This window comes from Mytilus trossulus, chromosome 9 (genome assembly GCF_036588685.1).
Source record: "Mytilus trossulus isolate FHL-02 chromosome 9, PNRI_Mtr1.1.1.hap1, whole genome shotgun sequence".
Taxonomy (NCBI): Eukaryota; Metazoa; Mollusca; class Bivalvia; order Mytilida; family Mytilidae; genus Mytilus; species Mytilus trossulus.
Genome location: NC_086381.1, coordinates 69,682,384 through 69,970,741, shown reverse-complemented (window position 1 = coordinate 69,970,741; position 288,358 = coordinate 69,682,384). Strand labels below are relative to the sequence as shown.

At 32.1% G+C, this 288,358-nt stretch overlaps 4 protein-coding genes across 20 annotated transcripts; 1 reads left to right on the top strand and 3 right to left on the bottom strand.

Moving 5' to 3' along the window:
* Positions 1-2,815: 2,815 nt before the first annotated feature.
* LOC134683324 (lamin-B2-like) lies at positions 2,816-63,713 on the bottom strand. 10 transcript variants are annotated; one of them, XM_063542550.1, is made up of 19 exons: positions 63,601-63,713; positions 51,070-51,099; positions 42,522-43,352; positions 41,575-41,664; positions 40,576-40,761; positions 38,687-38,966; positions 36,506-36,532; positions 35,128-35,253; positions 33,688-33,908; positions 32,637-33,061; positions 31,996-32,161; positions 30,681-30,731; positions 26,313-26,388; positions 24,376-24,606; positions 19,557-19,644; positions 19,181-19,286; positions 17,773-17,945; positions 12,031-12,137; positions 2,816-5,768 (listed from the first exon to the last, which is right to left on the bottom strand). In XM_063542550.1, exons 2-19 carry the CDS (start codon positions 51,078-51,080, stop codon positions 5,613-5,615), a joined length of 3,351 nt encoding a protein of 1,116 aa, XP_063398620.1. In that variant the 5' UTR covers positions 51,081-51,099; positions 63,601-63,713; the 3' UTR covers positions 2,816-5,612. The 10 variants fall into 10 exon arrangements, with proteins under 10 accessions (XP_063398620.1, XP_063398625.1, XP_063398623.1 ...); XM_063542555.1 differs by lacking the exons at positions 51,070-51,099; positions 63,601-63,713 and adding exons at positions 9,286-9,336; positions 53,901-54,184; XM_063542553.1 differs by lacking the exons at positions 51,070-51,099; positions 63,601-63,713 and adding exons at positions 8,424-8,539; positions 53,901-54,184 and having other exon boundaries at positions 2,816-5,765.
* On the bottom strand, positions 20,701-24,218 carry LOC134683327 (uncharacterized). The gene is made up of 2 exons (XM_063542560.1): positions 22,766-24,218; positions 20,701-22,150 (listed from the first exon to the last, which is right to left on the bottom strand). The coding sequence occupies exons 1-2, from the start codon at positions 23,079-23,081 to the stop codon at positions 21,000-21,002; spliced, it is 1,467 nt and encodes a 488-aa protein (XP_063398630.1). The 5' UTR covers positions 23,082-24,218; the 3' UTR covers positions 20,701-20,999.
* LOC134683326 (uncharacterized) lies at positions 63,619-93,486 on the top strand. 3 transcript variants are annotated; one of them, XM_063542559.1, is made up of 11 exons: positions 63,619-63,731; positions 72,084-72,230; positions 73,465-74,990; positions 75,537-75,694; positions 76,157-76,355; positions 82,442-82,491; positions 83,162-83,261; positions 84,388-84,440; positions 86,390-86,467; positions 88,431-88,649; positions 90,164-93,486. In XM_063542559.1, the coding sequence occupies exons 2-11, from the start codon at positions 72,085-72,087 to the stop codon at positions 90,206-90,208; spliced, it is 2,574 nt and encodes an 857-aa protein (XP_063398629.1). In that variant the 5' UTR covers positions 63,619-63,731; position 72,084; the 3' UTR covers positions 90,209-93,486. The 3 variants fall into 3 exon arrangements, with proteins under 3 accessions (XP_063398629.1, XP_063398627.1, XP_063398628.1); XM_063542557.1 differs by lacking the exon at positions 63,619-63,731 and adding an exon at positions 63,783-63,907; XM_063542558.1 differs by lacking the exon at positions 63,619-63,731 and adding an exon at positions 64,140-64,296.
* Positions 93,487-100,083: 6,597 nt separating this feature from the next.
* On the bottom strand, positions 100,084-284,101 carry LOC134683323 (soluble guanylate cyclase 88E-like). 6 transcript variants are annotated; one of them, XM_063542541.1, is made up of 12 exons: positions 283,972-284,101; positions 193,879-193,932; positions 138,513-139,385; positions 136,319-136,415; positions 130,039-130,162; positions 113,476-113,605; positions 112,089-112,235; positions 109,696-109,842; positions 106,489-106,645; positions 106,091-106,200; positions 103,093-103,182; positions 100,084-102,724 (listed from the first exon to the last, which is right to left on the bottom strand). In XM_063542541.1, exons 3-12 carry the CDS (start codon positions 139,311-139,313, stop codon positions 102,137-102,139), a joined length of 2,391 nt encoding a protein of 796 aa, XP_063398611.1. In that variant the 5' UTR covers positions 139,314-139,385; positions 193,879-193,932; positions 283,972-284,101; the 3' UTR covers positions 100,084-102,136. The 6 variants fall into 6 exon arrangements, with proteins under 6 accessions (XP_063398611.1, XP_063398612.1, XP_063398610.1 ...); XM_063542542.1 differs by lacking the exon at positions 283,972-284,101 and adding an exon at positions 253,788-254,178; XM_063542540.1 differs by lacking the exon at positions 283,972-284,101 and adding an exon at positions 231,482-231,604.
* Positions 284,102-288,358: the final 4,257 nt, after the last annotated feature.

Genomic DNA, 288,358 nt, shown 5'->3' with positions numbered 1-288,358 from the left:
CAATTTATTTAAATGTTCTTTGAATCATCCTATTTTCTTCAAAAGCAAAAAAAAAAATCATTTTCTCCTATGTTCTATTTTAGCCATAGGAGCTGTTTCTTGACATATATAAAATTTATACTAGATACTCTGAAATTCATTTAGCCTAAGTTTGGCTGAAATTGATACAGTAGTTTCAAAGGAGAAGATTTTTTAAAGTAAGTCAACATGATGAACAAATTGTGAAAAAAGTCTTTAAAGGGCAATAACTCCTTAAGGGGTCAATTGACAATTTTGGTCAAATTGACTTATTTGTAGATCTTACTTTGCTTAACATTGTTGCTATTAACAGTTTATCTGTATCTATAATAATATTCAAGATAATAACCAAAAACTGCAAAATTTCTTTAAAATCATCAATTCAGGGGCATTATACCTGAAAAACCAGTAACCCAATTCGGCTGAAAATTTCAGGACAGGTAGACCTTGACCTAATAAATACTTTGACTTCTTGTCTTATTTGCTCTAAATGATGGCGTTTTTGAGATATAAGCCAAAAACTGCATTTTACCCTGTGTTCTATTTTTAGCCATGACGGCCATGTTTTTTGACGAAATAAATAATAAAGCACAAACTTTATTTTATACACCCTACTGATCATTCAGTTGAAGTTTGGTTGAATTTGGTTGAGTAGTTTTAGAGGAGAAGATTTTTTAAAGTTAGCAAATATGATGAACAAATTGTGAAAATGTCATTAAAGGACAATAACCCCTTAAGGGGTCAATTGACAATTTTGGTCATATTAATTTATTTGTAGATCTTACTTTGCTGATCATTTTTGCTGTTTACAGTTTATCTTTATCTATAATAGTATTCAAGATAATGACCAAAAACTGCAAAATTTCCTTAAATTTACCAACTAAGTGGCAGCAACCCAACAATGGTTTGTTTGATTCATCTGAAAATTTCAGGGCTGATAAATCTTGACCTAATGAACATTTTTACCCCCGTGTCAGATTTGCTCTAAATGCTTTCGTTTTTGAGATATAAGCCAAAAACTGCATTTGACCCCTATGTTCTATTTTAAGTAACAACGGCCATGTTTTTTGACGGATCAAAAAACGAAGCCCACATTTTGTGCAGGATAATCTAAGGAACAATCATGCTAAGTTGCATTCAAATCCATTTAGTAGTTTTAGAGGAGAAGATGTTTGAAAAATTGTTAACGACAACAACGACGACGGACCCCAAGTGATGAGAAAAGCTCACATGACCTTTTAGGCCAGGTGAGCTAATAAAGGGGGTATGTTTTTTAGCATGTTACTTAGCATCAACTAAGCCAGGTTTAGTTTTATAGCATTTTACTAAGCATTTACTAAGAAAGGGCTAGTTTTACAACGTATGTATTTGTATCAACAAATTTAGTTTTATAGCATTTCACTTAGAATCAACCACACATGTGTTTTTGCAGTTTAATTAGTATACACAAAGGCTAGGGTTTTTTTTGTTGCATTTTACATATTATCTACTTGCAATGCAAAGGATAGTTTTAAAGAATTTTTAACATCTATCAACAAGAAAAAGGTAAGGTTTAATTCCATTGTGTTTACGTAGCCCTTGTTTATAGCTCCTTAAAAATGTACTAATGTGAAATTTAAAAAATCAAAAATCAAAATTGAAACTTTAAGTTCATAAGTAATCTTAAGTAAAAAATAGGCTAAAACTATTGAGCGGCCATAGAGATCCTTTTCAAGATATTTGACTTTTAAAATTTGGTGGGAAAAAGCTGACTTGGACTTTTACCTTATATTAATTTGCAACTTCATAGCTTAACTTTGTATAAAGTAGAGATGTCTACATTGTGTGAAATTGGGTATTTGGCAATGACCTAAGATTTTTAGTTTTCACATTTCATCCTATATATGAATTGCCCTGTACCAAGTCAGGAATATGACAGTTGTTATCCATTCGTTTGATGTGTTTGGACTTTTGATTTTGCCTTTTGATTTTGGATTTTCCTTGGAGTTCAGTATTTTTGTGTTTTTACTTTTTACATTAAAACATAGTTATTACTAGGTAAGTCTGAAAAAAATTCAGCAAATTCAGAAATTAAAGTCTTGGTCAGTATGATGACTCTGCAGTTTTGTCAATAAATAGGCATTACTAATATTATACCATCTATCTGTATCCATTGAAACAAAGGAATCCTAAGTTTGTACATTTTGTTCAGATGAGGACCATTGTATGCATTTGCCTTCTATATAATGGCAGAAAAAAAATCTTAAAAATGCATTTTTCCTAATTGATATTTTTTTTTTTTTTTAATACTCTTAATTTCATCGGTTATTGGAGCATCTCTTGAGAGCAGTGAGGGTACAGTGGAATCCATGTACCCTCCCTTTCAAGGTAAATAAAGATGTATCACTAACATTGTATTTACATCAATATTTACAAGGACAATCCCCACCCCAACACACAGGGAGTGGAGGAAGCCAAAGTTCTATAAGAGAGAAACACAGGGACACTTAGTGGGAACAGACAAATGGAAGAGATATCAGTAGATTGATCTCCAGGGAAAAAAATAAGGAACAACTTAGACCAACTTGGGTTTAAACTCTGGTCTGGGTACCAGAATACCAGACAATTGTACGGGATGGTAAAAATCCTCCTTCTGATGTTTTGACCAATGCAAATTGAGTATCAAAATTTTAAATGTGCTTTTCATTCTGCAAAACATATAAAGTCACAATGTATGAAACCATTGCCAAAATTTCATGATATTTATTTACTTATACTCACACATGCAACCTTGTTCAAATATAAAACGAAAACAAACTGACCAAATCATTGTATTTATTATATATGAAAAATAGTAATTAAATCATTTTCAGCATGTTCTATTTGAAATATTTTGATCTAACATATAATACATCAACACTGTAAGTGTTCATCATAAGAAAATACTTTTCAAATTAAAAAAAATATAAAAGCAAAATACTTATTAACGCTACCTACTAAAGCATGAAATTATTTAGCTTTATTCCAAAAAAGAAAAAGAAAAAACACAAATGTCGACATAGATATAATGTTTCTTAAACAAAAGTCTGCAAATATAAATATCTGCAAATTAAAATTTAAAACTGTAAGCTCCAAAGAGCATGCAATGCTAACTTACATTCATAAACTGCACTGGAATGTGTTCTCCCTAAATTCCCAGAAGGTATCATACATAGGCAGAGGAAGAGGTAACATGAAGTGAAAATCCTCATTCTTATAACACAGAGTACAGACCTCAATGTGTTCATTGTTTATGAGAACACTTTCAAAGTTGTCTGGTTTAAAAATCAAAGAAGTCAATTGTTTACAAAAATGAGGCAACCATTACCAATAAAGTGATTAGTTATATTTCAAAGTCTGGAACGTGATGGAACATTTTGGTCAGTTCTTTTTATAATTTAAAATGCATAAGATTCCTTGTATGTCCCATTTTCTCCTTACTTAAAATCAAGAATATCACCTAGCATAATGCAATGATACCCAATTTACAGGAAATATTCTTCACAGTTCCCATAATATAAAAAACAAATTAATGTATAATTTAAAACTTAAAAAAAAATTTGATAACAAAGATTATACATGACCCTGTGTTTAATTATTCTTAGGACATTATAAACATAAGAGATTGTTCTAATCTACAACAATAACATTGACAGCTTTTATGTCTACGTATGAAATGTAATTGATAAAATCACTTACAAAATATAAACAAGGCAAACACAAAAAAATATTTATTCTTGGAACAAATATATTGTGTGTATTCAATTAAATAATATATCATAAATACTAAAGTTGCACTTTATAAATGATATTTATGCATAAATTCTTTACAGATTAAATACAATATGAATAATACATTGGTTTAAATATATTCTGCTTCATGAGCACTAAACTACAATCAGTTCTTACAAATTATATCACAGTCGCATTAATCACAGAAATTTGATTCTATTATGTTAACAAATCAATCATATAATGGCTATCATATTATTATACAATGACACATTTTACAATACCTACATACTATTTCTTTACATTGACTTTTTAGCATTTATTTCTCATATAAGATAAACTTTCTGTACCTAGACTGTAGACACTTTCCTCACCAATTCATGTTTTTGTTTATCATGGATGTTAGAGAAACAGGAGAGAGACAACAACTTCATACACAATCAAAACAAAACTACATGTAGAGGTTTATCAGTAATTCACAATATTATACATTTCCTAGGGGATTTTGTATCTGAAAATGTCTCCATAGAAAAGCAATGAAACATTCTATAGTGATGACAAATTAATATACTATGTTATATAAACAATTAACTACATAAAAATAAACAATTAAATGCAGAAATCAGCAGGTTTTTGTCTATTAAGTACAAGACCTTATAAAAATAATAGTTGTACCTTTGGCACATTTAGAAGAGGCTTAGCAAGTCAAACATGTATTTAATGTTAACTGTTGTAAAGGTTTTTATTACAACAACACAACAATCTTTCATTTCATTCATTAAAATAAATATATTAAAGGGAGATAATCAGCCAAGGTGAAAAAAAAAGACTTCCCCTTCCCATACCACCAAAGAAATATTCTGATTGAATCAGAAAACAAACAGAAACGTGTTTACAAAATATACCCTGTATGAACCCTGTCAATAAACAAATATTTCTTTAAAAAAGAAAAAACTTTTAAATTATATTAGAAGGGATATGTTTTACCTCTGTGTTTAAAATAACATTAAAATAGTTTATCTTAAAATATAAGTTTAAGCATTAATATATAGACCAGTTATATCCTGGAATGATTATATATTGTAAAAAGTTTTGTTCAATGTTAAAGTAAAATCACTGTCTGCACTACACACATGTCTACAGTTAAATGTTTAAAACAAATGCCTATTCAAAATTATTGACTCATTTTTTCCGGAATCATCACATTTAAAGACACAAAAAGGATTTATTCCTGAAAGCTATTAAAAGTTAGCATTACTGCCTTAAAAACAATCTTTGGCATAGGAAAATTTCTCATAAACATATAAATGCATTATTTTAATTTCATTGATTTAGCCACCCAGTGTATCATATACATTAAAGTAATCCCTGAACTCTTTAGCGGCATTCTTCGTTTAATAATTATTTGATAAGTTCCACCTGATAAGATATATCTTAAAGGGCTTCATAATTAAACCACAGACTTTCCAAAATTGTTAAGGGGTAAATTATAATATGGTCTACATAATACTCATGTATGTAAATGTAAATTATAATATGGTCTACATAATACTCGTGTATGTAAATGTAAATTATAATATGGTCTACATAATACTCATGTATGTAAATTACTAATTATAAGTGCATGTTCAGTAATACATTCATTTAGTAATATCAGTTAGACATGTGAAGAAATCAGTTTTACATTTCTATAATAAATCCTCTCTAAATGATTTGCTGTTTGAGCCATACTCAATCAGGTGAAATTAATGAGGTAATAACCATGGAATGAGATTAATAGTCAACACTATACTGCAATAAACTTATATCCTAGCGCACTAAAGCATCTTCTCCTCAGTCCAGTCCTACCATGTTGAAAATAATGGTGGTCTTGGCATAGGTGGCAAGAAGTCTACATTGTGTTGAGACGCGAGTTGTTGAAGTCCATTGTTGAACTTGTTATGTGGAGTCATGAAAGGATTCGGTGGTGTTGAAGTTCTTTCATTCTGTTCATCTTCCTGCTGAAATTGAATAAAAACTTAACATTAGAAACATACATCAAATTCTAGACATAACTCAAATAATAAAATACCTTATATAATTTAAAAGAATTATAAGTAAAGAAATATTTTCTTTCTTTTTAGGGAACAGTTCTTTTAACAAACCTTGTTTTGTTTTGTTGAAGCTCTCAATATACTGTATTTACATGATAATGTTCAAAAAAAATTTGTAGAAAAAACAAGACCCAAGCAATTGTTGTATCAATATAGGTGTATTCTATAGTGATTAGTGTATTCTACAATTCAGAAACATCAATATTAGATTTTACTTTGAGAGATTTTTTTTTTTTTTATAGAAGAAAAGATAAATTGTCAAACTATGAAACATATCCCAAGTCAGGAGCCTGTAATTCATTGGTTGTCCACTTTTGCAGTGTGCCATATTTGTTTAATAATCAAAAAGGCCATTTGTTTTAATTTTTGAATCTGTTTCAGTTTATGTCTATAAAGAATCCAGGTATTGGATGTTTCTCATTGTTAAAGGCCAATATTTTGTCTCCTGGAGATGGTAGTCTCATTGGTAAATATATCACTTATGTTTTAACATTGTAACATCCTTCAGTGAAATGACAATCTCAAACATATAACTTTTTAACTGATGACATGGAACTTTGGTAGAACCAATAAATAAACAACTAGAAGTTTACCCTTTCATACAGCTTATAAACTAGAAGTTTCAATTTACCCGTTCATACAGCTTATAAAACTGTTAGTAAGAACACATGTAACTATAAAAACAAATTGGGGTATAGAAACTGCTTTAACCATCATCTATTTAAATAGTATGAAACACAATGATATTAAATTACAGATGCATTTTAACAGTTATATTGGTTGGTTAATGTATTTTAATATGTTAGACCTGCACACATTAGCATTGATTTATATGCTATAATTTGGCTGGAAAATCTGCACACAGTGTAATGTCAATGGTATCATCCCTATTTATTATTGGAACCTGAACGATTTTTAAGTCTTATATGCAGGCTTAAGCAAAAAAGTGAAATTACAATACAATGTAGCAGATAAACAAAGATAGAAATATGTACATCACAACAAGATACATGCAACTCTCTGAACTGCAATTTGAGGGACTTTGCTTATTTTTTAGTGAATACCAGTGGTTACTGAACATAAAAAGTATTCTGAAAATCAGAAATGTAATTATGTGTATCTCAACAAAAGAATAGTCAGCTGGTTTTTTTTTTATTACAAATGCATTATATGAATTTTGGTTAATTTTGGTATTTGTGTTAAGTAGATCTTATAACTTATCTCTATCAACGAGTGGCCATTATTTTGTAAATCTTATTGATCAGATAATTTTGATAACAAGTGTCACAATTTTTTACAAAATATTTCTTGAAATTCTTAGAGTCTAACCACAATTATTAGAATTACTGGAGAACTTTGGTATTGTTCATTCTGCCCTAGTTTTAGTGTTGAGTGATGTCTGCTATACTTGATATTACAGAATTACTGGAGAACTTTGGTATTGTTCATTCTGCCCTAGTTTTAGTGTTGAGTGATGTCTGCTATACTTGATATTACAGATGTACAAAGCTTTGTGAGAAATTCATGTCTGTCTTTATATTTGCTCAGTTAATGAAGACTTGATTTATCCTAAAAATCTTTAAACTCAGTTTTATCATTGTGAAAATGTCACTTCAAACTGTAAAAACCTTTCATAAAAAACACATGAATATCACCAAACGATGAAACATTAGTACAAAGGTCACATAATAAGAAATTTTAACACAACAAAAACTTAACACAAACAAAAAAGTTAACCAACCAAAATAGTTTTAAGTAATTGTTTGTATGAATAAAATTTAGGACTTTTTTTCAAGGATGTTCTTCTGAAAAATATATCTCTATAAACTTATTCATTATGTTGCCATAAAGAAACAACTTTTCTTCATTATTCTTAATCAAATACAGAAATTTTGGAAGACTCAGAAAGAATCTCAAAAATATGTTTTATCTATTTTTACACAGTTACAAATATATTTCATTTTATTTTAATGAATCATCAAAATCTGAAATAGAAAATAAACCATAAAAAAAAATTCTCATCAGGAAATCCCTGATGTTGTGTATATAAATAAATGAACAATGATCCAAAGGACCGTTATTTATACAGGTACACAAAATAAACCTTACTTAGGCCCATCTTCAGAATTAGCAAATAGCATTGGTCAAATGTTGGTAAGACATCATCTCAAAAGTCGACTTATAAATAAAGGTATTTCTCTATAAAAATAACTTACATAAAAATCTAGTTACTACTACATTTTCATTAGAATCTGTTAAATATTAGTATAAAGGAACATGTAAGTACATGTTGGTTTAACTTTGAAAAAAATTGCACCCATCCAATAAAACAAAGTTAAAAGACATTTTAATTCTGTGTTTTGTCTGTTATTAAGAATGACATTCCATATTCATCTTTAAATTCTGATACAATTTTACAATATGAAGATTGTAGTAGGAAATACCTATTCATGCGATTTAATTACTTTACAAATAATTCCACTTTTGAGATGATCCCTAATCTGTTATTAGGAAAAGAAAAAATCAATAAAAAGTGTTGAAGTGTTGCTGTGTAAAACACACCTAAATTATGAACTGAAGCGCACGAGAGAAGTCAATCGGTTGTCATAAGCTTGGGCAAACTCTTGTTGCAGAGGAGAATGAAAAGGCGATGGTTGTCCAATACGTATTGAGCCAGCCTAAAAATAGAGTTGTGTCAAAACTGATTAACATTTAAACATATAAAAATACCATGTGCATGGACATTAGTGAAAACAAACACATCGCTTGTACTACAATGAAAATGAGATTTACAGAAATAAAAAAAAAATGTAGTTAAATTTTAACTATGCATCAATAAGAAACCAATTTGTAATAATTACAAATATTTTCAAAATAATGTGGGAACATGACTTTTTTAAATAGTTGTATTCTTCAATAATTAAAATTTTAAAGTTCATTTCTTGAAATCTCAGTTTCATTTTAAATACAAGATTTAATAAACTCAAACAATAAATAATTAAAACAACAGAATTATAATGTATAAGCTCCACACATTATTTGAAAAATAAACATCTATATAAACCTCTATTCCAACACCAGAGTTATCTAGCAAACGCAAAATAAAATACTGATAATAAACATTTGGATTATTCTGTGAAACTAAGGAGCCAAGTATTATTTGTGTATTTATTGAATGCTTGCTGATCAAATAATTATCAAATTGAGTACAGACCAAAATAGTCCTAAATCATCCAAAAACACAATATTTCATGTTCAGTAATTCTACCTGAACTTCTCAAAAATATTTTCATAATTTTAAGGAAAGATCTCCATTTAGTCACATGAGTTTTTATGAGTTATCCCCCTTTGAATAGGTATCTAAAACTGACCAACACCGATTGGAATAAAGGATTACATACAACCAAACAGTGAAAACCTTTACATTTAATCAGTGTTCTGGTGTGGTAAGGAGATAATTCAGGAAGCTAGATTTCTGAAATATCCAAAATAAAAATAACACGTTACATTTAGAAGTTTTCAACATCTTGCTTTCTTATTTTGTTGTTGTTGATAAAATGAATGACTTTAAAATCACAGAATCTTTCAAAAAAGAATAGTTGACAAAGTTACTTTCTTGTGCATGTGCATGTGCCAAGTCAGGGTTTTTATTGTTTTCTGATAACTGATTGTATCCGAGTCTTTTTTTACTGTCACATCTTCATAAGACCTAAAAATTCATACTCTCAATGTACATTGAACGATATAACTATTATATGTTTTTTAAACAAAAAATTAATAGAACACTCAAACAATATTAAAAATCACTTCAAAATAACTGAATTGCTAGAATTTTCATTTCCATCAACATGTCTATATCTAGTGAATATAATTATCCAACAAATGTGCAGTATGCAACTTTTCATGTGTGCTACAGTCACCTATATAAATTATGTGCTGGGATTAATAGATATAAGATGAGACTATCTGACATCTTATTGAATTTCTGATAGGTGCAGAACAAAGGATATTTGGAAGGATTTTTTTAAATCTTACAAAAAAAAACCCACATAACATGAGAATGTATTGTGATGAATGTATAAAGGCAAAGTTGTAGGAGTTGATCAGTTTGAGCTGAGCGATACTCATTTCAAATCAATAAACATTTTGGCACTGGTCTTGACAAGTGAGCAACAACATTAGATGTGCATATAACAATAAGGAATGTGGTATTATTGCCAATGAGCAAGCTATCAACCAGAGTCTAAATGAAGTGGATGTAAGCTATGATTTTGCACTTTCCTGGGAGCCGTTTATGGTTGTCTAGAAAAGTTACATTATAGTAAATTTGATGTTTTTATGTTTCATATTTCATGGTGCCTATTAATGAAATTTGCAAATGATAAATGTATTATGCAAATAGAAATTACACAAAATAAATTTGTTATCAATCCACAAACACACAGACACACACACACAGTAGAAAATAATAATGTGCATCTTGAAGATAAGTGATTAAGAAAGGTTACAACAAATCAACCTTTTATGATTTTGAAGTTGATACAGATTATAAGTTGAAGTTTGTTGAGGGAACCTGATACATCCATATCCAGAGAAAGTCCAGTTACATTATCCATATATATTGTTAATTGATAGCAGGGGACAAAAATTAGCACTGATCAAGTGGTCTGAGACCAGTAGAATTTGCGTCGGACCAATGAGATTTGTCAGCTTCGGTAGTGGTCCGATGATTGATAATATTAGAAAATAACAATATATTTTGGTGGAGAATTCCAGAATTCTCAATTTGTTTCTTGGAACTTGCTCATGAACAATCAGAACAGTACACAACTATCTACGGGAATAAAGGAGAGGAAAGCACCCGAGGAATCAAAGGCAGGGAAAATCATTCAAACTTTAAGGACCAGTAGATTTGGAGCAAGACCAGTAGACTTTTCAGTCCACTGGTCCTGCTGGCCAGTACACAAAACAGCTTAAATTGGACCCCTGATTAATAGATGTTGAATTCAAACAAGGGAAACCAATGGTAATCGTGCAGTTGGGTAATAGTGGGTGGATACCAAAAGGTATTCACAGTTGTCTTTCATTAGATAAGTAAAATGAAACAATAATAAAATTCAGGACTTCTCATTTTAGCTTGTTGGCGAAACATTTTGACCAGAATGAACTCTTACTGTGCAGAAATCAATGGGTGTTGTTATCTTTATTAATGTTTTATTGATAGATATTGTTAAAAGCAATTAATTTCTATGCAAAATTTTGTATTTTTTTATTTTGATTTTTTAAAAATGATTTAAATAAAAGGGTTTTACTAGTATCCATAAGGACTGTTTTATGCTTTAAAAAAACAGCAAGAAGTGTACATGTTATCTTATTCTGAATCAAAAATTTGTTCCAACTGAATTTGTCAAGAATCAGCATTGAAATTTCTTTTTAAAGCTTAAAAACGTAAAAATAATGTCATGCAAAACAATTCTTCTCAGGTTAAATGAAGTGTTTTAGAATGCAGGAGGAATTATTTATATGTTGATTTTTTTTAACTGCTTGATGTATTAAATTGATTTGTTGTAATCTTTCCATGTTAAAGAATAAGTGCAAAAGAATGAAATGTCCATGCAACAGTTTAACTGATCATCAAATAATATAGTCAATTATAAATAGAAAGATAGTAAAAAGGATTAAAATTATGCTCAATTTACTAAAAAAGTTTTTGATCTCCTCTGTTGTCAGATTTTTTAAGAAAAATAAATCCAATAGTTTTGAGAATTATATTTTACAACAGATAGTTTGAGACTGATTTTTGGTAAAAATCAAAATTGATAAATGTTTTCAATCTTCTTGTTTCAAAATATTAATGAAATTGAATCTAGCGTTTATGACGATCATGAAAAAAGTATTTGCATTCAAACACTGGACTTATTATGCTTAGTATTTGACTTTCAGAATATCTAAAGAGCACTATAAAGAGCCTACTGAAGCACTAAATTAACTTTCATGCTAAAATTACCTCCCTTTAAAAACAAAATCTAATAAATAAGCCATTGTAAATGCATTTTAAGATAAAAACAAAATCCAAATGATGTGTTTCATGTTAGTTTAACATATATTGTTTTAATTTTCAGGTAACTATAATCATCTTGTAAATGTTTCAGCAGCATGCAAGACTTACACTTTTATTTGTAATAGTACCATTCCCTCGTATATTATGTGTAGGACTATATTTTCTAAGTGAAGCACTTCCCATTCTTTGTGCTGAAGCACCTGCATAGGGTGCACCTGAAATAAAATAACAAATATGGTAACAGTGTTTTTTTCTAATTTTATTCACCAAAGCCATTTGTTAATATTTTAAAAATTACAATTTAAAACAATACTTGTATAATGCTTTCTCACAAGGTAACTTTTAACAATAATGTGTTCAAAGTATACACAGATGCCCCACTCAATCATTTTCCATGTTCCATGGACCATGAAATTGGGTAAAAATCTAATTTGGCATTAAAATTAGAAAGATTATACGGAACACGTGTACTAAGTTTCAAGTTGATTGGACTTCAATTTCATCAAAAACTACCTTGACCAAAGACTTTAACCTGAAACTCCCACTTTCATTTTCTATGTTCAGTGGACTATGAAATTGGGGTAAAAAGTCTAATTTGGCTTTAAAATTAGAAAGATCATATCATAAGCAACAAGTGTACTAAGTTTCTAGTTAATTGGACTTAAGCTTCATCAAAAACTACCTTGACCAAAAACTTTAACCTGAAGCAGGACGAATGGACGCACGGACGAACGGACGGACAAACGGAGCCACAGACCAGAAAACATAATGCCTCTCTACTATCGTAGGTTGGGCATAAAAATGGCATACTATGCTTTCTCACAAGGTAATATATATGACATACTATGCTGACTCACAAGGTAATTTAAATGACATACTATGCTGGCTCACAAGGTAACTTAAATGACATATACTATGCTGGCTTTCAAGGTAACTTAAATGACATACTATGCTGGCTTGTAAGGTAACATAAATGACATACTATGCTGGCTTGCAAGGTAACTTAAATGACATACTATGCTGGCTTGCAGGATAACTTAAATGACATGCTATGCTGGCTTGCAAGGTAACTTAAATGACATACTATGCTGGCTTGCAAGGTAACTTAAATGACATACTATGCTGGCTTGCAAGGTTACTAAAATGACATACTATGCTGGTGCACAAGGTAATCTTAATGACATACTATGCTGGTTTGCAAGGTAACTTAAATGACAATCAGATCCTGCTAACATGTCTAACCCCGTCCCAATCTGTATGTATGTGACAGTCCCAATTCAGAAGCCTGTTATTCAGTGGTTGTCGTTTGTTGGTGTGTAACATATTTGTTTTTCATTCATTTCTATTAACATAATTGAGGCTGTTAGTTTACCTGTTTGAATTGCTTTACATTAGTCATTTCTTAGTCTTTTTATAACTGGCTATGTGGTATGGGCTATGCTCATTGTTGAAGGCCATACAGTGACCTATAGTTGTTAATTTCTCTGTCATTAATGGTCTATTGTGAAAAGGTTGTCTATTGGCAATCATACCACCTCTTTTTTTTATATCTGCTTGCTTAATTTTTTTTTTTTAGTTTTGAAGTTTGTGACCTAAACTGCTTAACATGGCTGTTTATTACCTTGAATAGGGTCAGGTCTAGTTGTTTGTGACCTAGACTGTCTGTTAACACAGCTGTACATTACCTGGAATAGGGTCAGGTCTAGTTGTTTGTGACCTAGACTGCCTGTTAACACAGCTGTTCATTACCTGGAATAGGGTCAGGGCTAGTTGTTTGTGACCTATACTGCCTGTTAACACAGCTGTACATTACCTTGAATAGGGTCAGGTCTAGTTGTTTGTGACCTAGACTGCCTGTTAACACAGCTGTACATTACCTGGAATAGGGTCAGGTCTAGTTGTTTGTAACCTAGACTGCCTGTTAACACAGCTGTTCATTACCTGGAATAGGGTCAGGTCTAGTTGTTTGTGACCTAGACTGCCTGTTAACACAGCTGTACATTACCTTGAATAGGGTCAGGTCTAGTTGTTTGTGACCTAGACTGCCTGTTAACACAGCTGTACATTACCTGGAATAGGGTCAGGTCTAGTTGTTTGTGACCTAGACTGCCTGTTAACACAGCTGTTCATTACCTGGAATAGGGCCATGTGTAGTTGTTTGTGACCTAGACTGCCTGTTAACACAGCTGTACATTACCTGGAATAGGGTCAGGTCTAGTTGTTTGTGACCTAGACTGTCTGTTAACACAGCTGTACATTACCTTAAATAGGGTCAGGTCTAGTTGTTTGTGACCTAGACTGCCTGTTAACACAGCTGTACATTACCTGGAATAGGGTCAGGTCTAGTTGTTTGTGACCTAGACTGTCTGTTAACACAGCTGTACATTACCTGGAATAGGGTCAGGTCTAGTTGTTTGTGACTTAGACTGTCTGTTAACACTGCTGTACATTACATGGAATAGGGTCAGGTCTAGTTGTTTGTAACCTAGACTGCCTGTTAACACAGCTGTTCATTACCTGGAATAGGGTCAGGTCAGGTCTAGTTGTTTGTGACCTAGACTGCCTGTTAACACAGCTGTACATTACCTTGAATAGGGTCAGGTCTAGTTGTTTGTGACCTAGACTGTCTGTTAACACAGCTGTGCATTACCTGGAATAGGGTCAGGTCTAGTTGTTTGTAACCTAGACTGTCTGTTAACACTGCTGTACATTACCTGGAATAGGGTCAGGTCTAGTTGTTTGTGACCTAGACTGCCTGTTAACACAGCTGTACATTACCTTGAATAGGGTCAGGTCTAGTTGTTTGTGACCTAGACTGCCTGTTAACACAGCTGTACATTACCTGGAATAGGTTCAGGTCTAGTTGTTTGTGACCTAGACTGCCTGTTAACACAGCTGTACATTACCTGGAATAGGGTCAGGTCTAGTTGTTTGTGACTTAGACTGTCTGTTAACACAGCTGTACATTACCTGGAATAGGGTCAGGTCTAGTTGTTTGTGACCTAGACTGCCTGTTAACACAGCTGTACATTACCTGGAATAGGGTCAGGTCTAGTTGTTTGTGACCTAGACTGCCTGTTAACACAGCTGTACATTACCTGGAATAGGGTCAAGTCTAGTTGTTTGTGACCTAGACTGCCTGTTAACACAGCTGTACATTACCTTGAATAGGGCCATGTGTAGTTGTTTGTGACCTAGACTGCCTGTTAACACAGCTGTACATTACCTGGAATAGGGTCAGGTCTAGTTGTTTGTGACTTAGACTGTCTGTTAACACAGCTGTACATTACCTGGAATAGGGTCAGGTCTAGTTGTTTGTGACCTAGACTGCCTGTTAACACAGCTGTACATTACCTGGAATAGGGTCAGGTCTAGTTGTTTGTGACCTAGACTGTCTGTTAACACAGCTGTACATTACCTGGAATAGGGTCAGGTCTAGTTGTTTGTAACCTATACTGCCTGTTAACACAGCTGTACATTACCTGGAATAGGGTCAGGTCTAGTTGTTTGTGACCTAGACTGTCTGTTAACACTGCTGTACATTACCTGGAATAGGGTCAGGTCTAGTTGTTTGTGACCTAGACTGTCTGTTAACACTGCTGTACATTACATGGAATAGGGCCATGTGTAGTTGTTTGTGACCTAGACTGCCTGTTAACACAACTGTACATTACCTGGAATAGGGCCATGTGTAGTTGTTTGTGACCTAGACTGCCTGTTAACACAGCTGTACATTACCTGAAATAGGGCCATGTGTAGTTGTTTGTGACCTAGACTGCCTGTTAACACAGCTGTTCATTACCTGGTATAGGGTCAGGTCTAGTTGTTTGTGACCTAGACTGCCTGTTAACACAGCTGTGCATTACCTGGAATAGGGCCATGTGTAGTTGTTTGTGACCTAGACTGTCTGTTAACACAACTGTACATTACCTGGAATAGGGTCAGGTCTAGTTGTTTGTGACTTAGACTGTCTGTTAACACTGCTGTACATTACCTGGAATAGGGTCAGGTCTAGTTGTTTGTGACCTAGACTGTCTGTTAACACAGCTGTACATTACCTGGAATAGGGTCAGGTCTAGTTGTTTGTGACCTAGACTGTCTGTTAACACTGCTGTACATTACCTGGAATAGGGCCATGTGTAGTTGTTTGTGACCTAGACTGCCTGTTAACACAACTGTACATTACCTGGAATAGGGCCATGTGTAGTTGTTTGTGACCTAGACTGTCTGTTAACACAACTGTTCATTACCTGGAATAGGGTCAGGTCTAGTTGTTTGTGACCTAGACTGTCTGTTAACACTGCTGTACATTACCTGGAATAGGGTCAGGTCTAGTTGTTTGTGACCTAGACTGTCTGTTAACACAGCTGTACATTACCTGGAATAGGGTCAGGTCTAGTTGTTTGTGACCTAGACTGCCTGTTAACACAGCTGTACATTACCTGGAATAGGGTCAAGTCTAGTTGTTTGTGACCTAGACTGTCTGTTAACACAGCTGTACATTACCTGGAATAGGGTCAGGTCTAGTTGTTTGTGACCTAGACTGCCTGTTAACACAGCTGTACATTACCTGGAATAGGGTCAGGTCTAGTTGTTTGTGACCTAGACTGCCTGTTAACACAGCTGTGCATTACCTAGAATAGGGTCAGGTCTAGTTGTTTGTGACCTAGACTGCCTGTTAACACAGCTGTGCATTACCTGGAATAGGGCCATGTGTAGTTGTTTGTGACCTAGACTGTCTGTTAACACTGCTGTACATTACCTGGAATAGGGTCAGGTCTAGTTGTTTGTGACCTAGACTGCCTGTTAACACAGCTGTACATTACCTGGTATAGGGTCAGGTCTAGTTGTTTGTGACCTAGACTGTCTGTTAACACTGCTGTACATTACCTGGAATAGGGTCAGGTCTAGTTGTTTGTGACCTAGACTGTCTGTTAACACAGCTGTACATTACCTGGTATAGGGTCAGGTCTAGTTGTTTGTGACCTAGACTGTCTGTTAACACAGCTGTACATTACCTGGAATAGGGTCAGGTCTAGTTGTTTGTGACCTAGACTGTCTGTTAACACTGCTGTACATTACCTGGAATAGGGTCAGGTCTAGTTGTTTGTGACCTAGACTGCCTGTTAACACAGCTGTACATTACCTGGAATAGGGTCAGGTCTAGTTGTTTGTGACCTAGACTGCCTGTTAACACTGCTGTACATTACCTGGAATAGGGTCAGGTCTAGTTGTTTGTGACCTAGACTGCCTGTTAACACAGCTGTACATTACCTGGTATAGGGTCAAGTCTAGTTGTTTGTGACCTAGACTGCCTGTTAACACAGCTGTACATTACCTTGAATAGGGCCATGTGTAGTTGTTTGTGACCTAGACTGTCTGTTAACACAGCTGTGCATTACCTGGAATAGGGCCATGTGTAGTTGTTTGTGACCTAGACTGTCTGTTAACACTGCTGTACATTACCTGGAATAGGGTCAGGTCTAGTTGTTTGTGACCTAGACTGCCTGTTAACACAGCTGTACATTACCTGGAATAGGGTCAAGTCTAGTTGTTTGTGACTTAGACTGTCTGTTTACACTGCTGTACATTACCTGGAATAGGGTCAGGTCTAGTTGTTTGTAACCTATACTGCCTGTTAACACAGCTGTACATTACCTGGAATAGGGTCAGGTCTAGTTGTTTGTGACCTAGACTGTCTGTTAACACTGCTGTACATTACCTGGAATAGGGTCAGGTCTAGTTGTTTGTAACCTATACTGCCTGTTAACACAGCTGTACATTACCTGGAATAGGGTCAGGTCTAGTTGTTTGTGACCTAGACTGCCTGTTAACACAGCTGTACATTACCTGGAATAGGGTCAGGTCTAGTTGTTTGTGACCTAGACTGTCTGTTTACACTGCTATTGTCATTTCCATATGTAAGGGGACGTGGTTGACTTGTGTGAGGATGGACCTCCTTTATAGGATTACCTCCATGTGGATGTTTCTGTGGTGACAGGGTTGGTGGTTGCTGTTTCTGCCTATAAAATACATTTGTAAGTCAAGGCTTCACTATAGGAAATTCAGAGGAAGAAAAGAAAATTTGATATCAAAATAAAACTTTGACATATGAAGAACTGAGATAAAAGGATTCACACTCAGGTGACCTTTATACTGAGTTTGAATGACACAAAATCAGATGACCTTTGTACCAAGTTTGACTGTATACAAAATCAGTTGACCTTTATACTAAGTTTGAATGACACAAAATCAGATGATCTTTGTATCAAGTTTGAATGTACACAAAATCAGATGACCTTTGTATCAAGTTTGAATGTACATAAAATAAGATGACCTTTGTATCAAGTTTAAATGTACATACATTAGATGACCTTTGTATCCAGTTTGACTGTACACTAAATCAGATGACCTTTGTATAAAGTTTGACTGTATACAAAATCAGGTGACCTTTGTACCAAGTTTGACTACACAATATCAGATACTGTAAATTCAGAAATTATTGCGTGCATTTATTATCGCGATTTTGTTATTTTTGACTTAAATGCGATTTTGATTTTTACAATTTTGAGAAAAATCCTATTTAATTCATACAAAATATTTTAATGCTAGTTTAAATTATTGCGTTTACAACTCTGTCACATTTTTATGAACAATAAAAACCTTGCATTAATTTCTGAATTTACAGTAACCTTTGTACAGAGTTTGACTGTACACAAACCCAGGTGACCTTTGTACCAATTTTGACTGTACACAAAATCAGATGACCTTGTGTAAAGTTTGACTGTACACAATATCAGATGACCTTGTGTAAAGTTTGACTGTAAACAATATCAGATGACCTTTGTACCAAGTTTGACTGTACATAAACTCAGGTGACCTTTGTACCAAGTTTGAATGTATACAAGATCAGATGACCTTTGTAACAAGTTTGACTGTATACAAAATCAGATGACCTTTTTACCAAGTTTGAATGTACAAAAAATCAAGTGACCTTTATACAAAGTTTGACTGTACACATAATCATGTGACCTTTGTACCAAGCTTGACTGTACACAAAATCAGATGACCTTTGTATAAAGTTTGACTGTACACAAAATCAGATGACCTTTGTACAAAGTTTGATTGTACACAAAATCAGATGACCTTTGTACCAATTTTGACTGTACACAAAATCAAATGACCTTTGTATCAAGTTTGACTGTACACAAAAAATAACTAAATTGAAAACTCAAAGAAATATTTTGTAATTTTATACCTCCTTAGATAAACTGCCTCTGGTTTTTGTTCATTGATGTTAACTGTCATTTCTGTCAAACCTTCATCATCAATTTGGTTAACTTGATCAAATTCATCATTAATATCTACAAAATATTGGTGTACATTAGTCTTAAATTTATAAACATTAGAAACCTATCTTCCACCTAGCATTATAAGTTAAACTTAAAATCTGTTTTGATTATTATAAATGTACATATTCACAGAAGTTATCAAATCTGATTAAACACAAACCTCAATCTACTCTTACTTCTCTTAATGTTAATTTTAATGCATACAAATAAGATGATGTCTTTTTTTTAATTCAATTTTATAGTGTAGTTTGGTTGCAATTATCTCCCTTTGACTGTACTTACCAAGAATTTGATCTGCTTCTGATGGAGCTTTAGAATCTTCAAATGCATTCTTAGTAAATCTGTGTGCTGCAGTAGTCCATGCTATAGCCTGTGTAAAAAGCAAATCTTATTATCTCAGATTACATTCATTTATTAAAATAAGACAGCAATCAACATTAATACCATTGACTAACCGACCGTGTCAGGACTGTGTAGCCAGTCAAGGTCGTTAATAACTTCCATCATCATTTACCATTGGTTAGGGAAGCAAGGTTTAATAATATCAGACTTTTTTTAGGGGTTATTTGTATCAGCTCTTTGCGATAAATTGTCTGACAAGATGTCATTCTCTATGTATATCATATTATCTTAATTCTCCTCTTGCATAATACCTTTTACAATACACCAAACAAGTACAAAATATACAGTTATTAGGATTCCATATAAAACAAAGAACTGTCACAGTATACTGTTGATTTAAATCAGCCAAAACAGACTGTAATTGTGTTTAATTGTATTCACAAAACAAACTGATATAGAACTGGCACCAACCTCATTTAAAAATTCTTTTCTGTTGCTTAAAAAACATCTCTGTCATTGCTAATATTTAAGTATATTCAAGCAAGCAAAGGTGAAAGACCTTAAATTTAGCTTTATAGAATATAAAATTTGTAAGGGTTCCGCGGAACCCAGTGTCTCGCCTACTTTTGCTGTCCAAAGCGCAGGCTCAACAAAAATGAGGAAAAAAATAAATAAAAATATTCCTCTTGATACAATCTTTTGTTTGTAAGAAGCTACTTTCCAAGTTTGGTAAAAATCCAGCATAGTTTATGAATCTAACAAATGCTTTAAAAACTTTAACTGCAGACTTTACATGTATGTAATGTTAACTGGAAGAAAAATCTAAGTCCATTTAAAAGTCAAATATGGAAAAAGTGGATTTTTTTTTCTTTCAAAATAAACTTATGGATACTATCTTATGATCATACATAAGATTCATAAGAAAGTTATTTAAGAAATAATTGATGGCAGCTATACTTTATTGTATTTTTAACATGGGTAGGCATTATATTTGTGATTATTTTTGCCAGAGCGATAGCGAGGGCTAAAATAACACGAATATAATGCCTACCCATGTTAAAAATACAATAAAGTATAGCTGCCATCAATTATTTCGATTCTGATTAGGACATTTACGGTAATTTCTATGTTTGCTGTGTATAAGGTTACAGTATGTGTGTAGGCTCTTCTATCAACCTCCCTGTTGATTTTTATTCAACTAGTTCAAACCAGTTTAATTTTGCAAAGTTGTAATAATTTTAAAATTCTAAATTAAAACAGAAATTAACAAATTTATTAACTAAAACAATGTTTGAGTCACAAAATAACAGAAACGTTATAAATCAACGTCTTTTCCTTTGAGGTCAACAGTTCAGCTGACACGCACATTTCAGGCCGCGTTTTTCAGTCAGTTGAACTTGTCAATGGCGGTGGACGTACTGGAGAATCGGGTAAGTCTTTACTAACTAAATTTATAGTAAATGTTCCCCTGGTTATTGTAGCGTTTGTGAAAATACTCATGTCGGACAGAGGATTCCTGGATATTGTACTGACATGATTTGAGACTTGGCAGGAGGGGCCCTTTGACACAGATTCATTACTGTTACTTGCGGTAGCTACACCCTGTAGAGTTGATGAGAGGGCACGCCTTTGTGCATCTGACGGTCCAGCAACATAACTTTCTAACGATTTAATGTTTCTATGACCCGTAACTGACATGATAGTTAAATCATCGACCCCGGCGCGTTTCAGCCCAGTACCAACGGTAGCTTTTATACAATGGTTGGTGTATCTGTAGGAAAGGCCTGCTTCATTTGAAATCCTTGGCATCATTTGACTCAATTTGTTTTTTCCCATGGCTTGATTAGCATACCAGCAATTTGGTTTTGGATAAAGCAATGGCTGTTGAAACAGCGCATTACATTTAGGACTCAATTTAGATACATAAAAATCAAAACTTGCCACTGGACAGTTTTCATCTCCTGATTTTTCATACATACGCACCTCTTGACGGTTTTCATGGGAATCAACGCCATGGTGAGTTTTATTTGCCTCATTGTATGTCATTTTATAATATGTATGGTCCCTGTCATCCTTGAACTTACCAAAAGATGACTTTGTCAAACTATTTAACCCTTCCTGGCCTCGTCTTCCAAAATTCAACATTAAGTCCCAGAATACTTTGTTTTGTAGTGTTGCTGGGGAATCTGTGTTGAAAACCCCACTTGAATATAAACGCTGTATGTCTCCTTCAGCTACAGGTTTTTTGTGTACCGTAACATCTTTGCCGGCTCTCTTTAGGGTTTTTATCATTCCCGTTATTACATGATTTGATGTCATGAAGGCATTATCTTTCATTAAATTAACATTACGGTTGTATGGTGGAGATGTGAGATGACGGGATATTGCTGCACGTATTCCAACTAATGCTGATTTAGAGTAATCTGTTCCTTTTTTTGTTTGCAGGCTTGGATAGAAAAAGCATAATCTCTCATTTAATATGGAGCTTTCAAGTTCCTCAAACTTGTCACTGTATTGGTTTTCTGTCAACCATCCTGAAATTCAAATTATATTTTATCAAGTTTAAATAATATTCACCTTTATAATAAATGCAAATTTAGAAGTATATATGTCCAAATAAGATGTTTTAAGGCTTTTTTTTATTTTATTGGTTGAATGATTTAAATTTTGTAAATAGTCTTGTTGCGACTCACAGTTCATCATACATGTACATGTACATCACACGAAATGCATACATTTTTTGCTGATAAATTTTGTTTTTCTAATGATGATTAAATTCAAACTGAGTGACAATCTTGTTGCATTTGTAAATGGATTGGAAACCTTGGTGGTATATTGGTAATTACGCCTATTTTTTTTATAGGAGAATGGGGTTCGATTCCCTGCTAGGGTCAATCCATTTTATCATAAATATGAAACAATTTTGTCATTTCAGTACGACAGTAATAATCATAACCTATTTAGGCTATAATTTATTTTATATTTTATCGTTAGATCATATGTTTCAATGAAATTATTATATATTTATATGCCTTTGCAACAGGAAAAGTGAGGACACAATGTAGTCATAATAGCAGGAAAAATCATAATAATAATTACATGTATATGCAATGATAGTTAATTGTTGTGATGTGAGTCAGTTTATTTACCTCTGAAAAGGCGCACTCCCCAATCAGTTTGTTGCTTAGTTGTCTCTTCTACTCTGGCCTGAGCCAACATATCTATGTGCTCTCTGCTTGGCATTTCTTTGAACCTTGGTTTCTTTAGGGGTGGTTCCGGGTCTAAAGCTAGTTCTGGTTCTAAAGCTTGTTCTGGTTGTTCTGAAGCTTGTTCTGGTTCTAACCTTGGTTGTGGTTCTTCTACAGGTTCAGAAACTAATTCAGCAAAATTGGAAAGCTCATCATCTGATTGCGAGCTCTCTTGCTCGAACTGGTATATTGTGGCATCAGTTAGTCTGGCAAACATTGACGAAACTGATGCATCACATATCTCATGTCTGAATACACGTTTTGTTTGACCTGATGAAATATTTTATTATGTATTGTACAACAGATTGTTTCTGATTGAAATGGTTAATTATTATGTAGTCTTGTCCTTTGTGTTCTACCTTGAGTCCAATTTTTAACGGGATTGTCCTCGCATACTCCATTTTGTTTTGTAAACAAGCAGACGATGAAACGTGTTTTTCAGAGGGAGGGGTTTTGAAGTTGGAACAGCCAACATGGACGTTGCGGTATCTAGGTCAAATAGTTCAATTATGAATTGTAACACATTGTTGTCATTGTGAAAGTATTAGTAACACAATGTGTATCATTTTAGAGTTTGAAAGTGTTTTAAGTTAATGGAATACATTAAATGCATACCAATTTTGATAAAATTCATTTTTCTGCCGTAGTCAATATACGCATGTGCAAACTAATTTTATTGGATAATAAAGTATGGTTTCTTTACAAAGCTAAAGAAGCACGTCATATTAGAATAAAATTTTAAAAACTTTAAACCACAGAGTGAATGTAATGTTTCCCCTCAGAAAAACTAAGTCCATTTACAAGTAAAATATGGAAAAAATGGAATTTTATTTTTACAAAATTTACTTCTGGGTACTATCTTATGATCATAAACAAGCTTCTGTCAAAGTTTGGTAGAAATCCAGTATAGTTAAAGAAAGTTATCAAAATTTTAAAAACTTTAACCACAGAGTGAATGTAATGTTTCCCCCCCGAAAAACTAAGTCCATTTACAAGTAAAATATGGGAAAAATGGAATTTTATTTTTACAAAATTTACTTCTGGATACTATCTTATGATCATAAACAAGCTTCTGGCCAAGTTTGGTAGAAATACATTATAGTTTAAGAAAGTTATTAAAATTTCAAAAACTTTAACCACAGAGTGAATATTTGTGGACGCCGCTGACGACGGAATGTAGGATCGCTTAGTCTCGCTTTTTCGACTAAAGTCGAAGGCTCGACAAAAACCATAAAAAAATACATAAAATGGCTTAAAAGTTACATACATAACAATGCTTAAAATGTGAACTAACTACTGACCTGTCCATTAGGTTAACATTGAACTAACTACTGACCTGTCCATAAGGTTTACATTGAACTAACTACTGACCTGTCCATTAGGTTTACATTGAACTAACTACTGACCTGTCCATTAGGTTTACATTGAACTAACTACTGACCTGTCCATTAGGTTTACATTGAACTAACTACTGACCTGTCCATTAGGTTTACATTGAACTAACTACTGACCTGTCCATTAGGTTTACATAAGATTGTTGTACATTCTGGTCCTGTACCCCATTTCTCTTGCTCTTTCCAAACATAATCTGTTGGGGGCTGATGCAGCATAGGGTCATTATTTCCAGACCACACTGTGATTGTGTTGTTTCCAGTGAATTTCGTCCTAGGAGGGAATCGGTAAACTGCAACGGGATGACCTCCAACATTCTGTTGTATCATGTACCCTCCAAACTCTACTTCCTTTAAGATTAAAAAAACCCATGTTAATAAGAATTAATTGTTATTCTAGAATATTCAAATCGGTATTGTTTTAACAATATTATACACAAGATTAAACAATACAGGCATTTATTCATAAATTTTTAAACATTCTAGCTAGAAAAATATCGATACCGATAAGTCAGTGTTCTAGCTAGGATTTTTAAAGGGCAGAGGGCACCAGTTTAATGGTAATGGGCACTTCAGAGCATTATCTTATGAAAAATTGAAATAATGGAATAAATGTATTTTTGTAAACTATCACAAATACATTTTATTGTGATAAAATATTTTTTCATGTTCTGCTAGAACATGAACTTTATCTCTGCCAGTCAAAAGAATTATACAATCAATTTTCTATAAATTTCTTTCTACAAAATTGAAAATTATTACTCAGTCAATCAGGTGCCAGGGCCAGTTAATAAGCTAAGATCTGAGCTATAATTGGGCTTCTTTTGAAATAAACCAGTCGTTTTTAAAAAATGTACATTACAGTCAGCCATTTTTAAAAACCAAAGTGTTTACTATGCCATTTTTCAAACCTAAGTGATTACTGGCCGAGTAAATAGTCTGATTTTAAATATAATGAAACATGTATACATTCATATCAAATACAAGAATTTAGAGAACAAAGTAAATATTGAATGTTTTCACCTACAAATAACCAACCAATCATTCCTAACTTGTATGACATCTCTGTGATCAACTTGGAACAATTTGTACTTTGGATAAAATATTTTAAATCAGAATTATACTTACAATATATGTATATTATAAATTAGAGTAAATTATCAATGTTTTATAGAGCCCATTTACAAAAGTAATAAAAAAATATACGTATGTTTTTCTCTTGGTAATCTAGAGGGTAGATGTGAATTACCATTTCTCTGTTTGTATTGTATGGATGATTTACATACATGACATATGGTAGTACATTTGTAAGTGATATAAATTGGAAGACACAAACAAACCTTTTGTAATACCTTTCTTGTTAATATAGATTTAATACTAAGACCCTACTAATATATCATTCATGTTCAACTTGTAGTAACAAAAAAAGTTAATGTTTGGCTTTTCATAAAAAGCTTTCAATATTTTTTAATATAAATTATTCATATAAAGCTCTTTAATAGACACTTATTATCGAGTTATAGGGTCTTGAATCCAGATTAGATAAAGGCAAATTAACTAATTTGTAATACGAAATATTCATAAGCACAAGACTGAAATAATTTTGAAAAGAAAAAATTGTTTTGGAAATATGTAGAAATGCATAGCATATGCAATATCAATTGTCACTTTTTTTTTTATGAATTGCATTGAACTTTCAAATTATCAAATTAACAAAAAGTACTCAAATTACATTATACTGGTATACAATATTTAACATGTCTAAAATGGGTTTAGAATTTTATATTTAGTTAATGTTTGCATTTTCCTTTAATCAAAATGGATTTTGATACTAGAAAAACAGATCATGACGTTGCTATATTTTCTTAAAAGTCAGCAAATACCTCAAAAATAAATGATCAACAGACTAAATTGAACCCGTGTGAAAATTATCCATTTAACAAAACCGATTCTCCAGATTGTCAAAACATAAGTGTGCATATACTATAGAATGTATATCGTGTCATCAACACCCACCAAGTCTTTGTACAAATTTAAATTGACAAACAATATCTTACCTTGCCGCCTTCGTTGACAAGTCGAACATATTTTCCTTCTTGGTTGACATCAAGAATTTTTACATCCCCAACAGCACTAGCAAGAGAATTATTCATTATTAATCTTATGAAGATAAACACAAAATCAGTTTCTATTAAATATAATTCCTCAAATATCAAAACAATAGTTTGACAATACAGAGATTGAATCAGTATTTTAATGTATTGTATTTTTCCGACCCATGGCCCACACCACGGTTACTATGTAAACTTCACCCTATTGATTACAATGTCAAAGGCATATATTCAAACTGATCTGAAATTTAATTCATTAAACCCTTTATAATAATCCAGTAAAATTCTACAGGTTTTTATCAGTTTTTCCTTTTATTTGTCTTAACTAGTTAAAACCCATTCTACAACTAATACTGTGGCAATAAAATTCACCTTGCTTAAAGATTTAAATTTTATTTAATTCAAATCAATCAAATATCAAATAGGATTTTAAAAGTTGTAATATATTATCAAATTGAATTTGGCCATACTGATTGAACAATGTACTTATGGATCTTACATATTTAATCACTTAGTACAAAGGATTATCAAATTTATTTCAATGTGTTATTACATTCTGTATACATGAAATGGCTTTTCTAATTATTTTCCATGTTGTTTGTTTCTAGTGTACAATGGCAAATATTTAATATCTCAGCAAGTTCAGGAAGAAAATCAATTTCTTCAAAAACAGGATTAGTTAAGGATCTGACAAGACTGAGTTTTAGTTAATAAATGATTGACTATTTCATTGTCACAACTTCTACTTTCAGAAAAATTTGTAAGGGTTCCGCGGAACCCAGTGTCTCGCCTACTTTTGCTGTAAATCACAGGCTCAACAAAAATTAGAAAAAAAATCAATAAAAATATTCCTCTTGATACTATCTTTTGATTGTAAGAAGCTTCTGTCCAAGTATGGTAAAAATCTAGGATAGTTAATGAATCTAATAAATGTTTTGAAAACTTTAACTGCAGACTGTATGAAGTATTAACTGGAAGAAAATCTAAGTCCATTTAAAAGTAAAATACAGAAAAAATGGAATTATCTTTTTACAAAATTTACTTCTGGATACTATCTTATGATCATAAATAAGCTTCTGTCCAAGTTTGGTACAAACCAAGGATAGTTTAAGAAAGTTATTAAAATTCTAAAAACTTTAACCACAGAGTGAATGTAATGTTTCCCCACAGAAAAACTAAGTCCATTTAAAAGTAAATAAAGAAAAAATGGATTTTTTTTTTTACAAAATTTACTTCTGGATGCTATCTTGTGATCATAAACAAGCTTCTGTCCAAGTTTTGTACAAACCAAGGATAGTTTAAGAAAGTTATTAAAATTCTAAAAACTTTAACCACAGAGTGAATGTAATGTTTCCCCGCAGAAAAAAACTAAGTCCATTTATAAGTAAAATACGGAAAAAATAGAATTTTATTTTTACAAAATTTACTTTGGATACTATCTTATGATCATAAACAAGCTTCTGTCCAAGTTTGGTACAAACCAAGGATAGTTTAAGAAAGTTATAAAAATTCTAAAAACTTTAACCACAAAGTGAATGAAATGTTTCCCCACAGAAAAAACTAAGTCCATTTATAAGTAAAATACGGGAAAAATGGAATTTTATTTATACAAAATTTACTTCTGGATACTATCTTATGATCATAAACAAGCTTCTGTCCAAGTTTGGTAGAAATCCAGTATAGTTTAGGAAAGTTATTAAAATTTCAAAAACTTTAACCACAGAGTGAATATTTGTGGACGCCGCCGCCGACGACACCGACGAAGACGGAAAGTAGGATCGCTTATTCTCGCTTTTTCGACTAAAGTCGAAGGCTCGACAAAAAATGTTATTGTTGTACTTCATGTATATTTTACACCAAAAAAAACAAGAAAATCTCATTTGCCTCAACTTTAAATAAAATGCATTTGTTTTATTACTTTCTAAAATATCATTTCTTTTCTTCATACATATGAAAATCATAAAAAAAGACAATAAAATAAGAAACCAGTCTAAAGCTTCTTCTATATGCAATATATATTTACAAGGTAAACACTGTAATAAAGTATTGCCCCCACCCCCCCTCTCAATTGTTTACTGTAAGCTTTTTTTTTTTTTTTACTCATATTAGATTCTGAAGTAGGAAATCTTAAATTAAATAATTGTCTTTGTAGTAGAGATAAAAAAAAATCCCATGAATAATTTAAGGTATGTGTAAATCCTTAATTAAACAAAAAGTAACTCCAATGATAGAATTGTTTAATCACTTATAAGTTAAATATGTATGGATCAATAATCAAACATAAATATTTCTAATCAATCAGGTAATAACAAGTTAATTAGGTAGGTAGAACAAAGTTTTACTGTATTGATTACCTTTAAATCTCAAAAACTTCTGACAAAAATATAGGTATGTAAAACCATTAAATAATTTAAAGAAAAGACAACTTTTAGGAGTTCACTTTAACCTCCATGTTTGAAACTAGTACACATTTTTGTCTATGGGCCAGATGAAGTCTGCCTCAGATTGCATGATTTTCTCACTGTGTTGAAGACCCATTAGTTGCCTTAGACTGTTTTTTTACTCTTTGACACATTCCCCATTACCATTCTCTATCTAATTTACAAATTTAAAAATAAGGTTTAAAAGCTTAAAAACTAAGGGAAAAAAAGGGGGGGGAGGGGCAATTAGAATAACCATAATCATTGACATAAACACTGCAATTTTTAATAAATTCTTTATCTCCATCAATTCTTAACCATTGCTTCATTTTTTTTTATCATGTTCATTGATTGATTGATAAGTGTTTAATGCCACTTAAAACACTATTGGCTTTTTCTGTGTGATTATTTTTTATCTTTGTAGGAATCAGGAGTGATCAGCCTTTAGAAGGCAAACTGACAATACTTATTAATTAAGATTGAAGTCAATGCAGTAGTTGGACTACTAAGTGGGTAAGGGCATCATGTTCATATTTTCATAGCCAAAATCTTAAGATTTCTGAACAAGTTCAATTTCAAAAACAGTATTTGGAAAATTTGAAATAATTTCTAATAAATAAAAATAAAAAAAACCTTGTGCAGTTTAGAAATTGTTCATCAGCATTGTTAAATGAAGACTGATTAAATTATTATCATATTATTGATAAACAATGTACATGTATTTCTTTTGTTAGATTTTTGTCTTTGATGTAAAGAATGTATTCATCTAGCAATGGGGTAATATTCATGATATATTTGATTACAAGCAGGTTTAAAAGGGTGGTGCAATCTTTTCATACTTTTTCTGTCCTAAATTATACATGCAGATAACAAAATACTGATAATAACTAAACAACAGTAAACAATTGTACTAAAAACATGCAGGCATGTCAGGCATACAATACATAAATAAACAGGAGGGTCTACTGAAGTGTTTTACTTCTATGATTCATTCATTCACTTTCTAACATTGGGGGTGTTTAATGACCTTGACTACCCAACATAACCATTAATAGTGCCTTCAAATTTAAAGCTACTGTAAAAAAAAATGTCCAGTTATTCCAGTGGAGGCCGCACAGATAAAAAATGCCATGAGGTTAAATACATCCCCAATATTCAAAGGGAGATAATAGATGATAAGACTTCAATCAAATGCTTTGGAATTGTGCAAGGACTCTATTACTAAAAATAGGAAAGGGTTTAAGCAAATACAAGGGGGATAATTTAAAGTTGCTGGAGACATTTGCAAATTATTCAAAAGAGATATGTATATTCAGAAATATTTCTATAAAGTTGACAACATTTGAAGAAAAGGATATAAAATTCTTACTGATAATACATCTTGTAGCTTAAAAAACACAGAAACACATTAGAATGATTTATTTGCAAAGAAATATCATATTCATAATTACTATTCAAATTTTGATACATAACACATAATTGTATTTGTGTGAAATAATCAAATGTTCAAAATACAATCTGAATGATAGTTTTGTTTATAAATTGAGATGTGATATACAGCCTTTGCTGAAGTAAATAGCATCAGGGTAGGCTTAATTTTATAATCAATCATGTTTCAAAATATTTGTTTCTCAAAGATTTTAAGGTACCCTAATGGTGAAATGTTTTAAGAAAGAATTGTAGCAGTGATATATAAGATTCAAAGACTGATGTGATTGCTTCAATAAAGATGGAATACAAAGAGTGATATTGAATACAATACAATGCCGTCAACAGAATATGTAAATTTTACTACAAAATAACATATTTTTATTTTAACATAAATGAAAGAATGCAAATGTCAACATACAACTTGAACTGTGTTGTAAACTGTGTAATGGGAGATAACTCTTACCAGAACTTCCAATCTTTTTTAATCCAAATAGATTTACTGCGACATGGATACCTGATTTGTTTTTACAGAATTTCAAACCAAATCATAAAATATATACACATCATATTTTGTTATATAGTTATTCATCAGTGATGTTTTCCACCATAAACTTTGTATAGAAAATTATTTTCAAACTAGCTTGTACAAGATTGTTCAGGAGAAATATTTTAATTATCAAATGGGGATCATTTCAGAACCAACAAAAAGAAAAAAATGTCATCACCTATCAATATTATATGCATAAGAAATGTGTTTTAATTTTTGAAACTGTTAGACAGAGAAAATATTGAAACTTTCTGAATATGTGAGACAAAGCATTAGTGAAGAAAAGTATAGCATCAGTGATTCTAATGAGAAATTACCCACCAGTGCCTAAAATAATAAACAGAAAACTTTCTTGATTTTTGATAAATGTATTCTTAAAAACCAAAAATAAATTTAAAAACTGAATCACTACTAAAAGTTAATTTTTTTGAAATAAAAAAAAAAACGAAATGTTTTCTAACGGAATAATCCAATTTTGAAACATTTTTCCCCATTTCAATCTACTCCCAAACTTCCATAAGTTAATATATGTTGAACCTCCGTTTATCTGATAAACATATTGGTAATAAGCAATGTTTCCTTAACAGGCAATTCCAGCACTTAAACCATTTTTTATATGTACATAGTATAACATTTCACAAAGGAAATGGTGGATTAAACCTGGTTTTAGAGCTAGCTTAACCATCCACTGGTATGATTGTTGCTTTACTAGAAAGGTTTATACTTATAGTTAAAACAGGGTCATATATAATTGACTATATTTTAATACTCTTGTACCAAAAGATCAGGAGAGCTTAAGTGCCTTATCTTATTGTTTTTTTTTTGTTCTTTTGAGCAAGAAATATTAAGATAGTAAATCAGACTAAAGAATTAATTTTAGTCATTTAAAAGCTTTTCAATAAGCAGATATTTTATTAATTTTTTCTCACACCAATGTAGATTAGAGATGGAACTCCAAATCTTATAGAAAATGAAGTTTGCACAAAACTTATCTTCACTGAAATCTTGTATCAATCCATACAAAAAATATTCATTGAAACAAATTGGACTTGTATTGTGCCATGAGATTCTCTCATCTATAGTCTTAAAACTGAATAACATAGAGAAACTTCCCTATACTTACTACTTTAGTCAAGGATAAAACAACAACTTTGACATATAACTAAGATACCATTGTACTAAGATAAAACAGTGTTACCTACACTCAGTCTTTTATAAACAAATGTCTTACCTAGAAGTAGCAGTAGTGTAGTCATGAGAAGCTGCTGCAGGGTAACGGTCTGTGGGGCTACTTTTTGGTCGGGAATATGTGTTGATGGTTTGGCTTGTTAGGTCTCGAAACATCTCATCGAAATAGTCCTTCCCTTGTCCAAGACTTTGTCCACTTCTGCCTGAACCTGCAATATGTAACATTAAACATATAAAGAGGGTTCTGTTAGTCTTCTTATAATTTCAATTTACACTATATTTTAAAGGATATCAACTTCACTGAACAAAAAAACAAACTAAGCTATGAATACAATACTACAAACCTCTGGAGTAACCTTCCTACAAAATGTCATATGGATTATGGAGATAAAATTTTGTCAAATAACAGAGAAAATTCAGAAAATATTCTCTTGAAATGTATCAAATAACTTTAAAAATTATACTATTACTAACAGAAACATTGTGCCAATGTGATTTGAAAAAAACCCAGAACCAAATACAATAAAAAGCTCTCTTTAAACAAAAAAAATAAAGGTTTGGCAACCTGGAATTAACTAGGCTGATCTGAATGATCAACATCTGAAAATAAATAAAACTCTTGAACAGGAAAAGATTTGAAACAATTGGAAATTAACTAACTGATTGTTTCTAAAAAAAACTTACTTGGAGCTGATTTGACCCTGACCACAGGTCCAACTGGACGAGGGGTCACAGGTGGCGACGGTTCAATCTGTAACTTGTTTACACTAGGTATTGTCTCATAATTATATCTTGTGCCACTGATAGGAAAATCTGCACTGGCATCATACTCATTCTGTACACTATTGTAGATAGGCTCTGTAGCATGTACTGTCTCCACCTGGTAACCAGAGGTCTGAGGTGGATACGTATCCGTCTGCTGTGGATATGCAGTAGATTGAGCTGCTGGTGGTGGTGGATACGACTGATAAGATGAGGACATAGGTGGTTGGTAGGTGGTAAACACTTGAGAAGTTTGCTGAGGTGGTGGAGAGCTTGCATAGTTGTGAGTTACACTACTGGAGGTCTGCTTTAATGTATTACTGCTGACATCTACAGGAGCAGTCAACCTACAGGTCATGAAGAAAGATTATTGTGTTTGATATGTTTTATCCTTTGATTTTGCCATTTGATTACAGACTTTCTGTTTTGAATTTTCTTCAGAGTTCAGAATTTTTATGATTTTACTTTTTGATTTTACTTTTTTTTTGCACAAGCAACAGCTTCAATCTAACCACTACATACTTGTAATGTATGTGTCTGTGAAGTGAGTGGCAAAATCATTTAATACTGTAAATTCTTTAATAATCTTGGAATACAACTATAGTGGAATACATGGGTAAAGCTATTTAGGACAGGAAATGACAAATGTTAAACAATTTAAACATGAAAACTAATGGCCTACACTGTAGCTTCAAAATATTTTCTGTGATATTTTTTTGTATTATGTTTAAAGATGCAAGTATCTAAGTCAACAGTTTACCATATCTCCTTATTTACAAAGAAATAAATCAGCTTCACAATAATATACCTGCTGCCAAATTCCAAGTGCGGTAATTGACAACTTGTCATCCTAAAAAAGGCTTTGAAAGTGAGAGACGATCAATTCATATGAAAATTTTGAAATATTTCAGGTCAACCATTTTTAACAAGTGAGCATTGGTAAGATTTTACACTGAAGTTGAGGTATAAATACCTTCTTTCCTCCTCCTGTAACAAAGCTTTCAGAGCCTCTATCTCAGCCTTTAGAGGGATATTGGTATCCCTGGATATATTAGCCTCCTGCATCTTAACAAATAACACCTCCTGTACCTCACGGAATCTCCTCTCCATACTATATAACTGGTCAGCTGACCTAGCTCTCTCAGAGTTCAGTGTTTCCTCTAATGACTGGCGCTGATGATCAATCATTCTTATCTTCAAAGAAAAAGATTCAAATATAGTTTTATGTTCCTGCATTATCATATTTTATTTAGTTTGTTCTCTAAGATAACTAATCAATACTTTCCTGCATCAAATAATTAATACAAGTTTTGCATAGTCTTTTTTATGGTTAAAATCACTTTCAATGTATTCAGTTTTATAAATGAAAGAAGCCAAAACAAGAGTTTAAGTAAGCAGTTCACCTTTACCTCACAGTATCAACAGCCTTGCCTGAACTTCAGAGAATTATAGATAACTACTGTATATTCAGAAATTATTGCGAGGTTTTTATTATTGCGAATAATGCGACTGAGTGGTAAACGCAATAATTAAAACTCGCATTTTGTAATATTTTAACTGAATTAAGCATGATTTTTCTTAAAATCGTAAAAATTAAAATCGCATTCAAGTGTAAAATGACAAAATCGCAATAATAAATGCACGCAATAATTTCTGAATTTACAGTATATCAATAAGATAATATAATTTTCTTTTTTATACTTGTTTGTTTTAATTACATTATTTTTGTATGTAAGATTAACTGGGACCACATACAAAGGGAGATAACTTTAGTACATTTTTTTGACAAGCTAAAAAGTGATATATTTCTGGAAAATAATTAGCAGTTGGAAAATGAACATAAAATAAATTGATTGTGGTGCAGAGGAGGAATTTTCCTTAGAATTATGTAAGGATTATGACAAAAGTCAGCAGTTGTTGGGGTTTAGAAAATGTGGTCCTATGTCCCCTATGGATGTAATTCTTGGAACAAATAAAGTGTGAAAAAAGTTTAAAAAAACACACTTTTATCTCAATGCTTCTTGTTGTACAATTTTAGTACAAAAAGAATCCTTTCTATAAAAGGAATTCATCCAACAATATCAAGAAAAAAGTTTCAGATCAAGAAAAATTTCAGAGGAATCCCATAAAGAAATTTCTTAATTTTTGTGTGTCAATTTCAGTCATTCAAAACACCATGAACCTTTTCTTGCCACATCACTATGCTCAATAAACTTCATACTGTAATTTGCATCTAATTTTTGAAGATGTTTACAAGCAGGAAAATTTATTTTAATACACTTTTAAGTAAGTTTTATTCCTTGATTTTTTCATTCAATCATTTGCCTTTTAAATGAAAAAAATATTTTCAGCTTGTAGTATTTTTAGAGTGTTTTGTTTTTCTTGTTTTCTATATCTAGAATTAATTTCTTACCTCCCCTTCCAAGTTTGTAATCCTAGCCTTTAAGTCACCAATACTTCCCAACACTTGAGATTTCTCCTTGTCCAGTCTTTCTATTGTACTAGCATCATTTTCCATCTGAACCTTCAAGGCAGATATCTGTTGGTCAAAGAAAACAACACTTATCATCAACATTATATTATTATATAACTTATTATCTTTACAACAACAATAAGTTTGGTACAGCAGTACTAAGTCAACAAGATATTTTTTTAGTATTTTTGTCCATAAACTTCAATGTAAAAGTTCTTTTCCTTTTTAAACCTCCATAGAAAGAGAATTCTGCCTGAAGTCAATTTTTAAGATACTGAGATAGAACTTTTAGTCATGGTTTGACTGATCTGATTTTACTTTGTTTACGTACATGACTTAAAAATGTAGTAGTCATATACACCTAATCGCTATTTATTCCATTCCGGATAAGTTCTAAAATTACACAACTTTTTCATCAAGTTGAAGCTATCTGGGACCCTGTTGAAACAATTCACCATGCATGATACTTTTTAATGAGACCTGTTAAAACTACCGTAAATACTTCAAACAAAATATTTTTTTACTTCAATTTTGATTTCGAAAAAAGTGGATCATACTATATCAAAGTTTCTTGATGATCACTTTCTAAAGTTTTTTCTCCCTCAGCTCACTACTGATGACCTCCATTTTTCGGCCGGTGACCCAAACAGGAAGTTGTATAAATGACTGTTTTTCCCGGAATGGACTAAATAGCGATAAGGTGTATTGGTAATACTTTCAAATGCATTCTATAAAACAAATGGTGAAAACATTTCTATACATCCTGTCAACGTATATTTGTTCCCCAGAACAGAAGTTCCACTGGAAACTTTGTTATAAACAATGTCATATTACCTATTCCTGTTAAAACAAATATTCTATACTATTTATTCCGTTAGGAACATATACTGTAATATTCATTCCTATGGAAATAATTTTCCAGAATATTTTTTCCTTTTGGAACTTATATTATGAAGGAACTTATATTCCGTGACAATCCTACATACAGGTAAACCCTAGTCATTTAAACTTTTATTTCATCTTTTGAAGAAATGCACAAGTGAAGACATCCAATGCAAGAGAACTCATCTTGTGTTAAGTGTTTTATATTAGGTTATTATTTCTTAAAACTTAGACAGTATTAATCTTAAAAATAGTAAGCTGTTACAATTACACAAAAGATAGACAGGAAAGGAAAAAGCAATAACATATTGAATTAATTCCCTTGGATTTTGTATGGGATTGATAAATTAGCATGCATCTGTCCTGTCAAACTGGTATCAAGTATTAATGGGAAGATAATCGTGATGAGAAAGCTGTCTACAGAACTCTTACTTACCATTCGCATAAGTCGGGATTTCTGATACTAAATATGAAAGTGGCACAATTAATCTATGGTGTGTTTAAGTATGCAGAGTAATACTTTCTCCACACCAATTCAAACTAACATTTCATCAGTTACATAGTTCAACCAATAGAAGGATAAACAAGTGAAACTGCGAGCTAATGCTCACTGATGATACCCCACCGCAAGTGGATAATATTAATAGTGTAAAAATATGCAAGTGTTCGGTAAACAGGAAGTTGTAGAGTGATGAATCTGAAAACGCATCACACGGTATAGCTGACTTATATAAATCCTGAAACCAAATTTCAGAAAACCTTGTATTGCAGTTCCTGAGAAAAATGTGACGAAAATTTTTAACTTGGCTATCATGTGTAAAATCATACAAGTGTTCGGTAAACAGGAAGTTGACAAGTGATCAATCTGAATACAACACAGGGTAAAGCTGACTTAGATAAACCCTGACACCAAATTTCAGAAATCCTTGTATATAGTTCCTGAGAAAAATGGACGAAAAATATTCAAGGGACGGACGGACTGACAGACTGACGGACTGACGGAAGGATAGACAGAGGTAAAACAGTATACTCCCCCTTTTTTAAAGCGGGGGTATAATAACATGGTAAATATTTGTTATTTAGAAGTATTCACTCTTTTTATTATAATGAAATTTCAAAGAAAAAGGCAGAAAAAACTTTTTCAGGATGTTGTAATTGGGCCTTTATTTTTGCAGTGAATTTGAGACTGGCCTTTTTTTCAGGGGAATTTAGGACTTGCACTAATCTGGGCACAGGAATTAATGATAAACTTTTAAGGAAATGGGAAGATTGTTTTATTTGGGATAAAACACCCTCCTACCACCCCCCAAAGAACAATAATTATATAAGAGATGTAAAAAGGTCAAGCCAAAGCATTCAGGTAAAAACATAATCAAAATACCATAATCATATTTTAATGAAACAAGAATAATTTAAAAATCAACATATAAAGCAGAAACAACAAGTGAAACTGCGAGCTACTGCTCACTGATGATACCCCCGCTGCAAGTGTATAATATTAATAGTGTTAAAATATGCAAGTGTTCGGAAACAGGAAGTTGTCGAGTGATGAATCTGAAAACGCATCACAGGGTATAGCTGACTTATATAAATGCTGAAACCAAAGGAGTAAGTTCGGTAAGGGCCATATTTGGCCCCAATTATAAAGTTCATAGTTACAAGACAATAAATGTTTTAAGTTGCCTTAAAGACATGTTAGAAAGTTAAACAGAACTGTTTTTGTCAATGTTTAATTCTAACACGTTGATTTTTACATCCAAAAAAGATCAAATTAAGGGATTTTGGTGAAATTTGACAAAATCAGCTAGATTTCAACCAAAAGAATGACCAGGAAACATAGAGCGCAGGCGTCGACAAGCTTAAGATTTAAATAAGACATGTGAAATGTCTCCACAAACATTATTTTAAAAGATCTTTGTTGTCGACGCATGCGCTCTATGTTTCCTGTCCAATCATCTATGGAAATTTACCCATTTTCGTTGATTTGTTCGTGAAAAAGCAATATGAGTACAACTTGTGACGTCATAATGAAACGCAGAAACGTTAAATTTTCAACAAAATGGTTTATATCCTAGGTAGTCAATGTATTAGCTGTAATGTATCGTGATATTGGTCGATAAATCTGAATTTGAAATTTACACTAAAAAGGGGGCCATTTTAGGACCTTATCTAACATACTCCTTTCAGAAATCCTTGTATTGTAGTTCCTGAGAAAAATGTGACGAAAATTTTCAACTTAGCTATCATGTGTAAAATCATACAAGTGTTCGGTAAACAGGAAGTTGTCAAGTGATCAATCTGAAAACGCATCACACGGTATAGCTGACTTAGATAAACCCTGAAACCAAATTTCAGATATCCTTGTATTGTAGTTCCTGAGAAAAATGCGACGTAAAATATTCATGGGACGGACGGACTGACTGATGGACTGACAGCCTGACAGCAGGACAGACAGAGGTAAAACAGTATACCCCCCTTTTTTTAAAGCCGGGGTATAAAAATGTTAAAAGTTTACATATAAATACAGAAGACTGCATGCAAATTTTTATAATTTTCTACTGACTTGTTTTTATTCTACCAGTTCTTAAATTGATCAAGACAAAACCCCATAGCTTACATTTCTAGTATACTGTTGTTCTGATTCAGCCTGGTACTTTTGTAATTCTTCCTCTGCAGCCTCTCTTACTTGTTTTATAAGGTCAGGAATGTTGGAGTCAGTTTTACTAAGTTCACGAACTCTATTCTCCAATCCAAAGATAGTTGAAGTGGCAGATTCCAATCTTTGTCGGAGCTCCGATTGTTGTTCATTCTGCACTTGGTGATCAAACTCTGATTTTTTAAAGCATGCATGTAGTTTTTCTTCTAGTTCTTGTCTAAGTAGCTGTTCCTTTTCCCATCTGAAAAGTAAAAATTTGAATTAAAAATACAGAGAATGCTGTCAATTCCTGTAATATTATTCTCTTGTTTACTGGCTATGAGGACAAACTTGATCTTGTCTGTTTATGATACAGAAAGTACAAGAAAATCCTCACTGCCAGAAAATAGTCTTTTTATTGGGTTGCTTTCAGTAAATAATCTTTTTATTGGGTTGCTTCCAGTAAAAAATCTTTTTATTCAGTTGCTTCCTGAACCCAGTAAATAATCTTTTTTCAGGTAAAGTTTGCTTCCAGGAAACATGGTAAATAGCTAAATACAAATGCACAGTAAATAGTTAATGAAACTATAAACTAGTACAGTGTAACCTGCCTAATCTGACACCTGAGTATTCAAACATCCTGCTTTAACCAACACTTTTTCATGGTCCTATAATATGCCTATCCTTTCAGGAAAAATCTGAGTATTCTGACACCTTGCTTAATCCGACATTTTTTTCTAGTCCCCCAGTGTGTGGGATTAGACAAGTACAGAGTTTTTTCCTGACAATTTTGTACAATTAAATGTTATTGTCTATGACTTTACAGTGACTTGACTGTTAGTGTTGCTCTCCACCAATTGCAACTTATTCAAAATTCTGTCCAAATTGCAATTTGTTTTTTAAAATCAAATTGTTCAACTGGTCAGAAATTTTGAACTAACTGCTGTAGAAAACCAGACAAGTCATGAAAGTACAAGGTGATAAAATAAAACATACATACAATCCTATAAGACTTTAACTCCACTTTAATGATGTTATGACAAAATCAGTCTATCAGTTTATATAGGTATATTATAGTCATTTCCATGCTGAAGGAACTGACTTATTATTTTGAATTGCTATAAAAATGTCTAAACTAAGTTTTTCTTTCTAAAAGTATTCTATATTCATAAGAATCAGACATTTTGTGAATTAAAACATTTCATATTCAGTAAAATATGTGTAAAATTGCAATATGTTTTAAGAAGTTTCCATGGGGAGATAATATTTTTTTCTTTTAAAAAGTCTTCATGCAAAAGAATAATATTATAGGTTATCTAAAGCATATTGTTATTTCATACATATTTTACTAGATATATGATGTTTTATTTAAAATGATATCTGGTTCTTATGAATAAAAAATTTTTAGAAAGAAAAACTATATAAAAGCTTAGTTTTTTACAGCAATTCAAAATGACAAGTTCACCTTAAGCATGGTAATGACTATAATATACCTATACAAACTGTTGAGACTAATTTTGTATAAACATCATTAAAGTGGAGTTAAAGTCTTATAGGATTGTATAATGATAAAAAAAAAGTCTTATAGGATTGTAAGTATGTTTTATTTTATCACCTTGCACTTTCACATTTTGACTGAACAATTTGTTCAATATTGGACAATTTGGTTTAATAAAACAAATTGCAATTTGGTAAAAATTTTGAATGAGTTGCAATTGGTGGAGAGCAACACTAACAGTCAAGTCACTGTGATAAGAAAATACACAATGAGTTTTAAAACAACAACATGTTGTAATTTAAGCGTTTATAAAATAAAATTTTTACACATTATTGTGGTTGATACACAAACCATACAAATTCAGGTTGCATACCTTCGTTTAAAACTTTCGTTTTCTCTTGTTAAATTATCTAAATCTCTCTGCATGCGTGGTACATCATCTATTGATCGGGGTGCTGTTCTCACATGCATTAATTCCTGTTCCAAATTATTTATTTTTTGTTGGCAGTTATTTATTTGGTCTACAAGTTTTCTGTTTCTATCTGTTTCTACTAATAATCTGAAAATAATGGAAAAAGATCATCACTATCAGTTTGTAGAAATTGAAAAAACATTAATGTTTATTTCAAGGATTTAATTTCATAAAATACAATGCATCCATTGGATGGGATTTGATGTATTGTTAAGTTTTGACAAATAAATAACTGAGATTTAAGGAAAAACATATTAATTTTTAAAAAGGAAAAAAATTATCAGGGACAGTATAAATTGGCTACAAGATATATAAAAAATCTAATATATCATGTTTTGTGCTCAATCATTAATGAAATGCAAATAGTGAAATAGTAATTCGCTTTAAGAAGCCAGTATGGTTCAATTTTGTCAAAATTAGCTAAAAAACATTGATTATGAATTATTCACTTGCAAGTGAATAATTTAACCTCATTGAATCCGTACTCATGTGAACTTCAATTTAACCCCTAAGCTTCAGATGAATCACACATGAATTGTATATGTAAAGTTATTTAAAGGAAAAGAATGTCAACACAAAGGTAAATCACTTGATTGACTGATTCCATCCAGAAAAAATCATTCTTATACATAAAAAAACGATGATAAGCATGTATTTTTCATCTTTAATATGAAATTAAATAGACCCAGAAAAATCCAACAGCAAGAGTTTGCTTCATTTATTTATATCTCACTAAGACTATATTTATGTTTTTGTCGCTTATATGGTCATAGGATGACTTAAGAGGTCAAATTGATAGTTAATTAGATGACGTCTAGACTTAAATACACACGAAAGGAAGCTCGTTTAAACAGCTTTTTTTTTAAATCCCCTCTTTTTTTATTTTCTACTGATATTTACCTATCTTCCAGATCTTGGGCAGATTGTTGATGTTTACCACAGTGCTGTTGTAAAATAATCTTTTCTTTGGAAACGTCTTCCAACTGATATCTGAAAAAGGATTCAATGAAAACAATGCATTACTTCATCTCTTTGGCTTATATATAATGATCTAGGGTTGGTAATACATTTAAAATGAAAATCTGATATTTTATCATACTTTCTTTGGTAGACCCTTTTTCATTCACAACTTGTAAATAGACAAACAGGATGATTTAAAGATTGGCATACAGTATAGACAGTACTTAGTCATAACCTTTACATGTTTTTGTGTTGTTGGGTTGATGTTGATTGACATAAACTACACATGCCCTGTTGTTGGATGTTTTCTCGTTCATTCTTTTGGTCCAGATGTCAAGATGAAGAAAATCAGTTAAGACTTTGTTCTTGGATATATATGTATTAGTTTCCCAAGTTTTTTATAAAGCAATAGAGATAGAGATTCTAGATGCTGTCATTTTATTCATTATCAACCATGCTTGTTGACATTTTATGTTGTGTTTGTATGTCTGTGATTTACATTGTATGTTTACACAACGCTGGGTCCCAATAATTGTCACATTTACCAATAACTTTTGTTTGGGTTGCTCATTCATTATAATGTAATTATGAACAACTGTCATACAAGTGGCAGGTTGAGCTAGTTGTTTTAAATCACCTGTTCTTTAGAAAATGACTACAAAGCAAGAACATGACAGTTGTTTTCTGTTGGTTGACATAATCCAGTATTTGATTTTTTTTGTGGACTTACCCTTTTAGAATTAACATTGGAATTCAGTATTTTAGTTAATTCTATTTTATCTGACCTTGTTTCTAATTATCTCGTTTCAGTCTGATCACCGTGATAATAACTTTTTTAACATATGGTAATGAGATTGCTTCAAGATGCAATGTGAGAAATTACTTACCTCAAACTTTCTAGTTCCCTTTCATATAAATTCTTTAGATGGGATACTTCTTCTTCTAGAATTCTAGCAGACTTCAGAAACGAAGATGAATCTAATTGTCCACTTTGTTGCCTAACTTTTGAAATATACTGAGTAAATCTGTCATTCAATCTTTGTAGCTCTTCCTTTTCCTGAGCTCTTGACAAAGATGTTGAAGACAGTGTGTACATATCTCCTCCGTAATTGAAATTACTCATGGTCTTAGTCCTAGGACCAGTTTTATCCAATTTGCGTATACTATTTGCACTGTATGCCCGTGGCTGGGGTATGTTGTTTCTTGCTGAAACCAAATGTGAGAACTTCTTTTCAAAAGGAGTCAATGACTTCTTGGTGCCAGAAAATGCACTCCTGCGATAGCGATTATTTATATTTTGATTAGGATTGCCACTAGTTTTGACAAAATAGGTATTTTGGTTGAAAGCACCTCTTGGACCAGGGAACTGATCCTTTAAATAATGAGTTGATGTGACAAATGATTTTCGAACAAGTTTAGTTTGATTTTCAATTGGTGGTGGCGATGGTGTTGTTCTTAAACTATTAACATGTTTATATTCTGATTCACTTCCAACTAAGGATCTCTCAGAGTCAGATAATTCTTTTTCAGCTGTCAGTACTTGGTCCTCCTTATTTATCTCTTCTTTATCAAATCCTGGTAAGTTAAGCTGTATATTGTGCAGTGAACTATCAGGTGTTGAATGTAAAACTAGTCGTTCAATCTCTGGATCCCCGTCACCCAAATGTGCAGTGTTTATATTGTGTGCATCAAAACCTTCCTGGTAACTATCACTAAACCTGAAAGTACAAAAATGGATTATATTAATCATTATTTTTTTTAAAGATTATCACATCAAACAAAGCATTGGCTTTGCTCATTGTTGCAGGTCGTAAGGTGACCTATAGTTATTAATTACTGTGTCATTTTGGTCTCTTGTGGAGAGTATGTCTCATTGGCAATCATACAACATTTTCTTTATTTTTATAATGAAGAAAGAATACTGTATTTTTTTTAATTCTTATAATGTTGCAGTACGGTATATGTAAATGAGCATTGCTGGCAGCCAAATAGGTCAGCCAAGTATGAAAAATAAATGTATTCAAAGTCTGTTTTGCTTTGATTAAATTTTATCTACACTTTCCCTGATAAATAAGATTTGTTTTAACATCTTTCACATATCATGCCATATAAAAGTCAAATCCTCAATTGGTAGCAACAATTAGATTGTCTACTCTAAGCCCCAAACCAACACTTATGATTAATGATGATCATTAAAGAGTTTTCTAATATTTTGGGTTGATAATTTTTATTTTAATGACAATACTAGATGGCAAATCAGTTCAAGTACATGTATAAGCTTTAATGTATTTGGACATCATATATATCTGCTTTCGAATTGTCCAGTTACTTTCAGAAAGTGCAGGAAAGATTTTTCAACTACATGTATTTTCCCATACTGGCTTTAGCAAACTTCAATTCCCACCAGTGATGCTGGTATTGGCTAACTGATAAATATCAAAGTAACAAAACTCTGCAAGTATCAATAAAGGGCTGCGCTTTAGCGCATGATACGCCTGTTGCTCTTTTAACTTGTCTTTTAATGAATTTATATGATCAACTAGAAATAGTGTGAGCCCTGTCAAATACCCCCCCCCCCCCCAAATAATAAATAAAAATGCACAAAAAAATTGGCACTATTAAGGCTACCTCAAATTTAACTAAGTTTGTTGTCTTAATTTTTCATCCATACATTCTACCTTGTTCACAACACACTTTCTGAGTACCAAGTACCTTTTATATTTATAAAATGGAAAGGGAGCTTATGTGAGTTATTGTCTGAAGTGTGGACGACTGGCGATGGAGATGAGGATTTCATTGATGATGAGGATGAGGATTTCATTGATGATGATGAGGCCTCTTCTGAGAATGAAAATGAGGATTTTTCTGATGATGAGGACAGTGATTTCAGTGAAGAAGACACTGATGTTTAAACCTAGTTCAGCTCTTCAATATTTAGCATAAAAAACAAATATCATTAACATTGGCATATAGCATAGGAGTCTTCAATGCAATATAAGGAAAGTGATATATGATTATGGGTTTTAGTAATTCTATGGCTGATTTCCAAATTTTATAGTAGTTTGAAAGAAGGTAATTTTCTTGTGGTTTATTGATTGAACCTTTTTATTGTTTAGAATATTCACAAGATGATCATATTGATAAATGTTTAGGAGATTTGATTTCCTTATTTTTTTCATAAAATTGACACCCTTTAACATTTAAGGAATATTTAGTCACATATTAGGATTTTTATGTTGTCACTTGTTTACTTATTATGTGCTATTGTAGACTAGTTATGTTTTATAACATTTTTTATTGCGCTCAACCCTAAGACCCACCGAAACCTAACTCTATAGAAAAGCTGCGATGCTAAGGTAACATTTGTGATTTCAATTGCAACCAATTTTAACAAGAGTAAAACATCCTATATGCAATAACAGTATTTGATTTTTATCCATAGCTTAGATAGTAAAAATGTTATCATAAAATGATATATGCCTCAGGGAACAGTTAGTAGCTAGTAGCTAGTAGGGACTGCTAATGTGCTTTCATCCTTGCAACCATTTAATAATAGTACAAACGTATGACATTCATAGAACCTATTTTTTTACAAGAAATTTAATGTTTTAAATATGAACTAAAGATTTTACAAATTTTATGTTTTCATCAGATTTTATTAAGTATTATTTGTTACATCAATAGATATAAACAATTCACCAAAGTTTCATGGACATTGGTGAAAGCCTTTTTGAGTTATTGTCCGAAGTGTTAAAAATCCCCCTTTTTTTACGAATAAAGCCCCATAAATCCAAAACTTAAAATCTGAAATTAAAAAAAAACAAAAGGGAGCTTACATCAATAGATAAAAACAATTCACCAAAGTTTCATTGACATTGGTAAAAGCCTTTTTGAGTTATTGTCCGAAGTGTTGAAAATCCCCCCTTTTTTATGAATAAAGCCCAATAAATCCAAAACTTAAAATCTGAAAAAAAAAAGAAAAAAAAAGGGAGCTTATGTCAATAGATATAAACAATTAACCAAAGTTTCATGGACATTGGTGAAAGCCTTTTTGTGTTATTGTCCGAAGTGTTGAAAATCCCCTCTTTTTTATGAATAAAGCCCCATAAATCCAAAATTTTGAATCTGAAATTAAAAAACTAGAGGCTCTAAAGAGCCTGTGTCGCTCACCTTGGTCTATGTGAATATTAAACAAAGGACGCAGATGGATTCATGACAAAATTATGTTTTTGTGATGGTGAAGTGTTTGTACATCTTATTTTACTGAACATTCTTGTTGCTTACAATTATTTCTATCTATATTGAACTTGGCCCAGTAGTTTCAGTGGAAAATGTTAGTAAAAATTTACAAATTTCATGAAAATTGTTAAAAATTGACTATAAAGGGCAATAACTCCTAAAGGGGTCAACTGACCATTTTGGTCATGTTGATTTATTTGTAGATCTTACTTTGCTGAACATTATTGCTGTCTACAGTTTATCTCTATCTATAATAATATTCAAGATAATAACCAAAAACAGCCAACTTTCCCTAAAATTATCAATTCAGGGGCAGCAACCCATCAACGGGTTGTCGGATTCATCTGAAAATTTCAGGGCAGTTAGATCTTGCCTAGATAAACAATTTTACCACTTGTCAGATTTGGTCTAAATGCTTTGGTTTTTGAGTTATAAGCCAAAAACTGCATTTTACCCCTATGTTCTATTTTTAGCCATGGCAGCCATCTTGGTTGGTTGACCAGGTCACGCCACACATTTTTTTAACTAGATACCCCCAAGATGATTGTGGTCAAGTTTGGATTAATTTGGCCTGGTAGTTTCAGAGGAGAAGATTTTTGTAAAAGATTACTAAGATTAATGAACTAAAGGCTCCAAAGAGCCTGTGTCGCTCACCTTGGTCTATGTGAATATTAAACAAAGGAAGCAGATGGATTCATGACAAAATTGTGTTTTGGTAATGGTGATGTGTTTGTAAATCTTACTTTACTAAACAGTCTTGCTGCTTACATTTATCTCTATCTATAATGAAATTGGCCCAGTAGTTTCAGTGGAAAATGTTAATAAAAATTTACAAATTTTATGAAAATTGTTAAAAATTGACTATAAAGGACAATAACTCCTTAGGGGGTCAATTGACCATTTCGGTCATGTTGACTTATTTGTAAATCTTACTTTGCTGAACATAATTGCTGTTTACAGTTTATCTCTATCTATAATAATATTCAAGATAATAACCAAAACAGCAAAATTTCCTTAAAATTACCAATTCAGGGGCAGCAACCCAACAATGGGTTGTCAGATTCATCAGGGCAGATAGATCTTGATCTGATAAACAATTTTACCACCTGTCAGTTTTGCTCTAAATGCTTTGGTTTTTGAGGTATAAGCCAAAAACTGCCTTTTACCCCTATGTTCTATTTTAGCTGTGGCGGCCATCTTGATTTGATGGTCGGGTCACCCGACACATTTTTAAAACTAGATACCCCAAAGATGATTGTGGCCAAGTTTGGATTAATTTGGCCCAGTAATTTCAGAGAAGAAGATTTTTGTAAAAGATAACTAAGATTTACGAAAAATGGTTAAAAATTGACTATAAAGGGCAATAACTCCTAAAGGGGTCAACTGACCATTTCGGTCATGTTGACTTATTTGTAAATCTTACTTTGCTAAACATTATTGCTGTTTACAGTTTATCTCTATCTATAATAATATTCAAGATAATAACCAAAAACAGCAAAATTTCCACAAAATTACCAATTCAGGGGCAGCAACCCAACAACGGGTTGACCGATTCATCTGAAAATTTCAGGGCAGATAGATCTTGACCTGATTAACATTTTTACCCCATGTCAGATTTCCTCTAAATGCTTTGGTTTTTGAGTTATAAGCCAAAAACTGCATTTTACCCCTATGTTCTATTTTTAGCCATGGCAGCCATCTTGGTTGGTTGACCGGGTCACGCCACACATTTTTTAAACTAGATACCCCAATGATGATTGTGGCCAAGTTTGATTCAATTTGGGCCAGTAGTTTCAGAGGAGAAGATTTTTGTAAAAGTTAACAACGACGACGGACGACAGACGACGGACGACGCCGGACGCCGGACGCAAAGTGATGGGAAAAGCTCACTTGGCCCTTCGGGCCAGGTGAGCTAAAAAACGAAAGGGAGCTTACGTCAATAGATATAAACAATTCACATAATTTTCATGGAAATTGTTGAAAGTGTTTTTGAGTTATTGTCCGAAGTGTGGACGACGGACGGACAACGGTATACATAATACGTCCTGTCCCGGGCGTATAAAAAGGAAACTATTGTTTTTTGTCTAATATTGGTTTAAGAGTCCGTGGTTCCCAAGCAGAATTTGAAAACCTATGTTTTGCCTTTTGGCTCTTCTTTATTATCCAAACATTTTTTTAAGAAACACATTTTAGTTCAATATCCCTTTTCTATCAAATTTGGTATAATTTGCCTCATTTGAGTTCAAAAACTTGTAATTGGGCGCTAAAACATTTTAAATAGCTACTTTCTAGCTTTCAACTATATACTCGAACTAAAGTAAAAAAATACCTTCCAATGAGGTTTTACATAAATAGCAACCACTATTAAAGCTACTTAAATGTTTAAGTCAAACATGAATAATCCATTTAATTGGTTTAAGTACTTGAATAATGTATTAATACAAATATTATTCCACCACCCATCATAACCATGACGTATATATATACATGATTTACAACTGATTAAGTCTTTTACAGGTGAACACTCATCTTGCTTATAACATGTATAATGCTAATACAAATCTGGAGTGAATAATAAATTATTCTGGTACTACCTGATATGCAGTTGCAAAAAAGTCATAATTTATTTGCATATTATATAATCTTTAAGCTCTTTGCACAAACATTCTTAAGACTTATATAAATCATAAGTTATACTATGTTCATGACTTATAATAAAAAAAATCTTTGCAAGATGTGTAAGTCTCTGATTTTTATGATGCATCAAAATTATACATGACTTAATTGTGTTCTTATAGAAAAATGGATAAAAAATGGATAAAAACCTACATACAAAGTCTTGACCTAAGTCACTCTGTGGTCACTGCATGCATTTGATTGAGGTAACATGTAAACTGAATATAAATATGAGGATGTGGTATGAGTGCCATTGAGACAACTTGTTTGTGATCTCCATCCAAGTCACAATGTTTAAAAAGAAAACAATCATAGGTCAATTTACAGCCTTCAACAATTAGCCTTGGTTCACACTACAACAGCAAGCTATAAAGGGGTCCAAAATGACTAGTGTAAAACCATTCAGACAGGAACATCTTCAGTCTATTATCTACATAAAAAAGGAGGACCCTAAGATTCCTAATGGGGGTACCTTCATGACAAATAACAGTAAAAGATGCTTGTAGAATGATGTTTACAGTAATTTCTTGTGAATGACGATAAAATATGCTTTCTTATTAAACGATAAAAAAAATAAGACTGATTTTGACAAATCAAGTTAACTTTTTCCCAAAACATGAACAAGAGTGCACACACTGAAATGTCTCGCCTTCTTTACTTATCATTGATATTATGTTGATAGTCCTAATAATAAAGCTTTATTACAACTGTCACATAAACTTAACATAAACCAAGAAAACTAAACAGTGACCTTTGAACCATGAAAATGAGGTCAAGGTCAGATAAACCATGTCAGGTAGGCATGTACAGCTTAAAATTATTCCATACAACAAATAAAATTGACTTATTGCTTTTAGTTTTTAAGAAAAACAGACCAAAACACAAAAGCTTAACACTGAGCAATGAACCGTAAAAAATAAGGTCAAGGTCAAATAAAACCTGTGCGACTGACATGAGAATCATGAAATATTTCCATACACCAAATATATATGACCTATTGCATATAGTATTAGAAAAAAAGGCCAAAACACAAAAACTTAACTTTGACCACTGAACCATGAAAATGAGGTCAAGGTCATATGACACCTGCCGAGTAGACCTGAACACCTTACAACCATTCCATACACAAAATATAGAAGACCTATTGCATACAGTATAAGAAAAACAGACCAAAACACAAAAACTTAACTATAACCACTGAACCATGAAAATGAGGTCAAGGTCAGATGACACCTGCCAGTTGGACATGTACACCTCACAGTGCTTCCATTCACCAAATATACTAGACCTATTGCTTATAGTATTTCAGATAATGGACTTGACCACCAAAACTTAACCTTGGTCACTGATCCATGAAATGAGGTCGAGGTCAAGTGAAAACTGTCTGACGGGCAAGAGGACCTTGCAAGGTATGCACATACCAAATATAGTTATCCTATTACTTATAATAAGAGAGAATTAAACATTACAAAAAATCTTAACTTTTTTTCAAGTAGTCACTGAACAAAGAAATGAGGTCAAGGACATTGGACATATGACTGAGGGAAACTTTGTAACATGAGGCATCCATATACAAAGTATGAAGCATCCAGGTCTCCCACCTTCTAAAATATACAGCTTTTAAAAAGTGAGCTAACACCGCTGCCGCCGCTGCCGGATAACTTTCCCTATGTCGAGCTTTCTGCGACAAAAGTCGCAGGCTTGACAAAAATGATGGTAAAAATAATGATTTGAGACCTCTGACAAATCAGTTGATAAAGATATTTTGACAAATCACAGCAAATCTTAACCAATTTGATGTTAACAGAAGCTGAAAATGACTGTTTGACAACTAACAGTTAAGGGCATTTAACTACTTTCCTACAACTTTTTTAATTTTAAACTACTGGCAATCAAGAAGTGGCTTCATGGAAGGTAGAAAAATTGCTGACACACTTCAACTCAACATTATGAAGCTACAGACCAAATATAAAACAATTTCCTTTCATAGAAGTAAAAAACCAATTGAAACAATTAAGTTTTCTACCTAAGACAGACTGACTGAGTTGATTGGTTAGTCAACATGCTTTCTCCATTAGCAACACAGTAAAAACAAAGAGACAACCAACAGTGGACACAACAAGCCATAATAATTCTAAGACTGAGCAAACAAGACTCATTAAAAATTTGTTTTTCTCTCTTAAATAAATGACATCAACTAAATACACTGAAATCCAATTTACAATGGTTAAAATAAAAATCTTCCAGTAATGGTTGTTTACAGTTTTGAATAAAAACAAGTATGACATGTATGACCACTTTCACCATAAATTAATGTGCTTGGATATGTAAAACAGTCTATATTGTATGTGATTTTACAAAGACCCAATTACCATTCAATTTCCAAGTAAAAAAAAACCCAGATTTCAAGTATCCACACAAACAAAGTGAAAACACATACAAAGCATTAAGAATGGGTTGTGTTAATATGTAACAAGCAACAATCACATATATATAAAACCAGGACTTTTCTATATTTACCTTCCCGTCATATGAACATCTACATTTCATCTATAGAGATTAAAAATTAATTGATTAAAACATTGCATAACTCCTTTAAATTGCAAAAAAGACTAAAAGTAATAATAAAAATCAAATTATCCTTGTTAGCACACTGTGTTGCAGAGATTATTCGATTTCCCAAGTTACCATGGTATATATCTGCAGAGTGAAATTCTTATGTTTTATTGAGAAATTAATTTAAATAATTTAAACATGTTAAATATCTTAAAAAAGTCTCAAACATTTAATAAGCATAATCAGTAACAAATATAAGCCATAAGAGAAATAAAACATAACAGTCATTGCTTTTCTGTAGAATGAAGTGAAACTTATTAATAAAATACATTCAAGAACCTCACCATAACATCAGATTCATATCTTGATATTTTTTAGTTATTTGAAGATTTTGGGGTTACAGACTTGTCAACTTACACAATATAAAGGGCGGTTTCCCGAAATAGAGATGTTCACATGCCCTTTGAAATTATGTAAACTCAACACATTCAAATGAGTTAAGAGTACAATACAGTTACAGGGGAGGTAATGACGTTGCTAACGTAAAGTGTTATTTTCGCGACGTCAAACTGTGACATATCTGGAATAGAGGCATTTTTCGACTGATTTAATTTGAAAACGAGTTCATGGACCCTTTTTTTTCAAAACTGTAATTTGTTTCATTTTGCATGGAGATTATGTGATCTAAATTTTATAAAACTGTAAATAGAGGATTTTTTTAAATTTTGATAAACATGCAGTAAAAAATGACGTTTTTTTCTCTCAATTCATGACTATTTGATAAATATGAGTTATTTCTGAATAAAAAATTGCATATTTTTTAAGAATACTTATAAAATACAGAAATTACCAATTATTTAACAAAAAACAATTTGTGTTTATCTTTTATAACAAAAAAGTTATGTCTTTCTTTCTAAAAGAAATTACAGCCACAAATCTGAATTTTGAGCAAATATACAAAATTTCGACCTCATTTTACTCAAAAAGTAGCACATGAAGGTATATTTTTATTACATATTTGATTTAATCAGGTAAAAAATATGCAAATTTTCATGAACTTGAAAATACAGGATCAAAACTGTATCTCATGCCCTTAAGCACATGCATACTCATTTAAACAAAGAAGCAGTATTTAATACTTGTGACAATATAAAAGGAGCATTAAGTCACCTTGCACTTAAAATCCCCCATGAAGAATTTGAAAAATTGGCAGATATGGAGTTAATGAAGATCCTAGATTATTTCTTTTAGTTTTTTACACAGTTTGTACACACTCAGCTCGTTTTAGATTTAAATACACAGATGTCTATTGTTGAATACTGCATGATACATTTTAGTTGTTTTTTGTTGTTTGATTGATTGCTCTAGATGTTTACCCAATATTTTCTTTTACCTTTTGAATGCACTTAAACTGTAGAGATATTCTAACCATAATTTTAAGCATGATAAACTTCTTGCTATTTTTCAAGAAATAAAATAGTAGTGCTGACTCTTATTACTTAAAAAACAGTTAAGTTCAGAAATATTAACTACTGGTACTCAGCCAGGCCCTAAGCATATATTCACTTAAGCTTATAATCTGTTATGAAATTTTAGTTGTAGTTATCATATAAAATTTAATGACTGTTGAGATCCTTTTGAAGCACACATTCATTAATTTTATGGACATATGCATATGCATTTGAAAAAGGAAACTACTTAAAATAAGTGAATACATATCAACACTAGCTATTTGAAGCTTAAGTATGCTTAAGTGCTATGAAGAGATTGTGACTTTTTATATTCGATTTTTGGTCTTTTTCAAAAGATTCTTTAATCAGAATCAAATTTTGGACTTCCAAGTACAGCATTTTCCATAATTCAGAATAGTCTTTCCCTGAAGTAAGTTTTTAACATGTCAAATTGGCTAACTAAAATTCAAATATGACACCCTTCTTTTGATTAAAAACATAGCAATGTTCTAAGCTCAATAAAACAGGGGTGAAATGTGCCAGGCATCACAAATAAAAATTCAACATCAGTTAAATTTGAATAGATATAGGAAGATGTGGTGTGTCAGTGCCAATGAGACAACTCTCCATCCAAAAAACAATTTAAAAAGTAAACCATTATAGGTTAAAGTACGGCCTTCAACACGGAGCCTTTGCTCACACCGAACAACAAGCTATAAAGGGCCCCAAAATTACTAGTGTAAAACCATTCAAACGGGAAAACCAACGGTCTAATCTATATAAACAAAACGAGAAACGAGAAACACATATATATTACATAAACAAACGACAACTACTGTACATCAGATTCCTGACTTAAGACAGGTGCAAATATTTGCAGCGGGATTTAACGTTTTAATGGATCCAAACCTTCTCCCTTTTTCTGAAACAATAGCATAACATCACAACATAGAAAAACACACGATAAAATATCAATTGGCAGACTTAACTCAATCAAAAAACGTATGATTACACAATGAACGAATAAATTTGATCTGCGCTATCTGAATACAAATGCCCACTAAGATAAAAATAATTGCTCACCTAAGGAAATTAAAAAAAAACAACTCCATACTTAGTAGTAAGTCTAAATGTTGTACACTTGTTAGTGGTGACACAGTAATGGTTGTCTTAGACCATTTTCAGAATTTTAATAAAAGTTAATTAGATTTTGGGGCTATCTAATTACACTCCTAAACTTTAACATTAAAGATCAAGTATGGGTATACATATATATTTTCATTGTAAAGTATATCAATCTTTATATGAAATTAAATGTCAATAGAACTTAATTAAAATTCTTACCTGACAGATTTTTTTGAGGGAGAGTTTTTTTTCTCCAACATAATTTCTACAATCCTTATTATTTGTTAAAGACATGTGTTGTCATAGAAACGTGTACACAATTGACTTCATTAGATGTATTCCCAACTGAATTCAACATTGGAGACAATATTGTTTTAAATCCAATATTCTACTTGAAGAGTTCTTTTGGTGACTGCGCATGCTGAGTGTATTGCAACCAATAAAAAGATCATCTTCCACAAAAACCTTTATCTATTTCTTATATTCAATAATTCAAAACACTATAGTTAACTCACAAAAGTGGAAGCATTACCATGCTAACAGCCAACTGAACTATCCACAAAAGCATGATGAATTCAAATAATGTTTCATTATCAAAACATTTCATAGATTTTCTCATTTTAAACTTTAATACAACTTTTTTTTCTTCAAATAAGTAGTGTGTCAACAAATCATTTTACCCTTTAAAATATACTTCAAAGTTCTTTGTTCAATTTACATACTTTTTATATTTAAAATTGATCTTTCGATTAAACAGTAGCTGTCACTTTATAAATAAATTGAGTCTCAAAACACCAAAGAGAAGATGTGTCAATAAGTATCCAATTTACAAACTTAATCAATTCCTAACATGGAGCTGTGTGACAATTCTTCAATTTAATCAATTCTAATGCAGGTATCTTCAAAATTCCACTTTACAATTTACAATCCTATTATAATACATAAAGCCTGAGATGATATTATCACTTATACACCTTTCTCTATAAGCAGAGTGTTCCCATTATTGGAAACTAATAAATCCATGTAATTTATTTCACTGCACTTTCTCTAATTTCCAACAAGTTTTTGATCCCTGAAAATATGTGGTACAATATAACAAGAACATGTAATTCACAGCATGCACATCATAGAACTTGTCCCACCACTTCTCTATAAAATTAGTGATATATGCAAGTAAGGTCTTGCTAAATTCTTTATGGACACAGGTAACATTATTCACCTGGTAAATTTTCAATCACTTACAACAAAATGAATATTGTAAATAATAAAAAAAATAAAAACATTATAATCTGATTAGTATATCAGCTATAAAATGAAATTACACAATGTTACATATATAATGAGATCACTTTCAATGGAATTTGGATTTAAATTCAATTTACAAAAACACAAAAGAGTTAGCTATATTGTTCAACCTCAGATGAAATAACATTCAAATTTGAAAAATAAAGAGGTATTTTTTATAATTTTTAAAACAATATATTAATTGAAACTTTTAAGTCCATGAAATGTTTCTTATATCATAAACAGTGGTACGTTAAAAATGTGTTAATTAAGCTCTATTGAAGAAGACCAGTTTTGACCATTAACAGAACATGCTATATTAAATGATTGTAAGATATGCTTCTTTATTGAGATATGGATATTAAGTATTAGCCAGTAACTAGAGGGACTGAGATTACACAATGATCTCTCACACTCTTAAGGACCCTCAATTGTTTTACAAAATGACACTTCTTGGAGTAATAATTGGACAGAAAATGTTACTTTTGATTGCAAACATTAACCAACCTGGCATGCAGTAGTGTAAGAAGTATAATCTTATAAACAGTTACTCCATACACTGTATGCCAGGTTGTTGAAAAAAAAAAAGTTGAAAAAAATTGGGGAACACGTATAAGATAGAATATTTTCAATAAGATTCATGTTCAGTAATATGAAGAAATATGTAACACTATAGTTTTTTTCTGAAATTCTCCCATTTAAGACTTTCATTTCATAATATATATCTTTTATAAATTTGTTATTCTAACATGACGTCCTTCAAACGCTTTGAGTACACACCCGTGGTAAAATATGAATATATTGCATTGGCTGTTCCGATCGTACTCCCACGTCATATGTTTTTTCATGAATGAAGTACACAACGTCATAGAATGATGACGTTATAATTTAAGCATTTTACGGGAAAATACACGCTTTTGATACCGAATATCATCACAACAAGGAAACGTAAACAAACGATGCTAAAATGTGGTATAAGCCCATCTTTTATATACATAGAAGACATATAAGTAAGTTATCATTAAAATTCATCCAAATCTATCTAAATAAGTTTTGTGAATAGTTTGAGCATGTCACTTATTCTGTTTGCTCTGTTCTTTTACGCCAATCTAAAAGTGCGTTAATTTATGGGAACGGCAAATAGTGGCCTCCACCTAGAGCGCTTCGATCTACAAAAGATGCCTAATTTGTCCTATTAGAATCGAAATAATTCATGGGGGCTTGAATATATCTAGATTTTACCACGGGTTGTCCCTTTATGCCGATATTTTACCCCTCACTATCGCTCAGGGTAAAATATTTGTCATAAAGGGCCAACCCGTGGTAAAATAACGATATATTCAAGCCCCCATGAATTATTTCTTAAATATTCTATTCATCTATCATATTAAGCCACTTATAAAAACACTATATACATGATATAAAAAAACAAGAATTTTGATCAATGAAAAAGAGTCACTGCATTATTACAGAAGGGGCAAAGTGTTATTTATAATTAATATATATACAATGAAAACATGGTGTCAAAAAAGCAATTCCATCCATAGTTATAAATGTAAGGAGGGAAAAGCAAAAAATATAACTTTTCACTTTTTTATTCATATATAGATATAGGAAGATGTGGTGTGAGTGCCAAAGAGACAACTCTCCATCCAAATAACAATTTAAAAAGTAAACCATTATAGGTTAAAGTACAGCCTTAAACACGGAGCCTTGGCTCACACCGAACATATGACTTGACTTGATTCAGGCATACAATATGGTGGGGTTAAACAAATTCAATTTGCACACATTAAACCATTCTAAAACTCTAGAATACATGTCCTTAAAGTCATGTCATTTTTAATTTGATATCTTTATCTGGAAACAATGTAATGAAAACTTCATAAAAAAGTTTGAACTTAAACAGTTATTTAATTACTTTTACAAGCTTAAAATCTTAAGAAGATTTGTAAATTAGTTTATAAATACTGAAATGATTCTTCTAATTATATCCATCAACCACTTACATACTGTGACAGAGACTCCATTAAATCACAAAATCAAATTGTAAGACATTAATTCTCCATTTATTCTCCACATTCTATTAAATCCACTTTCTGATAAAGGATTAAAGTCAAGAAGTCTTTTAAAAACAGCCAATTAATGCATGGTAGTAACGGTACATCATATGGTAAACAAACGTCAACTACTTGGGTATCTATCCCACCATTTAAAATAACAGCTCTGATCTGGGATCATTAAAAATCTGATTATCTTTTATTCACCAACTGTAAAGATTGTATTGTGACACACAGATGATATTTTAAATTTAAGATTATTCATATCGGCACGAAGTCTAACAGATCATCTCTAGTTAAAATTCTTTTTAAAAATCTTTGAAACACTGAAGGAAAAATACATAGCAAGAAGGCTTATCTTAAATTCTTAGTAAAAATGGATATGTGATTTAAATGTTTGTCAAATCAAATAAATACAGTATAATAAACTGTTACGTTAGTCTATATTGATTTCAGAAAATCTCTATTGAAATGGTTGCTTTATTATGTGTATGTAGATCAAATGATCAATTCAATATTAAATTGTTTGGACAAGTTGTAAGAAAATTTAATATGTATAATTTTAATTTCTATAAACTGAGATCTTGAGGTCAGCCTTGAAACGTTACATATTTATATATCTATTTAGCAAAATGATAATCCAGAGTTTAAAACCTACAAAATGGTATATTGTACATCAATATACAGGGTCTTACATTTACATCAGTCTAGAATGAAACAAGAGTGCACACACTGAAATGTCTTGCCTTCCTAAATACTAACCATTGATTTTATTTTGATAGTCCTAAATATAAAGCTTAACTACAAGTATCAAATAACTGAAAATGATCCAAGAAAATTAGGTGTAGGTCAAATTAACCAAACTATAAATATATGTGCACCTTACAATCATCAATACACCAAATATATAAGAATTTAGAAACAAATTTAAACTCAAAAACTTAAAGTTGACCAATGAACCATATAAACGAGGTCAAGGTAAAATAAAACATGCCAGACTGACATGTACATCATAAAATATTTGCATACACCAAATATAGTTGACCTATTGCATACAGTATTAGGAAAAAAAAGAGACCAAAACTCAAAAACTGAACTTTGACCACTGAAACATGAAAATAAGGTCAAGGTCAGATGACACCTGTCAGTTGGACATGTACACCTTACAATCAACCCAAAACACCAATTATAGTAGACATATTGTTTAAAGTATCTGATATATTGACTTGACCACAACAACTTAACATTGTTCACTGATCAAGTAGTCACTGAACATGCTGAACAATGAATATGAGGTCAAGGACAATGGACATATGACTGAAGAGAACTTCCTAACATAACACATCAATATACAAACCTAGTCCACTCCTGATTATAAACTATATAATATATTTTCTGATTTCAGCTCTTGTTTAATTCAGTTAGATAAACTAAAATTCTATCCTTTGCAGAGGAAAATAAAGGATAAAATCAAGGTGTCTTACTATTTTTAAGAGTTGAACACTTTAACACCAGGTGCATATAGATATTTTGTATTTGTAGTTGAGGTTCTTGAACTTTTTCCTTCCATTTGGCCACCTGGTTTCAATTGAACTCCAATAGATTCTAAAATCTATCTCAAATAAAGACTAATTTAACATGATTGCTCCTATATCTGATGGCCTTTAAATGACTTGCTGAGACCAAACAAGTCATAAAAAAGACTGTCAGCATAAAAATAATTAAAGACTACACTAAGCCACAGTATAATTGGTCAAAATAACTGGTCACTATCTTCCTGTTATCCAAAATGCAGATTGTCTGTTAATGATCCAAACATTATCAAATAAAGGGCTGCGCTTTAGCGCATGATACGCCCGTTGCTCTTTTAACTTGTCTTTTATACTTTAAATGACTTTATATGATCAACTAGAAATAGTGTGAGCCCTGTCAAATACCCCCCCCCCCCCAAAATAATAAATAAAAATGCACTAAAAAATTGGCACTATTAAGGTCAATAGATATAAACAATTTATCAAAGTTGCATAAAATTTTGTGAAAGTGTTTTGTTATTGTCCCAAAATTGGAAAATACCCCCTTTTTTAAGCATAAACATTCATAACATGGAAATGAAAAATCAGAAATTTATAAAAATTGAAAGGGAGCTGACATCAATAGATATAAACAATTCACCAAAGTTTCATGGACATTGGTGAAAGCCTTTTTGAGTTATTGTCTGAAGTGTTAAAAATCCCCCTTTTTTTATGAATAAAGCCCCATAAATCCAAAACTTCAAATCTGAAATTTATAAAAATTGAAAGGATTCAATCCCTAAAAACGTTCAGATATAGCTCATTATTTATTATAAGTGTTCAAGAAAAGCTCATAACAGAAGAGTTATGTGCCATGTAAATACAAGACCAAAAATAGCAATATGGACAAAAAAGAGGTGTAGTTAAGGTTGTACATTGTAAATGTAAAACAGCACCTGTGGTATCAACAGTGAATCACCCATCTTAATCACAATCAGGGTAAAAAAAATCCACCACAAAAAAGTGTTTCCACTGTACTGATTTCAGTAGCTTATAAGTACATAAAGGAAGATTAAACTTAGCAGTCTGTATAAAATAACAATTACTGATGTTCTGAAACATGTGAAAAGAGGAAAAATTTATAATATCTCAGTAATTAAATTACTGATAAATTATTTTTACTGCAATGTCATACTACCTGTACCTGATGGAACAAATATTCTATACTATTTATTCCATACGGAACATCTACTGTTATATTTATTCCTGTGGAAGTAATATTCCAGAATATTTTATTTATTTGGAACTTATATTATTTGGAACTTCTATTCCGTGACACCATTACAAATGATGAGTATAATACATGAAATGTACAGACAAACTTTATATCTATGTGAAAAGACCAAGAGAGATAACTGAGAAATCAAAATTCAAAGAAACATCTTTCAAAAACTGAATGGACCGCAAAATCCTATGCACACACGTTTATATATTCATGATATATAGAGAATAATACATGGCAAAATCCGTATCATATGTCGTATCATCCCGAGACATCAATATCAGCCCGTAGCACTGAGTTACCTTCAGTTTAGTCCAAATAATTATGACGTCTTGAAAGGCTATTATATTTTTTTTCTTTGACGCCTTACTTCGACGCGTCAAAGAAAAAAATTATAATAGCCTTTCAAGACGTCATAATTATTTGGACTACCTTCAGTTCTGCTTTTGTCTTGTGTCAAAGTCTTAAAAATAACTGCTCAATTATTTATACGAAGCACCTGGGTTACCTTACAATTTGCATGCTGTTGTTTTAAAAGTATTTTGTTTATTATTGTATTTATTTAAGTGTTTTGTATTTTTTATAGTTGCATTTTGTGTGCCAAAAAATATGAAAACTTGACGTTCGTGACGTTACATACCAAACAATGACGTCATTCAAACAATTGACCTATTTTGAGGGAATTTTTTCTTAAGCAAAAAAAACCCAAAAAAAACTGACTTTAAATAAAAAAAATAAAAAAAGGTATGCGATACGGGTTTTACCATGCGAAATGGGGTATGGGATACAGGTTTAGCTATGCGATACAGGGCAGGTGATACAGACTGGAAAAACAAACCTTTATTAGATATACAAAATAGCTGTATTTTGTACTAAATATATGATAAAAGGACATAACAATGTATTGTAGTAAGTTTCATATTGAGATGATATTAAACATTTGTAATTTAAAAGGGGCATTAAACTAACAAAAACTGAATGAACTATAAAATCCTACCATAGGCATAATGCACATCTACATATTATTTAATAGTATCTATAAATGTACAATGCTGTAAACCATGTTAGAGAAGATACAATGACAAGGTTGGTTCTTCAAAAATTCCTAGCCAAGTGGTTTAACTGAAAACAAGTCTTACTATAACAGAACATTCTACCAATAATCCACATGAATATGTATTTTTCATGGATCTAACAACAGCATAATTAAGTTTCATGCTGAACAGGATAAACAATGTAGGACAACAGATAGAGCCTAGAGGAGTTAAAATGAAAAGTCAATTCTTGTTAAACAGAAGTTGAAGTGAATCATACAAAGTACAAAGACAGTCAGGACAAGCTTATTGTTATACCCCAAAACTTATTTTGTAGTCCAAATCTCGCTTAATTAGATATAGGAAGATGTGGTGTGAGTGCCAATAAGACAACTCTCCATCCATTTAGTCACAATTTATAAAAGTATACCATCAAAGAGTAAGGAACAGTCTTCACAATTAACTGAGTCTTGGCACACATTGAACAGCAAGCTATAAATACTAAATAAAGGGTTCCAAAAAATTACTAGTGTAAAATTTTTCAAACAGGAAAACCATATGTCTAATCTATGTATTCTTTTGAGAAATGAGACACTTATGAACCACACCATTGACACCAACAAACGACAACTATAGCTACTAACATGACTAAACATGAGATTCCTGATTTAGGATACATGCTAATAATTGCAGCAAGATTAAACTTTTAAATGGTACAAAACCTTTTCCCTTATCTGAAACAAAAGTGTAACATCACAACATAGAAAAATAAAGTCTTTTATTAGTAATCATTATTGGAACAAGCATACACATATATCATGTATATATATTTAAGTGAATTCCCAATAATTAGAAAATTTTCACTTCAAAATAAATCAATCTTTAACATCTGCTATATATATATGTTGTGTACAAGTTATCATTTTGTACAAATTATAATTTGTATTTTGACTTTATAAAAATTGTAATTTGTACAAAAAGTGCTGTACAAATTACAATTTGTACAAAAATGAACAAAAATTTACTTATAACTTGTACAATAATTAATGATATCATATGGATTTTGGTACCAAAAGTATTGATACACATATTGAGGTTCTTTTAAATGACCTTTAACACACAGTACACCTACATTTATTGTAGGTTACAAAATGCTGTACATGATCTTTCACAATACAATATATCAAAAAACAAATATAATCGTTTTTGCAAAGTTTATGAATAAAAAAAAATCCTCAAAATAATGATAAGAAGTAATTATATAAGCAATACTATTTCGAAGATCAATTAGCCTTTAGCATGTTAAGTATAGTTGTGTAAAAACAGTGTATTTGATAATAAGGTTTAGTGTGTGGTCAGTTCATTACAATTGAATTCTATCGTGTCAATCAATGAATATTTCACCAAAAATTCATATTTAAAACTATGATACAAGTTATATTAAAGTGAATTTTGGTCAAATTTTGTACAATTTGTAATTTGTACAGGCATGTTTTGTACTCTTGTAAATCATAATTTGTACAAAGTCAAAATACAAATTATAATTTGTACAATATTTTTATACAAATTAAAATTTATACAAAATGATACCTTGTACACAACATGATATACAATGTGAATTTAGCAACTCTGAATTTCAATCAATTATGATTGTCTGTGGTATGGTGCCAGTGGTGGTACAGAAGGTGATGTTTTGCTTCATGTTTGGTATTATTCTATTTCATAACAAAGTCCTTCAAAGTACATTGAAATATGCCATGTGAATTCAGAAATGTCCATGGAACATGTTTGTACAATTAGGAATCCGGGTCCGTACGCCCTAATTCACGTTCGCCCTAGTACCTGTTCGCCCTGATACCTGTTCGCCCAGGGTTCATTCGCCCTGATTTTTATTTTTTACTAATTGTTGTCTAGTGGCATAATTTTAAGTATTTGAATAAAATATGTTGAAGTTTGTTGAAAAAATCACCGAATATTGATATTGCCGCAATCAATTTCATCATTTTCCCTTTGATTGCAGTAGAATACTGGAATACAATGTATTTATCTTTGTTGATATTTGTTAACAAAATAATTGTATTCAGTCATTCACTAACTTAGACTAGTCTCAGAGTATTTTAATGAATGAACTTGTAAATCCGTTTTACAGTTCGTACATTTTTTTTAAATTAATTTCAAGCTGAATATATTATCAAAACAAATTTGTTTTTTATATTATAAATCCATCAAAAGACAGGTATCACAATAAGCAGTGATCCGAATTATTTTGTCATAAAACAATAAATTAATGATCCTTAACAAGCCATAAACTTTTAGATATTTCCATGTTTCCATAAATTTCAAGAACATATACCATCGAAATATATCTGATTAAGTTTATTCAACTTCAATGCCCTGAATATTAATATTTTTTAGTAGGGCGAACGGACTATAAGGGCGAACGAACTCAGGGCAAACGGACCCAGGGCGAACATGTTACTAGGGCGAACGGTCCCGATACCTACAATTAGGCACTTTATTAAAAAAAACTTCTGACATCATACTATGGTCTGAAACACCTTAAAAACATGCAGAAGTTTATCATTCAGGTGAGCTGCCATTTAAATCATCAATGACCCCATTAATTATAGAAGTGCATTTGAATGGATACAATCAAATAGAGCAAAACAGGATATTACTTTTTTTATTTAATCTTCAGTGATTATCTGTTAGATAATATCGTTGTCAGTTCATGATAGGATTACTTACCTAATTATCAAAGCTCAGGCTTAATTTCCCAGGGGTGACAGGAAGGACCCTTCTCAAGTTGCTATGCTGGATCTACCCATTCAAATTCATATCACCATAGCAGGATACACGCTTTATCTACAATGAAAGAGGCAATTATAAAGTTTGTTGACTTGTATCCAGGAAGAAGGTCGAAGAGGCGTGTCTTGAATGTCAATCATTTGAGGCGCTCGTATTCAAATAACTCTCAATGAATGCAACATAGAAAGGAGATAAACCGTTTTCAAAACGTGCAAATGAAATTTAACATACCTAAATTTTTTAAAATGTAAATTTTTTATCAATTTCAATGTCTCTCCTCATCAGAGTGTTCAGTTGTCTGTTGACAGTTGATACAGTCACAAGTGTCCTGGTTTACGGACACACGCAATATCATTTGAGTTTTGATAATACAGAAAGAGTAAAAAATTTACATGTTTTAGTGGGATGTATTTTGATGGGAGTTTTAAATGTTGGAAGGGAAAATTTGTATGTAACAGCTTTAACTACGTGTTTAGTAAACCGGAAGTAATTGTCAGGTTAATAGTCGAAGTCATCAAGACGTTTTCGCCCCATTATTTGAATCGATCATCTTCAAGTTCATTCTTGACCAAAAAGACAAAAAAATCTTAAGTTACTTGAGAAGAGCAGATAAATAAACTACTTTGATTGATTTCGGTAATACATGCATTCTTTCAAAACATGTCCACTACTTAAACTGTTAAACAGTTTGTTCTCTTTCCCAAGCAATTGTTTTTTTTTGTTTCTGAGACAGTCACTGACTACATCGATCATGGTCTACTGGGAAAATTTCCATTTTCCTGTGATTTCAATGAGTGTCAGTTCTATTCTTAAATTGATAAAATCCCTGTGCCAGCCTGTTGGCTAAAAAGCCAGAAACGAATTAGTACATATGAGGAATCAGTCCGAGATTACACTGACGTCCGACGGCTGTTTAGCCAGACAAGCTGGGGCTGTGGGACGTAGCTAGTTGTCTGGCTAAACAGCAGTCAGAAGTCAGAGTAATCTCGGACTAATGAGGAATGAAACTTCTTTTTCCACATGAAATTTACTTTCTCAATGACACTACACATTATGGCTATTTGTCCGCCATTACTTGATGTCTATCTATCTTCATATTTCCGCACTCAGTCACAACTCTGACTATTACGTGCCGTTGCATGCGTGGCTAATTTTCAATTAAAAAGAAATAAATTTGCAGTAATATTATGTTACATTGCATCAGGAACATATATATTAACGGGACTTGACACTACCTAATTATCGCCGATTTCCTTGTCGTGAATTTAATAATAAATGACACGATACGGAAACGGACATGGTATAAATTCGTATTCGCAATTATGGTCGATAATTAACGGCTCTACATTTTCTATTCGAAACAGCTCAAAAACTATTGGTTTGGAAACTTGATTTTCTTTATTCATTGAAATAGGAATATAATGAATCACTATTATAAATATACAATATAATAAAAAAGAGAAATATTGGATTAAAAACGGCAAATTATTGTTATAATCGTCTCCTCTTTTCAAAATTAAATAAATAAAAAGTTTTTGAACAAGTTTTTTTTTATAAATTAAAAACAGACCTCTTCTAGAAAATCGTTTTATCTTGAGAAAATAGCTTTTTTGTTCTTAAATGATTTATTTTAGTTTCCATATTAAAATAGAAAGCCTTGGATAATTCTTTTAAATAAGGAAGCATAGTGAAATAATTACAAAATTACTTGTTTATACAAGTCCTCATTACAATATGAATAATTGTTTTTATTAAACTGATTTTTCGAATTTGATTGCGGATCAAAAGATTTGATTAACGCAATTAAAACAAATATCATCCTAATTAAAAGTGATGAAAATATTATGAAAAATAACCCAAGCCGACCGAGAAAACTTGCTTTGATCATGATTCCTCAACATTCATGACAAAATACACACAAGCCCACAACATGAGAATGAAGTTTGTAAATCCAAATCAGTCATTTGCTAACCATGTACGACAAAGAGAACTTCTTACCTTGGTCTGATGGTCTGCCTCTTTTCCGGTTAGGCAGATGCCTAAGAAAGTTTATTGCTATAGCAAGCTATAGCAAACTTTCCAAAAACCCAAAGAAGAAAAAAAAGAGAACTGCTCTTCTCGGTCTGATGATATGGACTTTGAGTTTGATGGTTTACTAGAATGCTAAACAGAGACTGACACTGCTGAGTTTTTCAGATGAAGAGTTTGAACCTTTAGCTGCCAAAAAGTCTAAAATTGCAATATCAACACCATGTCAGCCTAGCCAACTGAACACACCCTGTTATCAGTGTCCAGATTAATTGTGATAAGACGTAAAAGTCAATTGCTGGGTTTAGAGGTCATGTACGACAAAAAGATTGGCATTACAAGAATAAAAGGAATTTTCTTCTATTCACACCTATATTAATATGTCTTCTTTTATCAAAAGTCTTTTTAGAAGAGAAGACATATTAATATATATATATATATTGCAGTGCTTTAAAAAAATAATAATACCAGATGTGGAAATGATTGCACATGAGCTTACTTTCATTTGTTGATTGTGCAAGCTTTTCGCACTTTTTCTAGTTCCTAAATATATACATAAATTTTCCGAAAAAGGTGTAGATTTTGTCGTGCTTGAAAGACAGATTAACATTTGCAATGCAAATGCTTAAGAATGTTTTTATTTGTCAGTGCATATTTTAGTATGGAAAACCTTAAACCTCAATCATGACCAGTTCTTTGGTATATATATTTTAAGTCTTCATATAAATTCAGTGGTTTTCGTTTGTTTCTGTATAACATATTTGTTTTTCAATGATATTTTTTACATAAATAAGGCCGTTAGTTTTCTCTTTTGAATTGTTTTACATTGTCTTATCAGGGCCTTTTATAGCTGACTATGCGGTATGGGCTTTGCTCATTATTGAAGGCCATATGGTGACCTATAGTTGTTAATGTCTGTGTCATTTTGTGGATAGTTGTCTCATTGGCAATCAATAATTTAACTGCTATAATTCTTGCAATGATTGATTAACGTTTCCTATTTGTGACGATACCAATTAGACTTTTTATTAATAATGAAATAAATAACAAACAAACTTATATATTGATATGCTCTCTTTAATAGAGAAAGGATCGCATTGGTAGATAATATAATGTTCGATATTTTTATATGTCTCATCTTGCTCAATAAGGAAAGCTGGTGTCTGAACACTACTTATATCACATAATACTGTCAATTCAGTGATGGCCCAAAAAACTGTATCTGTATGAACTGTATACGTATCTGCAATAAAAATTATAATTTTACTAAATTGATAAAATATAAATTGGGAATGTGTCCATAGGGCACAAATTATACCCCTGCTGCAAAGCTTCAAAAATTCAAACTAAACCTTAACTATTATCATGATTATATATTTACTTTTGAACACATATACATATATTCATATTAAAGTTTAGGAAATGTGTCATTATACTTGAAAAATGAAGATTTATTTAATATTAATCATGCACAAATAATATTTCTTGACACCATGAAGCCACTTAGGTGCCAAGCCACTTTGACATTTTGTTTTTTTAACAATAATTTGATCATCTTTAATTTTTTTTTGATAAATTTTGTTTACAAAGTTTGTTTATATACAATAGTTCAAGTATAATACAAAAATATTTTTTGTATAAATAAGTGTCTTTTATTCAAAGAAAATAATCAGAAAAAAATAATTGTGACTTCCTGTCCTACATTCGCTTCGTACACCCTCATAAGCCACCTCTAAATGTTGTGAAGAATTGATGCATTTATGATCTAAAACTTTGAAATGACATTTTTCTGTGTGTTTGTGTGTGTGTGTGCGGGGGGGGGGGGGGGGGGGGACATTTATGTACTTTGACAACATCAAAATCACATATGCATGTCAAATTTTATATTTATTTTAGTGTTTGTGTGCTTTAAAAGGAGTTTTATTGTGATGGAGATTAAATAAGGTACACCTTGGAATAGTATAATATAATAATATATATGTTCCTGGGTACACAGACTGGCAAAATAAGGACCAAAAATGGCAAAATTGATGACTCGATATTTCTTTTAATATCAATAAAATGTCATTAAAACTAAGTTACACGGGATGCCAGTGTATCAAACTTGTAATCTGCAACATTTTTTTTGTAATAATTGCATTCATTTAATCACAATACGTTGGACAATGCAAGAGGGGGGATAATAAAAATGGCGCCAATGGCATTTCGGAATGAGACCGCGAATGATGACTGATTTCTTTATCAATACCAATAAAATAACATCCAAACTACATGAAACGTGAAGCTAGTGTACTAAACTTGTAAACTGTCGCTTCAAATTTGTCATGATCGCATTTTTTTCATCACAAAACGTTGGGCAATGCAATCGGATAATACAAAAAAAATGGCACCAGTAGCATTTTTCAATGATCGTGAATTTGACCAACGTAATAAAACACTTTACATAGAATAAATCACTCTCATATTAGTTACTTCATGTGAAAAAATATATCTTCTTAATGCTTAAACTTACCAACTCGTTAAAGTTGTTGAACGTGTGGAATTATGTGGATGATTCATTAGCAGTCATGATAGCTTTCAGTCCGACGCTTCCAGTCTCCATTAATCTTGCGAAGTCTCGTGACGTACGGGAGTGAAATAACTTTATACTGAAATGCGTACGAGATTCATTTCCCGTTAGATATACTGTTCCCAGATTGCATTGGTGCTTAGAAAGAAAAAAAAATGTCACACAGGTACCCGTAAAATTTTGACGTCATAAAACAAAATATCTGACACCACAATAAAAAAGTGATTGTTGTATGTGTCAAAAGTTCAAGCAGCCGGGATTAGCGATAAGGTGTATATATATACACTTTATAAACATAAAAATCGTTAAACATGTGTAACACGAGAGCATGAAATTTCATTAAATTTTTTTTGTCTTAACCTGGACTCTTCCGAAACTAAGACCTCTGTGTAACAAGACAGCATGTACCAACCAAGAATGAAGTACTTAATTAGCTCAATTGCTTATGTGTACGGCTGACTAAGTATCTACCACATTTACTTATAAGGGAAGCAATTCACCTTATCGCTAATCCTGGCTGACCTGGCCACTTGAACTTTTGACGCATACTCCAATCACTTTTCCATTGTGGCGTCTGATATTTTGTCATATAAGTTATATAATTTATGACGTCAAAATTCTCACACAAATTACCCTAGCTAGTATTCTTCTCTAACTACTGTTTTTTTTTAAATTGGCTACATACATATTGCATGTAATAGCAGAGCATTTATTTCATTTCAAAAATGGGACTTGAACCCGGAAACAAGGCAGTGTGTTAACAGACTGAGCTAAAGAAGTATTTCTTTTGTTCAATCGCTTATCGCTAACTAAGTATCTTCTACATTTAATAAGGGAAGTAATTCTTTCACACATGCAGTCAGGGGTACTACTTGTACAAGTGTATTTTATTTACTTGAAGAAGTAAAAAGAAATATACATATATAAGTAAATAAATAATGTTTAAATAATCTCCCCTTCATTTTCTCAAAAATTTACTTGTATAAGTAAATTTTTCTTACAATCCAACAAAAATCCTCAAGTTTTGAGATGTAAAATCATGCCTTTAATGATTTTTCCCAGGTTTGCTCAAATTTTTTAATTAAAGTTCAATGTTTCATCTCATTAGTTCAACAAAGAAACTGATTGCGCAAAGATCTTAAGTATTTGCGCAAGGCCTTCAAAAATTGCTCCTTGGGGGGCTTGTAAATGAGCAGTGTTCTGAAGATAACAGACAAATGAGATTTTCATTGTCCATGAAATTGCACTGAAATGATTAGTAAAGACATCTGCAAAGAGCAGATAACTTAAAATTCAATTACAGCAAAGAAATCCAAAGATTTCAATAAAAGAAGATAGGATGACTTTTTTACTTCTACAAGTAAAAAAATCTGAATGTCTAAGGAACATAACTCAGCCAATATTTTTTTTTACCTATACAAGTAAATAAAATTCACTTGTATAAGTAGCGTACAAATTTACTTATATGTGTATATTTATTTTTACTTCTTCAAGTAAATAAAATACACTTGTACAAGTAGTACCCCTGACTGACATGTTTTATTTCGTGTTGGGACCATACATGTCATGTTGAGTACAAAAAGTCAAAATGATTTACAAAAAAACTCTCCTTTTTTGTCGAGTCTTCGAATTCAGTTGTAAAAGCGAGACTAGTCGTCCGTGGCGTCGTCAACAAGTATTCACTCTGCAGTTAAAGTTTTTGAAATTTTAATAACTTTCTTAAACTATACTGGATTTCTACCAAACTTGGACAGAAGCTAATGTTTATGATCATAAGATGGTATTCAGAAGTTAATTTTGTAAAAAAAGAATTCAATTTTTTTCATATTTTACTTATAAATGGACTTAGTTTTTTCTGCAGAGAAACATAGCATTCACTCTGTAGTTAAAGTTTTTAGAATTTTAATAACTTTCTTAAACTATCCTGGGTTTGTTCCAAACTTGGACAGAAGCTTGTTTATGATGATAAGATATATATAGTATCCAGAAGAAAATTTTGTAAAAACATAAATCCATTTTTTCCATATTTTACTTTTAAATGGAATTAGGTTTTCTGCTGGGTAACATTACATTCACTATGTGGTTAAAGTTTTTAAAATTTCAATAACTTTCTTAAAACTATCATCAGTTTGTGCCAAACTTAGACAGAAGCTTATTTATGATCACAAGGTGGTATCCAGAAGTAAATTTTGTAAAAAGATAACTCCATATTTTCTGTATTTTACTTTTAAATGGCCTTAGATTTTCTTTAAAGTTAACATTACATACAGTCTGCAGTTAAAGTTTTCAAAACTTTTATTAGATTGATTAACTATCCTAGATTTTTACCAAACTTGGACAGATGCTTCTGACAATCATGAAAAAGTATCAAGAGGAATATTTCTATTGATCTTCTTCCTCATTCTTGTTGAGCCTGTGATTTACAGCAAATTAGGCAAGACACTGAGTTCCAAGGAACTCTTACACATTTTTTGCCTCAAGGTTGATAATCAGCAGGAGTCAATTTTTATGATAAATTTGTCCTATTTCTTGACCTATTGATATATCAATGTAGTGTGGACCCCAGTGAACATATTTACCATAACAGTTCTTAGGTTTAAGTGAAAATGATCTGGCTTCAGCACTGAACAGTCAAAAGAAGGTCAATTGCACCAAAAAATCCGAAATTTCCAGATTTTTGGAGTTTTGACTTCAACTGGTCTTGCAACTGTAGAAGTTGTTCCTTGGCGTATTTCTATAATAAACACAACCAGCAGGCAGTAGTTATCATGGTTATTTGCCCATGGATTAACACTATTTGTGGAAGTTTAAGGACTGAATTTCATGTGTCACTCAGACCAGTTTTATCTGATTTTAATTTTCAAGGTATGAAATGAAGGATATGAGCTCAAAATGAACATTCAAAGATACATTACCAGAGGGACAGTCAAAATAAATTGACAACAAAATAGCTTAAAAAACAAAAAGATAAAATAAACAACACAAACCCAACCAAAAACTAGGTTGGGAAGGGATCTCGGGTGCCCCAGAGGGGTAGGCAGATACTGCTCTGCATGTGGTACCTGGTCATGTTGCTCATGTTATTACAAACCCAGTAAATAGTCTAGGTCAGTAACATGCTTACATTTGGAAATGTCAAAGTTGTCCTAAAAGGTATGAGTGATTGGAGCCAAAAAAAAAGTCATGACAGTATTTTGGATATACCTGTAACATACATACGAGGGTGCTAATTTGCTCTATCACATGGTTGAGTGGGTGACAATTTATTGAATGTTACCGTCTCGTCCAGACCAATCAAAATGGATAATTTAAAGAACAGTGAATTGAATTTACATCTAGTAATTAAACACGTTGCTTAAGATCTACTTTTTGGCTCATATTTTCTTTTTTGACTATCACAATAAAAAAAACAACCTTTTGTTGTTTTTCCTAATACCTGTAACAGTGTTATGTACGTGACATTATAGAAAATACTTTAATAATAAAATTAATCTGTAAAACATATAATAATGATAGGACATTCAGTATAATAGATTAAATAACACATAGCCATGATAGCTGAGAGGGTGATAGAGCGTATTGGTTGACAATGTTTTCTTCGGAAAACAATATGCTCTACCACCCTCTCAGCTATTTTTTATTTATATAATGTAACCACATTCAAAACATCAGTTCCAATAAAGTTTTTGATATTGTACATGTTGTATAGTGTGAAAATATATTACTGCTTTTTTCGTTATTCAAATACATGTACTTCATGTACTTGCGAAGAGTAAAATTAATAAATTTACGTGTCGCAAAAAGTAACGTTTACATGTATTTACAGAATGGAAGACCAAGACAATCAAGATGTAGTACAGAGGTTCAAAGCAAAGAAATTTAACAGGACCTTTACTGTCACAAAACCAGAATGTAATAGGGCTGCGGAAACACAACATAACAATGGTGCTATCATAATACCAGACACTCCAAGGTATGTCAGAACAACATTGTTTTATATTATGCCACATTCAAGGAGTGGTTGGTAAACGATAATCTTCTTGTCCAATGATTGGTTCATCCATAAATTTGGTTGAATATTACTCTAGGGGTTGGTGGTGTGAGGGGGAATTATCAAGGGGATATTATTTGTGTGATAACCAGATAACATGCACAACTTCTTACTACTTTGTGAGAATTTTAACCTGGCCATGATTTTCCATGAGTTTCTGATACATGTGATATGTAGTTTAACTAACAACATGAACATTGTGGATTTATTTTTTGTTCTCTTCTCTAATAATGGTAATGATAGTAATTTATCTTTTCCCCTGTTTGTCTTGTTTGTCATGTTTGTCTTGTTTGTCTTGTTTGTCATGTTTGTCTTGTTTGTCTTGTTTGTCATGTTTGTCATGTTGGCAGCTCAGGAATTAGATCTATAATATAGTTAATGCTAACCTACAACATGTAATAGGAGATAATGACATACCACTCACCCTGATATTTTATTACACTTCTACCTCTGCCAATCAATATGTATAACATATTAACTGACTGAAAGTCCATCATCATGATCATTACATATGAAAATAACGTATTAGAAAATGTCATTGAATGTTCTTTATGTGTATTTTTAAATTGTATTTTGCAAGAATTTGAACATGTTATGGGAGATATCAATATTTTTGAACAACTTTATAGCTTGTTGCATTAGCTTTCTTGTATACTTTATACATTGTTATAGTGTCTGCATAAAATTCCTGGTAAACTTTTCTTTTTGTCTGCTGTGGCGCTTCCTCTTTGGTTGTTATGTGTGATGTCATGACGTCATTAATCTAAATTTAGAAAGATTTTTTATATTGTCGGTAAATGTACATATAAAGAGAAACATAACGTCAATATATATATAAACATGATAAATATACATGAATATAGAAACAATGCTTCAGATACTTAAATTTTGTTTCACAACAAAATAATTCTACATGTAAATGATTCATTCTTACATCATGTAAATTTAATTAAAGATGTTTAAATGTCAATAAGCATTGGTTGGGTTCATAGGTTATGATACTGGTTGACACAATGGTTGATATATAATACATGTTTAAAGGATCTTCATGGATGCTAGAAAATTTAAGAGAAATTTTTATACTTGTTGTGTGATCCACATTATACATGTTATACATTATTTTGAAATATATTATGATTTACATTTCCATTTATAGTCCAGTGTTTTCAAGATTCTCTGGTAAAAGAGACAGACTTTTTGAGCATGGAAAATCTCAACCTGAATGTGTTAGAAAGAAAGCTAGGAAATCTCTTGAACCAACAGAAAATATAGGTCCATATTTTCAATCAGATCGTACTAATGAAACAAAGCATGCAGGAAGTGCTATAGCAGCTTCAAGAAAAAAAATGGACTCCTGCTTTTTAAGTCAATGTGAAAATGAAGGAAGAAAGAAGAAACACACAATGGAAACTGATAAATATTTTCAGGATTTGTGGACTGATTATATTGAGAGCAATAATCCTACTGGCTCTGTAACAAATATGTCACCAACTCAGATGAGGAAAAAGCAGAAAGATATAGATGCTGATTTTGAGGTTCTTGTGAAAGAAAGTGAAGACCATCTGTCTGCCCTGTTGAAAGAAAGAAATGAAACTGTCATTCAAAAGAGAAATAAGAGTTTCTGCGAACCTAGAAAGAAAAGGCTTGCTCTGGATGCTGACAGTGCTGCTCATTCACACAAATATCAAAACAATTCTCTTGAATTAACCCCAGATAGACAAAAAAATGGGCCAATGTGTAAGAGACAGGGGGAGGATTCTGATTGTATTCATAACAAATTTTCTAGACTTAAAATGGACAGACAGGAGAAAGAACGAATTGACAGATTACTTGATAGTTCTGATAGTTGGTCACCAGAACTGCCTTCATCATATAACAAACAAAGAATACCTCAGGGGAAATTCCAGTTAAGTCCTTGTGGCTGGCCATCAGACTCAGATTCAGACACCAATTTAGATAATTCAGACACAGTTCCCTTACGTGAACTTATTGGTCGAGATTTGTCTGATAAAAAAAAGAGTTGCAAAGATACAGTCATGACAAATAAAGAAATTGTGAACAAAAATGGTCGTGATAGAATTCTCATGTATGAAAAAAAAAAGCTTGATTCAAAAGGCCTCAAACATTTTGTTCCAAAAAGAGAGTTAAAGGAGAAATATTTCTGCTCACCTAGACTTGAAAGTAAAAATGGTGTTAAAAGAAGTACACAAACTTTTGATTCACAAAACTCAAAAGTCTCAGGTACAGGAAATGATAAAATCCCCTCGCAAACATCAAGAATAGGCCAAATTGTACAAACTTCTACCTCAAACATGCCAAATGAACAGAATATGTCAGCTATATCTATATCAAGTGCTGACAGCCAAGAAACTCCTCCACGAGACATTGACAATGTCATTTTCCATACAGAAGATAATTTTTCTCCATTAGCACAATCAAATTTCACAAATGGTTTCCATCCAACTTTTTCCAGTCCAAGATTGCCTGTACCAATTTCCATACGTAGAGGTAGACATGCAGACAGAAGATCTCGCCCAGAAAGGATTATGGATGACTTTGATCCATCACCTGCAGAACTAATGTCTGACCAAGTCCGACCGTCTGCTAGTAATTCCCCTCCATCAAGAGATCATAGATTATTATCTCCAATGAATAGATCAAGATGGGCCAGAAGTCACAAAGGTTTGTAAGCTATCAAAACCTTTGCAATGTTTTAGACAATGTATTTAACTGTCCCAGAATGCATAAAATTTTAGGTTTGCATTTTTTTCATCTTCAAGAAAAAATTTAAGACCTTTGAAGAACATGAAGAATGACAAAAAAACAAACAAAGCACAATGCTGTATGTATATTGTAGATAGAATTTTATACATATATATTTACCTGTAAGTGAATGGTTATGGTTTTGAATAAGATACCTCTCTATCTTGCAAAATTGATGATAGAACAGACTTCAACAGTCCATAAATTAAAAAAAGAATATTAATCCGAACATGGAAAGGATAACACAATTTAATATAGTACACAGCAGTTACTGTTGAATTTGACACCAAACAACAGTGTAACATGCATGTGTAAGCTTATAACTTTTTATTTGTAGTGTAAACATGGTAAATGGTCTCTCTGATTGAAATATTATATATCATAATCATAACTCACTTTAAAGACACCTTTGAAGTTGTTTGAGTGTATTTGTATCATGCATCTATCTATCTAATAATCTTAAAGGGAGATTGTCCAGAACAAGGAATTTAAGTCGTGATAGTGTATCAAGCCATGGTTCTGATTTCATGTTGGCATCACGTCTGTTGACACCAAGGACAAATGATGCAGTGCAGCGAGTCCAACAGCACCAAAATGATGAAGATTTTGCAAGACGTTTGCAGGTACTTTAAATGACAGACATACTAATAGGGTAGACAATGAACACACCGTAAATACAACTTTAGACCAAGCACTGAATGTACATAAAATACAATTTAAGACCAAACACTGACATGACTTAATTAACAATAAACACTAGTTGAAACCATGTATAAATGAACATGTACAAACAATATAAATACAAATTAAGATTGTGCACAAAGCATATGTACATTAAATACAAGTTAAGACTATGCACATAGCTAACATAAATACAAGTTAAGACTATGTACCTAGCATTGAAAGTAGGTCATACTTTAAAGGAAACACTGGAAGATATGTAATTTGAAGTTTATTTTAAAAAAAGGCAGAGTGAGAATAATATATGTAGCTTTGAAAGGTTTACAGGCTGGAATAAGGGTTTATTTCTATTTTGGGCAGACAGAACACAGATTTATTTTATAACATCAATGTATTTATTTTAGGAAGAAATGGACATGGAGTTTGCCATGTCATTACAAAACCTTGAGACTGGTCCCCAAGCTGAGCCTACCACCACCAGTACCAGTAGTGGTACTGGTCCCCAAGCTGAACCTACCACCAACAGTACTAGTAGTGGTACAACAGATGATGATTCTGATAACAGAACACATCAAAATAGAACAAGGCTGTATGGACTGGAAGGTATGAACACAGCTTCGTTTTGAAACAAAAGCTAAAAAAATATCATAAGAGAAACAGATTCTATCACTATTATTCATGTATCACGATATTTCTCCAATCTCACCAGTTAGACTTTAAGGGGCTTGAGGGTATCAATCCCTTTTTTAGCTCACCTGACCTGAAAGGTCAAGTGAGCTTTTCTCATCACTTGGCGTCCGTCGTCCTGCATCCGTCGTCCGTAAACTTTTACAAAAATCTTCTCCTCTGAAACTACTGGGCCAAATGTTACCAAACTTGGCCACAATCATTCTTGGGGTATCTAGTTTAAAAAATGTGTCCGATGACCTGGCCATCCAACCAAGATGGCCGCCATGGCTAAAAATAGAACACAGGGGTAAAATGTATATTTTGGCTTATATCTTTGAAACCAAAACATTTAGAGCAAATCTGACATGGGGTAAAATTGTTAATCAGGTCAAGATCTATCTGCCTTAGAATTTTCAGATGAATTGGACAACCTGTTGTTAGGTTGCTGCCCCCCTGAATAGGTTATTTTAAGGAAATTTTGCAGTTTTTGGTTATTATCTTGAATACTATTATAGATAGAGATAAACTGTAAACAGCAATAATGTTCAGCAAAGTAAAACCTACAAATAAGTCAACATGACCAAAATTGTCAGTCAACCCCTTAAGGAGTCATTGCCCTTTATAGTCAATTTTTAACAAATTTTCGTCAGTTTTTGTAACTTGTACAAAAATTTTCTTCTCTGAAACTACATGGCCAAATTAAACCAAACTTGGCGATAATTATCATTGTGGTATATAGTTTGAAAAATGTGTCCGATGACACCGCCTACCAAACAAAATGGCCGACATGGCTAAAATTAGAACATAGTGGTAAAATGCAGTTTTTGATTTATATCTTTAAAACTAAGACATTAAGGGCAAATCTTTCAAGATTTAAATGTCCATCAGAATAAGATCTATCCCCTCGCAAATTTTCAGATGAATCTGACAACTCGTTATTGGGTTGCTGCCCTAAAATTGGTAATTTTAACGAAATTTTGCAGTTTTTGATTATTATCTTGAATACTATTATAGATAGAGATAAACTGTAAACAGCAATTTTGTTCAGCAAAGTAGGATCTACAAATAAGTCAACATGATAAAAATTGTAAGAGTACCCCTTAAGGAGTTATTGCCCTTTATAGTCAATTTTGAACAAATTTTCGTCATTTTTGTAACTTGTACAAAAATCTTATTTTCTAAAACTATGGGCCATATTAAACTAAACGTGGCCACAATCATCACTATGGTATCTATTTAAAAAAAGTGTCTAATGACCCCACCTACCAACCAAGATGACCGACATCAGTAAATACAGTAACAGGTGAGCGACACAGGCTCTTGAGAGCCTCTAGTTTCAATAAATTTTCTGTTTGTATTTAAATATTAAAAGTCTTCAAATAAGTTTTGAGCATTCATTAAAAAGATTGTATTGAAGATCGTCGTATAACGAGCATTCTATTAGAAAGTGTTCTTCTGTTTCAATGCTGTTTGTTTGGCACAACACACATATTCTGTGTTAAATGTATGTAACTCACTATCTGTCAAGAATCTAATGATTTAATGCTTTACTCATTTGTTCCCCATTCCAGACATTCTGATTCATGACATTTAAAATCAATATTTGATTTTGAATATTTCCTATTGTATTGTCCTACACACTACTTGTTGCAGGGAGACATAGACATACTGTTTGTCAGTTCCATCTAGTTTCCTATTGTATTGTCCCACACACTTCTTGTTGCAGGGGACATAGAACTACTGTTTGTCAGTTCCATCTAGTTTCCTATTGTATTGTCCCACACACTACTTGTTGCAGGGGGACATAGAAATACTGTTTGTCAGTTCCATCTAGTTTCCTATTGTATTGTCCCACACACTACTTGTTGCAGGGGGACATAGAAATACTGTTTGTCAGTTCCATCTAGTTTCCTATTGTATTGTCCCACACACTACCTGTTGCAGGGGGACATAGACATACTGTTTGTCAGTTCCATCTAGTTTCCTATTGTATTGTCCCACACACTACTTGTTGTAGGGGGACATAGACATACTGTTTGTCAGTTCCATCTAGTTTCCTATTGTATTGTCCCACACACTACCTGTTGCAGGGGGACATAGACATACTGTTTGTCAGTTCCATCTAGTTTCCTATTGTATTGTCCCACACACTACTTGTTGCAGGGGGACATAGAAATACTGTTTGTCAGTTCCATCTAGTTTCCTATTGTATTGTCCCACACACTACTTGTTGCAGGGGGACATAGAACTACTGTTTGTCAGTTCCATCTAGTTTCCTATTGTATTGTCCCACACACTACTTGTTGCAGGGGACATAGAACTACTGTTTGTCAGTTCCATCTAGTTTCCTATTGTATTGTCCCACACACTACTTGTTGCAGGGGACATAGAAATACTGTTTGTCAGTTCCATCTAGTTTCCTATTGTATTGTCCCACACATTACTTGTTGCAGGGGGACATAGAAATACTGTTTGTCAGTTCCATCTAGTTTCCTATTGTATTGTCCCACACACTACTTGTTGCAGGGGGACATAGAAATACTGTTTGTCAGTTCCATCTAGTTTCCTATTGTATTGTCCCATACACTACTTGTTGTAGGGGGACATAGAAATACTGTTTGTCAGTTCCATCTAGTTTCCTATTGTATTGTCCCACACACTACTTGTTGCAGGGGACATAGAAATACTGTTTGTCAGTTCCATCTAGTTTCCTATTGTATTGTCCCACACACTACTTGTTGCAGGGGGACATAGAAATACTGTTTGTCAGTTCCATCTAGTTTCCTATTGTATTGTCCCACACACTACTTGTTGTAGGGGGACATAGAAATACTGTTTTTCAGTTCCATCTAGTTTCCTATTGTATTGTCCCACACACTACTTGTTGCAGGGGGACATAGAAATACTGTTTGTCAGTTCCATCTAGTTTCCTATTGTATTGTCCCACACACTACTTGTTGTAGAGGGACATAGAAATACTGTTTGTCAGTTCCATCTAGTTTCCTATTGTATTGTCCCACACACTACTTGTGCAGGGGGACATAGAACTACTGTTTGTCAGTTCCATCTAGTTTCCTATTGTATTGTCCCACACACTACTTGTTGCAGGGGGACATAGACATACTGTTTGTCAGTTCCATCTAGTTTCCTATTGTATTGTCCCACACACTTCTTGTTGCAGGGGACATAGAACTACTGTTTGTCAGTTCCATCTAGTTTCCTATTGTATTGTCCCACACACTACTTGTTGCAGGGGGACATAGAAATACTGTTTGTCAGTTCCATCTAGTTTCCTATTGTATTGTCCCACACACTACTTGTTGCAGGGGGACATAGACATACTGTTTGTCAGTTCCATCTAGTTTCCTATTGTATTGTCCCACACACTACTTGTTGCAGGGGGACATAGACATACTGTTTGTCAGTTCCATCTAGTTTCCTATTGTATTGTCCCACACACTACTTGTTGCAGGGGGACATAGAAATACTGTTTGTCAGTTCCATCTAGTTTCCTATTGTATTGTCCCACACACTACTTGTTGCAGGGAGACATAGACATACTGTTTGTCAGTTCCATCTAGTTTCCTATTGTATTGTCCCACACACTACTTGTTGCAGGGGGACATAGAAATACTGTTTGTCAGTTCCATCTAGTTTCCTATTGTATTGTCCCACACACTACTTGTTGCAGGGGACATAGAACTACTGTTTGTCAGTTCCATCTAGTTTCCTATTGTATTGTCCCACACACTACTTGTTGCAGGGGACATAGAACTACTGTTTGTCAGTTCCATCTAGTTTCCTATTGTATTGTCCCACACACTACTTGTTGTAGAGGGACATAGAACTACTGTTTGTCAGTTCCATCTAGTTTCCTATTGTATTGTCCCACACACTACTTGTTGCAGGGGACATAGAACTACTGTTTGTCAGTTCCATCTAGTTTCCTATTGTATTGTCCCACACACTACTTGTTGCAGGGGCACATAGAAATACTGTTTGTCAGTTCCATCTAGTTTCCTATTGTATTGTCCCACACACTACCGTTGCAGGGGACATAGAAATACTGTTTGTCAGTTCCATCTAGTTTCCTATTGTATTGTTCCACACACTACTTGATGCAGGGGGACATAGAAATACTGTTTGTCAGTTCCATCTAGTTTCCTATTGTATTGTCCCACACACTACCGTTGCAGGGGGACATAGAACTACTGTTTGTCAGTTCCATCTAGTTTCCTATTGTATTGTCCCACACACTACTTGTTGCAGGGAGACATAGAAATACTGTTTGTCAGTTCCATCTAGTTTCCTATTGTATTGTCCCACACACTACTTGTTGCAGGGGGACATAGAACTACTGTTTGTCAGTTCCATCTAGTTTCCTATTGTATTGTCCCACACACTACTTGTTGCAGGGAGACATAGACATACTGTTTGTCAGTTCCATCTAGTTTCCTATTGTATTGTCCCACACACTACTTGTTGCAGGGGGACATAGAAATACTGTTTGTCAGTTCCATCTAGTTTCCTATTGTATTGTCCCACACACTACCGTTGCAGGGGACATAGAAATACTGTTTGTCAGTTCCATCTAGTTTCCTATTGTATTGTCCCACACACTACCGTTGCAGGGGGACATAGAACTACTGTTTGTCAGTTCCATCTAGTTTCCTATTGTATTGTCCCACACACTACTTGTTGCAGGGAGACATAGACATACTGTTTGTCAGTTCCATCTAGTTTCCTATTGTATTGTCCCACACACTACTTGTTGCAGGGAGACATAGAAATACTGTTTGTCAGTTCCATCTAGTTTCCTATTGTATTGTCCCACACACTACTTGTTGCAGGGGCACATAGAAATACTGTTTGTCAGTTCCATCTAGTTTCCTATTGTATTGTCCCACACACTACCGTTGCAGGGGGACATAGAACTACTGTTTGTCAGTTCCATCTAGTTTCCTATTGTATTGTCCCACACACTACTTGTTGCAGGGGCACATAGAAATACTGTTTGTCAGTTCCATCTAGTTTCCTATTGTATTGTCCCACACACTTCTTGTTGCAGGGGACATAGAACTACTGTTTGTCAGTTCCATCTAGTTTCCTATTGTATTGTCCCACACACTACTTGTTGCAGGGGGACATAGAACTACTGTTTGTCAGTTCCATCTAGTTTCCTATTGTATTGTCCCACACACTACTTGTTGCAGGGGGACATAGAAATACTGTTTGTCAGTTCCATCTAGTTTCCTATTGTATTGTCCCACACACTACTTGTTGCAGGGGACATAGAACTACTGTTTGTCAGTTCCATCTAGTTTCCTATTGTATTGTCCCACACACTACTTGTTGTAGGGGGACATAGTAATACTGTTTGTCAGTTCCATCTAGTTTACACACTTCAACTTCAGTTTGCTGCATGGATATTTTTTGAAACTCATATTCAATGTAAAGAATCAAAACTAAATTAGGCAGCAACATGAGTAATGTACAATTCTAGTGTTATGACACTTTTTTAACTTTTTAAAATTTCAAAGTTTTAGCCTGACACATTCTTCTTGTATTTATTTTATTGTGTTTATGTAAATGTCATGATTATATTATTGTTGCATGTAATTGTTATTATGCATTTGACTATCTTACACGTCTTATGGGGTGTAATTTGTGTGATTTATAAAGTTTAAATCAAAATTTCTTGTACATTATTTTTTCCTTTGGTTTTTTTTTTGCAAAAACTGAGACACTACATTTTGTATTTTAAAATTCACATTTGAAAATCAGCCACTGGAAAAAAGAGTTTCACATACACGTACTAAAAATCAATCCATAAACATCAGACATTTTGTATATCTTTTACTTTTGTTTTTATTACAAACGAAAGTGAACCAACGCCTGGTGAGTCTGAAGTACGGTAGAGTCCTTAAAGTGGATACCCGAGGGTATGCAGGATCGTTATGATAAAAAACATAAAATGTAGAGAGTCTTATAACAACAACATTTTGTTTTTATTGTTACAGATATTGAGACTTTTATTAATCTTCCTGATGAGGTTTCCCCAAATATAGAGGTAAGATAGCAAAGCTAACACCAAACAGCAAGTTATAAAACGCCCCATGTCACATGACAAGTGTCATGTTTAAAAAAAAAAATATATATAAATTGTATACAATCCAGTTAACTTGAAGGGAGAATTTAAGTTAATTTATATTTTTAATATCATAAATGCTTGACAAAATTACACATACGGTTTTGACTTAAAAGTAGCAACAGAATTCCTACAATATCAATATTTAGATAAAGAGATGTGGAAAGGTTGTTACATAAGACAACAGTCAATAGAAGATTAGAGGACCAGGATATGAATTGCTTCAGGTTACTGCAATAATGCTTATGAAACCCAGCAATAATGCTTATGAAACCCAAGGGAAAATATCAAAATACAACTATCCCTTATTCATATCAATATTTTTCCATTTATGTTGCAAAACATTTACTTACTTTTCTCATTTTCTCATTGATGGCTGGTTTTGATTCAAGCCCAGGAAAGTTTGAAAAAGTAATTTATGATGTCTTGTATAATACAAACTTGAACTATCTGGTGCTGTAATTTGTTGCTCATTTATTATCATGCTGAAGTATTGTGTTGAAATTTGAAATTCTACAGTTGAGAAGTATAATTAACTGGCACTTGAAGAGGAATCTTTATGATGAAAATTGATTTATTTTTACATATTTAGCAAATGATACGAGCTACCAGAAGTACAACTCCACCTCGAACCCGGACCAGACAGAGAGGAAGCAGACGACAAAGAAACTCTAACAGTCTTGAAGCTCTAAGTATATATATATGTTTACCTTTCCATAGGTGGTTAAGTTGCATTGGTTCAGCTTTATGATGCTAATACTGTGTTTTCATTTATTTATTGTGGATTGAGGACTTTTCCTGGGGTATATAATTTCATGGTTTGCCAAAATGTGCATGCATGCCTTAAGAAAATTTGTAATTCGTGAAAAATTTAATTAGTGTTTTATCTGTACCCATGAATTTCACAAAAATTGGAATCATTTGGATGATAATGAACACCCTCGAATTGAGAGTATTCTGTATGAATGTGACGACAGTTTGATCCATCAACAAAATTGTTATTTTTTTATATCTATGAATGGAAATAACACTTTTCTACCATAATAGAGAACTGCAGGGGCAATTTTCTCTTGAAAAAAAATCACAATTTGTTAAAATTTGCAACTGTTTTGTGTTGCACATTTGAAATTACTGTTAATATATATAATGCAACCAAAAAGAAAACAAACAGCCCATGGGGTCTTCAACACAGCCAAAAACAAAAAACCTGTGTTCCAAGGATTGTCTAAAAAAAATACTTAGGAGAAAGTCACATAAAGCTTACTTTACATAAAATTGTTCACTTATTATGCATATAATCTTACAAAACTTATTTTTATGACCCATTTATGGGCATTATGTTTTCTGGTCTGTCCGTCCGTCCGTTCGTCCTGCTTCAGGTTAAAGTTTTTGGTTAAGGCAGTTTTTGATGAAGTTGAAGTCCAATCAACTTGAAACTTAGTACACATGTTGCCTATGACATGATCTTTCTAGTTTTTAATGCCAAATTAGAGATTTTACCCCATTTTCACGGTCGACTGAACATAGAAAATGATAGTGCAGATGAGGCATTCGTGTACTATGGACACATTCTTGTTTATGACTCAATTAGTTAGACACTTAAAAGTTGACATTAAATCTCTATTATAGTTTAGGTAGGATTGAAGTCTTTTGATTTCCACCTTTTCAAAATGTTTTCCTGTATACTTTGATACAAATACAGATGCAGGTGTCATCATGCAGTCCATAAAATTTCATAATAACTTTTCTCTGTAAATGTTTTCTGTTGTCACACATATAGGTATGGTATATTATTTCTATATTAAATGTTTTTTGCAGGTAGAATGGAAGCGCACTTGATGTCTATTCTTGATGACTACGGTACATCTCCTGTAAGTTTACCTAATATACCTTCTTATATGAGTGGGAGGTCTTACTGTATGTGTGTATAGTGATGCACATGTCTGTTTATATAAAAAAAAAAAAAGGTGTAGTATGTTTGCCAACTTTCCAACTGACAAATGATGTAGGAATAACTATTGACACTACACAGTCTTCTACAATGAACATCAACATGATCAACCCAAAACCACATAGCAAGCTTTAATTTATAAACAGTGTTCCAGCTAGGCCGTTTTCAGAGGGCGCACGCCCGCCTTTCCCGAGTGCCGCCCTGTGCCCTTTTTACAGTTTCCACGGTGCCCTGCCTTTTTTGAAGATCGATTGTATATTATTTTGTTTGTATTGATATGATACGCTAATTACTAAATTTTACCTGGGGAAAAGTTTATGACTTTATTTACGACCCCAAGCTTATCAAAGGTTACAACTGGTGTCATAATCTGTTGTTATAGGTAATCCGTTTATCAGATGGGTCATTAATGATCATCAACATTAATTCATTCAAATAGAATCGGTCAGTCGGCAATTATCTTTGAAGAAATGTGCATACAACAACTTGGGCACAATTTGCAATGTTTACCGTAGTTTCATGGAGGAAACGTAATGACAGAAAGTTGAAAACCATAATCAACTCGTTGAAGACATCGTTTTACTTGTTTTCCGTGAAATAAACAGCAAATTCAGATGTATTTGTCATTGACTGCCCTCATTTTTGATACGAAAATAACAAAATCGGCCGCAATATTGTTGATCATATTTACATCATATTTACATACTGTTTATAATCCTCCAAAGAAGGAGCACACCCGAATAAAGAAAGATAACTCCATCTGATTTTTTCCTAGCATTGAGTAACCCACTTACATATTCTAAAATATGTCTACATACTTCTTGCTTAAGAATATATATGTTTAGGTATTTTGAGTTATGGAAAAGTTAAAGAGGGTCTTATAGTAGCTGTGTTGGTAGGGTGCCTTGGTCATCTTTTTCTGTATTCTTTATTTTTGATACAAATTTTCACTGTTGCTATATATCCTAACATTGTGCATTTACTGAGCACAGCTGTTTTGTGCTGTAATGCCATTAAGCACAGCAGGGGTAGAAAGGTGAAATTGGTAAAGTGTGTCAGACCATAGAAACAGAATGAAGCAGGTCACCTTTCAAAACATACTGCATATAAAGCTCAACTGTGCCAAGCAATGATCTAAAAACTTGTGTGACAAGCTGCTTGACAAGTTTTTCATCCTAAAAAGTAGAAAGATAGAGTTCTATATGGGCTAATGATGTTGTTCTTGTGTAACCTGTGATTCAACGAATAAACACAATGTTTAATTAATATCTTTTATCAAAACATGCCCTTTTCATATTATCATATCACGCGTTAAATGCCCTTTTTTGGGATTGGCACCCTGCCCTTTTGAAATCCTAGCTGGAACACTGATAAAGGCCTTGAAAGGACAAATGTTGAAGTATTTAAACAGAAAATTAACAGCCTGATTTATGGATAAAACAATAAATGAATAACAAATATATGATATACAGCTTGTACAGCAACAACTGACATCCACTGGATTACATGCTCCTTACTTTTAGCAGGCACATACATAATGTCGTTGGGTTAAACAAGCATCTAACCCTCCCCTTCCTAACATGATCCTAGTTGTAATGCGGTTAATTGAGGACCACTTTTTGAAATGAATTGAAATCAACAAAGATTGTAGGTTGAACATATTTACAGCTGTTACAGCAATGCAAACACCAATCTAACTTGTAATCCTGATTTGTTTGTTCAAAATGTATTAGAATTTTTGCTTATTATTTTTTAGATCAGAATGGTAGATTTAGCAGAAATGTATTTTTGATGATGTCAATTGATAGGGAAATAAGAAATTATGTCATAGAATATATGTAAGTTTGTGCATTTGGTATATATTTTCAGGTCAGGGGTCAGAACAGAAGAGGACGGCGTTTCTTCCCAGCATTCAATGTTTCTGCATCTGAAGGACAGGATTACGAGGTTACAATTTTAAAGTTTTTTTGTTTGTTCCACATATAAAAAAGTATAAAGTAAAAAAAGATATTTGGTTGACTTCACATCCCCTATATTAAAGTTATGAGAGAGAAAAATCTTTATCAGAAATATTATCTTCTTGTACAGTAATTAAACACATCCCCTATTTAAAAGTTACGAGAGAAAAATCTTATCAGAAATATTGTCTTGCAGAGTAATTAAAGACATCCCCTATATCAAAGTTATGAGAGAGAAGAAATCTTTATCAGAAATGTTATCTTCTTGTACAGTAATTAAACACATTCCCTATTTAAAAGTTATGAGAGAATAAAATCTTTATCAGAAATGTTATCTTCTTGTACAGTAATTAAACGCATCCCCTATTTAAAAGTTAAGAGAGAATAAAATCTTATTCAGATATATTGTCCTCTTGTACAGTAAATAAACACATCCCCTATTTAAAAGTTATGAGAGAACAAAATCTTTATCAGAAATATCGTCTTCTTGTATATTAAATAAACACATATGATCCCCGATTGAAAAGTTATGAGAGAGAAAAATCTTTATTAGAAATATCGTCTTCTTGATTGGGTCAACCTTACACATGTGTTGTCAGTCAGAGATATACTGTAAACCAACTTATTTTCGCGGATACTTTATTTCGTGGCTTTTAAAATTCACGATTTTCTTATTTACTTGATGTAGATTAATAAAGATTTACTTATTTGCGCCAATTTATATTTACATTATTTTTCTACTCTCGAAAGTTGCAAAAATTAATCGCTAACGAAAATAAGTTGGTTCACAGTAACTCTATAGGAATTTTACGAAAAAATAACTTGCATGTGTTACTAGTATAACAGATACTTTAATGAGATGTCTTCTCTGTAATCCTCTAATTTTCTAAATCTGTAATAACATATGTTTGTTATTTGTAAAATAAATTATAAATATTTTAATTTTTAGTGAGCTCTAGGGAGCACTTGTAACTTTGCACAGAAACTAAATGCATAGCCTTGATAACTAATTTTTGAATTAAATTAATACATTTTTCATTAACCATTGTAAATCAATGAGACAAGGCTTTTAAGGGATAATCTTAGCTGTAATAACAAGGCTATGTTATAAAAGGCATGTAACTTATTATATGAGACACTTGGGATTAATGGGAAACTTGGGCAAAACATCATTACATGCTCTAATCATTATTTATTACAACAAATTAAAATACATTGTAATTAAGAATGATAATTTTCTGAGCAAATACTTTGAAGTGATGCAGAGAAGCTGTAATAACACCTTTTAGTTATAATAGGCATATTTTTATGCCCCACATATGATAGTAGAGGGGCATTATGTTTTCTGGCCTGTCCGTCTGTTCATTCTTCCGTCCGTTTGTCCATTCGTTCTTTCATTCGTCTGTATGTCCTGTTTCAGGTTAAAGTTTTTGAACAAGGTAGTTTTTGATGAAGTTGAAGTCCAATCAAATTTAAACTTAGTACACATGTTCCCTATGATATGATCTTTCTTATTTTAATGACAAATTATCACAATTATACGGTCCACTGAACATAGAAAATGATAGTAGGAGTGGGGTTTCCCTGTACTATGGACACATTCTTGTTTCTGTAATAACATAGGTGTACTATGCATGATTGGCTATATCTTTCCATAGTTAAGTATACATAAGGACAATGATAAGACCAATTGAACTTGTATACATTTAAAAAAGACCTAATTAAATATATTGTCCCTTAGAAACATGTTATGTTATCACAGGTCTTTGATTTTTAAGTCCACAATAACAAATGTATGTTATTTTTCTCTGATAACCCTATAGAGTTATGTCCTTGACTGGTTATCAATGCTGGCTTATTCTAGGATGTTATGATTATTTGTACCTATGTAGTCAAAATTACAATGATTGAGATTTTCATTTTTTTAAAAGGTAATTGTTTTTATTATGTAGGAGTTGCTGAATCTGGCGGAAATGTTGGGTGATGTAAAACCACGAGGTTTGACTAAACACCAAGTAACCAAACTACCTGAGAGGAAGTACCAGGTGTGTCCTGGAGAGGAAGTAAAGGAATGTCTTGTCTGTATGTGTGAATTTGAGGACAAGGATCAGCTTAGAATCCTGCCTTGCTTTCATGAATTCCATACTCCATGCATAGATAAATGGATTGGAGTAAGTTTATTTTGTTTTTCATCGACTCAAAACCAGCTGTAAATGTCACTTGATATATTTTATGTGTCATTAAATTTTTCAAATATCTTTTTGTCATACAAATGAATACCAAACTGGATATAAAACTCAGTACTAGTCTTCCCTCCTGAAAAAATAGGGACAAAGAAGATATGAAAACCTAGACCAAAATCAGACATTGTTGGCCTTACCCTCATAGCTTAGTGATCAATGTTAAGTTTTTTGTTGTCAAGTCTGTATCTCAGATGCTATATTGTACCAATACAATCATTCCATACACCAAATAAAGTTGCCTATTACTTATAGCATGAAGGTTAAGTTTTCCTTGTGAAGTTCGTATCTCAAATGCTATGATGAAAAAACAGGTCCACTATATTTGGTGTATTGAATGATTGAAAGGTGTACATGTCAGGATTGCCTTCTAAAAAATATTTAAATAATAAAGAAAGTTGTCATTAAATTTGAATTTCTTTGTAACATTAAAAATGTTCTGAAATTGTGATCAGTCAGGAGTGAATTTAAAATGCAGTTAAAATTGATTTACAATCTTAGCGAATATTTCCTGGAGGCATTGATATAGCTATTAGGATTATCATACTATACTGGAGTGGGAGTTTTATTACAGAAAAGGGATAAGAAAACAAAGACATATGCAAAATGTCTTAAAATGATATGACTTTCAGTGATATTGTTGTCTTTTTTCAAAACTACCTCTACCGTTTTTTATTGGGAAAAATGCATATTTTTTTATTGAATTTGGGAAATATTATTCTAAACACATCTCTGATTTTTTGCTGACCTTTGCTGTCTTTTTTGCACTGTTTTTTCATGTATATTTTGGTTGTCAGACATTTTCAACCTGGAAGGTACTTTTCGGAGAGGGGAAAGAAACAGTAGCAATGATGGTACTTAATGCATTGAAAACCACATGTGTTACAAACACCATGATGATTCTGATCAGAAAACTGGATCTCAAAAGTGTTTTATAATATCAAAATAATAACATGAATACGACATTTACAAACATTCCTACCAATGCCATTACTGTTTGGGGAAAATGAAGACCTTTTTGGGAGGAATTTTAAGCCATTTTTTTTAGTAATTGGGAATTTTCTCTAGGGGAAAAGGCCGAATTTCGGCTGTTATTTGAGGCATTGAGGCAAACAATATCACTGACTTTTGTTGGGACACCAAATCCGTAGTTTATGAGTAATAGCTTTCAGTTTTGGACTTGTCTGGCAGATATGACCATTTCCTGAAACCCTTGTTCATCTGATCTTAAACCACATTTTTATGGATCATTGGTAATAATAAGTGTATGTTATACTCGTAATTAAAACTTAATTTTACAGTTTTTTTCAAAAATCCTAATTAAAGCATGGTGAACATTTTAGCATGGCCCTCTTGTTTTTATTTGTGGAAAAAAATATAGATGTCTACATCTGATGTGAACAATAGATTTATTAAAAACATTTAAATTTTACTTTTTATTTTAGGTTAATGCTACATGTCCAGTTTGCAGAGTAGTGGTGAATGTTTGAATGTGTTCTGATAAAGACAATGTGCAATTATATGGAATACCAATTACCTGTATATAAATGTGTTACCTTACATGTCATAAGACGTACATATAGACAGACACAATGTATAACATATTCATTTGTATTATTTTTAAAGAAGAATGATCACACATCCATGTTTAAATCTCCTATTGGTGTTAAAACTCAAACAATAGAAAAGCATCCTTCAAGGGGTAGACCATTTGTATAACAAGTACTGCAAATGTACTTTTTTTCCAGAAATGTTAGTGATAGATTTATTTAAAAAAAAAAAGGAATATATGTGAATTTAAATCCAGATATTGATGGATGTAACAACCATTTAATGGATATCACTGTAGTTAACAAATATTCATGCCTGTTAACCATGTTGCCCTTAGATTTCGCTGGAGTTAACAAATATTCATGCCTGTTTAGGGACGACATCAAAAGATCGATGAAGGATAAAAAACTTGAATCAAATAGTTTGGGGATGGGGGTTAACATTGCTGCTAGTTTTGTTAATCTGAAATAGATTTTACATATATCCATATAGGTAAACCAATTTTTCCCAAATTAAGTTAAGAGGGGGGGTAGGGGGGTCAAAGAAAAAACTATGTGAATTAAGTTTTTTATCCTTCATTGAACTTTTGATATCGTTCCTTACCATGTTGCCCTTAGATATCACTGGAGTTAACAAATAGTCATGCCTGTTTACCATGTTGCCTTAGATAACCTCAATTGACTGTTCAAAAAACGCCAGTTAATGTTATAGAAATTTATTTAAGAATGAAAAAAAAAAAATTGTGAAAAATAATATCCTGACCACTATTGAAGTATATAAAGACTTATTATACCCCCGCTTTAGAAAAGGGGGGGTATACTGTTTTACCTCTGTCTGTCAGTCCGTCCCATGAATATTTTTGTCACATTTTTCTCACGAACTACAATACAAGGATTTCTGAAATTTGGTTTCAGGGTTTATCTAAGTCAGCTATACAACTTCCTGTTTACCGAACACTTGCATATTTTTACACTATTAATATTATCCACTTGCGGCGGGGGTATCATCAGTGAGCAGTAGCTCGCAGTTTCACTTGTTAAACCTCTATCAAAACACAAGGTTGATGTAAGAATAATCTTTGTCTATTTTATTTAAAAATTGTTAAACAAATGAAAATCCAATTAATGAAAATTTTAAGAATTACAAAGCAGCTATTTAGGTTCAGATATCTTTGGAAATACCGTGAAATGAAATACACATGAATTTATCAACAATACCAAGATTGAAAAAAAGTACTCCCGAAAAAAGTACATAAACAGTAGTTATTACTTAAAGGAAATACATATTGCAAAATGTGGTACACATAAAACAGACTGTATTTAGAAACAAGCAAATAGTGCTTATATTATTATTTTTCTACTGGAGAAGATATCTTCATGAACTTATGAGTATTTTAATTCTAATTTAGTTATTCATGTTATTGTTCTTTAATTATAAAAACAATTTACTGAGGGGTATTTTTGTTTGTTTTGGTAATGAACATATGCTGATATCTTTTCTTTTTTTTTGTTTTGATTTTATTGTAGAATTAGCGAGAGAAAAACAATGAGGATTTAGAAATCCAAAAAGTACACTAATTTTCACCATTGGTAAAATAGATTCTGATTTCTTTTAAAGTGCACATGATATATACTTCAAAGTGGAAATTATCGTTTATTTAAAATATAATTGATAAGTGTAGAGGAAATATGCAGTAATAAGATTAACGGTACCAATTTTTTTTTACAATTCAAAGATAAGTGCAATGAGGCTGCATAAATAATAGGGTTTTAGAAAAAAATCCATTAAATGTATTACACTACCAGTAATGGAAGCTCTAAATACATAATGTGCTTATGCAATGGTTTTTCATCCCTGACATAGAAACATAACATTCTGATCTAACCTAAGATACAGCCCAGTTGCATTAGAACTCTTGAGAAGGTATTTTTACATTCAAACTCATTCATAAAAACCGACAATGTCCTGTTGAAAACAAATAAAAATTACAATAAGACACCAGTCTACAACACAAACCATAGACAATAAAAGACTGAACAATTTGAACCTCCAAAAACTGGATGATCTTGGAAGATCAGATAGGGTAGGCAAATCCTGCTCCACATTTGTCACTGGTCATGTTGTCTGTTTTTGGTGTGTACTTTCAGTGGTTATTGAAATATATTTGACTTTTCTGTATGACCCACTTGTCCCACTTTTGATTCAAAGTTTATTTTTGACTGATCAGGTTAATTAGTGAAGCTACTTATTTATGATATAATTAATGTCTGGCAAGACAACTTTTATGTTTATGCTTTTATTTTTTAAGATTTATATCCAATAATTTATATGCATTGTTGCATATTTTACTGAATGAAATTAGTATTTCCCTTTCTACTTATGTATGATTAAAAATTCCCTTTTTTGATAAGAATATCACCTTAAGATTCATAGGGCAGTGGGTGAAAAGTATATTATCTTACCTCCTATACATTTCTAGGAATAGGATTGGTGGAGAGCGTTCTTGTGGAAAAGAAATATATTTAATATTAGGTTAGTTGGAAGGTGGGGCTTATTTCATACACGGTTAGTAGTGGAGTTGCGTCCCTTTATATTCCAAATAAGGTAGTAAGGAGGCGGGGCTTATTTCATACACGGTTAGCAGTGGTGTTACGTCCCTTAAGAAAAACATAACAGCACTGAGAAAAAATCTTAAGGGTTTCAACAGACAAAGAAAGTGATGATAAAGTGAAATAAATTCATAAAACACATTTAAATCCAAAAAGTTGTCATTGTTGGCATCTGTTTTTGTAGGATCAAAGAAAGTAGTTTCTTAATCATGTTAATGCTAACTGTATTGAAGACTTGCTTGTTTTGATAGGTCACTAGTCTTAATTTTACACCTTAAGATAGTTGGTAAGATAAATTTGTTACATAGTGTGCTAGTGAAGTAATACGGTATATATGGGGTCAGTAAATTCCATATGTGGATTCAAGCTTCGATCTCACCCCATATTGAATTTACTGACCCCATATATACCGTATTAGGTCACTAGCACACTATGTTACTAATAGTATTTCCAATATGATACATAATGATATTTTGATATTGCTGTATGATAGTTTATTGTGTTAAAGTTGGATTTTTCAAAGATGGTGTTATTTATCAAATTCCATGTCACATGTTTTTTCATGAATCATTATTATTTGCAATATTAAATGCATGTTAAAGCATTTATTGAAATGTTTTGTCTCTCATTTCTAAAGCTTAATGAATAATAACATGATGGGTAGACTTCTACTGTGAGATAATGTTCTGTGCTGGTGATTTGGTGCTTGTTTTTTTGCATTATATCAAGTTTATAAAAACAACAGTTATTTTGCATAATGTTTTACTTTTACGTCATATCTACCTCATTGAGATATTTACAATGAATTTTGTCTTCCTTTTAGGAGATTGAAAAAGTAAGACTAAGCAGTTTCTCATAGGGTGTCAACAATGTATTTGTATGTGATTAGGTCCATTTAAGAAAAATCCTGTGTGGTGGGTCAATTAAATTTGGTATGCAGTTGTACAAGATTGGACACATCTCATTTCATGATATGTTTTTACCCTTAGTTGAGGTCTATTGATTTTTTATTAATATTCATGTTAAAGTATGTGATTAGATCAGTTAAAGGAGAATCACTTGTGGTATAGGTCAATGATATTTGGGAAGCAATTGTAGAACAATGGGCATATTTCATTCCCATGCAAATTATTTGGCCCTAGTATATATGCATAGCTTACATGTAAAAGTTTGTATTTAGGTTAGATCATGAAAGGAACTACATAGTACAAGTTAATAATAATTGATATGAACATGACCATTTCAAATTTCCATGTTGGTAATTATACCCCTGCTTTCAAAAAGGGGGGTATACTGCTTTCCCTCTGTCTGTCCATCCATCCGTCAGTCCGTCCTTCCCATGAATATTTTTCGTCACATTTTTCTGAGAAACTACAATACCAGGATATCTGAAATTTATTTGCAGGGTTTATATTAGTCTTCTATACCTTCTGATGCGTTTTCAGATTCATCACTTGACAACTTCCTGTTTACCAAACACTTTGTATGATTTTACACATGATAACCAAGCTGAAAATTTTCGTCACATTTTTCTCAAGAACTACAATACAAGGATTTCTGAAATTTGGTTTCAGGGTTTATATAAGTTTTTTTTACTGTGTGATGTGTTTTCAGATTCATCACTTGACAACTTCCTGTTGACCGAAAACTAGTATGATTTTACACATTATAGCCAAGTTGAAAATTTTCATCACATTTTTTCAGTAACTACAATACAAGGATTCCTGAAATTTGGTTTCAGGGTTTTTATAAGTCAGCTTTACTGTGTGATGGGTTTCAGATTCATCACTCGATAACTTCCTGTTTACCAATCACTTATATGATATTACACATGATAGCAGAGTTGAAAATTTCGTCGCATTTTTCTCGGGCACAGGATTTCTGAAATTTCGGTTTCAGGATTTATACAAGTCAGCTATACTGTGTGATGCGTTTTCAAATTCATCATTCAACTAATTCCTGTTTACCTAATACATGCATATTTATAAACTTTTAAAGTTTGAAGTGCAGTAACAGTGTTTTTAATTTGCATCCAAATTGTTGTGTAGTTTGGAAAATAAGTATCTGGCTTTAGCTAAATAAATATTGTGTATTTAAAAAGTGGTTGGTTTAGTGTAAAACAAAATCTGTTTGATGCAGGAACATTGTTTTATTAGGTTATCCTGCTAATGCGAATACTCCTCAATTATTTAGAAAAAAAGATAGTCAATGGAAAAAAAGGCAGTCAATAAAGATAGTCAATAATGCAATAATTCCCCATTTCCATTCTTAATTTTATTGTTTGATCCATATATAACTTGTTTTTAAAAAACTTACATTAAAAAGATATAGACTTTAACTGCATGTAAAAACCAAAACATTACAGTTTATACAAGAATCATAGCTATAGCTCTTCGTCATCATCAGATTCAGTAATCGTATTAGCATACCAACAAGCTTCACTTCATTGCCACATACCAAGTTAGGTGCATGACAAATTTTGTTCAAACCAACAGCTTTTTGAGCACAAAGATTTATCTTTGCAGGTAAAAAGTAAATCTGTTGGTTATCTGATGACATTTTTTTCTTTAAAAAATGTTAGGGCTAACCCATTTGTTTCTTCCCAGCCGAAGTCTAAAGGAGACTTCTGTGGTGGCTGTGCAATATTTGAAGTCCAAATACTGGTCTGAAGTGAAGCTCTAAGAACATGTGGCAGGACAGTTTATTTGCATTGGGGTATTTTGGCTAAGCTAGCATCTTTTTGTTTAGCATTCCTTACACGGAGATTGTTAAAATCACTGTCGTCAAATCTAGCTTTCCTCTTTTGGTTATAGAGCCTTGCAAAAAATGTCCGGTTGACACCAACATATTTATCCATTACCGCTTGAAAAATGGTCTAAAATCTAAATCAACAAAGTCTAAGATTGACCTTTATAACTTTGCAAACTGTTTTTTCTCCGATTCCGAACAATGATGACCTGGTGTCACAACTTCACAAAACATGAACTTTACAGATGAGTTCAGCACATTGCATAATACATATGTACAAGGAAGAAATCTTCGACTTTCTTTATTGCTGGTTATTGTTCCTGTTTGGAGCCATAGTTCCTGGGTGTTTTTCATTAATGGAAAGAAATACACACACTATCTGGAGACTTTGACCTATAATAATTTACTCGTACAAATTATGACTTGGATGGAGTTTTTTCGTTGGCACTTATACCACATCTTTTTATATCTACTTTATAATTACTAGTATTCGCCCCTTCTTGTTTTGCCTCCCAAACTCTTCATCAGCAAACATGGCATGCAGAACATTCGGGTGTTCGCCTCTTCATGTGTGCTGAATAAATCCTTCCAGTGAGTTAGTTACCACAATGACAGTTTGGTCAATAAAAATACCCGCTAGATAAAGTTTATCCTCCGGTGAAGTCAGCATCGGGTATTGATCATGGCGAAGAAGAATAAAATCACATGAGAACTTAAGTGCAGCTGTTGCGTAAATACATAGAGCTGTTTGTCGAATGTTTGAATCAAATATCTCTGCCCTACTGACTTTGTTATATCTGAACATTGTTTCATAGTCGTATAAACTGTTGACATATCACTTGGTTTTGCGTCTACTGTAAGAGCGTACGGCACCACAAAAAATTCAGCTGTGAACTCACAAAGAGTGCTGTTATATCCGGGTCAAAAATAAAATGACTTGATGTTCAAATGTTTCTAACTGAACAGGAACGTTTACAATTTGTCTAGATATGGAGCGCAAAAATTTCCAAAGAATATGCGATGTATTTCCATGTTTTTGAAAGCATTCAGAAAACGAACAGGAACTCTTCTTACCTTTGGTTTAATTGAAGGTGGAACTGACACCAAAGATGATGCACTGTCAGTCTACTGAAAGTTCAACGTTCTATCTTGAACCCTCGTTACCTTAATCTGACGCAAATTAGAATCGATTGGTGTGGACTGACAAACCAAAACGACTGCACGTGTCATGGAATAAACCGTGTCTGACCATAAATTGTCTCCGTGTTTAGGTCTATATCAGAAACATTCTCGAGTTAAAGTTTTCGGCATATGTCAATGATGTGCTACATTAGACATGCCTTTTGGTGGAAGAATACTAGTAGATCATCATTAGCAATTGTTATTATTGAATGATAATTTTATATATAAGAGTTCAAAGAAGTGAAGGTCAAATCATTCCTACGAAAATTTTACGGACGCCATTACGGGATAGGTGAGGGTAATGGAATATTTGAGATTTCAAAGATGCCAACGAATATGTTCTAATTGAAACAACAATCCCGTCATTTTTTCCCTCAAATGTGGCCCACAGAATCAGACGATGAGTATGTACTTACGTTTGGTTACTGTTGTTCGTCTTTTCGTATTTTTTCGTTTTGTGTCATGCCATTGTCTGTTTGGTTTCGACTTATGAGTTTGAATATTCCTTTGCTATCCTTTTTGGGCCTCTTTTTATTGATATACAATCGGACTTTTGCATTCGGAAAGTAGAAATCATCATGCCTGTCGTAGATTCTAGTTCAAAGTAGTTCAGAAGTGTTTATCTTCGAGGAGCAGATCAAGATATGAAGCAGAACTACTCTCAATTGTAATCTTAACCTTAAATTCACTAGGATATTTATATGTTAGCTCTCATTGAAAAAAGGAACAACACAGATACCAATCTCAAAGGTATTTACAAATTTTAAAATGATGAAAATTGACAAATTGAAACGTTGACAATCAACAAAATAGTGGCAATGGGGTTCCATGGACAGAACATTATGTTCTAATCTATGTTTAGTGCACAATGAATACTAATATGAATGTCTGCTGCCTGCTAAAATATCAATCCAAAGATCTCAGGAGGTATGTTGCCGATCAAAATGTGTGTAGAAATTAAATAAACATTATAGTCGATTTTTCATTCGAGTATGGAGATGGAAGTGTAAAGCGAAAATAAATCAAAAACATAAAAAATAGAATAAGTTTTGATGACTAGTCAACCTACCTATGTATCGTTTTTTTTATGATGATCTTTTATTTTAGGTAAGATTTTCATCATCCTTTTTTATGGGAACACATATGAGAAGAAGAATGTATTTTCGATCTTCTAAAATCTCGTCTGTAGTGAACTATGAAGGGATATACTTCAGATTCGAAGATTTGCCGTGAATACCAAGTTCTTTCATGAAACTTTACCTTTTTTATTTAAAATTGATATTGTTAGATGCTTTATCTGCTGAAAAAAACAACATATTTCCCACGAACAAAACCCACCTCATTTATGAGAAGATATAGCTGCATAACTTTTATATAACCTCTGACTTTTTGTAAGGGTCAGGATCCCTTGTGCTAATGGTATATCAGAATACTTTGAATGCTCTTATAAGTACATATCCGACCAGCCTTTAACAATTCTGATAATTTTAAATTGTCCAGGTTTTTTTTCATATTGATTGTGAAACGTGCGTTCATTCTGGTGTGTAAAACTTACGATATTTTAATCCACTCAGTCTTGTGGAATTCCTCTATTATACTTGTGTGTTCATTCTGTAGGATCAAAAAAAGGAAGAACCATCACTCATTTGTACGCTGGTGCATTTCTTGTATTGCTTGTTTGGTTTTGGGTGTAAGCTTTAGAGACTACAGTTTGTGATGCTAGTTCACATTAAAATCAAACGAAAAGTAGTCAGTACACCGACAATAACACGATTTATATCATACATCTATGATCGGGTTATTGTCTCTTTGACAAATTCTCAATTTGATTTCATAATTTTTAAAAGAAACATTCTAAAAAAAGTCCAAACATATTAAGAAGGACAATTTGAAATCATGTTAAAGAAATATCGAAAAATCAAATGATAGAAGTAAACCCAAGAAACCATAAACAAAATAAAGATAGTTCCTACTTTTGCTGACAGCTGACCGTAGATGGGTTTTGCGATGCTTTAACGGTCTCTAATGGACATTTCGATACTGAACTATTTTTCGCCCATAAATAAAGGCAACAGTAGTATACCGCTGTTCAAAACTCATAAATCCATGGACAAAAAAACAAAATCGGGGTAACAAACTAAAACCGAGGTTAACGCATTAAATATAAGAGAACAACGACACAACACTGAAATGTAACACACACAGAAACGGACCAAGCATCAGACAAAATCCAACGAAAATAACATATATAACATCAAAACCATAACATTTTGATTTTTTTTTCTAAACATTCCAAATAAAATCAACACGATAGTCTTGTATATAAGTATGTTTTTGTTAAAAAGTCCAGAAGATAACAGGTACATTAGTGCAGTTGATGAATCGGTAAATAAATTAAATGAAATAATATGGTTTAGAGTTGATTGCTTCGGATTATTGTCATCAGCAACATTTTATTCCTTTGTATATTATCTATCTATTCATCTATTTAGTAGTATATAACATTGTTATCTTTTTTTTTTGTTAATTATGTGTTACAAAATCTCCTGAGCGCCTCTTTCAACGCCATTTTTATTTTGCTCCAAACACAATATTAAACACAGAAGAAATTTTTCTTATAGTATTTTATTATGTACAATATAAATGGACGGCAACAAACTTATACGTACTTAAAAAAAATTCTTCCTATAAAAAAAGAATATGATTGAAACGAAAAAAAGTCTACAACATTGGAATATATATTTAATTTATATGTCTTTAATCGGCACATGGCGATTGTTGACATCGTGCATCTAAGTTGAATAGTGACGTATTGTATTGGTTTTTTTTAGTATTTCTCATACTTTATAAATTTTGTTTTATGAATTATATAACTTTACTTAGATATCTAGTTTCACTTAATTACATAATGATTTTTTTGGATTTTTTCTCGTCTGAAATGTAGAAACAAATTCCAACAAGTTCGAAAAAAACACGATAGATCGTATTATTATTGTTAATGAAAAATTATGTATTATAAAACACTGTTACAACATGACAGATATTAGACATTGTTTTTGTATGTTGCTTTATGATTAAAATGCTGTTTTAGTATCATCTAAGAACAAGACTTTTCTCAATTTTTCTTTTTTTTTTGCACATGGATTCTATAACTGACAACGATTCAACGAATGATAAACAAAACTTGAAAAAAATGAATACCCATAGATTTGTACCCGTGTTTTGACAGAAAGAGTCCCTAACTCCACCCCCCACCCCCCCCCCCCCCCCCCCCACGTTCTATATAAATTTCAGACATATTGTACAAAATATACTTGAACTAATTAAGCAGTCAGGCTATCATAAGCAAATTAATTATTTTCGAATTAAACATTATTAAATACAATTCACAAGTTTAAAAAAAGAACAAACCTTACAGACGTGTTAATCATGGTTGTAATACATACATTATAATTGTTTGCATTCAAAATTAAGAATTCTTCCATGATTGATAGTAAAAATATACATAAACCAAATAGTCACACAACGACCATTTTTGCTTTTGTGTTTATACATCCAAATACCAGTAGAACAAATAAATTGCTTACATTGTTCGGGCAACAACAGTTTTTATCACGTTGAAAAAATAAAAATGAAGATAACAATATTTAGAAATATAAAATAGGCTTATAGAGGCATACAAATCATCTTCAAATTTGTTATAGCAAAACTATGTCTTTTCTGCAGCATTTGAATCTGTAATAAATTCTGGCCACTCCTACTGCACTTTGTATAGCACCCTTCCAACAAGGTCAACTGGGTTATACGAAATTTAGATTCTAATGTTCTTTTTTGTTGTATATAATTCATTTATGTTTACAACATATAACTTGCTTGTTACACGTTAAGACGTCTATATATCATTTGACACCCTCAATATAAATAGTTTCTGACTTTCAAGGTTCAATAAGTCTATTCAAATTAGAAAAATGCTGAAATATAATACAGAATTGCAAATAATAGTTTTCAATATCATACAAAATTGAAAGATGCTTGGTATAAAATCGAGAACAAAATCATAGTGATTTAGCAAACAAAAACACACAATGGTGACTAGATCATATATATGTAGAAGAGAAAAAACGTAAAAAAACAAATTAGAAGTTTAGTTTTTGTATAAAAGTAAAATATGTACTGTACACACATAACACGTTTTCTTAACGTAACATATTGTTTCATTCTTGAACAATACACATGTCTGATGTAAAGTAATAAAATAAAAATAACATCAATAACTATAAAATTGTTACCCCCAATCAAACCTCATGGGATTTTAACATCAATAACTATAAAATTGTTAAACTCAATCAAACCTCAGGGGATTTTAACATCAATAACTATAAAATTGTTAACCCCAATCAAACCTCAGGGGATTTTAACTACTTTTTGAAAATCTTTTCAGGCTGCTCACGCTCTCTGATTTAACTAAATTTTGATTTAAAAAGAATCAATGCAGTATTTTCTTAAACCATTTGTAAAATTATCAAAGTTTGCATTGCACTTTAAAACTAAACGATAACTGTAAAAATGTAACTTCAATTTAACAAATTAAAACAAAAACCTGTCAAAGATTTGATTATAATGACCAAACGCTCTCATGTAGACAGCATCCTTATACTGTAATATAACACTGATGTCATATGTCATTTTCAAAGGGCATAAGCAATGAAAAATCAGGATGTAAGGTCTGTTTATGGTACAAGGTTACTGCATCAGGTGCACATTAAGACACCTTCGCATCTAGTGCAGATAAATTGGTCCCGTTATTGTTATTGTCTCTGGTGTTTATTTAGTGATGCTCAAGACAAAAATATTCAAATTCCCCAAAGGACATTTAGTATAACCAAATTCATGACTAGAAATCCAAGCTATGTCAAGACATGATACTCTCATTGATAGTTATTACACCTGCTGTTAAAATCATGTAATCGTTGAAAGCAGGATCGGCTGTTGTCTGCTCTATGCTCGGGTTGTTGTCGCTTTGACACATTTCCTTTCTCAATTTTATCATTGTGTATGGTTTTTAAAACTGAAAAATATTTTAGACAAAAACGGTTGCATGCATTTTACAACATTTTACCTAACTGCTGTTTGCATCAATTTCACGCCTTTTAGGCGTTTCCAATTAAACATCTTACAACATATACTATTAAATATATATATAGAAAAAAGTCCCCGAGTTTAACAGTATTAATCCAGGATTGTCACCAATTGTTATAGTGTCAGTCCCATTACATCATGTTACCAACCATAAGATAACAATTCGTCACCAAATGAGGATGCTTATTTTTATACTATACTGCATGTACTGCTTTGGTAGCTTTTAGTGTCTAACTTTTCCTTATTATTGTTTTTCTTCAGGTGATTTTCAACTGTTATATTCGATTCTTTCTTCACTTCTGGTGTAGAAAAATTGGTGTTAACCTTTTCTGTCACGAATCCATTCTTGAGCACACCATTCAAATTGTTTTCATTCACATTGTTGAGTTTTGTTAGGTCTGTCCGAATTTTCTCTGGACTGTTTGCATGAATATTCAGACCATTAGTCTTACACGTTTGTTCGTTTCTGGCTAGTTTAATCGGGGAGCTTTCATTGCTATTTCGTTTTAATTGCATTTCTTTGCGAAAGGTAATTGGAATTTTATTTCGATGAATATCATCAAATGATACAGGAGAGTACATTGCACACATGTCAAGAGACCTTGAAAAGTTAACATCAGGTGAAGATGACCTTCGAGACATTTCTTCCATGACAATTGAAGCCATAGGACACATAGATATATTGTCATCTGGAGTTGTTGATCTTTGTCCAAGTATATTTTTATTAACTTTAGAACCTTTGCCCAACAACCAGTATGTTTTCATTGTTCCTTTACCCTGAAATTAATAAGGTATATTGTAATGAGAAAGTAAACGAAGCTTTTGCATCGTCCTAAGCATCTTAACAATAATGTGACGTCGTATGTATACTGTGGAAGGCAAATACAAACTAGACGTATTAATACTTTTCCTTTTCTTCTGAATTGGTTTCAATATTGACAAAAACAAATTATAGGTTCAAAAATGTTACTTTCTTGTTTATATTTTGAGACTAAATTGTCCCAAAAATCGTATTTTAAAATTGCGGCGTTCTTAGTTATATACGGCTGAACGTGGATTGTAACCCTTCAAAACACTTTTTAACGTCCAAAGCATATTATTGTTACAAAAGAATTTCATGAGAATCTAATATTGAAATGTTTTACCTTCACATCAATTGTTCCTCGTTCGTGAAGTATATAGTCGTCATCCTGCACGAATCGATATGTTGTTTCTCCGACGTGTATTTTCATACTCTGCAAAATAAAAATATATTACCTTTTTATAAATAATCGAGGACATAATCAACTAGGTATACAATACTAAAAATTTCTGAACATAACAAAATAAATAAAATAAAACCAGAATTAAAATTATATCATAATATTAACACCATAAAAAAGAACAATCGCAAGACAACAACAGTATAGTTTGTCGATGTTTTAAAAATCACATAGATACTAAGTATTGAAGAACACATATTTCATTATTATACGGAGATTATTCTGTTCTGTTTTTATTAGTTTTTTTTTATGTACATACTGCTCATAACACATAACACTGTAGTTGATTAGTTGTATTTCATAATACCGTATAATGAAGGAAATGTGGGCTAGTTTGACAGAACTTTGGTCATCTGTGAACAAATATTTTGACAAGCATTGACTCCAAACGTTTTTATTTATGATTTTCAACTGAGATATATATACATATATATATACAACTCGTCTAAACATCAACCCAACAATGTTAGATCTATATATATAAAATTGTGGCAGCATTTGCTTAAGAAAATACTGATTCAAACATCCTGATCACTATTTCAGTTGACCAAAAGCAGAATATAATTATGAAAAAGACGATTATAAGATTTTTGCAAAAATATTCCTTATATTACACACGTTAAAACTATATAATGCAAGTATTTTCTTGTCTTAAATACCTCATGTGAAAATACCAAAGCGATGAATTATCACAAACAAACATGTTTTTTTTTAACTTTTAAACTGAAAACTGTTAATCATGTCCCGTATTTCAAAGAAAAGAACTACAAACTAAATATTTTCGGAATCTGAGCAAGATAATTTGTTTTCTGACACCATTTTTTTTTTTTATGAACGAAGGTCTTTTTTATAATTAAAAATATCTTTAGATAGATATAGGAAGATGTGGTGTGAGTGCCAATGAGACAACTCTCCTTCCAAATAACAATTTAAAAAAAGTAAACCATTTGTATATCTCTATGTATAATAAAGATTCATTTCTAGTTTAATAATGGATATGTGTGATAAAAAGACAAGTGTTATCTGAACAATGGGTTTTAATTCGTTTATTTTATTATCAGACTCAGTGAATTGATATTAGAACATCTTGATAATTGGTTGCCATTATTCTAAAGCGAATTCCTTGTAGCAATATATTAAAAAATAAATAAAAAACAATGAGATTGATTGAAGGAAAAGGAAAATATAAACATTTATACTGCACTCGTTCTATTTAAGCAGTCAAAATGCGTTTACTGTATATTTCTATGTCATATACAGTCACTGACCCGATATCACTTTTCCACATGAATATTTAAATAGAAGTGGCCGGAATAACATTTAATTATGCATACGACCTCTTCAACCTGTTCTTGTTTCTAATGCTAATGCGTGGAACGATTCAACCTTGGTTCTTTTGCAATTATTGGAAAAACATGCATATTTCATTTGTTAATATTTTTTGTTTGCTACCTATAATTCATTATGTTTTATGCTTATGGTTGATATTTTAATCCATACTCAAACAATTTCATTCAACATCGAGTGTGTGTTTCAACAGTTAAATGTACATTTCATTGTGTTGAATATTTCTCCGCGAGCATGATATGAGGCCTTTTGAGAGGATATTTTTCCCCAATATTTAAAACACATTATTAACCTTAACTCATTAAACAACAATTGAAAATGTTTTTTTAGATTGCAATATAAAGACAATAAAAGTGCATTGACGTGACATATCAACGATATAAAGATTCGGCCCGAAACGGGGAAATAGCTCGGCACAGCCTCGCATTTCCCCGTTTCTTAGTCTCATCCTTATATCGTTGATATGTCAAGTCAATGCACTATTATTGTCTATGTATTGTTTATGTGGATCAATATTTTTTAACCTTTTTTGGAATCCTGGGACCCTGCAGTTTAAGAGAAAGACTTTGTTTGTCCATGACGACGAAAGCGAACAGAAAGGGATATAAATAACTAACTGCATGAAAGGGATTCGCGACATATGACTGTTGATGCAAACTATCATTTAATATACAAAAAAAGATATGGTATGATTGCCAATAAAACAACTCTTCACAAGAGACCAAATGACATAAAATCAACAACTATAAGTCAATAAAATGATATTGAACTAAACAAGCAGTCCTTTCAAGTACTGCTAATAATAGAATGACGTTACGATTATTTGAAAATTCTTTTTAGTAGAAATATGTCTGATGAATGTTGAGGAGAACTTGATCGGTTAAAACAATGGATCTACTTTAAGGTAAAGTAACAGTAAATGGGCTATTTCACAGATTTCAGCAAAATTTGGTCTACAACTCTGCATGGATGAATGTCAACTTAACATCGAACAGATAATGCATTTATCTCATTCATCTGTTGAAATATTACTGATTGAATTCTTTCAAAATGGGTGAACATTTGTATAGAAAGCACATAAACCAGCGAACACATTCTAAAATTTGTCTTTAAATCGTCAAATAACATTGAAACAGAAATTGGTGTATCAACAACATATAGTTTTTGAGAACAATCTATGAAGTAGAATAGAGATTAGACCATTTTAGACAAAGTTTTAGATGTTTTTTCGCAGATGTAATGTGCATTCTATACAAATATTCACCTATTTTGTAAGAATTCAATCAATAATAATTTAAGAAAGTAAAAGAGATAAATGCATAATTTTTTTCCGATTTTCAGTTGCAGTTCAATGAGCCAAGTTTACATGTACTTCTTTTACAAAATCTGCGACATAGCCCATTTACTGTTACTTGACCGTAATAGACGTAGCCACGCGTTTGAATTCTTGCATGTAAAAACCCTTAAGAGTGTTTTTTCTTCAAACAGTTATGATTGAATCACTAGTAACATTATTTTGAACTTTTTAACCTACCTCTCCATTGGTTTCCATTCTGGAAGCAGTGTTGACGGTATCACCAAATAAACAGTACCTTGGCATCTTAATACCCACAACACCAGCAACGGCATTTCCTGTGTGGATACCTGAACGATAGTAATAAGAAAATCATAAAGATAATTATAATTGATGTTGAAGTGATAGTACTGAATATATGAATAAATGCATTGAACTACATCGTATGAAAAAAATATACTAGTCTTTCATTTCAACATTTTAAAATTTTGAAAGTTGTTGGTTTTTTATCTTAATCTGTAAAATGTATGAGAAGGATAACACATCTTTAAAATGTCTTAACTTTTAAAATGATAACTTCCACAAGAAAAAATAAATAATTTCAGAATCCTTTTAAATAATCAAAACAATGATCTTACCAATTCTTATTTTCATTGATCCGCCAGTAGAAGGATCCCTGAGATCTACGATGGCGTTAATCATGTCCAGAGCCATATCAAGTATCCTAGCTGAATGGTCAGGACATATTTCTGGGGCGCCGGCTACAACCATATATGCATCACCAATTGTTTCTACCTGTTATTAGTAGGAAAAATACTATAGTTGAATCATACTTCTACAAAGGTTAGTTTGTTTCAGGGATTAACCAATTATATGCTCAGAATTAGGATAATATGGATTCACAATTATACTTTAATAATTAAAATTATTGTAAAAGCAATGAAAATAAAATGTATCTACGGTTTGAAAATGACTGGAATGTAAGACAGACAGAATTTGAAAACTTTGAAATAAAATTTCATGTAAGTCAATGAATGAAAAAACACTAAGCACTTATATCAATCAATGTACATTTACACAAACCATATTGTTGTCAGACACTAAGTGAATTGGCATATGGGAATTGAACCCATGTTTGAACCATACTATGTAGGGCACCGTTCCTAATCTTGTTTAAATACCACTTTTTATAAGTTTGTTATATAATGTATTCGTTTTTTCTGTAGTTAGTCACCACTTCGGTTTTATCATGTATATCTATTTTATAGTAATTTTATAAAATTTACTGTTTGAAAAGTTATCACTTATTCTAAATAATAAGGATTTTCTTATCCCAGGCAAAAGGCACTAGCCGTATTGGGCACAACTTTTTAGAACTTTTGGTCCTCTGTTCTCTTCAACTATGTATTTGTTATGGTTTCCGAACTTTTTTTCATCTGAACGTCACTGGTTAGTCTTGTGTGGACAAAACGCACGCCTGGCGTATTAAATTTAAAACCTGGTACCTTTTGTTAGCAATTATTCGTGTTTTTTTTCTGTCCTATATGTTCTCCAATTTATTTTTATTTTAGTCTTGTCATGTAATGCTGTCATTTTAATGTTATATTTAACAATGCTCTAAAAGCGGGTGTTTTGGCATGCCACAAAACCTGGTTCCCTCATTTTTAGATTGTAATCTGGATTTTTTTTCTCTCAATCGATTTATGAGTTTTAAATAACGGGATAATACTGTTTCCTTTGTTCATAATACTCTTTTTATTACAGGTATAATTATACATAGACTTACAACTAAATAAAAACAAATCAAACGTAAAATGTCAGATATTGGATGTTGCCGAACCTCTTACGAAACACTATTACGAAAGATAAAATGACAAACAGGAACTATGATTCTGAATTGAAATTGATATGAGAGAATAAAACATTATATAGATGTAAGATTGGTCTGTAAGAACTGCAGATAGTGGATTGTTATTTATATTGGGTATTTTACTTTACTGACATTATAATTGAAAAGTCTTACAAACACGAAAAAGATGATCTGAATAGGGATCGAGAGCGCTATCATCTGTTCTTAATTCTTTAAAACTTTTTTTGTCCACATCTCAACACTGTTTATTTTTTATAGTATGGTAGGTTCCGTATTAAAATATGCATCTGATATATGGGATTTTCACCATGCAAATTATGTAGAGCAATTACACAACCGTAATCCACCATTTTATACATTTGAAAATGCCTGTACCAAGTCAGGAATATGACAGTTCCTGTCCGTTCGTTTTTTATGTGTATTTTTATTTGATTTTGCAATGTGATTATGGACTTTTAATTCGATTTTCCTCTAAGTTCAGTATTTTGAAAATGAGCTTTTTTTTGTCATTGTTTTTGTACATCAATAAAGTTGTTTATTTTTTCGTTCACATTGTTTTATATTTATGATTTCCGGAACTTTTATAGCTGACTATGCGGTATGGGCTGGCTTTGCTCATTGTTGAAGGCGTTACGGTGTCCTATAGCTGTTGATTGCTGTGTAATTTGGGCTCTTGTTGAGAGTTATCTTATTTGCAATTTAATCACTCTTTTTTTTATTATCACTTCGTTCATGTATGTACAGCTTAGAACACTATGGGCCTGTAATATTTGACCAAATATTATTGTTAATGGCCAAATACCTTTAAACTTTTTTCATTTGCTTTATTCAAAATTTAAATTGAGTACAATTTTAATTGTGAAAATTCAAAGACACAAAAAAAAACCAAAACAAACCATCGTAAAACAGATTTTTAATTTAGAGCGTTGTTGACTTTTACCATTTTAGTGCAAACAACAAATAAAGTATTATAGTATAGATTATACAACAAAAAACACGGATGTTTATTAAATTGTAGATGTTTACCGACATGCCCATAGCTTTTTGGTTTGTGTGATCATTTGAAACTATTAGGAGAACATCTTATTGCTTATCATTGACGTAAAAATAGCTATGATTAAGATACCTCGTATATTTTCGCCAAGACCCTTGGTAGTTTCCCTTTCAGGTATTATGAACAAAACACGAAAATCAATCATATGATGTCCCAATTTAGTTCCGTAACATATAGTGATTTACGTTAAAACATCAAACAGAACATTGACATTCTTGACATTTTTATCGTGCCACAAACCATAGTGTGGTCCCAATATGTTTAATCATTTCAGGTCAAACCGCACTTATAGATTTGCAAATAAATATTTGAGAAGTATGATTCATTCTAAGAAAATGAGAACTTTAACACTTCTGCATAAACTTTGATGGATAAACTAATTAATAACATTTAACTCGATTAGTTTTTGTAAAACAATGTCAAACATCACTATCTGTCATGTTACGAGGACAATTAACATATTAATGTGTGGGTGTTCAACAACCGTGAAAGAATTAAAAAAAAATTGAATTTAACTCATATTATAACTAATATTCATTTTTGAAAAAGAAGTTCATAGTTCATAAATACAGGCAAATTTTGTGTAAGCACTTTTGACTGAAAATCGTTTGTTAAAACATATTACAAGAGTGAGTATATAGACTTACAGCTTAATTTAGCCCAAAAGTGACGAGGATATCACCTTCAAGACATGCATATGCTTTTGTTTACCTGAAAAAACGATGGATCATAAATCACATTCATTGCTAAAAATAACTCTGATTTGTCATGAAATGTTCAATTTGAATGTTGAACTGCTTCATTCACATTTAATTATACATTGACTAAACGGTCATCAAAATCTACATTACCTGTTCTCGTCCTGTTGCAATCGAAATCCAAGGGAAAAGATGATGTGTTTTTTTATAAATATATATTTACCTTATAAACACCATGTGTTTCACTCAGTCGATCGAAGCACGTGTACATAGCATTCAGCATTGATACAACTTCCATCGGTGTTATACGACTGCATATTGTTGTAAAACCAACAACATCACTGAATAGAATAGTCACATTCTCAAACACCTATATCATAAAAAATCAACCAATTATAATGCAAGGTTTGGAATATGTACTAAATCATATAATATGCCTTTAGTCTTAAATGTTCTTGGTGAAGTATTCTAAATCTTTTGTTTTATCAACTTTTAAATAAGGACGTTTTTACATAAACACTGTTTTTTTATTCATCAATATACTCGGCTTCTTAAATTCTGTGGGGTTTATTTTATGTACATAGAGTTAAATATACGATAACTAGAACTTGAGATCATAGCTGACTAGCTGACTTTCATGCAATTCAAATTTTATTCGTCTGTGTGATCTTAATAGATATTCCTTTTCAGTGTTTCAAGTATTGTTAAAGCCGTTAGAAGTTCTTTTGAAGATTTATTCATGCAAACTGTTTTACCCTCTTCTATTAAAAATATGTTCTAAACCCGCGTTTTCTTATAAAACAAACCAAATCAATATTTTGCTTCTATATTTTTCATGCAAAAGTAAAAACATATTTTATAAGAAAATTCAGAATACATCTACATTCTATTAAACTAAAAACAGTTATTTTCAAAATGGTATTATCTATAAAACAAGAACATGAACCCATCAGTAGTTTTCTACAAATGTGTAATACACTATACCATCAATTGAAATAAACTTCATTTATGAAAGTGTAGTTATTTTGAATTTCGACAGTGAACATTTTTGATAACTAACCTAATATTGGTCTATCTCTCAGTGTTCAATGATTTGATTTACATTATCATATTTGCTTTATATACTTTAACATACCAGAACGTATATTAAAGAATGAAAGGTACAATTAACAATGATTGACCCGTTATAATGTAATTGGGTTTGTACTGGATACTACGGGTGCTTCATGTTTAGATGGATATAGTAATTCTTCTTCTAGAGCACCTGCAATTATACCCGTTTTTATTGGGTTTCGTGTTGCTTCATCTTCATATTGTGTTTCGTGTACTATTATTTGTCTGTTAACCATTTTTTTTTAGAAATGTAGTTGTCAATTTATTTTCGACTTCAGAGTTTGAATGTACTGTTAGTATTTTTCGTCTCTCTTTCATTGTAGATCATAAGACGCAATTTAATTACCTTCAATGTGATGTCCGAATAGGGCCGATGGTTACAAGATTAAACATACATATAAAATACAGACATGCATTTCATGAATGTTTGTCTCTAATATTTTATTAACTGTGAATTTGTATTCAGATATCGCAGATCAAATTTTTTCGTTCATTGTGTAATCATACGTTTTTTGATTGAGTTAAGTCTGCCAATTGATATCTTATCGTATGTTTTTCTATGTTGTGATGTTATGCTATTGTTTCAGAAAAAGGGAGAAGGTTTGGATCCATTTAAACGTTTAATCCCGCTGCAAATGTTTGCACCTGTCTTAAGTCAGGAATCTGATGTAAAGTAGATGTCGTTTGTTTATGTAATATATACGTGTTTCTCGTTTCTCGTTTTGTTTATATAGATAAGACCGTTGGTTTTCCCGTTTGAATGGTTTTACACTAGTAATTTTGGGGCCCTTTATAGCTTGTTGTTCGGTGTGAGCCAAGGCTCCGTGTTGAAGGTCGTACTTTAACCTATAATGGTTTACTTTTTAAATTGTTATTTGGATGGAGAGTTGTCTCATTGGCACTCACACCACATCTTCCTATATCTAAGTACGTTCAAACCGTATTCTGATGATTTGTCCATGTCTACTTGAATTTATGTTATAAATTACCAAAAGTATTTGACGTTTGACAAGATTTGATTATTAACATGCCCAAGCCATCTCAAGCTGATGGTCAGATTGCAGGTAACATGTATATACAGATACAAATGAAGTTGTTTTTTTTTACTTCCAAGCCTTTTATAAATCAGCGATATTTGGAGCTTTAAGCCTTATTTAGACAAAATTATTCAAAACTTTCAGCTAATAACAAAATATTGTTTAAAAATGTCACTTTTACAAAACTTGTAATTAAGGTTAATACCTTGATAGTTTATCTTTGTTCGACATGACTTAACAATGAAGTTTGAGTTTAAGTATATCTTTTTTTTTCTGTTATCTTTGACAATAAACATTCATATTACAATTTTATATGTGTAATAGTATTTTTTTCCTAACAATTACTAATGCATTATTCAGTTTCTTCAGAGCATATTTATGCGGCCAGGGCATTCAACCACTACCAATCTTCCAATTTATCTAAAGTGCATACATGTTTTTACTCTTGAATTATTGATGATATTACCTGGCAGGTTGTTATAGCTGGTTCCCCTCTTCGTAGTCTGTCTGCTACCTGTTTTGGAATCATCTGATACAACAAGGAATCAGTTCGTTTCATTTCTGCGTCTAGCTTTTCCATACTTTCCTCCAAAATTTTACTCTTTTGCTGTTCCTGTTCGAAATTTGTGTTAATAAAAATGACAATCATTTCTATATAACTAACTTTGTGTAAAGCTTGGTAAAGTAACCGGTTACTATTGTTTAATATCGGTCTTAAGATTGTATAGCGTAAGCATATTTATTTTAGTATAAAGTAACTGTTTATATATTATTGCTAAAATATCAATTTTATGATTTTTAGTTTTTCTGTTCTTTTCTAATATTTTTTCTTAAATAATTACCAAAATAACAAAATTGTCAGAAAGTTCAGTTTGCGGACACAGTCTTATTCCTCCAGTTTTACACAATTTGACATCAGAAACCCTAAACAAATTAGAATAAGAATGCTAGCACTTACTAAATCTCAAGTACACAAAACTCTCTTATTGAGTTTTTCATTTGTAACATCTTCGGCTGCAGTTCCGAAAAGTCTGTTTACCAAATACAACGAAATAAAGGACTATCTTTTATAATGTTTGCTGTATAAGTGATACTAACAGGAAATATCTATTGTAATTTTTTTTTATAATTAAATTAAATTCAGATTACCTACGCTTTAAAATATATTCAGGTTACACACCAAGCTATTGATTGTTTTTTTTTCTGATAATATTTTATAAAATTTAGGCAACCTTTATAAAGACGTGAATTGGTTTCGTTATATATTCATATCAAATAAAAAGAATGGATTCACGACTTTCTAAATTCTCCATACTCGTAAACGATGTAGTGGTATATATGGAGTTGCCAGATTCATTGCGATTTCAAAGTTCTATAACTGAACATTCAAAAATAAAAATAATGAGAGTCGTTTTATGCTGGAAAAACAACTCATTTTTCTTTGAGATGTCAAAAAGCATTTAAAACCCATGTGCTCATGACAAAAAATTTTATAATGCGCCTCTGATTACATTGCCTAACAGGTTTAATAAATTTTGATAAGTGTCAAGTTACGGTTTACCTGGATCGCGCTGAATCCTTTTGTTTGGCAAAGTCCACTACTGCTTCGATCAGTTATTGGAAGTTCTGCCGGTTGATTGGTTAAAAAGACCAACAACTATATAATGGTTTTAAATTGTTACCTATGCCAAGGTCCAGTTAAATCATGATTAGTGGTACTAGATGTGTATCGAGGTGGTGTACAAGAGAAACGGGAAGGCTTAGAGTTTAGATCAGTAAAGATAATGGGTTCTTAAAGCCTATCTTCGATGTAATACTACAATAAGATACCACGCTATTGGACTTATACTAACCTGATCAAGAGCCAATTTTAATTCTGCTGATTGTTGTGTACCCGCCAAAACGAGGTCACGACTCGAATCATGTAAACTGAGGTCATTGATGAACAAACCAGCCCTAAACATTGCATCCAAATTCTGAAGTCTGAAAATAAATTTACACGGTTAAAAATAACAAGTAAAAAGTTATGAACAAAAACTAAATATATTCTTACATTAGACAAGGAGGAGATATATAGTGGTGATCGTTTGGACTATTTTACTTTAACATCACAAAAATTGCATATTTCACGTTTGAAAATGACTTAATTATGTAAGCTTTATGATTCGATGCAAATACTTAGGTGAGAAAACAAAAAAAAAAACATTTGAAGATGTTTTTAATTTACCAAACTGGAAAATATTTGTGAAAATGACAATTTCAGTCAGTGTGTGTTGTACGAATGTTAAAATTAAGAAATGTATCACCCTCATGCTCTTTTTCCTTTCACGGATTTGGCTATACTTTTTGGACCTTTTGGATTATAGCTCTTCGTCTTTTATGTAAACTTTGGATTTTGGCCACGAGCATCACTGAAGAGACATTTTTGTCGAAATGCGCATTGGGTGCAAGAAAATTGGTACCGTTAATTTTATTCGTGTTGATAAACATAAAAGCTTATTCCAGTTAAACAAAATCCAAAGCCGTTTGAAGCAAAAATAATTGAACGATGCAATTTTACATGACGATTACAGGCTTTCTGTAAATGTTGTTTTAAAAATGTAAATAACTTTCCTGCTGACATAAGAAAAACGCAGAGATATTTCCATAAAGAAGTTATTTAATAAATCATTGTACTATTGATAAGAAGTTTCTATTATAACTTTGAGATTTATCGTTCATTGAAATATGTTTGTACAATTATTTATTTCAGAAAAGGCGCCAACATAGAATGTAATCCCATCAACCAGTGAAATTAATGAGACAAGATGATATATATCACATATTCACAATTGAATAATTTTAAAATGTTATAATAGTACTTTAGTATTTGTTACCATCAAGAAAATACATAGTTGATCTAACTTATTTTATTCTCGATTTATCATGTGGAGCCCCGGTCACAACAGATCGTACGATTTTAAGTGGTCACATCAGCTATGACATGTCCACGGTGTGTACTGTACAAACAAAATATTTAATTGTACTGTCGTGTGTTTGTCGCAAGTATGTCGTGCGAAAGTCGTGCGACAGCGGTACGACAATCGGGAGTTTTTTAGTGCTGTATTCTAGGTTTTGTTGTCATGGGAATGCTTGTGTAACTGTCGAACGACAGTCGAAACAGTCGTGTGTCCCTCGCACGTTTGACTCCTAACTGCTTGTCTATGAAGACGGCCCGATTTATTGCGTACCGTTTGCCATTGTTCAGTGTCATTTTTAAGTTCGGTCAAAATAAACGACGTTTTTCGTATAAGTTTTAATATACTTGTTAAGTGAATTTGAACCAGGATGTACCCGAAAAAAAAATTAAATTAACAAAAGAAAGGTGGTATCAGTAAACGCGGGTGATGTTGACCAAAGAAGGATCCCTCCCCCTACCACAAGCTTTAACGATTCGGAAACTGTTAGTGACGACCACACTAATGATGTCGTCACTGTGATATCAGATGTTTAGGGCGCGCAAAGCGTTTGCACGTTAGGAACCCTTGCAACAACTCTTTGAGGGGTCCGTAGTTGGCCTGTTTTAAGGCAAAATTTCTGTCCCCATCCAATATACACTCATTTTCCAATGGCAGTCCAAATTTTCCCCGACCCTCATTCCGGATGGCCTGTATTATTAAAAAACCTACCTATTGTAATTATTGTAAGCTTGTTCTCGTCCTAAATATGCATGAAATATTAGCCACTGGACGTTAAGCATCTAACAATCAATAAATCAATCGTCACTGTGATGAGTCTACGGACATTCACGCCGAATTGTATTTTTCTTATTAAAACGAAAATATGTTGCGCGACGGATGTAACACTGTCGTACGATATACAAATAATGTTGTGCGAGCATCGTACGAAATTTGGTAATCTTGAGACAATCGTTCGACTGTTTTACTAGTGTCTTGAGACAGTCGTACGACAGTCATGCGATTGTTTTTGTTAAAATGGTTTATTTTGGTACCCACGACAATGCGTTTATTCCACGACAGTTGAACGGCTGTAGTGAGACACTTTCACGACAGCAACAAAGTAGTGACAGAACAAAAAATCGTAGAGCAAAGAAGGTGCATGTCCAGCTTTCGTCCAACGACACACGACATCGTCAAGATGCTGAAAATATCATATATGAGACTGGGGTGCAACTGTCGTACGACGATGACCCGCGATTTGACAAAAGTTCATGTCATGGCACTGCATAGATGTGACCAGGGTTTTAGGAACAACCGATGACATATAAATTACATATTGATAGATGATATCTGATTAGATGTGAAAGTTTGCAATCTGTGACACAGATATTGAATAACAATCAACATTAGATTGATATTGATTAACATTAGAACTAACATTGGTTTTATCATCAACACAAACTCAAGTTGTATTCTTTCAAAATGGTTTTGGGAATTTAGAAACACACATCCACTTTAATTTTATGTTCAGTGGTTGTATTAGATATATATAACATAATGCGTCTTTATTATAAGGTTAAATCCTTATAATCCTACTGCCTATCGATAGTTTTATTTCAGCTTTGCACAATTCATGACTCGTTGACATAATTTGTAATGCATTTCTGTAATTCATTTTATACTTATTTTGTGTTATATCTTGACTCACTACTGTTTATATGTACCACCTTATTTTAATATGTACCACCTTAATTTAATATGTACCACCTTATTCTAATATGTACCACCTTAATTTAATATGTACAATCTTAATTCAATATGTACCACCTTAATTTAATATGTACCACCTTAATTCAATATGTACCACCTTATTCTAATATGTACCACCTTACTTTAATATGTACAACCTTAATTCAATATGTACAACCTTAATTTAATATGTACCACCTTAATTAAATATGCACCACCTTAATTAAATATGTACCAACTTACTTTAATATGCATCACCTTAATTTAACATGTACCACCTTAATTTAATATGTACCACATTAATTCAATATGTACCACCTTAATTTAATATGTACCACCTTAGTTCAATATGAACCACTTTAATTCAATATGTACCACCTTAATTTAATATGTACCACCCTAATTAAATATGTACCACCTAAATTTAATATGTACCACCTCAATTTAATATGTACCACCTTAATTGAATATGTACCACGTTAATTTAATATGTACCACCTTAATTCAGTATGTATCACCTCAATTTAATATGTACCACCTTAATTCAATATGTACCACATTAATTTGATATGTACCACCTTAATTAAATATGTACCACCTTAATTTAATATGTACCACCTTAATTAAATATGTGCCACCTTAATTTAATATGTACCACCTTAATTTAATATGTACCACCTTAATTGAAAATGTACCACCTTAATTTAATATGTTCCACCTTAATTCAGTATGTACCACCTTAATTTAATATGTACCACCTTAATTTAATATGTACCACCTTAATTCAATATGTACCACCTTAATTAAATATATACCACCTTAATTTCATATGTACCACCTTTATTAAATATGTACTACCTTAATTTAATATGTACCACCTTAATTAACTATGTACCACCTTAATTAAATATGTACCACCTTAATTTAATATGTACAACCTTATTTTAATATGTACAACCTTAATTCAGTTTGACAAAAAATATGTACATGTGTACTCGTTATATGTACAACAAATTTAATAAATTTGTGAAATTGTTTATTGCCGTACTTCTAACGACAAAATTATTATATTCAATTATATACTGCAGCTGTGCTATTTGAGCAGTCAAATTGCATTGACCGTATATTCATATGTGATATACCGTCACTGACAGTATATCACCTTGTTTATGACGTTGACAATGTGTTGCCGTAAAGTTTTATTTATGACGTCAATAAAACATGCATGTTCGCGGAAATATAACGTCGTCCGCATCAAATTAAGAAACGATGTTTTTTACCCAAAATACTTCATTTAGAACAGTTTTAAGAGTTGCAGTATATAAAGAATAACCATACATTGTCTCGAAATATCAATCTGTTATTTGTACTCGGCTCGAAACAGGTAGAAATGCTCGGCAGTTACAGTGAATTTGTATAATCAGGGATTATGTAGAATTCCTAATTTTTCAGGGAATATGTAGAATCACTAAAATCATTAGTAATTACATATAATCCCTGAAAATGACCAGTGATTCCAGTGATTCTACAAAATCACTGAACATTTCAATAATTATTCTACAAATTCCCTAATATGATTTCAGGGATTATCAATAATTTAAGGATCCTTTGTTTGATATTTTTTTGTATTATAAACAAGTTATATAAAAAAAAATTCATATTCCTTGCCAGATGAAATATTTGTGCTTTAAAAACAGAGGATAATTTAATGACCTACCGAATTAGACTATATATCGGATTTGTAATCACATAAGCAACACGACGGGTGCCACATGTGGACCAGGATCTGCTTACCCTCCGGAGCAGCTGAGATCACCCCTAGTTTTTGGTGGGGTTCGTGTTGTTTATTCTTTAGTTTTCTATGTTGTGTCATGTGTACTATTGTTTTTCTGTTTGTCTTTTTTTATTTTTAGCCATGGCGTTGTCAGTTTGTTTTAGATTTATGAGTTTGACTGTCCCTTTGGTATCTTCCGTCCCTCTTTTTTTAAAAGATATAACAAACACAGATACAGTTGAATTAATGATATTAACTTTCCCTTTATAGCGATAACTTTACATGTATTGTTTGTTTCTTAAAAGCAAGCGTAATATGGATATTCATGTTCTATTTATAAATCCAGAGAGTATAGAAAAACTGGCAGAACTAAATATTGACAAATAGAACAAAATTTTAGAGGAACCTGGCATTTGGTGTAATATTCTCATAGCAATTCCATAGAGTAAAAAAGGAAAAGAAAACCCAAAAAGCATAATGGCCATTGTTTTGTGGCCGGCCATAAAACATGATATTTTGCTGAAACCAGTTTTTGGTTGCTAATTTCCTTTGGGGGGGGGGGGGGGGGCGTGGGTACCTTAAGATGGTTTCACTGGACATTTTATTTCTCTTAGGCAAGTTGTAAAATCTGATTCCATATGTGATGGATTTTTTTTCTTAAATGTGGATATTATTGTGAAAACAGATGTGAAGCATATTATTTTAATATAATTGTGTTTAACATTTTAATATATTGTGCCTAAAATTTTATTTCGATATATTGTGCTTAACATTTTACTATTAATGTTTATAATGATGTTTAATTATGATTTTATAGAATAGTTTATTTGGCATGTTCGAATTATACACAAGAAACTAAAATTAAAATTATACAAGACTAACAAAGGCCAGGGGCTCCTGACTTGGGACAGGCGCAAAAATGTTGTAACATGTTTTGGGAGTTTTCAACCCTACTCTAAAACCTCCAGCAAATGTAGAAAAAACAAACGCAAAACAATACGCACAGTAAAACTCAGTTTCAGAAAAGTCATAGTCCGATGTCAGAAGAGTTAACAAAAGGAAAATAAACAAATTGACAATAATACATAAATAATAACAGACTTCTAGCAGTTAATTAAACGGATTGTCTTCATCATATGCATATCAGGCACAATTCCTCCCGTTAGGGGTCTAGTATTATGCCATCATAAAATATATGAGAAGAACATAACCCGTATCATGCCAACAACCGGTTTTAAAATAAATGTGTTTAATTCACATACAAAGACCCAAAAGTAAGTCAATATTAAAGCCAAAATATGCTATCTTTAATGACCTGACAAAAGTATCGTAACAATATATTCCTTGTTAATAAGTTTAAATGGTTTTTTTTAGCTTTTGGGGTGAATACTGACATGTTTATGCTTTATAAAGAATATTACCATAAATCATTGAATGTGAAATACCTAAAAAGTTAGTATACCGTAATGTCAATCTTTAAATTGAAAATAGACTTTTATTTGGCCAGAGAAGAAAGACATGTGATTTTCTACTTTTTTTTAAAAAAGATCTAGCAAATCATCCCAGGTCCAATTAAACACGGAAAAACTACTGCTGCTAAAGATATAGAAAAAACGTGTGATACATTGTAAAAAAAAATTTTGTTAATGAATACTTAATTAAGCAGTATGCTGCAGCAACCAAATCAACAATAGGATTTATAATTAAGTTGTTATTTTATACAAACCAGGACAATAAGAAGGTCAATCGTTGTGACTTTAACGTAATCAAAATATGATTGGATAACTGAAATTATATTTTACAACTAATACCATAGGTCAGACTTCTTACAGGATTTTGTTTTACAATTTTTCAAGTCTAAATTTTTGAATTACGTGCACTTCTGGATTATTACCATATTATAAAAGTACGCAAAATGCAATTTCATTCATATAATTAAACGTTGTACTATTTTGTATAATTAATTGACAGGTGGTCTTTTTATATTACTTTTAAGTTCTACTTCACTTGCGTAAATCATTTATAGGATTATGTCTTACTACGTAGTGGGATAGCAATGGGTAGTCAAGTCATTATTAAAAAAATATAACACACTGTGTACCAAGTTGTCAACTGAAAGCAACAACAATTAGATAAAAACAAGATTTTTCTTCTAAGGTCAACTTTTGATGAGGGAGTTAGAACCTGATTATATCAATAATTTCTTAATGAATCATCGGAGAGTTTTAGAAAAATATCAAAAATAGTTTATAAATGATGTGAGTACCGAATGACTGACCACTGAGCAGCTTATATCCTGACGGACCAACATTCCACAAACAGTGGTTTAAGCCAAGTGTTATATCATTAACACTTTAATTAATTCTTGTACTCGAAACTATATTCTGCATTTAAAAGTATAAAGAATTATCAAAATAAAGTAAAGAGTACGTTTTTTATATATGTTTCTGAAACCCATTAAAATATGTAGCAGTCCTTGATAACTATTAAGGACGGGTGACTTTATTAATTTAAGTATTCATTAATATTCTATTGAAGAAGTTTCATAAGATATAATAGACTAACTCGTTATGCCGTATTACACGTAAAATATCGTGTCCAGAAATAAGCCATGAACAAACTACTTAGAAATAAAGGCACTAAAGAGCTTGTGTCGTTCCTAGTACTATATGCATCTTCAACAAATTGGAATAGAATAGAAATCATGACAAAAAATCTCTTTTTTGTTGATCTCGTTTTGTTTATATATTTTTTCTGGGAACTATTTTTCTCTATCTTCTTCAGGTTTTGTCTAAACCCAACAAAATTGTACATAAACTATCATTTCACGGCAATTACTCCTTATATGATTTACTTAAGATTACGGCAGAATTTAGCATCTTTAATTGTAGATCGTGTCTTTGTTTTGCTGATATATTTTAGGTGAAATCTAAGAAATTGGGGCATTTAAATGTTGAAAATATGCCGCAAGACTCTATGTTTTGACACAAAAACGCACAATAAATGGTAAAATAGTCATTTAAAGGCATCACATAAAATATGGAAAACTATAAAAAAAATTATCAACTCTAAAGGACTATAATTCCAATGGAGTCGTCCAATGTTAACAAACATATATACTATTGCATAGATGTTGTCTTGATAATTATTTGTAATTATTTTTGTTTCTATTTTTCTATTTATCAATAATATTTTTTTTTAAATATGACAAAAACACACAAACAATTATTTATAAAAATTGACATGCAAGTGCAATAACTTTAATGAGGCGTCATCTGACGATTTGCATCATGTCTTCTTATATGCAGATCCTGTATTGCTGATACTTGTATATATCTTTTTTTTGTATTTTGAAGGTTCTCACGAACTAATTTAATTCAAGGCATAAAATGATTAAAAAAAATATGGTGTAAGTTATTCTTCATGTAGGGTAATAAATCCTATAAAAGGTCGTTTGACAGTTTTGATCTAAAATAGACAATAGATAATTCTCATATTTCTTAACATTTCTGTCCGGGTCAGATCTTCTCTATAGGTAGCAGTTTTCAAGATAACAGACGCATTTTTCTATTTTTAGACATGTCGTCCGCGTTGGTTAGCAATATTTCCCATTTGAAACTTTACGACAAATTTAAAGAGTTGGTCCTGTTTTGTTTCATAAAAAAAAGAAGAATGGCCAACGTAGATAAACAAAAGCAACAGTAGTATACGGCTGTTCAATGTATTTTGTCTAAGGGAGGAACAAGGGACAAATACACTTAATATTTATCAAAGGTACCAGGATTATAATTTAGTACGCCAGACGGGCGTTTCGTCCACATAAGACTAATCAGTACGCTCATAACAAAAAAGTAATAAAACCAAACAAGTACAAAGTTGACGAGCATTGAGGATCCGAAATTCCAAAAAAGTTGTGCCAAATACAGCTAAGGTAATCTTTGCCTTGGATAAGAAAATCCTAAGTCTTTGGGAGCATTGAACGTTTTCTATACAGGAAATTTATAAAAATGACCACATAATTGATATTCATGACAACAACGAAGAGCTGACTACTGGGCTAGTGATACCCTCGGGAACGAAACTTCCACCAACAGTGACATCAACTCAGTAATGTAAATAGTTATCAAAGGTACCAGGATTATAATTTAATACGCTAAACGCTGGTTTCGTCTACATATGACTCACCAGTCACGCTCATGTTAAAATAGTATAAAGCCAAACAAGTAGTACAAAGCTGAAGAGCATTGAGGATCCAAAATTCCAAAAAAATGTGTCAAATACGGCTATGCCTGGGATAAGAAAATCCTCTGTTTTTCGAAATATTCAACGTTTCGTAAAACAGGAAATTTATTAAAAAAATATTTGACCACATAATTGATATTCATGTCAACAGTGCTGAGTACTGGGCTGGTGATACCCTCGGGGACGAAACTTCCACAAATAGCGGCATCAACCCAGTGGTGTAACTAATTATCAAAGGTACCAGGATTATAATTTAATACGCTTAACGCTCGTTTCGTCTACATAAGACTCATCAGTGACGCTCATGTTAAAATAGTTATAAAGCCAAACAAGTAGTACAAAGCTGAAGAGCATTGATGATCCAAAATTTCTAAAAATTGTGTCAAATACGGCTTTGCCTGGGATAAGAAAATCCTTAGTTTTTCGACATATATTAACGTTTTGTAAAACATGAAATTTATAAAAAAAAAATTGACAACATAATTGATATTCATGTCAATACCGAAGTGCTAACTTAAGTGTGCATCTTGACTTACATTTAGGAATTCAGTTTCGGTTGAAAAGAAAACTTCAGCTTCCCAACTGTGAACTTTCCAATATTTATATTCCAAGTGATGAAATTGAAATCATCCCTTTTCACGAATGATAAATACCGTATTATACTTATTATGGGTGTGTTATAACATGAACAATACGCCGGGTGAAAAATGTAGACAGGATCTGCTTACCCGTCCGGATAATTAGATCACCCCTCTTTGTCTGGTTGGGTTCGTATTGCTAGTCTTTCGTTTTCTATATTGCGTTTTATGTACTTTTATTTATCTATCTGTTGTCATTTTCGATTTTGAAAATGGCGTTGTCAGTTTATTTTCGACTTTTTTAACTTGCAGTACAACCTCACGGAAAACAAAAGTCTTAACTCCTTATGTAATTTTTGTATTTCAAGTTTAGAAATCCACGAATGAAGTTTCGTGCATATGATCAATCCTTTACATTATCAAAATCAAGGTAGAAAGGCGTTGAAAACAATGCTATGCTCATATGAAGCTATAATGTAACAACGTTATGACATGCACATATCATATATCATTTATCAAATATTATGAGAATAAAGAGAAGAAGATGACGAATAAGACGACGAGGAAGAAAACTTAGATGAAGAAGAATAAGAATACCATCAGAAAAATAAGTAGCAGAAGCAGAAGAAGAAGAAAAAAATGAAATAGAAGAAGGAGATTGTTAATGACGTTACCGTTTTAGCTATGTAAGGAAGTACAATCACCTACATTGGAGAACACAACAGATTGATTTAAGTCTTTTTCAGTGCTTAGTTTTGTTATCTTGGCTTTTATCATCCACTATAAGGCTATATACGAGTTAAGTGCTTTATAGCATTATAAGTATTGATGTTTATTTAATTTTTCTTTATCTTATCTTTTGTGACTCACGTGCTCGAAATTATAAAAAAGGAGATTTGACATATCCAACATAAATAAATGCTTATCAAAAACCCGGAATCCTCAATAGGTTTTTTTGTTGTTGAAAATAAAATAGTGATCACAAAACTTATTTCTATTAAATTTGAAAACCATTATCTGACACAAATATCTTGAAATGCTCTTTTGGTACTTTCAGATAATGAAAACGAACAATGTTTACTTTATATCAAATCTGCACATACTAACTTCTTCTGGACTAAATGGAATACCAATTTGTCTAAACTTGTATATTTCAAGTACAAAGATACAAAGATTTTTGCAGAATAAATCATCACCGGTATCTTAATTACATACAAATGATAAATATATGTTGTTTATTAAATATGGAACCAGCCTTTGTTCAAGAGGCTTTGAAAGTTAAATATATCAAATATGATATATCATCTATTTCATATATCAGTTTCTACCAGATGAGAATGAATTTAAAACGAAAAAAGACTTTATTAAGCTTTGAAGTATAACTTCTTTAAAGCTTAATAAAACCTTACAATAGAAATTTGGCATGATTTAAAGGTGACAGATGTTATTTTGGCAACTAGACTGAAGTTACTCATATGAAGGCAAAAATAAGCAAGTATTCTTAGTTGTGTGTACGAAGGCCATTCTTGAAATAGCTAAAAAGTTGTAACTTTGTATTGTTGATTCTTCTCAAAGAGAACGGTCTGCTCGAAGTGTGAAATATATGCCTAGAATAAGGTTCAATGATTGACTTCTAAATAGAGGAAAAACTTGTAACACAATACCGAGCATAGCTCCAGTATAACACCATTAACAATACCAATTTTCCAGACCAGATGTCACTTCAGTGATGCTCGTGGCCAAATATTTGAAATCCAAAGCTTATACATTTCTGAATTTACAATAATTTCTAACATTTTGTAAAAGCAAATTTCAATAACACAAAAAAATCCGTATGTTCAAGCCAGTACCGAAGTGTATAAAGTAGAGTAATTAGAAATCATTTTATATAATTAAAATTTAATATGCATCATTGTATTTTCCACTGGACATTTAAAAGAGCGCTTATATTTCAATATATTTTAACTCTTTGTGTTTACTCCCCCCTAAATTTCTATGAATAAAAAAATACACAAAAAACTAGTACCTTGTGAACTCAAGATATTCAGGAATAAGCTTTCATCCTTTTGCAACTAAAGAGTTATCAAAGGTACCAGGATTATAATTTAGTACGCCAGACGCGCGTTTCGTCTACATAAGACTCATCAGTGACGCTCATACCGAAATAGTTATTAACCAAACAAATACAAAGTTAGAACATTCTAAAACATCAACCTATATCGTCAATACATATTGCACTTTTTCACATTATCTTTGATTTTTTCTTTAACGCTGGGTATTTGTTTCTTAATGCTCAAATACTTTTCAATTAAAAGTCAAAGAGATTTTAGCCAATATTTAATTAATTTTTGTTTCCTTTGCTTAGGAATTAGCATAATTAATGTTTGCTAGACATTGGTTATACCATGACAAAAGCAAGTATTTCAATATCGTGAATGAAAGTATTACCGAGCGAATCTACAAATTTTAGTAACTGTATCCCCATGAACGAAATAAATGCACCCAAGTCAAATTTTTCTGGATCATTTACATTTTATATCTATATGTCAACTATATATCTGTTCATGAAGGATGTTTATAGGCATCATTTGGATACTATACTGTGCTTCATTTCTTTGCTAAATGTTCAAATACATACATTTGGTTTAACCCACTCCTACAATTTAATTATATATTGCATAACACATACCTAATTCTCAGCACACATACGAACCGTATGGTATCTCTCTTTTCTTTCTCTCTCGACCAACCGCTCGGAGAAAAAAATGAAAAGAATATAAGCCTCTGTATAATAGCTGTCTCATTGGAAATAGTACCACAGCTACTTATTCTGGTAAGGCAAGATTGTAAAAGCTAAATGAGGAGGACTTGACTTATACGATCTGTATTCAGCACCAAAAAAATAAAAGATAAGAAAAGACAAAAGTACCAATCCTAGATCCTAGAGTATTGTGTTTTGATTTCGTCATTTGATTTAGGAACTTTTCCTCGGAGTTCAGTATTTTTGTGATTTTTTTTACATTTTCTAGATTGAAAACTAAGTCTAGAAGACGTTTACCATCTACACAATGTGTCAAATTCTCCTTTTTAATCATCCATATGTATCTTTAAACATTATTTATAGATCAGATTCAGTCTCTGAGGAAATCTCCAAGAAACATGACACACAATAAGCACGCAATTGACAGCTAAATAATTAGAAAAGACTTAATTTGGTGATTCCAATTGTCAAAAGGATATATATATATACAAGTTTCACTCGTAAATTGTACGGCCATATTATCTATTATTACATTTTTCCTTGGTATAAATCTCAACGTCAGTTGCACTTTTTTCTTTCATAACAGATTTGTACTATTAAGGATGTTATAATGGTTTTGACCCATTTACGTTACTCTTTTTTGTGGTTCATATCTACATAAATGAAATAAACACATTTATTTGTTTAATACACGTTACAAATTTAACAATGTTCACCAGTTTTTTTAACAGGTTGTTTAAGGGAATTTTGTATAAAAATACATGTCTTCTTAAAAAGTTCAACAAATCGAAAAAAAAGTGTTTGTTCTGACAAACACTTGATACTCAAGGTAGATAGAAAAACAAGATGAGTTAAATGAGCTCGTCCTTTTTATCAATATACAGTAGCTATATCACGGTTTGCATCATCTGTATATGCGTATCTTAACGTTTAAAAATGTGATGCATAACTTTAAACATAAGAGACTCTCCAGTTTTTCCCCATGAATGTCTTGATTAATTTAAGTAATAAATGAATGTTATCTACATGGTTTGCAGTTATAAATTCATATAGTAAACAGTTATATTCCCTTCTATTCATTACACGATTTAAAAAAAAAAATCTGGTATTTATCTTTTTGTATTTTTAAGTGGACCTTGTTCGAACGATTCAAGTTGTGCTCACACTTCAAAGGAAAGGTATTTTAGCATTGCTCTTGAATAATATATTACAGTTGAATTTGTTTATATTTTGCCAATTAAGCTGGTGGGTTGACATAACAGGAGTAATCTTTATTTTCTGTTAATCATCACAGTGATACTACAGAATACCGCTGTTGTCTCATATGCATACTTAATACCGAATTATCGAATCAATTGAAAGCCGAATAGAAGTAGTTCATGTTCCTCATAAACCTGCTTCTAATTAGCAGTGGCGCATGAGGGTATACATGCTAGGGGTTAGATTCTGTACATTGGCATGTCATCATTTACTGTACGTGTCTGGCGTAAAAAATATAAGCCTGGTACTTTGATAACTATTTGTAAGAGGTTATAACAAAATTTTGCATCTCCATTTTCCATATTTGAATGTCCCATATTCCTATCCAAAAGATATATTCATGATATTTTTTCACGTGTCTCACGTCGCCTTTTTAAAATTTAAAACACCAGGTTTAATACTCGATTTTATACACAAAGAAATGCCTCTACCAAGTAAGAAATATGACAGTTGTTTTCTATTGGTTTGATTTGTCAGTCGTTTTGAATTTTCCTTGATGTCCAGTATTTTTAAGGGGAAAAAAGTTTACAGTACCTTGAGGGGAAAAAGTGGTATATCATTTTCCTGGTGTTAATTATATAAGTTAGTGGAAGTCATGTTTAGAAAGCTGTAAATTGGACTGGTGAGATCTTTACTATATAATTTCTGAAAAATTTAAATGGCACTATGTTTGTCATAGAATACCCCGAAAAGTTTGTCTATAAATTGAATTTAAAATGACAATTGCTCCACATTGAAACTACTTAAAAGCTGAATTTGAAGATGGCCATACAACTTCTTAACTTCAATTAATCATAAAAAAAATAACAAACTAGAAAACGGTAGTATTGTCGCCTACGTAGAAAAACTGCTATCGTAATTTTCCCTTTAAGCACAACTATGCAAATGAAACGGATGTTATTGACATGTCATGAGTTACTGTTCGACTACTAAATAATTGTAAGTTATTACTTCCAATACCTGAATATAACAATAACTAGGGAGCAACATATTATACATAAATACTTTTCGAATGCTTCCTCATAAATCTAGTAAAGATGTATTTGATATTATTAAATGATAAAACAACATTCTTGTAAAAAGGTATTCAAATTAACCTGACATGACTTATAATTAAAAATTAACCGGGTTAACCAGCTAGTTATTTGAGACGTAAATAGACTCGTTTGTTATTACATCAGATGACTGACATCTTCGACATTTGATAGATATAGTTAGTAACCTTGTGTGTACTTTAACATGTTGTTTTTTAAATTATTTCTGATTTGAGCAAAATCTTCATCACGGTATGAAATATCAGAGATTATCCCATGTGATATATTTAACTTTAATTTTATCCATGCACAAAATGAAGGGAAAAAATACCCAAATGTGTACATTCCCATACAAATAATTTAGATGGTCAACTTAATAAATATGAAGTTGTGAAACCTAGGCTTATGTTTAAACAGAATTGCTGTTATATCATATTCGTCGTGCTAACTAATTTTATTACTTTACTTTTTTTTCTTTTTTTTCTTTTTGCTCATGCTCAACATCAAATCACTTACATCTGGCTATACAATTGGCTGCATAAAAATAGTCAAGGTGTCTTGTATGGAAATTACTTTATTTTCAGGTGCACTGCTACTGGTACTTCCTTAACTAGAGTTAGTGTGATAATGAAAATCTTGTTACTTTTAATAGCCTCCTTATTACATAATTGATATGCGATGTACTAACCCGCATGAGATGGCAAACCGGTCACCCTCCACACCAATAAAGTTAAGAAAAACATTGTTGACTTGAAAACAGGGTAGCATTTCCGAAGAAGGGAGGAAGAAACATCAAAAGCCGAACTCCATGAACTCCTAAGTCGAACAAGAACGGACCATGAAAAGACGAAAAACGATAACTACCAAAAGATAAGTCTATAAAGCACAACATAGGAAACCAAAGGGTGAGCAAACAAACAAAGAAATACAAACACAAACGTTGGTAATATCCTGTGTTCCTGAGGGATGGGCAGATTATGTCACAATCGGGTTGCTTATGTGTAAGTACAAACCAAGTGATTAGCAGAATTATGTTGGACGAATGAAAAGAAAACTGATTATTCAGAAAGGACATCCATTATAAAACGCACAAAAAAGTCCTTGCAGTGTTAACGTGTCTGGCGTATTAAATTTGATAACTATTAACTCTTAAGAATGTTTAGTGTCTTTGTGGCTTTTTTGTTTTGTTTTTAGAGTTGTGAATGAATGTTCACCAAGGAAAAGATATCGGACGCAGTTCTTGTATTATTTAAGGAATAACTGTAATATTTCTTCTGTCTATGAAGAAATAACATAAAAATGTGGTGCACGCTGAATAACGCGAGTAGTGATTATCTTACAGTGTGCACCAAATTTTTGTTTATGTTATTTCGAATAGACCGACAAAATACTACACTTATTTCTTATAATTCAATTCAGAATTCCATTTCAAACCGACGTGAATCATGAAAAAACGTTGATGACGTCATGGTCACACGACAAAATTGTGTATATGATATGATAAACAAAACGACGTTAGCCAATCAAAAGACGCTTTACTCGTAAATTAATTTATACTTATATAGTTTTATAAAAAGATAAATAAGTATAACCAGTTTTACTTGTCACTGAATCACATATATTTTGTATATCTATATTAGAAAACTATAATAAATTATAAACTGTGAGGAATTATTCTTCAATGCTATTATTTCAGCTAATGTAAAGCAATACACATTTGGCATCAAATAAAGTATCCTGTCTACTGTACTGTAATGACAAGATCCCTTTTAAAAGTTTACGTTTCTATTAAGTACTTGTGCGTAATTTTGTTTTATCACTGCAAAATGAATGACAAATAAACAACATTGTGCTGACGGGTTTACAGGATGAATTCATATTCTAAGATTTGAAGCTTATTTTCGTATCGATGTTTGCTATCACTGTCGTGACTTTGTATACACACATAATTAGAAAATTTTATAAAACAGATTGACTTAAAACTATGGAAATGTCGGAGGCTAGAATCCCTTATATAATTACTAAAAAGTTACAGTCATAACATTGTAGGTCTATACAAATGTTTAAATGCGTACTCACACTGGAATACCAAGGAATATTATTTGGTCCCATTCTTTCATATATAACATCTGTCCCTTCAAATGTAGACACTTTCCATCGTCGTCTTCAAGGAAATCGTCAGATTGTGCCTGAGAAGTGCCTTCTGTGAAAATGAAAATTTTTCTTACAAAATCAAGTTTATTTCATACAAAAAATACCACGTTTCGATCTCATCCAATCTTGTTTTAATTTGTTTTAATTCATATTGGGTCAAATACAAAAAATAAAGTGCATAGTATATAATAATTATAAATAGTCCCGTCACTTCATATGAGGAGAATATGCACTAGTGGTTTGAATTAATATTCTGAATGCAAGTATGTCATTATAATTTGAGGTACATATCGTTATCAGCCGTCCGGCACACTGACCACATAATAACATAGGAGAACCATAAAATGTTGTTACAAATACATCGGATGAAAATTTTAGTATGCTAACACAAGTAGCACGATTTTAGTCTGAAAAGGTCATTTTGGTCTGATCATATCTGAATTGACTGGATTTACAGATTTTTAAACTGTTAAGGCGCCGTTTCGTTCGATAGTCTCATCAGGTAAATTAGTCCGTTAAGGCATGTCAAGATTGTCAAGACTGAATCTTCTAACGAGCTGTTTAGACTGTTTAATTACAATTATTAGAAATATGAATGTAAAATGTCATTTTTCCATGTTACGTTCACAATTTAATATTATCGTTTTCCAAATTTTACATCCCCAGCCTTAATATGCCCTATATTTATACAGTAATTAGTTCTAAAACATTAATTGTTTATTTTCTTTGGTTACATCTTCTGACATCAGACTCGGACTTCTTTTGAACTGAATTTTAATGTGTGTATTGTTATACGTTTACTTTTCTACATTGGCTAGAGGTATAGGGGGACGGTTGAGATCTCATAAACATATTTCACCCCGCCACATTTTTGCGCCTGTCCCAAATCAGGAGCCTCTTGCATTGGTTAGTCTTGTATTATTTTCAACTTTAGTGTCTTGTGTCCCATTTGGAGTTAAGTATGGCATTCATTATCACTGAACTAGTATATATATTTGCCAGCTGAAGGATGCCTCCGGGTGCGGAAATTACTCGCTGCATTGAAGACCTGTTGGTGACCTTCTGCTGCTGTCTGTTCTATGGTCAGGTTGTTGTCTCTTTGACACAGTCCCCATTTCCATTCTTAATTTTACTTATTGCAAAAACACAAAAACACAATAAAAATATCACTAGGGACAAAAGTTTAGCATAGAAAGACTTTTTAAATAAGCAATTTCCATGCTTTGATAGGTACATTTTTAACAAAAGATCAAATTATACGAGACAACCATTAATAAGATTCCTGGCTTGTGATAGGTACATGAATGCATTGGTGGCCTTCGGTTGTTGTCTGCTCTATGGTCGGGTTGTTGTCGTTTTGACACGCTCCCCATTTCCTTTCTCAATTTTATGAATTACCTTTTTTGTTAGATACAAACCCTGTACCTTTCAATCAGCAGAAAAAAAGAGGTTGACAAAAAAAAAGGAAGAGTATGTCAACTTTACTCTATAGTAACGGTATACTGTATTAAAAAACCCAAAGTATGACAAAAATCAAAATCATACCGTATCAATTGAATCATCAAAATTAAATGCTCGCAGTTATTTTAACTATTTTATTGTTTACACGAAATATTATCGCATTATATACTTAGATATCAGTTTTTGTACTTCATTGAATATTTCATACGCCATAACTCATGATGGGAGAAGTATTGCTTCAAGTTAAGAAAACTGCTATTTATATATCTAAATATATATAAAAAGAGATCTAAGTGTTAACGTCGATGAACACCAAGTCAAATAGAAAAAAAAACTTACAAGTATTGGTTACCAGACAAAAACTGAGAAAAAGATACGGAGGGTTGCAACGGAAAATGTTTCTTAAAATTGAATGAAGTTTGAAATTTATTTTATACTGTTATGTGATCAAAGATATTTGTAATTGATTTGCCTTGTCTTTAATATAATGTTCAAAGTTTACTTAAGTTACAGTAATTAATCGAAAGTCAAGATTTTTACCATTAGTCAATAATTTAATTATTCTAATGCAGAAATTTAATCAATGCATGCATTTACGTAACCATATAATGTTACTATATAAAGCTAGTCTAAAATTGAAAGTAGAAAATGTTATTCTAATATCCGGATAATATCCGCTTTACTTTAGAAAATGCCAAAACCACATCATTAAAGGATTGTATAAATGTACCAATACATACTGAATTTGTATTTGAATGAATGTATCGTAAAAGTGTACATTTGCTTTTCGTGGGAAAGAGCGAGAGATATAATGATGAAGAAATACAAACAGAAAGTCAGTTAAAAACTCTTTCCTGTTACTACTGGGTGGTGCATTATTGATATTGCTCTAAGAAGTTAAATGCTAGTGTAGACTTGAATATCTACATTTCTCCAATACTCATATTTTACAAATGCGATCGATTTTGTTTTTAAACGTTTGGTTAACAAGGAGATTCGACTGAACTGACAATGACAAATCAATCTACTCAAGATTAGAATATAATAAGTGCTCTCGACCAATGAAATTGTAGGATTTGGTGTCTCCTTGTTGTGAAAAATGAAGGCAATCATGTTTTTAGTAAGGGATTATCCTATTATTTGGGTCTAATTACAGTTCAAAACAAAGAGATTCTATGAATGAGTTACAACTGCCCTGAAGCACATAACTCATAAATGAAATGCAAAAAAAAAATGAAGTCATGCATCAATAAAAAACATTTAATTTACATTGACCATAGCATGTTGACAATGAAACTAATTCTTGAACCAAACTATATGATCATTCGAGCCTTGAACACTTTACAATATTCTAAGTTTGTAAGAGAATGGTAATCCCTTTTTCATGATAAGTACTCGCTAGCGCTCGTACTTAATCTTTAAGAAAGGGATTATCATTCTCTTACATATACCAAGACAAACGCTTTGAGAACTTAACCCACTAAAATAATGCTATTCAACAATGTAATAATAAACTACCCCACCAGGTAAATTTGGCACTTCCTATGTTTGGACAGTTGTAAACAAACAAAACAATAAAACCATAATATATTTTGATAAACTTAATTCACCAGTTCAGAATAGTAGTCATGTCTAAAGGGATATAGAACCTAAATTACACACCATGTTTAACCTTTATCAGAGGATACAATATCATACGTCAACACGACGCAATAATTGTTGATCAGATCTTGAATACCAATACTGTTAGTCAAAATGTAATTAATTTTAAGACGGCTATAGTAGCATACCTAACTTAAAATCACAGGTTGGTTAGAACACTATGGACTAACGTTTAGTGAAATATCTTAAAGGACGTAGAAGTTTATTTTGGGTAAATCCAAAAAATAAAACCAAAAAGCTTATAACACATTGAGTGAGTCGACAAAAAGCATCAGCCACTGTTGCCTATTCTCTTAGTATAAAGTGATGGTACAATTAATAATTTTCATAAAATGATGTTGCAATTGGTATTTTCATTTCCTTTCAAAATCATGCAACAACTCTTTCAGATAATTTCCATACTCCAACCTAACAAATCCACATTTTCCAGTGGAAGCAAAAATTCCTGTTCTTCGTCTCAGTCGACCCATTTTACAAAACATGTCTTTTTAATTTTTTGTTAATTTGTTAATTAGTTCTCCGACGTTCAAGATATTTCAACAGAAGTAATATTTATGTATAAAAGCTGAACTATTGGAAGAAAATAAATCGCGATCGGTGATATTTCTTATGACAATTTTTGAAAATCTTTGAACTCTTTACTCAAATTTGTATTATTTGGTATGGAAAAAAGACAAATGTGAGTAAACAAATCATCTTGAAGCTAATGTCGAATGTATTTTATTGCTTATACAAAAGTGTCAGTCATATATACACGCAGAAATATATTACATGTAAAACACACACAAAAAAACTACATGATACGGAAAAGGACAATATAAAGAATAACCGCTATTAGAAATATAAATGGTTACCGTATGATACATTAGTATACCCATGTTATAAATGATGTTTGTCTTTCATTAAAGTTCGAGATAAAATTGGGCACTGATAAGCTCAAATCAAAGTTTTTGTTAAAATACTGATACAAAAATGTGAACGCCTTTCATCAGAATAAAGTAAATACCCCAGTCACACTAGACGACGATCGCATCACGCTCACCGCGATCTAAAATAAGTTCATATAGTGGTGAAATCGCGATCAGAGCGGATTGAAATTTAGATTTTCGTTGTTTTCACGATGCTACTACGTCATCATTACGCTTCTACAACGATCCTGCTACACTTATACCACATTCTTGCGACCTCACTACGATTATCCAGATCTTACTACGCTATTAGTATACTAGTAGTATTACGTTCTCATAAAGACCATATTACTATTTATCCGATTGCAACGAGATCTTATCACATTTCTTCTGAGATTATAGCACGCTCTTACCACGATCATTCTACGATCTTACCACATTCATACTGCGATCTTACTATGCTCTCAGCAATAACGCCAACACCATGATCCATATAAATATTGTTCCATTCCTTCTGTTGTCATCGAACACAACACACACATGTCACCAAAATCTACCAGAACTCATTGGCGTGGCGTTAGGGGTAGAGACAGAGTCAGAGAGGTGTCTGGTATATATGAATCCTGATCCAGTAGAGATGTTACATCAATCAATCCAACCTGAATCACAAAGTATTGCTGATCGATCGATATCAAATGACGATATTTTATTGAACAATAGTGAAGATGATAAAGATGTTTCAAGCATGGTTTAGCTGTTGGAAATTAGGGACATGAGGTCAAATTAACATACAGACAAGCAAAACTTGGGGAGCTTTAATGTAAATTTACGTGACAATGACAATGAGCATGACTAGAACAAAAAACGGTCGTAGCATGAACGTAGACAGGTCGTAAGACGCGTGATGAGGACGACTCATACTATGGTTTTGAACAGCATAGTATAAACGTGGTACAGTCGTAGTAGGCGCGTTGTTGGATTGCCAGGAGAACATGCTGGTCGTAGTGGGGTCGTGGTTAAGTCACTGTGTGAATCTCTCCAACAAGAATTGTGCTTTCTCTACGCTCTCGCTACTATGATACAGCGATCTTTGTGATCTTACCACGACCTTACTGCGCTCTCTCTACGCTTCCACTACGACCTGATTTCGCCTCGACCGCATCACGATTGTTTCGAACATTCTCAAAGTTGACCATGCTCTTCACGATTATGAAGACCTCACAACTACCGTGCCACGAGCTTATTGCGTTCTACACGATCGCATTACAATCGTCAAAATTTGCATTTTTTCAGAGATCATAGTTCAATCATGACCTTGTGTGACTGCGGTATAAGCCAAATAATTTGCCTTGCGATGGTTGATAGCATGCATATTAACAAAAATGTACCTATATGCTTGTTTTAATCTTAATCTCCGATAGATGTAAAATAAATGAAACAAAACAACAAACAACATGTTAGTATCAGCGCATTAGTCAAGTTAAGACACACCAAAGAAAAACGCTATAATATATGCAAACATTGGTTAATTTGCGTAAATTTTTCAAATAAGAAATTCCTCCAAGGGTGGATTTGTTGGATAGAAGGCGTACATCTTTGATTGGATAATATATCATTTTTTAGCAAAACATTTTCGCCCCGCTCTGTTCGTTCTATTAGATTACGCTTTAGGGAATATACTCATCCTCTCATGAATCAGCCCCTGTAACTCTGCATCTACTTCAATTGTAAAAGGTTGAAAGATGGCGGTAATGCAATTTCGACAATGTGTATAAAAGCAGGTCGGAACTGATTCGAAGAAAGATTAATCGGTCAGTATTCGTTACACTTTTGGCAGCAGTTCGTCAATTGAGGTAAGATAGGTTATGGTTGTTTTTTCCAAAAACAGGAATTTCAATGATTTATGTTCAAACAAAGATAACTTGTTAGCATGCTTGACCCCATTCTGCAGCTGTTTCGTTTGAAAACAAGTTTAATTTTGATAGCTAACCTAATTAATTTGTATTTTTTAATCTGACTTTGTGTGACTTTGGGTAACTTTTGGGGAACTTGTGTAAAGCTATGAACCATACCAAAAACGCGCGTGCAACCATCACTTTTGCGTCCAAATATGTTTTAAAATTTTACAGTTGGACGTAATGCAACAATGTATAAATGATAAACATTGATCTTACCTGATTGGTCTTCTTCTTTGGTTGGAAAGTAGTAACTTTTCCTAGACACGCCAAACACCGACAACAATTCAAACACATTATTTGTATGAACTTGTATCTGAAATGGAAAATAAATGAATTACAAAAGCATATAAAAATTGTCTGAACATGTTATTTAATAGAAAATTTGAATAAATCATAATTTACTGGCGTCTTTCTTAATGTTTATAAATGTTCAAAAGACCATATTCCCACGGCTCGGTGAGTTACAAATGTCTTTTACAAATCGAAAAAAAAATTGGACAGTTTATCTGAAAAAGAATATGCAAAGTACACAATCAGAATAGGTTGATAAGACGAATTTCATTTCAATACACATAGCTTTATAAACAAATAGACGATTAACATAGAGTATTTTTTAACTGCTAATTGATTGATAACTTAAATTTCTTTTCTTTTTCAAAAGTGACACAAATGACCTACATGCTGTGAATGAGTATGATACATTAGATATTCCGTTGTTTGGAACAACCTCCAGAGCGCTAGATAGAACAATATCCAAAACTAAAGGCTAAAAAAACCTGTGTCCCTCACCTAGGTGCAGATGCATAATTAACAATGGAATCTCTCCAACATAGTGACAAGAATCGAATTCATAAAAAAAAAATCTTTTTAGTTAAGTCTGTATGACTGATCTGGTTTTTTTTTAATTTCTCTCCATCTTCTTACGTTTTTGCTCAAAACACAAAAGAGGGTAAACAAATCTCATGTAAGAGTTATCATTCTTACGAAGAGAGACATTCTACTTAAAATATCGATTAAAAATTTACAAGTTAGTTTATCTTGCATGGCTGATCTTTTTTTTATTATTTAAAGGTTTAACTTTTAAAATTTATCCAAAAAAAGGCAGAACGCCAACAAAATGGTAAAATGTTGAGGAGTTGTCTGAAAATACCCCCTGTCCAAAATTTAGATCATGTCTTGCTGATAATTTTGCTTATTCAAGTTTCTCCCTATTATAAATTTTAAGATACAAGGCAACAATGCAAAAATAGTTAAAAAATCATCATTCGTGATCCTTTTTTCGATAACAGTCATAAGTATAAAAATAAGAAGAGTTGGAATGGTTGACAACGAGACAACTCTCAATCAGAGAAATGACATAGAAGTTAACAACAAAAGTAATGCATTGTGATAACAAAGTGTAAAAAGTAGGTAAAGTAGAGAAAGATTATCAGCAATTGTGAAATATTTTACAAAATATGAGACAATGTATATCTTTTAAAAACAAGTGAAACAGATAGTCGAAAATGTAAGATGAAACATATAAAAAAGATACATTCAAACTCAAAAGTGGAAAAAAAACTGACAACGCCATGGCAACATAAATAAAATCAACAGACATAAAACCGTACACAAAACACAACATAAAAAAACTAAAGACCAACATGAAAAGGAACGGATACTGTTTATTGAAACACGACTCCAAATTTATATGACACTTGATGAAACCAAATGTGTTCTTGTTATTCTTAAAAAGTCAAAGCGAGGCTTTATACACAAATCAAAAGCTAACACGACGCTGCTATTTAAGACACCTTATAGCACCAACTTATTAAATTTAATTGTTCTTTCAATTTTTAGCCATCGCGTTGTCAGTTTGTTTTCGATTTATGAGTTTGACTGTCCCTCTGGTATCTGTCGTCCCTCTTTTAAAACTAATGGGCAAGTTCTTTGATTGTTTTATTTAACAAAACACACTTTTTCAACTTTTATATGTTTTGCTGTCCAAAGTTCTGGACTTATGATTAAGTTGTTCAAAAAACATCTTATATATATGGTTCATGTCTAACGTATAAAGGGTACATTGTATAACGGACTTATATAAACTGCATACATGCAAATAAACGATTTAAGTTTACATATGCAGAAAGTCCTAGCAAACAGTAAATACTACAAAAAAGAGGACTTTTTTCATCTAAATAATTGAATTTTGCACATTTGTAATTGCAAAATTATTGATATACTTCTTTGATATCTTAACGGTGTGCTATCCCTAAAAAAAGTTTAAAAAAAATATCGAACATAAAATAAGCTTCAAAATTCCATTTGTATAACAAATCATCTAAAAGCAGTCAATAAAAATTACTTGAAACATTATAATACAAACTGTAAAATAGAAAAAGTAAAGAAAATAATAAGAAACGATACTGACTTGATTCATACTTACGCTTTCCCATCTAAATTCCACAAGGGGGCGTATTAGTGTAAACATTTTGTTTACACGTCGACCAAGAATGGACGGTAAAACTGCATATAGACCATTGCCTATATTTCTTATGGTCAAATTGCGATCAAAAACCATGTGAAAAGGAAATAGGTCGAATAGGAAGTCTGATTGTATTTGACTGTGATCTGAGTTTAGTCTACGCTTTTCTTTTTCCAGTAATTCTGTGTAGGCAGTGTTGTCAAAATGGAGTTCAAAAACTACATGTATCATGATGTCATCGTCTTCTTCTAGAATAACATCAACCTTAACTTCAGTATTATAAAACTGCTTGCCGACCTGCACAATTTGGCCTTTGACATAATGAACAAAACCTCGCCTTTTGCTCCGGTAATGCAACGTAAGACCATGCTGGGTTTCATTTTCGCAATAAAAAGATGGTGCTCGTAATTTCTGATAACTAAATCGCAGATATTCGTGTAAATTATCAAGACCATTAAGAAAATCACGCATGTGTCGTCCTAAGACTTTTAAAATCCTATCATAACCGTATTGCCCTACAAATGACACAAAGCAGACACCAAAATTATACATTAAATTTTCTGCAGATACATTCAACACTTGGCTGGCTGCATTTGCCAAATCTGGGATAATTCTTTCGGAATATCTGTCGTGTGTTGCAAAGGTATGTGAAGTAACATGTGCATGCCTCCTTATTTCTTCCCATTTATCCTCCCCATACGTATCTTTAATGTAGCTTGAAACGGAACTTATCAGTAATCCATACATTGTTACTTATTCAAAAGGTACCTCATAAAACAAATTCTTCCAATAATTTCAATCTCCATACGGAATATATTCCTGAAATGATAAAAAAAATAAACTATAGCATGTACTTTTGTACTTTAATAGTGGATACATTCAATAAATTAACAAAAAAGCAGAGAAATATACACTGCTCCCTACAGTTGTTTTTTTTCGACACAATTCTAGGAAAATTTGAAATACTGTCTCTGACCATACAAACACTGAAATAAAGGAAAACAATAATCTTTTCAAGAGAGAAAGAATTTCATGCGAGATATATAATAAAAGAAATCATTTCCAGAACGTCATATGAATGGTTCAGAAATAACATCCTACCCTAGAACTGTCAGTCATACCTTAAACTAAAAGTTTGACGTTAATATAAAGATTAGTTTTCTCCGCTACGTGTCTTGCACACATTATTTATAGATCACGTGTTAATTAAGTTTTCTATTTTACTTTTACCACTGAGTAGGTTCCTTTCATATGTACCTAATTTAAGGTGATAAGTTGAATACATTTATAGTAATGCTTATACATCTGCTTTACGTAATTAGTTATCAAAGGTACCAGGATTATAATTTAGGAAAATACACTTGAACTGCATGTAAAATGTGATAAGGGGTGCAGTTACTGTTTTGGAAAAATATATTCCCACATTAACGATAATACATCTGGCCTTTATTATACTACATACAGATAGTAACTGTTTGTCGTTGTTGTAGCCAGTTTGACCGTTTAAGGATTTTTTGTGTGTATAATTTCTGTTATATTTTTTTATCTTTATTTCAAAATACTGAACAAAAGACTGAAGATTGAGAAGGGAAAACTTTGCTGTAACCGGTTCACTCCAAAAGTATATTCCCTCTTCAGTGTCATCCGTCTTGTTGCCTATTGAATCAAAATGAAGCGACTTGATGATGCTAGTTTCAGAGAACTTTTTGTTCTGCAGAAATTATTACACCATAAAAGAGTCCAATTCGTTCCACAAGTCTGATTATTAATAAACTCAATGACATTGATATACCAGGATTAAGAATATATAATGCAGACGCACGTTTTGTCCGCAAAAGATTTACAATTTGATATATACATTTTATTTTTATTTTATTTTTAGGCGTCTGTTTCATATCATTTCAAATACATGTTGTTATATAATCGATGTGAACTCAGTTTAGTTATATCATCATTTTTTTAAACCATGAGCTAACATAAACTTTAACAGATGCATACAAAACATCGTTAAGCTACGGAAAGTACACATTAGGACAATTTATGTCAAAGCAAAAATAAACTACAGATCAAATAATTCATTATCGTGGAAATGAATGACAATGTCGGATTTAGGAACCTTTAGATGTACAGATTGTTGGAACGTGACTGTTAAACTTTCATGTGAAACGTTTCGTAAGATCGCTTAATTAAAGTTTAAGCAAGGCTTCGTTTGGTAATTAAAGGTTGCAATTATAGTTTAAAAGGTGCGTTGATGATAAGTAATCAACTTTATTAAGCTGACTTCATATAGCTTTTAATTTAGAATTTTAATTTCACTTATATATTAGTTCGTATTAGTCATTTTATAGAACACCGTCAATAAAATATACGTATAAACGATTTTATTTCTCAGCATAAAAATATTAATAATTTCGTTCTAACTGATAATTCACCGTCATTAAAATCATATTTGATTGAAAAATATTGAAAACAACACGTTATTAATTTCTTGCGTCCGAAGCACTTTTCTGGATTTACCTTCATCAGGAACGCTCAAAGCCAAACATTTAAAAACCGAAGATGTATAAGTACCGAAACCGTTGAAGAGCTGTATGTCAAAAATACCTAAAATAAATAGCCAAAATTCATATAAAGCCAACTTTGCCTGAGGGAGTTGAAACCTTAGTTTCTTAATAATTTATAAATTTATAAACGGACAATTTTAGTAAAGTTTGTTTAATCATGTCAGTACCGAAATACTGACTACTGAGCTGATGATACCCTCGAAATGTATGCGTTATTCATCTACATTATAACTATGCTATCGCACAACTGTACATTTGATACAAAAAAATAAGCCTCCTCCCGTTCATCTGAAATTTGTATAAAGTCATCAACAACATGATTCAAAGAAAGTCGCTAGATTATATATTATCTTTAAATTAATAAGTGTTTAATAAAACTCATAGGATGATAAAGGTCACCTAAGGCGATTAGAAATAAATATTGATTTTTTTTCAATTGATGGATAAAAGTTAAATCTACTCAGGCCGTCAACTTATAGAAGTAAATGTACTTCATTTATATTGCTTATATATTCATCCATTTTGTCAAACAGTTCATCACGAAACTGCTACTCTCCGATTGCATACTCAGCAGCCAGTACTAGCATGAACATAAAGATTTAGTTGTTTCAAAATTTGAAAATTATCTTAGATTTAAGAATTCTAGTAAATCTCTTGTTCCTTGTCCGGCTTTGATTTAACTTTATCGGAGTACTCGGATATAACCACTGACATTCGAAAGGCACATTGCCATTTAATGTCAAGAAGTATCGAATTCAAGCATGCTTCTCCGCGATGTTCGGACTCATAAACATCTGAGTTGCCGGATAATGATCACTGTCGAATCAGTGTTTAGCTTATTTGAACTAATCCAGGTGCTCCGCATGGCACGGCTAAGAACGACCCCAGTGGTCGAGTCCTGAACAGCTGGGGCAAATATAGTCACAATATTAAAGCTGGATACTGTCTGAATTTTGATTGTGATCAAATTTTATACTTAAATGAGTTTTTGTCACAAAATAATGTGGTCAAAGATCTTACAAATCTATTGCACAATACTGTGCAATTGAATATTTCTTCTTGAAATTTTTCAAAATTTTTAAATTTTAAAATTTCAAAAAAAAAAGGAATCACTGAAAAAAAATGGTAAACAAAAAATCCCCCCCACTTTTTTGCGCCCCCCATTTGAGCAATAACCCTAAACTCAATGCCCTGCTTTCTTTTGTAGTATTGAACCTTGTAGTACAATTTCAGAGAGATCCATACACTTAAACACAAGTTAACATTATGATTGTTTAAAAACTAGAAACATGCTTCTTTTTAGCCCTTTTTAGGCCTCTAAATCCTACATATTTTTCGGGCAATTTACCCAAAACTTTATCCCAGCCTCCCCTTTGTTATATGGTACGTCGTGGTACAATTTCAGAGGGATCCATACAATTACAAACAAGTTATTGTCTGGAAACTAGAAAAAAGCTTGTTTTAGCCCCTTTTTGTATTCATTTATGTTTGAAAAAATTGTAAAGGAAATAGAGAGCAGATTAAAAATCATTGCGAAACCATTCCATTTATACATAACAGTGTAATCTACTAGAAGAATGTGAAAAGTATACCTCACTCATTATATAGAATTACAGATTAAAAGATTTTGTTTTTGTTTGCCGAATATATATTTGTTTCAAGAGTATCGCGATTCATTACATCACCTACAAGTAAATAGATAGCAATGAACATTTTGGTATTTCGGTATTATTCTAGTAAAACAAAAACTTTTGAAGAACACGTTTCAGTATTTTTGTTCATTTAAAATATCTTTTTCTATCTTTTTTTTCGATTTTATATATTGTCTAAGTAATCACACTACACACTTCGAGGTTAATAATCAAACAGAGAAAAGAGCACCTATGAGATCTTTTTTCAAAACTCCATGGTCTAGTGATTTCCAGTTTATGCACGGATAAATTGTTGCAATTCTATAATTTGATTTTTTTCACATTCTTGTCATTTCCTAAATACTGCAACTTACAAACTTGCTTAAAATGCTTGTTTACAATTTTCGTTTTTGAGAACACACCAGCTCTAGTGCAAAAAGAAACACTCGTTTTTTTCATATATATTCTGTATCCTTTGTGTACTTCTGACAAGCCAGTGTCATGTAGGCCAATGTATTCACGTATGTGTGTATATACTGGTAAATGCCTCCATTTTCCTAAGAACCAATCGAAAGCTGCGAGGGAATAGTGGCATCGGGATTAATAAAAATGTGTAACTAACGTATAACTACTTCCATTTTTCACAACGAAAATCAATCCCAATCCAACACAAGGGACACCGGGAAGTCTGTTATTATGGTGGAGGAAGCCAAATTTCTTACTCAGAAAGAACCACTCGGCGGAAACAGACAAACCGAAGAGCTATCAGGTGATCGATGTCCTGGTCAAAGCAGGGGACAACTTTGACCAACCAAGGCCCCAAAGTACCCGTTTTAGTTTTAACTACGGTCTGGGTACCAAAAAAATGTGTGGGAGGATGAATATCACCCTTGTGATGTTCTAAAATTTCAACCGCCCCGATTCAGAATCGAAACCGGGACTTCCAGCACTGTGGTCATCAGTCTTAACTACTAGACTACGAACCCACGAATGCATGTGATTCTCGCGACATTGCAGACTCATTGGTGGCCTTCGGCTACTCTCTGCCTTATGGTCGGGTTGTTGTCGCTTTGACAGACTCACCATTTCCATTCTCAATTTTATGTCGACAAGTTCGCATATTTTTAGTTTGGTTTTTATGTCAAAGATTTAAATTTAGACAATAACTGCCTTCTACAGATAACTTGTTATGTTTGACCTTACTGTATAAGTCCTTGCCCTAGAACCATGAGCTTAAATAATCTCCAGATGTTAGATATACAATATCAACCCCTTTGGTCTGTAAGAGATTAAGTTTAATATTAAATGATATAAATGAATGAACTTACTTATTCTAAATCTAAAAATTCCAAATTTTACAAATCTTTTTTGTTGTTTTTGTAAACACACCATTATCGTTCTTCCGTAAAATTGTTTTATGTGACGACTAACTAACTAATACTGTTGTACGGTTTTACCTGATATTATGAGAATAATAGTAAATTAAGAATACACAATAGTAATTCTGCCCCTCATGGTTGAACACCTCCAATGCATCTAACCATTGTTATAATGATCATAACAACAGATAATACATTGATATGAATCAGCAGTTTGGGTGTAATTTGACGAATGGTTCTACTTAGTCTTCGCGTACCTAATTAACTTGAGGACAAAACTAATTTGTATTTGGGTTAATCAAATACTGACATAGGTTTATTTAGAAACATTTTCAATGTACACTTTGACGACATACAATAGATTGTGTTACAAAATATTTAAATGCGTTATATAAGCTTTAATTAAAAAAATTTGAATTGAAAGAAAACTTCTGAAATAACTTATTAGACGATCAAGTAACCGCTACATGTCTATAAGCTTTTAAAGACAATCCGTCAAACAGGACTTTGTAATACATCAGCAACCAAAACTTCCAAAGCATTTTATGTGCGCAAACAATTTATTGAAATTGAGAATGAAAATAGGAAAGAGACACTGCAACAACCCCACCAAGCAGCAGATAAAAGCAAAAGGCCACCAATGCAGCTAGAAAACCCACACACGCCAGATGCTCCTGACTTAGCACAGGCTAAAAAAGTGGCGGGGTTAAACATGTTTAGCGATGTCGCAACCTATAATCTAATCAATGTAGAATAAACAGGCAAGCTCTGTCGACGTTCTGCCCGCGATATTTAAAAAATCTTTATTTTCGAAATTGGCCATGGCCTTGGGGATGATTTTGGAATGCAGTTTGTTATTTGTAAGAAGTAGTAATTTGGAAAAGAGGGACGAAAGATACCAAAGGGACAGTCAAACTCATAAATCTAAAACAAACTGACAACGCCATGAATAAAAATGAAAAAGACAAACAGAAAAACAATAGTACACATGACACAACATAGAAAACTAAAGAATAAACAACACGAACCCCACCAAAAACTAGGGGTGATCTCAGGTGCTCCGAGAGGATAAGCAGATCCTGCTCCACATGCGGCACCCATCGTGTTGCTTATGTGATTACAAATCCGGTAAATAGTCTAATTCGGTAGGTCAAATTCACGAAAGGGAAGGGGATTGTAGTTACGACGAAAGGAACATATCCGATATCATTTGTGAAACGGTTATTCCATAACGGGCAACCAACTCGTGATGGCGTCCGTAAAATTTACGAAGGGATGATTTCACCATTTGGAACTCTTGGTTTAAAAGCTTCCTTGTGAGCAGTTACCCTCTATCAAGAAAATCATGATAGGAAATGCAAGCACGGGAATGTCGTATCAATTGGGAGATATATACCCCGTATGCAGGTGCTGCTTAGAAATGGAAAGTTCACAATTGGAAAGCTGAAATCATCTCTTTTGTCGTAAAGTTTTGTCTTCAACCGAACATCATTGTCAATTTCTAAATATAAGTCAAGATATGAAGCCGACTTAACTGTATCTGTAGTATCCTTTATCTCCAATTCGATGGAGCGTTCCACATAGTCACCAAATTTTAAATTGTTTAGTGAAAGAACGTCATCTATATAGCGGAAAGTAGAGTTAAAGGATATTGCTAACTTCTTATCTTTCTTCCTAAGAAGTTCCTGCATGAAGTCAGCCTCATAATAATAAAGAAACAAGTCAGCAAGTAGAGGGGCACAGTTTGTTCCCATTTAGAAGCCGACAGTCTGTTGAAAAACACGTCCTCCGAACGTAACAAATATGTTGTCAATCAAGAAATCAAGCATTTTGATAATATCGGTTTCAGAGAAATTTTTGTTTGAATAAGAGTGATTCTTTACAAAGTAGGATTTATCCCTTCCTAAGACAAGATACTTGTATCTACGTTGGTGATTCTTTCTTATGAAGCAAAGTAATACCAACTCTTTTAATTTGTCTTTTAGTTTGGAATGTGGAATACTTGTGTAAAGAGTAGAAAAGTCAAATGTTTTAATACTGTTACAAGTTAAAGAGAGTTAGATTGTATGTACTCTAAAAGATCTTTGGAATTTTTAAGTATCCACATCTGATTCACGCCACCTCTAGAATAGGCAGTTTCACAATAACTTTGAAGCCCGTCTTTGATTGCTGATAAAATAGATGTTAATAATTTAGAAAGGGGTTTCGTGGAGCACTAGGAAGACCCAGCAATTTACCGTTGTTTGTAAGGACACTTATGTAGTTTAGGTATCCAATACAGTGATGGAAGATCCAGTTCTTCATCTTTGGTTGAAATACCAAAGGAACAAAGAACAGACCTATGATTATCCAGGATTTCCCCTTTGGAAGAATTTATATTAGGAAACGAAATAATCGGTTAAAAAAATCTGTACTTGGTATTTTCTTATTTTGAAATGACTTGATATTCCAAATCTGCATAACAAGAGTTTTTAAAAAAATCTACAAAATATAAATGATTCGATATTCCAGGCTGACCACCTGAATTATTTAAATGTCAAGTTATTATGTTACAGTTTAAAGAAGCTTTTTAATGCTTTTTCCTGAATAGGACCCACGATAGTCACTTGTTATTTTCTCTACACTGCCCATTTTAAATTTCCAGAATGTGCATTTGCTGTGCTTTGTTGTGAGAATATTTTGAACGTTTATGTATTAGGTAAAAAACTAAGTTTCCAGTGTTTTTGTTACGCTTTTTTTTCTGGGGGAAAATTCCAACGTCGTAAATGATTTAAGTAATTTGAAGACGTTACGTTTGTAGACTCAGCTTTTTGCACGCCGTCTCTACGATCGGACGTCTTCAAAAGCGTAAACGGAGTCCTAAAGAACTTATTTAAAGAAATATTTCATCTCATGGACTTATTTGTTTTCAGAGTTAAAGCAAGTATTTAGTTGATGTCTCAAGGTAAACCATATCAATATTTGCCAACTGTTTTCTCTAACTGATTTACGATTTTCATAAATCTTATGTCAGATTATCAATATATCAATATTCATTAACCATTTGTATATATGTTTTCTAATATTTAATCAGTTAGTGCATCAGTGCAACAAGATTTTAACGGATGGGTAATACCGTTTTTTGATAATCGTAAATCTAAGCTCAATTACATTATTCAATATACTTTGATCCTTACATGTAGCAATTGCAATTGTTTTTTTCTTTTCTACTGCTAAATAAGAACTAAACATTTTTGAGATATATGCTTTTATATTGCTTCTTTATTGATTCAGCACATGGAAAGACGTCATGAGCCAAACTAACTATATTTACCTTCAAATAATAAAAAGTATCCATGGTAACTTTTGCGAGCCAAAGCAATTTCCCGAAATTTATCTTTATCTTAAACACTCAAACCAAAACATTTTCCATGGATTTGTACATTAAAATACCCGAATGCGAAGATTTCCTTGCAAATTTGAAATATTTTGTATTGGTTTTTCGCACATTAAAAGATTTTTTTTCTGAATTGAAGAAAATGAATGTTGAATATGAAATCTACTCAATTATTCTTCGTCAGTTTAAATGTCCTTCTTTTTTAATTGTGTTATACCTCTACATGGCAGACGCATTATAGGAGGACAAACCTGTGCCTCCTTATCAAATAGGTATAACAGTGCTAATGATTATAGAGCTTGCTTATCTCATCTAATTTAACTCATAATAATTGTTTTGACAACCCCTGTTTGTGTTAAAACAAAAATGCATAATATTAGAAAGGGATGCACTTCCATTGTGATGGCCGAGCGATCAAATCAAGTCTCATAATTCAGAAGAAGAAAAAATAATGATGAACATATATGTATAGCTATGAAAATAACTCTTATTATCAAAATCATAAGTTACATCTATCTTTGCGTGGTTGCGATGAGTACCCTGATAATTTAAAAGATCTTTTATCTAATTAAGAAGTAGTAATAGTTGTAGATGATATTGTTATATAGCCATCTGTCATCGTATGTTAACGTTACCAGCAGTATATCGTCAGGCATAATAACACACTGTCAATTAGAAAATAATTCAATGTGAATATGTCCAATTACACTAGATTAACAATGCAATTGACTAGAATTTACTGCTGTTACGTCGAATACTGGTTTGTTAAGATTGACAATAATTTCAGGCAAGTATTACAATAAGATATGAAATTGGCCATCCCTTGAATTACAAGAAAAGTCTGACAAACATATAAGAAACACAATAAGAGGCAGTACGGATTATACTGAGAATTAGTAAGTTACCTCTGTAACAATATTTTAACTAAGCTGCAAATAACCTTATGCGACGCTTCTAAATGTGATGCTCATACAAACCCTTAATAAATGTATTTGGCTTTCCAATCTTATGGACTTCACCATATGATGCCGCAGTGCGCAATTACACCAATGTAGGTATTGTACACAATGAAATTCGTACCATACGTAACAATACTAAATAACCGTCACTCGACAGCTTTGAAAGGAGCGATGATTACGAGTTAATGATCTATCAAATGTACAAAAGTATCCGCCTAATAAGATCAAATGTGATAATTATTATGAAACTGTCCTAATATAGGACAATCGCGGGGAAATAAGGGTTAGATATATGCGTTAATGTATTATATATTACGACTGTAATGGTGACACAGGTCAGAATGATGTTCAGCGAAACCTTTTTATAATAATCATTATATTAATATGATTGTAATACAATAACAGCACGGGATTGGATGCTAATGATCATAATTATGTTGTAAATTATCAGCTCTACCAAGCAGCTTACAAACCTTTAATAACGATCCGATATCAGCGTCAACTGATGTGTTGATATTAGTCTAATCATTATATCAGGAAACAAATAATTTATTTTTATGAAGACAGTAAAATTCTTTAAAGGGTATCACTGGCAGCTATTTCTTAGTAATGCGATTAAAACATGTAGCCATATAAAACAAGAAAAAGTGTTATGATTATAAATATTAGACAAATCTTGGGTTTAAGCGAGTTCAGGTCACAGTACGTAACGTTCAACAATGAGCAAAACTCACTTACTTTTGTACACACCAGAAACAACGCTCTAGAGAATTTCTTATATCTTAAGTTAAATCAGATTCATTTGTCATTTCGAATTTTGTTGCAAAATAAGCATGTTTCGTGCATTACTTTTTTAAATCATAACTTTTACCTGAATTCATTTTGTTATATACATGAACTGTTCAAATTGAAACAAGCGAGCGAATGTAGAAAAATAAACTCATAATAGACCAGGATTCATTTTTTTATTTGCGCCAAACGCACGTTCCGTCTGTTAAATACTCACCAGTGACGATCGAATTAAAATAAAAGTTCATCAGTTTAAAAAGAAAGGCTGTTTATTCGATAAAAGTGTTGGACGATACAAGGGAATTACCAATTTATCAAAGAAAAGACAAAGAACAAAATATACCATAAAATCCAGATTTGAATTGTGTGTATTATATTTCTGTCAGTGGATTAATGTAACAATATTGGCTCGCACTTTTTTTTTATCCATTCTCACTGCATGGTGAAGTCAAAATGGTACTTAGTAAAAAAAAATGATATGGGCTTTTCTTTACAAGGTTGTATATGTCTTTTTTTTTTATTAATAACCTTGCTGGTCTCCATCCATACATTTACTAGACGGTCTGAAAGGTAACGGTAATGCCATTTAATAATGCGTAGCCAAAGGTTTTATCCAAAAATGTCTGTTACTTAATAACAATTTCGATCGTATAAAAGTTCCAAATATGCAGAAATAATTGAAAGTTATTACTTTAAAAAAATATGAAATATTATATCATATAAAACATTATAATACCTTTGTTAAAATTATATGCACACATTTACATTAGAAGTTTACGATGACGTCTTTTTAAAACGAAATGACAAGCCTGGCATTACCAAACATATTAATGTCTGCAAATAGAAACGCTAATTTCCTATTATCATTAAGAAACATAAAACCTACATTAAAGTTTTGCTGCATCAAATAAATCTCGATTGGAATCGTCCTTTAATGGAAATTTGTAAACAAACATAGCGTAATTTCTAATATCAATAAAAAAGATATATACAACCTTGTAAAGAAAAGCCCATATCAAAAACTGTTTTCACCAAGTACCATTTTGACTATACCATGCAGTGAGAATTGATAAAAAGAAGTTCGAGGCAATATTGTTCCATTGTTCTCCACTGACAGGAATAAAATACGCACAATTCATATCTAGATTTTTTATGGTATATTTTTCATGAAGCAAACACGCATATACCTTTTTTAACACCAGCCCAATAGTTGTCATATCTTATAAATTAACTCTTACAAAACTTGGAATTATTCAAAATACTTAGGATTTTGTACCCCAGAATTACATAATCGAAGCTGTATTTGGCAAACTTTTTGAAAGTTTGTCCCTTAATGCTTTAGTTTTATAATTCATTTTTCCTTATAACCTTTTTCGATATAAGTGTCATCGATGAGTATTTTGTAGACGAAACGCGCGTCTGGAGTACTAAATTATCAGCCTGGTATCAATACTTGATTAGTTTAAATAATCCACAAATTTATTGATATTAATAAAAACAATGAGCCTGTTGCTCAATTGTAAAGACACATTTGTTCAGCTATTAAAGGGACACCAGCTACGAGATATATAAATATCTAAAGTTTGATCATTATTGAAAGTGAGATAGTGAAACAAAAATTTGCTTTTATCAGCTGAAATGGTTCAATTTTGTCAAATTAAGCTAATAATCATTTTTAATGAATCATTCACTTGCAAGTGAATAATTCGAACTCATTAAATCGATGTTCATGTGAATTCCAATTTGACCCCATATAAAGAGATAGAATAACGCATGTAATGTCTGTGTACGATTATTTAGAAGAAAAGAATGTCAACATTGAAAGTGAAACAAAGGTTACTAACTTGAATGACTGATTCGATCCACAAAAAAACCCATTCTTATGAAGATAAAAATGACAATAAACATTAACACAAATCTATAACACAAAATTTATCAGACCTATAAAAATCCAATTTCACGAGTTGCATAATCTATTTATATCTATGTTTATGTTTACTTCGCTTATATGGTGATATAAGGTCAACTCGATGGTAAATTCGATGGTATCTTGGCTAAAATTCATACGAAACGAAGCTATATCTTATTGAGACTATGTCCGGTAAATTGTTTATTTTATACTTTTGATAGTTTGGAAAAATGTTTTACATTCTTATAAATAAAACATGAGAATTTGAATCCAATCAGTAAAAAATAATATGACAGATAGTACCCTTTCAACAGTTTAACACACAATTTGAGTGTTCAGGTCTAAGTCTATCCGTTCCTTTATTGGAATCTTTTCACAGTTTTACTATCATCCTACCGTATATCGTTTATATACATACACGTGCCAAGTACAAATACATAAGTGCATTTCATACATTGGTTGTTCTACATGGAATGGAAATTCGCTTACATCAAATCTTTAATGTTTTCATTTGATTTGCTCACATTAATATTATTCCATCTAACAACAATTTTGGGCAGTAGACCAAAGTCAATACGATACATCAATTTAATAATTCCTACAAAAACTAATCAAATATTCTGATTTATTTCTCCACTGAAAGTTCTAAAAGGGAAAACGATTTTTTTTATAGTATTTTCATTTTAGATAAATCCCTAATTGTAAAGTGTAAGAATTTTACTTATATTCTAAAATACAATTTATCTTTAATACTAAAATACAAATACGAGAATTCCTGCTTTTCTCTCATATTTACATTTATAAGATCTAAGAACATCATTTTGCTTTGTTAGCCTAAATCACAAATTCTATTACGGCGGATTGAAATTTCTGTCGGTCTACAAAAACGGGTTCATTTTTACACGTAAAAGTATGCACTCACATGTAACATTCTCCCCATGACGTTAAACATATATCCATAGATTGAAGTAAAATTAAAACAATAATGTATATGTACTTGTTACAGAAAATGCACAGATGAAAGAAGATAAACGCTTTAGAATCTGCGGTATGTAAACTTTTTTTACCTTAAAGATCTTATTAATAGCAACTTAAATGAATCTAAAAAGTAGCGCGAGTTTAGTCGATTTTCAATGAATGTATTAAGTCTTCTGTGTAAATCCACTATTTGAATCTATATTATACTTTACACTATGTATGTACATATATTTACATATGTCTTTATGCCATTGTACTTTGGTTTACCAAAAAATTGTATATATGCATGCATAGATAAGACTTAAATTATCTAAACTAATTAAACTTCAAGAAAAAAAAATGGATAATTGAAATACAAATACAGAATGATTTATGTATGTATAAATTTTGAAGAAATCAAGCAAATGTATGGCCATTTTATAATAATGCAAACATGTTCCCGGTAAATGTGACATAAGTAATGATAACATTTTAATTGGCCGAGTAATTGTGAAAACTAACTTAGCTACTGTTATCTTATTTTTTTGAAACAAATACAGCTGGTGTTCTACATAATAACTAAGGGCGAAGCATGTCTGTTAAAAAGTGTTCATATTTTGACTGCCTTGTTTTTGCGTGCTGTTAGTCTATGTCATTCTGACATCTTACCGAGTAATTATTTTGACGGGATCCGTGTGGTGCTCCCTCAATACTTGTTATCTTAAAATGTTATGAAACAACACGACATTTGACCATTCATTTATATTTAGACACGTCAAAACGTTATTTTTCCACAGAATTGTTCCATTGTGTGGTAACTTATATGAAGTTTATCAATAAAATGATTGATAAGTTTCAGCATTTTTTATATCAGTATTTCACAGAAGATATTTACATCCCATAAAAAGTAAAAGTTATGAAAGTCATGTACAGCATATAAAAAGTATAATGTACATTCATTACTAAGTTAGGACATGATAAGTCATTTAATGTTATACCCCTAAACTTCAGTTCTATATCCTTTGGAGTTCAGTACAATACTCATCTAGAAATACGTTTTATAATATTTCACTGAATTTTAATACAATACACACCATGAAGGTAAATAATGGATATATCCCTTGAATTTCGATACAGTACATATCAAGACAGTGTATAAGATGGATATATTCTTGAATTTCAGTACACAGCACATCCAGAACGTGTATACTATGGATCACGACACATCAAGAAGGTGTATAATATGGATCACCAAGAAACATCAAGAACGTGTATAATATGGATCACGACACATCAAGAAGGTGTATAACATGGATCTCCACGAAACATCAAGAACGTGTATAATATGGATCACGACAAATCCAGAACGTATATTATATGGATATATACTGCAGTTGTGCTATTTCAGCAGTCAAATTGCATTGACTGTATATTTATATGTCATATACAGTCCCTGGCCCGTATATCACTTTGTTTATGACGTTGACAATGCGTTTCCGTAGAGTTTTATTTATGACGTCAATAAAACATACAGGTTCGCGGAAATTTTACGTCGTCCGCTTCAAATTAAAAATGATTGTTTTGACCCTAAATATTTCATTTAGAACACTTATAAGAGTTGCAGTATATAAAGTATAACCATACATTGTCTCGAAATATCCATCGGTTATTTGTACTCGGCTCGAAACAGGTAGAAATGCTCGGCACAGCCTCGCTTTCTACCTGTTTCTAAGCCTTGTACAAATAACATTGATATTTCGAGACAATGTATGGTTATTCTATATATATCCCTTAAAATTAAATACAATGCACATCCAGAAAAAAAGTATAACATAGATATATCCCCTTAAACGTTCGGTACAATGAACACAAGAAAGTGTATAACATAGATATATACCCTTGAGGTACAGTGCAATGCACATTAAGAAAGTATAAACATAGATATATACCCTTGAGGTACAGTGCAATGCACATCTAGAAAGTATAAAATATAGATATATACCCTTGAGGTACAGTGCACTGCACATCCAGCAAGTATAAAACATAGATATATACCCTTGAGGTACAGTGCAATGTACATCAAGAAAGTATAAAACATTTATATATACCCTTGAGGTACATTGCAATGCACATCCAGCAAGTATAAAATATAGATATATACCCTTGAGGTACAGTGCAATGCACATCTAGAAAGTATAAAACATAGATATATACCCTTGAGGTACAGTGCAATGCACATCCAGCAAGTATAAAGCATAGAAATATACCCTTGAGGTACAGCAGTGCAATGCACATCTAGAAAGTATAAAAGATAGATATATACCCTTGAGGTACAGTGCAATGCACATCCAGAAAGTATAAACATAGACATATACCCTTGACTTTATGAACAATGTACACACAGACAGTGTGTACAGGTTATATGGAAATATCCATTGAAATTCACATCCAGACAATGTATAACATTAATATATCACCATTAAGTTAAGCCTGATGCACATTCAGAAAGTGTATAATATGGGTATATCCCTTGAAGTTTAGAACAAAGCACACACAGAAAGTCTATAATATATAATACATAAATGAAAAGAAAACAATATATTTAGTTGCAATTAGTTTATGTCATTCATGGACATGATTGATCATACTTTATCTAAAGACCGGACACTTATATATAATTGTCCATTGAAATTGAACCTATATATGTCTATAATTTAAATTTTACCCAATCAAAAGAATTCAATTGAATGGTTTTTCTACAATTTCACGTCCACGCATCAAATTTCAATGTCACGAATCTCATTATTAAGGTTCTGGACAAACCACAGTAATGTACAAAATAAAATAATGAAGTACAACTTGACCTAACTTCTATCTAACTTTGCGGAGTATGTTCATGAGGTTTCACTTTTGAACTTAAAAATCAATATGATAAAGTCCGATAATGTTCATTAAGATTTGCTCAAGAAATATGTGAACTTATATGTCAATAACATATAAAAATACAAAATCCTCACAATGTAAAAACTCGTAAAAAATATCAGGCCGAAATTTGCCTTGATAAATTGTGACATCCAGTTCGAAACAACAAAGATGCAATAAATGCTAAAAGACATAATAAAAAACTCATCATAGATACCAGGATCATTTTTTTTTATTTGGGCCAGACGCCCGTTTTGTTAACAAAAGACTCATTAGTGACGCGCCAATCAAAAATGGTTAATAAAGTAAAATAAAGTACGAAGGTGAAGAGCACTGAGAAAAAAAAATCCTATAAGTTTTGCCAAATACAGCTTAGGTAATATATTCTTGAGGTAGAACAGTCTTACTATTTTAAAAGTACAACAGCAGTTTTATAATTATAACCAAATCAAAGATAATGCATATCAACACAGTAAAATACAGACTCTTTAAAAACAATAAAGTTAAAATGAGACCAACATATACTTATATCTTAAAGGCTTATGCTAAAAGATGAAATGGCATTCAAGGAATTAAAATTATTTTGTACATATATTTAAAGTGATGTCACTGTACATTCATAAACGTTTTTTTTTAGGTTGAAATGAATACACAAAGTTAGAAAACATTACTTAATATCTTAATAATAAATCTGTTAAGGTGTAAAACCATCATTGACTTTTCCCGTATAAGTCTTAGTTAACTATGCACTTGTCAAAGAACGAAACAATGCAGAAATAACATTTATTTTAAAAACAGTTGTTGGCATGACACGGGTTATGTTCTTCCCATATATGTTATGATGGTATGATACTTAACCCCTAACGGGGAGGATTGTGCCTGATGTTCATATGATGAAATCATAATCTTTCAGTCAGTTTAATTGAAGTCTGGAGCTGGCATGTCAGTTAACTGCTAGTAGTCTGTTGTTATTTATGTATTATTGTCATTTTGTTTATTTTCTTTTGTTACATCTTCTGATATTAGACTCGGACTTCTCTTGAACTGAATTGTAATGTGCGTATTGTTATGCGTTTACTTTTCTACATTGATTAGAGGTATAGGGGGAGGGTTGAGATCTCACAAACATGTTTAACCCCGCCGCATTTTTGCGCCTGTCCCAAGTCAGGAGCCTCTGGCATTTGTTAGTCTTGTATTATTTTTATTTTAGTTTCTTGTGTACAATTTGGAAATTAGTATGGCGTTCATTATCACTGAACTAGTATATATTTGTTTAGGGGCCAGCTGAAGGACGCCCCCGGGTGCGGGAATTTCTTGCTTCATTGAAGACCTTTTGGTGACCTTCTGTTGATGTGTTTTTTTTATTTGGTCGGGTTGTTGTCTCTTTGACACATTCCCTATTTCCATTCTCAATTTTATAACATAAAATCAAGTAGTTTTGTTTCCCTACTATTGAATATGGCAAAGAGATTTCTCAAATATGAAATATAATAATATCTCGAAAATTTTAATTTTTTTTACACATGCATATTGCTATTGAAATCAATGTATATAACAGAGGGTTTAACTAATATACTTATTTATTATTGTGTAACTTTTCTGCTTAAATGTGAATCATTTAAAAAAGATTTGTTATCAGATTAATCCAATTTTATACGTTTAAACAATCTTAACGGATTTTTGTTCACTTAACTATAATTGAAAGACTTCATGTCGTGTATTTATTAAACAATAACTCGCAATTATATACCCTTTCAAAAATCCCAGTTAAATACAAAAAAATAAGTACAAGAACTCTCCTACCTTGTTTTGAATCTAAGGTCCCTAATCACATAATGTACATCAATGTGACATCCCAGCAGATATATGAAAAATGTTATTGACTTTTCAAAGATGTTCTAATTAGTGACAAAGTTATATAGCGAGTAATCTATGATTAGTAATGGGCATTCTGAATGAGCATCACATAGATAGAAGTTATTGTTAGAATTCGATACAAAGTGTGTTAATCACATATTTGATCACTTTAGAGCTTAAATGAACAAGTGACTTGAACTGTCAAATTATTAATATAGCGGGTTTATAATTTATACCAAAACACTTAAGATTGGTAAAGGTAAATGCTAATTTTCTCGTCAAATGATGATATGAAGTTCAGCTATTTTAGATATTTAGGACCCATCAATATAAACTATTTCAATCTACATTATAACTGAATGTATATATGAAGGGTTTACTTATTCAAATAACCGTTTATATTATTGAGCGTCACTGATGAGTCTTATGTAGACGAAACGCGCGTCTGGCGTATTAAATTATAATCCTGGTACCTTTGATAACTGTTTACACCACTGGTTCGATGCCACTGCTGGTGGAAGTTTCGTCCCCGAGGGTATCACCAGCCCAGTAGTCAGCACTTCGGTGTTGACATGAATATCAATGATATGGTCATTTTTATAAATTTTCTGTTTACAAAACTTTGATTTTTCAAAAACTAAGGGTTTTCTTACGCCTAGGAGTAGATTACCTTAGCCGTATTTGGCACAACTTTTTGGAATTTTGGGTCTTCAATGCTCTTCAACTTTGTATTTGTTTGGCTTTTTAACTTTTTTGATCTGAGCGTCACTGATGAGTCTTATGTAGACGAAACGCGTGTCTGGCGTATTAAATTATAATCCTGGTACCTTTGATAACTATTTACACCACTGGGTCGATGCCACTGCTGGTGGACGTTTCGTCCCCGAGGGTATCACCAGCCCAGTAGTCAGCACTTCGGTGTTGACATGAATATCAATGATATGGTCATTTTTATAAATTTTCTGTTTACAAAACTTTGATTTTTCAAAAACTAAGGGTTTTCTTACGCCCAGGAGTAGATTACCTTAGCCGTATTTGGCACAACTTTTTGGAATTTTGGGTCTTCAATGCTCTTCAACTTTGTATTTGTTTGGCTTTTTAACTGTTTTGATCTGAGCGTCACTGATGAGTCTTATGTAGACGAAACGCGCGTCTGGCGTATTAAATTATAATCCTGGTACCTTTGATAACTGGTTATACATTTATAACTAGAAGTCTATTACTAGGGCTAGTAAGCCGTGATATAACAAAGTTCAGGTATTTCTATTTTTTCTATTGAAAATAGTAAATTGCTCTTCGAAAAAAGAATGAATTTTAAAATAAACAATGATATTGTGTACATTAAGTGTTTTTGAAAATTTTAATAAAACATTTATTTGATTAAGAATATTCCTTGGAAGTAACCATATTTAATATCCATGTTTTTCTATCTTTACTATAACGATCTCTAGTAAAAATTTTCAAAATATGGAAAGTTACAGAGGCTGTATAATATTAAATTGAACACGATTATTCTGCAGGTTTAATTATCCGTTTTCTACATAAGGTCAAGCCTTACCAAGTAGGGGAATATGACAGTTGTTTCCCATTCATTTCATGTGTTTGAGATTTTTATTTTGCGATTTGGTAAAGACCTTTCCGTTTTTATTTTGCCATTTGTAAATAAACTCGTCATTCATACCTGGATCACATTTTGTATATACGCCTGACGCGCGTATCGTCTACAAAAGACTCATCAGTGACGCTATAATCCCAAAAAAAGAAAAAAAATGGGCTAATAAAGTAAGACGTTGAAGAGCATTGAGGAGCAACATTCCTAAACGTTCTGCCAAATACAGCTAAGGTAATCTATTCCTGTAATTAGTACGGCGTTCATTATCACTGAACTAGTATATATTTGTTTAGGGGCCAGCTGAAGGACGCCTCCGGGTGCGGGAATTTCTCGCTACATTGCAGACCTGTTGGTGACCCTCTGCTGTTGTTTTTTTATTTGGTCGGGTTGTTGTCTCTTTGACACATTCCCCATTTCTATTCTCAATTTTATGTAGTCATTAGATCTTTTATAAATTGACTTTACTTGTTCTAAGTAATTGAATATTGTGATACCATACTTCATCAAAAATAAGATTTTAGCAAACCACTACAATAAAAAATATTAAAACTTTTACAAATAAAAATTCCATGCTATTCTGATTTCCTGATTAAAACATAATTGTTATACATTCCATGGTGTATTAAACTCCATTAAATAATAACCAGTAGAATGACTTTTGTGCTTTTATGAGTAATGGCAAGTTTCTTTATAAAGTCTAATCTAAACGGGTAACGAGAGAAACTGAATCAGGCTATATGTACAAGTCAAGGTATAAATATGAATAACGACAGACAAGTCATAGATTACTCTGTTCTACAAAAATCTTCTCTAAAAACTTTTTTTATATTATTTATATATTATAATACAATAATGAAATATACATTTCCTTTTCACCTGAAAACTATTTAAATCAAACAATTATTTCATTAACGACGATCAAATGATCTTTTCTGATGTTATTCAGATGCTCAACATAAACTTTGGTTTGTATTGTTTTCAAAATCGAAATTGTAACGTGAGACAATATAAATTTGTAAATACTTCATATATGTTTCTTTGTCGTATACATAGACTCCAATGATAAATATTGTATATGAATCCCTATAGATCTATTGGTTTTAGGTTTCAACATTGCATTTAATATATTAATCTTTGCTAAATGAATTAATTGTATTTCTTTGTTAATACTTAAAAACAATTATAATAATGTCATAACAAAATATCAAAATACGTGATGTATAATCATGTCAATTCAAACTGTTGCTTACCTATATGTAGTTATTTGAGGAGATATTATTATGTAAATTTAATGTCATCAATATTTTTTTTCTCAGTTACTACCGAGCGAAAGGCCATCATATTTATTCAAGTTTCCAATTTTTTGCGCAATGGTTCGCTTATCTCATACATCAATCTATGTATTCATAAATCAAACATACATTTCTGGAATTACCAACTATATAAGGGTCTCTCATTTGAAGAAAGACAAAATGCCATAATTTGATTTTGATAGTGGTCTTTCAGAAGCGGCATCTTATTTTCTTCTGCACAAAGTGAATATAAATTAAAGTATGCTTAAATATATTTTCTGATGTGATATTGCAGGCGGCACCAACCATATTCATTTGTTATGCCCGTGAAGTCTCAATTATAATGAAAACAACATAGTACCATGCACTCCACAAAGATAAAAATAGTTAATTGTCGTGTAATTAAGAATGAAAAGGAAATTGTGTCAAAAAGACAAAAAAACATCTAAAGAACAGAAAACAGCACACATCGATAAATGGGTATTAACCCCATGTTCAGCGAGTAAACCAAGCAACCGGAGTCAGGCTTTAGCTGGCACCTAAAAGAATCTAAAATGGACGTCAAACTAACCTCCGAAACATATAAATAAACAGAAAAAAAGACTTTAAAAAGACTCACAAAGGCCAGAGATTTCTGACCTGGTCAGGTTAAAACCATGCGGCCGGGTTAAACTGTTAATATCAGTAACTGATATGACAGCTCCAGAACTCAATAAAACTTAATAAAATATTATGTCTCCATCATATGGAAATCAAGCACAATCCCGCTGGTAAGGGTTAAGTTTTACATCATAAAATAAACGAAAACATGCTAACAACTGATTTTTAGAATAATGGGTATATATCCGATGCAAAGACCGTTAAATATAGTGTTGTTCCTTTAATACAATATTTATTCATTATTAAGTTGAAGTCCTTTAGCCGAATGTTCCACGGACGCTATTGTGATTTTGTCGACCATTATTGAATATACATTTCATATTTGATTTTCGATACGTTTCACAGTAGCCAGATTTCTGTTTTCCTAATCACATTTACCGGTTTGTACTTAGCGCTGGGTTATATCATCAGTAACAAAACGGGTATCACTAGTAAATTGTTGTCTCATTAGTTACCTTTGTTGTTGTTTCGGTTATGTTTTTCCAACTTCCTTTATTCAGGCGACATACTGATCAAATGATTTGGTGGGTATATACAACTATTAATGAACCTAAGCATTACTTATCAATTGAAGCAATGGTTTTTGGAAATATCTTTTCTCTCCAGTTATTTAACCCCAATAACCCTGACTTAGAATGGCTATTATGGTCGTCTTTTTAATTAGAACTTGTGATCCATAAGGTAATACTAGATTGATGGTTGTTTGCTTAAAGATCCCTAGCCAACATTCAGAATACATATAGAAAAATAGGCAGTTGAGTTTTTGATACTGACTATATTATGTGGAATATCTAGACTAACCCGTTTAGGGGAGTTAAGATATTCAACATGATATAGTCAGTATCAAAAACTCAACTACCTATTATTCTGTTTATCGGTAATTATGACGTCACGCAATGTATTACCTAATATTTTCAGTGATACAGCCAGTACGTTGATACTCGAAAATATTAGGCTGTAAGATCAAAGGGAAAATATACGAATTACTGATAAGTTATAGTACTTGTCGCCTCGAAAATAGAGGCATCGTATAGAACGTCTCCATTTCTACCCGACGTGGCTGCCTATTTATTTATGTATGTCTTTGTCCTCTCAGAAAGAAAGATCTTTAAGTAACATGAAAAAATATTCTTACATATATAATTTTACTATTATACTTTATACTTATAGTACATGACACAAATTTAAAATCAATGAGTACCTGTCTTAATCTTCTATTTTCATTTGACTCTAAAACATCTTTGTCGCATCAATACAATATACCGTACACCTATATGACAATCTTCAAGATTCAACACAATCAAGTATTATTAATTGAAGACATAATGCTATGACAAATTTTATGTTTCGACGGAAAAGTCACAGACAACTTATCGTATTTCAAGACAAAACCTCTTTATCTAAAAGCGATAGGAAAAGCATACTTAACACTTAGTTCATAAAGAATTGTATTATAAAATAAAACGTACTGTATTAGCGTTTTGATGCCATTTTGTACAACGTTTACCGTAAAATGTTTTGATGACAAGTTAAAACATAAAAAATTTAAGGAAACCATTAAGAACTTTCCTCTTATAAGCATGACCATTTGTCGTGATTTGAGTTTGTTGATCTTTTAAAAATACTTTGCTCATTTAAATCTTTTATTTTTATTTAGTTAAGGATTGTTTATTGATTTGTGCTTACATATGAATCTGTCAGGTTGCGATGGGGTTAATAAATATAAAACAACAAAAACAATAATAATAATAATAATAATAATAATAATAATAATAATAATAATAATAATAATAATAATAATAATAATAATAATAATAATAATAATAACTAGAGGCTCTAAAGAGCCTGTGTCGCTCGCTTTGGTCTAGGTGAATGTTAAACAAAGGACGCAGATAGATTCATGACAAAATTGTGTTTTATTGATGGTGATGTGTTTGTACATTTTACTTTACTGAACATTCTTGCTGCTTACAACTATCTCTATCTATAATGAACTTGGCACAGTAGCTTAAGTGGAAAATGTTAGAAAAAAATTACAAATTTCCTGAAAATTGTTAAAAATTTACTACAAAGAGCATTAACTCCTTATGGGGTCAATTGACCATTTTGGTTATTTTGACTTATTTTCAAGTCAAACTTTGTTGTACATTATTATTGTTTACATTCATCTCTATCTCTAATAATATTTCAGATAATAACAAAAAACTGCAAAATTTCCTTCAAATTACCAATTCAGGGGCAGAAACCCAACAATGGGTTGTCCGATTCAATTACAAATTTCAGTGCAGATAGATCTTGACCTGATAAACAATTTAAAATCATGTCAGAAAATTCTCTAAATGCTTTGGTTTTAGAGATACAAGCCAAAATCTCTACAACTATATAAATATTTATGATTAGTTATGGAACAGATCAGTTGTCACAACCCAAATAATTTCAAAATGTCACTCATAACTTTTGATAAATCTCCTACATGATAAGAAACCTAATGCAAAGACAAATTGAAAGTACGTGTAATCCACAATCGTATAGTCAGACCATCAAAACTGAACCAATTGTATGTATAATGCAACAACATCATTCTCATGGGCCTTTAAGTTTGTATAGGTTATGTACTACAACTTTGAGCTAGATAAAAAAAAACATAACAACTTAAATTATGGTAAGTGGTCACATACTATTTTTGTTGAAATTGAGCGTTTATATTTTTGAACTATGTAACGATTTACAATTTGATAATATCTGCACTCATATTTGTTCCGGGGTCTATGTCGCTAAAGAATTAGTTTTCCGTTTGGTAATATTGTTTATTCTATGTTTTCGCGATGGTGTCTTATTTTAAAAAGTATTGTAAAATAATTGTATAAAGTTCGAGATTGCATGTTAGTTTCGTGAACGCGGCACTTTTTTATATCATGTGGTCATTGATGGAATATGTTCGATTTTGTTTTGTGATTTGCATGTTGTGTCGATTTTTATATTATTTGTTTGATTTAAGCATTTTGAAAATTTAAACTACTGTTACCTTTATTTCTGATTTTTTAAAAAGATCGTAAAGAGTGCAAACAATTTGCAATCTTAGTGTTTTTCATCTTGCGATGATATAAAATCAGTTTACTTCTTTATACGTTACACTAGTATTCATAATTAAATGCAAAAAAATCTCGAAACGGACATCACCAATCTGTTTTATCTTTTTATTGACAACACATATTTGTGCAATTTGAAAGACGTGTCCTTCAAAAACTATCAGCACTACCCTGGAAACCAACTGTGCTGCTCTTCTGGACGACGTGGTCATGTATACATATGTGGCTGACTTATTACAGGGTAGTTTATTTAAATAAAGGAACACAGCTCGCATTATACATTAAATTAAAAACCGAGAAAAAAAACCGTAGCACGCATTATCAGGAGAGGCCGGAATTAAAGAAGTTATCACCAGGCCAGTAGTCAGCACTTCGGTGTTGACACAAATGCCAATTATGTGGTCATTTGATAAATTCCCTATTTACAAAAGTATGATTTTTTCAAAATACAGAGAATGTTCTTATCCAAGTCATAGATTACATAAGTCGTATTTGGTATAACATTTTGGAATTTTGGGTCAATGCTCTTCAACATTGTCCTTGTTTGGCAAAATAACTATTTTGATCTGAGCGTCACTGATGAGTCTTATATAGACGAAATGCGCGTCTAGTGTTTTAAAATTATAAACTTTAACCATTGATAACTATGAACGTCTAAAACGGATATTCCTACATGCCTTAAAAATCCACAAATCGTACCACTAGCATATGGTCTTAACAATACCTATTTGTCTCATAAACTAGAAACACTTTTTAAATGACTGTAGAAAGTAGAGAATGAGCGCGAACACGGTTTAATTTGATAACACATGGATATAATCCAACTACAGCAATTGCCTAGATGAGCATAATAATTCAAAACAGGTATGATTCCGGCTATAGTAGTATAAATTTATACAATTTTGTAATATTTATATATAAAACATTGAACATTCATGTACTTGCTGACTGACGACAAGTTAACAACAGTGATATTCAAGTTGGAAAACCTTAAACGTTAGTATTTTTTTTATTAGATAAATGTTCTGATACCATGTTTATTGTTTTGCTGTTTTTCAGAAAAATGTTTATTAAGTTAAGCCACTGAATGAAACTGAGAGGCGTGAATGATCCTATGACTCTCTAACCTGTCAAAAAGAGGGACAAAAGATACCAGAGGGACAGTCAAATTCATAAATAAAAATTAACTGACAACGCCAAGGCTAAAAAGGAAAAAAAAAACTGACTAGCAATAGTACAAATGACACTACATATAAGACTAAAGAATAAACAACACCAACCCCACCTAGCACTGGGGGTGATTTCAGGTGCTCCGGGAGGGTTAGCATATTCTACTTCACATGTGTCACCCGTCGTGTTGCTCAAGTTATAACAAATCCGGTAAATATTCTAATTGGGTACATTCATGAAAGTGAAGAGGATTGTATATAGTTACGACGTTAAGAACATATCCGATATCATCAGCTATTATTAGAATTCATTTTCATAGGTTTTCCTAGCAAAATACATATTTTTTTTAATAAAAGTATTTATTTTCAATTATTTTGCTATATATGTTCAAGAGCAAGGTATTGGACCTATTATAGAATAATTGATTGAAGAATTTATGTTTATAAAAATATTAAAGAAGTGACCGAACAACACATTTATTCACGGATTCACATTTTTTTTAAATTATTTTTAGAACATTGATCATAAGCTTTTTAATGGAAATAATGAAAAAATGCAAGGAACTATATCCGTTTCTACAGTTTTACTTTTTGCTTTGTTGAAACGTCATCGCCAACGTTTTGGTAGCACCTATTGTTATAAGACGTCAGAATAGTGACATAATCGAGTTTATTTCACATGGTACAATTCAGTGTAACTAATTTCATCAGAAATTAGAAAAAAAAAGATAATAAGATTTTGAGACTCTATAAAATGTTTGTATCCAAATTTATTTTAATCTCTGAAGTATCGGTTTGAAAACAGTATAACTCAATTTGAATGTTGCCTCTGTATTCGAATTTTAGCCATTAAAGTAATGTTAAGTTGGTTTGTTTAATGAAATGCTAGATGCCTACATTGTCACACTTTATGCAGGCTAAGTTTTGATGGAATTTGTGTAATTGTTTAAAAGAGAAGCCATTTGAAAAACAAATAGACGACCCACGACTGACGATGGTTGACCGGGGTCAAGTGTTTCTGAGTGAGATACTATATACTCAGCTTGATGTAAGGTTTCAACTTCAAAATCAAATATTGTTACCGAATACAAGCTCATATATAATATTATAATGTATACGTATGAGGGAACCAAGAATCCAAGTCAAAACCATTATTATTGTTGTTAGAGGAGTAAAAGAATGAATAAAGTCTAGGAATATTATAACGTTAATTCATGAATGTTGAGAAACATTGTGGTTTCTAATGTACAATTATATGTCAATCCATACGGATTCAATCGAACAAAGGAGTAAGTTCGTTAAGGGCCATATTTGGCCCTAATTATAAAGTTCATAGTTACTTGACAATAAATGTTTTAAGTTGCCTTAAAGATATGTCAGAAAATTTAACAGAACTGTTTTTGTCAAAGTTTAATTCTAACACTATGATTTTCACATCTCAAAAAAAGGTCAAGATAAGGGAATTTGATAAAATTTGACAAAATCAGCTGGATTTCAACCAAATTAAGGACCAGGAAACATAGAGCATCGACACACTTAATATTCAAATGAGATATGTAAAATGTCTTCACAAACATTATTTCAAAAGATCTTTGATGTTGACGAATGCGCTGCGCTCTATGTTTCCTGTCCAATAATGTTACTATAAATTTTGACGCTGTTGTTATTGTGTATGTTTAATATATATGCGAGTCTAAATTGAAAACTACGTTCAAACCTATGACTGCGTTGGATAAAAACCGCAATTTTTATACGTGTGCATGTCAAACAAATTTCGTTGTAGAAGGGTCTAAAAACAGCACAAACAACATTTTCCAAAAGACCAAAAGAGTGAAAAAGTATATTTAAACAAAACGCATTTGACTAACAGGTCGAACAACTGATGTTCTTTAACCCTGCTGACTGCCATTGACGATTGCCAAATAAAATTGATCACAAGATGTAACAAACTGGATCTTAATATAAATTTAATACGTCACAGAAAAAAAAAGTTGTTAACTTGTGGACAGGATGTTGTGCCACAAACATTCGGTGTCAATATTTCTTTATTACACCATATCCGGATTTCGACAATAAATGTCTCTTCAGTGATGTTAGGGATCGAAACGGTATTTGGAAGGCCATATAAAAAGTACCCTCATTTTTTTAGAGAAAGTATCCTCATTTTTAGATTAACTCTTGAATTTTAAGAGTCAATATATAGGATGAACGGATCATATAAACCGGAGGGAAAATACGATACATGCCCAAACAAAAAATATAAACGAGTCTAAATTGAAAACTACGTTCAAACCTATGACTGCGTTGGATAAAAACCGCAATTTTTATACGTCTGCATGTCAAACAAGTTTCGTTGTAGAAGGGTCTAAAAACAGCACAAACAACATTTTCCAAAAGACCAAAAGAGTGAAAAAGTATATTTAAACAAAACGCATTTGACTAACAGGTCGAACAACTGATGTTCTTTAACCCTGCTGACTGCCATTGACGATTGCCATATAAAATTGATCACAAGATGTAACAAACTGGATCTTAATATAAATTTAATACGTCACAGAAAAAAAAAGTTGTTAACTTGTGGACAGGATGTTGTGCCACAAACATTCGGTGTCAATATTTCTTTATTACACCATATCCGGATTTCGACAATAAATGTCTCTTCAGTGATGTTAGGGATCGAAACGGAATTTGGAAGGCCATATAAAAAGTACCCTCATTTTTTTAGAGAAAGTATCCTCATTTTAGATTAACTCTTGAATTTTAAGAGTCAATATATAGGATGAACGGATCTTATAAACCGGAGGGAAAATACGATACATGCACAAACAAAAAATATAAACGAGTCTAAATTGAAAACTACGTTCAAACCTATGACTGCGTTGGATAAAAACCGCAATTTTTATACGTGTGCATGTCAAACAAATTTCGTTGTAGAAGGGTCTAAAAACAGCACAAACAACATTTTCCAAAAGACCAAAAGAGTGAAAAAGTATATTTAAACAAAACGCATTTGACTAACAGGTCGAACAACTGATGTTCTTTAACCCTGTTGACTGCCATTGACGATTGCCAAATAAAATTGATCACAAGATGTAACAAACTGGATCTTAATATAAATTTAATACGTCACAGGAAAAAAAAGTTGTTAACTTGTGGACAGGATGTTGTGCCACAAACATTCGGTGTCAATATTTCTTTATTACACCATATCCGGATTTCGACAATAAATGTCTCTTCAGTGATGTTAGGGATCGAAACGGTATTTGGAAGGCCATATAAAAAGTACCCTCATTTTTTTAGAGAAAGTATCCTCATTTTTAGATTAACTCTTGAATTTTAAGAGTCAATATATAGGATGAACGGATCATATAAACCGGAGGGAAAATACGATACATGCACAAACAAAAAATATAAACGAGTCTAAATTGAAAACTACGTTCAAACCTATGACTGCGTTGGATAAAAACCGCAATTTTTATACGTGTGCATGTCAAACAAATTTCGTTGTAGAAGGGTCTAAAAACAGCACAAACAACATTTTCCAAAAGACCAAAAGAGTGAAAAAGTATATTTAAACAAAACGCATTTGACTAACAGGTCGAACAACTGATGTTCTTTAACCCTGCTGACTACCATTGACGATTGCCAAATAAAATTGATCACAAGATGTAACAAACTGGATCTTAATATAAATTTAATACGTCACAGAAAAAAAAAGTTGTTAACTTGTGGACAGGATGTTGTGCCACAAACATTCGGTGTCAATATTTCTTTATTACACCATATCCGGATTTCGACAATAAATGTCTCTTCAGTGATGTTAGGGATCGAAACGGTATTTGGAAGGCCTGTTTAATATATATGTATATATGTTTATTGTGTTTTATGTGTTACAAACTGTAAAGTTTATATGACAATAAAATATTTGATTTGATTTTAAAAAATATATATATATATGGAAATTTACCCATTTTCATTGAATTTTTCGTGAGAAATTAATATGTGTACTACTTGTGACGTCATAATGGAACATAGAAACGGAAAATATTCAACAACATGGTTTATTTCCTATCTAGTCACTGTATTAGCTATAATTTATTGTGATATTGGTCAATAAATCCGAATTTGAAATTTAAGCTAAAAAAAGGGAGCAATTTAAGGACATTACCGAACATACTCCTTTAGGATAAAATATATATATCTTCACAAGGAATGATCAAATTTTGAATCAATTTGAAAAGTGTGTGCATAATTTTAATATCTTTAACTCGATGGTTTTCGTTTCATGATGTATATCATTTTTGTTTTTGTTCATCTTTTTATACATCAACCAAGCCGTTAGAGTTATCGTTTGGATTGTTTTCTTTTTATTTCAATTTTGAGGTCTTTTAAAGCTGTCTAAGTGTGGGTATGGTAAGTGTTGAAGACTGTACGATGACATTAAATAACTTCTATGTCATTTCAATTTTGGTATATACAAGCTTTCTATTTTTCTTTTCATATAAGTTATAAAAGAAAAACATCATTAACATTCCTTTTTAATAGAAAACGTCAATTCTTAAATCGGTATTCGGAAATTAATGAAGTTCTGCAACATAAAACCTTGATGTCAACCATATAAGTATAAGATTTATACAAAATGAACGATGTCATGTGAAGAAAATCGGCTTTCTAGAGACTTATTTCATAGAGCCAACAAAAATGCTATAATTCTAATCAGAGTTTATACAGTTTATCACAATCTATCTCGATGTTAATATGTTATATGATCAAACGTACCAGGCTTATGAATTATTACGTCAGACGCGCGTTTCGTCTAAATAAAAGAGGGACGAAAGATACCAAAGAGACAGTCAAACTCGTAAATCTAAAACAAACTGACAACGCCATGGCTAAAAATGAAAAAGACAAACAGAAAAACAATAGTACACATGACACAACATAGAAAACTAAAGAATAAACAACACGAACCCCACCAAAAACTAGGGGTGATCTCAGGTGCTCCGGAAGGGTAAGCAGATCCTGCTCCACATGCGGCACCCGTCGTGTTGCTTATGTGATTACAAATCCGGTAAAAAGTCTAATTCGGTAGGTCAAATTCATGAAAGGGAAGGGGCTTGTAGTTACGACGTAAGAAACATATCCGATATCATTTGTGAAACGGTTATTCCATAACGGTCAACCAACTCGTGATGGCGTCCGTAAAATTTACGAAGGGATGATTTCAACTTCACCATTTGGAACTCTTGGTTTAATAGCTTCCTTGTGAGCAGTAACCCTCTATCAAGAAAATCATGATAGGAAATGCAAGCACGGGAATATCGTATCAATTGGGAGATATATACCCCGTATGCAGGTGCTGCTGGAATGTTGCTACTTAGAAATGGAAAGTTCAAAATTGGAAAGCTGAAATCATCTCTTTTGTCGTAAAGTTTTGTCTTCAACTGACCCTCATTGTCAATTTCTAGATGTAAGTCAAGATATGAAGCCGACTTAACTGTATCTGTATCAATTCGATGGGATAGATGCGATCCACATAGTCACCAAATTTTGGATTGTTTAGTGAAAGAACGTCATCTATATAGCGGAAAGTAGAGTTAAAGAATATTGCTAACTTCTTATCTTTCTTCCTAAGAAGTTCCTGCATGAAGTCAGCCTCATAATAATAAAGAAACAAGTCAGCAAGTAGAGGGGCACAGTTTGTTCCCATTGGGATGCCGACAGTCTGTTGAAAAAACACGTGCTCCGAACGTCACAAATATGTTGTCAATCAATTATTTGAATCAGAATGATTCTTTACAAAGTAGGATTTATCCCTCCCTAAGACAAGATACTTGTATCTACGTTGGCCATTCTTTTTTATGAAGCAAAGTAATACCAACTCTTTTAATTTGTCTTTTAGTTTGGAATGTGGAATACTTGTGTAAAGAGTAGAAAAGTCAAATGTTTTAATACTGTTACAAGATGAAAGAGAGTTAGATTGTATGTACTCTAAAAGATCTTTGGAATTTTTAAGTATCCACATCTGATTCACGCCACATCTAGAATAGGCAGTATCACAATAACTTTGAAGCCCGTCTTTGATTGCTGATAAAATGGATGTTAATAATTGAGAAAGGGGTTTTGTGGAGTGCTTGGAAGACCCAGCAATATACCGTTGTTTGTAAGGACACTTATGTAGTTTAGGTATCCAATACAGTGATGGAAGATCCAGTTCTTCATCTTTGGTTGAAATAAAACTCATCAGTCACGCTCAGATCAAAAGGGTTAGAAAGCCAAACAAGTACAAAGTTGAAAAGCATTAGATGACCAAAAATTCCAAAATGTTGTGCCATATATCGTTGTTTTGAAGTAAAAATATATAAAATGTCTTCACAAAAGGAAATATAATATATCATTTTACAAATACTTCAATTTTTACACAACCCCACTTTCACTGTGAACGTGGTCGGAACACATACCTTTAATTATCCTTAAACGATTTATTTACTGCCTAAACCATAAGACCGGTTATACAAAAAAAAGAAAAATCTTATTTACAATAACATTAACAGTCTTTCTGCTAGTCTTGTTTGTATTTTGATCGACTGTATTCCATTCATGCTACTAACTGTCAGATGACGAGTGACCAAACTTATTGCCCGGAATTCCAACCGTTATAAAATAGTTTTCAAAGAATCCACTCAGGAACAAAGGACTATAATAGACAATCAAGTAATATAGAGAACATCGCAAGGTTAGAAGTGTGAAGGGTTATGATAATTTTGGTGTTAAATCATTGAATACAAAGCCCTTTTCTTACTTTGCTTGAACTCTTAGCAAAAACAAAATAATCAATAATATTGAAACAAATATCTTTTTCAGAAACCAAACTTTATCACAAGGTTCTTTCCTTTTGAATACTTATAAACCTATCATAAAGCTTATACAATACGTACGTTTAAAATAAACTGTCAATAATTACAGTTTCAATTCGATCTATGAATAAAGAGTTATCAGGATATTGCAAGGTTTAATACATACGAATTTGACTTTTATTTAATCCGTTTAACGAACCTTAATGGATAGCTGTTGTAATCTTTAGGTAGGAAAGCAAATATATTTTCGTGATCCCTCCAATAATGAAAGATTAACTGTCCTAATCACAAATATAATGTCTTTATTGAAACATCCAAAGACATCACGCAAAACATCCGGTTTGTATTGATAATTTCCTAACTACTTTTGTACTTTGAAATAATGGCCTTTTATAAAGATAGTGTTCCTATTCATGTTAGGATTAAAATATTTCTTAATTCACATTTGTAAATCGTTTATTTCATTTATCGCATTTATATTGGAAAATAACGCATCCGTTTCATATGATGAAACAAATCATTCTTATTGCACCGACACAGTACTTGTCACGGCAAATTGAATAGCATATGTGATACGTGCGTCAGTGTAGACAATTTGAGGCTGTACTCAATATAGTTTAAAGACCAAGTCATCTACAAAATTGAAGAGTATTCACATATACCTCAGTAATACATAAACAGTTAAATTACAGAAAAATAAAATTTCAATTATATTGCGGGTCACCACAATGGTGTAGGAGTTAACCCCTGACAAGGTGTATCACTCGGGGATGACACGTCCACCAGTTGTGGCATAGACCCAGTGGTTGTAAATTCTCAACAAAGATATAACACTTATTCTTTTAAAAATATTACAGCGAAACCAATATATAAAACCAGTATGTATCCATAGTACACGGATGCCCAACGCGAACTATCTTTGTCTATGTTCAGTGGACAATTAAACAGGGATCAAAACTCTAAATTGGCATTTAAATTAAAAAGATAAAATCAAAGGGAATATGTATACTATATTGAATGGACTTAAACTTAATTAAAAACCTTTAACCTGAAGCAGGACATACGGACGGACGAACGGACAGAAAAACGTAATGGTCCTATCTGGGTCATAAAAACAGGGCAACATAGTTGTTTGTGACATTAGTACATCTTCTTTGTGGGCTTTTAATAGTATCCATGGCAACAATCATTTTACATCAAATGTGTGAAAATCCTTATAGAATATTTTTTAACTATATGCATGTTCAAAATAAAAAAAATATATATACCTATACATAAAACTCAGCGATCCAACTTTGACTTCCCTAACGGTAAAAGGGTACTTTAAAGGCTAACCTAACGCAGTGTAAATGATTTGTTTTGGCATTTTCATTTTTTAATAATTATTTATCATTTGCTTAAGGTGGCTCGTGGGTACAAAAATTTTAGCAAAAAATTAAACCTTTATTTTTTCATTACAAATTTTATTTATTACACTATTAGTTGTTACTTTATGATATGGTACAAAAAACAACCCCAAAAATGATTTGGTTTGGCCCCAGATGACTTTAAAAATTGAAAAAGCTCCAAATTATCTTCTTTTGGTGTAAAAATGCCATTTTTTGGCCTTAAATTTGAAATATCTTTTTAAACTCATCGGTGACCTATATTTTTTATTATTATTTTCAAATAAGCTGTACATAGAGTAAATAAGTGTAAAATTAAAGCGATTTCTTATATTAGGTTATTTTTTTATTTCGATATTTCCTCTTTTTCTCCTTTTAGTTCAACAGAAAAAAGGACATTAACAAAAATGTATGCTTCTTCCAGAGGCAGATTTTAGCTTAAATGAACGGTGATCCCAATTTTTTATTTCATTTTTCTTTTAAGTATATGATAAAGTTCATTTCTGAAAAAGTATAGCTAAATCATATATTAGAAAAAAAATCATTTATACCCAGGAGCCCCCTTAAAAGAAAAACGGTATATAACATGATTCAGAATTGAATGACTGAATTTAATTTAATTTTAATTTCCAATTTACTCCATAAACAACTGAAAAGGGGGATTACAAATTACACCAAATACGCCATCTACAGAACACAGTCATACTGATTAATTATTATAATGGTAGTTGTAAAAGCGTCACACACAAACTCATTTAGTTAAACAAATTTGTTTGAAAGCATTTTTCAATATACTGGTTTGTCAAAGATTTAAAAATTTGAATAACAATTTTTTATCTAAATTGTCGAGCTTTGTCCATTTAGAATTAATGTTTTCAGTATATTTACCGGATACATTTTAACAGCAATACAATGGGAAAGGAACAAGTATATTTTATTGCGAATATGTTGAAAATAGAGTTCTGCAATTTTGTTCATTGTTTTGAAACTGATATTTGCAACTTAGATTATCCTTAAACTATTGACTAGTATCAAATGGGTTTTATATTATTTTACAAGTAAAAAAACACAAAAAATACATCTTACTGATCTTCCTTTGATATAAAGTTAACAGATTAATTGTGTGTTGTGGTAATCAACAGAAAATATAGATAAACTATTGAATTAGGCGAACTGTGTATTAATATATCCATTGAGCTGAGTTATAAAGTGTATTTTCAATTATGTATAATTCGAAATAAACAGGAGATACATTCTATGGTAAAATTGACACAAAAATGGAGTTTTTTGCAATTAATACTCACTTATTTGAGTGTTATTGTTGATCATTCTGGTATTGTAGCAGTATTCTCACTAGCCTTGAGAAAGAATTCGAATGACAGAATGTGAAAATATAATATATTAGTACACACATCATCATGTCCAAAGTTTTATTGAATTAAGTTCTCAAGCACAGTTCTGTACAATCTCATATTTCGGTGTGATCATATAGTTCCAGCTTGGCTGGATATAAAAATCTAGGTAATCGCATTAATCCAAAAGGAGCGAGACCTGATGCGACGAGATGCTAGATGTCTCCTGCTTTTAATACATATCAGTTATGCCAAACCACACTTTAAGTCATCGGTGCTTGTAAAAATCGTTTCTGGGTATACTTTATCATGGAATGTTTATTCCCAAAAAGCAATGCTAAATAAAGGCAACAGTAGTATACCGCTGTTCAAAACTCATAAATCCATTGACAAAAAACAATATCGGGGTAACAAACTAAAACCGAGGGAATTAAAGATTTGAACATCTAGATGATACATAAAATATAGACTTTCCAAATAAATGTTCAAATCCAAATGTCAAAATCAGGAATAAGACACCGTGAGTAAATCTACAAACTAGTGCGACTAATTTGTTTATCTACAGATCGTTACATGTATCTACAGATCGTTACATGTATCTACAGATCGTTACATGTATCTACAGATCGTTACATGTATCTACAGATCGTTACATGTATCTACAGATCGTTACATGTATCTACAGATCGTTACATGTATCTACAGATCGTTACATGTATCTACAGATCGTTACATGTATCTACAGATCGTTACATGTATCTAATCAACTTAGACACTTCATATTGGTCAACAAAGTTTTTGACAATTAAACGAGTACAGTGTCGGTTTTAGTATATTTTTTTTTTCGTATCTCTGTTTAAGCGGCTTTTTACCTAAGGAGAACAGCCTCGCGTCCGGACAGAGTGAATATGCCTGAGTATATCGTGTTAATTTCGATACGAATATGCCACATGATTCAGAAGACAACAAAGCAATCAAGCAAGATCAAAAACAAGATTCAATTTCTCCAATCATTTTTTTTTAAAGAAAAACATTAAAAAAAAATCTATAAAATGATTCTTAAAATTAAACAAACTACAATCCAAGAACATATAGGTTAGTCTCAGTTCTAAATGTTTGTAGAATGACTACCTTCAATTCTAATGCAATTTGGATGTAACAATTTTTTTCATTGGCTAACAGTTGCCGTCAAATTCACAGTTGACCAGGCGTAACTAAGGAGAGACAAGCCATTTTGAATTGATGAATCAACAAATGTTCGATTACTACTATATAATCAAAAATAAAACAACACCTACCTCGAATTTGCCGTTTTAATGTAATTTATCCAAATTTGAAGCGTACAGGTAACGAAATAACCTCCAGTTTGTAAGTTTTCGTGTGTATGACGTCACGTTTAGCCATGACGTCTTTGTGCCAAAATTATTCATAAAGTTTCGCGGATTTTTTTTTATTTGACAAATTTATACATTTTTTCGAGTTTTATCGTATTTTTTTCTTTTTGTAATGCATTAGAATCGGAATAACAGTACTGTAGTTGAAGAGTTGCCACCGTCAATTTTGATTTGACGGTCGCAAATCTCCGTTTTACAGTCTCCGCTCCGCGTCGCCAGTAAAACTGCATTTGCGACCGTCAAATCTACAATTGACGGTGGCAACTCTTCAACTACAGTACTGTTATTCCTTAAATATTCATAAATCGTTACTAGTGTCGATGATATTTTTGTTCCAATTTTGATAAAAACTGTATACACCTTACATTTTCAACGTAAAGTATCATCATGTACACATTTATCAACTGTTCTAGTTTTACATGTCCTGATATATTACATTGGCTTGAGCTCAAAATAATAAAAATGGTTTTCCTTTATACCGCTTGTACATATAGGATATCTAATGTCATGCTTATTTTCCAATGTTATTAAAAGCAAACTTATTATCACCAACACAGTCTCCACGGACGTTCTTTGTCTGCTATGAAGGATGGATTTTAAATTATTTTCATTCATTGTGACGATAGTGGAGTTTTAGGAAAAGTAAAAACAATGTTTGTGTTTTTTCACATGAGGCCTGTGATATTATATTGAATTTTTAATGTGTTACTCACAATACGGCTTAACTTATTGAGTACTGTATTGGTAACAAGAGGCTCTCAAGAGCCTGAAACGTTCACCTTGATGTTTTTTTGGCATTTATCTTTCTTTTAAGAGTTTAATTGTCCAATTTTATTGTAGTTTGTATTTTTGGTTAATGTTGGAAAATGCAATTTTTGGATTGGTTCAGTAGTTTTATAGGAAAAGATTTTTTAAAGTTAAAAACAAGATAAACAAATTGTGTAAAGCTGTCCTAAAAGGGAAGGGTAATAACTCTTTAATGGGTCAATTGACAATTTCGGTCATATAAAACTTATTTGTAGATCTTACTTTGCTGAACATATTTGCTGTTTACAACTTATATTTATCATAAATGCTATTTAAGATATTAACCAAAAACTGCAAAATGTCCTTAAAATTGCCAATTTGGTGACAGTAACCAAACAATGGGTTATAAGATTCATATGCAATTTCAGGGCTGCTAGAAGTTAACCTTATGAACACTTATACCCCATGTCAGATTTGCTCTTACTGCTTTGGTTTTTGAAATATAAGCCAAAAACCTCATTTTACCCTTATGTTCCTTTTTAATCCATGGCGGACATGGTTTTTTGACAAAACAGAAAATAACACGCAAACTATATTCTAGATAGCCAAAGGATCATTTTGCTTAATTTTGGTTGGAATAGGTTCAGTGGTTTCAGATAAAAAGATTTTTTTTTAATAAAAAACATGATAAACAAATTGTGTAAAATTGTCCTTAAAGGGCAATAACTCTTTAAGAGATCAGTTAAACATTTTGGTTACATGAACTTATTTGTGTTCTATGTTCTATGTTTAGCCATGGCGGCCATGTTTTTTGACGAAACAATAAATAAAACACAAACTTTATTGTAGATACCCTAAGTATCATTCAGCCTAACTTTGATTGAAATTAGTTCAGTAGTTTCAGATGAGAAGATGTTTGAAATAGTTTACACCAGACGGACGACGACGACGACGAACGACGACGGACGCCAAGTGATTGCTAAAGCTCACAGTTACTTCGGAATGGTGAGCTAAAAAACAAAATCACAAAATTCTGAACTGAAAAGAAAATCCAATTGGAAAGTCCATTATCACATGGCAAAATCAAATAACAAAACACATAAAAAACGAATGGACAAGAACTGTCATATTCCTGACTTGGTACAGGCAATTGGTAAAGGACATCAATCCTTGTGGTAATTTATCTTAAATTGAATAAAAAAAAAATACATCCAACTCTAAGCAAATAAACTTGTTTTCGGATAAACCATAGGGATGAAGACTCCATGAGTACTAATACGAATATTTTCAAAAACGCAAAGGAATTCACTTAAAGTAAGTTGACAATTATGCCACAAAGACGAAGATACTAGGTATATCGAACAAATATTTGCTTTGAATTCAAAAATCATACAAAAAATCAATAAAAGTAGGCACATGCATAAATAGCTGCCAAAAAAATCGTTTCCACTTTTTTGACAGATGTACTGTTGAACCCTTACTTCTGCTCCTTAATTCAACCTGCTAATGATTGTATGGAAGTAAAAAAAAGTTTTTTTTCATATCATACTATTCTTTATAGAATAAAAGTATTATTGGTCACAGAGTTTGTTTTTGTAGACTTATTAGGGAGGGATACTGTTGCATATTTGGGTTTTAATATTGATTCATTTACATGGTCTTTGCATCGGAACTAAACACATTTATTTGAGTTGTTGGCATCCAAGGGTTATGTTCTTCTCATATATTTTATCAAAGTATAATACTAAACCCCTAAAGGGAGGGATTATGCCTGATATTCATATGATGGAGACATCATCTTTCAATCAGTTTGATTGAGGTCTGTCTGGAGCAGGCATGTCAGCTAACGGCTAGTAGTCTGTTGTTATTTACATATTATTGTCATTTTATTTATTTTCTTTTGTTACATCTTCTGACATCCGACTCGGACTTCTCTTGAACTGAATTTTAATGTGCGTATTGTTATGCGTTTACATTTCTACATCGGCTAGACGTATATGGGGAGGGTTGAGTTTTCATAAACATGTTAAACCCCGCCGAAATTTTGCGCCTATCCCAAGTCAGGAGCTTCCGGCCTTTGTTAGTCTTGTATGATTTTGAATTTTAGTTTCTTGTGTATAATTCGGAGTTTATTTAATGGACACCATCACGAATTGATGGATCCATACGATGTGTCTTTAACCAAACTAGCTCAGGACATTTTTACCACATGGTAGATTGTGGTTTGTCATTATGTCGTCTAATCTTTTAATTACCAAAACGTGACTTATTCCCGATTGTGACTGTTTTGCTGAATGTGAATTCGCATTACTATAAGACGTGTTACGGTACTTGTCTATCCCAAATTCATGTATTTAGTTTAAATGTTTAATGTTATATTTGTAATTCTCATCGGGTTTTGTCAAATGTGTTTACGTCTTTTTTTATAATATTTAGGAGTCACGAAAAGAAAAATTAATCACCGCCTTTATTAATAATATTTAATTGTGTACGATAATTTACGTTTGAAGTTGGATTCATAACAAAATGGACATATATATATTATAGTTAATTGCTATTAATAAGTATTGAAATATACATTTTTTAAATGTAATATCAGTATTAAGTTCTAATAAATCCTAATTATATCTTACTTTTGAATTATAGTTTTTCATTTGTGACGTCATGCTGTTTCTAAATTTCATAAATTCAAATGTGGCGTAATGTTTGTGCCTTTTCGCCATCGTATGTGACGTCATTTTAAAATTTATGATTTTCTGCGTTTAGGCCTGAACTGAGTCGGGTGTGTCTATTTTGTGTTGGTCTTAGCATTATGTATTCGGGTTTAATTTTCAGTAATCACTTAATACTTCAGTTTCATTATGTATATCTCTTTCATATTCATTTGATAAAATTTACTGTTTACAATAGCATTAATTGATCTAAATAATAAGGATGTTCTTATCCCAAGCATAAAAACTACGCCGTATTTGGCACAAGCTTTTTCAACTTTTGATCTTCAGTGCTGTACAACTTTGTACTTTTTTTCACTTTCGATCTTTTATATCTGGGCGTCACTGGTGAGTCTTGTGTTGACGAGGCGCGTTTTTGACGTATTGGATTTTAAACCTGATTCTTTTTGTTATCTATTAATCATGTGTTTCTTTGTCTAATATGTTCTCCTATTTATTTGTATTGTAGTCCTGTAATATTATGTTGTCATTTCAATGTTATATTTAACTTTGCCATTAAAGTGCGAGGTTTGGCATGCCACAAAACCAGATTCAACCCACCATTTTAATTCCCCTTTAAAAATGTCCTGTACCAAGTCAGGAAGATGGCCATTGTTATATTATTGTTCGTTTCTGTGTGTGTTGCATTTTAATGTTGTGTTGTGTTGTTTTCTTTTATTTTTGAGATATTAATATAAGACGTGGCACGGTACTTGTCTATCCCAAATTCATGTATTTGGGTTAGATGTTATATGTGTTATTCTCGTGGGATTTTGTCTGATGCTTGGTCCGTTTCGATGTTGTTTTGTTGTTCTCCTCTTATATTTAATGCGTTTCCCTCGGTTTTAGTTTGTTACCCCGATTTTGTTTTTTGTCCATGGATTTATGAGTTTTGAACAGCGGTATACTACTGTTGTCTTTATTTAGTATGACGTCCATTATCACTGTGCTAGTATACATATTTTTAAGGGGCCAGCTGAAGGACGCCTACGGGTGCGGGAGTTTCTCGCTAAATTGAAGACCCATCGGTGGTCTTCGACTGTTGTCTGCTCTATGGTCGGGTTGTTGTCGCTTTGACACATTCCCCATTTTCTTTCTCAATTTCATTTTTGAAAATAACAAATGAAAATTTTGTTTCGTATAAAAACGGCTCATCAGCTACGCTAAAAAAATTAATACAGTACGAATTTGAAGATAAGTGAGAACCCACAATTTCGCAAGGTTTTGCCAAATACAACTAAAAAAATAAATGTAATTTTATTTCGTTGATTTTCGCTGATGAAACCATATCCTACCATATAACTTTCCATTTTGTTTTTATTTTCTATCATGATATCATTAAACGAGGGGTTTTGATAACAGGTTATTGAGCCATAGTTTTTACTTCCATAATAATATCATCGAATGCGAAATATATTCCTACGGGTTTTTACGGACAGGTGTTACTTGCGGAAAAGGTAATATTTGTTCTCCTGTAGTATCAAAGTTTCTGTTGTGGTTTGGGTTCATGGAATCTTAGTTTCTAAGCAATGTTTTGTGGAATTTTGATCGGTTTTTTTTCTCTTCATTTCTTTTTGCCATTAATTACGTTTGTCTGCATCTTAAAGTCATTCTTTAATATCATAGTACATCGTTGATTGTTTAAATATATCACGGTAAACCCTGCATTTTTGTGGTAAAATCAACAATAACTTTTACAATAAATATGTATCTTAAACTATCTATCAATCTTCAATTATTCTCTTATTAATCTGTGTTCAGTAATCACTGCCTTTAATGCATCTCGTATCCATGTTTCGGAAAACCCATGATGTAAATGATAACCCATACCAATTTACAATTTATCTGATATCAACAACTTCACTGCTATGAAAATCGAAAATAGAGATTGTGGTTTGTGAGAATGCTTACAGGCCAATATGTTACATCAAATTATAATACGATAATCGTTAATTGGTTTGTATTTGTTTACACTTCATGTTTAATCCACATAAAATTGAATGGTGTCATATAATCGTTTTCCTATTAACAGATGAGTGTCATTACAATGATTTTAGGAAAATAAATGACTACTTGGAGAACGACGAAGGGGGTTTTAAAAGTTGTTTTAGCAATGGTTGATATTTCTGACTTTCTTCAACTTTCCATCCCTGTATTGATTCAATTTTCTCTACAAGGATCTTCTTAAGATAATATCTAAACATCTAAATTTAAATGGGGGATAAAAGGAATTCAGATGACGTCTTTGAAGGATACTTCTGCGTCTCGGCGTTTTCTTTTGACGATGGTCTGGACAACTGTTTTCATGATGAAATGTATTTAAAACTAAAAAACAAAATTGACTTTATCCTTGACGGGAAGTCTAAAATAAACGTATTGAAGATGAATCTCGTATTCGTAGGAGTACGCGATTTTATAATTTATATTACAATTTGACAATACCTTTTTAAAAATTAGCACAAGTTTATTATTATTGAGTGTCTCTTTTATTACAATGTAAATTTAAAAAAAAAGATATGATTGTTATGAGCAAACAAAAATAGCGTTACTATATGAACAGCATACATATATTAAAATAAAGTTCGAAAAATATATCAACGTTTATATGCTGCAAAAATGAAGAGATTACGCAAATTTCCAATGTTTGAAAATTGTACATAACTGACAATTTTACTGTTTAAATTATGTTTTTTTTAATGACTTTGTTGTGAATATCCTGTCTTATATCGAATAATTTACCGTCGAATTGAAGTTCAATTGACATCAAACCTTTTCTAATATGCACAAATCATTCAAAAGTGACAAAATGTTACGTTTGATATAATGATGTCAAGTATTTGTACGTTTTCAAATTAAATCAATTATACATATAATAATATAAATATGTAAATAATTATATAATATGTAAAACAAATATTCATTATATGCGTGAAATATAAGTGGGTTAGGTTAGTTGAAGTGCGTCTAACAATAACAAAATATTTTAATCAATCCTTGCTTATTTGCAGGACGACAACATCATGAAAAAATCAATTAGATGATGGGAAAATATACTTAGCACACACCCTGAACATTTAACATACAAAAATGATCAAAAATAATGATTTTATAATGATTGTTGGCAGTTGGTAATTTTTGGAATTTGCACACAACTGCATGTAGTTAGTTATCAAAAGTACCAGGATTATAATTTTATACGCCAGACGCGCGCCTCGTCTACACAAGACCCATCAGTGACGCTCAGATCAAAATAGTTAAAAAAGCCAAATAAATACAAAGTTGAAGAGCATTGAGGACCCAAAATTCCAAAAAGTTGTGCCAAATACGGCTAAGGTAATCTACTCCTGGGGTAAGAAAATCCTTAGCTTTTCGAAAAATTCAAAGTTTGGTAAACAGAAAATTTATAAAAATGACCATATAATTGATATTTATGTCAACACCGAAGTGCTGACTACTGGGCTGGTGATACCCTCGGGGACGAAACGTCCACCAGCAGTGGCATCGACCCAGTGGTGTAAATAGTTATCAAAAGTACCAGGATAATAATTTTATACGCCAGACGCGCGCCTCGTCTACACAAGACCCATCAGTGACGCTCAGATCAAAATAGTTAAAAAAGCCAAATAAATACAAAGTTGAAGAGCATTGAGGACCCAAAATTCCAAAAAGTTGTGCCAAATACGGCTTAGGTAATCTACTCCTGGGGTAAGAAAATCCTTAGCTTTTCGAAAAATTCAAAGTTTGGTAAACAGAAAATTTATAAAAATGACCATATAATTGATATTCATGTCAACACCGAAGTGCTGACTACTGGGCTGGTGATACCCTCGGCGACGAAACGTCCACCAGCAGTGGCATCGACCCAGTGGTGTAAAAAGTTATCAAAAGTACCAGGATTATAATTTTATACGCCAGACGCGCGCCTCGTCTACACAAGACCCATCAGTGACGCTCAGATCAAAATAGTTAAAAAAGCCAAATAAATACAAAGTTGAAGAGCATTGAGGACCCAAAATTCCGAAAAGTTGTGCCAAATACGGCTAAGGTAATCTACTCCTGGGGTAAGAAAATCCTTAGCTTTTCGAAAAATTCAAAGTTTGGTAAACAGAAAATTTATAAAAATGACCATATAATTGATATTCATGTCAACACCGAAGTGCTGACTACTGGGCTGGTGATACCATCGGGGACGAAACGTCCACCAGCAGTGGCATCGACCCAGTGGTGTAAATAGTTATCAAAAGTACCAGGATTATAATTTTATACGCCAGACGCGCGCCTCGTCTACACAAGACCCATCAATGACGCTCAGATCAAAATAGTTAAAAAAGCCAAATAAATACAAAGTTGAAGAGCATTGAGGACCCAAAATTCCAAAAAGTTGTGCCAAATACGGCTAAGGTAATCTACTCCTGGGGTAAGAAAATCCTTAGCTTTTCGAAAAATTCAAAGTTTGGTAAACAGAAAAATTTATAAAAATGACCATATAATTGATATTCATGTCAACACCGAAGTGCTGACTACTGGGCTGGTGATACCCTCGGGGACGAAACGTCCACCAGCATGTACGTGTTCTCCATTATATTTTTTTTTATATCTTTAATGACTTTGATTGCCATTTTTGCTGAAGAAGGTCTTTCTGAGGACACTACGGCTTCCTTCGAGAATAGAATTTTATCAGTGTTGTCAGAAGGTGCAAAATATTACCAATAATCAATCAATCAATTAAACAGAGGAGTATAACACTCATTGACGATGCATTTACATGCTCTACAAAACCTTCAACATTAGGTGAAAATAATATCAAACAATATTGTAAATAAATAAGGAGACAAATCATGGAAATAAAAAAAGAGCTTTGAATGCACATCTGGTGCAGTAAAATTGGTACTTTTTGTGTTTTTTTTTTTAAAATTGGGTTTAACTAACAACCGCGATTTTAGGTGATACATTTTAAAAGATGTTGACCCCTTAAAACAAAGTTGAGAGGACTAAAGTTTTTTTCCCGACAATCGACTCTCTCGTTTGATATTGACTACATGCACTCCCTAGTTCACGTCTCAAAATCTTAACTATATCTTTTCTCTAACTCTCAATCAAAAGTAATAAATAATACAATTCTATATTAAATAGAGAAACAACAGAACTTCTTCCAGCGTTGGTACTGTATTTTCAGTTGTATGAATATCAAACATTTATTGACTTTTGATGATGTTGATTTAATTATTGATCAACCACAAATGAATGATAGTCAACGATGCTCATATGCATGTATCATGTATATGAACAGTATGTACGATTGATTTGTTTGATAGCTATATTTATATGTTTGACTCTTTTTTATTCAAAAATAGTAGTTTTAAACAAATGACATTCACATAATATGTGTTCGTGTTTACTTTAGCATGAAGTGTTGTGTCTATCACATTTGAAACTCATCAAAGGTACCAGGATTAATGTTTTATATGCATATGCATAAGAGAACCTGGAACGTACGCACGAAGTATCCAAATCTTTATACTTGGCACAATGTTACCAATTTGCACGAGAATTGCACGTTTTTATTTGTTTTATTTATTTTAATTTCGATATATTGCCATAAGGACAGAACAAATCACGAAAACAAATTTTGTGATTACCACGTATTCATGAGTATGCTCCTTTTCAACTTCTTAGGATACTTCAAACTTGAAGCAATTGTTTTACTACATATCCAAATCTTACAATGTTTCGGCAAATCTTATTTTACCCTTCACTACCTCCCAGTTCAGTGGGAAAGCCACGGATCGATTCTGCGTCTCCTTCCATATGACGTAACGGCCAAAAAATCAAGGGCGACAATCGCGATTTTTCATAGAGGGCGACAGTATCGCGCCATCGCGGCAATTTGTTTACATCGTGTACGTGTGATTTTTCGAGAAATTTATCATTAAAGACAATTAAACTTGTGTCATTTCATCATCAATTAGTTATATAGGTAAGTTTTACAGGTGACCATGCTATTTTTTCTTCTTAGAAGATTTTATTTTACAAGAAACGAACATCTGAAAATGGCAAGTGACGTTGTGATTTGGAAGATAGAAATATGGCGGGTGTTTTCCCCTTCTGAAAATAACTGACACATTTGCATCCTATTGGCTATTCAAATATAACATGACCAAAAATAGTATCTATGATGATAGGAGTCCCTAAATATTTGCATAAATACCCATCACTCCGTCTCAAATTGTAACTGAGGCTGCGAAAAGGAAGCACATAAATCGACGCCATTTTTCTACAGATTAAGGTTTCTGAGCTCACGAAATCCTAGTATTATTACTTTTAATGGTTAGTAGAAAGATATGAATACTATCCATAACATAATTTATTGATCTGATCGGATTATGGCTACATGTTTGCCTCTTTTCGATTCTGAAATCCAGTAAATTTCCGTAGACCACATGTAAATAAACGCCCCTTTTCCAGCGGTGAGACTTCAATTTGAATAAAACTTCAATTTTGGCATGTCAATGTTAGAATTTAAATTTTAATTAAATTTTTACAGTTGTGTAAAGCATTTGTGCTGATTTGTTTGGTTGTCTCGAATAGTAAAAAGGTTAACATTTTTATTTTTGAAAAGTGTGACAAAAAACAAACAATAAAAATAAAGGAAAAAAATAACTATCCCCAGGATAAAGGGGGGTTTTAACTATATGTCCCCATTCAAATGCATTGATCGTCCCCAAAAAAGGGAGATTCCAATCCCTGGAACCCTATCCCTGGATCTGCCACTAGGAACTATGACTATTAAAACATATAAAGAATTAGAGAATTATTACAAAAGGAACAAGAATAGAGAAAATTTACCATGAAATCAATAAGAAAAAAATTAAAATAGAGCAAATGACATGCTAGTCCAAATAATTATGAAGTCTGACAGGACTACTTTTTTTCTGGGACGACTTCCTATGCATCCCAGAAAAAAATCTAAATATTCCTAGCAGCAAGCCAGAGGTCTGGTCAAAATCATTTTGAACTATTGATGTGCAAATTTATATATTGAGGAAAGAGAAATTATGGACAAAAAGTATAAAAAAAATAGAGACAAATGAACTTAAGGATTAAATGATAAAGAAATGCAGAACACCCCATCCAGACCCTTGTCTATGTGAACAACAGTACTATTATTTTTGCTGAATAGTGCATATGGGCATGTAAAATATCTTTTAAATATTTCAGGTATATGAAATATTCACCAGTAGGAAAGTATAAAGTTGTCCCTCCTTCCATGCTAAAAAAAAAATTATGTGATTTATTGTTGAATTTTATTGCCACCTTCAGTATTGGCTAGGTGTTGTGGCCATGTTTTATTGGCGTTGGATACATTTATTATCAATTACTGGTATGAAGTATTAAAGATATGAATGATTGAATGAAAAGTTATCTTTTAAATAAAGGTTGATATGTTATTATGGTGATGAATTTTAGATACTAAGTAAATGAATTTATAAGTAGAAAATTTCTCCAAACATCTGTTGGTGTGTATAATTATTACCTTTTCTAGAGGACCTTTTTCGGGACGTCTGGATTGGGTATTTTTTAGCTCAGGATTTCGGGATTGGTCCTTCAGATTCCAGTATTTCCTTTCAACATTTTTTTTTTTAAATTGGGAACTCAGAAGATCATGTTTTTGTCAGTAGACAATTAAAATATATTATAATTTACCGATCATATAGCAACTCTAGAGAAGTTTGAAATTAAATTCATTTGATAATATCATCTGCATAAATTATATATTTTCAGATAACAATAGGAATAAGAAGAGCAGGATTTCTATATTGAGGATTTACATGTATGGGACGGAGGACTATTTGACTTGATTTTACTTTAAAAAACTTTTTAATTATAATAATAGTTCTCCTTAATTGTTTAAAATACTTTTTACATATTTTTCATTTTAACATTTTTTTTATGACTTTGTATTTATTCATTATTTAATAAACTTTTATTAATAAACATTTTTATATTTTCAAATATACATACAATGTGAAACACTCCACCATTTTATATTGATAACGTGGGGTAAATGTACACGAGACACTATGCTGTTGCAATACAATATTACTTAATGTCATTGAAAAACCTGAGATTCATAGATGCAAAGCTAGCATATTCATAGGGCCCCCCTTTCATAAGGAAAAAATTGGTTGATTAAATAGGGAATCACTGGAGCGGGCCCCTCTTAAGTTATTAAGTTAGTCAGCAGCAGCAACCCCCCCCCCCCCCCCCCCCCATAGAAAAAGTTCTGGATCTGTCACTGGTATCAGACATATACATGTATGTACTGCAGTATTTGAGACATAAGAAAAATAAAAGATATAAAAAGTAAAAATGATGGTCTTTTATTCTTTATAAGGTTTGAATGACTTAAATGGAAAGTTTCTAGAATTGTTCACTTCTCCTAGACGTAGTGAGGTCTCTCAAGGGGCCTATCATGACATGACCTTTCACTGTTTTGCTTCCATGTAGATTTCAAAGTGTGGTAACCCCTGCACCTAAATAAATCATTTTCAGTAGATACATATCTCTTTTATCAGACTTTGTGATGAAAAGTTTAAACTAATATACAAATTAGAAAAAAGAAAACTGATCAACTTGAACCCACAATATATAATTGATCTCAGGTCCTATGGAAGAGTAAGCAGATCCTGCTCCTTGTGTAGTATTATGAATGAGATGTCTTTGTGCCCTTTTCCTAGATATGTAAACACATGATTTTGCAAATTATTACAATTGTGTGCTTTTAGAATGGAGTAAAATGTGTGGAAATGTATTCTATTGCAGAAAAATCAGCACACAGATATAGGAATGGTATGATTCTTAATAAACTATAGATCCTGTGTCCAAGATTTGTTTTCCTGTAGATTGGTGTAAAATAAAAATGTGGGTCAAGCAGTTATATCAATGCAACAAAACAGGATCACCAAAATCAGAGCGAGACATTCATATATCATTTTTAAAGTAGACATTGGAAGTGATAGCATTTTGTTAATGCTTTAAATGGTCATATACATGTAGCTCTAACATGTATCAAGAATTTGATGTACTAGGCATTGGACATTCCTATTGAATGTTAATCTCAAGTTCTAAGAGTTAAATATGCCCCTGGGCCCAGACACACTCAAACATGAATAGTTAGTCGCAGTGTATATCAGGTTGCTTGATAAGCATGGTAAGGACAGACATTTATAAACATGTGTGAGTGTTAACTTCCCACTTGCCTAGTATTTTTTATATTAACAAGAACAAAATATGAAAATTATTGATGCATCAGTAGTAGGCAGGCAATATTTGTTGATTGGTACATGTACTTTTTAAAATTGACAAGTTGAAACATTTCAGATTTATAATAATTTACAGAATCAAAGAATGACTGTAACCATTACCCTAAAAATTGGCTTAAAACAAAGACTACCTGAGTGCTTACACTTTGCACTTTTGCATGCTTATTCAGACAACAACTTTTGACTAACTGAATTTTTTGTTGTTGAAAAAAGGGGGGTAGGTCTACTTCCAGACAATGGAAGTTATTTATATGGACAGATTCGTTCATAGATTAAACCAGTTTCAATGTACTACATAAATCTCGCCCATAAATCTGTTATACAACAGCAGCATAATTAAATAACTACAGCAAATGTGATACGAGTAGTTTGAGCAACTTGTAAACATCAACAAATGACGGTGTCAAGCCTTCCACCACTCAACATTTTAAGTAAAATATATTTAAAATCCTGAAAACATCATCACCCTTCGTTGTCTCAATCAATTTTGTGCTTAGAATTTGTAAAATATGACATAATTTGCTTGATTTTGCACCGAAATAACTCCCAAAACGTCTGAAAAATGTTGAATTTTGACCTCCGGTTGAAGTATTTATTATGTAAACAAGACTCAGAGTGACGGGGAATCCTGTACATAGTCATGTGCCCATATGTTTCTAGGTCACATTTATTTATATCTCGACCAATGAAAAGCTTTAGGATGCATTTGTGTCAGTTGTTTGTAGTCGTGGGGATTACCCGCGGTTTTTTGGAAATCAACGGAGGTAGTCTTTTGGTTTATCATATTTCAGTAACGGAGCACTTATTTGAATACCGAATTTGGCAGTCGTGTGACAAAATCTATTCTAATGAAAAATTAACCTCAAATACTGATGGATGATACGTTGTTTTAATAGATTTATTGTCTGAAGCACAGGCTACGTTTTTGTTTACACGCTGGTTACAGCGCCACCTCAATTTTTTTAGATTATGTCCCCTTTCCCGCGGGACTACCGGAAGTAGCTCTTCAATGTCACTGGCTTTCCCACTGGTTCAGTTTCCAGTAATTCACAAAAGCCTTTCCTCATGTAATCTGAAAATTCTTGTATATTCTTATACAATATGAAAATTCTGTATTATTAACACTAAAAGGGTCTATGCAACATTTTTATATTACCCAGTCAATAATGACATATTGTAAACTATGTGTTAAAGACATGGCTACATGGATAAATTTTTCATTAGAAACATAGGAATTCAACAGATCGTGCTTTAATTTTTGTAAGGTCCCTTTTGGCAGTTTTTTGGAACTAGAGTTTTTCTCTCTGTGCTCATAAAGAGGTCGAAAATATATTTGGAATTATCCAAGTATTTGGGATTGGAATCTGATACTTACTTATTGGCTGACATTATATAATGGAATTGAACTAAGGTCAGATATTTTTGGGGTTCGTCCCTAATTATCATGCATTCATTTTCGTATCTTTCTCTCAGATGTAGCGGACTGTCGTTTTTAAAAAATGACGCTTTTCTTATACCAAACAGAAGTGATAATCAGAGATTGATTATTTGATCAAATCGTGGAATCTTGAGTCAGTCCAATATTATCTTTAATCAGTCAGTTTAAACAAAATGAAATATCGCGCTATACACACTACCAATTACTTGGTTAGAATACTAGTTGAAAAAGGAAAGAAAGAATGTTGCATAAATTTTAAATAGTTCATTCAGGACTATCATTTGAAAACAATATAATTCAGATGATGAATAAGGCAAAACCACACTGAATGATAGAAGACATAGTTAAGACACAAACTAATACAGACACATTCCGCATTTCCATTTTCAATTTTATAGAACATATGTTCGTGAAGATATGCCTTTTACGACAACCAAACCAAAAGGTTTTTAGACAAAAAAAATGTCAAAACATTTAAATCAAGAGTTATTAAGGATGTTCGCTGCTCAGTTTCAAAATAAATAACTTTTCATAAAACAAGTACTTCTTGATAAGGAATAAAATGAGGAGTCAAAAAAGCAAAACAAAAATAGGGGTAAATGTGCTTGTTTTCGAGATATTCGCCATTGGAATTTTGGCGGGAAAATGTTCTCTCTTGACTTTTCATAGCTTTATCATTGACCAGTTAAAGTTCTTAAATACTATTAAAAAATAAATAAAATTTAATACGACTTTAAAAATTACTTATAACAATACATGTAAAAGATTTATAAAAAGAAAAATGGGGGTTCGTGAGGATTGTTTTTAAGGCATTCAAATGGATAAAACCAGGGGATTCCGAAAATCTGACAGAAATTCCAAAACATGACAAGCAGTCATCCCTAATGCAACGTCAAGCACACAAGAAAGGTCTTGATAAGCACTAGAAGATACGAATTAATACTAAGACTTAAATGCTGTTATAAATGAAGGAATAGTAGAAGAGTAAGATTATTGAGTCTAATGAGTGACCTTACATAGACAAGAAAACATTATTAAGTAGTATCAAATATTTATGACATATTTTCTGGGTGTATTCATCTAAGAGAAAATCATATCTTTCCATTGATAACATAAATATGGGGTTGATATCTTTTCAACATGTCAAACAGATTTGTATACGAAAATGGGTCTGGATAAAATACTGATCTTACTACCATACAAAGAACTAATACGCAATAAAAAGAAGGATAACTCCGATTATCTTCTAACCCGAAAATCTGTTTATAATTGCAATCTGAAATTTTATTTAAAAAGCCATTTAAATTAATCTTTCAATTCAATAATGACAACTTTTCAGACAACCTATTCCAAATTAATTCAATTTCTTAATTTTAGCGATTTTTTTTAACGAATTAGAATATTAACATTTTATATTAAAAAACTACCTTCAATATTCACATGCTTTGTAAAATCGCTATGTTTAATTGAAATTTATTCCAATCTCTTAAGTTGTTGGAAATTGTATACAACCATTAAAAATAGTGTTTGATATTCTGTTTAAATCATATAAATGTTTAACATATAGAATTGATTTCCAATATAAAATAACATGTTTGAAAAACATTTTTTTAACAGAATTTTATTGATTTTAAAAAGATAGTGTGAATGGTAACAAAGGTCATATTACTGTTACACAGCTTACACATTATGTATGCTGTTACACAATAAGCATATTTGTGTTTGTTTTTCTTCATTTTCTAGAGGTAAAGGGAAGGGTACTGATCTCAAAAACATGTTTAACCCCGATGTAAGTTTGTGCCTGTCCCAAGTGAGATGCCATTGTCCTTTTTTGGTCTTGTATGATTTTTAATTTTAGTTTCTTTTATATATTTCAGAGTTAAGTATGACTTCCATGATCACTGAACTAGTACATATATTTGTTTATGAACCAGCTGAAGCACGCCTCCGATGTTTTCTCACTGTGATGAAGACTCATTGGTGGCTTTCGGCTGTATTCAGTTTTCTGTTGTCTGGTTGTTGTCTCGTTGACACATTCCCCATGTTCATTCTCAATTTTATCTAATTTTTGCCAAGTTAATTCTATATTCAGTTTTTGTTTCTTATACTACCACATATTTAAATGTTTTAATGAAAATTGACAAACACAAACGGCAGATAGTTTGACTACTTGAAAAACATAAATGAATGATAAAAATCAACAAACCCTAGATTAGTTTCCCATACCTACATTTCAAATATTTAAACATGCAAATACATGCAAAACTTTCTGAACATAACTTGACATGATTTAAATTGCAATTAATTATATAAAAAAAGTCCTTAGATATATCATCAGTATTTGAATACGTGTGTGCTTCCTCGAGCTCGTAATTGCAATAGCTTCAGATAATCTACGTTATTCATCCTGAGGTGAAATGTGGGTCTCATTTTTGTCCTGTATGTTACTTTTAAAAGCAAGTAATTTGGTAAAGACGTAGTTTTATACTTTTTCACCTATTTGTTTGGGATTTAATATAATTCTTCGTTTTTATAAAAAAAAAACATTATAACTGCAGTTAAAGACAATATTTATGTTTTTTTAATCCTCCTCAATAAAGGTTGACTGAATGAGAATGTAAATTTAAATCAAATCTTAAGATAGATAAATCCAAGAAAACTACCAGAGCGCTTTTATGGACTTTTCTCAATTCCTGAATTAAACAGTGAGTAAATAAAACAAAACGGTTAATTATCTTTTGTGGGTCTGTAAAATTCTATTGTACAACTCAAGAATTGTAAGAATTCCAGTAGCAATTTCGGAAGATAAAACATCACTTAATTTACAAAATAACTGTAACATATTTAGTAATAATTATTTGTTTGTTGATGAATAATTATCTATTGTTTATTGTAGGATTGTGGTGTCAATCCTGTAATTTGAGATTTTACAACAATTGTCTTAGTATGAAAACTATACAAAATTGGTATCTGAAGATGTATTTTCCTAAACCATCTTATGAAAGGCAGATAATGTCATCAAATAAATGATTTGTTTGTCATGATAAATTGAGTAATTGAAATACCATTTGTTATGTGTTTCCATAAATTACACATAAGTACTTATATGTCATAAATGTGTGTAAAAGATGTGAACCGAGGCATGAATTTAATGATATTATAATGCCTGTCATTATGCATTCGAAACGTTTTACTTAAATTCGAGAATAAAGACAGGTAAACATACCGAAAAGTATAAAGATAAATGAATCGTTGTGTTGAAGTAAAGAATCGTTGTTACTTTATGTATTGCATTTCCTTTACCTGCTTAAAAGGATTATCAATGCAATAGAAAAATACGGAAATAAGGTACAACACAAGTGTGTACAATTTAAAATAGTTTGAACGCAATCAGTGATAATCAAGTCGTTATCTTTCTGAAATTAAGCAATCTCTAAGCTTACTCGTCGATTAAAATTTGCCTCAAGGTCTCCAAGAAGATATGTCATATATCATTTACAGATATACTCGTGAGCAGAAATATACACTTAAGGAATGCATAAAATAAAACAGCATTTAGAAAAACGAAATGTGAAAAGGCTATCTAGTTTGACGACAAATTTAATAAAATGCTCATCTTTCCTTGCTTTGCATCTTTTGGGAAAACAATACTTGTAAATTTAATAAACTTATTTACTGGGGTAAAATATAGTTAGGTAAAACAAAGGCCGTTAAAATTAAGTTAAGGTTTATTATCATAATTAATGTATTCTATCAAAATCTAACAATAGAATCAAATGCTAACAATATTTCATTTTGATATTTCTGATAAGTTTGATACGTCTTTAATTATAAGTAACTTCGCAATTGTGTATTCATACTTAGAAAACTGATGAATAATATGATCTTGCATTATCTTTTAGCTTTTAAGACAACATATTTGAATAAAAAGATAACTAACCTTTTCACATTCTTTTCTCCTTCTATTGACCGCCTTTACCGTCCATTACTTAATCTGAAAATACAATAATAAAACGGATTATTAAAAGGTTTGCTTTCTTATGATACTAATTAAGTCAAAATCAGCCAATTTTTGGTTTGTATTATCTTAATGTAAAGGTCAAGACTTTCATGAATTACACTGTTAACACATGACATTTACATTTGTTTTGCCTGAAAAAAATCCAAAGATTATTTAAATGCACCACTATGTTTTGACATTCTAAAATAGATAAAGTAGGATTAAATCAAAAGTAATCCTAATCAATAATTTAACACAATTTGGCACGAGATGTAAAGGCAAAGTATACCTCCTCCACTCGATATTATTATTGAAGAAAAATGCCTGGACTAAGTCTGGAATATGACATTGATATCAATTCATTTGATGTGTTTGAGCTTTTGATATTGACATTTGATTAGGGAATTTCCGTTTAAAAATTTCCTCGGGTTTCGGAATTTTGTGAGTTTTCTTTTTAAACTATGCTCAGTGGTTAAATTAAAAAATATACAAATCTATTATCAACATGAGATGACTACCCAGGTAGAGATAAAACTCAAGTACAAAAAGTTCCGAATAAAAAGACAAATCATCTCGTATAACAGAGGCCGATTTATCTTACAAAAATGCTTGTGGCAGTTGGCGTGGGTATCGTAAAAATCATGAAAGAATTATCAAATCAGAAGAGACATAATTTAAAGGAGTAGGTCAGGTAAGAACCGATTATGGCCTTAACTTTCAGGTTCATCTGACGAAATATTTTGACCACTTTTTAAACACTTAAATGTCTAATCATTTGAATCAATTAGTTTATGTGAAAGATTTGAACTGACTAAGTCTTTAAAAACCATCTGATTCAAGCTCAAATATGAAAAATCTACCAAATATGCCGAAAATGTCATTTTTTGGATGTTTTTTTTCAAAAATGAAAGAGGCCGCATCCGTGTTCATCCTCAACCTTAATATATGTTATGTACTATCATAAAATACAACTTACATTTCAGTATTAAGGATTAACACGAATGCGGCCAATTTCGTTTCACACGAAAACCGTCTAAAATTTAACTAAAATGCTAGAATTGTGAAGATTTCAGTAATTTAGCATGACTTTTTGGTGCTGGTTCCCGATATATGTGCATTGTATTGTCAAAAACAGCCCATATGTATATAGCAGAAGCATTCTTCTGTCTAATGAATAACTAAAAGTTTATAGTTTAACAATTTTATAAAACTGCTATATTTTAGGGCCAAAAAGGGGTCTTACTGGACCTACTCCTTTGCTCACAAGGTACACCCTCATTAACATAATTCAGACCTAGCAAAAAGCTGAGCAATGTGGATTGAAAGAAATGAACGAACTAATTATATGCTTAGGTTAATTCAACTATACCAATTACTCCGATAATCCGAATTAATGTCAAAGTGTTTGTAAACAAAACTGTTTTGTAGACCCTTATATGGCTGTTATAACTTTTTAGTATATAACGAATTATTGTAGCAGTGTAAATAAGACCTAGACATTGTCTTGAAAAGATAACTATTTGGGATGTGACGATGTATTGCAGCACTGTATATAGAAACTTGTCATTGCCATGAAAACAAGAATTGTGTCTTCCTTTAATAAACCAACCAATTCATCAGGAATATAGATACCGGGTTCGCCTTTGAGATATATTTTTTTCTGTCCTTGTGATACCAGAATAAAATGTTATACTGTATAGTAGGAACATCAAATAATGTCTTTAACATTTAAGACCATCGTGACACTTTATTCACGTTAGAAAAGAATGAACGCATTGGATACGTTAGAAAAAAGAATGGAAAATACTTTATAGCTGTATATAATAAATAACTTCTGAACTCAAGCTTTAAACCACTATGGAAGTTAAATTCTTATTTAAGTACTAGTAATAGTGTTTAAAATACTAGGATTAGTATTTAAAATACTAGTACAAGTATTGAAAATATCCGACGCTAAGGCATTAGAACAAAACCGCCGAAACGAAATATGCAATAGAAAGACAGAAACTTGTATAAATGTGTCCAGTAACCTCATCATCTAATGGATTATTACAAGTGACAATTTAAATGAAAGGAGAATCAACTATAAAAGAAACTATGAATCGTAATAGAGCTAAACAGATCTATATGTAGTATAGACATTTTTTTTTATCTTGCACAATTATTTAAAGAAACATTCAGTGAGAAAGTACTGGAAATTCAATGTAGAGTTTTTATGATTTTACAGTATTTCTTTAGCTTTCTACGAAAAGCATACTGATTTAGAGATTGTTTGATTATAAGAGTAAACTTAACATTATTGACCAATTTTTCATAAACGCAGATATAGACGATACTCGTTTTCAGATATCAAGACACATAGACTATTAACAAAAAACACCGGCTTTAAGGAGATTATTCAAGGTTAAGTATTCTCCAGAGAGTTAATGAACTTAATAGTGCTCATATTTCAAAACAAAAAATGCCGAACACATTTTTTCGTCGCTGAAAAAAACACTATGAAATATTTTTTTATGTTTTTATAGATGTTACGATCAATAAAAACATAATGTCTATTAAACAACCAGTTTTAGGTAAACAATATTAATATTGGCACAGACACGAACAAATACAAAACGTGCCATGAAATTCAAGATATCTGATTGTTTATTATGATTTTTTAAACAAAGATTGTCTATACATTGTAATTTTTACTTATAAAACATATTTATCATAGCAAAAACCCGTGTATTTTATCAGAACCAGTACATGCCCCACATTGGACAGGTTTATGTCTCAGACGATATGCAAAAACGTAATGGAACAAAATGGAATACGGATATATAGATGACCCATACAACATATGGAAACATACAATGATTGTTGGTTGCTTTACGCCGCATTAGCACAAAAAGGCTATATCGCAGCGATACAACAAACATACAAAGACCTATGTGGACGTATTAGACTACATCTGTGCAATGTGGACATAAGTACTATCCCAATTCTGTACGGCAATGCCAAGCCAAAGCAAATATTCATAGATATTAAAACCGAATATGAAAACATCCCTTTCATCATATAACTACATATATTTCCAATCTGGAAACGTTAGCAACTAGATTTGCTAAGTTTGACTTAATCCAATTTACCTAAGACTTTGTTGGTTAGTTGTATCATTGTTATCCTTACGCTATCTCCTTTTTTATATCATACTACATACTAACGGGAAAGTAAAACTACCGTTATATTCTGCCGACTCATAAACTATCGGCAAATTGAGCTACAGACTGTACGGGAGTATATTTTTCAACATGCAATATATCAATGCAGATTACACAATAGACAAACGGATACATAGACTATCCGCATGTTACGAACACGTATACTGTCAAGTCGTCATACGGACACTTCTTCACATCTGGTTAACGAACACTTCTCACTTGCCATACTGATATACAGAGTACCAATATGCCACTTAAGGTCAAGGAACAGTAAATGGGCTATGTCGCAGATTTTGCTATAAAATTGCATACAACCTTGGCTCGTTGAACTACAACTGAAAATCGAAAAAATAATACATTTATCTCTTTTATTTTCTGAAAAATTGCAGATTAATTTCTCTTAATATGGGTGAACATTTGTATAGAAAGCACATAAAATCGGCGAAAAACCTTCTAAAATTTGTCTTAAAATCGCCAAATCTCTTATTCTACTCCATAGATTTTTCTTAAAAAACTATATATTGTTGACACATAAATTTCTGTTTTAATGATATAAAATAATCATAGGGTCACCGACTTCGTTTTTTGTCTAATAATCAATTTGTTACCTTATTGGTAGTGAAAAACGTCAAAAATCAACGTTTTACGGCTTGCAACGCGATAACGTTACGATTATTTCGACGTTTTGGTGGATTTTTTCACAAAGAACGCAACTTTGAATGATATATACCGTTAAAACGAAGTCGGTGACCCTATCTTTATTTTGCATCATTATAACGGAAATTTATGTATCAACAACATATAGTTTTTTAAGAAAAATCTATGGAGTAGAAATAGAAATTTGGCGATTTTAAGACAAATTTTAGAAGGGTTTTCGTCGATTTTATGTGCTTTCTATACAAATGTTCACCAATTTTGTAAGAATTCAATCAGTAATATTTCAAATGATAATTGAGATAAATGCATTATTATTTCGATTTTCAGTTGAAGTTCATCGAGCCAGAGCTGTATGCCAAATTATACTGAAATCTAAGACATAGCCCATTTACTGTAACTTGACCTTAAAACACTTAGTTTATATAGTTATAAGCATTTGGTCTCTGTGTATCCGTAGGTTATATAGAGATTAATACATGGCATTTTCCATATCAGCCTGGGTATCATTCCGAAACCCCATATCAGCCCGAGACGGAGTTGGGTGCTGATATGAGTCGAGGGATGATACCCAGGCTGATATGGAAAAGGTCATGTATTAATCGCTTATTCATACACCTCCGACACTAGTTTTATGTAAGGCAAATAAACAAATGCAATAACTAAAACAGTCAAAAACTTTATAAAGATATTAAATTATAAATCAAATATACTATAATTGTCCATCAACAGCATCACTACCTCAATATATTATATGTGTGGTAACATTTCCCAAAGAAGCATTTTGAAACATTGAAAATTTGGAAGAGTTTTGTGATCATTAATACTCCATGTTTTATGTACTATAAAATGATTCTTTATTGTCAATGGCATTTGTTAGCAAGTACTAAACTATCCCAACAAAAGTTCCCGTAAACTTTGACATCGTCATAAAAAAATATCTGACGTCAACGGCAATTGAAAAGTAAAATATTGATACCAGAAACACCGGAAGTAACTTGCACGAGAAGCACTGTTATGGGTTTTTGCACGAGACGCCCCTGATATGGGTTATCAGCCCGGGTGGGAAATTATGGCTTGTGTACTTCTGCTCATTACACATATGCAAAAGCTATCATATCAATGCTAAGTATAAGATAAATAGTTATATAAACGTTTGGTCTCTGTGTATCCGGAATGAATTTATTTTCTACTATACATTTATCTGATTTGCTGATGACAAGAAGATACGTTTGTAAAAAACAACTACTTGAGTCGTAACTTGCATTCCCTTAGAGGTTTGTAAGTTATTAATGTCAATTCTTAATATATTGTTCTAATTATTTTACGATATTAAGTGAGAAGTTAGCGATTTTTGCTTACAGTAACAAGAACGTCAGTGTTGCCTTATGATTATTCTACGGTTTCAAATGTTTGCTATTTTTTTATACATTTAACTAACATTTAATTTTACATTAACGATAAGGAGTGGTTGGAGTGAAACTCAATCAAGATTCTGTCAGAAATCTAGTCTTTCAATAGCTTTTAAATGAAAACAAAAGTGGTAATCAAGAATAATAATGAATAGAATGTTTCAGACATGATGTTTATATTCCCAAAACGTCAAAGCAGTAACATATTTTTTCAAACAAATAAATACACAAAAAATAATTACATTGATTATCAAAATTATCTTTTGAAATATTTGATAATTGCATTTTGGTACGTTTAAAAGATGCTGACTTGGAGCTTAAAACATGAGGCAATAGAAAATATGCCCACTGCTGAAAGTGATTGAAGTAGTCAGAAGTTGAAGATCTTATAGTGAAAGATGCAAAGTTTTACCATTTTTAGTTCGGGAATAGTTTTTTCTTAGAAAATTGTATTTTCAAAGAGTTTTTCAGTTGATTCAACATAGATATGCTATTGTTTTTTTTGTAAAAGATTTTTTTTAATACAACTGAACCTAAGAAAATGTGATATCAAAAATGTTAATAGATATAGGAAGGTGAGGTGTGAATGCAAATGAGACAACTCTCCATCCAAATAAGAATTTATAAAAGTAAGAAATTATAGGTCAATGTAACTTCATATATAGCTTTTAATGCCTAAATGGGATAAAAAAAAATCTTTAAATAATCAGAGTGATAAAGGACTGTTTATAAAGCTTGACATACACTATAATATATTATACAAGTAATTTATAAGAAATATCGTTATACAAATATAACATAAATTATTTCTAAAAGTGAATTATATTTTGGCCTTGAGTTTAGCCAGATCTTTAAAATTATATATGGACACTGTTTTGATTGACCGTAGGATTTTCATTTTCAATATCACTTCAAGCTAATTTGTTTTCAGTTAGATGTGTGAATGAGAAACCAGGACAAATGCGATTTAAATATTTTTCGATTAAAAAGACTTTTCACCTTACAACACAATACGGAAGATGTACGTCACAAGAATGTGTATGTTATGTAGTCAGTCTCTTCATACACTTTACTTGCTAATGAGTTTAAGTAAAATTATGGTTTCTTATTGTTTTGAAATCATTTTTATTTTAAGAAAACGGAGTTGATCATTCTTTTGAGTGTGACGAATCAATCAACTTGGTTATATAAATAATCTTTATTATAGTTATACTTTCCAGTTATACGGTACTAAAATGTCCGTTGTCTATCATGATATTATCAACAACCACTGGGTTGATGCCACGACTGGAGGAGGTTTCTTAAAGTGATCAGCAGCAAAGAAATCAACACTTTCAAATACCAAGGATTTTCAAACACAAGAAAAAGTTACCATAGCTACATTTTAAAATACCTCAAGATTCATTGATGCTCTTAAAATTTATACTTAAATGGCCTTTTCAACCGTTTGATCCGAGCGTTACTGATGGATCTTTGTTGACGAAACGCGCGCTTGGAGTACAAAATTTGAATAATGGTATATATGAGGAGTTGATTCTTATCTTCCAATCCTTAATCTGTTGCACATTTTTTTTATACAATGGCTTGACATTAATTCATAGTTTGTTTTACTTCAAAATACTTTGTGACTATAATCACAAGGATTTCTCAGTTTATGCGTTGAGCTCTTTATTCTTGATAATTACTATAGATTATTGTGTGTACTGTCACGTCAGTTCAAATTGGTCTTATTTTGCTTATTTTAACATTTTATTCAAGTCAAATTCGGAACTTTTATCCAAATTATTGTTAAAAAAATGCCAGACCAAGAGGAATAATTAATTTAACGACGACAAAAAATAGGTTATTATATAAATAAATGTTCCACCTGAACGTAAATATGTGCATACACAGGGACAGCCTATCTTGTGGCATTATTAAATTAATTTATGACAATAGATAAAAAAAAAATATGCCCCTGGGATCAAAGGCTTATTTTGCTTCATAATATTATTTTTCTAAATTGAAATCAACAAGAAATTTCACTTTAAAAAACAGTTAACATGTGAAATAAGTTAACTTTTAACCCATTATCAAATTAACTCAAAATTTAAGTCTGAGTTTGGAAATTGTGATTAACGACTTCGTATATTAATGGGATTTTGTCATAGAATAGTCAGTTTATAATTTCACTATAGAAAAAAAAGTAGACGTGATATCAAAATTGTAGAAAGAAAAAGAATCTAAAACGCAAACGACAAAAGGAAACATTATACTTAATGAACAAAATAACACAAGAACAGGTGTATACTATTCTATTGATAAAACAAGTCTAACTAATGATAGCAAAGGTTCAGTTAACAAAAACGATCAGCAAAAATAAGTATGTTTAAGATAGAGGCAGTACGAAATAATGTAGATTTACCAGTAATATGTCACTATACGGCCGTCAAACTGTTCAGAATCTATACAATATAGTAAGCTTTGTGTCACTATACGACCGTCAAACTGTTCAGAATTTATACAGTGTAGGAAGCTTTATGTCACTATACGACCGTCAAACTGTTCAGAATTTATACAGTGTAGGAAGCTATATGTCACTATACGGCCGTCAAACTGTTCAGAATATATACAGTATAGTAAGCTTTGTGTCACTATACGACCGTCAAACTGTTCAGAATTTATACAGTATAGTAAGCTTTGTGTCACTATACGACCGTCAAACTGTTCAGAATGTATACAGTATAGTAAGCTTTGTGTCACTATACGACCGTCAAACTGTTCAGAATGTATACAGTATAGTAAGCTTTGTGTCACTATACGACCGTCAAACTGTGCAGAATGTATACAGTGTAGTAAGCTTTGTGTCACTATACGGCCGTCAAACTGTTCAGAATTTATACAGTATAGTAAGCTTTGTGTCACTATACGACCGTCAAACTGTTCAGAATTTATACAGTGTAGTAAGCTTTGTGTCACTATACGGCCGTCAAACTGTTCAGAATTTATACAGTATAGTAAGCTTTGTGTCACTATACGACCGTCAAACTGTTCAGAATTTATACAGTGTAGTAAGCTTTGTGTCACTTAGTCTATACGGCCGTCAAACTGTTCAGAATTTATACAGTGTAGTAAGCTATATAACACTATACGGCCGTATATCTATTTACTAAACATATTGGTAAGAAGCTAAAAAGAAACTCGCGAACATGAAATATACCTATATAGGAGTCCATGCAGTTACTTAAAACCAGTTCAAAGACAATCATTTTTAGGAAATAAATAAACATCCCCTTTAATCGACCTATGTAGATATTGTTTTCTTCAAATTCTGGTTAATTTGAAAAAAATCACCATTGAACACAATAATGCTTCATACAATCAATCATACAAAAAAACGAAAAAAAAAGTCCAAAATGTTATACATTCATTATCAAAACAGTGCGCACTTGGTAAACGTATATTAACCACATATATCACACATAATTTTAAAACCCGTGTTCAAGTCATTAGGCTGTCAATGTAAATTTACAAGATTTGTTACATAATTGAAAAAGGGTGAATAAAATCATTGATAATAAGAAGTATAAATCCAAAGGTAAAAAAAATGAAGATGAATTGATAGAAAGTAATTAAATTCCTACCTTTCATAAGATTAATAACAATTTTTGCCCGCCTTGGAACTGTCGATGATCTGTTTTTGTCTCGAGTTTGAGACTGATCAAACTTATAGTGACATCGATTTCTGTATTAGTTGATTTTACCATGATATAAATAAGATTTTGACGAGCTTATAAACATGGATTCATATCGAAACGATTAAAATATTGTCTCTGAAACAATTAGCAATGACGTATTTTTTTTCTTTTAATTGTGGAACATTATCTGTTATTGTTTCCGGTCATAAGTGAATCTTTTAGTTTGCATAATTTGGATCAATAGAACTATTTAAACAACCAGCTCATGGAAACACATACGTGACCGACTGGTCGTACACCGTCACTGTCATGTAAAGTTCAGGGCTTGTCAAGATTTAAAAGAATAGGCATACCTCAAATTTGTTTCCAAAATAATTTTTTTTTTTCTCAGGGATTGAAATACGCTATTTACTTCGTACAGTGGTACCCTTTTTAAACCAGGAAGACGTTTTATCTATTTTTAAGCTACAACTAATCTAGAATCATATAAAACAAGCATACTTTTATACCGTATTAATGATACTCCATCGCTCAAAAAGCAATATTTCTGGAGATTTTACAGCCTCTTTTTTGTTTAATTCCTTTTGAAGAAATGGGCTAAGACTTACATGCAAAAGGTATAAAGGTCGAAAATAGAATGGCTGTCATATAAAAGGACATATAAATCATTTGATAAAAAATGAATATATTTGTCCGGTGCTTTCTTTTAGAAATGTCTTTTCCCTATAAACCGTTCTGTTAAATATACTCTGTCAATTATAATTCAAAGTTATATTTCTTTATGGATTGTTTTAACGATAGGGTCAGGATACAACAATTCGTTTTACCGTTAGTATGCTAACATAGGTATAGGAACAACAAATGCGAACATATGTATAGAATAAGATTAACAAAACATTCTGTCGAATTTAGCAATATGGTTTATTGTCAGGAAATACATGGGAATCGAATGATTTAATATGGAAGTATATGAGACAAATCTATTATGAAATGCTAGAAAATCAACTATTTGTTCTATTAGGAGATACCTGTATTGTATTTTCAGCTTGGCCTTTTAAAAAGTAGATTTTACCATCGCAAATTGAGTTTACATTACAATACGAAGTGGCGATAGGTTAACAAATATTGGCGAAAGAAAAAAAACTAGGTTTACGAAAGCCAATATAAAATACCATAAAATCAAATATCAAAAACATGTAACAGGCTGGTGAAACGTGGAATTATAATTTCCTGAAACATTTTTTCAACGTCCAATTAGAACTAACGAAATGAATTGCAAGTTTTCCGGTATAGTACTACATCTTTTTTTAACCTTCGGGAGATGTAGAGCCATGACGTAGTCCGTTTTTTTTCTCGATTTATGAGTTTGACTGTTCCTCTAGTAGCTTTCCCTCTACTTCTAGAGCTTGACATTTGTTAAACAATAATTGCTGAAGTTTTGTATAAAAGATGTCTATTTGGTATTATGTATTCTTGGTTTGTTTTATCTGATGTAATGAAAAAAAACTAATCTTACATCTTAATCCGTCGACAAACAGCTTACATCTAACTCTTATGTTTTTATTACCGGTGAGGATATACATTCATGGTGACTAGTAACCTTCAAAAGCACTCAAGAAAACATATTTTTATAGATCGTCTTAATATCTAAATATTCAGATGATAAATTCTCTCTTAAGGGCATACGATACAGTTTTGATCCCGTATTTACTATTTGATGAAAATTTCCATACAGGCTTTTTTTTTGCCTGATTAAATCAAATATGTAATAAAAAAATATACCTTCATGTGCTACTTTTTGAGTTAAATGAGGTCGAAATTGTGTATATTTGCTCAAAATTCGGTTTTTGGCCGCATTTTGTCTTTGAAAAGAAAGCCATAACTTTTTTGTTTAAAAAGATAAACACAAATTGTTTTTTTTGGTTTTAACAGCAGTCAATCAAATTTCGATATTTACACTAAGATGTCAATAAAATTGAGAATGGAAATGGGGAATGTGTCAAAGAGACAACAACCCGACCAAAGAAAAAAACAACAGCAGGTCACCAACAGGTCTCAATGTCGCAAGAAATTCCCGCACCCGGAGGCGTCCTTCACCTAGCCCCAAAACAAATATATACTAGTTCAGTGATAATGAACGCCATACTAATTTCCAAATTGTACACAAGAAACCAAAATTAAAATAATACAAGACTAACAAAGGCCAGAGGCTCCTGACTTGGTACAGGCGCAAAAATGCGGCGGGGTTACACATGTTTTTGAGATCTCAACCCTGACCCTATACATCTAGCCAATGTAGAAAAGTGAACTCATAACAATACGCACATTAAAGTTCAGTGCAAGAGAAGTCTGAGTCTGGTGTCAGAAGATGTAACCAAAGAAAATAAACAAAATGACAATAATACATAAATAACAACAGACTACTAGCAGTTAACTGACACGCCAGCTCCAGACTGCAATAAAACTCACTGAAAGATTATTATTTCATCATATGAACACCAGGCACAATCCTTCCCGTTAGGGGTTTAGTATCATACCATCATAACATATATGAGAAGAACATAACCCGTGTCATGCCAATAACTGCTTTTTGAATAAATGTTTAAATAGTTATCAAAAGTACCAGGATTATAATTTTATACGCCAGACGCGCGTTTCGTCTACATAAGACTCATCAGTGACGCTCAGATCAAAATAGTTAAAAAGCCAAACAAATACAAAGTTGAAGAGCATTGAGGACCCAAAATTCCAAAAAGTTGTGCCAAATACGGCTAAGGTAATCTACTCCTGGGGTAAGAAAATCCTTAGTTTTTCGAATAATTCAAAGTTTTGTAAACAGAAAATTTATAAAAATGACCATATAATTGATATTCATGTCAACACCGAAGTGCTGACTACTGGGCTGGTGATACCCTCGGGGACGAAACGTCCACCAGCAGTGGCATCGACTTTAAGTGCGATGCAAAGAACCTATAAGTGAATCAATATTAACGCCAAAATATGCAATCTTTAATGACCTGACAACAGTATCGTAACTTTATCCATTCTTAATAAGTCTATTCAAAGGTTTTGTTAGTTTCTGATGTGAATACTGACATCTTTGTACTTTATACAGAATATTTCCGTAAAAAATTGGATGTGAAATACCTGAACGTATCAGATGTCTGCATGTTGAGTTATATTTACGAATGATGTCCTTATACCGATGATAAAATTAAGTAAATGTTTTGACTAGTTTGTGATATCGAAAACCCTGGTGTAATAATTTTTCAGTAATACATAAATTTCTCTCGTTAAAATCTAAAACATTGTTACATTCACGAGCGAATCGTACAAGTTGATATATAACACCGTAAGATGGTGACAATGGAACGTCACTATCTAAAAATGGATAATTAACGATAGGAAATGAAAAATCATGTCATTTATCATACATTTTAGTATTCAGCTTTCTGTTAGTGATATAGATATCAAGATCGAGGAAAGGGCAGTGGTCATTAATAGTGTTAGCTTTATTAAAAGTAAGTTCAACAGGATAAAGTTCTTTGATATACATACTGAAGTCGTGATTATTGAGAGCCAAAATATCATCCAAATATTTAAAAGTATTATTAAATTTGTTTATCAGATGTTGTTTCGATCGGTCTTTGCCTATTTTTGTCATAAATTGTAACTCATAACAATACAAAAACAGGTCCGCAATAAGTGTTGCACAGTTAGTCCCAATTGGAATTCCGATAATCTGACGATATACGGATTCCCCATAGCGAACAAAAATGTTATCTAGTAAAAATTCAAGGGCATATATAGTATCAAAGCATGTCCAATTGGCATAGTTTTTTTGTTTATTGCTACTAAAAAATGACCTTAAAGAGTTTGAACATATAAATTCACATTCTGACTTTTTGAATGCCCATTTAATTAGGCGTGTGAATGTTTCTTAATGAGAATGTGAGGCAATTCGGTATACAGGGTAGAAAAATAATTAAATCAGCATGTAATGTTTATTTCTGTATTGTAGTCCAGCAAAACAGGTAACATCAATTTAATCTCCAATAATTTACCAAACTTATAATCAGGAGAAAACTGTATTGTATTTTAAGCTATGACATGATAAATTGGTGATTTTATGGTGATTTACCCAGTAAATTTTTGACAGTAAAACCTGGGTTTATCCAGTATTTCCCACAAACCCAGTTTCAGGACATTTTATGGTGTCAGACTACCAATTACTCCCTACAATTTAGAAAAGATATAGGAAGATGTGGTGTGAGTGCCAATGAGACAACTCTCCCTCCAAATAACAATTTAAAAATTAAACCATTATAGGTTAAAGTACGGCCTTCAACACGGAGCCTTGGCTCACACCGAACAACAAGCTATAAAGGGCCCCAAAATTACTAGTGTAAAACCATTCAAACGGGAAAACCAACGGTCTTATCTATATAAACAAAACGAGAAACGAGAAACACGTATATATTACATAAACAAACGACAACTACTGTACATCAGATTCCTGACTTAGGACAGGTGCAAACATTTGCAGCGGGATTAAACGTTTTAATGGGCCCAAACCTTCTCCCTTTTTCTGAAACAATAGCATAACATCACAACATATAAAAACATACGATAAAATATCAATTAACAGACTTAACTCAATCAAAAAACGTATGATTACACAAAGAACGAATAAATTTGATCTGCGATATCTGAATACAAATGCACAGTTAATTAAATAATAGAGACAAACAGTCATGACCAAAAGGCTATCAAACAAATTCAAACACACTGAGAAATATTTAACCAATCAATGTTCACTTTAGAAAAGAATGTATGTAAAAGTAGCCCTACTCTGACAAAAAAAAATAGTGTGTTTGATGTCCTTGTTTACTTAAACTAACCAACAAATTCGCAGAAATGAAACTTTTGGTGAAAGAGAAATATATCTAGACCATTTTGAGCCAAAATTTACTTGTCTATGAGTTTGCAATAACAATTGAGGATTTATACGCTCCATAGTATACTAATTTAAGATTTCCAGAAAACCAGGGGTTATTTTTGGAGTACCTCTGTTCGAAGGTCAGTTATTTTGTTAGAAGGCTTTAAAGGTATGGTAAAAAATTGGCATGTAAAAAGCTGATACATGTACAAATCAGGATATACCTGGTTTCTATGAAGTTAAACTTAAGGTAAAATATTTCGAAAGCTGTGAAAATTGCAAAATTTGGTTGAACAGATAGGTATTTTTAATTGGTGATCTGACACCTTATAGCTCACTATTCTGTATCAGTTTTCTTATTGGTGAAAGCTGTACATATGCTCATTTATAGTTAGCAAAATTCAGTCATTTGAACTTCTTATGAAAACAAACTCTCTTCATGTATTTGTACTACACATAACCTGTATTATGTATATGTAAGTATACTTAGTGCCTATAAAAAACACAACTCATCATTTTCAAGCCCCCTTCTTTCATGTCTTAACCCCTTACAATCATTGCTTACAACAAATATAGCTCAAGATATAGTTTTTCACATTCCGTCATAAATCGTCAAAAGAAAAACCACTACTGACCTACCTTTTAAGTGATCGCACTGTAATAATCCTGACCTTCACATTTTCCAGAATGTTTTCCATTGTAATTCCGCCATCTTCGTTTCTATGAGGATCCTTTGTTTACCTATGACATTCATCACGTGCGGAGTTTCCTGTTATGTTCTTTTCATTGATGTTTTAGTTTCCCGCGCTTTATGCAAATTTTATAAACTTGAACTCCACGGAAACACTTCCGATAAAAACAATTGCGGATTCCACCATTCAAAATCGTCTTGGAAAATGTGAAGGTCATGATTATCACAGTGCAATCACTTAAAAGGTAGGTCAGTAGTGGTTTTTCTTTTTGCGATTTACGAATGGAATGTGAAATACTATATCACCACGAGTGAACGTGGTTGATAGTTTAGATTATTTTTACCAATAACCACTACGAATTTCAGCTGACGGCGACTATAGTGCTCATAATTGTAGAGGGAAATAAATTAAGTTAAAGTTGAATTTATTAAAACAAATTAAATATTTGTTCCGATGAAATCGTAATCAGCTTAGCCTAACAAAGTTGCAACCTTAGTAATGGTGCACTTGCATAGAATATCAATTTAGAATTATATAGAAAAAAGTGCTTTGAACGTTTGAACAACAAAAAATTTTCAAGATGCCGAAACAATAAAATATTTCTTACATCACTAGCATTTCTGTGCATGATTAGTTTATTGTCTAAATCCAAAGTATGTCATAATATATATAAAGTATGTAGAACATTACCTTGACAAATGTTTTCTATCCAGAAACCCCGTTTATTCATGATTAAAAGCATTCATTGTAATTTCATCTAATGACCCTCACACTAAAGTAAAAACAAATTCTTTATCGTTTGTCATCAAAGATAAAGTAAAAAAAAAACATATAATAAAGAGGAAAAGCTTTGTACATAAAAACAACTCGATCAATTAGAACATGTCAAATAAATTATAAGTGAACTAAAATCTCATCTATACCGTTCCTATTTTTTATGCATGACCTTTGGTTCAAAATTGGTTTTCCATGAATCATAATTAATGATACATGTAAGTTAACTATTTTGAGTGTCAATCTAAACACATGTTTTCGGCTCTATAGTAGGGTTGTTGTCTCTTGGACACATTCCCCATTTCCATTCTGAATATTACATTTCAAATCATTTGCAAATAATTCGGTGGTGTTTGTGTGTGAGCATATGGGTTGGTTATGTGTTATATAATTAGTATGCATTGCTTATTTTAATGTTATCGGATGTTTATTTACTTCGGAGTATGTTTTTGAATTTTACAGGATCATGATGTTAAACAACCTTTTAGATTATAGCTCTTCATCTTTCATATAAGCTTTGGATTCCAAATATTTTGGCCACGAACATCACTGAAGAGGCATGTATTGTCGAAATGCGCATCTGGTGAAGGAAAGTTGGTACTGTTAATGTTATTTACACAGACTATGTGGAGCACGAGACGAATAATTGAACTGATAGAGTCATGATATGTTTTCTTTCTTATTTTACATGCATTCCCATTTGTAAATTTAATTATTATATTTGTTGTTAAAGAACCTTTCTTAAATCCTCCGTTTTTATATAATTGGAAAATCATTATAAAACTTAGGTTTAAACTACCCCATATAAAGCTGACCTTAAATCGATTTCATTATATCTGGAGGTGCTTTTTTGTCATGTAATTATAACAATTCTAATACATATGCCCATTACGACAATAAGTGTATCAGTGAAGCTGGAGGCCAAAATATTTGAAAATCTAAATATATAGAGAATTATAAATCAAAAGGACAGTACTATAGCCAAAAGCAAAATTAAAGGAACACAACATCCGTATTTTCATATCAAAATCAAAGTATTGGTTACTGCGAAGGTGGTACCTTCGGAGACGATCCAACATCAGAGGTATCGACCCGGTAGTTGTAATTATCGATGATTCGGTTCTTAAAAACATCGTTGACTCTCAAAATTTTGAATTTGGGCTTTGGTAATCCAGAAAAGCGTTTCGTACGCATATATATTTTATTATTCTTTTCATTAACATGAAGCATCAATTCACATGAATCTATTAAAAGAGCGAAGATAATTATATGTCATGTTTTACTGAATAAACTAATGAAGTAATATACATTAAAATATTTTGGTATATATTTATTTATCAATACTCCTTCAAATGTTTCATCGGAGTGTTTGTCAAATATAAAAACTACATTGATGTTTTCTTTCTCGCGTCTTTTCGTTAAAAAGTTTACGTTGATCGTGATTATAGCATATATACAGTGTCACCTTGTTGAAGTATATGATATGACATTAGGGTGTTCATTTTGATAATCAGTTGATTGATTGATTGATTAATAGATTGATAGATGCTTAATGCCACTTATTAACAATATTGTGCTATTGCATGGTGGTCAGTTTAATTTGTGGTGGAAGCCGGAGGGCCCGGAGAGAACCATCGACCTACGTAATGAAAAGGAACAATCATATTCACTTAAGACTGGAGTTGAGCGTATTTGACATGTGCCAAATTTGAACTCACAACATCAGTGTTTACAGGCTAGTAATACCAGTAGTTCGACTAATTAGACCACTAGGTGTTCAGCTAGATAAATGCTGTCAACAAGCAAATGATTTCAACAAGATGAAATGGTTATGTATCCTCTGGACATATGATCGAGTAATTGATGTGTCCTAGGAATCGACATTTCGGAAATCTTATTTGAATTAAGTAACTATCATATCTTGAGTTAAGATGCAATATATGTGATAATTTTCGCTATATAACAAACAAAAATGTGTCATTAGTATACAGATGCCCCACATGCACCTTTTTTCTTTATTGGGTCAAAACTCTAAATTTGGCATTAAAATTAGAAGGATCGTACCATATGGAAGATTTGTACTAAGTTTTAATTTGATTGGACTTTAACTTCATTAAAAGCTACCTTGGCCAAAAACTTTAACATGAAGCGGGACAGACAGAAAAACAATTTAAAAACCTAATAAAGAATTTGTCAAATTTGTAAGATATCTATTTGCAAAAAAGTATGATTACCAGCAACCATATAGCTGTTAAAATATAAGATAACATCTTAAGCATTTTTATTTCGATACTCACACTGACAATGCTTGTTCTGCTCTTTCACCCTCTCAGCTACGTGTTATTTAATTTATTATACTGAATGTCCTATCATTTTTGTCTTTAACAGGTTAATTTTATTTTAAAAGTATTTTTCTATGACGTCACGTACATAACAACGTTACGGGTATTAAAAAAGAAAAGCAAGATATTTTTTCTTTTTCTTTTTGCAGTCAAATAATAAAATCTGAGACAAAACGTAGAGCTTAATATATATATATATATATTTTTTGTTTGGGCATGTATCATATTTTCCCTCCGGTTTATATGATCCGTTCATCCTATATTGACTCTTAAATTCAAGAGTCAATCTTATATTTAGAGTAAATTATATGGCCTTCCAAATACCGTTTCGATCCCTAACATCACTGAAGAGACATATATTGTCGAAATCTAGATCTGGTGTACTAAAGAAATATTGACACCGAATGTTTGTGGCGCAACATCGTGGCCACAAGTTAACAAAAAAATTTTTGTGACGTATTAAATTTATATTCAGATCCAGTTTGTTACATCTTGTGATCAATTTTATTTGGCAGTCGCCAATGGCAGTCAGCAGGGTTAAAGAACATCAGTTGTTCGACCTGTTAGTCAAATGCGTTTTGTTTAAATATACTTTTTCACTTTGTTGGTCTTTTGGAAAATGTTGTTTGTGCTGTTTTTAGACCCTTCTACAACGAAATTTGTTTGACATGCACACGTATAAAAATTGCGGTTTTTATCCAACGCAATCATAGGTTTGAACGTAGTTTTCAATTTAGACTCGTTTATATATATTTTTTGTTTGGGCATGTATCATATTTTCCCTCCGGTTTATATGATCCGTTCATCCTATATTGACTCTTAAATTCAAGAGTCAATCTTAAATTTAGAGTAAATTATATGGCCTTCCAAATACCGTTTCGATCCCTAACATCACTGAAGAGACATATATTGTCGAAATCTAGATCTGGTGTACTAAAGAAATATTGACACCGAATGTTTGTGGCGCAACATCGTGGCCACAAGTTAACAAAAAAATTTTTGTGACGTATTAAATTTATATTCAGATCCAGTTTGTTACATCTTGTGATCAATTTTATTTGGCAGTCGCCAATGGCAGTCAGCAGGGTTAAAGAACATCAGTTGTTCGACCTGTTAGTCAAATGCGTTTTGTTTAAATATACTTCTTCACTTTGTTGGTCTTTTGGAAAACGTTGTTTGTGCTGTTTTTAGACCCTTCTACAACGAAATTTGTTTGACATGCACACGTATAAAAATTGCGGTTTTTATCCAACGCAATCATAGGTTTGAACGTAGTTTTCAATTTAGACTCGTTTATATATATTTTTTGTTTGGGCATGTATCATATTTTCCCTCCGGTTTATATGATCCGTTCATCCTATATTGACTCTTAAATTCAAGAGTCAATCTTAAATTTAGAGTAAATTATATGGCCTTCCAAATACCGTTTCGATCCGTAACATCACTGAAGAGACATATATTGTCGAAATCTAGATCTGGTGTACTAAAGAAATATTGACACCGAATGTTTGTGGCGCAACATCGTGGCCACAAGTTAACAAAAAAAATTTTGTGACGTATTAAATTTATATTCAGATCCAGTTTGTTACATCTTGTGATCAATTTTATTTGGCAGTCGCCAATGGCAGTCAGCAGGGTTAAAGAACATCAGTTGTTCGACCTGTTAGTCAAATGCGTTTTGTTTAAATATACTTTTTCACTTTGTTGGTCTTTTGGGAAATGTTGTTTGTGCTGTTTTTAGACCCTTCTACAACGAAATTTGTTTGACATGCACACGTATAAAAATTGCGGTTTTTATCCAACGCAATCATAGGTTTGAACGTAGTTTTCAATTTAGACTCGTTTATATATATTTTTTGTTTGGGCATGTATCATATTTTCCCTCCGGTTTATATGATCCGTTCATCCTATATTGACTCTTAAATTCAAGAGTCAATCTTAAATTTAGAGTAAATTATATGGCCTTCCAAATACCGTTTCGATCCCTAACATCACTGAAGAGACATATATTGTCGAAATCTAGATCTGGTGTACTAAAGAAATATTGACACCGAATGTTTGTGGCGCAACATCGTGGCCACAAGTTAACAAAAAAATTTTTGTGACGTATTAAATTTATATTCAGATCCAGTTTGTTACATCTTGTGATCAATTTTATTTGGCAGTCGCCAATGGCAGTCAGCAGGGTTAAAGAACATCAGTTGTTCGACCTGTTAGTCAAATGCGTTTTGTTTAAATATACTTTTTCACTTTGTTGGTCTTTTGGAAAATGTTGTTTGTGCTGTTTTTAGACCCTTCTACAACGAAATTTGTTTGACATGCACACGTATAAAAATTGCGGTTTTTATCCAACGCAATCATAGGTTTGAACGTAGTTTTCAATTTAGACTCGTTTATATATATTTTTTGTTTGGGCATGTATCATATTTTCCCTCCGGTTTATATGATCCGTTCATCCTATATTGACTCTTAAATTCAAGAGTCAATCTTAAATTTAGAGTAAATTATATGGCCTTCCAAATACCGTTTCGATCCCTAACATCACTGAAGAGACATATATTGTCGAAATCTAGATCTGGTGTACTAAAGAAATATTGACACCGAATGTTTGTGGCGCAACATCGTGGCCACAAGTTAACAAAAATTTTTTTGTGACGTATTAAATTTATATTCAGATCCAGTTTGTTACATCTTGTGATCAATTTTATTTGGCAGTCGCCAATGGCAGTCAGCAGGGTTAAAGAACATCAGTTGTTCGACCTGTTAGTCAAATGCGTTTTGTTTAAATATACTTTTTCACTTTGTTGGTCTTTTGGAAAATGTTGTTTGTGCTGTTTTTAGACCCTTCTACAACGAAATTTGTTTGACATGCACACGTATAAAAATTGCGGTTTTTATCCAACGCAATCATAGGTTTGAACGTAGTTTTCAATTTAGACTCGTTTATATATATTTTTTGTTTGGGCATGTATCATATTTTCCCTCCGGTTTATATGATCCGTTCATCCTATATTGACTCTTAAATTCAAGAGTCAATCTTAAATTTAGAGTAAATTATATGGCCTTCCAAATACCGTTTCGATCCCTAACATCACTGAAGAGACATATATTGTCGAAATCTAGATCTGGTGTACTAAAGAAATATTGACACCGAATGTTTGTGGCGCAACATCGTGGCCACAAGTTAACAAAAAATTTTTTGTGACGTATTAAATTTATATTCAGATCCAGTTTGTTACATCTTGTGATCAATTTTATTTGGCAGTCGCAAATGGCAGTCAGCAGGGTTAAAGAACATCAGTTGTTCGACCTGTTAGTCAAATGCGTTTTGTTTAAATATACTTTTTCACTTTGTTGGTCTTTTAAAATGAAGCTTTCGGTGGCCAGGTGTTACCTTTCCACGTCAGTTTTAATCTAGCGTCGTACTACAGTACATGATATATTAGGCATGAAGATGTTATATAATCGGGTTGTTGTCTCTTTGACACATGCCCATTTCCATTCTCAAGTTTAATATTTATACTCAGGTTCAAATATAAGATACCTTGAGGAAAATATGATAACTGAAATATGGCTTTATATTGACAAGAATGTCGTAATGGCTTACAAATTGATGGACGTCTTATGTCGCGAGAAGACATGATCGTTTCCTTGTTGTTGTCATTTGCTTGTTAGATAACAATCTGAAAACCCAAGTTTGACACCATAATCTTTACGACAATTATATTATAATCACCGATCCACATAATTTTTACAACGCCAACGAAAAAGAGTATAGAATATCATATTAGACAAATAAAAAGAAGACTATAGGCAGCACAGTCCTTTCCAGAAAAAAAATCATAATTGTAAATGTATTTCATTTTTAAAGTCGTAGCAACATTTTAAACAGTATACGGTACAACTTGTAGTACTGTATTCATTATATTTGGTTAATCTTTAATATTTAAAAAGTATGTGTAAATTGGTGAGTTAAGTGATCGTCGATATGACACTTTCAGATTAAGGACAACATAATTGAATAGACTGATTAAGTGACTTGCAGAGAAGAATTTCACCCCACTCATTTATTTTAGGAATCGGTCTTGAATATGTCAAAAGAAGATGTGGTATGATTGCCAATGAGACAACTCTCCACAAGAGACCAAAATGACACAGAAACTGAACTCAGTTTCGGCTCATGGTGAAGATATAATTATTATTGCTTATTAGATTAATCAAAATTGTTAGAAAAACTAGATTCATATTGCAAAAAGTATTTATAAAGGCAAGATTTTTTAATCATTTGTCCGCATATAATTAAATAAGCTGGATTTTCCCAGGAAAAAACAACTAGTATTTCACTTTTGATAAGTTGATATCTTTACTTTCGGCAATAATCTTTTAAAACCCGCAGAAGTCTTTCTTTTTATTCAATTGCGTAAACATTCATCCTTACGCTTACTCAGAATTACATGACATATTTCTAGATATCTGCTAATAGAAAGTTGTCAAAGACCCATTCGTTTAAAATCCAACCCAGGAAAACGATTTGATTATCAATGAATTTAAATATTTACAGTTTTACAATCGTCAATTTATCGGTGAATGGGGTGCTCTCTGGAATAGGTATTATACGTTTATACGATTGACAATTTGCAATGTAAAATCAAGTGGGATGATTGAATGACAAGGGTAAGACATCTGCGGCATATCACATATTTGTTAAAATAGAATATAATTTGTTCTCTTGATCGGTCACCTAAAAAAATGTGTCACTCCACTTTATGCAGTTCATTAAACAGAAACATGTCTCAAATTTTATTTAACGTTGGATTATCTAAAAGAAGAACTAAGTTTTGAATTCTTTAATTTTGAAAATCCTACTACCATATGTGTGAAAATTACTTGGTGCTGTTTAAAAAAAGTCAGTAGAACAGAAGTCTAAAATCAATTACCCGTCGTTTTTTCATTCGTCATCAATTAAAAATGTCTGTTTAATAAATTAGTTTATTGTATAAGTATGCCAGTTTTAAATGACAATACAGTACTACTCATATTTTTATTTTATTTTTTTCACATGGAACAGTTTTAATATGAAGCTTAGTTGTAACATGTTTCAAGCTTATTCATTAATAAAAAGAAAAACGGGTACACGTCAATTAGACAACATCACAAAAGACCTCTAGAAAGTCACATACAATCTTAATGAAAAGACAGGAATGGGATATTACCGTGTGTAAAGCTCTTAATCGCTTCAGTGAAAAAAAGGAATTATAACAAGACTATCGGAGATTGACCACCAACACCAAAGAGTACGTATATGATAAAGATAATTGGACGTTTGCAGGTCACCGTACGGGAAATGTTTGCAATCAATGATAGCAACACCCAGAATTTTTTATACTAATAAGCAATAGGTGGAGTTAAACAATAACAATCAAACCGCATATAGTTTCATTAAACACTTTCAGATTCTAATAATTAAATAAATAAGATGTTTATATATTTATTTTTAATAAATATTTATTATATTCTAACACACAAAACAATTTACTGTAATATAAGTAAATACGAAGAATATTCAGAAATTGCATTCTGAAAGTATGGGTGCAAAATAATGTTGACAAAAATTAAGAAAGTCAAACATTTAAAAAATGATGATTTATTGCTTTTTATATTCGAAAATACATAAATAACTTGTTAATCTATTACAGATATATTGTGTAAATGTCTGATACATACAAAAGTATTTCCGCGTTGTTACCAAACTAAAGTCTGATTGGACTAGAATTATTTTAATGTTTTGCCGAGTCATTGTTAGATGGTTTCACTATTTTCTTATCCAAACCATTCATTGAAAGAAAGAAAAAAAACGATATTGCATATATACACTCGTATAATCCCTTGAAGCTACAGTTTATTTTGTAAACTAATTGGAAAAGATACTTTTAAGCATGCTCGTTTTAATTTACTATACTAAAACTAAAATTAGTTGTTCGTACGTTTATGTCGTTAATACTATATACATATATAGGTGTGTGACATCTGAAAAGTTCAGGTCATTCAGTTTACGAAAGTCAATGGAAAACAGAATTACGTATACAAGAAAGGCGGGAGATACCAAGTGAAATTCAACTTCGTACGTCGAAGACGAACTGACAAAAACAAAAAACACCTAAAAAGAAAAAAATATCATCAAAAACTTAAGACTGAGAAACGTGCACGCATTTAAAAACAAGGATGCTCAAAGGCACCCGTTGTGTGTTGATCGTGAAACTTCAATTTCCGTGCTTAGTCTCATTCGGTGAAATATATCCATAGGAATAAGATAAGGAGTGGAAAATTGCTTTAATTATAAACCCATCGAATGGCTTGGGTTCAGATGACATTTCAAATCGAATCCTTATGAGTTTCTATACCACGACATAAACTCATCATAGATACCAGGATTGAAATTTTGTATATGCACTAGACGCGCGTTTCGCTCTACAAAAGTCTCATCAGTGACACTCGAATCAGAAAAGATAATGAAAAAAGACAAGACGTTACGCGCGATGTTCGTACCTCATTGTAAAATTGACGTGTTCGGCAAGATACGGGTCTCAAAATTGCAATTTTGTTATTTAAAATAAATTTCTGTTGTACGCGTTTTAAAATATAAAGTTTTTCAAAAGAAAATAATTGTATAAACTATGTTTTATGTTATATGCGACAAGCTTCAATTTAAAAAAACGTGATTTTTTAGGGTGTCCCGCGTAACATTTTTCATTTATTGTAAAAACTGAACCATGATTTTTATCTTAACCATTAAATATTTAAAAAAACGGATTTTTACCATTGTCTAACAGAAATGTTTCTTCAGTCGTTTACGCAATATTTTATGATGTTATTATATAATTCCTTAGAAAAAATGCGTTCCATACAACTAAGGCATTTCTGTCCCACTGGGAATTTTTAGGGGGTCTACAGTTTTGAGAGTTCCAAAAAATTAATCTAAAATTGAAAAAAGTTAGAATTTTTATTTCTACGTCAATGTTATTTTGCTTAATTTTCTAAATTTCTAGACAAATATCCTGTAAAATATAAAATGATGATTTATGGGCCATTGTTCAAAGGCTTACAATGTTGTCGCACTTCAATTTTGGCATAAAAACGAACTTAACTCAAATTTACGGCATTTATTTTGCTTATCCGTGCTCTGATAAAATCGAATTTAATGATTTTTCGAAATGTTATTTTTCTCAATTTTCCAAAAATCTAAAATACATTAATTTCCTATAAATAATTTAAAATCACCGTCAATTTTTCGGAGTCTTACTAGAATGTCGAACTTGCGTAAAAACGACGTTTCAGACTCAATTTTGACGTAAACGTTACAAACCATTTTTCTGATTATTCAAAAGATTTTGAAAACGGTTAAAATATATGACTTTTTTATATTCTACCACATGCCGTTGAATTTTGTATTAAAATATATAGTTTTGACCGAAACCCTGGCATATTTTAACCTAAACGATACGAAGTCTCATTATTGAAAGGAAGCAAATATTCAGGTTTGTAAACACAATAAATCTTGTTTCTGTTCAAAATTTTAAACCTACTCGTGGATACAAACTTCACATTAAGTTTTTACTCACAACCGGACAAGCTTATATATATTTTATGTTATTCATGCGACGAATGTATAATTAAGAATTATGACATATGTAGTTTTACTGGTTAACCTTAAAACACAATTGCATGGTAGCAATGAGGTCGAGGTCGTGCCTTTATATATTGATATTTGTCCTGATGGAAAACATACTAATGAAGAAGACAAAACTGACACTGAATATGCAATGACTGACTTAATTGCAGAGAGAACTCTACTGTCCCTATAAACAGATGAAGAAAATACAAAGTACTATTTAATTTGCGCATTTACTTGCCCTGAAACTTTAAGAAATATTGAAGATGACGATTTTGCGGGGCGTTTCTTTTACAGAAAAAAAATCATTCATGGACCGTACTTCGAACCATATTTGAATAGATCCAAATAAAATTGTCGTTTTGATTGATTAGAGAAAAACCTAACAGCAAGATACTACATGAAATAGTCGTTATCATGCTTTCACAGCAGTTAGTCCAGTTAAGAGTTAATTCCCGATTTTAACCTACTCGTCCCGAAGCCGTCCGTTTGGACTCTCGTACTAGAAAAAATGGAACTTCAAGGTAGATTATGCAATAAATGTTGCTATGACAAAATATGATTTATGATCAATACAGACATTAAAAAACATCAAGATTAATGCCTTTCCCTCGGTTTTAGTTTGTTACCCCGATTTTGTTTTTTGTCTATGGTTTTATGAGTTTTGAACAGCGGTATACTACTGTTGCCTTTATTTAACAAAAACTTATAGTATCTAGTACATAATGCTATTCTTAGGAATGTCATTGTCTCAAACATGTCAAAGGTGAAATAGAGATTGAAAATATATATGCGATATCAAGCAATACGTTCCAACAAATTAAGATTCATTTATCAACCAAGCTCCAGATTCTTCATATCGTTTTTGTTATATACTGTAACGCAAATAAACTGTGAAGGAATTACAAGTATTATTTAGTTATTGTTCCATGTACACACCAATAAAATTGAATGTATTGATCACAAACAAATAAACAAACACGCATTAATCATTTTCCAATAGAATAAACGTTAGTAAAGTTTAACTTTTTTAAAAGATAAGCTTATTTACTGAAAAGTCGCGACGTCGTGTCACACTTGTATGAATGAACATCGCGAGTAACGTCCAAATAAAGTACGAAGGTGAAGAGCATTTAGGTAAAACAATTCTTAAGAGTTTTGCTAAATACAGCTAAGGTAAATAAATCTATTCCTGAGGTGGAAAAACCTTAGTATTTCAAAAATTCAAAGTTTTGTAAACAGATAATTTATCGTTATGACCATATCAATGATAATTCATTTCAACACAGAAATGGTCACTACTGTAACCAGGACTCATATACCATAATTCCATACACACTTCATCACTACCCAGAGACAGTTTAACGCCAAAATCTCAAGCGTGTTCAAGGAAGGAGACAAATTAGAAAACTAACATTTGTCTTCATCTGTAAAACAGTTAAACAAGCACATGGTACTAGCCTTATTTGATCATAGATTTGAGTCTTGCTTTTCATGAAAAATACAACAATAATTATAAGTCATATTCATTACTTCATGAAATCATGAAATCATATGGGCGTTTTTCAATAAAAACGTATTTTCTTGTCCCAGCCACTTTTAAAAAAATGTGTTTGGTCTTTGAAAGTAATTTTTTGTGCAGTCAGTACATTGAATTAGATTTAACATTTTTAAGCTGAATGGTCCAAAACAACCAAAATGGCATGTCCCTAGACCGCTTGTTCAACATTCATACTCTAAAATATCGTACAAAAATGAAGAAATAAATGTTTTTTTTACTTTACACAAGTTCATTAATAATTCAAAAGTATGTTCAGAGCCAAGATATTTTAATAATCAGCTTTCAATATAGGTTTTTTAATTTCAGAAGGTGTGTCCCTAACAAAATGTCCACTACGAAACGAAGTCATAAAAATTTGCAAATAAACAGTTTTGTAAAATCAATCTAATTTTTGTTAGCAAGAGATATAAACATGAGGGTCTTACAAAAGAAGTGATGCTTTTATAACGGCAATTAAATTGTTGGTAAGAAAAATTGAGCACATCAAATTAACCAGAGTGATACCGTATTTTTGATTATGTCCACTACGAAACGGGTCAAATCTCCTTCAGTATCTGGTTTAAAATTATGGAAAAAATATCAGTGTACAGCTTGATAAATGCTTTGATGAATACAATCAGTCTTGTTACTATTGCAATATAGGGATTGTGCGAAAAAAATAAAACATGCGAATACGTCCCTTACGAAACGGTCCCCTACGAAACAAGAATGGGAGAAAAACGTTTCGTAGTGGACACTACCACTACCATACAGTCTTTTTTTAATCTTTTTTCAATTATATTCGTGCAAAACAAATAACAAGGGTTAGTTTCATGTAATTTTTATTATGTTTTTATTAACATATAATAGGGTTGATGTCAACTACGGAACTTTTTGTCCACTACGAAACGGTTTTGTCCACTACGAAACGCATCAAAATGTCCACTACGTAACATGAGTTGAACCTTTATGTGTGAAGTACTGTCTAATCTTTATCGATAAAATTAGTTTTCCAATTCAGAAAAAAATGATATTTGTCTAGTATTTATAGTAAACAAACTAGAATGTCTATCGGAAACATTAAACATTTCAAAAATTATGTGTGTTTAGAAGAAGTTTCGTAGGGGACAAAAGTCCCCTACGAAACAGTACACAAATTATGAAAATAATATCATTTTAAAGAATAATTAAGATTGCACGTTTTGTTTACAAACAGGTCTTTTATAAAGGTATTCAAAATAACTCTTAACGCTGGTAACGAAGTTGATGTTGCATTTCTAGACTTCTCAAAAGCATTCGACACCTTTTAACACAATAAAATTACTATATAACCTAGGTAAGTACGCATTGACAGGTAAGAGAGGTAAGAAATCTTCAGAGCAAAATGAAAGCCGTTTCTGATGGAGAAAAATCCGCAGATACTAGTATAGTTTATTCAGGAGAACAAAAACTTCATGGTGTCGTTCGCTATTCCCTGTTCAAGCCGAGATGGACGCATACAGATAAAACTTCAAATTTTTGAAGATCTGAAACAACTCACATTTAAATGTAATCAAAAAAAGCAAACTCAGCAATCTGAGTTTTCTCTGACGATATCTACGAATCTGTCCCAAAGTTTGTCAACGGAGGCTAAATACTAAAGAAAAGGGGAAAGGTAACCAAAGTGCTAGACGACTTAGAATTAGATGACCTGAAGTCAAGAAGAACAACACAGCGACTCACATTTCTGTACTAGTAGGTGGAAAATTCTTGGGATTTGTTTGTGTTTAAAGCGGACTTTATAACCCAAACATTTTGACAACTTTCAAATTGTCAAATATAAAAAACAAAATACAGTTAAGAAAAATTCAAATGCACTTGATACAACTCAAAATGAAATGATCTAAATAAGAAACAATAATTATTTTGACTCTTTTAACCGGAAAATTCAGAACTTTGTACTTCAAATCGGACTTATAAGACATGTTTTCGAAAGATGACCATTTTATTTGATAAAGCATTTCAATCGATCTATTGGAATTTGAAAATGGCTGTGTTTACAAAGCAAAAGAGTAGTGTCATAAAAGAATGAACAATAAATCATTCTCAAAATCGAAGAGACTTATCTGGGGCACATTTTTGTGGGAGAATATTATATTTTAACATAAAAGGTGTCATATTGTAAATTTCAAACATATTAAAGGCTATTAATATGTAAATGATGTTTTGGGTGTAAATAGTGAATGTTTTTAAACAACAAACAAGGTATATCAACCACAAGTTGCCGTTTAAGAAAATACCATGTTTTGATAATTATACAGAATTCGGTTTTCTTTAAACTTTATTTGATACGTGAAACCATTTATGCAGACACTTAATGTAAATTCGTCACTGTCATGCTAAGAGCTATAATACATAATACTTTAACACTTAACAGGAAAATTCACGAGAAAAACAAACGCAAATTCATAACTCTAAATTATAAGATTGCATGAGATTGTTTTTACATCTAATCAACAACTGCAAAAGTCATTGACATCACTGTTTCATTCGTTAATTAAGTAAACTTAAAATGTTACAAAAACGAAGTTATTATAACCCTTTTCTTCACGTAAAAAAAGATATTTAACGAGGGACTCCTTCGTGCGTTTATGTTGGCTCACCTTTCATACAAGAGGCAGACTTTATACAGAAGTTTACCGGGAGAATGATAGGAAGCTAGCAGGATCCATTAATTTCACGTTCCGCAATACAGAAAGTGTCATCTCATTACTAGTATTTATTTTCCGTTTTTGATGTCTATGTTGAATGTGTTTATCCAATCGAACTTGCAATAAAAAATACCACTGATACATTTAAGTTTTCCTCATATCTTGACTTAAATTACCAGAAATTAATAATGGAAATTGGTTTGGGGTCAATGGAGATGCTTTCAACATCCCAATTGTGAACTTTTCAGTTTTTATTCATTGCTGCTGAAAAAGAATCTATTATAAGAAAGGTTCTAAAGTTGAGGTCATTATTTTGAACGTTTAGCATACGTCACACAAGTTGATTGTCTGGTATAGAATATCTGTGTCACGAAAGTAATTACAATCTCTCTTCGTTTCCTCGATTGTAGCATGATACAATGATACTTATCACCGAATAAGTGGGCATGATGACGGGACAAAGTGTGAAGAAAGATGTCATAATCCTTCCGGAGCACCAAGGCCATCCCTAGTTTTGTTTAAAGGGGGGATCTTGTTGGTATTTGTTACATTTTTAGCGTTGTGCTTTTCAAATTATCAACAACAGTTTAATGGAAACGGTATGCAACTTATCAAATTCGAGACATTTATAGGTTTTGTTCTCCTACTTTACAAAATTTGATTACGAGTTTGTTTTTAAATGAAGCTAAACAAAAGGTTGGCAGTTACTCCTGGAATAACCTTTGACAAAGGCTCACCAAATAAAATGTTTGAGAGGGTACAACCAACAATAGCATTAAGAGAATAGTATAAATACGTCTTTTTGATAATTTTTTACTGAATTACTGATTGAAGTTTATTTTTTTCATAAATTATTTCAACTCCAGAAATATAAAATACAAACCTCTTTACCTGCGTTTTTTATACTCAAAATTAAAATATTGATATCCAATATTTGATCTGACTTGCAACTGAGCAAGCCCAACCAATCCCAAAGAACTATAACCTTATTCCTGATTTAGTGGGACAAATTTAGCCGTATTTGGCACAATCTTTTGGAATTTTTGATCCTCAATGCTCTCCAACTTTGTTCTTGTTTAGCTTATATAACTATTTTGATAAATTATAATCCTGGTACCTTTGATAACTATTATTGAAAACGGAATGCAACTTATCAAATTCGAAACATTTATAGGTTTTGTTTTCCTACTTCAGGAACAGTGAATACCGCTTTCAACATAACGATTTTTTATTTTTCTAAATGAAGTTAAAGAAAAAAGTTGACAGTATTAAAAGATATTGTAAAATTTGTGTCCATATGTGTTGGACAAATTTAGTACTGTAAACCGTTTGGAAGTTCTACGTCAATTCAATATATTGTGGGTAAACATGCGATTGCAATTCAACAGTTTCATTATTCATATTTACCAAGAAGTGTTCTAATTTTTCGGAAACAAAAGTTCAGGATTTCTCAATTTAACAACAAATTGTCAAAGTGGTACAGGGAGGCATACTGCCATACAAAAGCAGTGATGACAGAAACATGGTCACATTTGAAATTTCATCACAAATCCAAATCTATGAAATATGTTACTGCATCTGGAAAAATTTAAATATATCGAAGTTCAAATTCGAATTATACTTATATATTTTCAAATAAGAATTGGCGTTAATTACATTTCATGACATTTGGCACAAAGAAACAAAACAAACAATATCAAGATGATCATTTATATACATTATGAAAGTTAAGATTTCTTAATAAAACTTTTCCAATTTATCAAAACTAAATGCTCTTTTAAGAAAAAGTCGTCTCGTATTTTCGGGCTAACGGGCCTCAGATAGAGTAAAGGAAGACAAAATCAATTACATATATATGTGATATATTATATATAGAATTATCCCAGTATAACAAGCATCTATTGTCAGTTCGTAACTACCAGGTGTGCAGACGATAGTTCGTTAGTAACGTGTCAGATTTATTCTTAAATCACAACAGCCTGATAATTGTATGAGAAATTGTCATCATCAGTCACTTTTATCACTAAAACCTTTTAACATTAGGTTATACAACGGGAGGTCCGGTAAGTTTCTCTATCTTTTCAACTTCTAATGAACTTAGCATTCAATTATCTTACGTATTTTTTAATCTAAAATAGCTCTATCGTTATAGATTGGGACTCCTTAGAGGATTGTGTGTAATGGTTTAATATCATCTTTCTGAATATTGATACTGTAAATTATCAGCTTACAATCAACATATGAAGATTAATGTCACAGCGAACGAGTTCTTTATAGAACTATTTTGAATCGAGAAAGGGAACATTTTCCGGGTGAATATAGTTTTTTATAACGTGGACGGGTTAAAAAATTATTTTACAGTGTTTAAAAGGCATGATCTCTGATTAGCATGCATGCAGATACATATACACGATATTATTTTTCAGACATTATTTTTTTATTTTTACCAATCATGGGCACTTGTCGGGCAAGATACATAAACATCATAATACAATGATTATTATAAAACAAATTTTGAGTGACATTTTTGATACACAGTACATAATACACAAAGTAATAAAGTGGCAAAATGAGCAACGTTGGATATAATTATAGTATGAAGTGTAATATGTAATGATGTCGATTTAATAAATAAATATAAATATGATATAACATGGGAAAAAATAGAACCAGAAATATAGTTTCTTATTTTGTAGTAGTTCCCTTTATGACCAGTGCACAGCAGCAAGGGACTTTCACATCACGACAATGCAAAGGTCATCAAGGGGAGATAATTAAGAACTAGATATTACAGATATTATGAAATAACACCAATAGTGATTCACCTAATGACTAATGCACATCAGCAAACATTGCTACTATGCAAGATTCATCAAGGGACGGTGGTCTAGAACTCACTATAGGTGAAAATAAAAAAGTTCAAATTAGTAGAGGGAGATAAATCCAATTTATGTGTACATCGTCACAATTATTTGATGCAATGGTGGCACCTATTTTGTTATATGGTGCAGAAGTATGGGGTTATGAAAATAATGACATTATTGAGTCTTTGCATTTAGAATTTTGCAAGTATATATTAAAGGTTAAAAAATGTACGCCAAACTATATTGTATATTGCGAACTTGGTAGAACACCCATGTCTATATGTACTAAAGCTAGAATGGTTGGTTTTTGGCAGCGAATTTTAAATGGCAAGAAAGAGAAAATATCTCGAACATTGTATGATATGTTGCATAAACTGAATGAAGGTAATGTGTACCATTCTAAATGGTTATTATATATAAAAGATATTTTTATTGAATGTGGTTATGGAAATTATTGGTATGACCAATCTGTATTAAGAAATATAAGCCTGTCTAAAAATGTAAAGAAAGTTGTTCATGAAAAAATTTGTTGAAGGTTGGAAATTACAAGTATATGACTCACCGAAGTGTATAAAATATCGTATTTATAAATCTGATTTTAAATTTGAGAATTACCTCACTGTACTTCCACCTGACTTGATGTATAATCTAATTTAATTTAGATGCGGTAGCCATACATTGCCAATTGAAGCTGGTAGATTTTTTAGTATCAATAGAGCTGAAAGAATTTGTGATCTTTGTAACAAGCAAGAACTGGGTGATGAATTTCATTATATATTTAATTGTAACTTTTTTACTCAAGAAAGACTCCAGTTTATACCTGATCATATATATAAAAACAAAAATACTGTAAGCCTGTCAAATTTAATGAATAGTCAAGATAAGTATGTACTTGTTGGGTTGGCAAAATTTTGCAAAATTGTTATGTCTGTATTTAAATGATAATATATGGATATTACTCTTTCATCTGTATACACCTACTTTATATGTATATATGTTAGTTCATGCATTACTATTGTTTGTTAAATTAAATGTACTATTATGCCTCATTTGAGGCCTTTAGTGAAATACAAAGTTTCAAAGTTTCAAGTTTCAAGTTTCATTGAATATAAGGCTTCTAAGAAACTGGGGGAAAACGAGGCTCGTCGAAATTTTCTCATGTTTTGTAGGGAATACATATATATAATATTTTCCCGGCAATGTATGTATATTATGTTATCCTCTAATATATCATTGTCGCATAAATGTTCAGTTCTTTATAATTCCAAATCGTTCAGTTATAAAACAAAAAGTGGCAGAGAGAAGAGACGTGTTTGCGGCATTGAAATTGTTGCGGTGACTAATGGTTAACGTGATGCTTAATATCGGATAGTCTATTAACCATAAATGCTGTAATATTGTTCATTCAGCGTTCGTTCAACAAACTCGTTAAACTCAGATATATGTAAAATCACTTTGTACACCTGAGTGGTAAAAAATAAAAGAAAGAACTGAGGTATATGAGTTATTGTCTTTAAATGTACAAGAAAGCTCTTTAAAACTTTAAAACGTAGACTAATTTTAGTTTGGTAAAATGAGATTATCTACAAACACAGTAACTATTATTACATATCACTTTAAATGAGAAATTCGTCTGGTATTACAAGTAAGACTTTCTCCATGTAATAACATTTTGGTATATTTTTAATTGCATATTGGTTCATAGTGGTCCGAAAGACATATATCTTTTTTGATAATTACTCTTTCGAATCGCGTATTATTTTACCAACTAATCTGTTTAAGATAAATCCGTCCCTATTTTATAGTCTCCGCGTCAATATTTTGTTCGATTCTATTTGATCACGATAGATTAATGAAGTGTTTTACTGTCGTTAATTATAAAACAGTGTATAATACATTACACCTTAAAATGACGTAAATGTAAAATAAAAATCCGTTTTCCTGACAGCATCTAACAAAATCCGTTATTATTCCAAAATTAGTCTAGAATGTTGCTATTCCAGTCTAAAAAAGAGTGCAAATGACGTAATTGATAAATGTTTTTGTGCAAATGAGAGTTTGGATGTTTTAAATAAATTGATGAAATCTAATCCTACATGGTAAATCACGTTTGTTGTTTATATTTTCTCAGTGACATAAATAAATTATTTAGCAGACTATTTAGCAAATATAATTTAAAGAAAACACGTCATTGCACATGTTTTATAAGAATATATTATACATTATTCATCTTTGAAAGTCGCTTTAAAGTTACTGGTACACAACACAAAATTGTAACCTTGAAAATTTCAAAACATTTCCAGCCAATAATGTCATCGTTTCTCGAATCTTGTTTATAACTTTATCTAATAATGTGTAGGTTTAACAATATCAAAGACATACGGGTAGGACATGAATTGGAAAATATCATGTGTGGTTTTTTTCTCTCGAAGTATTCCTGGTTTCAATCCATTGGAGATATACCGGATCAATTTCACTGATACAGCAGATCAGCCTATCTATATTAGCTTTCAAAAAACATACATCAAACAGTATTGACTAAATACCCACATTTATATAAGATGAATGTTTCGTGTAAAGTTATTTAAAGGAAAAGAATGTCAACATTGAAAGTGAAACAAAGGTAAATCATTTGATTGACCTGATTCGATCCACAAAAAAAAATCATTCTTCTACAGGTGAAAACACTGGTAAACATACATTTTTAATCTATAATTCGAGATTAAACAGACAAAGAAAATTCCAGTTGTTTAATCTATTTATATCTATATGTTTGTTCACATTGTCATCGGAGGACTTTGGAGGTCAACTCGATAGTTATTTTGAGGGCGTCTAGATTAAAATACACACGAATGAAGCTACATTTCATCGAGCCCATGCCCTGTAAATTGTTTATTTTTTATAATTTGAATGAATGTTTAACATTGTTATAAATCAAATATGAAAAATTAATTCCAATCGGTGAACAAAAATTTGAAAGCTAGTGCCCCTTTACAGTCGATGTTGGGCATATTCCAACTTAAGATAGTGAACAGACATCACAAAATACTCATATTTAAAACAAGAAGCACGTTAATACTTAACAGAAATATTCAAATTGATTGTAAGAGGAAATCATATTAGAAGGAGCAGTTCTGTACGCAATTTATTTCAGGTTAGTCCAACCAATACATAACTTACAAAACCAGATTTTTTTGAAAAAGTCTAATGATCCAAACTACCTTCAATGACAATGTACATCTAAAAAATCTGTGGATTACAATTGGTACTTATTTAACTGATGACAAATCATCTATGTATCGCCTTATAATATTCGAATGCCACTAATGTACAATGTAAAACTTTCATACTATGAGTATTTGATTTCATGTAAAACATATACAGGCGGAAATGGCTTTAAGAAAAACAACTGGGAATGCTGTTTCATCTGACTAGTTTCGATAGTATGATGTTATTATCTAGACCTCAGCAAGAGTATTAAATAAAATATGTTTTCATCCATACAGTCTTTACATTTAAAGATGCTAATGAAAAAGAAATATCATTGATGTACTGTAGTTGTTTATTCAAAGAAAAGTATGTATAAATAACATTTATCTTGAAACATAGAATACAGATTTTAAGTGCATATATCATATTCTAGATTTTAGTAATATATTTTTTGTGAGGTTGGTGTTGCTCAGTTTTTAGTTTTCTGTGCTGTGTTTTGTATACTGTCCTTTGTCCGTTTGTTTTCGACTTATGAGTGTGATTATGACCTTGATATCTATCGCTTCTGTTTTATGGTTCCGGGTATGATATTTACAAATTATGTACTGTTTAAGCTAGGGGCATTAGTTACGAGATATGCAAAAAAATAGAATATGAATTCGTTTGGTTCAATCAATAATAAAACAACAAGTGAAACTGTGTGCTACTACTCAACTCAAATTTTCAACTTGGATATCATGTGTATAAAACAAGTGAACGGTAAACAAGCATTTGTTGAGTGATGAATCTGAAAACGCATCAAACAGTATAACTGACTTATAAACCCTGAAAACCCAAACTTCAGAAATGCTTATAATGTAGTTCCTTAGAAAGATGCGACTAAAATATTCATGAGACGAACCGAATGATGGATGGACTGACAGACAGAGGTAAAACAGTGTACCCCACTTTTTATGCGGGGTATAATAAAGAAATAATAATTCGTTTTTTAGTAGCCAATTTTGTTCAATATTGTCAAAATGTGCAAAGAAATATCGCTGATAAATTATTCGCTTGCAAGTGAATGATTCGACCTCATTCAATCCGTATTCATGTGACCTTTTAATTCAACCAATTTGTTAAATATTGGTTACGTATGCATACTTCGTGTTCAGCCATTAAAAAGAAAAGAATGTCAATATTGACAGTGAAACAAAGGTGAACCATATCGTTGACTGATTCGATTAATAAAAAAAATGTTTCTTATATATGTTAGGTAAAGACATTAATTTATTAACTTTTTTAAAACCTATATCATGAAATCAAACAGACCTATAAATATCTAATGGCACGAGGTCGCTATCTATTTTACATGTATGTCTATGTTTATATCGGGCTATGTCGGCAGTATTTGAATGTTATCTCGATAGTTAATAAAATGGCGTCTAGACTAAAATACACACGAAATTCCGATACATAATTTACTATCGAGTACATGCTTTGTTAACTGTTTAATTCAGACCAAGTGTAATTTTTATATATACGTTTTAGTACGTTATAAATCAAATATAAAAATAGTCAAATCGGTGAACATGAATTTAACATCTAATTTAACTTTGAATTAAGAAGCAAATAATCTTCATTTTCTTAAAGAAAAAACACACGAAACTGAGGTTGTTATCCTGACAAAACGAAGTCGATGACACGCTTTTTCTTCCAATTAATTGCCTTCCCAAAAACAGGAAATACGTTGTCATAATACTGCTCTATGTATATATCCTTATATCATATTGTATAATAAGCCTAATCTTTAACATAATCGATCTCGCTCACATGTGTTAGGTAAAATTAGAATGATCTCATAATATTCTTAAAAAACTTAATTAAGTTATGCTCACCTACTGGTGCTTCTTTGCTTTTTTTAAATATTTTTCGCCTTTTACACTTTAAATTACTTCAGTTCAGAGCAAAATAATATAAAAGAAATGAAGACGTATAATGAAACCTAATCCTAAGCGCAAATGCATGAACGCACTTGTAAATGTTTAGATGGTGAAGGCCATATATAAGATGATACTTTGTTCAATTATTGTGTAAGATTGTTAGTTGAGTGACATTTCTGCTGAATAAATATAGCGAAACTTATCATACTATATTTAAGTGTTTACCTCACATTATTGGGAGATCACGCACATGCCATTTTTTAAATGATGCACTTCAAGGCACACATTAAAAATAAGCAGGGGGAAACATTTTACCCTTCAATAAACAAATTGTAGCTATTAATCATTTCCGTACCATTTTATTTGTTCCTGCTTTATTAGCCACAGAAGTTTCTACCATGTTTTACCCTTAAGACTTGACAATAATAAATGTATATATATTGTTCTGTTCAAAAATTTACTGAAATTCTATGGCTTCGATAATATGATGAATAACTTACTTATCTATCTTATTTAGAACTAGAAAATATCAAAAAGATGATGTGGGATGTTCATCAGATGAGGAAGCATCCAAACAACATTCACAATAGATTTTTAAGAAATCCATCAAATATAACAAGCTCTAATTCACTATAGAATTATACAAAAGTATTAAAAAACAAGCATTCTGTGAGTATTGCATAGCAATACATAGTTCCTTACAGTTGTATTAGAACAAAATTCTAACTTGATCTATAACTTGTCATGCTGTAACTATATATACCAAATATCAAGTCAATATCTTAAAGCATGACGACAAAAAGTGTTGAAAACTGATTATTTAAGTGACCTTTCTAAGCCCAAGGGCCACACATCTGCAAAATATCATCACACCGACATAAAATTCTTGTTAAAAAATTAAACTTATTTTGATAAAACCAAATACCTGTTAACATATCAATATCTTCAAGAATGACAACAAATAGTACGGAAAACTTATCAACCTTCTTTCTATTAAACATGTATCCATGTACTAACCAAATGTACATGAAATATCGCACAATTACAAACAAGAACTATCTTTAAAAAAAGATATCCAACGTATTTAAATTTGAGTATATGTTTAAAACTATCATTTCGATAACCTTCAGAAGCACAATGACTTAATGATGCAGGAACTCTTTAATAAAATCTCCATCTGAATGTAGCTACAAGAAATTCTTTACTAAGTCGGGTTATATTAAGGCAATAATATATAAGACCTCATATAAGAATATTGTGATGACACCTAAAAAATTTATTTGTCAAAAAATCAAGTGCAAATAAAAAGAAAAAAATATACATTTACTACTGTTTACATTAAACTTAATTCATGGTTAACAAAGCTAGAAACTATTTGTAGTATAAGTAGTATCTTTCTGTTTACATTCACCAAAACCCCGCGGAAATCTCACATGCGTAGGCGCGTTCTAAAAGTCATGTAAGTTCGTACAACAAAGTTTACATTAATAATTATATAATTATATAATTGTCCCGAATAAACAGCTGTCATGGATGCAAAGAGCTATTAGGGAAACAATTATTTTAATAAAAATATAAATCTTTTTAAGATCTAGTTCAAATATTTATAATTTTTCACTTGCTTTCCATCACGATATAATTTTAGAGACGTTTTTTCAAACACAACCAAATCACCCACCATGACAGCATTTTGTCCAATCACAGAAAGGATTTTCGAGCATGCGTAGTCTGTTGCCATAGTGAAGCGTCCTTAAGTTCAAAGTGCACAAACCGAAACTATACCGACTACGTCGGGAAAAAAACTTGGTTCTAGAATAACGGTATAATATAAACGTAAAGCAATAAAAGAATACCATTCCAATATAATATATCCGCGGATATTATCGAGTGCGAAATAACATTTTGTATCGCTTGTATTAAATTCATTTCTTCAATGAATACTCATGAAAATATTTTTAAGAACAGAAATAAATAACATGAAAATGTTAGTCGTGCGAAATATATAACATATAAGTAAAACAAAATCATTAATATGTACACACACGTACCGAAAAATTGTGTGTGCGAATGAATATTTCATTTATATTATGGGTATTGAATAATTGTAAGGTGTACATATCTGTCTGGCAGGTATGATATTATACGATTATGGCCCGTTGAAATGCTGAATATCCAAAATTGTCAACACGAGAAGGTTATTTCACTGAGGGCGCATTTTTGTTATACCGTACCAACAGTAGAAGTAGAAGGGCCTTTTGAAGCATTGAAAAAATGCTTACCTGACTTCTGTATCGAACTTTTTTTTTTAAATTAGAAAGGAGTAGGTCCGGTAAGGACCGATTTTGGCCTCAAATTTCATGTTCATCTAACGAATGATTTTGGACACTTTTCAATCACTTAAGTGTCTATTTCAATTGATTCAATTAGTTTATGGGAAAGATTTTAACTGATTTAGTCATTAAAAACGCTCCGATTCAAGCTTAAATATGAAAAATCTATCAAATATGCCAAAAAACGTCACTTTTCAGTTGTTTTTTGTTAAAAATGAAAGTGGTCGCATCCGTGTTCATCCTCAACCTTTATATATGTTATGTATTATCATCAAATACAACTTACTTCTCAATATAATGAATGAACACGAATGCGGCCACTTTCATTTAAGACGGAAACCGTCTAGAATTTAACAAAAATGCTGAAATTGTGATGATTTCAGTAATTTAGCATGACTTTATGATGCTAGTACTCGATATATGTGCATTATATTGTCAAAAACAGCCCATATTTATGTAGCAGAAGTATTCTTCTATCCAATAAATAGCTAAAAGATTACATTTTCACAATTTTGTAAACCTGCTCTATTTTGGGGCCAAAAAAAGGGGTCTACTCCTTTTATAGACTTTATATTTGCAAACTTCGCACTTGTAACATTAAGTTTCCTATTAATACGGGGAGATGGAATAGAATTCCAGAAATTGAAAGAAGTAAGCTTTGTCAGACTGTTCCTTGAGATAAGTAGCATTGCATACAGTTCTTTGTTGCAATGCTGATGTTATTGAAATAAGAAATGTTTACATTCTTAATTACTATAGGATCAACCCAAATATGAACAAATCTTTTGGGAATGTTGAAATGTAGCAACTTAAATTTATTGACTAACCTTTCTATTTCATCCCAACAGTGGTTAAACTGCTACGTTCTCTCTAAATCATCACATATGTAGTACTTTTTATAGTCATATATATCCATTATCATTTGATACTGTTCATGTGATTATGAGGTTATTCAAACTTTACAGATTGCACGGACTTTTTGTTAACGGGTCAATTTGTAGTTTTGTTAGAAATATTCATACTGTTTCATATCATGTAATTTATTCATTTCGCTTCTTTGTTATGTGTAAATATACATATGTATTTGACGTTCCTGTTACTCCGGAAATCTACATCTGAGTGTATTTTTAATAAACAGTTAAACAAATAAATCTTTGATATAAATTTCACAACATGCATTTGAAAAAAAGGATTTGGAGGGCTTACAATGCAATATTCCATAAAAAAAAAAAAGTCAAATCAAAATCTAACCTTAAGGCTTTCAAAAATAAATGATTTGTACTGATTTTCGGAATAACTGATATAAATCTTTGAAATAGATATAGTAAAATTCTGGAAAGAACTGTACACGGGGAATTACTCATATAATTAATGTTTATTAAGGAACATTATTCTTTCAAAATTACTTGATCGGCACTGAATTTTGAACTTGATCTAATAATACGAAAATGTTTGTCGTAAGAAATATATATACAAGTAAAACATCCTAATATCTATGAACACGTACAGAAAAATTGTGTTAACGCATTCGGAAGAATAACTGTGCTGTTCTGGTCGGGTCAGGTATTTACCTCCGTTTTTTATTCGAAGCACTCCATCGGATGAGCAATTTGAAAATATTTACTTCAATAACCAAAAGAGCGGATATCTTTATATTTTCAATATGATAGAATATAATTCAAAAATAAAATAAGTTAAAGTGAATTAAATAAGGGTTTATATTGTCTTTGGTTCGTTAAAATATTAAAAGATATTAATAAAAAAAAAAAGTTTGTACACAGCACAAATTACGGCAATATGATTCAACATTTTGCGGGAAAATATGAATGCCTGCTCAAATCCAATCTATTACAAAAATCGAATTCAGAGTATACTGATTTTTGTATCACTACAATATAATAGTTGTCACGGTGACGTTGAATTAAATGTCATATTTCATCATCCACGCACAAACTTGTCTCAGAAAAAATATGCATTTCTACATTTACCCCACTTTCAGGTATAGAGATGTGATTTTTTTTTCTGAGACAAATGCTTGTGACCATCCACAAGAACTTGCAGTCATCCGATGTTCAGTACTTCAGCACATTGAATTTTAATGTTATAGAAGTTAATTACCTTTCTTTTCAGTGACAATATAATAGAATTTGATGCGACTGTCATACAAGTGAGACGTTTAGCAAGCTATAAAACCAGGTTCAATCCATTATTTTCTACATAAGAAAATGCCTGTACCATGTCAGGAATATGACAGTTGTTATCCATTCGTTTGATGTGTTTGAACTTTTGATTTTGCCACTTGATTGGGGACTTTCCTTTTCGAATTTTCCTTGGAGTTCAGTATTTTTGTGATTTTACTTTTTTCTATATATTGATTATGTCTTTCAAATTGATTCACAGCTGTTTTTATCTGTTTATCTGTTTGGTTCTTTGGAAACATTTTAAGGCAGCACTACTATTTTCATTAGATGCGTTTATTTGGAACCTTTATTATCACAGGAGTAAACTCTTGTTGATGTTAATAGTTAATGTAGTTTTGATAGATTGATTGATCGATTGATTGACTGATTGTTGGTAATTAGCTATATATGCTTTATCGTGGGGGTCTATTTTGAATGATGGAGAAAATCAGAGTGCCTGGCGAAAATCAACAACCTTCTATGAAGTTTCAATCGCACTACGCAAACAACTCGACCAACGAGCCCCCCAGTTAGCTAGAAACGTGTATGTTGGGTAGTTAAGAATAATGAAGAAACGAATAAGAATGTAGGTTAGTTCAACATTAACCATAATAACGTGGGTTACACGTAAATCCAACATAATCAATGAACTCAATTTTACTGCCAGATAAAGAGCTCTAGCAATTATAGTTATCTGTATTACAGGTGAAAACTTCTCTTTGAAGTGTTTATTTTTGAACGCTGTTTGTTGTTTTGTCTACTTGTTACATAATTCAGGGGATAACTATTATCTGATAAATCTACTATATCGTGTACTCTGCTTATTTATGTGCTGACTTGTTGTTAACCGTAAACTTAATGATTGAATTGATCACTTAAAGTCATATGAAACCTCAAATCAAAAAAAAATAATGCATATGTTTTTTATAACTCAAGGGATAGTTTTCATTGTAAAACTTATGTACATATACTTTTTCCTGAAGAAAATTCTTTAATTTATTCATATTTAGAAGAAGTTTACTTTATTTGAATTGCTTCCTTCCAGCAAGCAATTCCCCCGATATATTTTCCGTATGCAAGGTGACCTCAGTGTGACCCATCTCGTAAAAATCCGGTGACCACTATACGCATGGATGTCCTTAAAATAAACTATTATCTGAATTTATCATATATTTAGTACAAAATACAGCTATTTTGTATATCTAATAAAGGTTCTTTTTTCCAGTCTGTATCACCTACCCTGTATCGCATGGCTAAACCCGTATCGCATACCCCGTATCGCATGGCTTAACCCGTATCGCATACCCCGTATCGCATGGTAAATCCCGTATCGCATACCTTTTTTTTTTTTTTTTTTTTTTTTTAACTAAAGTCAGTTTTTTGGGGGGTTTTTTGCTTAAGATTTTTTTTTCTAAAAATAGGTAATTTTTTTTAATGACGTCATTGTTTGGTATGTAACGTCACGAACATAAAGTTTTCATATTGTATGTGACGTCACGAACATCAAGTTTTTACAACATATTTTTTGGCACACTAAATGCAACTATAAAAAATACAAAACACTCAAGTATATACAATAATAAACTAAATATTTTCAAAACAACAGATTGTAAGGTAACCTAGGTGTTTCGTATAAATAATTGAGCAGTTATTTTAAAGCTTTGAAACAAGGCAAAAGCAGAACTGAAGGTAACCCAGTGCTATGGATCAGAAAACAGTTCATATAATATAATACTCTTCTGTTGAAATATATGATAAAGCGTATAATACATGGCAAAATCCGTATCACATGCCGTATCACCCTCGACCAATATCATCCCTCGGGCCTAAAGGCCCTCGGGCTGATATTGATGTCTCGGGATGATACGACATATGATACGGATTTTGCCATGTATTATTCTCTATTTACATGTTAAACACGTGCTCAATTTCCATGCTTTTTTTGTTTATTTTTCGTCAATTGTTGGCAAACAGGTGACATTCGTTAAACTTCGGCATCAAAACACGAACTTTAATTACCTGCCATATTTTCACAACAACACTGACCGATTGAAAAAAAAATGACGATTATACGAAATTTACACGAAAAAAATGATAAATTCGAGCACAGAAGATTAAGTTTATGATGTTTGTGTGCATTGGTTTAAGAATTGGAATAACATTATTTTTCACCGGTCACTCGTTTCTTATGACTTTAACCTTTTTGTTTTTTCTATCGTAATCATCGGTATTTTTTTCCATTTTCAATACAAAAGTGTGTACTCAGGTCGATGTAGTACAGCTTGGTGTCTGTTATAGACTTATAGCTCTAGATTGTATGCATGTATGATTAAACGGGACAGCACCAAACAACACATATAGCCAAAAGTAAAATCACAAAAATACTCCGAGGAAATTCAAAACGGAAAGTCCCTAATCAAATGGCAAAATAGAATGATACAACAAATCAAACGAATAGACAACAACATCTAGCAGTTTTACTATAATACATCGCATGTATCACTGGGGTAAAGCTGATGACCGTTAACTTACTTTATTCACGGTCAACCCAAGATGTCGGATGAAAAATTAGGTCAGTATCTGTCTTGGCTGTGAAAGTGTTTTCTTTACAAAGCATACATTGATACGATGTAAATTTATAAAAGTTTCACACGAAAATCACAAATTGCTACCGAGAAATGTGTATGAAACAGGAAATTCGATTTGAAAAAAACGCTCAGCGTAGCAAAACGCGAATATACGTAACGAAGCGTATCGAAAAGTAGTGATCCTTCGTTTAAAATGGGACCTGTCCCGTATGTTTTGAAAATTTTACAACAAACGTAGCAAAAATTAAAACCTTGTTTTACGTATCAAAGCTTAGCGGAACGTAACAAAACGGGATAACTACGTATCGAAACGTATCATTGCGTGGTGGAAATCAGGTCTACAAGTACTAATACGTCGCAAAACGTGATAAGAACGTACCACAAACCTAGTTAAACCTAGCTTTCAAAATAACGGGACATTTATATTCAAAACATAGTTGAAACGTAGCATTTTAAAACGTAGTAAAACGTAGTAAAACGTGACCGTGTGACTGGGGCTTAACTGTATACAGACAGTATTAAAAACAAAAATATACCAACAAACATAAACAATGTTATACTGTTTAACATAAAATTCGTATAATAATCAAAGCAGCATGCTAAAATAATTTCCTCTTACGACTGTCTTTGATTTTTGTAACATCTGTTTGTTTTACCTCACTGAAGAGTGTACACAAGAATAGTCTGACACGAACTTCTAATGAACACAACTTGTCGTTAGTGTATCCAAAACCGATACGACAAAAAGACGCTAACATAGATTTTGAATTTATAAAAACTTCATTTTCTTAATTCAGGTAGATATTGTCTTTTAGAAAATGGGTGGTTTGGCAAAATTGATAAACACCTCTAGTTTGACTTCGATTTTCAACAAACTTTTAGTAAGACAACGGTTTGTATGAAAAGTATAAAAAAAAGTTTCTACTTTTTTTTGTACTTCAATATAAGATGCTTTATATTGTCACTTTCTTTTTAAAGCAAAGACCAACTTTTGCGGCCAATTCTTAATAAAGTTAGCTTTGTAAATGATAGTATCGTTAAAAGCTTGATTCGGGAAAAACGCTTTAATACAATTTCTGCAGATGGTATCATACTTCTACAATAAATCTCAATATTTGATATAAAACTAAGTAAAACAGTTGGATCAATTTGTGATGTTGTGAGATACTTATATCCCTGCTTCAAAGGTTTAGTAAAAAATCTATAAGCATATTGAAACATCATAGAACACTATGAATCAACGAATGCCCATTTATAACCATTTTTTTACAACGCTATATAACTTGCTTACATATTATTAATAACTATGATCATTAGTTCTACTGAAATATATTGTTTAAATCCAAAGGAGTTTACAAAAACATTTAAAAGGTCCCATACACGCATTTTATATTGATGTATATATTTTTGACGGACGTATTGTAACCTATAGACTGTTGACGGACGTATTGTAACCTATAAACTGTTGACGGACATATTGTAACCTATAAACTGTTGACGGACGTATTGTAACCTATAGACTGTTGACGGACGTATTGTAACCTATAGACTGTTGACGGACGTATTGCAACCTAAAGACTGTTGACGGACGTATTGTAACCTAAAGACTGTTGACGGACGTCTTGTAACCTAAAGACTGTTGAAAGACGTATTGTAACCTGTAGACTGTTGACGGACGTATTTTGACGGACGTCTTGTAACCTATAGACTGACGGACGTATTGTAACCTATAGACTGTTAACGGACGTATTATAACATATAGACTGTTGACCGACGTATTGTAACCTATATACTGTTGACGGACGTATTGTAACCTATAGACTGTTGACGGACGTATTGTAACCTATAGACTGTTGACGGACGTATTGTAACCTATAGACTATTGACGGACGTATTGTAACCTATAGACTGTTGACCGACGTATTGTAACCTATAAACTGTTGACGGACGTATTGTAACCTATAGACTGTTGACGGACGTATTGTAACCTAAAGACTGTTGAAAGACGTATTGTAACCTGTAGACTGTTGACCGACGTATTGTAACCTAAAGACTGTTGAAAGACGTATTGTAACCTATAGACTGTTGACCGACGTATTGTAACCTATAAACTGTTGACGGACGTATTGTAACCTATAGACTGTTGACGGACGTATTGTAACCTAAAGACTGTTGAAAGACGTATTGTAACCTGTAGACTGTTGACGGACGTATTTTGACGGACGTCTTGTAACCTATAGACTGACGGACGTATTGTAACCTATAGACTGTTAACGGACGTATTATAACATATAGACTGTTGACGGACGTATTGTAACCTATAGACTGTTGACGGACGTATTGTAACCTATAGACTGTTGACGGACGTATTGTAACCTATAGACTATTGACGGACGTATTGTAACCTATAGACTGTTGACCGACGTATTGTAACCTATAGACTGTTGACGGACGTATTGTAACCTATAGACTATTGACGGACGTATTGTAACCTATAGACTGTTGACCGACGTATTGTAACCTATAAACTGTTGACGGACGTATTGTAACCTATAGACTGTTGACGGACGTATTGTAACCTATAGACTGTTGACGGACGTATTGTTACCTATAGACTGTTGACGGAAGTATTGTAACCTATAGACTGTTGACGGGCGTATTGTAACCTATAGACTGTTGACCGACGTATTGTAACCTATAAACTGTTGACGGACGTATTGTAACCTATAGACTATTGACGGACGTATTGTAACCTATAGACGGTTGACGGACGTATTGTAACCTATAGACGGTTGACAGACGTATTGTAACCTATAGACTGTTGACGGACGTATTGTAACCTACAGACTGTTGACGGACGTATTGTCACCTATAGACTGTTGACGGACGTATTGTAACCTATAGACGGTTGACAGACGTATTGTAACCTATAAACTGTTGACGGACGTATTGTAACCTATAGACTTTAGACGGACGTATTGTAACCTACAGACTGTTGACGGACGTATTGTCACCTATAGACTTTTGACGGACGTATTGGAGCCCTATAGACTGTTGACGGACGTATTTGACGGATGTATTGTAACCTATAGACTATTGACGGACGTATTGTAACCTATAGACTGTTGACCGACGTATTGTAACCTATAAACTGTTGACGGACGTATTGTAACCTATAGACTGTTGACGGACGTATTGTAACCTAAAGACTGTTGAAAGACGTATTGTAACCTGTAGACTGTTGACCGACGTATTGTAACCTAAAGACTGTTGAAAGACGTATTGTAACCTATAGACTGTTGACGGACGTATTGTAACCTGTAGACTGTTGACCGACGTATTGTAACCTATAAACTGTTGACGGACGTATTGTAACCTATAGACTGTTGACGGACGTATTGTAACCTATAGACGGTTGACGGACGTATTGTAACCTATAGACTATTGACGGACGTATTGTAACCTATAGACGGTTGACCGACGTATTGTAACCTATAAACTGTTGAAAGACGTATTGTAACCTATAGACTGTTGACGGACGTATTGTAACCTGTAGACTGTTGACCGACGTATTGTAACCTATAAACTGTTGACGGACGTATTGTAACCTATAGACTGTTGACGGAAGTATTGTAACCTATAGACTGTTGACGGGCGTATTGTAACCTATAGACTGTTGACCGACGTATTGTAACCTATAAACTGTTGACGGACGTATTGTAACCTATAGACTGTTGACGGACGTATTGTAACCTATAGACGGTTGACGGACGTATTGTCACCTATAGACTGTTGACGGACGTATTGTAACCTAAAGACTGTTGAAAGACGTATTGTAACCTATAGACTGTTGACGGACGTATTGTAACCTGTAGACTGTTGACCGACGTATTGTAACCTATAAACTGTTGACGGACGTATTGTAACCTATAGACTGTTGACGGACGTATTGTAACCTATAGACGGTTGACGGACGTATTGTAACCTATAGACTATTGACGGACGTATTGTAACCTATAGACGGTTGACCGACGTATTGTAACCTATAAACTGTTGAAAGACGTATTGTAACCTATAGACTGTTGACGGACGTATTGTAACCTGTAGACTGTTGACCGACGTATTGTAACCTATAAACTGTTGACGGACGTATTGTAACCTATAGACTGTTGACGGAAGTATTGTAACCTATAGACTGTTGACGGGCGTATTGTAACCTATAGACTGTTGACCGACGTATTGTAACCTATAAACTGTTGACGGACGTATTGTAACCTATAGACTGTTGACGGACGTATTGTAACCTACAGACTGTTGACGGACGTATTGTCACCTATAGACTGTTGACGGACGTATTGTAACCTATAGACGGTTGACAGACGTATTGTAACCTATAAACTGTTGACGGACGTATTGTAACCTATAGACTTTAGACGGACGTATTGTAACCTACAGACTGTTGACGGACGTATTGTCACCTATAGACTTTTGACGGACGTATTGGAGCCCTATAGACTGTTGACGGACGTATTTGACGGATGTATTGTAACCTATAGACTATTGACGGACGTATTGTAACCTATAGACTGTTGACCGACGTATTGTAACCTATAAACTGTTGACGGACGTATTGTAACCTATAGACTGTTGACGGACGTATTGTAACCTAAAGACTGTTGAAAGACGTATTGTAACCTGTAGACTGTTGACCGACGTATTGTAACCTAAAGACTGTTGAAAGACGTATTGTAACCTATAGACTGTTGACGGACGTATTGTAACCTGTAGACTGTTGACCGACGTATTGTAACCTATAAACTGTTGACGGACGTATTGTAACCTATAGACTGTTGACGGACGTATTGTAACCTATAGACGGTTGACGGACGTATTGTAACCTATAGACTATTGACGGACGTATTGTAACCTATAGACGGTTGACCGACGTATTGTAACCTATAAACTGTTGAAAGACGTATTGTAACCTATAGACTGTTGACGGACGTATTGTAACCTGTAGACTGTTGACCGACGTATTGTAACCTATAAACTGTTGACGGACGTATTGTAACCTATAGACTGTTGACGGAAGTATTGTAACCTATAGACTGTTGACGGGCGTATTGTAACCTATAGACTGTTGACCGACGTATTGTAACCTATAAACTGTTGACGGACGTATTGTAACCTATAGACTGTTGACGGACGTATTGTAACCTATAGACGGTTGACCGACGTATTGTAACCTATAAACTGTTGACGGACGTATTGTAACCTATAGACTGTTGACGGACGTATTGTAACCTATAGACTGTTGACGGACGTATTGTAACCTATAGACTGTTGACGGACGTATTGTAACCTATAGACTATTGACGGACGTATTGTAACCTATAGACGGTTGACAGACGTATTGTAACCTACAGACTGTTGACGGACGTATTGTCACCTATAGACTTTTGACGGACGTATTGGAGCCCTATAGACTGTTGACGGACGTATTTGACGGATGTATTGTAACCTATAGACTATTGACGGACGTATTGTAACCTATAGACTGTTGACCGACGTATTGTAACCTATAAACTGTTGACGGACGTATTGTAACCTATAGACTGTTGACGGACGTATTGTAACCTAAAGACTGTTGAAAGACGTATTGTAACCTGTAGACTGTTGACCGACGTATTGTAACCTAAAGACTGTTGAAAGACGTATTGTAACCTAAAGACTGTTGAAAGACGTATTGTAACCTATAAACTGTTGACGGACGTATTGTAACCTATAGACTGTTGACCGACGTATTGTAACCTATAAACTGTTGACGGACGTATTGTAACCTATAGACTGTTGACGGACGTATTGTAACCTAAAGACTGTTGAAAGACGTATTGTAACCTGTAGACTGTTGACGGACGTATTTTGACGGACGTCTTGTAACCTATAGACTGACGGACGTATTGTAACCTATAGACTGTTAACGGACGTATTATAACATATAGACTGTTGACGGACGTATTGTTACCTATAGACTGTTGACGGAAGTATTGTAACCTATAGACTGTTGACGGGCGTATTGTAACCTATAGACTGTTGACCGACGTATTGTAACCTATAAACTGTTGACGGACGTATTGTAACCTATAGACTGTTGACGGACGTATTGTAACCTATAGACTATTGACGGACGTATTGTAACCTATAGACGGTTGACAGACGTATTGTAACCTACAGACTGTTGACGGACGTATTGTCACCTATAGACTTTTGACGGACGTATTGGAGCCCTATAGACTGTTGACGGACGTATTTGACGGATGTATTGTAACATATAGACTGTTGACGGACGTATTGTAATCTATAGACTTTTGACGGACGTATTGTAGCCCTATAGACTGTTGACGGACGTATTTTGACGGACTTATTGTAACCTATAAACTATTGACGGACGTATTGTAACCTATAGACTGTTGATGGACGTATTGTAACCTATAGACTGTTGACGGACGTATCATAACCTATAGACTGTTGATGGACGTATTGTAACCTATAGACTGTTGACGGACGTATCATAACCTATAGACTATTGACGGACGTATTGTAACCTATAGACTGTTGACGGACGTATTGTAACCTATAGACTGTTGACGGACGTATCATAACCTATAGACTTTTGACGGACGTATTGTAGCCCTATAGACTGTTGACAGACGTATTTGACGGATGTATTGTAACCTATAGACTGTTGACGGACGTTTTGTCACCTATAGACTTTTGACGTACGTATTGTAGCCCTATAGACTGTTGACGGACTTATTGTCACCTATAGACTTTTGACGGACGTATTGTAGCCCTATAGACTGATGACGGACGTATTTTGACGGACGTATTGTAACCTATAGACTATTGACGGACGTATTGTAACCTATAGACTGTTGACGGACGTTTTATAACCTATAGACTTTTGACGAACGTATTGTAACCTAAAGACTGTTGACGGACGTATTGTTACCTATAGACTGTTGACGGAAGTATTATAACCTATAGACTGTTGACCGACGTATAGTAACATATAGACTGTTGACGGACGTATTGTAACCTATAGACTGTTGACGGACATATTGTTACCTATAGACTGTTGACGGACGTCTTGTAACCTATAGACTGTTGACGGACGTATTGTTACCTATAGACTGTTGACGGAAGTATTATAACCTATAGACTGTTGACCGACGTATAGTAACATATAGACTGTTGACGGACGTATTGTAACCTATAGACTGTTGACGGACATATTGTTACCTATAGACTGTTGACGGACGTCTTGTAACCTATAGACTGTTGACGGACGTATTGTTACCTATAGACTGTTGACGGAAGTATTATAACCTATAGACTGTTGACCGACGTATAGTAACATATAGACTGTTGACGGACGTATTGTAACCTATAGACTGTTGACGGACGTATTGTAACCTATAGACTGTTGACGGACATATTGTAACCTATAGACTGTTGACGGACATATTGTAACCTATATACTGTTGACGGACGTATTGTAACCTATAGACTTTAGACGGACGTATTGTAACATATAGACTGTTGACGGACATATTGTAACCTATAAACTGTTGACGGACGTATTGTAACCTATAAACTGTTGACGGACATATTGTAACCTATATACTGTTGACGGACGTATTGTAACCTATAGACTTTAGACGGACGTATTGTAACCTATAGACTGTTGACGAGCGTATTGTAACTTATAAACTTTACGGACGTATTGTTACCTTTATACTGTTGACCGACGTATGTAACCTATAGACTGTTGACGGGCGCATTAATCAATTATAGACTTTTGACGAGGTCAATACGTTATATATGGACCTGTTCAGATTATATTGACCGAGGACGAAGTCCGAGTGTCAATATAATCTAACAGGTCCATATAAACTGAGTGAAAGTCCTTAATTTATATATTACACATGTAATATGACACACATGTAATATGACATATGTTAATAATGTATTAGGAAAATGGTGATCAGTGTTCTTCGTGTAAAATTTAAAATTGAATTTTGCAATAATTGGAATACGTTATTGAAAATATTCTACTTCATAGCTTGTTGCACTAGCTTTCTTGTAATCTTAGCGTCTTTAATTAATATAAAAATATAGAAATCTCCTGATCAACTTGCAAATTTTCCTTTCGTCTGCTGCGGCACGATTTGTATAAACTGTTGAAGGACCCTATTAACTGTTGACGTACGTATTGACGTATTGTAACCTATAAACTGTCGAAGGACGTATTTTTACCTACTAGATTGGATTTTTAATGGCTATGTGTGGTTGTTGTCTCAATCACGGATATTCATAGTTTTGTATGCATATGTTCTTTTAAAAGCATACAATGTATTACATATAAATATTCGGTCATAAAGTCAATACAATATCAATTAAATTAATTATAAAGAAAAATCTAATTAATTAGTTGGTGTGTGTTAGACGAAGAGACTAGTATATACCTTGATCAATTTTTGACAGAATAGAGACCATAAACAATAGAAAGAAAAGGACTTCAGAATTTTATTTCCACGCAAAACGTTATCACAAATTTACCTTCGTAAACGAGTTTAAGTTTGAAAATATCAAGATCGTACATTTATCGTATTAACAGATATTAAGCTCTCAAATGAACTTATGAACAGCATACACATGTACAATGATAAACCCATCATACATAACTTCGTAAGAGCAGCTCACTCTGATTTAGAGATTTTCGGCGAATTATATGCAACCTCCGAAAATCGGAAAATTATGAAAAGACAATTAAAAATTGCTAGTAAAGATAGAAATTCAAGTTCGTTTGCAAAATCCAATATTGGTCAGGTGAGCTATTGTCATATGTCTCGTCTCACTTTGCGTCCGTCGGTCCGCCCTTCTATTGGTCAACCAATCACTATTCCCTCGTCCTAACACTGGGTCGATTCAACTGCTGGTGGACGTTTCGTCCCGGAGGGTATCACAAGCCCAGTAGTCAGCACTTCTGTGTTGACATCAATATCAATTATATGGTAATTTTTATAAATTTCCTGTTACAAAACTTTGAATTTTTCGAAAAACTAAGGATTTTCTTATCCCAGGAATAGATTACCTTAGCCTTATTTGGCACAACTTTTGGGATTATGGGTCCTTAATGCTCTTCAACTTTGTACTTGTTTGGCTTTATAACTATTTTGATCTGAGCGTCACTGATGAGACTCAGAGTCTTATGTAGACGAAACGCGCGTCTGGAGTATAAAATTATAATCCTGGTACCTTTGATAACTATATACTTTGTATTGCATGCATGATGTGTATCCACTAGAATGTATATTGAACATGTTGATTATTATGGTGATTTTAGATTGTTGTCAGGGGTGGATTTAGGCGGTTTATGCTTAAAACTTTAATTTCTCGCTAATTATACCACAAACTATTTCTCGCTAATTATACCACAAACTATTTCTCGCAACGTTTGGCTTAGCGAGATATCTTCATTGCACCCACTCTACAAGAATATTTCGAAAATTTGACCTCAGCCCCCCCCCCCCCCCCCCCCCCTTTTCCAACCTAATATCCTGGATCCGCCACCGGGAATGAACAATGTTAAATGATTTCTAGAATGTATTTTTAGAAACATGCTGTTTTCGACGGCGTGCAAACTGAAAAAAAATCATGTGATCAAGTTTTAACGATCGCAAATCCTTAAAATTATTCTACTAAGAAATATAAAGGATGGCTGCATTTAATGTGATATAATTTTAAACGGCTATGCACTGCATAACAAGTCTGAATTTTAGGTGAAGCTCTTTTATTGATTTTGTATGCATCGCTTCATATAAATGGTGACCAGGACAGAAGGTTTCATACATTTTCGTTATTTTCGAATTAAACAGTTGTCCGGGCTTTATTATCATGACTTTTGTATTGAGTATTGGTACATTTGTTAATTATGTTGACTTCGATTTTTAGTGAGTTTTTGTTTTGTCCCGTCCCTCAGACTTTTCGCAGAATAACGGCCTTTGAACTTAGACTTTGAAGGTCGATAAAAAAAAATCAGCGGATAGAAAAAGCACATTGCACGGTTATTTCGAAAATATCCGATAAACAGCTATACTCTGTAACGTCGTGTATTGCATTTCATGATATTGTTTAAAAGTTTTAAAAAGTGTATCCTTTTTATCAACTATCTGAAGAAAAAAGTCTTCAAATACACAAAATATATTATAACAAAAAACATAAAAATATATAAAATAGCAACTTATTTGTTATTGTTTAGGAGTCATTGTGATACCTATAACAAAAACGTCCAACAAAATCAAATGATCTAATATATTACACTGACGATTTTGATACAAGTATGGTCGGAAATTAATTATTATATTATAACAATTATAGGATTTGTGTAAGGTCAATATAGGATATGTCGACCAAAGAAGTATCTTGACCTCGGACGTCGTCTTGAGTCAATATACTTCTTTCGGGTCATCCTTGTTTCGACCTCATGCAAAGGCTATAATTGTATAATAATTATCATGTTGTCGGAAACATGTCATTTGCATTTATCATAATTTGATTTAATTTGTAAAAATAAGTAATGATTTATTAGTTGGTGTCTGATAAAAACACCTAGTTGACATATTTCTTATTTTAAATATTTAAAAGCGACATTCATAAGTCACTTATATCAGAAAAAGTATGCTAATATTACAAATCGGATTCCTGCATTATAATAAAGTTCAAATGTTACTTCACTTCTAAAGGAGGTGTTTAACGTCTATAATATAATTTGATATATTCCATATACACTTGTAAGAACAACACGATGAAATTACAACTAAATGTATAACATGTTTTACCATATAGCCATTAATTTATACATTTTTACTTTTGATATATGTGTTTTCCCATGCAGCGGGTAAACATTCAAACCAATATAGTTTGATTGTTTGATTGCTGTTTGCTTAACGTCCAGTGACAAATCTTTCATTTATAATCTGAATTAAGATAAACTAAGAACAAATGTTCTGTTAAAGGGACACTAGCTACGAGATATATAAAAAAATCTGAAATGTATTTCATTTGATCAATCATTAAAAAAAATTGGTGCATTTACTGTTTTCTGATTGGTTAAAAGTATTACTTCTATTTTAATGTTGTCAATTTTCATGGCGACACGACCACTCTGACGTACGCCAACATGTGTGTACGTTGCTATTGTTAATATAAATAATATAAAAAGTTCTTTAAGCCTTATTTTTGATAGAAATTTATTGATAATGAATGGCAATAATTTAGTTTGAATTTATTGAACCATAAAATTATTTTTTGACTCTTCACATTTTACATCATCCGTTCGCGGATTATGTAAGATGTGAAGTCAAAAATAATTTTATGGTTCAATAAATTCAAACTAAATGATAACCATTCATTAAATGAAAGTGAAATAGTGAAATGATAATTCGCTTTAAGTAACCAGTATGGTTCAATTTTGTCAAAATAAGTTAAGAAACAGTGATGATGAACTATTCACTTACAAGTGAATAATTCGACCTCATTGAATCCGTATTGATGTGAACTCAAATTTAAACCCTCATCTAGAGATTTGTGCATGTTGAGTTATTTAAAAGAAAAGAATGTTAACATTGAAAGTGAAACAAAGGTAAATCAATTGACCGATTCGATCCACAAAATATCATTCTTATACAGGTAAAAATGACGATTAACATATAATTTAATATAAAAATATGAAATTAAACAAACCTAGAAAAATCCAAATGAACGAGTTCGTTTCTACTTTTATCTATATTAATTTGTGTTTACCTCACCAAAAGAGATTAATTGTATAGTATTTGCTTGCAAATGAAAAACAAGCCACCACGAAATACCTCAAAGCGGTGCTTAAAAGTGGCGTTAAAACACAAAAAAAAATCATTTAAATGCAAATTAAACCAGATGCTCCGCAGGGCGTAGCTTTATACGACCGCAGAGGTTGAACCCTGAACAGTTGGGGCAAGTATGGACACAACATTCAAGCTGGATTCCGCTCTAAATTTGGATTGTGATTAAATAGTTGACACAGCATAGGTTTCTGACACAGAATGAATGTATTCAAATGAACTTAAAATTTTTGTTTTCTCTTAGAGCAATTCACTATGCTATTAATCCTCTCAAAAAAATGTTTGAAGAAATTTTCTTTTTATTTATGAAATTTCAAATGAGAAAAATTGAACCCAATTTTTTAATCACATCCCCCTTTCCCTTATTCCAAAACTAATTTCAATTAAAATATTCTAATGGAGTTTGCAACAATTACTACTCATTTAAATACATCATAAAATATTAAGATGTAAAAAAACTGCTTGTTATCACTGAATGGTAAAGATTATTTAAATTTATTAGTTGGTAGTAAAAAGTGAATATACATTGTATATTGTATATAACAAAGATTTAAGTTAATTCTGGACAAAGAAAGATAACTCCAATTAAAAAAAATTCTTGCAGATATTTCTTGCTTACTATACTGGACAAAGAAAGATAACTCTTAATTAAAAAAAAATTGCTATTTCACAATATTGTGAAATTAGATATTTCTTGCCATTGCACAATACTGTGCAATTGAAAAGACTTGCTATTGCACAATACTTAATATTATAATTTTAGATCCTGATTTGGACCAACTTGAAAACTGGGCCCATAATCAAAAATCTAAGTACATGTTTAGATTCAGCATATCAAAGAAGCCCAAGAATTTAATTTTTGTTAAAATCAAACTTAGTTTAATTTTGGACCCTTTGCACTTTAATTTAGACCAATTTTAAAACTGGACCAAACATTAAGAATCTACATACACAGTTAGATTTGGCATATCAAAGAACCCCAATTATTCAATTTTTGATGAAATCAAACAATGTTTAATTTTGGACCTCGATTTGGGCCAACTTGAAAACTGGGCTAATAATCAAAAATCTAAGTACATTTTTAGATTCAGCATATCAAAGAACCCCAAGGTTTCAATTTTTGTTAAAATCAAACTAAGTTTAATTTTGGACCCTTTGGACCTTAATGTAGACCAATTTGAAAACGGGACCAAAAATTAAGAATCTACATACACAGTTAGATTCGGCATATTAAAGAACCCCAATTATTCAATTTTGATGAAATCAAACAAAGTTTAATTTTGGACCCTTTGGGCCCCTTTTTCCTTAACTGTTGGGACCAAAACTCCAAAAATCAATACCAACCTTCCTTTTATAGTCATAAACCTTGTGTTTAAATTTCATAGATTTCTATTTACTTATACTAACGTTATGGTGCAAAAACCAAGAAAAATGCTTATTTGAGTCCCTTTTTGGCCCCTTTTTCCTAAACTGTTGGGACCTAAACTCCCAAAATCAATACCAACCTTCCTTTTGTGGTCATAAACATTGTGTTTAAATTTCATTGATTTCTATTTACTTAAACTAAAGTTATTGTGCGAAAACCAAGAATAATGCTTATTTGGGCCCTTTTTTGGCCCCTAATTCCTAAACTGTTGAAACCAAAACTCCCAAAATCAATCCCAACCTTTCTTTTGTGGTCATAAACCTTGTGTCAAAATTTCATAGATTTCTATTAACTTAAACTAAAGTTATTGTGCGAAAACAAAAAAAATGCTTATTTGGGCCCTTTTTGGCCCTTAATTCCTAAAATGTTGGGACCAAAACTCCCAAAATCAATACCAGCCTTCCTTTTATGGTCATAAACCTTGTGTTAAAATTTCATAGATTTCTATTCACTTTTACTAAAGTTAGAGTGCGAAAACTAAAAGTATTCGGACGACGACGACGACGACGACGACGCCAACGTGATAGCAATATACGACGAAATTTTTTTCAAAATTTGCCGTCGTATAAAAATCATTTGCATTTCAAATGGAAAGTCACAATCTATCTATAGGTCTTTTTATATTAGTACATATAATATTTATATATGTTAAATATATGACCGAGATATATAGAATACATCTGTTTCATGTCAACACTTATATTTGTATGTTTTTTCCTCAATTTTCCCAATAATTGTGTCTCTTAAAGATTTTGTTGTTTCAGATAACGTTTTATCATGCTGTCAAAGAGCATAAGTAAATAAATCTTCAAAGTTATCATCTGTAATTGTCAATGCTTTTTGGTTTAGAAACATAAAGCAAAATAAAAGAATTGCTATATATGTCTAATTTCTTTATTGTAGAACGAATCACAAATCCATGAACGCTGCATTGCGTCATTACTATACTCTCAAGGGTATACATGTATTCATCAAAAAGTCTAGTATTAATTGATCATTGCATAAAGATTTTTATATTGGATTGCAAACAAAACCTAGAAAACAATACAGATGAAAGTCTTTAATAGTTCCTATCTCAGGATCTACCAGAACGGAAAAGGTAATGAATTACATATTACAACAGACTTGAAACTATCTTCAGACAGTGGTAAAGATAGAGAATCGGTCCTCAGAAGGCTTCTCTCCAAGTTGAGTAGGACTTTATATTTTTTCGCCTTTCCCCAATCTCAAAGTTAAAGATTTTTAAAAATAAATGATTTACATTTTAACCGTTGAATTGTGTCTAATAACAACATTTTCTCCCTTGTTTGGTGGTCATAAATAATAATCTTCGTGTCAATCAAAATATTTTCTCATGTAAACCACATTAATTCATACGCGTGTAGCATTCCATCTCCTTGCCTATAGTTAAACTATATCCGCATCAACAACTTTCGTTTCTAAATTATACATAAATCGCAAATGGCAGAGCGTATGCTTAATGCATGTGACAATGGTCCCGGGTTCGCACCCAGACTTAATGTTGTAAATGTTACAATATATGCTGTAACTGAACAAGTGTGACAATGCTTCCCCTGTCCTCGAAGACATATTAACTCGAAAATTAACCGAAATGGAAGATTCTAATTTCGTATAACTTAAAAGCAGTACGTAAAGGGTAGGGCCTCTTTTACCGACATAAAAACGTTAATACAACACCCCTAAAGGCTGGAGTCCTAATTACTAATACTTCTAAATAAATCTTTAACAGGACAAGTAACTTTAAGACAAAAAAATGTTTTCAAAAACTTACCTTTTATGGAAATAACACCAAATATATAATTCCTCACAAAGAATGAATCTGTTAATCAATCTAATCACTCTATCGGAACGGTACAAGTTAGTGTAACACTTAACACTATCATAAAACCGATGATTTATTTAAACAATAGATCACTATTGTCAGGGTTAGAGACATCTTAACTTGCATTTCACCTTCTATCTAATTATTTCTTCATTTTGTTTTAAAACGTAAATGGACGATATGTCCTAAACTGGAATCGTTAATGTAAAAAAAAATCGTACAAAATCGGAACGTAGTTGTTATCGCTTAGATTATGTCTTTTAGAATAAACCAAATAGATACACATGCAAAGTTGTTCCACCTGTGTTTATAAAACATTCACATCATACAGATTAAAACTTTTACATGATATTCACTGATAATTCTCAGATTAGTATAACAAATCGTTTTTACTTAATAAACGAGCATTCTGCTGTTTCAGGTGGTTTAAATTTCATTGGCAGAAGGGAGATATATGTCTATGATCTGTTTATTCTTAATATTCCTTGTTTTTACATTTTTTTATTATCTTGAAGTGATCGGAAGTAGTTATCATAATATGTGTTAGAATGCTAATCATAGTCAATGATCGTTACACTAAGATATGATGTAATAGGACAATAGGTAGTATTCTCCAGGATAGGCTTTTCAGACATGTTTATTGCTTAACTTTATAAAAAAATACATAAAGAACCATTTATTCTTTAAGAGTACTTTATTTTCTTTCTTTTTATATTTTTCAACATTTGAGCAGTTAACATTCTTTTTATGAAGATTTATTGATAAAACTGAAATGAAAAAAAAAACTCCCCACGGTAGAAACAATTTCTACCGTAAATACTACTGCAGTAAACTGTTGTTCTAAATGTATATGTTACAGTACTCCCTCTAAAATCACCTTACGAGACACCTATGATCTGTTTATTCTTAATATTCCTTGTTTTTACATTTTTTATTATCTAGAAGTGATTTGAAGTAGGGTGATTCTATAGGATTCGAAAGCACTGCAAAAAAATAATTTCAGTTGCTAATTTTGTAGTCTGCCGAGCTACTTTGTTTTAGTATGACTTGATGAAAAGGTTGTTTGAACCATTTTATGTGTTTGATCACACCTTTATTGTCTAAATATCATTGATGATATTATGTGATTTATACTACATACATTGTACATATGCTATGTCTGCTATTAGAGTATTTAAACACTCAGAAGAATGAGAGTCTTCATTTCTATTTGAGAATTCTATGAAATGTCAGTATTTTAGAAAGTGAATCTACAAATGAACTTGAGAAAATCCGAAGTTCCTATCGTTACCATGGTTACCATTGATGAAAGGATATGATCTCAACCTGACCATTCAAGCAAAGTTTCATCAAAATCAAATAACATTGCACGAAGAGTCATCTGCAAGATTTTCTAATAGATGTCCATTTACAACAATAAGAACACGAATGCAACAACGTTTCTGCATATTTTCAAGCAGATTTAACATTAGAGGTATGTTGCGATATTTGCATCGTTCAGACTACATTGAACTTTAACGCCATACAACTGGCTTAAAATTATCAAACAGGACAAACAGATGGTTGTCCAAAACAACTAAATTGTGTGACCTGTTCAAGTTGTTGATAACTTTACTGTTCCCATTTCGAGTGTTGATACACAATTTGGATATCCAAGAAATCTTATTTTTCAGCAATACAAACAAATGACCAAGAACAGTTTGTCAGGTCATAATAAGTAACTTATATTCATAGTGTAAATAGGCATTCATTCTACGTTAATTGCTGACAATATGCATGTTTGGTTGCTGTAATTTGTGAGTTTCTTATTTGGTTTCTGGATTTATGTCTAACATTTTACGGCAAAAATATCAAGTTAGTAAATAGCTGTAAAAATTACGAAAAAATCAGTAATTACCTGTAATAATTGAAACGATCGGTAAAGGCCTGTAATTACTAAATTGACTAGTAATTACAAGTATTTACTTAATTATTTAGTAATTACTGTAACATATATATAAAAACTATATAATCTATTTAAAATAGCCTTTAGTTATCACATTTGATTTTTTCAGTTGAATCGTGCGGATCCTCATATACATGTATACTTGCAGATGAAGAAAGGGAAATATAATTTCAGAATCGAGCACGAATGATTTTAAGGACAGTGCTAGAAATGTATGCTCCTGCACTGGTCTACAGTTTCGACAACGTATCTGTATGGCATAACGTGTCTCTAGAGACTTGCGGGACCAAAGAAAAAGTCACTTTATCTTTTAGAAATGACAAAAAATAACCACTCTCTCTTCACAATAAGCCTTAAGTGAAACTAATATAGCGTACGTGTTGTAAGTGAAAGGATTTGTTTTTGGTTATTGTTCTTCCATAAGGACTGTTAAATTAACTGTTTACAAAATTTTGAATTTTTGAAATACTAAGGCTTTTCTACCTCAGGCATAGATTACCTTAGCTGTATTTGGCAAAACATTTAGGAATTTTGGTCCTTAATGCCCTTCAACTTCGTACTTTAATTTGGCCTTTTAAACTTATTTGGATTCGAGCGTCACTGATGAGTCTTTTGTAGACGAAACGCGCGTCTGGCGTATATACAAATTTAGTCCTGGTATCTATGATGAGTTTATTTACATCATATAAAAAAGAAGATAAGGTATGATTGCCAATGAGGCAATTCTTCACAAGAGCAAAGCTCATACCGCATATTCAGCTATTAAAACGCCCCGAAATAACAAATGTAAGACAATTCAAACGAGAAAACTTGCAGCATAATTAATGTACAAAAAATAAACGAAAAACATATATGTAACACAGCCAAAAATGGCAACCGCTGAATTACAGGCTTCTGACAAGTCATAGTTGGCCGTTATAAAATATCTGTGTCACAGCGGACGACGGATATTTTTCAATTGTTGTAGCCAAAATCCCGTCATTTTGACCTATCAAATTCAGTTTATGATCGGCTATGTTCTAAGATGAGAAATACAACGATGCCACATGTGGAGCAGGATCTGCTTACTCTGTCAAATCGCCGGAGATTTAACGCCGGTTTTTACGGGGTTCGTGTTGCTCAGTCATTAGTTTTCTATGTTTTGCTTTGTGTACTGTTGTTTGTCTGTTCGTCGTTTTTTAATTTGTTTGCTACCTGGTAAGTTGAATATCCATTTGCTACCTTTCGTCTCTCTTTTCCGTACAAGCCCCTCGTCAATAAATACCCTGCTTCATTCTTTAAAAAAAAACATTTTTCATGTGTCTTGATATTTTGGAGTTTAGGTTTTCTATTCAGACTTCATTAAAAGAAGAAAGGAGTTACAAATTCATTAAATTCATTGATTGTAAAAGAAAGGAAATGTGAGGTAATCGTGAATGAAACGGTCAAATTAACGAAAAGAGATATTTCAATATTAAACAAGTTTCAATGCTATATGTCAAGCTTTACATCGACGGAAGTTAGGATAAGAGGAGAATTATATCACCAGAGACTTCCAAGATCAATCACAAGCAAATGTTAAGTACAAATATCATGCGTATTGTTCTTGACAAATCACCTTAGAAGTCTCAGAGAAGCGGTTAGATTTAGAAGTATACATTATATCTTTTATATCAGTGGAAAAAAGGAATTGCTGCAGTGATCTTATTTTTCATTAGCAAAAAGTGCATACTGATAACATCAAGATCCATAGAACATTAAAGGGTAACATATTATCCAAATAGATTTAAGATTCAGTCTGTTTTTTAAATTCAACCTTCTTTATAAAGATATTTTAAGTAACAAGCAAACTAAATTTCGGTTGATTAAGTCTGAATGTTTATATTTTATTTGGAGTTGACACGTAATTCCTTTTTACTGTTTTAGTCACATTTCGCGGAATATTTTCAATATACTTCTTAATTTCGATCACCAATTGCTCACAAGCAAATTATATCAAGTATCCAACCAAACTCATTTGAAGAAAACACCATGACATACAAACAGATTCCAGTTACAATTGATGGAATGTATTATTCTTACACTAATAGAATGACTTTTACAAAATGTGGTCTTGAAAGGAAGTATAGAATTCCACCATCGTCGTTATATCTCTTTCCTCTCTCCAAAACACACCCTTACACTTAATCAGTCCTCTCACTCGCACACACTCTCCTCCTCTCATAAACTCTCTCTCTCTCCTATCACATACTCTCTCCTATCACCCACTCTCATCTATATCACACACACACACACAATTACGACATTTAGCCTAACCCTCAACGTTAGCCCAAAACCGATAACCCTAACCACCGCTTCCACAAAAAAAATCCCATTCATTTCCAGTGAATGCTCTGTATGCGACTGTTTCCCATCCACATAAGAAATGTCAATATGGCTATGACAGTAGACGTGTTCTTCTCCTTCATGGCTGTGGTCACCACAGTCCATCGGGGAGGACGCCACTGTCTACCATTGTCTGGGAAAGGTTGGTACACATCACAGACCCTTCAGTTACCCTACATTAAGTAAGAGTACAACCTTTTATAGGAAAATCTATGCTTTTTATTGCAATGAAAATGTCATACTTCACTGGTCTTTTAACATTTTACAATTTGCAATATATACCTGTATGATGAACCATTTTTTTGTGTTTTTATTTGCATATCACTTTTTTAACATTCTTGATCCTTTTTATGTTCAGTTAGCTACTATAACATTTCTTACATTTTGTATGCACAAAAAAAATTAAATGAGACGAAATTAAGGGTGCTAAAAAAGAGGGACAACATATACCAGAGGGAGAGTCAAACTTATATATTGAAAATAAAGTGACAACGCCATGGCTAAAACTAAAAAGACAAACAGACAAATAATAGTACAGAGGACACAACATAAAAAACTAAAGTTTAAGCAACACGAACCCCACCAAAAACTGGGGGTGATCTCAGATGCTCCGGAAGTATAAGCAGATCCTGATCCACACATCTCATGCACCCGTCGTGTTGCTTATGTTATTACAAATCCGGTGTCCTATAGCCATTCTTCCCCCATGCCAATTTTTCCTGGGGGAAAAACTGGATCGATCCAATATTTCCCCCCGGAAAAATTGGCATGATCCAACTTTCCCCCCTCAACGTTATAGGGGGAAAACGAGGATCAGGCCAATTTTTCCCCTTTGCGGCATGATAAGCTAGTTTTTCCCCTTTATAAATTTATAACGTCGGCGACGTCAGTTAGAAATTTTATCCTAAAAAAAGAATATTAACTTTTTTGATTAGTTTAGCGGTACCAAAGCTTCATCGTATTAATATAAATTGATATGCATTTATATATACCATCTATACATACAAGTTACATTATACACACGAAGCACATTCTGATGCAGTGATACTATCCATTCTCATTCGTGAACCCTTGGTATCATTGACCTAATGAATACAACTACTTAAACCACTTTTGGTCAGTTTGAAGATTTTGACTTTACATGATAAATCATTTTTGTACCACAAGGTAAAAGTACCCATCAAAGGCATGGATAGAGAAAAATACTCATCGCCTTGAAGCTTTCATTCAGGAGAAGAAGTTCGATAAGGGTGAAACTTCATCAAACCTAGGGGAGATATGTACCCCCTCTCCAACCAGCATGGGAGACGTGCAGTGGATACGTGGAAGTACAGGAATTACCTCCATTATTGTGACTCGCTGTACAAGATCTACAAGAATATTCCACCTGCTCTAAAGGTGTATAGATCTATATAGGGTCGACCATGATCTAGCACTAATGATATAAATATCCACCGCAGCTACACGGACCTTGTAGTAAGTAATAAAAGGCCACCATACGGCCTCCAAAATGAAAAACAACATATATAGTCGGCTATAAAAAGCTCCGACCATAAAAATTAGGGAACAAAACAAACAAAACTAACAGGCTTATTGATTACAAAATAATTTACAAAAAAACAAACTCAAACGACATGAACCAACAACAACCACTGTACCCGGTACTACATGTTCCTGGCTTTGGAATGGGCATTGGTTCATAAACAATGTGGTGGCCATAAACTCAACCCTCCCCAATGAACCCAACCTAGGACAACACACCGCAAGGAAAAAGTTCCAGTTACAATTGGCTTCACTAAAAATGTTGATACGTTCAACAATAATCACTTACACAAAAACAATAGAAACTGGGAAAGCACCGAAATAAAAGTACTCGCAGCTACTTAAAGCTATTTCAAAACTGGTGAAAATATAGACGGACTAGTGGGCATAGACAGACTGGTAAACATGTGAACAGACGGGTGAATATGTAGAAAGACTGGTAAATATGTGAACAGACGGGTGAATATGTAGAAAGACTGGTAAACATGTGAACAAACGGGTGAATATGTAGAAAGACTGGTAAACATGTGAACAGACGGGTGAATACGTAGAAAGACTGGTAAACATGTGAACAGACGGGTGAATATGTAGAAAGACTGGTAAACATGTGAACAGACGGGTGAATATGTAGACAGAATGGTAAACATGTGAACAGACGGGTGAATATGTAGACATACTTCTCGACATGTAGACAGACATGCAGTAGATAATGTAGAAAGACTAAGGGACACAAAGAAAGACAGATTAGTCGAAACATAGACAGACTGGTAAACCTGTAGACAGGACTTGTGTTAATGTAAAAGAACTAAAAATGTGTATCTATAAACCTATTTCTAACACTGTTCGGTTTAATTTTCAGACGTGTACATATATACGGTGATATCTATAATATAGGGGGAAAGATTGGCATGGGGGAAAAGTGACTATATGTATACGTATTGTTAAATTTCCGCGGGGGAAGAATGGCAATGATCCAAAATTTCCACGGGGGAAATATTGGCTCATGCCAGTCTTTCTCCCGGGGGAAAAACTGGCATGGGGGAAGAATGGCTATATAACACCGGCAACTGTGACAATCATTAAGTCATTGTTAATATATAACGTAACAAATACGTGGCTAGTTAACAGATTGCACAAGGTATGTCAAAATCAGTTCACTTGTAGTCTAAGTAATCACTGAACTGTAGAAATAGCAAATGATTACTATCTTGAATTTTAATTTATATCATAAGGATTTTTCTAATGTATTAAAAGTGATATATATATCTTTTTTTTTTCATCTGACTCTCAAAAACTCTGTTGAATAATATCAGCCCCTGTTGTTTCCTATTATCTTTTGTTGACCCATTTGTTCATCATATTTGTGATGCTTTAGTTATCTCTTGATTTACATTTTTTTATTGTTGAATTTAACTGCACTTTCTTCTTGTATTTAAATGTCTTTAACGGCTCATGACCTAAGGCCGATAAAGGGTCTAATATGAAAAATGCCATGTAATAATCTATACATATAGGGGTTGCTGATACATTATTAAACAAAAATATACCAATGCAATCATGTTTTTCACATTAGCACTGCTTTGATAGCCAGTCGTTGTTTGTCTCTTGTGGCATGTACAAAGTCCGCGTGTATTCCAATAACAGATATCAATACCGTGTTTGTTCTTTGATTTTTCCTATTGATATCGTTTGATTCATTTCCTTTAGAATGTATGGTTTTGTAATCATAGTAAACTCAAGAAGCCACACACAAGGATCTTTGTTTAATGAAATGAGAAATTTGATGTGATAAAAAAACAATACAACCGTTTAGCTAAATTCAAACGCAGACAAAGTTATGATAGTTACATGTTACTTCATGTTTTGTTTCACGTTCGCAAGTTACAACAGTGTAAATATCTACCATTCAAAAGAGCACTTATGAATGTACTCCAAGTAATAAATACTGAATGTTTTCGTGGACACATAAGAAATTCTAAGTACAAAATTGCCTTTACATTTACTCGAGTTGATCTCCTTTTAACGAGTTTCATTGTCTGAAAAGATTTGTTTCGGTCTATGAACTTATGCATAAAAATAGTTTTTCGTTGCCTTCCTGGTCAAACCTAATATTGTTTAGAAGGGAATGGAACGTATCACAAATACATCTCAACTAAAACATATATTCGAAGGGATATGATGTATTCTAATAGGACAGTCAAGACATTTGTCATCCTTAATCTCCCAAAACATAGATATAGACTAGGTATGGCTGTCAGTCAAGACGTTTGACATCCTAAATCTCTCAAAACATAGATATAGACTAGGTATAGCTGTGAATTGAACAAACGATGGTTACCATCGACTATAACTAAAAGATGGTCACACCAAATCAAAATTAGTCGTCCTAAATCGATGAAATGTCCTTCAAAACCAGACATGGAAAGGACGTTTAGGATTTAAGTTTCTTAACAATCCAATTAGAACAAACTTCAAAGAGAAAGGACCATTTTATTCTAAATTAATTTCACACTAGGGCCATTTAAAAAGAAAATCTTTTAGATTACGTTGAATAACAGTATCAAATTTCCATTTGTTTTTGGTTTTTTTAACATTCAAAAATTCTTTATTGCACTCTTTGTTGTTTTATCAAATTACTTAATGTACAGCATTCCATCAAGTATCCCTGTTACATACAATTATAACTGATATCCAGGGAGAATATACAGTCAAACTTATCTTATTTTATATATAGCCATTTAATACATTTCTATTTTCTCCATTTGTTTACTTTTCGATTTCAACAATATTATGGCTCATTTTCAAACAGGTGATCAAGTAATAAATGTCTGAAGTTTTAGTTCAATACCGTAATATGATCAAAAATAAGCAAACGAGATGGTATCATAGTGTTACTTTTTCTACCCTTGCATTCGAAATTAAAAAAAAAAACCAGATGTCTTATAATTCGACCAAATAATATCCCTCGGATGTTCGTTAGACAATTAATTTGTCTGGCAGGTTTCCATATTCGAAGTTTTGAATGTTGTCCTACGTACTTGCATCAAGACTTCAAAGGTCAACAGGTTAGTGCAAAACTGTCGAAATAGCTTCATTTTAAGCCTTAGTCATTATAACTAGTATTTTAGATCTGAGCAAATATAAAATAGAATGTATGATTGCCAATGAGACAATTCTCCACAAGAGATTCTTTTATTTTGTTGTGTCTATCAAGGTAATGCTAGCTTTCAGTACCTGCCAGTACTTTTATATCAATGTTTTGTGTTTACCAATCTAATTAAAATATAGATCTCTGGTTACGTTATACAACATAAGCTCATATGTAGTATAACGTAATCAATCAGATATCTATATTTCAATTTGATTGTGTGTTTATCATAGTGATGCAAGCTTTCAGTAACTGTGAGTACTTTTATATCGGTGTTTTGTGATTATCATTGTGATGCTAGCTCTCAGTAACTGCGAGTACTTTTATATAGGTGTTTTGTGTCTGTAATTGTGCTGCAAGCTTTCGGTAACTGCGAGTACTTTTATATCAGTGTTTTGTGTCTATCATTGTGATGCTAGCTCTCAGTAACTTTGAGTACTTTTATATCAGTGTTTTGAGTATATCATTGTGTGCTAGCTGTCAGTACCTGTCTGTACTCTAATAACGGTGTTTTGTGTCCGTCATTGTAATGCTAGCTTTCAGAAACTGTGATTTCTTTAATATCGATGTTTTGGGTTTATAATTGTGATGCTAGCTGTCAGTACCTGCCAGTACCTTTGTTTCGGTGTTTTGTGTCCGTCATTGTAATGCTAGCTTTAAGTAACTGAAGGTTCTTTGATATCAATGTTTTGTGTTTATAATTGTGATACTAGGTATCAGTACCTGCCAGTACCTTTGTTAGTAAGGTAGCAATAAACAGTTATGAAAAAATATTAAAATTTGTCCTTATAAATTTAACCATTCCCTATTCATTGCTTTCTTGCAATATCAAGCTTACTGTTTATGTCATATATGTGCATATGTATGTAATCAGAATCTTCCATAGATTTTATATCCAGTATATAAAATGGTAAAATATAATTTCTTTTGGGTGAATCCGTGGCAACAATCTGCATTTATTTGTTGTAAGATATTCCAAAAAGGGGGGGGGGCGGGGAGATGTCACATATTACCTAAAATTTGGCTAAAAGTAAAATTTCAATCACTTGAAGTAACAACTTTTCTGAAACTGTGTACATATATCATTCAGCAAATCCAACGAAAATCATATGTCTTTCATCTCATTTTTTTTTTGTAAAATTGCGTCAAAAACTTCGTGTAGAAAAAAGTGTTTGTAAACATTACATTTATTTCTGGACCGATGGCCGGTCTAGCTATGAAATACGGATTGTCAAACAGAAAATAGCCCATAAAACATGTCAAAAATAATCTTGATGCTCTTATAAGCCATCTTTGAAGGCTAAAAAATTAATTTTATTACACAATAACTTACACAAAAATCCACCGGGGCCAAAATGCGAAACTAATCTCCAAACTGTCTATTGCTACCTAACTGCCAGTACCTTTGTTTCGGTGTTTTGTGTCCGTCATTGTTATGCAAGCGTTCAGTAACTGTGGGTACTTTTATGTCAGTGTTTAGTGTCTATAATTGTGATGCTAGGTGTCAGTAACTGCCATAACTTTCATAGTAGTGTTTTGTGTCTAGAATTGTGATGCTTGTTTGAGTTTTTAACAAATTTATTTATAGTGGATTGGGAAACAAGTTTTGCAACTTATTCTATCCCTTTCCACTTTGCGGGTGCGAGTGCTGCCTTGTAGCGGCATTGACCTGCTCTTTTTCGAAATCTACAAGGGTATCTTGCTTTCAATATTTGCGAATACTTTTACATTTTTCGGTGTTTTGTGTCTAGCATTTGCCAGCATCAACATCAAAGATGAAAAACATGATGCTAGCTCTCAGTATAACTGCGATTACTTTTATATGAGTGTTTTGTGTCTGTGATTGTGCTGCTAGCTTTCAGCAACTGTGAGTACTTTTATATCGGTGTGTGTGTCTATCATTGTGATGCTAGCTCTCAGTATAACTGCGAGTACTTTTATATGAGTGTTTTGTGTCTGTGATTGTGCTGCTAGCTTTCAGCAACTGTGAGTACTTTTATATCGGTGTTTTGTGTCTATCATATTGTGATGCTAGCTCTCAGTAACTAAGAGTACTTTTATATGGGTGTTTTATGTCTGTAATTGTGCTGCTAGCTTTCAGCAACTGTGAGTACTTTTATATCGGTGTGTGTGTCTATCATTGTGATGCTAGCTCTCAGTATAACTGCGAGTACTTTTATATGAGTGTTTTGTGTCTGTGATTGTGCTGCTAGCTTTCAGCAACTGTGAGTACTTTTATATCGGTGTTTTGAGTCTATCATATTGTGATGCTAGCTCTCAGTAACTAAGAGTACTTTTATATGGGTGTTTTATGTCTGTAATTGTGCTGCTAGCTTTCAGCAACTGTGAGTACTTTTATATCGGTGTGTGTGTCTATCATTGTGATGCTAGCTCTCAGTATAACTGCGAGTACTTTTATATGAGTGTTTTGTGTCTGTAATTGTGCTGCTAGCTTTCAGCAACTGTGAGGACTTTTATATCGGTGTTTGTGTCTATCATTGTGATGCTAGCTCTCAGTATAACTGCGAGTACTTTTATATGAGTGTTTTGTGTCTGTGATTGTGCTGCTAGCTTTCAGCAACTGTGAGTACTTTTATATCGGTGTTTTGTGTCTATCATATTGTGATGCTAGCTCTCAGTAACTGCTAGTACTTTCATATCGGTGTGTGTATTTATCATTGTGATGCTAGATCTCAGTATAACTGCGAGTACTTTTATATGAGTGTTTTGTGTCTGTGATTGTGCTGCTAGCTTTCAGCAACTGTGAGTACTTTTATATCGGTGTTTTGTGTCTATCATATTGTGATGCTAGCTTTCAGTAACTGCTAGTACTTTCATATCGGTGTGTGTATTTATCATTGTGATGCTAGATCTCAGTATAACTGCGAGTACTTTATATGAGTGTTTTGTGTCTGTAATTGTGCTGCTAGCTTTCAGCAACTGTGAGTACTTTTATATCGGTGTGTGTGTCTATCATTGTGATGCTAGCTCTCAGTATAACTGCGAGTACTTTTATATGAGTGTTTTGTGTCTGTGATTGTGCTGCTAGCTTTCAGCAACTGTGAGTACTTTTATATCGGTGTTTTGTGTCTATCATATTGTGATGCTAGCTCTCAGTAACTAAGAGTACTTTTATATGGGTGTTTTATGTCTGTAATTGTGCTGCTAGCTTTCAGCAACTGTGAGTACTTTTATATCGGTGTGTGTGTCTATCATTATGATGCTAGCTCTCAGTATAACTGCGAGTACTTTTATATGAGTGTTTTGTGTCTGTGATTGTGCTGCTAGCTTTCAGCAACTGTGAGTACTTTTATATCGGTGTTTTGTGTCTATCATATTGTGATGCTAGCTCTCAGTAACTGCTAGTACTTTCATATCGGTGTGTGTATTTATCATTGTGATGCTAGATCTCAGTATAACTGCGAGTACTTTTATATGAGTGTTTTGTGTCTGTGATTGTGCTGCTAGCTTTCAGCAACTGTGAGTACTTTTATATCGGTGTGTGTGTCTATCATTGTGATGCTAGCTCTCAGTATAACTGCGAGTACTTTTATATGAGTGTTTTGTGTCTGTGATTGTGCTGCTAGCTTTCAGCAACTGTGAGTACTTTTATATCGGTGTTTTGTGTTTATCATATTGTGATGCTAGCTCTCAGTAACTAAGAGTACTTTTATATGGGTGTTTTATGTCTGTAATTGTGCTGCTAGCTTTCAGCAACTGTGAGTACTTTTATATCGGTGTGTGTGTCTATCATTGTGATGCTAGCTCTCAGTATAACTGCGAGTACTTTTATATGAGTGTTTTGTGTCTGTGATTGTGCTGCTAGCTTTCAGCAACTGTGAGTACTTTTATATCGGTGTTTTGTGTCTATCATATTGTGATGCTAGCTCTCAGTAACTGCTAGTACTTTCATATCGGTGTGTGTATTTATCATTGTGATGCTAGATCTCAGTATAACTGCGAGTACTTCTATATGAGTGTTTTGTGTCTGTGATTGTGCTGCTAGCTTTCAGCAACTGTGAGTACTTTTATATCGGTGTTTTGTGTCTATCATATTGTGATGCTAGCTTTCAGTAACTGCTAGTACTTTCATATCGGTGTGTGTATTTATCATTGTGATGCTAGATCTCAGTATAACTGCGAGTACTTTATATGAGTGTTTTGTGTCTGTAATTGTGCTGCTAGCTTTCAGCAACTGTGAGTACTTTTATATCGGTGTGTGTGTCTATCATTGTGATGCTAGCTCTCAGTATAACTGCGAGTACTTTTATATGAGTGTTTTGTGTCTGTGATTGTGCTGCTAGCTTTCAGCAACTGTGAGTACTTTTATATCGGTGTTTTGTGTCTATCATATTGTGATGCAAGCTCTCAGTAACTAAGAGTACTTTAATATGGGTGTTTTATGTCTGTAATTGTGCTGCTAGCTTTCAGCAACTGTGAGTACTTTTATATCGGTGTGTGTGTCTATCATTGTGATGCTAGCTCTCAGTATAACTGCGAGTACTTTTATATGAGTGTTTTGTGTCTGTAATTGTGCTGCTAGCTTTCAGCAACTGTGAGTACTTTTATATCGGTGTTTGTGTCTATCATTGTGATGCTAGCTCTCAGTATAACTGCGAGTACTTTTATATGAGTGTTTTGTGTCTGTAAGTGTGCTGCTAGCTTTCAGCAACTGTAAGTACTTTTATATCGGTGTGTGTGTCCATCATTGTGATGCTAGCTCTCAGTATAACTGTGAGTACTTTTATATGAGTGTTTTGTGTCTGTAATTGTGCTGCTAGCTTTCAGCAACTGTGAGTACTTTTATATCGGTGTTTTGTGTCTATCATATTGTGATGCTAGCTTTCAGTAACTAAGAGTACTTTTATATGGGTGTTTTATGTCTGTAAATGTGCTGCTAGCTTTCAGCAACTGTGAGTACTTTTATATCGGTGTTTTGTGTCTATCATATTGTGATGCTAGCTCTAAGTAACTGAGAGTACTTTTATATGAGTGTGTTGTGTCTGCCATTGTGACTATTTCCTTTCGTAATTCAGTCATATTTGTATTTCGTACATTGTTTTATTATAAATAAGGCTGTGTTTTTTTCGTATAAATTGTTTCAAATTGTTTCACATTTTGTTAAGTCGGAGTCTTTTATTGCTGACATGGATTTGTTAATTGTTGAATGACTCACTGTGACCAAAAGTTCCTTACATTATTTAAACTATCGTCACTGTTGTCTCGATGCAATTATACCACATCTCCTTATTTCTACAAATATTAAGCAACATAAACCCCAACAAAACAGTTTACATGAACATAGTTGCACCGAAGTAAACACTTTAGCCAATAAACTTACTTGGAATCATATTTTGGGTAATGATTTTACTTCTTGTAGTTTATCTTGATTACAATAGTTTTTGCATTTTACAATAAATCATGACACTGCTGCTAATGTATTTATGACTTTTAACTTGAGAGGTGCCAACACTATATTATAACATCGAAATATTCTTACCTTTTTATACGAATGGTATAATTAATATGTAATTGGCTGTTATGAATGATGATACTCAAGCGCATGATGAGCATCGGTGTGCAGGTACTTTTAAAATATACTTTACATTTTTATGTCTGACATAAATGTATGATGTTTTTAATAAGTCAGTCAGACAATTAAAAGCCAACACCCCTGTGAAGTTCAACCCAACATTTATACAATTTTCTCTCTCCAAACTATTTAAAGTCAGTAAAAATAAAAAAAATAAAAAACATTTATTATGTATTGTACTAGAGGTATCGTAAAATGTAAAATAAGAAATATTATGAGTGATAATGATACAACTATCCAACTGAACCAGATTAATGCAGTTATAGAACACCACAAGACCTTCATCAATAGAAAAAAATTTACATACTTACCTATTATATAGACAATAACTGCTTAGTGTCTTTAAATATCAGCTGTATTTGTACGAGGCTAGGAAACAAGGTGTATGTGAGCTTTTAGCGAGCTATTACACCTGTTTCGAGCCGAGTACAAATACAGATGATATTTAAAGACACTAAACAGTTATTGTCTTTATCCTGCAATTAATTCTGTATATTATTTGTGTTTTGAAAGACACAAAAACACATGTTTTGCATTTATTTTCGATTGGAAATCCCTTGAGGCCCGTGTGTAGTAATACGATACAGTAATCACACATTCAGCTGAAGACGGGTTCGCCAAAAAAGAAACTCGAATGGTCAACACTAATACATCGCTCAAGGTGAATAATTATCTATTTTAACATAACAACTAATTTCAACAGTTAAATCAAATAACAAAACATTGTCCGCTTTGAAACAGGAGTGTACGAGTTGTCCTACGCTTCAGACTTGACATTCACTAATCATGCATGCTGACATGGTTGTTTTTGTTACACAATCATACACATTCAATTTTTTTTGAAATCGATAGTTGTCATCGTAGAAAAGACTGCTGTTCATGTGTGTATGCTATCAGAAAATTGGTGTGATTCTTATTGCACTAAAGAAATGTTTGAAAACAAGCAGAACGTATAAAAGTAATCGTTAATTCGCAATTGATACGACATTGGAATGCGATTGCAATACACATTCTGAGGTCACGCAGTCCAGCAGTGGGCGGAGCTTCTAAGCGATATCTGTATAGTATACAGATACAGCATAGCGATATATGTAGGGCTGTATCTGTATAGGAGAACACCCAATTGCAAGATAAATATAAAGGTCTCAACAAGACAAAATGTAAAATGTTTTCCTTAACGTATTTCCCTACTGATTTCCCTAACGTATTTCCCTACTGTTTTCCCTAAAGTATTTCCCTACTGTTTTCCCTAACGTATTTCCCTACTGTTTTCCCTAACGTATTTCCCTACTGTTTTCCCTAACGTATTTCCCTACTGTTTTCCCTAACGTATTTCCCTATTTTGTTTTCCCTATAGTATTTCCCTACTTTGTTTTGGTCGCCTTACTTATTTAATTCAGGTTGACTCATCTCTCTTATTTATCAGTACCCTGATTTGTTTAACCTTGGAAACACCTTAAGGAGGCTCGCGGGTATAAGATTTTTAGAAAAAAATTAAACTTTTATTTTTCTTTTCAAATTTTATTAATAACATTTAGTAGTTGTTACTTTATCTTAGGGTACAAAAATCATTCCAAAAAATCTTTTCGTGTTGGCCACAGATGACTTTTAAAATGTAGATATCATTGGAAAAGCTCCAAATTATCTCCCTTTGGAGCAAAAATGCAATTTTTTGGCATTAAAATTGAAATATCTTTTTTAAATCATCGGTGACCTATATTTTTTATTGTTGTTTTCGAATAAGCTTTACATAAAGTAAATTATTGTAAAATTTAAGCGATTTCTCTAATTAAGTTCTTTTTCTATTTCGATATTACCGATTGTTCTCCTATTAGTTCAACAGAAGAAAAAAAACATTAACAAAAATGTATGCTTCTTTCAAATGCAGATTGTGAGCGTAAATGAACGGTGACCCCATTTTTTTATTTCATTTTTCTATTAAGTATAAGATAAAGTTCATTTATAGAAAAATAAGGCGAAATCCTATATTAAATAAAAACTTTGATTTAGACCCGCGAGCCCCCATAAAAACAGTACTTTCTCAAATGTTAAAAAAATAGGCATTACAAAGGTAACTCGCTTCTAAAACTTACAATATAAATAAAATCACAAGAAGCCTTAGTACTATTGTGGAGAGAATCGGAACGCGAAAAACATTCAACATTCAAATGTGTTACCTGTCTATTAATAACTCTCGACTATGCTTTTTATGAATTGAACTAAATGAAGCTTAATGTAATCAGTTTTACAGAAATAAGTAAATACAAGAATCGTCCTGCTTGGGCTACAACAAACAAGCACGTGCAATCGTAGAAAGAAGAGTTTTATATGTCTGTTTGGTTTCCTAGGTAAGGAGTTTCTGGAATACGGATTCTAATGAGTTTGAATCATTGACTTGTAAGCCACTGATACACCAGCGATGTTTTTATCTTATTTTGACAAAATTAACTGCATAATATCATTTCAATATTTCGCATTGAAAAGTGTTTGAAACAAAAAATCAAAAAATCATATTACTTTTTTGTCTCAATCGTTGCTGTTCTACTAAGAAACTTAAAAGTAAAATAACCATTATCTTTTTTGCATTTTAGAACTGCATCTCAAAATAATTACAAGTGAAGGATCTGCATAATAGTATCATAAAAATTATTTAGGCAAACCATATCTTTTCAACGTACAATCAGGCATGACTATACAAAAAAATGTTTCAACAGAATGGCATTGACAATATCTATTATAGAATAATGCCTTCATTCATATTCAAAGTCACGAAATAATCATATAAACAGTCAGCGAAAAACTTGTTGGATTGCACGTAGGCAACAAAAATTATGTCCGTCTTTTTCAAATCTCTATATATAATGTTGTTGAAATTGTCCTAAAGGAGAGCGTGTGTTTTCTCCCGGGAATTCGGACATTACAAAGTATTATAAATCGTTAATAAAATTACAACCACTAAACTTTTACAAGACATATATATGTTAGTCTAAATTGAAATGTGAAAAAAACGTATTTGAATTGTGTCTGATATGTTTGATCTAACCCTCCAAACTTTCCGACACAAATAGATGTTGAAAATACAATTTACCAAAAAACTGTGTTAAATGGCAATAGTTGGTCAAATATATTAATAACTAATACGACATGTTTACATCAAAGTGACATCGCAATTATAGATCATATACATTTATCAATAGATCACTTCATTTGTATTTCATTGATTAACATAATTTCAAAGAGTTGCAGTATTTTTTAATTTACAATTTCAAAATGAATCCTTGCATATATATCCTGCTTTTAATGATATTATCACTTTTGTTAGTATTCAAATTCTACCATGGACTCTAAACAAGTATTGGGGTTTATGCTGAGTCTGAAAAGTATATATATTTATGTTTCTACATTGTTACGCTGTGTGTACGCTGTTACCATGAAAAAAATACCTATCCTCACCACAGTGGGTAAGGTTGTCCTGCGACAGAATATTCTTTGCTATCGTTTTGATTAATCCTGACCGGTGCTGGTGATCAATGAAAATATGTAAGCAAAGGTCAAAAAGCTTGTTCTCGAATAAAACATTGAAAATAAATAAGTGATATGTTTGAATTGTGTTTTGTATGGGTATAAAGACAAAAAAACTGCCTCATACTTTGTTGGAGTATGCGTAACACATAAGTAATTATTTTAAAAACAACTAAGACTGTAAAAAGTATCAATAAAAGTGCTCTTGGATTGGAAATTATAAAAAAAGTATGAACATTTGTTGAACATTGGACATCTCATTGGATAGTAGTATTTTACTGTTCTAAACTTAAGACGGATACCACATGTGGAGCAGGATCTGCTTACCCTTCCAGAGCACCGGAGATCACCCACAGTTTTTGGTGGGGTTCGTGTTACTTAGTCTTTAGTTTTCTGTGTTGTACCTTGTGTACTTTTATTTGTCTGTTTGTCTATTTACTTTTTAGCACTGGCGTTGTCAGTTTATTTTCGATCTATGATTTTGACTGTCCCTCTCGTATATTTCGCCCCGTACTTTTTATACCTTACAAGAAAAGACTACAAAACTCGTTCCATTAAACTTAAATCTTAAAAGCATATCCGAGGAGTACAATGTTCTCAATATGACGTTTTCAAAACTCTTCGTCTCTTTTCAGTTATTTCAATGGTTTATACCGATATTGATCCATAGAATAATAATTTTAAACAGTATTTCTGAAAAGATTGATTAACAAGTACAAAATCATGAAGATTAGACACATTCAATATAACTATTAATTGTTTAAACTATAATGATATTTCAAATCTATCATAAGCCAATAAAGTTCATTCAGTTTTTTTAAGCAAAACAATAAACACTATGCTAGATGATACATAAAAAAACAATCATCTTATTTCCTTGATTTAGATGGCATTGTGCATGGAAATCATCAAACGAAAACTACAGATGTCAAAGGCAAATTTTAGATATTAGAACAGCACATTTGACATGAAAACCATGTTCTTACTTTTGACATCGTTATCAGCTATCAATCACTGACTTGGTATGGATAGGGATTTAAAAATCATTTATCAATACTGTAACATGTTTATTGATAACAATATCAAAATTATGCATTTTCAATGATTTGCTGACATCATAAATCGATGAAAGTCTGAATTCATGCACGTAATTGTTAAATCAAACTAACGTGCTAGGTGAAGGCTCTCAGTCTGCATGGAGTGAAAAAAAAACACTTAAGTACATGAGAGAACGGAAACGATAACTTTAAAAGGTTAAAATGACGCCACTTAAATTCAAATGTCAGTGATTATGAGCATTTTGTAAACGTTCCATAACATTTGGTTGAGGCAAACTTAAGTTTCAGGAAGACGGACCAAATGTTATGGAACGTCCAAAATATAGACGGACATGTATACAATTTAATGATCCCTTAATTCATATCCTCTACTGCATAATAAATGTGTCTACAAATCTTTGGTAGAACTTCATTCATGTCAGCACAAAAGCCCTAATATGAATTATCATTGATATTGTTATATTTATAAATTAACTGTTTACAAAATTGTGAATTTTTGAAATACTAAGGATTTTCTACCTCATGCATAGATAACCTTAGCTGTATGGCAAAACTTCTAGGAATTTTGGTCCTCAGTGCTCTTCAACTTCGTACTGTATTTGGCTTTTTTCAACTTTTTTGGATTCGAGCGTCAATGATGAGTCTTTTGTAGACGAAACGCGCATCTGCGGTATATACTAAATTTAGTCCTGCTATCTATGATGAGTTTATTTATATAAATTACAATTTTCTGGTTGAATATTGCCATGTGTTGAGGATTAAAACAATTCCACATTGAATGAGTTTATTTATCTCGTAACAATATATCATTTTTTTTTAAGGTACAAAATTACATTTTTGGCTTTAAATTTCTTCAACACTTCGGATCTATTAATTGCAATCAAGTTCTATGTTAAGGGTTTTGGCAATCAAGGTCTAAGTTAAGGGTTTTGGCAATCAAGGTCTATGTTAAGGGTTTTGGCGATAACTATTATCTCAATATGAAGTTAGAACCCAGTCTTTTGTTTAAGGAAGGTACATTTTGGATATGTTGAAAACAAATTTATATGGATATGTTGAAAACAAATTTATATGGCTAGTTGAAAATAAATTTATTTGATTCTACTAGGTTATGATTAATAATTGCAAATGGCCATTAACTTCGACCTACTTTAAATTTGGATACTGAAAAACAGATAAAATACCAATATATTTTTTTAATCTTTTGTATAATATATCATATTCCATAAGTTTACAATTTTTATTTTGGTTGACGCAAAATTTGTTTACAGTGCGTATCAATAATTTATCCGCTTATACCTGGGACTCATAGTCCCAGCATATACATATTAATACAAATTAAAAGTTGCATATAAATAAATTAGTTTGAATCAACAAATGTTTTAAAAATCGTAAATTTATATTTATTATGAAGGCTAACAAGTGTATGGTCATATTTATTAAATAATACCATAAAAACAACCCTAATACTACCAAAACGGCATTAGTCATATAAATCACGCGATCTATATTGCTTTTCGGCCCGGTCAAATATTTCCAATACGAACAGACAATAGATCATAAATTACATGAAAATATTTATTGTGCAGGTAATGCAGGATTCATTGCCAGTCCGTATTGGAAATATTGACCCTATATTCACATTTGATGTATGTAAATAATACAGCATTCAGAACAAGTCTATTGAAAAAGTTGGATTATTCAATAAATAAAGGCAACAGTAGTATACCGCTGTTCAACACTCATAAATCCAAAAAAAACAAAATCGGGGTAACAAACAAAAACCGAGGGAAACGCATTAAATATAAGAGGAGAACACGAGAAAGTGAAAAAAAGTACAAAGTTGTACAGCACTGAAGATCAAAAGTTGAAAAAGGTTGTGTCAAATACGGCTATGTTTTTATGCTTGGGATTAGAACATCCTTATTATTTAGAACAATTAAACCTATTGCAAACTAATTACAGAAATCTAAACCCGAATACATAATGCTAAGACCAACACAGAATAGACACACCCGATTTAGTACAGGCCTTAACGCAATAAATCATAAAAATGACGTCACATACGATGGCGAAAAGGCACAAAAAATACGTCACATTTCCATTATTGAAATATCTGAAAAAGCACAAAAATGACGTCACATATGAAAAACTACAATTCAAAAGTAAGAAGGAATTAGGATAGATTTAAGATTATATCAGAACTAAATACTGATATTAAATTTAAACACAATGCATATTGCAATACTATTAATAGCAATTAACTATGATATATATATGTCCAGTTTGTTATGAATCCAACTTCAAACGTAAATTATCGTACAGATTACGTTGGACAAAATTAAATTTAATAAATGAAGCGGTAAAAGTGTTATGAACTGGCTGTTTCTGTATTGGCACTGGTATAGATTCTCGGTCAGCTGTATCGGCCCTCGACCCTACGGGTCTCGAGGCCAATACAGCAAACCTTGAATCTATACCAGTGCCAATACAGAAAAATACAGAAACAGTCAGTTAATAATACTATATTGTTATGAAAGTTTGCCAGTTACAGTCATATTTGTATTTTTTTTCATATCAACTAGTTTTTACCGTAGTTCACCTGTAAAATTATGCGCGCAAACTTTAAACTATTTTATTCCCCACATGCGTGTAACCGTAATTGCGCCAACGACGGCATTCGCGATAAATATGCTGCCAATACATTTACTATACACAGAAATCGATATAGTAATATTTGACATTTAAATATGATAACCAACAAAAATATATCAAAATTTACCTTGTTAACTGATTTAAAAAAAATTACATTATATGTACTTCTAGTTATTGCTTTGAGAGTGACATTTATTGTCGAGATGCATCTGGTGCAATAAAATTGGTACCGTTTACCATGTTTAATGATTTCTATTTATGTTGGGTCTAATTAACGCATGTCAAACAAAACTGTTAAATTGTTTGTTAATTCAAGTGGCCAAGATATAAATAAATCCTCGCATGCAGAAAAATCTATAAATATTTATACTGGTTAAAAGCCTATTAAAATACTGTTTACCTCTCTAAAATTGACATACATGAAAACGATTGGGGTTATGTTGGTCTTATAATAAAATGCCATCAAATATAAATAAGTATTTCCTCTTCTTATGTTAAATAGAATCATGGAAGTACTATATTGACTGTCATAGTACTTCCATGGTAGGGTCTAGTGTATACTTCCATGGTAGGGTTTATTGTATACTTCCATGGTAGGGTTTATTGTATACTTCCATGGTAGGGTCTAGTGTATACTTCCATGGTAGGGTTTATTGTATACTTCCATGGTAGGGTCTAGTGTATACTTCCGTGGTAGGGTTTATTGTATACTTCCATGGTAGGGTCTAGTGTATACTTCCATGGTAGGGTTTATTGTATACTTCCATGGTAGGGTCTATCACTTATTTTCGTGATATAACAGCTAGACACTACCAAACCCCTTCCATCAACACCAGAACAAATACTTTTAGATGTGTGTATACTGAAATGGCCAGCGACAATGCACATGTGTATTGATAATCAACCGATGCTTGTTAACGCTGTAAAGATGTCGCATAATTATGAATCCACCATTTTCTGCATTTGAAAATGCCTGTTCCAAGTCAGGAATATGACAGTTCTTGTCCATTAGTTTTTGATGCGTTTTGTTAATTGATTTTGCCATTTGATAAAGGACTTTCCGAATTGATTGTCCTCTAACTTCAGTATTTTTGTGATTTTACTTGTTTCCCAAATATAATAAAAATCACAAAAAGGTAAATTTTACGTAAAAGTAACTTGACGTGCTTATCAATTTTCTTGGGTATTTCCAATTGTTTTTTTTATATTTAATGTGTTCTTGCTCCTATTGGTACAATCTCAGAATAACATTAAGATCGTATATATTTAGAAACAAGAAGACATTATTATTTCAGCTAAAATAAGTAAAAATGTACATGTCTCAAACGCCTGTGGTTTCAATACGGGTCGAAAAAGTCGACCGCCAGAAGAAAGGCCCTTTAAAATATGGCTGGCGATGAAAAATAACAATGTTATGGTTTACTTTCTGTTATCATTTAACATTTCACAGCTGTATAATTCTGCTGTCTTTATTTATCCACCCCTTATTTTCTTGATTTTGTATTTACGTTGTATCATAGATCAAATTTATTCGTTCAGTGAATTTTCAATTGTGTTTACAAGTCCTTTGATTGAGTAAATCCATTTCAATTGATAGTTCATAGTGTATCTTCCTATTTTGTGATGTTACACTATTGTTTCGGGTTATGGCGAAAAAACGTTCCTGTTAAAACGTTTTAACCCACTGCATCTGTTTGCACCTGTCCTAAGCCAGCAACCTGATGTTCAGTAGTTGTTTTTTGTTTATGTGGTTCAGAAGTGTTTCTCTTTTCTCGTTTTGTATATACATTGTAGATTTAACTGTTGGTTTTGCCGTTTGAATGGTTTTACTAGTCATTTTTAGGCCCTATATAGCTTACTGTTCGGTGTGAGCAAAAGCTCCGTGTCGAAGACCGTACTTTGACCTACGTTTTTGAAGAAAAAAATATAATTTCTTCTTTTTCAAATAAGTCGTTTGATCTTCTCTTCTGTATTTTCTCACTTCATTATACATGAAAAAGTGCATGTTTGAAAATATGTAGTGTTCAACAAATAGAATGTGGGATAAACGTCAATGAGACAGCAACCTAGCGACAAAAATAAATATGCTTACTTATGAAGAATTTTTGCTTATAATAATGACCTGAAGTAAATTCATGAGACACATAAGAAAAGTCGCACTACTTGTTTACGCTGTTTAAGTAGACAGAGTTGCCTTTCATACATCTCTGACACTTAATTCAACAATGCCAACTGAAAAAGTTAAGATTTACTAAGTTTCTTTTTAACCAATCAATCAATTAGCTAAAGTTCCATTGACAATCAGTAGAAAAATACGTAATTAAAGGACTTTCGAAAGCCTAGTGATAGATTGAAATGTTATAATCAAACTATTTAAAGGAATTAAGGTCACTACGTTCGTTTTTTCAAACTACTATAGTATTTAAATCCAATGTCTTCGATTATCGCAACAATTATTATTCAAGGAAAACACAAGTATGTAAATAGAAAAAAAATGATTGAATCAAAAAATTATGAATATGAGAGTAAAAGCGCACTAGTACAACATGCATAATCATTATTCGAACCAATCAAGTAAACAGTACATCATTGCATGTTTATGACCTTTCTAGGAAACAGTATATGAGTGCCTTTTTCGGACCATTCGAATGAACAGTTACATAAGTACATTCTTCGGACCACTCGAGTAAACAGTACATTCTCTGGATATTAGAGTGAACAGTACAGCAGTGCATTGATTGCATTTGACAACAACCCATTATATATAGTTCAACATACAATATCGTTTTATAACAAACTGATTCATACCCCATCTCCTTATTTTCATATTTGTTTTACTACCATGTTAGTTAAAGATTGGTTTTCAACACCTTGTGTTAAGATCATATTATACGTTTGTATACAGTATTTTATGCAATGAGAGATATTTAACTGCCTGATTTTTTTTGTTTCAATGCTTCATTATAACTCAAATACCAGAGGTGATGATAAGGCTGATGATGTAATGAAGTGTTGTCTGCTCAGTTACATTGGAAAGAAGGTGGAAATGATGTAAAACAAAGACAGTATTATGAAACAGAACAAATTATTCACTTAACATTTTTCAATCACTTTTTGACGTTCTTATCAAACTAATGTCAGCAACAGTAATGTCTTAATCTAAAAATTAATCAACAATATGACGAATTACATATAGCATTACTGTTTTCATTAGTGAAACAGGGACTGCTTATTTTCATGATCATCCGAGTTTATTTTACTGTTATTGTGTTATTCGTGTTTGATCCATATTTAGTTTCTTTTTATATGTACGTGAATTCGCGGATATATTGTTTATCGGTTCTTATGGACCTGTGTCTGTATCTTTGTTTGATTCTTCTGTGTCTCTTGGTATTTACTTGTGCACCTATATTATTAACATACGATGTAGAAAGAACTTATTTCTTGTTACAGTGAATTAGAACAAATACCAATAAATTATAAGTCATATCGGAAGACAAAATTCAATTATTAAAACATCATAGGATTAAACGTATAAACTGGACCAAGTCACGCACAAACAAATAAAAGTCCGGACTTATATGATATGTTTGTTATAGTGACTTTGTCCAGTTTATACACCAATAAATTCCTTTCATCTTTATAATTCTTTAAAATTGGAGATAAGGAACTTATTTTTCAACACTCGTAACCTTTATCACACGTAAACTGTATACTTGTGTCATTGAATAGGTCTGACGCATGCATATATTTGTTGGTTAACGCAAAAATATGTACCTATTTAAATTTGCTAAAAATAACCCTACAAAAACTTTACTTGTCATTCAAACGAATTTTTATGTGTTTATTATTTAATTTAATTATTAAAGTGCAATGAACATAACTTCTGTCCACGTCGGTGTTATTATCGCCGCTATCTTGTTTACATTGGTTACGAAAAGAAGTTCGGTCAACGTCGTCTATCGAAAAATATACAACGTCAAGAACCAATAATTTCTAGGTATTCCCTAATATGCAACTCATATAAAAATTATATATCAATATTTTATCCCAATATGTACGTCGTCTGTAGACAGTGACTAGAACTAAATCGACAATTTAGATATTTCGACATAATCGGATAGTTACTAGTGGCTATTGTAGCAAAATTATCGTAATTTTCTATACGAACACCGTCATTGCCGTTAAGAAATCAATTACGTCACGTCATTTGGAATCGGGGTACAATTCCACCAGTCCCCCCGGGCAATATTATGAGTAGGACAATATTGCGGTGAAACATATGCAGAACCCAATGTTTTCGTTACGAGTATGTGATAAATAGTTATATGTAGACAGTTATTTGAACAGTTATCAATACGTCATACCAAGAAAGTGTCATGTGTAGACAGTTATTACTAATAGACTATAAGATGCCCTTTTCCATATTTGCCCTGGACTCATCTTGTAACTTCAATGTCTGCCCGAGGCTTAAGCGGACGGATGATACCAGGATTACTGTGTACACATTTATTGTAACATTTCGCCTTAATTTTGAATATGGTGATATAACTCAAATTATTCCAGCCCTTTTCGTGTCCGATTTTCCCACACGAGGGCTTGAAACTCCTTAAGATCATTGGCCGCGTCGCCTGCTCTCTGTGTAGCCCTCGTAGATCAGCGGAATATAACATCTGTATTATTCGGGTTAATTAATGATGATACGCTAAAGCAATAATTTGGCAAAACTGGGGTTAAATCGATAATATTCTTACTAGTGTCCATTGTAACAGAATAATCATAGTTTACAATACAAACACCACTACTGTCCGCCATCGTCATAAAGGATGGAAAGACTTCTCGCCATTTAAACGCGTCACAATAACCAATGCCCCTAGCAGCAATATGAGTAGGACAGTTTTGCGTTTATTGAAAATGCAAAACCCAACGTTTTTGTAACATATATATGTGTTTAAACAGAATATATAGTACAATACGTTGTCTGTGACCGCGTTATGCTTAAAAATACATCGAAGAATTTCGAGTGTGTGTAGACAGGTGTACGACGCTTTGACCATCGGGAGAAGAATCGTACAAAACCAAGTAATGGATGATAAATTACATGCGTTTTCAAAAGCCTTCAAGAAAGTTCATTTACAAACATAAAAAGATTTGTTTTACAAATTATCAGCTGTTTCTTTTAGATCCGACATTTGTTAATTTCACTATCAACATTCAAAACTATGATCCCTAACGACATTTCAATCTTTTCCAAAAGTTTTACTTATGTGTCAAATGATAGCAAGAACAAGTTACGATAAAAAAAAACTGGAGCTGTTTCTTTGATAAACAGCAGACGATAAAACAAAGTTGGTTAATCAATATCATAATTAACACTGTAACTTTGAAGTTAAAGGAATCTGTATGTATAGTCTTATCCCTGACTTGAAAATTAATTGTTTTGGGATCATTCATCTTGTGTTAGATAACAGTACCGAGTGCATCAATGCAACAGTGAATATGGCAGTGATCTGATTTAGAAAAGACAAAGTCGTGTTTATGGTTACCAGGGAATCGTCGTGTTATAACAGTTGTATGCATACAATTAAACGTTCTGGTGTTTATTTACTGTGATAAAAAAATATCCATTGTTATGTTATGATTTTACAACGATATTCTGGCGTGCTCAAAAACTTGATTATGGATAAAAGGGAGATTTCGCTGAAATTACACTCAGCATAGATAGATACCAGATTTGAAATTTTACATTTGCGCTAGACGCAAAACAAATACCTTCAAGTACTGATATTTACATGATTTTTTTAATTGTTCATTCCGATGAATTGCTATCGCCTAAATTTCCATTATGCAAATTGATTTTGGGTTTTTAACCGATCTATAAAATTTATAGATCTGCAGACATTATCTATAGTGCAAAATAACATTACCTATCAATTGTTTTATAAATAAATTCATTTTTTCAATGGATTATCCTAACAAACAAAAAAATCCGACCACATATTAATGATACAAAAATGTTTTGTCGTTAGATATATAAAAAGTAAAAAATCATTGACAATATCTATGCACATATGGAAAGCCAACGGGGTCAAAATTCCTAATTCGTAACTTGTCAATTCTTAACTTGTAACTGTGTAATTTTTAAATTTATAATGCGTAAATTGTCAGTTTGTAACTTGTATATTTGTAATTTCAAAATTGTTAATTCGTAAATTGTCAATTTGTAACTTGTTACTGTGTGATTTCAAAATTCTTTATCGGTAAATTGTCAATTTGTTTAATGATGTTTTGTAACTTGTAACTTGTCGATTCGTGAAATGTCGATGTGTGAAATGCCAAAGTGTTAAATGTTGTCGTTGTATTATGCTAACGATCATTATGACGACAGATGGCGCTCGGTTTCTTCTTCGAGTCGGTAAGTAATCTATAAGTAGGAGCACCTTCATATGGAGTATAAACCTAGTAGTTTAAATCAGTTATGTTTAGCACTCAAAGAAATCAAAACCAAAAAAAATGCATTATTACAGGATCCCAGTTTTATTTTGTTTACTGAAGACGACAGGCTGCGTTTCGTTCAAGCGGAAACTATATAAAAATACATCCCAAATAGTTCAGTCCCTCCACGTTATCGATCTCTCCTAATTTTGCGAGGTTAATGTAACGGCAGAATAAATCGACTGAATTATTCAGGTAAATACAATAAGGAGATGTGTTAATAAACCGTATGATTGCCAATGAGACAATGGTTTATCCAGTTTATACAGGAGGCTTATACACCGTAGAGGAAACCGAGCGCCATCTGTCGTCATAATGATCGTTAGCATAATACAACGATGACATTTCACACATTGACATTAAACGAATCGACAAGTTACAAAACATCGATATACAAATTGACAATTTACGAATCAACAAGTTACAAAACATTAATATACAAATAGACAATATACAAATCGACATTAAACAAATCGACAAGTTACAAAACAGCAATATACAAATTGACAATTAACGAATCGACAAGTTACAAAACATCAATGTACAAATAGACAATATACAAATCGACATTTAACAAATCGACAAGTTACAAAACAGCAATGTACTAATTGACAATTAACGAATCGACAAGTTACAAAACATCAATATACAAATAGACAATATACAAATCGACATTTAACAAATCGACAAGTTACAAAACAGCAATATACAAATTGAAAAATCACACAGTTACAAGTTACAAATTGACAAGTTACGAAGTAAGAATTTTGACCCCGTTGGCTTTCCATATGCACACGTACCGAAAAATTGTTAAAGCTTGCGAAGGAATAAACGTTTGTGACACTCCCGGCAAGGACCAGTAACTCTGTAATTGTTTTTGCGGGGAAATATGAATGGCTTTTTTTAGAGACGAGTGTCCACTTGCACTGCACTATTATTAGAATAGTAGAATAGAATGATATACAAATGGATGAAAATTATATATACATGCAACTGTTATATTAATATAATATATAACAACAAACCAGTTTATACTCTGGGACTATTATTATATTAGTATTAGTCCCAGGTATACTGATTTGTATCACTACAATATGATAGTTATTACGTTGCGGTTGAATTTCCTGTCATTTATTCATCATCCACGCACGATCTTGTCTCAGGTATAGAGATGTGATCTTTTTAATATTATCCGTATGTAAAGTGACCTTAGCAATGAGAACGCGACCCTCCTCGTAAAAATTCGGTGATCGCAATACGCATGGATCTGTCACTAAAATAAACTATTATCTGATTATACATTGTACATGTTATACACGTGATCAATATCCATGTTTCTTTGTTGATTGTTTACTATAAGGTGACAATCGGTAAACTTCAGTTTCAAAACACGAGCGGCTATTTTTTCATGTCATAACAGTCAGAGAGAGAAAAAAAACGACGATTATACAATGTTTGGGTAAAAAAAGATAAATTCTGTCACAAAAGACTTATTAAATTAATGATATACACATGTACTGGTTCAAGAATAAGATAAGCATTATTTTTCACCAGTCATTCGTTTCATATGACTTTTAAAAATCAATGCCTGAGTTGTGTTTCGTTTCGTTTAAAATTAGATGCCAATTGTAATAAAGGCGTATTTCTTTGTCATTTTAATCTCTTGTGGAGAGTTGTTCTTATTGGAAATTATACCACATCTTCTTTTTGTTTTGGTATACACATTCAAGATGTTCAAGATCAACATTTTTACCACAAAATTTAAAGACAATACAACAATTTTACAATGAATTATTTAAAAAAAAACCTACCTTTTTTGTCATTAAAGAATATTTCTGCCCACTTGATCTTTTCAGAGTTCACAGGTAGAACGACATTGTTTGAATGAAGCCTCCTTTAATAAGTTAATTATGTGTAGATTACGCTAGCAGATGGTTTGACTCTATCAACGTTTTCTGAAGAAAAAAATAAGATCCTATACCAGTTCAACACAGATAAGTTAACATGAACTTATCAGTGGCAGTTATATTTATAAAATATAGTTTTTTTATGAAAACCATAGACATATAGTATGATTATATTTTAATATGTCTCTGATTAAAAGAAGTTATCAATGAAAGTCTTTGGTTTATTGTTTTCGTTGCACCAGTCTCAAGAAGTTTAATATTAATAAGCTGCAATTGTCTTCGAAATAGGAGTCCTGTCATTCGATATGCAGCAATTGTGTTTTCAAATCTACATAAGTAACTGATTTCATTCCTTTATTTTTCATGATAGTTTTGAGATATTCTTAAATTACTGTTTATCTGAAGCTTGTGATATAGCTTGGGGATATATAAAAGACAGTCACACTAACCAGTGAAAGCAAAAAACAAAAGTGTATGAAACACTTCTCTTCATATACAAAACGCAAAAAACAACAGATGTAAATAACATACTATCATTGACATCAGAACTGAGATGGCCTATACTTCAAGAAGATTCATTGGATAAAGCTAGTATATTAAATCAGCACTTCAAAGATGCGTTTCCCAGTAAAGATGGATTTTACGGGCTCCAAATAAAAACAGAGATGCAAAATACTGGGAACTTTGAAACAGCAAAAGACATAATAATAACAGTGAAAGAAACTAGAGGCTCTTAAGAGCCTGTGACGCTCACCTTGGTCTATATGCATACATGTATAAAACAAAGGACACAAATGGATTCATGACAAAATTGTGTTTTGATGATGAGGATGTGTTTGTATTTCCTTTACTGAACATTCTTGCTACTTTCAATTTTCACTGTCTATAATAAACTTCGGCCTTTAGTTACAGAGGAAAATATTTTGTAAAAATTTCCCAAAAAACAAATAATGAAAATGGTTAATAATTGATTATTAAGGGAAATAACTCCAAAAGGGGTCAACTGACCATTTTTGTCATGCTGACTTATTTGTAGATCTTACTTAGCTGAAAATTATTGCTGTGTACAGTTCATCTATATCTACAATTCGAGATAATAACCAACCAGATGCTCCGCAGGGCGCAGCTTTATACGACCGCAGAGGTTAAACCCTGAACGGTTGGGGCAAGTATGGACACAACATACAAGCTGGATACAGCTCTAAATTTGGATTGTGATTAAAAAGTTGACACAGCATAGGTTTCTGACACAGAATGAATGTGGTCTAATGAACTTAAAATTTTTGTTTTGCCTTTGAGCATTTCACTATGATGTTGAATATTAATCCTCTCAAAAAAATGTTTGAAGAAATTTTCTTTTTATTTATGAAATTTCAAATGAGAAAAATTTTAATTTCCACACCACCTCATCCCCCCCAAATTTTTGTTCACATCCCCCTATCATTTATTCCAAAACTAATCACAATTCAAATTTATAATGGAGTTTGCAAAAATAATTACTCATTTAAATACATCATAAAATATTAAAATGTAAAAATGTGCTTGTTATCACTGAATGGTAAAGATTGTCTTAATTTATCAGTTGGTAGTAAAAGTGAATATACATTGTATATTGTGTAAAACAATGATTTTAGTTGATTACCTATTCTTGACAAAGAAAGATAACTCCAATTGAAATTTCTTGCTATTGCACAATTTTGTGCAATTAGATATTTCTTGCTATTGCGAAATACTGTGCAATTGAAAATACTTGCTATTGCACATTACTGTGCAATTAAAGTTTTCTTGCTATTGCACAATACTGTGCAATTGAAAATTTCTTGCTGTTGCACAATACTGTGCATTAAAGATTTCTTGCTATTGCTGAGTACAGTGCAATTGAAAATTTCTTGCTCTTGCACAATACTTAATACAAATGTATAATAATTTAGGATCCTGATTTGGACCAACTTGAAAACTGGGCCCATAATCAAAAATCTAAGTACATGTTTGGATTCAGCATATCAAAGAACCCCAAGAATTCATTTTTTGTTAAATTCAAACTAAGTTTAATTTTGGACCCTTTAGGCTTTAATGTAGACCAATTTGAAAACAGGACCAAAAATTAAGAATCTACATACAAAGTTAGATTTGCATATCAAAAGAATCCCAATTATTCAATTTTTGATGAAATCAAACAAAGGCTAATTTTGGATGCCAATTTGGACCAACTTGAAAACTGGGCCAATAATCAAAAATCTTAGTACATTTTTTGATTCAGCATATCAAAGACTCAAAGGATTCAATTTTTGTCAAAATCAAACTAAGTTTAATTTTGGACCCTTTGAACCTTAATATAGACCAATTTAAAAACGGGACCAAAAATTAAGAATCTACATACACAGTTAGATTCGGCATATCAAATTTAGAAACCTAATTATTCAATTTTTGATGAAATCAAACAAAAGTTTAATTTTGGACCCTTTGGGCCCCTTATTCCTAAACTGTTTGTACCAAAACTCCAAAAATCAATACCAACCTTCCTTTCATTGTGTTTAAATTTCATAAATTTCTATTCACTTATACTCAAGTTATGGTGCAAACAACAAGAAAAATGCTTATTTGGGCCCTTTTTTGGCCCCTCATTCCTAAACTGTTGGAACAAAAACTCCCAAAATCAATCCCAACCTTCCTTTTGTGGTCATAAACCTTGTGTTAAAATTTCATAGATTTCTATTCACTTTTACTAAAGTAATTGTGTGAAAACCAAGAAAATGCTTATTTGGGCCCTTTTTTGGCCCCTCATTCCTAAAGAATTGGGATCAAAACTCCCAAAATCAATCCCAACCTTCCTTTTGTGGTCATAAACCTTGTGTTAAAATTTCATAGATTTCTATTTACTTTTACTAAAGTTAGAGTGCCAAAACTAAAAGTATTCGGACGACGCAGACGCCAACGTGATAGCAATATACGACCAAAAAATTTTCAATTTTTGCAGTCATATAAAAACAAATTGACAGCTAATCACCTGAGGACAGTACAACATTTCTTTATACATAATTTAAAAGCAGTGTAAGGGAGGTATCAAAAATGTTGTGTTTAGATTACTTCCCTCACACTGCTTTTAAATGTCTTAAGCAATTATCCATTAACAAGGAAACCCTTGTTTCCCTCCTTTTCGCCCCTTATTCCTTAAAGTTTTGAGCCATAACCCTCCAAAGACAACCCTAACCCCCTTTGTGGATCTAAAACTTGTGGTATAATTTCAGCTTATAATTTCATACACTGTTCCACAAGTTATCGTCTGGAAACTCGAAAAAATGCATATTTTGGCTCCTTTCTGGCAACTAATTGTTAAAATGATAGGACCATAAATAGTCACAATACAATTAACGGTACCAATTTTCTTGCACCAGATGCACACTTTGACAATACATGTCTCTTCAGTGATGCTCGTGGCCAAAATATTTGGAATCCAAAGCTCATACAAAAGATGAAGAGCTATAATCCAAAAGGTCCAAAAAGTATAGCCAAATCCGTGAAAGGAATCAGAGCTTTGCATGAGGGAGACACATTCCTTAATTTATGACAATTTCTATCCTTTTGTACAGCAAATTTTAATAACACAAAAAATCCGGTTTTTTTCATGCCAATACCGAAGTACTGGCTACTGGGGTGGTGATACCCTCTGGGACTAATTGTCCACCAGCAGAGGCATCGACCCAGTGGTAGTAATACAATTAACTGTACCACAACCTTCCTTTTGTGGTTATAAACCTCATGTTAAAATTAAATAGGTTTCTATTGTCTTATACTAAAGTTATTGTTCGGAAACTAAATGTCTTTAGACAAGTCTGATGACAGCAACAAAGACAACATGATACCAATCTACAAAGAAAAAAAATTGTATTCGTATAAAAATGGAACATCTTTCATGACCTGAGTAACTCTTGTGAGCCTCTTGTTACTATTTGTAGTGCTTTCTATCTTTAAATTTTTCAACTTGATAAGAAAACCCTGTATAACTAGGTTCAAATTGTAAACTATACTCAATACAAAATATTCAGGTAAACTTTCTAACATTAAACCCAGTAATTTCAGGAGAATACCTTTTTTAAGATTATGACAACAGCCTTTATGGTTAGGTATGATTATAAGGCTGTTTCATACTGTTGGGATGATATTCCCCATCCTTCAATTTCAATAAAATATTTTTCAACTTGATAAAGCAAACCCTGTATAACTAGGTTCAAATTGTAAACTATACTCGATACAAATTTATTAATTAATAGTGTGTTAATTTACATTTTTT

Bases quoted from the DNA above. Each gene is read 5' to 3' on its own strand.
- LOC134683327 (XM_063542560.1), bottom strand. From the start codon at position 23,081: ATGTTTGCCAGACTAACTGATGCCACAATATACCAGTTCGAGCAAGAG. The intron at 22,151-22,765 runs GTAAATAAACTG...TTTGAATTTCAG, and splicing joins GGGAGTGCGCCTTTTCAGAG to GATGGTTGACAGAAAACCAA.
- LOC134683324 (XM_063542547.1), bottom strand. From the start codon at position 53,941: ATGTTGGAGAAAAAAAACTCTCCCTCAAAAAAATCTGTCAG. The intron at 26,389-30,680 runs GTAAGAGTTATC...TTCTCTTGCTAG, and splicing joins AAAAAAGATTGGAAGTTCTG to TGCTGTTGGGGATGTAAAAA. The intron at 19,645-24,375 runs GTCAGTAGTTAG...CTTTTTACACAG, and splicing joins TATGTAAACCTAATGGACAG to GCTATAGCATGGACTACTGC.
- LOC134683326 (XM_063542557.1), top strand. From the start codon at position 63,834: ATGCAACATAGAAAGGAGATAAACCGTTTTCAAAACGTGCAAATGAAA. The intron at 74,991-75,536 runs GTTTGTAAGCTA...ATAATCTTAAAG, and splicing joins ATGGGCCAGAAGTCACAAAG to GGAGATTGTCCAGAACAAGG. The intron at 76,356-82,441 runs GTATGAACACAG...TTATTGTTACAG, and splicing joins AAGGCTGTATGGACTGGAAG to ATATTGAGACTTTTATTAAT.
- LOC134683323 (XM_063542541.1), bottom strand. From the start codon at position 139,313: ATGTATGGATTACTGATAAGTTCCGTTTCAAGCTACATTAAAGATACG. The intron at 109,843-112,088 runs GTAATATCATCA...TTTATGATATAG, and splicing joins CAGCTATAACAACCTGCCAG to GTGTTTGAGAATGTGACTAT. The intron at 103,183-106,090 runs GTAGGTTAAAAA...TTTATTTTGCAG, and splicing joins GAATGGAAACCAATGGAGAG to AGTATGAAAATACACGTCGG.